Source organism: Cololabis saira, chromosome 11 (genome assembly GCF_033807715.1).
Source record: "Cololabis saira isolate AMF1-May2022 chromosome 11, fColSai1.1, whole genome shotgun sequence".
Classification (NCBI taxonomy): domain Eukaryota; kingdom Metazoa; phylum Chordata; class Actinopteri; order Beloniformes; family Belonidae; genus Cololabis; species Cololabis saira.
Genome location: NC_084597.1, coordinates 40,176,426 through 40,425,189, shown reverse-complemented (window position 1 = coordinate 40,425,189; position 248,764 = coordinate 40,176,426). Strand labels below are relative to the sequence as shown.

At 39.7% G+C, this 248,764-nt stretch overlaps 2 protein-coding genes across 2 annotated transcripts; one reads left to right on the top strand and one right to left on the bottom strand.

The window, feature by feature from the left end:
* Window positions 1-1,174: 1,174 nt before the first annotated feature.
* Window positions 1,175-2,541, top strand: LOC133454766 (growth arrest and DNA damage-inducible protein GADD45 gamma-like). Its single transcript, XM_061733489.1, has 3 exons — window positions 1,175-1,317; window positions 1,427-1,634; window positions 1,756-2,541. Exons 1-3 carry the CDS (start codon window positions 1,217-1,219, stop codon window positions 1,867-1,869), a joined length of 423 nt encoding a protein of 140 aa, XP_061589473.1. The 5' UTR covers window positions 1,175-1,216; the 3' UTR covers window positions 1,870-2,541.
* A 90,354-nt stretch (window positions 2,542-92,895) lies between these two features.
* LOC133455453 (ephrin-A5b-like) lies at window positions 92,896-206,886 on the bottom strand. Its single transcript, XM_061734509.1, has 5 exons — window positions 206,066-206,886; window positions 110,325-110,617; window positions 100,296-100,361; window positions 100,086-100,166; window positions 92,896-97,884 (listed from the first exon to the last, which is right to left on the bottom strand). Exons 1-5 carry the CDS (start codon window positions 206,188-206,190, stop codon window positions 97,760-97,762), a joined length of 690 nt encoding a protein of 229 aa, XP_061590493.1. The 5' UTR covers window positions 206,191-206,886; the 3' UTR covers window positions 92,896-97,759.
* Between the last annotated feature and the right edge of the window lie 41,878 nt (window positions 206,887-248,764).

Genomic DNA, 248,764 nt, shown 5'->3' with positions numbered 1-248,764 from the left:
AGTACAGGAAGATTTAGTTTTTTTCATAAATTATGAAAACAGACTGGAATATATTCTATTTCCTCTTGAAATTTCACAATGGACCAACTAATATTGATTTATTAACAAAGATTCTGGGGAGGTTGATTAGTAGACACGTGATACCATCTCAGACCGGATGAGTTATTAAGATGATATGTAAGTTGTCAAGAAGTGAACAGACTGGAAGCGATTCCAACTTTTTAAAAACAACATCTTGCTGAAACTGAGCAGTTGGTTCGTCACCTCAGCACCTCTGCTGCCGTGTCTCCTCATTCTCTGAGCCCCAGGACACATCTGACTATCATTGCAGGATCCATCATCAGTTAATGCCTTTCATATTTATCACAGTATTGAAAGCAGTGAAACATTTTTATCTCTGTTTCCTCACGAGACCCACATTAACATGAACTAAAGCTAATGTCGATTTGTTGATTACAGCTGAAAATGAGATGACAATGTGTTTTTTTATGATTCCTTTTTAGTTATTTGGTTTTACTGGTGTTGACTTGTAAAAAAAAAAAAAGAAAAGAAAAAAACCCACTGATTTCTATGAGCCTTGTGTACAGACTTAAAATCATCAGTAAGTTGCTTTAATTGCATTATCTATTACTATGACTATGCACATCAAATCTGTGTTTTTGTTGATTAAAGTTATACAGTCATAACATGGCAATGCACGTTGCCATGCTATGACTATGGATGGATTCAGGAGGTGTAAAGTTTTTGCTGAAATAATGCACAACACTCAACACGAATGTTCCTGCATATTCTTCATATTAGTCTGGGGAAATGACTGTAAAAAGCAGTCTTAAATGTTGACAACGTACATTAAGCTTGCATACACATTCTAGCTGTTGGTAGGTTTTGCAAAAGTTCAAAGCGTTTATGTTAAGACTCTGTCTCCAGGAGTCTGGTCCCATAAGCTGAAAGAATCAATTAAAGGTCAGAGTTTCTACATTTGATCCTTTCAATCCAAGCTGCCCTCAACTTTCTAAGACTTTTCCATGGGCACGTGCCCCTGAGGGTGGGGTGGGGGTTGTTGGCTGTTGTAGCCATTGTGCCCCCGACAGCCAATCAGGGAGCGAGCGTGTGCCGGGGTCTACAGTATAAATTCTGCAGGACTCCATGGAGAAGCACAAACACTTCCTTGGAGTTTCTGGGAGCTTGAGCTGAATAGTCTGGTACAATAACCAACATGCAGTCACCTGGAAAGTCTCTGAAGGAAGCTCTGCTCTGTGCTCAGCGTGAAGACAGGCTCACTGTCGGAGTGTACGAGAGTGCTAAAATTATGACTGAGTAAGTAAAGTCCACATTTGTTGAATAGAAGTTTGACATTTTCCAAGAGCATTTGTTTCAGCTCAAAGTCAACAGCAGCTAACAGGAGGCAATGTTTCTTTGTCAACAGAGATATAGACAGCGTGTCTTTCTGCGTCCTGGCCATGGACGAGGGGTTTGAGTGGGACATCGCTCTTCAGATCCACTTCACCCTCATCCAGTCCTTCTGTTTCGATAATAACATCAGCATAGTCAGAGTGAGTGACATGCAGCGCCTGGCTGACATTGTTGGAGACAAGGCGGCGCAGCTGGAAGATGCGCACTGCGTCCTCATCACGGTATGTAGAGCTCAGACAAAGAGACTCTTCATTTTTCAAGCATTTTAGTGTAATATTTGTAATGCATTTTGTAAAAAGAAAACGTGTGACTAAAATGTGTTCCTTTTTGCTTTTGAAACAGAACCCATCCGATGAGTCTTGGGAGGATCCTGCTCTGGAGAAGCTGCACCTGTTCTGTGAGGAGAGCCACCGTCTCAATGACTGGGTTCCTGAGATCAGCCTCCCCGAGCGTTGATCTTAGACTCCACTTGAGACCTCACTTTGCTCATCTGGAAATACTCATCCTGGTGAAAAACAGGATGATCCTGTTTCTTCTCATCCCTGGATACTCCTGAGGAGGATTCCCGTCCAGGCAGCACGGCGCCGGCCCGAGGGGCCCCCGTGAACCGTCGCCTCTTGTCCCGTCCATGCCAAGATGACTCTCATTCTTTATGTGAACGAGGTCGGGCATGCCACAAGAGCGACACATCGACCCTCATTCTTTGTGCGGATGAGGTCTGGAGAGGAAGGAGAAGCGAATTCTGCATCCTGTGGTCCCACAGAGCGAATGTCGCAAGTTGAAGCACGCGCAGCAGGAGAAGAAGCGGTGCTGAGAAAGAGGCCTTCTTAAAAAGGGACTTTTTAAAAGGTGTCCTCTTTGCTGAGCAACATGACAGCAGTTGCAGTCAGTGAAAATGTTCCCCACTTTCCAGAATTGTCCTAATTGTCTAAAGGTTTCACTTTAGAAATTTAAAAATGACACAATATTGAAAAATTGAAACAAAAAAAAACTTGAAAAAAGAAAAATGCATTCTGTCTAAAGGTTTCACTTTAGAAATCTAAAAATGACACAATATTGAAAAATTGAAACAAAAAAAAACTTGAAAAAAGAAAAATGCATTCTGTCTAAAGGTTTCACTTTAGAAATATAACAAAAACAAAATGAAAAATATACTTGGGTTTCTTTTATCTTAAGATTTGAAAAGATACCCTGTAGTTACAATTATGACAATTTGTTTGAATATCTAATAGACAACATTATCCACTGAAAGTAAAATTTCTAGAAATGAAAAATTGTGTTTAGTTGATCTGATCGTGTTGGAATAACAATGTAGAAATGTATATATCTTAGGAAAAGGGAAAGCATTTTTTTATGATCTTCAAATTTTTTTTAGCTTGAAAACATAAATGAATAATAAATATAAACTTCTGAAGAAAATGTTCAATATTCTCTTTTTTGTGAAGTAGTAATGCTAAATAAAACATTTGCTTACAGTTTTTTGCCTGCTGACTGATCATTTCCATATTCAATTATTAGAACCAAAAATCCATGTGATTTTCTAAAACCTTTATTTACTTACTTTTGCTTTTTGGCGAGAAAAGGAAAGTCACATATCTGGAAGGAGGGGTTGTTGACCTCCTACAGGAAAATCAATAGTTACCCTTCATGTCTCTTCTGATTTTGAGATGTTCTTTTTTAGAGACACTACATCCATGTGTGATTGTAGAGGGAAAAAGGCATTGCATATACAGTGAGTGCACATATGCATGACATGTCATATAAAAAGCAGTGTCTACAACTTGGAAAAGGCTAAAATGTGCTGCGGCACATACTGTAGGGAATAGTATCCTCCTGACCAGATTTATTACACTTTGGTTACACATGATCACATGCTTTCTCACAAATTAAATTTAACTTACATACATGTTTCATGTTAAAATATCTGTTTCAATTTTATTTCAAGGAAGATCTGCTTACGTTTAGAAAGCATTGTCTAGCTCTCACCGTCTTCTATCCCTACTATGGGCAAAAACCAGCCAATATAACTTTGACTTCCCGTCAAAGTTTCATGTCTGACAAGTGTGCATCACTTCATGGCACACACCAACAATGATGAAACAAGTTCACAGAGCTACAGTGGGCATCATAGCAAAAGTATGTGAGATTCAAGAAAGTAATGACTGAAGAAAAAATGTGTATTTTTTCACAGGGATACTTTATTATCTTGGGCTTAAATGTAGTAGCTCAGTTTCAAATTTAATGTGAATATCAAGGAATCTGAAAACGTCTTATTGAGACACATAAACACTAACCTACACAAGTTAGTGAGTAACAACTGTCTTCCCTTTAAAAACTTGTTATTTTGTGACTTTTTATTAATTAAATTACACTGTTAAGGGACTTGTTGAACTATTGCCAATGCAGAAGTGGAAATAGCATCCAGTTCTAATGACCATGTTGAGCTGACACTAAAGCAAGTTTGTCCATCGATCTCTCTTGGTGGATTTCCTTTACACTTTTTTTGCAAAACAAAAGCCAAACCCTGAATATGTAACAAAGTTACGGCTGTAGAGTCAGATGTTTCCACTGAACAGTGTTTTTCTTTTTATAAGTGTAACTCCTAGCTCTCTCTTGTGTCTCCATAACTCTCGGTATCTCATACTTCTCTTCAAAGCAAAGAAAAAGAAGATCCTGACTTCAAAGACAATGGAGCATCTTTAGTTTTGGACAAATTATTGCAACTGCTTTTATCACTGTTGTGAAAACAGTCAACAGAAGATGAAGGATGATCATTTAAATGTTTATTCAAAGGCTGCCTTTATGTACTCCAGTAATGCATCATGATCAGGTGTAATAGCCCAAATACATCGTATTAATAGGATTAAAAACAGCTGGAAACTAGATTTGGATGACTTTAAATGGACCGACTACATCCCATCCAGTGCTGCTGGAGACGTCCAAATTAGCAAAAAGTGTTTCCATTACACTTTTGCAATAAACTGGATCATCGACACATTTGGGGAAAAAGCGACAACCACAATAGACCAAGCATTAGGTCAGGTTACCCATCACTGATTGTGCCTTAAACGTCTGGTGGCAACTTTGGGGATATTGCAGCAGGGATCCAAAACCAACTTTGATTCACATATGGTGGACGTGTTCCTGTCTGCTTCCTGAGCAACATGGCTGCGCCTCTTATGAAGAAAAATGGGCTTCAAAACTGCTTTTCAGAAACCAATGGGTCACATGACTTAATGCTTCGTCCATCGTTTTTACAGTCTGCGGATAAACCACCTCATGAAAGCGTAGTAAGATTTTTCTTAGAATACATGCTATTTCCATGAGGTTTTTCTTTGCGATATTTAGGTTTTGTGTAATGGAAATGCGACACTCACACTTCAACTTGACAGCATAATCGTAATCAAATTTAGAGCCTGTTTTAAAAAAAAGGATTTGCTTTTCAAACATCACAACCACATCATTGGGTGAATTCTTATGTGAGTTTTCAGGACGGCTACAACAATTTATGATGCTATCACTAGCTACAATCACTTTAGCTACTGAATAATTGATTAATTAACCATGTGAGCTGTGGGAGCTAAGAAAGTATAGTCACTTAAATTTCACTGACAAAATGGCTTTTTATGAAGAAAAAAAAAACTTCAGCTCTTCAAAACCCTATGGTTGACACAGAGAGCTTGTATGGTTATTTTTTGTCTAAGGTGAGACTGTATTTCACACATTTACTTTCATGGCCAAGAAAATTGAAGAAATATAAGAGAAAGATAACACAAAAAATGAATAGAAATTCATGACAGGTAGGCTGTGAGACTGTTGGACAGAGTATATGTTACTATTCTCTTTGAGACACATTTCTAGCATATGCATATTTAAATTTAGTCAAATATATGGCAATAAGTGCAGTCCTGTGTACCTTTTAGCATCTCCTGGTTAAAACTAGTGTGCTATGACAGAAAACATTAAAATACTCTTTCAATAAGATGGATAAAATGTATATAAATACATCAAAAACATCCAAGGGAAATCTACTGAATAGTGATTCTGACTACTCACCTTGTCATCCAAGGTATCACAGAGCCATGTGGACCCAGTGATACAGGTTGGTCTGTGGACCTGGATTTGTCTTGTCAGCAAGACATCTACATTGGCAAGATGTATGCTTTTGATTCCTTCGGCTTAGCCGACATCCTATCAACTTGGGCGGTAGACTCTGACAGCTGGGAGTTGATTCTGTTATGTTGTAATGTACAGGGTATGTGGAAAGTAGAGGACACAACAAAAGCCTTTTGATTTCTGATGCCTAACTTTATTTGAGTAACATCCTTAAAGCGACACTACGTAACTTTTCCACCTTAATATCATATTTCCAGAGTCATTGTGATGGTACATCAACTTCCAACAGGTTTAATGAACCTCTGTCATGGTCTGAGGGGTCTGTATCGCCTTCACTGGCACTATGTAACTTTGAGGAGCATGGTAGGAACCCTGCCACACTAAAAAACTACACATTTTTACGGCTTTGACTGCTTTACGGCATACGTCACTTCCCCCTCCTTCCCGATTCGTAGTTGTGATATTCTGTGTCTTGTGTTCATGTCATAACCTCACCTGCCCACTAGAGGCAGCACTCCCTCTCTCTCTTCCATATAGGTGTTGACCTTTGTCTGAACCCGGCCCCGGTGAGCAGCCATTTTGGGACTGCTGTTTGAAATGTTTGCTCTCCCTGAATTGAGATAAAGAATTAACCTGCCTTGGTCTTTGTGATTCTTCCTTGGATGTTTCATTGGCGACGAGGATAAACTTTGGAGGGGGAGAGAAGCAAGTATGGCCACTATAGGCACCATCGGGCCATTTGACAGCCAATCTCAAACATGGAAAGAGTATTGTGAAGTCTTGGAGTTTTTCTTCACAGCTAATGAGATCACTGATGCTGGTAAGAGGAAAGCCGTTTTACTCAGTTGTTGTGGCCCAGCAACATACAGTCTATTGAAGAGTTTGGTGAGCCCGGCTACACCTGGAGAAAAAAACTTTGCATTTTTGGTCACTACCTTAAAGGAACATTTCAACCCTAAGCCCAGTGAGATTGTGCAAAGGTTCAAGTTTAATACCCGGACACACCGTCCAGGGGAGTCCATTGCAGAATATGTGGCTGATCTCAGGAAGCTTGCACGGGACTGTAATTATGGAGACACTTTACTACAGATGTTGAGAGATCGGCTGGTCTGTGGTGTGAATGATGACAGTATTCAGAGGAAACTGATGTCGCACCGGGAGCTGGACTTCAAAAAGGCCTGGGAGATCGCCCAGTCCATGGAGACGGCTGATAAGGACGTGCGGGACATCCAGGCCCTGTGGAGGGAGGAAGCTGGAGCAGCAGGCCCAGCCAAGCCTGGGGAAGCGGTCTACCAGGTTTCGGAGCAGCGAGCCCACGTCTCACCAGCTCCGGGGCCCCAATGCTTCAGGTGCAAGGGGCGGCACTCACCCTCCGACTGTCGTTTTGCCGCCGAGACATGCCATGGCTGTGGAAAAAAAGGGCGTCTAATTCGGGCCTGTAGATCCAAAGGAAAGCCCACCCCGGGTCAGTCAGGTCCCCAGGGCAAGGCAGTGGGGGGGAGGTCCCGTAGAGCACATCTATTACGAGATGGGGGTAGTAGTAGTTCTGAATCAGAGCAGGATATGCACTCCATGCATGCTTTATGTATGGTAGGACAGAACAATCAGAAGGTGCCCCCTATCCTACAGTCAGTGTTTATCAATGGCACAGAAGTCCATTTTGAGGTTGATACGGGCTGTAGTGTTACCATTGTCAGTCAAAAGCAGTATGTTAAGCTGAGAAATCTAGCTATTATACCCAAGTTAGACACCTGCCCAATTAAGCTGAAGACTTACACCGGCGAGCGGCTTCAGGTTAAAGGCATGGCCCGGGTCACTGTAATTCACCAGAACGTTTCTCGAGAGCTACCAGTTATCGTGGTGGCTGGCTCTGGTCCCAATCTCCTAGGGCGGAGTTGGCTCCAAGCATTAGCCATGGAGGTCGAAAATGGGCGGGGCTTGGAGCGCAGCTCCGCAGAAGCTGGTAACCCGTTGCTGCTATGTGGCTGCAGCAGCTCCACACAACAGACGTGGGGAAAAGATCGCTAATGGTTTAACTTTTCACCGCTTTCCTGCTCGGAGGCAGAACCACGGAGGCCGGCCAATTAAATTACATTAACAAATTAAAAGAGTAAAAGAGTCGTCGGCTCGCTTGGATCGCGGCTGTAACGACCAAACATAACGTTCCTCAGTAAACAAACAAACACGCACACAGACGGGCGTCGGATCAAAACACGGGTTTATTAAACCACAAACAAACACTCATACAGACCGGGTCGGATCAAAACACGGGTTTTATTCCCACTTCTCCAGCTAAACGCAGTTGCTGGCCAGCTCTCTGCGGTGCGATTCATTTTGTTGAGGAAAAAATATTAACTATTTGATTTATAGCTGCAGAGGAAAAAAATAATCTCACGGGGAAAAAAAAATATTGCTCACGCCTCGGAGCCTCTTCAAAGCAGTCAAAAAAAGAAAAGTAAAGTAAGAGTAATACAAAACATGTACTGTGTGTTGTACTATTATACTAATTTATTGAAACACATGGCGAGTCAAACATTTACCAAAGCAGCTGCCAAACACTCCTAAACAAGGTAGCCGGAGACGGTGGTTCTGCAGAACTGCGGCAGTAAATCCCTTATAAAGAGTGGAGCTCCGACGAGGAACTCCATTCTTTAGCAGGGATTTCATATGGATCCAGACCGTTAATAATCATTATTTTCTCCATATACCGCTCCCTGGCTTCCTTTTTTAAGGTATCCCGGTAAATTCCAGTTCCTTTCCAGCAGTTTAACACCTTTTTTTTTGCGTTCCGTCTGTTCACTTGGTGAAACAGAAAAGCGTCCCGTTTTCTCTCAAAACAAATGCAGCGACGGGACAGGAGTTTTCCGGCAGTACGCGCTGGTGCTCATGGGAAACGTAGTGTTCTTTCTGGTAAAGCTCTACCGCTTTTGTCCAAAAGATGCCGCCAAACTCAGAAAAGCTGAAAGTTACGTTGTGCTGCTTTAATAGTAGGATACATCTCCTTAGAGTTTAGGAGTTAGGACTCCTGAGTCCACAAGCAGAACCGGGTTGATTAGATTGACTCTGCAGAGATTTGCACAGCTCTGCCGTCCAGTCTATATTATAATCCACTCTTATTATTTCCACTTTAAAAAGCAGAAACAGACCATGTGTGCCGTATCAGACAACAAATTACAATGCCTTTATGGTGGCATGCTACATAAACTCCATACAGCATTGTATGTGCACTATGAATGCATGCATGCATCATATACACGAAACAGCCTATTCTATCACGAACTGAGTGATCTTGCCAATTTTGTGGCTTACACCTATGACAGATAACTTCTGCAGAATATAAGTAACACTGAGTTGGCTATATGTTCCCTGAAGTAAAACAGCCAAACTAAACTTACCATTAAGGGTAATGACAGCCTAATAAATGTACGTTCTTTGGAGGAAACAGAAGAGTCAACCTAATTGAGATTGCAGCTTAATGGAGGTGATCTTTTGCTCCTGGCACATGCCGGTTTATCTTCTCTTTCTCTAATTTGTGATTCAGGAGCCTTAGGGAGCCTTTGTGTGTTTGTATTGAAACTTTTAAGTCCCTCTGATCTGCATGTTGCCTGTCACTGTCAACTTTTGTGGTATCAACAGCCGTTGCAGCCCCCACACTACAGTCCACCCCCGCCCACTCAAAGAAAAAGGACAAAAAACACACACCAACAAACTTCTGTCCTGTCTCTGATTACAAATTAGTTCCAGTCTTATAAAATTACAAGTAGACCAAACTAAACCAGAAGATGAGTGATTGAGGAAAATCAATGTTTCATACTCATGTGACTTTTTTAAACTCAATTGCTTTTATTCCAAAGAGGAACAACGTGGACCAAGGAAGGCCAGCTGAAATGCAATCACCCCTTTAAATCTCCCTAGCAACCGGTCCTGCTCTCACTCCATCTGCTGTCCAATTTAATGACAAGAATAAAGGTTCTGAGTGGAGGACGACTGGAAGGAGGAGGAGGAGGCCCTGTGCCTGGCACAAGCCAGCTGCCATTCATCCATTCAGAGCCAAATCCTGACTAACAAAAACATCCCCCAGCAGTCAGCAGAAACACATATGAAGTCACAACACAGCATAATGAAGCTGCGACAACCTATGCTAGCATCATAGCTAGCATCATAGCATTAAAGTGCAGTAGGAAGGAGGCTGTAAACGCTGCTGTAAAGAAAAGTTAAACAAACCTGGGAGCATGCTTTTACTTTTGTTCTTGCTCATAACTTTCTTGGGGCGATAAGAGTTATATCAGGGTTGAGGATGTCGTTAGCACAGCTTATGATAGTGACCACTGACGCTGACACGAAACACCCGTCCTGCCATTAGAACCATAAAGCCCAGAATGACTCCTGATGCTTGTGAAAAGGTGAATAATTTTCTACTCTCTCTGAACCCTTAACAACCTCAGCTGCCCTCTGTCTCAACTCTGAGCATTAAGAGCTCCGTCGCTGCTGCCACATGCTGCTTCTCAAGTGTCTGTCCTGCGTAAAAGCCGCTCACTCCTCCTCCAAAAGCCTTTTCAGTGGTGGAGAACAGCAGCAGATGGCAATGATGGGCTGCACACTAAATGTGCGTGTCTGTGTGTAAGTGTCTGCGTTAGTGTTTCAGTGTGCAGGGCAGTACATATTTGAAACTACAAAGCATTCAAACAAATGTGCATAAGATGTGAATCGTGTTATTTAATTATAAATAAAAAACATAAAAATACCTTGCCCAGTTTTCTGACATTGAAAAATGCTGACTTGCTCCGTCTGATAACTATGCTAATCCGCTATTTAACTATGCTAATGTCTTCCTTTGTCATTGCCATACGCCTGCGCTCGCATTCGTGCTGCAGGCCAGGCAGGCCGAGGGTCAAACAACCCACTTGTGTACGTCTCTCATTCAATGTCTCTAACTCACTCAGGTCCGTGCATGTGTACACGTGCCTACCCTTTCGCTCAGTCATCAGCTGTTGATGCAAATTTCTGTCTCTGATCTTCTCATTGGTCAGACCTGCTCCTGCTCATAATGAATCTGATCACTAATTGCATTAACAAGCCTGAAGGCACCCCTAGGCTTCTGTGGAGGGCTGGACTTGGCATGAAAGTAGCATTTTTGTTAAGTCATAAGTATTTTTTATATTAGTATTTTAAAAGTCCAATTTAGCCCTATTAATTCCTTACGAACACATCTGTTTTTTTTTTTCAAAAATGTATTTTATTTCCAATTTTCATTTTTTTGTTCGTTCAACCACTGCTGACCTGTATACCTGTATATGCTAATATGTTAGCTCCACATTTGTTAACCAGATGGCACTGCCCTGGCCTGTGAGTATCAGAATGATTTAGATTTTTAATCACTTTAAGTAATAAAATCCTAAAATAATAAAACAATTCATTTTGCACACTCCAGTCAGAGTAATGATTAATGTGAACCTTTACATTTGCATTGTGATCAGTTGGTGACATGATGTTATTAGTAACATGGTTGAAACAGAGTAAAACTATGAATAGTCTAATTGCAAATCCTAGGTGCCTTTAGGTGGAATAGCGGCGAGGAAGAACCCGACCTTCAGACGGTGTCCTCCCTGTGGCTTTGACTGGTCTCTAAATGACCTTTCATTGCAGTATGATTGTATGTATGTATGGATGTATTTGATCCAACCTGAAAACTTAAATGCTCTGACTTTCTCTTACACACAGCCATAAACAAAATGTATCAGGTTTGCCATCTTTGCAACAAGAACAAAACAAACTAGTGAGCTTCACCTTATTTCTACGTGTTCTCAAACTCTTTATAGTTCACCTGTTTCTTTCAGCTCATGCATTTAAGCTGAATATTGCCACACAACAAGTAGGTAGGACTCCTTTCCTCAACCTTATGAAACTCTAAGTGAAATTTCTGCAAACTGAAATTCCAAATGCTTACACCCAATTATATATACTATCTTAAAAAATAAACATAATACAAACAGATGTATGAAAGCATGTTTTTGGACATGTTCCCCATTATTGCATATCATTAATATGGTTTTTCAGAGCAAAAGACAATCTTTTTGTGTTAGATTTATCTTAAAATAAGCAGAGGGACTTTAAATAGATACTGTGTTGTTGTACTCATGTAGCCTGATAGACCAAACCCACAACTAGGGAGGTGTAGGGTCTGAAAATAATCCATAAGGCCTCCCCATCCAAGAGGCAGCACAAACGGTTGCTTATCAAACTGACTTTGCATGCAATTAGTTAGTATTATGACCAATCAGAGCAACTAACAAGGTGACATATACAGAACAATGGACACGAGTCAATGCGGGAGCGAGTTCTGTAGAAAGGTTTGAAGGAGTGAGAGACAGCAATGTTATAAAAATGGAATCCAAAGATTGTTGAGTTTTTGCTAGCAGAATAACTGATGTGCAGATTTACATAATCATGATCCGATTACTTCCTAAATAGCTTATCTTATTGTTAGAGCAACTTTACCAGATGCCATTTGTAAATGAGATGGGTCACATCCACCACAATCCCTATGAGACACTCACAGAAGACATTGGTAGTCAACATGTCTCTCCATTTCATCTGCAGAAGCCAGGATGAAGGGCTGCTAAATATCCAATAGCATTGGACACTTTGAATCTCACTCTGGTTGCAAATGGCAAATTCCAGGGCTTTGCAAGGTGGATTTATTTACAATTTGTCTGACAGGCATGGAAAAAGTTGAATTTGGCTTCTGCACAAGTCACTCTCCCTTTGACTCGTTTCTGTTGCTCTGAATACCTTGTTCACCTTGTTTGTTGCTCTGACCGGTCATAGCACTAAACAACTGCATGCAAAGATAGTCTGATAAGCAACCCTTGGTGCCCTTCCTTGCATCTTTGTCTGACCCTACATCTTTGCAGATGTGGGTCTGATCTATAAGGGATTCATTGGAGTTTGTTTTACTTTTGAAACCAGCTCTCAGTGGTTGGTAGAAGAACTACAATTTTCTAGTTTCTGCTTTTGTTTCAGCCAGGAAGTTGAAATGTTAGTGCTTGTTTGCAAGTTGTTTAAGCAAGGGAGATGCTGAAAACTGAAAAACTGCCAGCTATTTCACTGGTCTATTTTTACATGCAGTCCTAGGGCCTTGAAGATGTCTGATACAATGCTACAGTGTATGTATAAGAGCCACTTCTAAATCTTTACCTGAGGTCTCAAAGGAAAAATCTACAAAAAGTATGCAGTACCTACCTACTGACCACAACTCATGTAATAGGTTATCGTGGACCAGATTGCACATCTGAGATATTTTCAAAATATTCTTCTGTGTCGTGTGTGAGTGCAGTAGTGGAAGATCAGATAACTAAATGGGCTTGTTCTGCTCCCCCATCCACTGCACACCCTCACGAAACAAAACTCACACAAAAGCTACAGACAGCACTTCTACACCCTCATGAATGGGTACAAAGAACAGAAAAACGACAGGAGGGGGTCTGCACAAAAGTGAAATGAGACCCTCGCCCTCACTCATCTTTTGTACCAAATAATGGTGAGGTCCAGGAGCAGCTGCTGTTGGCTGCAAGAGAAATTTGAGACGGACCCTTTCACCAAGTCTGGAGCCAAGAGTGTGTGGGCTGCAGGGGCGGGGAGGGGCAGGAGGTGGCTGTATACAAAACGAAAGGCACACTTTGCCAGATCAGCATTGAGTTGACTCCCCATTTATTCTGCAGATATGCAGCAGCAGAGGAGGGGGAGGGGTGTGGTGATCCTGAAGTGGACGAGGAAGCCTTTAAAGTTGATGCGGGTCACATCAGTCACAACACAAAGGAGTCCCAAAGGTCTGCCATATGGATGAAGGCACATCATCTGTTCAGGAATCACTAAAAGAAATCTAGCATGAGCCAGTCAAAGTTCAATTCTGCCTCTGCTCTGCTAAGCAACAACTGAACTGTTGTTTCTGACCGGCTGCTGATGTGTGGCCATGAACGCACCTCAGTTTGCCACGGGAGGGCACTTTGTAGTTTCAGCACTTGATGATGATCAGTGCGGGGAACTGATAAACTTTGGCGTCAGAGAAAAAATAGAATATCTGATGTTAAAACATTTTTATTTCCTTTCATTGAAATCATTAAAAAACACAATTTTTTTCCTCAGAAATGTACTGAAATTGGTCAGTTTCAGAATAAAGATTGAGGATAAGAAAATAATAGAAATCAAACTCCACATCAATAATAATAATAATAATAATAATAATAATAATAATAATAATAATAATAATAATTAAAAAATAAAAATAAAAATAATAATAATAAAGCACATTTTAAAATAGAAAGGCAGATCTCATGCTGCATATTTGGAAGTGGATAAACATTAATCAATGATTCTGATCTTTTTTTCAACTTGAAAAAGCTGTTTTTTTAGTTTTTTTTTCAGAAGCAGCAATTAAACATCATCTATTTCATCAAAAACTGAAATGCCATAATTTCAACTTCAAGCTACTGTCTACAGAAGTCCTGTTAGTATACAAATAATTGTAAAATAATCAAGCCATCTCTGCTATAGCGCCCCCAAGTGGGGTGATAGAGGAACAGACAGGAACGAGTTTGGGGAAAGAAAACTGATCAAAGAAAGTTGTGAAAGTTGTTTATTCAAAATGGAATAACAAAATGTTTAGGACTTAAAACGTGTTTTTATCTGAAATGCTCTTCCTTAATTAATGAACAGAATCGTAGGAGACTCTTGAAATGAAAGCCAGCTTTTATTACAAAGCCAATTACAGTTGTATCTTATTATATACAAAGTCCAATTGTGGCTGTTTTTTTCTTTAGCGTGAGAGGAAGGTCTTCAGTAATGTAAGAATTCGCAAAATCTGTATTGTAATTCACTAAATGTGCTTCCAACGCTGTAGCCTACTGTTCATGTGCCACCTTGTAACGTCATTGTGGTATTACAGCTCAACCATGTGGGTCCTGATGAACACATTAATACCGCCATCTAGTGGTAAAGAGCTGCAACTACATCACATCCTGAATCTGGCGGTTCATATTACGCCGCCTGGCTTGGATTAAACCCATCTCAGACAAAAATGAGCGGGGTGACCATGAGAATTAAATTAAATTTACAGTACAGAGATGTTTTTCAGTTAATACATGGGGGAAGAACTTAAAATAACACAAAACAAAAACAGAAACTGTGCAAGGTCTTTTTAATTATTCAATTTCCTTTAGTTGGTTTGAAATACAATAGTAGATGCTAAGTGGGTTTATGTATTAAAGACTTACATCATGTTTCTGGAAGGCATACAGTTATCAAACCTTTCTCACGACTCTCATCAATCTTTTTTTTCTTCTTTTAAATGATAATTGATGCTAGTAAAACTAACCTAAAACACTCCAAGAATCTCAACGTTAATTTATCAGCACGATGGCCAATACGTGAGTGCTTACAGTATTTGTGCAAATGATAATGCCATTGAAACTTGACATTTTGGCTTTTTTTTTATATATATCTTAACAGGAATACCAAAACTCAGGTTAAAGAGGTCCAAAACTCATTTACAGCTGCCTCTGACTGAATTATTTAAACCATTCTGAATTCAAATTTAAACAATGTTAATCTAAGTAATACACTGTAACTCTTTTAGATGCCTGGTACATTATGCTGGTATCTATTTAGTAATTTATATAATATGATGTTGGGCTGTAATTTCAGTTTATCCTTGCCTACATTAAATAATTTAAAAGGTTCATAACAAGTCATGTTATGTTCATTAATGAAGACTGGTGGGAAATAATAATAAGAATTAAAGCTGCAAGCAGCGATGAACGGGCCCTCACACCCTTGTGCACGTTCAGGCTGCAGTGGAAGCTTGTATGACTTGCATGTAGATTCTTCAGGCCTGGACATTTAGCGGATGACACCAGCCACGACTCTCTATGTCAAACCATTCAAAAGTTATGCCAGAAAGTAGGATCTATCAAATATCGACCAATAAGAAGAAGGGGCGGGGCTAATTCATGGCAAGGAAGGTCAAGTACTCACAACCAAGTCCGATGACACCACCCACGAGTCTTTACGTCAAACCATTCAAAAGTTATGGCAGAAAATAGGAACTATCAGATATGGAGCAATCAGAAGAAGGGGCGGGGCACCTAACAAACAGATTGCTTTGGAATAATTGCACTTTTATACAACTTTAATGCTCTCTATTCCCCTGCCTTGTATGGGATGTTTCATAAAACAAAAAGAATGGTAAAACCTAAACATCCAGACACTGAAAATAGCTTTAAACCATTTTAAAAGAGGTACAGTACAGGATTTTGAAAACATACAGCCTTTGGTTTAGGTGCATGACAGTAGTTGGAACTATTATCTCAGTAGTGATTATTTTTATAAATGAGCTACAACATTTCAACTTCTAGGCCAGTGGTTCCCAACCTTTGTTCCATGGAGCCCCCCCTATTTGTGTCTAAGACCAGCCAGGCCCCCCGACTCGTACGTACTAGCACCAAAATAGTCTTTAATTGAAAAAATTTACATGTTGTATGTTTTTTTGATACATTTCTCTTTGGTTTACTCTGTATACATATGACTTAGTTTTTCTCCAATGTCACCAATGTATAAAATACACACAAAAGGACATAAAAATATTTCTGAAAAATGTCTCTTTTAATATGAGACCAACATTTTTTAACATTTTTCCTTTAACAACCTGTCGGAGTAGATTACATGTTGAGTAATGATATAATAATAAGGAATGAAATAATTTCCTGTGTTTGTCACCAGTGTATAAAAAACACTCAAAAAATATTCAAGACATTCATAAATTATTCCTAACAATGACTTATGAATGACTCATTCGCAAATATAATTTTTAGAACTGCATAATTTCAAAGCAGACAATGTTTCACGCCCCCCCCAGAGATCTCTGGCGCCCCCCCAGGGGGGGCCCGGACCCCAGGTTGGGAGACACTGTTCTAGGCTAAATGTTCTGGTTGAATATTAAATTAAATATTAAACACTTTTAATTTCAAGAAATTATCAGCAACAGAAAGATAGAGTCGTTTTTGGAGACTTAATGAAATGTACTCCTCAGATTTCTGTGATTCAACTGAAGAACATGCAAAGTTGGCCAAAGTGACTGACACCAAAGAAAGGATGAAGAAGATATGCCTTCATTGATGCGAAGCATCTTCTGCAGCAGATTATTGTTTTATGTAGTGCGTTATCCTTTCCAGGATAGAGATCAAAGACAATTTGGTTTCACATAGAGTGGATGATAAATTAAGCCGTCTGACTTGAGTTCCACATTTGAATTGATGTCTTATAAACTATTTCAGTACTTCTTTTCATCCCCTTAATCTTGCTTTTCCTGTTTTTTCTCTGATTCTGTCTCTGTTGTTTTCAATATCCCCTTCTAACGTCCATCTCCTCCACCAGCCCTGTCCCTGGGTACAAATAGAACAGAACAGACTGGAAGTTATTTCAGAAAGAAATTAACACTGGAGTCTAATACTCTAATGCTCCCACACAGCAAATTGGATTCATGCGCTTCACTGGTTCTGAGTATCAGTTTGTAGCAGGACACAAAACCTCCCCCTGCAAGCCAGAAACACAGAGGCTTGCATTTCAACACTGCTATAGAGGAGTCTTAAAGACAGGGGCCTGTCTGGTGTTGGACGGTATGTGTTTCTGTTTAGAAAAATGTTAAATACATGACCAAATACATGTGGACACGTGTTGCTCTTTTGTCCAGGTCATTGTCCAAGAGGACTTTCACATTCATGCAAATGTTGAAAATTATAACCTAAATATCAACTTTACACTCCAATACACTTGTGCCTTGTGTAGGGTGCATACTAGGGCTGGGCGATATGGACCAAAAGTCATATCTCGATATTTTCTAGCTAAATGGCGATACTCGATATATATCGATATTTTTTCTGTGCCATAATTGGGGTTTCCCCCAAAGCATTATAGCATAGCATCTCTGTTAGCTTCATTTATTTCTGAGGCAAACCCTTAAAAAAACAGTCAGTATTAATACAAAGCCTCGTGCCAAATGTCACACAGGTTCCTTTATTAACAGAGGTCTGCACAATATCAAAATGTATCAAACTAATTAAATAAAAATAAACTGCCTGCATATATAGAATAAAAATGCTTCTTGAATAAAATAAAACAAATATCCCTTTCCTGCATAACAATTAAATTAAATACAATACACTGTGCAATTAATACAATGTAGACAGTAACAGGCAGACTTTTCCACTGAGGTTGACAGTTGTGCAAATAACAAAACATTTGTGCAAATCTCAAATAAAACATTCAAGTCAATTTGTCCCAAAATAAGCTATATCAAAATCGTAAAAAAAAAATAAAAATTTAATAATCGATATAAATGATATTGTCTCGTACCATATCGCGTTTTTAAATATATCGATATATATTAAAATCTCGATATATCGCCCAGCCTTAGTTGTTCGTTGTTGTTGATCTTCATTATTAAATGAAGAAATACTCTTCAAGTCGTATAACTGGAGCAACATTGCTGACCTCTTCTGGAGTCCCACACCTAAAACCCACCAGAATTTGACTTTACTGTCTCAGCCACTGTGTCTCTGTCACAAATACACAACTCATAGCCTGGCAAGATGCATTTCCACGAGACTGCGTTCGTATGAATCTTGAAAGTGTTTTTCTTCTTGTTTGTAATGGGAGCCATCCACTTTTTGCATCCGCTGTCAACTCCAACTACCTTCTCCTTAGTCCGACACATTTTTTAAATCTTATATATTAATTTAGAATTTTAGTATGAAGCTTTAGTGATTTTGTTGGTTGTCTACAAAATAGAGATTTAGAGAGGCCTGATCGCTCAGGTGACATTTCACTGTGAAAGTCAAAGGCTGGATTCACAAGGTTTAGGCTGTCCATTGATGATTTGCAGGCATGACGGACACGTTATGAACAGTGACTACATCACTGCTCTTCTCCTCAGAGCTCCTTAAACAATTTCCCCGCAGCTCATTTTGAACCTGCCACCCAGCCGTCATCACTTATAACCGTAATTCCCCAAATTCACGCATAATCAAACAAATTAGCCTTTATGCTAATTTCTTATGACTCAATTATGTCACAATCCTGGCTTGAATGACAGTCATAATTACAGCCATTATGGTGACAGAGATATTACTGGCGAATAAAACGGTAATGGATATCAAAGGAGCAAGCGTCATCTGCCGTAGAGAGCTGCTGCTGAGCAGGTTCATCGGGGTAAATAAACGCTGATGTGTTTCCACTGATGAGCTGTTTGCTTTACAGCAGTGCTGAGACTCCACACATGCAGCAGCGTATGCTACAACAAAAGATCTGTGGCAGGTTTTAGATGGATAACTGAATTCCAATGTTGATTTCTTTTCTAAATTCCTTCCAGTTTTATTCAATTTACAGTGTAATTTAATCTAGATGCATATCTACTGGCCTTTTTTATGTAAATTAGAAAAAAAAGCTTCCCGCTTTGAACATTTGCTTTGACTTTTATTTTAAGCCTGCAAAACATCCCCCAAAAGTTGATTGGGAGGTGTGGCAGGGTGGAGGAGCAGCCACTCAGCCGATTGGGCACACCTGTGCCCAATCAACCTCTCCACCCTGCCTGGCTACATAAGAAGTGGCTGCACACCAGCAACAGGTCTGCTGGGAGAAGGTTCTGCTGGTGCACGTGTGGCGGTGTGATTGAATAAAGGAGTTCCTGCACTAAACCCTGTGTCCTCTGTCCTGTCGGTCGGCCCCAGTGGTAACGAGCTTGCTACAGGAGGTAGTTCAGTCCATGTTAGAATGCAAAAGAAAACAATAATGATCCAATTTTGAACAGCTGATTCAGTACCAGCAAGGGGCTTAGTGGCACGGTGGCTTAGTGGTTAGCACTGTTGCCTCACAGCAAGAAGGTCCCCGGTTCGACTCCCAGGCCCGGCAGGGGCCTTTCTGTGTGGAGTTTGCATGTTCTCCCCGTGCTTGCGTGGGTTCTCTCCGGGTACTCCGGCTTCCTCCCACAGTCCAAAAACATGCATATTAGGTTAATTGGTGATTCTAAATTGCCCGTAGGTGTGAGTGTGAGTGTGCATGGTTTGTGTGTTTATGTGGCCCTGTGATGGACTGGTGACCTGTCCAGGGTGTAACCCCTGCCTCTCACCTGAAATGAGCTGGGATAGGCTCCATCAGACCCCCGTGACCCTGCAAAGGAAAAAACGGATATAGATAATGGATGGATGATTTAGTACCAAAGCAATATCTATGAAAAGCTGAGAACTTGATGAGCAAAACTGGGTAGAAGGTCTCTTTGTCAGCAAATGCATGAGAAAAGTATTGACATTTGAAAACTATTTCTATCAAAGAAAAACTGAAATACATATTTATAGTACATATAGTACATATTTCTCCTTTTACAGTGCATAACATCATGGTCTGATTCAATGCATCTGGAGGAATTGAAAACAAGAGTACAGGAGCACACAGAAGTCGGAAACCCAAGCCTCAAGAGTTGTCGTTCATCCGTAGCTGGAATAACCATGAGGGCAAGGGACTACTTTGTGAGACGTTTGGCAGGCAATTTATATGGTGCTACACGGATGAATTCCACTTAAAACTCCCACAAACAAGAAACCTCGATTTACCCGTCTCCTGCAGAGGTGTTGATGTCTCTGGGCTCTGGAGCACCTGCGTCTGAAGCATCTGAAGAGAGTACAGGTACTTGACTCGACTGCACAACGTCTTTAAACTGCTGTGAAAAGGACAGGCAACAATGAGGCATGGTTAAAGGTTTACGGCCCAAACCTATTTTGGAAGGCCTGAAATGTAAAAATTGATGTATATTAAATGAAATTGCCTATTGTGCCTCCAAAGCCACGTTAAACAACTCCAATCATCAAGCAATTGTTTCAGGATGTGCCCCATAACCTACCAAACTGTACCACCTCAACCGTTCTCTTTATTTAAGAGACAAAGTTTATTTCCTCTTTGGCAAAATCCTTCCATAGCCTCCATTGCTCTGTTGTTTAGTTGATGTCCCATTTAAGAACCTAGTAAACTATCCCTCCCACTACAAACAGGTACTGTCCCATGTGGGAAATAAAATGCCTATTACCCATCCCATGCCATACTGGAGTGTACACAGTTCCCAGTTTGCTACAAACGATGTTATTATTATTACTTATATTATTATATATATATATATATATTACTTATTTCAGCTACACGTGACATTGCATAATGCCACCTGCCTGAAAGACGAGGTAATGGGAGCCATCCTGCTGCACATTTGCTATAAAGTTACGCTTCAAAGGTTTGCTCAAAATCACTTCCCAGCTGGATGGAAATGTTGCTAGTATATGACAATAACACTAAAAGAAAAGCAGCTTTTGAAAAACTCGATTTATGTTGTCCAAGGTGAAAGTAAGTTGACAAAAGAAAACAAAGCTCTCATGCACGACTCAAGTTTATATCTCTCAGGCATTAAGGTTCTGTGACTGCAGTTTTCCACCAGCATCCCACTGTAAGGGCTTTATTTTCAGGAGGTGTGGTAACGTGCTATGGGGACTGGGTTTAGGCATCAGGTCAAATTGCTCCTATAGGTTACATGCATGTAGTGATTTACACAAAGCTCTTAACAATATGTTTCTCATTCGCCTACTCACACAAAGACACTCACGTTACAGCACTTCTTTTGTATATTAACTTTATACAGCAGCGTTTTGCTTCTCGAGCTCATCCCGCGTTGAGTACTGTGGAGGCCGTTGCAGGATTCAGTTTCCTGACAGTTGACTACACACCACTATTACAAGGCATAAATGGTGTGCAGGTCAGCAACAGTATTTCCTTCAGAAGACAACGTGCAGAAGAAGACCTGCAGCCTTTGAGGCACCTGAGCTCTTACAGGAAGTACATCTCTGCTGGACCTGATGTCTATCATATCCACAGCTTGGAGGATGTTCATCCACAGGCTGCTTCAACCGCCGAGACAAAGCACTTTCAAGGTGGGACTTCTGTGCCATATTTTGGTCTATTTTGTTATTGTATAACCCCAAGTCGGAAAGGTGGGGCATTTTTATTGTGCCCCTATTCTTGCTTGGGAAATACTAGGAAAACAGACGGTGGACAGTTACGTGCATGTAAGCATCAACTGTCCATTTCCTGTCTAGTTCCAGAAACAGCAACTTCAACGATGAGGCAGGTGACTGATCTGTCATCTGCACGTTTTGTTTAATTTAATTTAACATAGAAGCAGGTGAGGTGCTGTCTTTGGTATACTGTAGATCAGGGGTCGGCAACCCGCGGCTCTAGAGCCGCATGCGGCTCTTTAGCGCCGCCCTAGTGGCTCCTGGAGCTTTTTCAGAAATGTTTGAACTTTTTTTCCTTTTTTTCTTTTTTTCTCTTTTTTTCCTTTTTTTTCTTTTTTCTTCTTCTTCTTTTTTCCTTTTTCTCTTTTTTTCTTCCTTTTTCCTTTCTTTTTTAATCTCGACATTTAGACTTTTTTCTCGACATTTAGACTTTTTTCTCGAAATTGTACTTCAACATTAATCTCGATATTTCGACTTTTCTCGAAATTTTGACTTTTTCTCAACATTTTGACTTTTTTCTCGAGATTGTACTTCAACGTTAATCTTGATATTACGACTTTTTTCTCGAAATTTTTATTTTTTTCTCGACATTTCGACTTTTTCCTCAAAATTTCGACCTTTTTTCTCAACATTTCGACTTTTTCCCCGACATTTTGCCTTCCGCCATTTGCCTTCATTCTAAGGCTTATACAAGACTTTTAATTTTTTGCGGGTCCAGACATATTTGTTTTTTGTGTTTTTTGTCCAATATGGCTCTTTCAACATTTTGGGTTCACGACCCCTGCTGTAGATGAAGAGGAGCGTTTGGGAGAACATACTTCTTTGGTGGGGTCCAGTTCTGACTCTCTGGATGCGAGGTGTGACCTTCCTCTGCCTCACCCCCAGCTTCCTGTCTGTCAGGATGTTCGTGAACCACAGGAAGCTAAAGGAAGTGAGCTCGATTACATCAGGGAGGAGGATTTTAGAAATATCACCAGAATTTAGGTAAACATACAGGCCACAAAGATACTTTTCTGCATTATCTATATTCTGTCAAAAGAATGTATGACATAATCTGATCTAATGGCATGATAATGATAAAAATCAGCATTAATTAAATGCTCAGTCATCAGTACTGTCAGTAATGTCCTATTAAGTGGTATAATGGGCATAATGTAAGAATGCATGGGAGACATTTGACAAGCACTTAGCTAGAAAATCTGATCCACTGTGTTGCGAAGGGCTGATCTAATTGGTTGCCTCAATTTTCTTGGCTCCCCGAGACACATCGTTTCGATCAAAGACAATTCCTGCAGAGGTGAGGAGGAGGATATAGTTCCTCTGGCACACATGTTCATTATATGTCTGCCTACTACAATAGAGCTCATCAAGTCATTTTTTAAAATCTTGTCTTCTAAAAGTCCTGAAATGTTGTTCGAAATGAAGATATGTGCCATCTGGACTCAGGATAGAAAGCAATAAAAAGAAATCAAATTATGAGGTTTTCCTAATGTGTAACAAGAACCAAGAGTTTTGTGGTGAAAGAATATTCAGACTTGGACATTAAATTTCTGTTGGGAATGATTTCCCTTTGGGTTCTTGATAGATTGGTCACACTTTCCCTGGCTTCACTCGTTGCTCGCATCTAGGGTCCAAACTGAGTACTTGTATATATTTATATATATTCAGAATGAGACGATATTTATGTTTTCTCATACAATCTTCCCCACTATTTTTCCTTTTGTATTTTCATTTAATGATGTCGCTCCTGTTACAAACAACATTGGTCAGGGAGAATAACAACAGCAAAACACAGAGTTGCTTAACTTTGTTCACCTTAAGTCCTTACCTCACGAAAGTGCGGCCTTTATGTCAGTGATTGCCATGATATATGGGACCAGAGCAGCTACAGAATAATTGCATATTTTAGGGCCCTCTGATGAATTATCCAATGCCGCTCTGCCATTATAATACTGAAAGTCAGGCCGTCATTTGCAGTGAGGAATGTTGCTCTGCACTGGTATTTTCACAGCTGCAGGGCCTTATAAATTATTATAGCGGACACATGCAAGTTCAATCAACTCTTTCATCAGAGCCCCAAACATGATGGCCGTGTCCCTGCGTGTTGTTAAAGAGGCTCTTTCTTTTCCCCTAACCTTGTCTAGTCTCTGTGCATGACTTTCTTATTTATGCTTATTTTAACAACAGCCCACACCTACATCGATCTCTGAGGCAATTTAGACACAACTGAGTTGCCCATTTATGGGTTTATGATGGCACCGGTTGAACATTAATTCACGTAAAAAGCAAAGATTGACTTTAAAAAAGCCCCATCAAGGAATCTGAGTGACAAACATGCTGTAAATATTGTGCATGAGGCCTCAAGCAACATGCTCAAATGGCTATTCAACAACAGACAGACAGTTGTTGGCCACAAACAACAAAGACAGACCTGAAGAATATGTGTGAAGTTTTTTTGATTATAATAAAAAAAATACAAAATATTGTGTATTGTTTTTCACTGTCTTTTCTCTAAAAGATTTACACCGTTCAAGATATACAGTGGGGCAAAAAAGTTATTTAGTCAGACACCATACAGAATGTATTTTCAAATTAGAGTGGAAAATAAGTAGGCTATTTGGTCAATAACAAAAGTTAATCTCAATACTTTGTTATATACTCTTTGTTGGCAATGACAGAGGTCAAATGTTTTCTGTAAGTCTTCACAAGGTTTTCACACACTCGTTTTTTGGCCCGTTCCTCCATGCAGATCTCCTCTAGAGATCTAAGTTTACATGCAGTCAAAATTCAGGTTATTGCTAATATTCCGGTTACTGAAACATTCGAATAATCTGTTTACATGCGTGAGCAAACATGGTTATCCCTGTATACATGGTAATTCATCATTTGGGATATCTCGATCAAACCAGCAACGCACGGAGAACGTGATGACGCAATTAGCGTAATTTCCGCTTCTTCCTGTATCCAAATTCAAAACAAATGCTGCTTCGCGCAACTTTTCGCTCACCTTCTTGTAAATCGCGCTATCCCCGTACTTTCTACCGTCTACAAATGCCAAAATGTTCATATCCTTCATTACATTTATGAAGTGATTAGTCTCCTCCTCACTCCAAAAGTGTGGCGTGGTCTTGTGTTTTTCCATGTTTAGAAGTATGTCCTGGACTCAAAAGACCAAGATTCCTTGCGAAAAGAGCATGCACAGAAAATAAATTCATGTTCCGTTTGATGGGGATATCCCGTTTGGCGTTTACATGACCGAATATTCGGGTTAGAAAAGAAATAACCCAGGGCTCATATTCTGGTTTTTAAACCCGAATATGAGCACATACGGGTTATTCAAAGGGGTTATTGGTGTTTACATGGCCGTGCAAAACCGGGTTATTGCTAATATTCTGGTTTTAAAAGGGTTATTCACTGCATGTCAGTGATGTTTTGGGGCTGTCACTGGGGAACACGGACTTTCAACTCCCTCCAAAGATTTTCTATGGGGTTGAGATCTGGAGACTGGCTAGGCCACTCCAGGACCTTGAAATGTTTCTTATGAAGCCACTCCTTCGTTGCCCGGGCGATGTGTTTGGGATCATTGTCCTGCTGAAAGACCCAGCCATGTTTCATCTTCAATGTCCTGCTGATGGAAGGAAGATTTCACTCAAAATCTCACCATACATGGCCCTGTTCATTCTTTCCCTTACACAGATCAGTCGTCCTGGTCCCTTTGCAGAAAAACATCCCCAAAGCATGATGTTTCCTCCCCCATGCTTCACAGTAGGTCTGGTGTTCTTTGGATGCAACTCAGCTGTAGGAACAAAAAAAGGCCGCTGAGGCCGCTTGATGATGCGTCATTCAAAAAGGGGAAAATAAAAGTCTGTTGAATTGGTTCTTAAACTGATCCAGGTTTATTGTAACAAAAAGATCAAAAGGCAGCAATCAATTATTATAATGCAAAAATAAAATAACAAACAATGAATATTTGTGTGGCTGAAGCAAAACGGTGACGGTCAACAAAACATATATCAGCCTACTATATGAACGCTTCCGTTTGTCTTCCACCCACCACCACACAATCAAACCAACCAACCAACAAATTAAAGACACACCTATAAGCCCCAACGTGATGACGTAACATAAGTATAATTTCTATAATTTAAACTTATCCATAACTTAAACTTAAAGTACCATTATAATTAAGCAAAGCAAAAATGTTATTTTTACCTGCTACATCAGCTTTCTTTCTCCTCCAAACACGACAAGTTGTGTTTCTACTAAAAAGTTCTATTTACACGGAGACACACGTCAAGCACTGGAAATCTGCAACAAAAAAAAACACAAACAAAACACGAAACCGGCACGGAGCCGACCACAACACGAACAGCAATCGACCCAAATCTTGAGATCTGATCGCAGTCTGAGCTAAGCCACCGCTACCTAACCCCAAAAACTACAGAGCAAGCATGTCATGCAAGTCATGACATTTCTTTAATAAATGAAATAATCATTTAAGAACTGCATTTTGTATTTACTCAGCCAGTGCCGTAAACAACAAAGACCAAAAAACAAAGTGACAAACTGTTTCCCATGAGAAAGTAAACTGCTGGCCTAATAACCAATGTATAATTTTAGGTTATAAACCAACCTTGTCATAGTCCAGGTCACATATTTTCAGAAAATGATCTATGAAACACAACTGTTTGTGCAGACTGAATGCAAAAACTAAATTTAGAGTCTTAGATGCAAGTTAATGGAAGATCAACATCCATCAGGAGCGATTTCAAGATCAAAAAGAGTCACAACGAATTAAAACATCAGTTTAAGCAAAGTCAGGAGCATTGCATCTGAAGTCATGCTCACGATCACTCTTCCAGATTTTTGTGCATGGTCATCATGCTGCCCAGGAGGACAAGGGGCTTTCTTAGTCCTTGTTGTTATGACATGCTGCTTCTGGTGTATATTTTGTCAGGCAAACAAGCAATATGAAGATTTGTGATCGAGTCTCTGCAACAAATCTTTGCAGTCATGTCGGCACTAAAACCATCATGTGAACTGAATGTGTTTGTGACTGTTTACGAGTGTGTGTGAATTGATGCATGAGCATGATGCCCTAATGCTTTTCTGTTCCTCTTAACGACTGCTTATTCTTGTTGTGAGCAGGATATGGATCACCACGGCTCACTGCTTGGCTGCCGCTGTTTGGTGTCTGATAACTCTGTCCAATTAGATCACCAACGCGGCTCACGTTGGCCGCCTCATTTCGCTTCAGAGGGTGACAAATATGACAATTACCCAAAGTACTGGGCACTGCTGTTCATTCCTTATTAGAAAATCAATCAGGAATGGGAGTGCGAGGCCCCTAGGCTTTAGCCCTTCCAGAGCCCCTGAAGAAGAAAAAGTGAAGCCACGTCTGAGTTTTAAAAGGTACTGAAGAAAGATTAATGTGCTTGTTGCTGCTGGGTAAAAGACAGATGAATTCTTTGTATCTTTGACAAGTTTGAAAAGTGCTAAAGTTCAAAATCAGTATACTTCCAGGCGAATTTTGGCACAATAAAACTTTTTTTTTAGCCAGCTGGTTGTTAAAATAACAGGAAAAGCATCAGAATAAATCAGGTAACCTTATAAGATGGATTTGGGAACATTGGAAACATTGCAGATGGATGGTGGGGTGGCAAACCTGTAATCAGTAATCAGTTCATCATGTGTTCATCATGTGTTCATCATGTGTGCACTGATTACTAAATTTGAATTTGTATTTTTTTTTTTTTTATCAGTTAACATTATTATACATTTGTATGTTTATCCTGCGTCACTTAACCACACTGGAATATATTTAAAGATAATTTGCTTGACAATGTATTTTTGTCGTGATTCAGGGCTTTCTGAAGGTTTTGAGTTTATTCTTTGTGTTTCACTCGGTTCTTGAGTTTGGGTCTAATGTGTGTGACCTGTTTCCTGTTTGATTTTGAAAGTATATATTGTCTTGTCTTTCCTGTCCTCCCTGCTGGTCTGTTTGTTTGTCACGTCTGTCTGTTTGCTCGTCTGCATCCATTTCAATCAGCTTTTGGGATTTTTGTTGTTTTCTGTTGGAGGATTTTTTGTATTCATTTTTTTGGATACCTATCTGAGCAGCACTCCTTGTTTTAATAAAAATACTTTATTCTACTCCTAGGAATCTCTTGCAGTAGGGTCTTCTCAAGCCCAGTTTCACAGTTCATGGAGAAGACCCGCCTCAAGTTTAGTTAGATTAACCTTTTGTAGAATATAAACATAGATCAATACAGATCTGAACATTTCTTAACTGTGTGTGTATATATATATATATATATATATATATATATATATATATATATATATATATATATATATATATATATATATATATATATATATATATCAAAAGTTATGGCAGACAAAAGTGTATGTGTATATGTGTGTATATATATATATATGTGTATATATATATGTATATATGTATATAAATATATATAAGATTTCCACCAGCAAATGTAGAAATCACTGCAAACTGCAAGCTTTTCATTTTCATGATGCATTCATATCAGTCTCCACACCTGAAAGACGACCTGCTGCAACATTACCAAATGTTATGGTAGCATTCAGGGATGTTGTTGTTGTGTTTTTTGATATATTTCATGCTCGTATTACTCCATATAAGTAGTGAAAGTGAGTTTTGTTATGCTGTTGATGTCAGAGAGAAGACAGCAGAGCAAGTAATGCTTCACATGGAAGTAGATTTCATCTAACTGCATTAGTAATCATCAAGAACTTTCATATCTCCCCATTGCAAACCCATCCACCTCCAAATATTCTGTAATTTTGTTTTAGTGTTTTGTTCTCCTCATCACTGTTGCAGCAGTAATGACTGCTGAGTGATTACTGCCACTGTTGTCATGATCATCAACATTTTCAGCTGATTTGATTTTAAACCCATTATATGTCACATTTAAGAGACGTGATTAAGAGGCACTGTTCAGTAAAACGCCTTTGTTCTGGATGCAGGTTTGTTTTCATACACTTGCCACCTCTGTTCAGACATTTTCCAGGCAATATGTATTACAGCATAGATATCCAGGTCATAGCGATCCTAAAAGCTTGAACAGACTGGACTTTTATAGGTTCTCTAAGATGTTTCACCGCTCATCTAAAAGTCTTCTTTGACTGCAACTGACTGCTGTGATGTTTTTTTTTTAGAGCTGTTGTGAGTCATTCAAGCCACATGTGAATCACTGGTCCACTCATCCTTCAAGTAGGCCATCAGGGTCGTGTTGACTGTACATTGGTTGCCAGGTTACTGTTTTGGTGACAATCTGTTGTTGCCTTCCTGGATAAGAATTTGATGAAGGTACCGTATTTTCTGGACTATAAGCCGCTACTTTTTTCATAGGTTTTGAACCATGCAGCTTATACAAAGGTGCAGCTATTCTGTGGATTTTTCTTCCACCGCTCGGGGTGCTCTAACCAGAATTAGAATCAAAACTAAGACAAAATAAATGCAAAGAAGAATACGCTACTTCTTCTTTAGCAGATAGAAGTAGGTAGAAGCAGATTTCAAACAGATAAATAGATAAATAAATACCGGTTCTTTTGTCTTGGTTCTGTCCCGTTTTAATCAGCAAAGTTACTCCCGTGTTAAAAGACACTGTTAGGAAAGGATCTATTTAGGTACAAACATGTGCATCATTTACAGTTCAAAATCGTTCTGTACATGTAGTAAATTTCTAATCTAACAACATAAATATCTGCGGCTTGCATATCTTTTTTTTTTAAATAGAGCAGATGCGGCTTGTATACAGGTGCGGCTTATAGTCCAGAAAATACGGTAAATGCAACTTCTACTTGTTAATCAAAGACTAATCCTAATCTGTTTATACTCTAAAAATGGCCATTGCTGATTTATTTGTCCAGATTCTCAGCAACAACTACACTCACGGGGAAGGACAGTGGTCATAGTAATTTTCTCCCCATCAGCTCCACAGTACTCTCAAACTTACATTTTGGCCGTCTGACATGATACATGTGCCCCTCACTAAATCCACTGCAATCTGGAGCAAAGGTGTGTGGTTTCAAATGTCACTGACAAAGCAAGCTCATAGGCAGACTCCACTCTTTGTTAAGTGTTCAGCTCACATAAAAATATGTCCTTGCAACAAATGGCTCCCTTTTTTCTGTTCTTAAGGCCAAAATTCAGCTTTTTTTAGTCATGGAAAATCTGTATAATTACGAGTAAAGGTTTTTGGAGCTGGACCAAAAGGATATGGTAAAAACCTGTCTGCTGTTAGATGCCAACAATATTCCTACTCAAAGTTCAAAAGGACACACTACACTTTTTCTGACATTCAAAGGTTTAGAAATTGTGTTTGACTGTCATTTACCCCTTTTTCAGGCCAGCTCTGTTATCTATCCTAACATCGGGTCATTCCTGTCTACTCTTGGACATGAGTCAATTCAAAAAGAAATATCCTCCAATTGTGTCTGGAGCATGTGATTGGCAGTAACTGAATAGTTTAGGAACATAACCCGTAACAGCACAGTGAGTCGAAGGGGAGGCCAAACATGGTGCTCCCTGGAGAACGTAAAAAGTCGAGGTTTTAGGCTGCATGATCTAACAGATCCAGAGACTTTTTGAGTTGTGATCGAAGTGAAATGACTCTATTGTGGTATTTAAATCAATATGATCATGGATCAAAATTGTATAATCTGGGACCTTTATTAGTCAGTGTCGTCACTCGTCACTTGGTATCTCCCCTGCTCTTCTCTCTTCTTTAGAGTTATGATTTTAAGTTTTGCACAACATTTGTCTGGGCTTAAATCCATAACATATTTTGATACCTGACAATGAGGTTGTTAAAGAAATTGAGTATTTGAAAAAAAAAAAAACAACAACACACAAAACAGAGAGGTTTTGAAAGCCCGGAAATTAGTTTTAAATATTTCAATGACATGTCAAAAGGTCTAAAATCAATATACCCAATCACTGGAAATAATTTTTTGTTTTAAAGGAGCATGAGGCTCCTTTTAAGAAATGAGACTCTCTAGCGCCACCCTTCACCACGACGGCCGTTGGGGGTACTGCAGCCAACAGTGAAGCCGGCACGGGAGAACGGGGAGAACGCACATGCAGCGTCATGTGACGTCACATCCGCAGCCCAGCGCGGGAAATTCGGAGTCCGAATTGCAGCACATTTTGCAGCACACAGCCTGTTCAAGGCAACGGAGAGATACACTAGAGGGCTCATTCTTTTTGGTTTGGAACGCTTCATCTGACATTATTACTAGAAAACTTAAAACGTATACAGATTTTTTTCATAAATTCTGCCTCAATCCTGCCTCATGCTCCTTTAAGATTTATTTCACTTTTAGAGCTCTCAGTTTGCTAAGTTTCATACACACATTGCCACAGTTTTGAGCTTCACTGCAGTTATTCTGCACATTCTCAGTTTCAAATTCAGCACTTTTCTCCCGTAGACGCTCTTATAGTAATAGTTTACATTCTAAGTTTGAAACAGTGACATTCTGGTATGAACCTGGTGTGCACATGTTTGCAAAAAAAAGTCTACTGAAACCTTGAAACTTGGGTGTTGAAAGATTAAATCTGCTTTTTAAAACTTTGGCAGAGTATTTATTTTTTAGAAAGCACTTTAAAGGAACTACTCTTGTGCTCAGGCTTGCCAGCTGGCTGGTTACAAGCCAAAGTTTAATACACAAGACTTTTCCATCATCACATGGACTCTGGAGTAATTGTGTTGCCTTTGATCATTAGTGATGGCTTATTGCATTGTTTTTAATTAGGATAATATCGGGTCTTTAATCAGCAAAGTTAGCTTGGTGGCCTCAGAGTAGACAATGCCTGGGTGGGACCAAAGAACTGGACTGAACAGGAAATTTTGGGGGTTTTCGGATCGGGTGTCTATATGCACAATTTTAACTCTCCTATTAGCAAATATACTGGATACCTTCCCCTGCCTCATCATCATTTGACTTGCCTCGACGCGGGGCCCCACGGCTGCTTGAGACCCGGTCGGATCGGTGATTTTTGTAACAAATTTATCAAACGAGCCTTTCAGAGAGGCATTAAACTCTTCCATTTTCTTTAGCTTTTTTCTTTTTTCATCCCCTGATGGAAATTTCCTGAATCTGTCTCGTTCTCTCGACATTGTGTGACAGTTTGTTCCACACTCCACCGTCTGGATCAGACTAGCTTGTGTCTGCGCTTGGTCTGACGCAGTTGTATTGAACAACAGACACGCGCATCATTGCACATATATTTATTGATATGCACAGACTAGTCCACATTTAGGTCTGTAATGGAACGTGACTGTTGACATTTATAAGGGAAAAAAAGAAAAAAAAAAGAAAAAAAAAATTTGAAAAAAAATAAAATTAAAAAAAAATAAAAAATAAAACGGCCCATAGCGCGAGGCCCCTTGGGGCGCGAGGCCCTGATAGTAGGCTATATTTTCTTGGAATACCCACTTAAAGAAATATTTGGGGAATAGCCATACCATGTATGTGGTAACATGGAAAAAATTATTGGCCAGACCTGTATACGTTTGAATTCAGGTGTTTTCAGTGAGACCCATTGCCACAGGAATATAAAATATAGAACCTAGACAACATCAGTACCTAACCTCAAATGCTCCCCAAAAAATTCATGGTCACAAATTCCCACAGAAATTCCAAAATCTTGTGGAAAGCCTTCCAAGAAGAGCGGATGCTGATACAGTGGCAAAAGCGTTCAAACAGAGCATTTAATGGGTTTTTCCACAACATCCTGTAAAGCCAGTGATGCCACTTCTCCAGTATAAGCTTGACCATAGAGGCTTGCAATCATCAAAGCTGCACTTTTGTTCTGGAGAGTCAGTCAGAAAAATAAGCAAATGAATCATATTTTTAGTCTCTGACAGATAGGTGCACATAGATAGGTGTACTCCTGCTTCTGAAAAATCAAGTTCCATCACAACCTGCTGGTTTGGATGTGGTTGCAGTTATTGCAAGTCATTTAGTCCCATTTAGTCCCGGAGGGTGGACTGAATTCCCAGAGTCCACTTAGAGACCATCGAGTTATTTATTTAATGATTTATTTAACATCCAAGTCAAGGTTCAACTGTATTGAGACTAAACTGTGCATGTAAATGTACTGTGTGATGACAGCATTAATACAAAACAGTACGTTTGGATTTCAGTGCAACATACATGGCCCCTCAGAAGAGCATTCCCAATCCTTGTACTTTTCAACAAGCCCATTCAAAACTCATTCTGGACACATTAAAGAGGCATGACCGTGGATGAGGAGGGTGCAGATATTTGAATGATCGTCCTGTTGTGCTGAATTGTCTCCAGGAGAGAATGTGTCAATGGTTGCCATAAAATGTGACAACAAATATCCCTTGCTATTGCACACCTTGAGATGTTTTTGGAGGGACAATGGGACAATAGGAACTGAAACATTTCATCAGATGGTATCCTTAGTATTAAAATGTCTTGTAAGTATTGTGGGAAGAAATATGGCAACAATTTAATAAACGCTTGCAAGTCTGAAACACAAAAATGTGTGTACAATGTACAAACAAATGTTTCTTTTCTTCACCATTCTTAGCTGATTTGAAACAGAATACACAACATCCCAAAATAAAAGCACAGACATAAAGTCCAGATACATGAAAGAAGAAAGCAAAGGAAAATCACTGACTGTGATGTGGGTTTCTATCAGTTATGTTTCTGTACAGTATGTTGTGTGTAGAAAATATGTCCCTCACAGTCTGCTAGCAGAGAGGTAACTGTGTCACATTAGGAAAAGGATCAAAAGCAGGAAAACAGCCAGGAGATCCCTAAACACACAATCTAATTAGTTCTGTCTTCTCAACAATCTTGTGGTAAATCCATTTCAATTCATGTCACCAATATGTGCACTTTACTACAACTTCGAAGATGTTAAACAGCCCAACCTTCATTACAATTCAGAGGAAGGATATCGTTTTGGAAATTTCTGGTTATCAAGAACAGTAAGTAGCAGCTTTTTGGATGAAAAAAGGAGATTTGTCACAGATTGCACGGAGCACAAAGGGAGACTCTCTAGTGCAGAGTTTACAGCAACATTATAAAGAAGGTTATCTACCCCTCCCCGCACCCAAAACGTAACAGTGCATATGGTTATCTGGAGGCCCGATGCTCTGATACGTCACAGGCGTTGGGGCCTTAGCGCTATCTATGTTTTGGGAGAAAAGCAACAGTTTCTGATGAGGGGGGGCACAGAGAGACACAAGGTCACACAGGCCGTATATTACTAGAGATAAGTTTGTCTCCTGCTCTATCTCCTGTTATGATTTAGCATGACCAACTAAAGTGATTATGTATTTGATACACTAAGAATAATTACATATGTGACTAACAAAAAATGATATACCTGATTAACTAAAAGTGATTACACATATGATTAGCTGAATGTGATTATACAGCATTCCATGAGCAAGTGATGTAAATAATAATGTCATACATGGCAAGATAAGGTCTTTGCTCAAACTTCTCTCACAACATCCAACATCCATCCATCCTCTGTGGACCTGAAATGTATAATTAGGGCCTGAGCACTGACAGTGCGAAGGTCCTATTGTATCTGTAGGAATTTTTTCTTTCTTTCTTTTTCTTCCGACAAAATGAGTGCCTTTTTGCCCCCTAAACGTGCCCCAAAAGTCACCAAAATTTGCACGCAAGCCATGCCTGGCGAAGAATTTGATATTTAATGGTTTGCATTAATGGGCGTGGCAAAATGGCTCAACAGCACCCCCTAGAAAACTTTGTGCCTCAAGCCCCACAATACGGTTTGACGTACATGCACGAAGATCGGTACACACCTGTATCATGTCGCAACTTAAAGAAAAGTCTCTTGGCCGAAACCGAACACGAAGTCGGCCATTTTGAATTAATCGTGTAATTTTGGCGCAATTTATGCCATTTCTTTGGCAGTTAATGTGGCCCGAACCGTAACGTGCACTCAGGTGTGTTATACATCAAAATGTGCATCTCGATCCTGCGATGACGCGCATTACTTTTATCAGTCAAGTAAAAAAATACCATTGACGATAGACACCAAAAAGCGCGCCCCCCCTTCATCTGATTGGTCCATATTTGATAGTTCCTACTTTCTTCCATAACTTTTGAATGGTTTGACAAAGACTTGTGGGTGGTGTCATCGGACTCGGTTTTGAGTCCTTGAACAAAATTGGTGCAAATTGGCCCCGCCCCTTCTTCTGATTGGTCGATATCTGATTGTCCCTATTTTCTGCCATAACTTTTGAATAGTTTGACATAGTAATGACATGGACATAGTTTTATATAGCACCCTTCTGCCTTCAAAGCACTCAGAGCGCTTTACAGAGATCCTTATTCATTCATACACATTCTTTCTGGTGGTGGTAAACTGCGTTTGTAGCCACAGCTGCCCTGGGGCAGACTGACGGAAGCGTGGCTGCCATATTGCGCCAAACGGCCCATCCGACCACCACCAAACATTCATACACATTCAAACACATTCACACGGGGCAAGGTGGGTAAGGTGTCTTGCCCAAGGACACTACGACAGCAAACTGGGACAGAGTGGGATTCAACCCGCCGACCTTCCGATCATTGGACGACCAGCTCTACCACCTGAGCTACTGCCGCCCCGAGTCGTGGCTGGTGTCATCCGCTAAATGTCCAGGCCTGAAGAATCTACATGTAAGTCATACAAGCTTCCACTGCAGCCTGAACGTGCACAAGGGGGCGAGGGCCCGTTCATCGCTGCTTGCAGCTTTAATTTAACTTGCAATACCCACCTTGTTTCATGTGTGATAATCCATGAGTTGCTGTTCAGATAATGTAGTCTGAATTAAAGTTTTTATTGGTGCTTGGCGAAAGAATTACAGAAAAAAGTAAACAAAGACAAACGATACACAATATGCCTAATTGGGTGAAATTTTATTTTGACAGGGTTGAGTCTGATTCCCACTTTATTATCTGTTTATATAAACTTTTAATTACCTAAGCCAAACTGCAACAGTTTTTCTTCTGCTTAAGCAAAGTTTAAGATTAACAAGCTCTCTGCCTGGCCACATCGATTAAATGAGCTATTCGTCGCACATCTTTTGTAATTACAGACAGTTATCCATCAATAATGCAGGGTCAACTTGTATGTACCTTACATTCTTATTTGGTGAGTTATAGTTTATTAAATGTTTAATATTTGTATTCTTTTTCAAAGCCTTTAATCATTTTTATTTTGTCTACTCTTAACTGAAAGCATGCTGTCTCATCAGCCAACATACTTGACTGGTATTCACCTGGACACATTATTTTTCTCTCAGGAATTCTCCCCTCCTGACAACCAGGGGACGTTCCACTGCACTCAAGAGATGATGGATACTTGATCCTAAGCAGGAACCTCTAAGATCTTCTTCCCAGCCAAAACGGTCGCTCTGTTTAATGAACAAATAGGGGTTCGGCCCGGACCGCTGGATCATGGGCAAACATGTTTTGAGTTAGTTCTCAGCAGGGAGAGGAGACACACATAGTGCTGGGGAAATACAATGAGAGCAGGAATAACGTTTACGGGGAAGAGAACATCAGAGCAGGTTTGCTTGAGTCCTCGTTAACATCAAAACAAAAGGAAAGGGGTTTGTATTTAATGTGGAATCACACTGAGAGGACCAGATTGAGTTCAAATGGACAATAACCGTGCACCATTGGTCACCACTGGCAGACAGACTGACGACATTAAGGTTATACGGTGCTGCTTCACCACAAATATCCAGGTTTAACAAAGATTGAGTTGCTTAAGCATTCCTTTATTACTTTTGTATGTTATGCTGTTATGAGTCCATGACCATAAAGCTGAATATGAAGAGCTTATAGAGGAGAAAATGTCAGCAGTGTTGCTAATTTACCATAAGCTTTAGTGTCATCAAGCATCAGGCTCTGATGTAGATGTTTCTCCTTAATGAGTCTATTCACTAATATTACTAAAAAGTGTTTTTTTCATGTTTTGCTATGTTCACAAAGTGAGCTGAGCTGAGGAATCAAAATGGACACTTTCACAAAAGCAGGATGGCGCTGGAGCTGCCCTTCTCTTCCTGTTGCTGCTCTGTTTGAACTGAAAGTAGTAACTGTTTATTAAATTGAAATAAATTTAAAAAAGCTAAAGTAGATTAGATTGTAATATACATACATATATATATATATATATATATATATATATATATATATACATACATACATACAGGTACATATTTATATGTGTGTGCATGTGAGGACTGTTGCCCATAAAGTTGGATTAAGACATTATTTAACGCTTCTCATTAATGATTGTAAATCATAAGAGAAGAGTGTTTGTCTTCCAGAATTTTGCTTTGCTATTTTCACTCTTGATAAATTATGTTAATATCATTACAGCTGTTATTTATCAATGTTTTATTTAAAACATGACATGATGTGTGATAATAGATGCTTTTCTCCAAAATTGAGAATTGTAAAACGTACACTCTCCATGAGGAAAACATTAATTATTGATGAATCAATCCTTTTTTTTAAGTCAGATACTTAAACATTCTAAATGGATCTGGAGTTCAAAATGTGGTTCAGACACTTGTTATGAGGAAATTCTTGGCCAGGGTAAAATTGACCCAGATCATACTGTGAAGGAATGAAATATGAACAGTACGTGAGGAAGAAAAATGCTTGACCATTTCAGAACCTAACTGAAGTCTTTTTTATTGCAAATCTGCGCAGCTGCATAGATACTGACACCAAATACATTATAAGTACGTGGTGTCAGAAAACATCTGTACATCAGTGGCAGTAACCTTTGAAGACTCAGATCCATTCTTATTTCTGCTATTCGTAAGGATTGAGTTTTTTTGGCTTTTTTAGGTCTTTATTCTATTGGAGATCTCATTACCTGTGACTGAGTTTTCTGACACTGGGTAGCACATTGGACCCCAGGACGTCTGGATAGTCTTCAGAGTTCATTGTATCTGCACAAATTCAAGACACCCTGTGCCAGAAGCAGCAGAGCAGCTCCAGAACATACTGTAACCAAGCTTCCTCCATGCTTCACAACAGCAATAGTCTTCTGTTTTTGAGTGCTTCATTTTTTCTTCTGTGAACACAGAACTGATGTGACTCAACAAAAAGCTTCAGTTTTGTCTCATCTGTCCAAAAGACATTCTCCTAAACGTTTTGTGACTTCTCAATATGCATTTTACAAATTTCCGTCTATTTCTTTTTTTATGTTTTGCTTTCAATAACATTTCATAATATTTCATTTTGGCTCAAACACACTGATATAACTTGATCTTGGATCTCTTTGGAAGTTGTTCTGGGTTCTTTGGCTACATTTGAGATCACTTTTCCTCTTGTGGCCAGGTTGGCGACAGTCCCGTGGATCTAAACTTCTGAATTAAATTTACAACCATAGTTACAGGAAGGTCACACTGCTTGGAGATGGTCTTCTAGCCTTTATCTTTAACATCCTTATCTATAATTAGGGCCCGAGCACTTACAGTGCGAAGGCCCTATTGTATTATTGTATCTGTAGGAATTTATTATTTTTTCTCCTCGTTTTTCTTCTGACGAAAGGAGCGCCTTTTTGCCCCCCTAAACGCAAGCCAGGCCTGGCGAAAAACTTAATGGTTTGCATTAATGGGCGTGGCCCTGTAGCGGAGCAGGCGGGGGGGCAGGGGGGGCGGCCGCCCCGGGCCCACTGCTCCGGGGGGGCCCACTCCGAAGAGGGAAAAAAAAAAAAAAAAACTCCGAAGAGGAAAAAAAAAAGTGTTCTGAATAAAATAAGGAACGTTGGACTGTATAAAACTTGTGTTCATAAGGATAAAGTTGTTTAAAAAATAAAAATGAAAGAAATAGTCTCTTCTCCCCGTGTGTGTCTCCCTGTCATGCACGGGTTCGCACCATGGATCTATTATAGGTTCGCACGCGCATCTGTTTAAGGCGGATTTATGGTTCCGCGTTACACCAACGCAGAGCCTACGGCGTAGGGTGCGCGTCGCCGCGTAACCTACGCATAGATCCATGAACCTACGCCGTAGCAATGCGTCGAGCCAATTGTCGCATCAGAGCCTTAAACTCATGCTGAGTTTCAGCAGCTGAAGTTGATTAAAAACTCTCTCCAGGCTGCATGGATGGGGCCAGACTACCAAACCTCACCTTGCTCTCATTTGAGAGGGACTTCGCCATTGATGAGAGCAAGTTTATTGTGACCAAAAAGACGATTCATTAGAAATCCAGTGCTGCGGTTGCGGTTGCCAGATCTGACAGGTTCCAGCCCAAATGCAACGTAAAACCCACCGAAATAATGAAAAACCAGCCCGAATCTTACTCTTAAAACCATAAATTATTAAATGCGTAATACATTTCATCTTCACATTACTAAATAACCTAAAAAAAAGTTCAGGCTCCAAACAAAAACTACAATAAAATGGAGTAGATTAAAGCAAATACATTATCAGTGAGTTTATTGTGTAAGTTTCTACTTTTCTCTGCCATAATGGAAACTTTTTTTTGTTAATAATTTCTCCTAAATATTTAGTAAAACCCAGGAAAAGCAACCCAAATATATATATTTTAGCCCAATTGGGCTGAAACCTGCCCAACCTGGCAACCTCACCTTGCTCTCAATCCAGAGGGATTTCGCCATTGATAAGAGCAAACTGATTGAAAGGTGAAGAACCGGCTGATGGTTCGGAAATAGTTCGGATTTGAAAAAGTTTTAAAATAAAAGTTTTTGCATTTTGGGTCGTTCAATACCACCACCCCAGATGTAAATATGTTTTGTTGTGGTTTTCTGCCCACCGCTGGATGAAACCATCATTGGTAAACTGTCATAATATTAATTATTTCTGATAACATTGTCATAATGCTGAATATATGGCCTTTCATATATTGTTTGTTACTGTTTGACCGCCGTGTCTGATTGTGTTAAATACATGTCGTCATTGTGTAGGCTGAACACGTGTGTCTGAATTGTGCTACTTGGCGAATCAGACATCTATGGCTAAGATGAAAACTTAGCCTTAAAAATAAAAATATCCCCACGATAAGTCATAATTATGAGATAAAAAAGTCGAAATGATGAGATAGAAAGTCGAAATGATGACTTTTTATGTCATAATTATGACTTACCATGGGGATATTTTTATTTTTAAGGCTAAGATTTCATCTTATTTTTTTCTTTTACTGGTGGAAATGAGCTTCCATAGACATCACTGGATGTCATTAGATTTTTATCTCCAGTTTGATACTTATATCTTAAAGTCTGCATTAGGGTTATAGTTAGGTTTGACATAATGACTGGTAAATCCATGGTGCTAGAACCTCATTTGAATCGTTCTGACCGTGTCGCTGCTGCTGTTGGAATTGTGGTTGGTTGGGCCTGATCTGTGGCATTTGATTATGTTTTAACGGGGATGTTTAGGCCACAAGGGCCCATCTAGAATGCTTCGCCCCCCCTAGGCTGGGACCCCTGCTCCGCCCCTGGCGTGGCCTAATGGCTCAACACCCTAGAAAACTTCGTGCCTCAAGTCCCACAATACGGTTTGACGTTTTGCCTGGTAATTGAAAATGTGGAAATTGACATTAGGTTTCTTGGTGTTTTAATCGATCATAAGCTCTGCTGGAAACTGGCTGGAAAAAAATATGTGTACACTAAATTATCCAGAAGTATTGGAATAATGGCAAAGCTAAGTTTTAGATCAGAAATCACTTCAAATATTGTACTATGCACTTATTGATCCATATCTGTCCTATGGGGGAATACATATAAAAGCACTTTACGAAAGATTTGCACTTTACAAAAAAAGAGTCATAAAGATGGTTCATCATGATGGGTACCATGCTCATACAAATCCTATGTATTTTGTAAAATTCTGTGACCTAGTTAAATTTAAAACGGGTCAGATTATGTTTAAAGTCTGGAATAAATTGTTAGCAAGCAACATCCAAATAATGTTCTTGGTTAGAGAGGGAACATACAATTTAAGAGGGAATCGTAATTTTACACAGCTTACTATCCATTCAACTCTGAAAAGTTTGTGCATATCTGTTTGCGGAGTAAAATTGTGGAACAAACTAGATGAGGACATGAAAATGTGCATTAACTCAAACAATTTAAAAATAAGTATAAAGAAACATTCTTGGCCAGCTACAAAGAACTGGACAGCTAATCGTATTATTATTTTAGAAAGGATTTTATTTAGTTAGCATTTTTGTAATGTGGGTTTCATTTATATCCATTCATATTAAAGTTAAATGTTCTGAATTTTTTAGATTGCATTGATTTATGGATTATGAATATTCTTATGGAATTGCATTTTTTTTTCTTTTTTTTCCCGGTAAGTATTTATTTATTTATAAACTTTTTGTTTATTGATTTTTAAGACACAAATTGACAACGATAAAGTGCATGTAAATAACAGTAATATAAGATCCAGAAAAGCAAACAAACAACAACAAAAAAAACCAAACAGACAAGTCGGCTTGGCCATATTTCACATATTACAGTGACGATAACCTCACTTTTCAGGTCAAAATAGAAATAAATAAATAAACGACAAAAGGTAATTCAGAATAAAGTGGAATCTTATTCAGGTGTAACTGGGAAGGGACTTTCTCTGCATAGGCAAAGAAAGGTCACAACATTTCACTACATTATATATATATATATATATATACACATATATTTAAATACATATATACAGGTGCATATGTATATGTGTTTGTGCATGTGAGGAATGTTGCCAATAAAGTTGGATTAAAAGTAGTTCAAAATGTGGTTCAGACACTTGTTATGAAGAAATTCTTGGCCATATGTGCTATTTTAAAAAATATTATTATATATACCGTTTGTTTTTATGCTTGTGCATGTAACAATAAAAATAAAATCAAACGTATTGTTAGCTTTCTCAGTTTCAAGGTATTTCAGTAACAACTGTGGATTTTTCTTTTTTTTAATGGAATAGTACAAACAAATGTGTCCAAGTGTATAGTTGCATAAATGTCTACATATGGTAACTTTATGCTGGTGCAGGACAAAAAGAGTTAAGTCCATAGCCAGTATAATAAAACAGCCGGAGAATGTTAGGAATTAAATGTCTGCACAAGAATTTTGTGACTAAGGCATTCTTACTTCCAACGTGTTGACTGATGTGTCTTGTTTAGAAGTCCACACATTGGATATATGTATGTGTTTTGGAATGGATGTGCTCAGAAGAAAAATCTTGTTTGGTTGAAGGGGGTCATGCGTGAGCAGAAGCCCCTGGGGTGCGCTCATTCATTCGCCCCCTCTCCTCATGTCACGACCCCGCTATGACCCTCATCACTTCTCACTTCCCGCTCCGCATTTTCCCACCAACATAATGACCCACTACTGATGGCCTCCAAGTCCGTTCTGATACAACTGCTGCCACCTTATTTAATCAAAACTCAGTGAAGGCCATAGGTCAAAGTCTTTCCATCGATGTGTTCCTACTTGAACTTTTCAAAATAAACGACACTGTTGTTACAGAGATACAATGAAAAGACTAAAAGGAAAGCTTGTTCTCACATAAAAATGAAGTGTTAAAGCTCAGACAGTGTTTAAACTGCAGGTGATGTGTTTATAAGTCGGTCCAGGGGTTCCTTTTGGACTGACAGCCTTGTCAAATAAACATCAGACTAAGTGTTAGCGCTTATTCCCTCATTTCCCCATAAAACTTAAACATGTCATGGTCATATTTTATGCTACTAGTATGCACATCTGAAGAGAGTTGGCTGTACAGGTTCAACTTATTTTAATTACTGTAAAACATATTTCCTGGAAGAAAAAGGTTGAAAAAGTTCAGAATTTAGACAACTCAGAAATTTCATGGTGAATTTTAACCATAAAGAGAGAGAAGCTCAAAGGATGAACATTATTGCTGAGGTGCGCTTTAATCCATAACAAGTTAATGTTCCACCTAAATATTTATTTTTCCTCCGAAAAGATTTACAGAACTTTAATATTATTTTAAGAGTGATGTAAGTTGGGAGAAATAAAAGTAAAAACCTTAAAAAGCCAGGAGAATCTGTACAGACTCATAACTCTGACATGTTGTACATTTTTTCTTTTTATATTTTATATCTCACTATTTGTTCTTTTGTATTGCACCAAATCACCACAACAAATTCCTTGTGTGTGTTAAAAAACTACTTGGCAAGAAACTTCTTTCTGATTCTGAGACATGATTTGTGTGCATAAGTTCAGGCCAGGGAGCGGATTTAATTGACACATTTCCTCTTATCATACAGGAAACATTATTGTAAAATTTTTCAAAGTTACTAAAAAGTTTATTCCAGATTCTAAAATTCCCAGCTGATTTGTGAATCTCAAGCTAAAGTGCAATGCTCCAACACTAAATAATTAAATCTTTGGTGAAGATTATGCTGCCCCTTCCCAAAGACATTTGAAATCATGTAAACTTGTACAATCTTTGTACACCAGAATTTGAAAATTTCTTGCAAATATTATTGGCCAGATAAGACTGACCTGATTTTTAATTAAACACACTATAATATCTGTAAATTGAATTAAATGTTAGCTTTTAACTTTGTGTTTAGCACAGGCCAATGATTGAGAGTAAAATGAGAATGTACATAAACAATATGATTTGTTGTTCAAAAGCCTGACTCACCTTTTCCACTTGATGCAGGCTGTAAATAGCAGCTTAAAGAAAATACTTGACATATACGTTTTTACATTCAAACGTAACACATTCTGTGTGACAGCAAAGAGGAAGAAAACAGTCTCACAGAAGAACTCTGCAACTGTCATCCAAGGTGAAACCATGGGGACATTCAGCGGCCTCACACCAATCAAACTCAAGATTCTGACCATCTTGTTGATTCTACAACTCAGGTTTTTCTACTGGTTGAAAAAGTTATGGCCTAATTGAGGATAAGACATGCGCGTGGATATGCTGTGGAAGTATTTGCTCAGAAACATGAGGTTTATGTCTATTAGGGATGGGCGGTATGGACTAAAAAAGGTATCACGATAATTTCTGGCATTAATCCCAATAACGATAAAAATGACGATAAAAAAATACCAATTCAACTCCACCTTTGTAACTATAAATCTATCACCACATTCAGTCTTTGGAGCCAAAACACTGCTCTAAAAGATACTAAATACTACTAAACGTCATCAATGGGAATCTTTCTTTCTTTCTTTCTTTCTTTCTTTCTTTCTTTCTTTCCTTCCTTCCTTCCTTCCTTCCTTCCTTCCTTCCTTCCTTCCTTCCTTCCTTCCTTCCTTCCTTCCTTCCTTCCTTCCTTCCTTCCTTCCTTCCTTCCTTCCTTCCTTCCTTCCTTCCTTCCTTCCTTCTTTCCTCCTGCTCTCTCCTTCCTTCCTTCCTTCCTTCCTTCTTTCCTCCTGCTCTCTCCTTCCTTCTTCCCTTCCTCTTTTCTCCCTTCCTCTTTTCTCCCTCCCTCCCTTCCTTCCTTCCTTCCTTCCTTCCTTCCTTCCTTCCTTCCTTCCTTCCTTCCTTCCTTCCTTCCTTCCTTCCTTCCTTCCTTCCTTCCTTCCTTCCTTCCTTCCTTCCTTAAATCAGTTTTACACAACGGGAATTTATCGTTTTTACCGCGAGATGATAAATTCTTACCGTGGGGAATTTTTTTGACGGTTTATCGTGAACGGTAAAATATCACCCATTCCTAATGTCTATGGATTCAAGAAGCATACATTTTAAACATTGATGTGACATGGTTGGTTTTATGTTAGTAAATTTAAGTGTACCAAATGTAACACAGTGAAAATGTTAAACCCTATACTCTATATCCTATACATGTAAATCTCCATGCTAGGACTGGTGTTGGAAAGATTGAATCACTCCCGTGACTGTTGATCATATATTACTATTTGTGTCCAAACACTACCCTGCAATAAAAACAGCTAGCCAGGTTTCCATGGCTGCACTCACTGAGGTAATTCAGACTTGGAGTGGATAAACCGTGTGATTAATGATTCCCTTTCCACTGACAGTGATAAAGATCACTAAAACTGTTGCTCAACAGCTGTAGGATTTTCTGTTCATGGATCCCAGAACAACGGGAGAGACCGAAGTTATTGAGTCTATTTGTGGTTCATAGAAGACAGAGGTTAAATTCTTCTGAGAAAAAAAAAATACTTGGACAAAGTATCATCTTCCTGACTTGACCAAAAAGATTAGACTTTGTTCTGAATTTCAAAGGTTTTTTTGAGGGGGAAAAAACCCTGGTCATCTCCTTTTGTTGGAAGTTTTGTTTTTAAAATGATAATTTAGAGCACATGCGAGTAAAATGAACCCTCGAAACAACATCTGGATTAAAGAAACCACTAGCTCATTTTTGGAGGGAAAAAAAAAAAATTAAAGCAGTCATGTGTTAAGTCTCTTCATGCACATAAGGTAGGCTGCAGACATCGTAACATTATTGTCATGCTTATTTTTGTCCAGGAATGTACTGCAGAAACACAGGCGCAGGCAGCTTTGGGCTGCTTCACGGGGGCAGAGGTGTCAAAAGTATTCACATTCATTACTCAGGTAGAAGTATAGATACTAGAGTTTAAAAATACTCCTGTAGAAGTTGAAGTATCAACTCAAGTTTTTTACTCAAGTAAAAGTATAAAAGTACTGATTTCAAAACGTATGTAAGGGGGAAAAAAGCCATTAAGGACAAAAGCAATTTAAAATGAATGCATCTTAGTATAATGCAAATATATTAAAGAACCATATATGTGTACTATTGAGCATTAACATGTGTTTCAGAGAGCAGGAGATATGATGACTAGTTGCCTATAAGTATTGTAATGGTGCAAAAAGTCAAACTTCAGAGGCATGTTATCATTTATCCTAACCTTTATTGGAATGTACATCCAAGTTTAGTTGCAGGAATCTGAGGGAACGGATGTAAGAACAAAACTGGACAAGAACATCTGAAACAACCACAACCAAATTCACTCTATCTGGATGGAGCAATTTAACTGGATAGTTTTTTTTTAAAGGTCAATGAAATAGAGTAACGAGGCTGTTTTTAAAATGTAAGGAGTAAAAAGTACAGATAATTGCGTGAAAATGTAAGGAGTAAAAGTAAAAAGTTGTCTGAAAAATAATTACTCCAGTGAAGTATAGATAACCAAAATGTCTACTTAAGTAAGGTAACAAAGTATTTGTACTTTGTTACTTGACACCTCTGCACGGGGGTGAATGCTTTTTGGGGCTGGAAGTTTTCATTTCACATACAAGTAATTGTTCTTGCAGTTATGTTTTGTTTGGACTTTGTTGCAAATGTGAGATTTTGTATATCCAGCATTTATCTGGCCAAGAACGGTTATAAGATATGTTGTAACAGCCCGTCATAACTGACTCTGCTGCGACTATAGTGTTCCATCAAACTTTCAAAATATCAAGTTTAATTTCAGGCAAGGATAGCTGCATGCTTCAATTCCTTAAGTGGGTGACATTACTGTTGTAAAACTAATGTATATTGGCTTGACAGGTTCATCAGATCAAATTTAATCTAGGGATCAAATTTATTGTTGTTTGCAAAATCAATACAGTTTCTGACAGATTACGGCTTTTTCACTTTTCAATTCAGCGTGACAGAGGTCAATGCAGTGGTCTGCAAACATACACTATATTCTAATGTACATGCTGTTATCAAGCAGCAGCATCTGATCGTGTGATTACTGGTGATGTTGTTGGCATCACTTGCTTCTTTTGCCACTTCTTTCAGACCTGGATCTATATATAGAGTTGAAGACTGTAGTAATGGGATGATAAATGGAGGCAGTGGAGCCTAATTTCACAGGGCAGGAAATCACTGGAGAAAAGCTAAACTGTAGAGGCTGTAATTATCCTCAGGGGGAGATTGGTGACAAACTATGCTGCAGGAAATGGATGTTTCATGATTCATGGTAAAGGAACATGTTGTACACTTGCTCCTTTCACAGCGATACTGTATTCATGTGCTATGTGTGCATTTATGTGCTTTCTCAGGGGATATTTTCCTTTTATAAGTGATATGCTATTTAAATGACCTCATCTCATTCCTTTTCTCAGGAGGCGGTGAGCCTCGCCGTGTTGGCCGCTCACCACCGTTTCCACTATTCCAGCTGCAGCTACACTGCATGACATTCATGGATTTATACCATAATGTAATATGTTAATAACAGTGCAGAATGATATACTGCGGCACAGTAAATGCTGTTCCACATGAGAGATTCTTTTGCTCCAAGTCTGTTGGCCTGCACAGTAAAATATCTTCAGGATGCCTTTACGTCAACGTCAAGGGGAATCAGGAAATGATATATGGGGTGGAGGTGGCAGGGTCAGTCGATGACAGGTCTGCAGTGTCAGACACAGGTTTTGTGGCTATACCTGCAAGTACAAGAACATAAACCGTGTATGTTCCTACTGCAGAGTCTACCGAGGTGGTGTGTTTGGTGGAAATCAAATTATATATATATATAAACACACACACATATATATATATATATATATATATATATATATATATATATATATACCATATTTTCTGGACTATAAGCTGCACCTGCATATAAGCCGCAGCCACTCTATTCAAAAAAAAAAAAAAGTTATGCAAGCTGCAGATATTTATGTTGTTAGGTTAGATATTTACTACATGTACAGAAGGATTTTGAACTGTAAATGATGTACATGTTTGTACCTAAATAGATCCTTTCCTAACAGTGTCTTTTAACACGGCAGCAACTTTGCTGATTAAAACGGGACAGAACCAAGAGAAAATAACGGTATTTATTTATCTATTTATCTGTTTGAAATCTGCTTCTACCTACTTCTATCTGCTAAAGAACAAGTAGCGTATTCTTCTTTGCATTTATTTTGTCTAATCTAGTTTTGATTCTAATTCCGGTTAGAGCGCCCCGAGTGGTGGAAGAAAAATCCACAGAATAGCTGCACCTTTGTATAAGCTGCATGGTTGAAAACCTATGAAACCTATGTGTGTGTGTGGTGTATATTTGTGTGTTTTCCAAAAAGTGATGCTCTGTGCCACCGATGACAATAACACACTACAAATCTATTAATCTCCTCCACTTTAGAAGAAATTGATTAAAAGTTTGAATCTTGGTATTATGGATTCGGTTGATGAAGCTGCTGACTTGACTGGTGTTGTTTTTTTTTTATTCTAAATTCACATTCATCCATGCATCCATTTTTCATATGTGTTCCAATTTCATTCCGGGTCACGGGGGTCTGTTGGAGCCGGTCCCAACTGTCACCAGGCAAAGGGTGGGCTACGCCCAGGACAAGCTGCCACACTATTGCAGGGCTACACAGAGACAAATAACCACACACTCTCACCCCTACAGTCAACAGGAAAACACATGTCAGCTTAGTATTTGGAGTGTGTCAGGAAGCCGGTGCATCTTGAGAAAACCTAAGCAGACAGGAGGACAAAAAGCGTTTGACACATTTTCACAGTCTCCCATCTCTTTTGGAGCATCCTTTCATGAGAGAGATTTTATACAAATCTAAAATATCCTGTGAGAATTAATGATACATGATACTGACTATTGTCCTATTACGACGGAGTATTAGGGCCAAACTAAGACAAAAAAAATTGGAAATTACGAGAATAAAGTCATAATATAATGAGAATAAAGTCGTAAAATTACGAGAATAAAGTCATAATGTTGCGAGAATAAATTCGTAATAGAATAAAGTCATATTATGAGAATAAAGTTGTTATATTATAAGATTAAAGTCGTAATATTACGAGAATAAAGTCGTAATATTACGAGAATGAAGTCTTAATATTACGAGAAGTCGTAACATTGCGAGAATAAAGTCGTAACATTACGAGAATAAAATCGTAACATTACGAGAATAAAATCGTAACATTACGAGAATAAAATCGTAATATTATGAGAATATAATTTATGAGAACTCTTCTCCCTGTGTAAAAATGAGGAATATTGAGCATCTTGTGAAGTTATATTTATATATTTATAATATATTTAATATTACAACTTTATTCTCGTAATATTACGACTTTATTCTCAAAATATTACGACTTTATTCTCAAAATATTACGACTTTATTCTCGTAATTTTACGACTTTATTCGTAATCGTAATTTCCTTTTTGTTTGTCTTAGTTTGGCCCTAATACTCCGTCGTATCCTATTATCCTTACTCAGTTTTTCTTTCTATTTGCACTTCACATTTACACATTTTTTGTTTTGGTGTGATAGCTTTGTTCAGCCACTTGAATTAGATGATCTAGATATGCAGTTTTTTTTTAATATACAGTCATTTTACAGTAAATAAAGTTAGTAAAAAAATGGGGGGCAACTATGAAAATCTGCAATGTCTCAGAGTAACTTGAAACTGAGATGATTCAGTACCCCTGTGATGGAATTTGCTACTCCTCTGTGTCATCTTGGATCGCTGTTGTTGCCCCACAGCCCCTCTACGTCAGCCAGCAGGGGGAGTCATTGACAACATCATTATATCATGTTTCATCCCTCACTTTTATCAAAAGTGTCGGTCTTGTCTTTGCTGGTGTTTTTCACTCCTCTGTGTAATAGGAATGCTTATAATCCAGTGCTGTTTGCCCTTCTGATGCTCTGGAGTAAATATGAAAACAAAGCTTCACGCAGGAAAGCCTTTATTAGTCTGTCAATCCAAACTAGCAGTTCAAACCGTCTCATCACCTCATGTGCCCCCTTCAGCTCTTCCTCTCCCTAAAACCCCATCATCACCCTCCTCCCCTGCAGTATTTTCTCCCTCTGTCAGAGTTGGTCATGAGTGTCAGATTTAATCTGGTGCAGGGGTCGAGCGAGCCCCAGGGTGCAGGGAGAAACCCATCATTTTCAGGTTGTTTGTGTGTCTTTGTGTGTGTGTGTGTGTGCGTGTGTGCGTGTGTGCATGTGTGCGTGTGTGTGTGTGTGTGTGTGTGTGTGTGTGTGATGGATTTAACAGATACAGGAAAGGATTGGGCCACTGAGAAGGAAGCAGCCTGACAAATTCAATAAAACACTTCTGAAGAACAGCCCCCGCGCATCCCCCCTCACTTTGCCTCGCAGAATAAATATGAGTTTGTCTAAATCTGCAGCACGGCGCATAACCGTCATGTATAATTGTCTCATTTTTTCTGGACCAGCCCTGTGTTCCGTTGTTTCACGGAGTGAATCCAATTACAGGTGTCACCATCACTCACCGTGGTGGATGGAGCAGATGATGCGGGGATCTGGACGATTGATTGGCTGTTTGGAGGGTGATCACATTGATTATCCATAAAATGTGCAAAGCAGCAGTTTCTATCACTCACTCCCAAATGAGACTCCCGAACTGTCGAGGGAAGTGAGATTTTGTCTTAACTGTATTGATAGTGAGGCATAATTTAAATTCAATATACTTGTTTTTCCTTGTGGGGTTTGTGCGGAAAAGCATATTTATATGGTGGCAGGGTCTTGTTTTGTTATGTTTTATTTCTTCTTAACTTTAAATTGTAATTTTGCATGATTAATTTTTTTTTAAGTCTGCTGGGCTGCATTTGCACTTTCAATGCTCAATAATTTCAGGAGGAAAAAAAAGGATCTATACTGATGTATATTTTGGCAATTTATTCCAACAAACATGCCCTGTATATCTGGATGAAGAGTGAACAATCACATCTAGCCTGCAACTGAAATAAGAGCTGCTGTTTTTGGTCTAATTGCATGAATTTGGAGCGTGTGAAATGGAACAGCTTTAATTTCCATTGAAGATAATGCCTATTCATTTTGCTCTTCTCTATTCCAGTTTTTTGCTTGAAAACTCCAAAGTGCATCATCACTGAGGACGCAGCATTATCTAGTGGTAGTTTGTGAAATGGTTGTAAAAAGTAATAAAATGGTTGGCGCCCTGAATGCCCATGAATATAACATGAAACAACAGCAGATATGATTACAGTCTCACTGCCTTTTGTGAAACGGTCATGATTGTTCTTATAATCATTTGAACAGACTCAACACTTCAGGTTTGAAAGTTGGGCGGGTTTGATGGGAAAGCTGCATAAATGTCAAGTAGGTGATCTCCGTTTGTCCTTCGTCTGCTTCAGCACTTTTTATATTTACTCAACGCTTTAAGGCCTGACAAATGAAAACGCACACAAAAATAATTTTTTCATGTTTTTTCACATTGAAATCAAGAAACACTTTCAGTTTTCGATTTAACCATTTTTAAATGATTATTGGGGGCATTATGGGGCAGAGCACATGAAAACAGTCATAAAACCAGAATTTCTTTACGTTTTCTTGGCAAACTTGCGGAAAGAGCAAATTACATTTGAATGTCAAATTCATTATTCAAGGAAAGAAAGATTTGTTGATAATCTGAATAATTTCAATATTACGTCATAGTCTCGAAAAAGTGTTTGTTTCATGTATCCTATTTTAAGACAGGCGTCAGAACTCAGATGTTCTGAATGGCCCTAATTGAAGGAAAACATATTGGTGGTCATTATAAAGAAATGGGGAATCTATTTTTTTTGTATGACTCCTGAAAGACACAAGTTTCACATTAGAGCAAATATAACTAAAACTCAAAGAACAACCATTCTTCCTGTTTTAGAGAAAAACTATCTGAATTATCTTGGAGTTCAGGGATCACATCTCTGTAACTTAGAACGGTTTATTCATTCTCGGTTATTTAGATCGTTTTCCTCTTGATATACCGGACATTTTCCACCCATTGGTTTAAGCAGAAAAGGAGCAAGACAAGAAGTTTATGAGACTGCACATCTTTAAAACTCAAAGTGTACAGAGGAAGCTCGAAGGTGAAGATTGTGGACAAAACATTGGCCACAGAAAAATCCAAAAGATATGGCTTCATTTTGTGAGCTAAGCGGGAAGACAACAGTGTGAGCCTGTTTTCTTGGCCTTTGCAGGTCAGCGTTAAGTGCTGGGGTTAGAGGTGCAAAGAACTTGTGCCCTGCCCTCCCTGAGATTCAGGAGGTGAGGGCAGGACTTTTCAATCAATGGGCAGAAGCTTTGGGAGACTCATAAAGACCACAAACACATCAGATCCTGCAGAGTTTAAAGTAAAATAGACTCTAATGATCCCTCTGTAGACGTTCTGAGGAGCTGACTTTATGGTTGTGCTTCCAAAGTATTACGCTCATTTGACAAAACCGTCCATTACTCTTCATAATGATCAGAATGGATTGTTTCACTTCATTTTGATGTCAAAATGTTTAATAGTGCAGATGTATGAATCCATTCATCCACACCTGATTCATCCTTTTCAGACCTGTGGGAACAAGGTTCTGCAGCCAGTTTTCAAGCAAAAGGCAGGGAACACCCTTGACAGATCCAGTTACATACATTTTTTTAGTAAAAGTACACACATTGTGTACTGTCATGGCCAGAGTCCATTACAACTTCTAAACTTAATCCTTTAACTCCCAGCTCTGGACCAATAGAGGTTTGTCTCAACATGCAGTTTAACACACACCAAAAGGCTAGAAGCCAAAATATCTTCCGTGAAGACACAGAACCCTTCCTCGAGCTGTCTCTTGTGTTCATGTGAAGGGATATCGTTTTGTTACTTGGGCCATCAAACAAAGTAGAAGCACCAGTGACAGCTCAGGCTGAGTCAGACAAAAGGTTTGATTCACTCTGGCAATAACCTTAAACTGAACTTTCTCTGACTCATTCAGATACCCGTGATACTTCATTTGTATAAAAGACGGACAAAAAAGTGGAAAAAGTGGAACTAAATGCAAGAAAAAACATCTGTCTGTAATTTTTCAATTAAAAGCAATTTAAGATTTTAATTTTTTTTCGCTGACCATAATTGGGTTTAAACAATAGACAAGTCTGAAATGTAATGTCAGGAAGACACCCCAAAGCAAAAAGCTTGTGGGAGACGCATGTTTACGATCGTTTTATATCACCCTTCATTTCAATCCTACTTTTTTTTTGTTTGGGAACTGATGACACTAGCTGTTTTGCTAAATTCAAAATTTCAGCAGCTCAACAGCTCATGATTCTCTTCTTTATGTGCCATACATTTTTAATAGTAGATAGATCTGGTCTGCCAGCCGGCCAGTAAAATACACGTTCTATATACGTAAATCACGCAGGATGAGGTCTGGCATCGTCCTGCTGAAACACCCACAAACCTCTGGGACTTATTGTACCACAGAACATGCACATGTCTTTCTGTCCATCTGAGATGAGATCATGCCCACATAACTCAGAAATATCTCTGCGCTCAGATGAAATATGGTTTCCTCCTTGCATGATACAGTTTCAGGCTGCTCATCTGGATGCAGCACCGGAGCATGTTGAGTGGCGGTGTATCCCTGAGGTGCTCCCAGGCCCACGCGGCTGTATCGATCAAGGTTGCAGGGCTGCATGCAGTTCCTCCTCAGGGCTCGGAATAAAGGCCATCACTAACTGACATTTCCCTAGATGCCCTGAATCTTTTTTACTCTTTTATAGGCTATGAAAGTTGAAAGAAAACAGGTCCTTGCCATTTTGCATTGAGGATTATCTTAAGCTGTGATTTTCACACAAAGCTTAGAACGATGTTGCAAGTCCTTGCTCCGTCTTTTTACATCTAGTCTTGAAACCTTCACCAGTCATTATCTGAGGTGTCAAGTAACGAAGTACAAATACTTTGTTACCTTACTTAAGTAGAAATTTTGGTTATCTATACTTCACTGGAGTAATTCTTTTTCAGACGACTTTTTACTTTTACTCCTTACATTTTCACACAATTATCTGTACTTTTTACTCCTTACATTTTAAAAACAGCCTTGTTACTTTATTTCATTTCGGCCTTTAAATAAAAACTATCCAGTTAAATTGCTCCATCCGGATAGAGTGAATTTGGTTGTGGTTGTTTCAGATGTTCTTGTCCAGTTTTGTTCTTACATCCGTTCCCTCAGATTCCTGCAACTAAACTTGGATGTACATTCCAATAAAGGTTAGGATAAATGATAACATGCCTCTGAAGTTTGACTTTTTGCACCATTACAATACTTATAGGCAACTAGTCATCATATCTCCTGCTCTCTGAAACACATGTTAATGCTCAATAGTACACATATATGGTTCTTTAATATATTTACATTATACTAAGATACATTCATTTTCAATGGCTTTTGTCCTTAATGGCTTTTTCCCCCTTACATTACTTTTACTTTTATACTTTAAGTAGTTTTGAAACCAGTACTTTTATACTTTTACTTGAGTAAAAAACTTGAGTTGATACTTCAACTTCTACAGGAGTATTTTTAAACTCTAGTATCTATACTTCTACCTGAGTAATGAATGTGAATACTGAAGACACCTCTGGTCATGATCTGATTTTCCAACTGCAGGATCTTCCAAAACGGATTTACTAGACCAGTCATTGACAACTATTTAAAGACTTACATGTGGAATGAACAGCTATCCATTATGATCTTCTTGTACTGTAATATATAGTGAAACTGGGGTGCTATGATTCCTGGATTTTATGAGGAAATTGACAGGTTGAAGTATTTTTGGGGAGACAGCCTTCTTGATCAGGACAATTCTCCCCACCACATCACAAAAACTGCTCAGGATCGGTTTAACCGGTTGATGTGCATTTTTTATGTCTCCTTACTATTTGGGATCAGTAGGACCTAATTTTTGTTGAAATTAATTTTTTGCTTTCTATGTGCTGTTGAACTATGTCAAATCCAATCCCCTCACATGAGGACAATGGGTTTATTTTCTCTCTATTTCCCTTTCTTGGTCCTGCCCTGCATCCTTTCACGTCCTGGTCAGGTTCTAATAATAACAATAAGATACATTTTATTTGCAACATACTCAGCATTTTGAATGAAATAAAGTGCTACAGAGTAAAAACATGGGTATTAAGTTATATCTCTATATCATTTATATTTATATATCATTTTCAATTGTTTTCTTTCCTATTACAAGGAAATAAAAACTTGCTCCACTGGCAGATTATTCTACTTATTTCTAGTGAAAATGTGCTTTAAACAAATGGAAATCTAAAAACAAGTATTTTAAGTGTAATGAGACTTATTTTGACTAGAAATTGGACATTTGGGCAAGAAATAAAGACAAATGTTCTTGGAAAGAATTTACGTGTTTGCAGTGAAGATAGACCTGATGTCCTCAAACGAGTACTTCATGTTTACAGACGTTGTAGCTTGCTAATATTACTCAAATATATCAAAAAAGCATGTCATGTGAAGCTGCAGACGTTATTGTGCATAAATATACTAGTTTCAATCCTAAAATTAGGTTAGGAATTTTACCATGTCCATATTTCTGTCGGGAGCTGCCATAGAAGACTTTCATTGTGATCCCAGCCATCTTGTTTTTTCCCAAATTAGTGTAATTTCATTATGAGACCACTAGATGGTGCAGGCGGGGGTCCCGGATGAGGACAATGGGTCAATGTTTGTACAAATGAAGTATCATGGCCCAGAACAGCAGAAATGTAATGTCCTCATATGAGAACGCAGGGTCTCAGGAGGTTAAGAAACATAACAATGAGCCTGAGGCAGAGATCTGTCCATAAAACTCCATATAGTCCATTCTTAAGAATCTAGAGCAACGGGGCTGATCCAAAAAATACCAGTTCCCATCCCACTATCTGATGTCAGAGACTACACCATGTCCTGGTGTGTCATAGCAGTCTGGATGATTGTGGTTTTAAAATTATTTTGTTCTGTGAATATTTAAGCCAACTGCTTCTTATTGGACTTAATATCACCATTAACTTTTTAATTACTTGGTTTTTAAGGATCACTTCATGTTCTAAAAATAATTTGCCTCGTGTTACACCGCATAAAAACTCATTTCGAGGGAAGAAAGGAAAACCCTTGTGGATGTGAACTTAATTAAAATAATAGTTTTTACACTGTCTGGATAATCCCAGAGCTTCAGTTTCTTTCTTCTTTATTTTCACTTGAAGGTTTCATTTTCTCCTCCACCTGTGAATTTTTCCCAATGTGCGTAAACTACCTTGAACTGTTGATAATCAATGTTCACCCATAAAAGCCTGGTTGAGCTGCTCCCAGGGCGAAGCGTGGTGTCTTATTTATGAAATTCAATATGCGTGCAGAGAGACTGGACCACTGTCCTTGGGGGTATCAGTAATCGTCTGGAATAACTTCCAATTAATGAGCCAGATGGTATTTTCACAGCAACACCTGGGATGTCCAGGCGCTCAGCAGGCAGGAATTAATTCCACTTAGAATAATATTTCAAAAAGTGTTATCCCCTACGTCCCAGTCGCTTCTTTCCCCCCCCCACCGCTGGCTGCTTAAAGCTATACTAAATACCCTTTGCACCTCTCTAATGGAACCACTCTGATAGACTGGCCCGGGGCGCCTCTCTTGTTTCTGAACATTTTTACTTCTCGGTGATACAGCTGAAAGACAAAACTGTCTGGCACGACTTCCAGGGAAGCACAAGCACAAAAAAAAATTAAAATGGCAAATTCCATGTGCTGGTCTCTTTATAACTTAATATGCCTCTTAGACCCCTGCAGTGCAAAGTAAGGGCCTGAACCCGATGTGCACAGGCGAAATCGCATTAGGAAGGCAAACATTGCAACATGACGGGATTATCCAGGAATGTGAGGGAAGGCGCAGCAGCTGCTGAAACTACACTCAATTTACGACATTTTACCCTATATTGAAGTGACTAATTATAACCAAGACCAGTTATTTCGTTAACCACACGGATGAATACCTATATCACATGTAATGAATGACTCTCTGTGGGGTCATTTGTTAGAAGTGACATGTTTCAGATAGAATGTATGTGTCACTCATTCCCGTTTTTCTAATTTAATCATTTTTTTTAAAGGTTTTGTGGATAGAAGGTTTCAGTATTTCATGTTTGACAGAGTTAGGATGCACTATTCCCACAGTTTTTTACATTACTTTGTAAAATGTCACACAATTAACCCTGGACGATAATTCTGAATAATTCCAGTGACATCTGGACTTTTCATCTGGAAGTCTATCATTCACGTGTTCAATAGTACATAATTTGTATTCCTTGGAGTACAAACATAACAGTATTCCATCCTGTAAGGGTTAACTTTGCCTGCAAAAAATGCTAAAATGATAACAGGAGATTGAAACTGGCTGGGGATAAATTTTGGTAAAACGTTGGTGCTACTTGTAAGTTTTACAGGGTTGGATTGATTTCTGCTTCTATGCTGAACCATTAACCTCTGCCTTGTAGAGTAGATATAATTGGAAAAAAAAAAGTGGATTTTCCAAACTTCTGTTCGTGTCTATTTGGACATTTCAGTGTGTATGTATGTAAGTTAGTTGAACGACATCTTTTCTTTGCAACATTTGTACAGTTTTGTTTATCCACAGATCATCACATTATACCAGCAGAGCTGGCTGAGTAACATTCTTCATTTATATAAGCACGGAAGCACCAGGGTTTAAAGAGAAAAACAAAGATAAAAGTGAATTAACTTTTTTTTCTGATCGTCATTTTATATTCTAAAGTTATTGTAATGTGTAAAAATGAACTCTTTTTTTTTCGAGAACGTCATGGGATTTTACTGATGACATTTTAAAAGATTGTTGCATAATAGAGTTATCTTTCTAGTATAAGTATTACATTTAAAGTGGAAATTCTGCTTGATATCTGCACAAAACATTTGCCCCAACTGCAAATCCGGGAAGCTCCATTACAAAAGAAAAAAATGATAATAATAAAGACAAAAAAATATATATATATTGTGAATGTGTGAATGTGTGTGAATGTGTATGAATGTTGGTGGTGGTCGGAGGGGCCGTTAGGCGCAATATGGCAGCCACGCTTCTGTCAGTCTGCCCCAGGGCAGCTGTGGCTACAAATGTAGTTTACCACCACTGGTGAGAATGTGTATGGATGAATAATGATTTCTGTAAAGCGCTCTGGGTGCCTAGAAGGGCGCTATATAAATCCAAGTCATTATTATTATCATTATTTAAAAAGAGATTTCAAATAATGAAACTTGGCATGTTTTGTCTGTGCATCTTTGCAGTCACGTTGGGTTTATTATCAGGAGCACAATAGGCATGCCACAATGAGCTGTCTTTGATGATCAAAAATGAGATCGGCGCTTATTATGACGAGCTTGTTGATGAGCAGCAAGCCGTTTTTATGTCCTGCTGCTAATGATCAGATTTGGCTGAGGCTCATCTCCGTAGGGACGTCCTGCGGTTTGCTGCCGTCTTGTTTCCAGGGGCAGAGCTGCAGCCCTGGGGTTCAGCCCTCCATATGGAAGACATACGCTCACAGTTATTTGCCCATGTTGAAGGGCTGCCTCGCTGCCTGCTCTTCAGTGATGTAATTAGTAGCTTCCCTTGTCAAGAACAAGGTTACTGTTTATCTTTGCCGCAGCTTGTCCATTAAATCATTATTAGCTCACTTAATGTTGCAGGAGGAGCTTGCTGTCTAGGAAGTTGGTTCGCTGAGTTATGACCAAATATTCATTGTGTCTGACTATGACTTCCCTGGTATTTATGGTTCTGGTTAAGCTTAGTCTGATCCATAAAGAGCAGTGTCTGCACTGAGGTTAGCGCGGGCTCGGGACCCCGGGGTGAGTCACTAGAGGAGACAGAAAGTCCCTGCATGGAAGCCAGAACAGACATTAAATAAATCATTATAATGTAAAGATGCTCATCTCTGCTCGTAACGCAGGATAATACTTTTCAGGATCTAATAAGAGAAAAAAAAACAAAGAGTCACTTATCCCGGAGCTATTTTATTGTTCACTTTCTTTTCATTAGTTTTGTGCAGTATTCTTTATACTGCATCTGAGACTGAGAGTCCTTTGAGCACGATGAGCACGATGAGCACCTTTTCAGACCATTCTCTGATATCTGACCTCCTGTTTCCACGTCTCTCCTCACTTAATTACAGTGTTCCTTAGCAATCAGTGTGCTATTCACCAAGCATACTATGCATTTTTCGAAGTCATTGTCTTCAAAAATATGGTCATCTGTAGTCTCCGTCTTTCTTCTTTGGATAATTATTGCACATTTATACTTGCTCCTACTCCACCCAAAATGATCAAATCTGCTCGTTCTTACTTGAATATTACTGCAATAATTAATAACGTCCTGGGGCCGGATTCACAAAACATTCTTAAGAAAAAAAATCTTCTTAAGTGTCATTTTTTTCTTAAGTTCAGTCTTAAGAAGAAAAAAGAGAAGAAGTCATATTCTCCAAAAAAGTTCTTAAGTATTTTCTCAACTTTCTTGGTTGGTATTCTTGAAATAAAAGTTCTCAAATTTGTTCTTGACTTTTTTCTTAAAGGGATTGTGACATGAAAAACACATTTTTCTTGATTTTTTGTGTTTTGTTGGGTGTCTTGACATCAATTACACCCAAAAAACAACGAACTTTTAAAATTCAGTGTATTGTGTGCTTTCTGGGATTTTCCGCATAACTATGCAAAAACGGCTCATCTGGTTTGGTGGCGGATCGTTACGTAACGACCCGCTAAATCACCGCCCCCTCCACCCAGCTCCCTGCCTCCTCTCCTCTCCAGTGCACCATAAAGGCGGATTTATGGTCCGCGTTACACCGACGCAGAGCCTACGGCGAAGGGTTACGCAGCGACGCGCAACGTACGCTGAACCCTACGGCGTAGGCTCTGCGTCGATTTAACGCGGAACCATAAATCAGGCTTAACACGGAGCTGTTTAGAGCCTCTTCTGTTCTCATCAGCGGAGGAAAACTGCTAAAAAGACCCGCGGCCACTGACTGGACTTAAGATAAGGGGACACTTTATTTACATGCCTTTATTTTTATGATGGTTTGCTGTGGTTCTCCCTGCTGCTTTTCCGTGCATGCTTCGCCTGTCGCTTCCGGCTTAACTCTCCGACGCCGCTGTGAGCGTATGGCTGGAGGAGGAGGAGGTTTGGAGGAGGAGCGGAGCAATGATTGACAGGAAAGGGGGAAAAGGAAGCATTTTTCACGGCGCAAAAAAACACTGTAATAAAAAGCCAGGAATGGAGTACTAGAGTGAAGTTTTTCTTGTTACACTCTTTTAGACACATTTGAGGGATGTTGGCCAAGACTTTTAATAGTGTTAAAAGCATGTTAAAAATTATGTCACAATACCTTTAACTTTAAGACAACCTTGACCTGTCTTAAAATTTGTTCTCTGAAAATGTAAGCCTGAATGAAATGAATAATATATATAATTTTGTATACCAAGTACGTAGAGGTGCACTAAATAAAAACCCAAACATACTGTATGTAGCTTAATAAAATAAAACGAAATTCAATAGACTGATATGTTAATTTTAATACATTTATTAAAATTGTGACGGCTCTGATGTAGGCGTACTGAATCCTTCATTTAGTATGCAGTATACAGTACATACTGATGCAGTATGTAGCATGTAGTACTTAGTATGCCATTTCGGATACAGCCATATTTTAAGAAGTTCTTAAGTAGGAAAAATAAGAAATTCTAAGAAATGGCAGTTCTTAAGACGGTGCTTAAGAAAATATTGAGGAATTGCACTTAAGAACTTTCTTATGAACTTCTTAATTTTAGATCTTAAGACATTTCTTAAGATCGTTCTTAAGAACATATTGGTGAATCCGGCCCCTGGTTATTAAACCCTAAATGATACAGCGACCAGCTTCTAATTCTTTTCCACCTCTAAGATGAGCCATCATCTATGAGACACAAGAATCTTGGATAACGATGACTGGTGATCACTAAAACATTTAGTGAAATCAAATCGAAGACATTTAACAGTTAAACCCTAGCAATGTGTAACAGTGAAAGTAAGAGCCTTTGCAGATACACAGTGCGAAGGAGATCTTGGCATATTAGAATTTAACAGCCTTCAGCATTGCCTAAAGAAAACAACTTATTAGTGAAGTAGGTTGTAAAAGAACAAAGGTTTTATATTCCTATGGAGATTAAAGATAGTACAGCGGGGCAATGGATAAAGGTCAAGTGGTATGATGTGTCCAGATTTACTATGTTCCACTGTGATGGGGAAATAGAAAATCAAGAAGAGGAGTGGACTAAGGCCCCATTTACACGGAGCAAAAACGGAGGCGTTTTCATGCGTTTTGGCCGTTCGTTTACACGAAAACGGAGCTCAAAGCCCCCAAAAACGATCATTTCTGAAAACTCCGGCCAAAGTGGAGATTTTCAAAAACTCAGTTTTCATGTTTGCTTGTAAACGGAGGAAAACTGAGGAAAACGGAGATTTAGGCTCAGAACGTCACATTATGCAACAGAAACTTCACCAGCATCATGTGTGCGACCTGTGTTTACAATTTGTTTGGCCACCGTCAATATTTTCTTTTATTTTACCTGTTTTAAATTCTAAAGTCACACTTAAAAGTAATTCCACTTCTCTGTCACTCCAAACGAAAGACTCTCGTTCCGTCTTGGAAGTAAGTGGCAGTCAAGGCTGATTTATGGTTCCACGTTACACCAACGCAGAGCCTACGGCGTAGGCTACGCGGCGACGCACACCGTACGTAGGCTACGCTGTCGATTTAATGCAGAACCATATTATTCAGGCTCCACCCGTGTTGATTTGTTGATGTTTTTTTCCAGGATTCCGATTGGCTTGCATGACTTTACGCTTCTCGTTACACTGCCCCCTGCAGGTTTGGCTGCTCATAGCACCTTAACAGCGTTTTCATGCCGGCTCGTGTAAACGAGGATATTTTTGAAAACTAGAGGGGAAAATATCAGTTTTTGTAAATACCCGGCTATGTGTAAACGTGGCCCAAGTGACACACCCATCACCCTTCACGCTTTCTGTAGACCCCAAAACAACTCAGGCACCAGCCAAGAGTGTAAAGGAGGTAAGAGGCAAAGAGGAACCACAGAGATCTGAAAGGGCCCAGTCCTTTCCCTATTGTCGTGCAACTCATGATTATTGTCACAAACCGTAGGAGCTTTAATCTGATGCTCCTTTCAATGGCAGATGTGTTTCCCTTCATGTAAGAGTTCACCAACTGCTCCCCATCACTTGCACCACAACAGGAAAAGGAACGGACTCATTTAGATGTCTTCAAGGTCACTTTTAGATTCTTCTGTCACCTATCAGATTAATGAAATTTAAAGTAATTTTGTGGAACAAATAAGAAAATATAATGGGGTTATAACACCAAGAATGGGAGAGACCTGGTGGAACTACTGAAATATTGTAGTACATTTATTGGGGATAAAGAGAATAAGCAACTTATAAGGACAATATTTCTGTATATGTTGAGAGTTTGGAGTAATAGCAGTCAGAGATGATGGGTGAGGACGCTTCAGAAATCATTTGAATTCATTTTCTATCTTTAATTAATGTGCAGCTTCAGGCAAACTGAAAAACAAAAACATCCAAAGAATGTGATTACTCAGTCTGAGCCACTGACAAATAAAATAAAAAACCCAATACAATGATTTGAAGAGATTTATTTGGTTGAAAAAAAAAACCCACAATTCTCTAACTATGGTACTAGCTTCTATTACATCAAAGAAGGAAGATTAAACTGGAAATGTAGCTCTTTAAAAACAGAGTTCTTCTGACTGAATAAATGGAACAGCCCTGAGTGGTTTCTAATTTGAATTCCAGCACATTACTAGCAAAGGTGTTACTGTTTCACATGATGTTTTAAAATTGACTACAAATTCTAAGCACAATGAATCCTTCAATAGTATGGCACTTGCAAATTTCTTTATTTTGTCTGATTAATCTTTAATTTCTTCCATCAGGGATTTGTCTGCCATGGAGCAGCAACATTGTGTAATTAGTGAATGAGGAGGGTTTCTATTATATTATCTAAGAAAATCAGCAGTGTAATAATAACTTGGTCCTCCTCGTTGTGTGAAAACAGCTCTGTCCTATCTGATCATGCACAAAGGACATCTAGGATGTCCTGCGGTGACAGGAACTGGGATCTTAGCAGGTCAGCCTTTGGGTCATGTCAGAGATGTCAAAGGGACAGTCAAAGAAATGACAGGAGGCCTTGCAGTGTAACAAGTGTTGGGCCAGATTGGGGAGATGGGAGATTCCAGTAAACATGACCGTCTTTTGTTAAAAACACAAGCTCTTAGTTGTGTAGACTGTTAGTTGTGTTGTGTAAGACTGATAGAGCTAACATCTTCTCTAATTCTGCTGTGTTTCCACTATTCAGTTCACGCTAGGGCTGTTCGATTAATCGATTTTAAATCGTAATCGCGATTATGTAATTAGAACGATGTTAAAACGTGAAAATCGTAAAATCGATTTTTCACTTTTTTTTTTTTTTTTTTTTTTTTTTTACCTTGTCTGCACACATATTAATGATTGATACCATATTAATGGTTCATGGAAATACCTCTCAATACCTGCGACAAGTGCCCCATCAGAGAGGCTCTTTAGTGTAGGAGGGGGCGTTGTAACATGCCACCGGGCATCCCTCAAGCCAGATGCGTTAGACCGGCTCGTGTTCCTTGCAAAAAACTTGCAAATGTGAATAGCAAATGTAATGACTGACATTACACACCTCTACCTCCTTCATGGGTTGCATTATTATGTAGCATGCAAAGACCCAGTTTAGTTTAATTAGAAAATTTCTTGTTTTATTTAATTGGAAATATAACTTACTGTATGTTTGCAAGTGCTGATTTGTAGATTTTTTTTTTCAGAGATAAAACTTTATATTTTATTATATTTTTTTAAACTTTTTTTCAACTTATTTTACAGAGTTTTGCACTTTATTCATTCATTTTTGGTTTAATAAGACAAAGTTTGCACTTAAAGCCCAATGGGGCAAATGTTTAATAAAAAAACAGCATATTTGAAATCATTTCTTTGCCTTTTGTCAATTCACAAAATAATCGTAATCGTAATCGAAAATCGTATTTTGAGAGAAAAAAATCGAGATTTTATTTTTGGGCAAAATCGAACAGCCCTAGTTCACGCAGATAAATGACATCTGTAATACATCCAAGTATTTTCCGTCACCATCACTAACACCTACAGTACAAGAAGTGGGGAGGTCCTTAGAAAGGGATTTATGAGGCCACTAAAAACCTCAAAGGTCACAGCAGGATGCTGATGCTCTGCAGAGAAGGGGTGAAAGCTTTTCTTGCGAGGCGACGTAACGAGCCTCGCTTACCACAACTGAAACCTCGATTTCCACCCATTAAAAGCGAAAAGCCTGGCTTCGCCCAAGCCGTCGTTAAGAGGCAGCTGTGTCTGCAAGGGTCAGCGCTGACATGGATCTGGACTCTTGATAGCGTGTCTCTAGCTAATTGTGAGAAGGCTCATTATGTCTGATAAAGACGACCATAAATCACAAGGAGAAGCTTGACCTGTGGCTGGCCCCAGAGGTTGGTGAGGAAAACTCTCAGGGGCTGACTCAGAACAGCTAAGATCTCATTATGTCTTTGTATTGACAAAGAGCCAGCACCGTTCGTTGATACGGCTGGGGGAGACCAGCTTTCATTGATGCTGGCTCTGTTTTTTGTGGCTGGATAAAAGCAACCTAAGTCTGACACCAAGTCTGGCGGTAAGTCTCTGATGCTGGTGAGTGGATGTCCAGTGACGTGTCTTATAACAGGCTTGTCATCCTGGGCAACAACCGGAGGTGAAGATGTAGTATCTGCTCTGAATTAAACCTTTACATCTTGGTATGTATCTTTGAGTTTCTTAAGCACAGATGACAAAGAAAAGGTCTGAGCAACAGGAGATATATGGCTTGAGCGTGCAATTATTAATCCCATATGCTTATGAAAGAAATTTAGAGAGGTCGGGAAAGCACAAGGTACATTAACCCCTTCATTTTCAAAGTTATAGAAATAATTGAAAAAAACTGTGGAACTGACTAACATTTTTTCAATTCTGATAACACACAAAATGCAAATACATGGTGAAGATTTCAAATTTTATAAAATGATCCTCTCAGTTCTTGGAGTATTGTCCTTTCTATTTGATAATACAGAACATAGGACAGCTTTTTATCATAAATATTTTACAAACATGGAGTCTGTCAGAATAAATGAATATGTCCAGGTTAATTATTTTGATTTTGTGTCACATAATGTATGTAGAGATGTAGGAAGTTTGCAATGTTGAGTAGTCACCTTCTAATACCACTGGGGACAAGTAACCAAAGTACGCTCAAGGAATTTTATGATTTTAGGGTGGTTCTTCTCCGTAATTTGTCTACAACCCTATCCTTAATTAATTGATTACTGGAGGCTAAACTTTAAGACAAGAACCTTAGATTGTTAACTTTAAAGGGGACATATTATGAAAAACACGTTTTTTCTTGTTTTAACATATATAAAGTGGTCTCCCCTCACCCTGCCAGCAGAGGGGAGACACAATCCCATGAATTTCTGCAAGCTCTCTGACCCCCGCCCGACAGAATCCCCCAGTGTCACGTGATTTTTTTGAGCCATTCTGAATCTGCGCCTATGGTGACGTCACCCTAGGCGCTCATTTCCATAGGTTCGGCCTCCGCTGCTGAAACCACGCCCACAACCAGCTCTCTCCGCCGGCTGGAGCTCCGCCATTGTTCAGCAGCGGTGGCTGTTTCCACAGCGAGGGACAGTTAAAATGAGATTTTGCATCGACATTTACCCTCATAAAAGGATCAGTTCCCACAGCACGGACCCGGCAACTGCACACGAGTCAGCGGTAAGTTCCTTTTTTTTAATGTTATTTATATTTGTATGATCTTTGCATGGGCTAAGTATTTAGCTGAGCTCCGGAGCCCCGGCGCCGCATACGGAGCTGCCGGAGCTGCTCACGGACCGGCCCGGCTTCAGTGTTCCCTAACGGAGCCAGTCACTCGTAAAGCAAATTAGTAATACATTTTTTCTGTCTGGTTTCAGATCTTCCAAGCACCTGAAGCTGTTCATCGACACCTTCAGAAAACGCACAGTCCTTCCTTGAGCCAGCAATAGTGCATAAATGTTATTTATATACAACTCATATTTTATTTTTTTAACAATAAAGTTGCCATTTTTGAAAATTCAGTGTTGTGATTTCTTTACAGTTAACATGATTTGATTTGATTTGATTTGTTTATTTGCACAACATAAAAACGGTACAAAAGTTGAAATGAACATAAAATTAACATGATTCATTTGTCTTGTAACATAAGAAGTGAATGATGAGGAATTGGAGTAAATAACCGTGGTGTACCTGTTTAGAATTAAATTCAATCTTCCTGTTTGAAGACGAGGTGACTAAAGGCTGATTTATGGTTCCGCGTTTCACCAACGCAGAGCCTACGGCGTAGGGTACGTGTCGATTTAACGCAGAACCGGGGACACGCTTTGCTACGCAGCCGCTGCTCTTCTCCCCGGAGCGACGCTTTGTCTCCTCCCCTGCTGCACGTCATTCAAGCAGCCAATCAGCGCAGAGCCTCATTATCATAGCCCCCCCCCCGCCCTGAAAATGAAGCACAGAAAAAGGCTTTAGAAGCGGAAAAAATAAAAACATGGCCCAGAGACTGAATTTCTGATTTATGTAGAAAAAACAAGCTTTAGATTGTTTTTAAGACATTCAAGGCCTGTTTAAAATATACATTAAATGCCATAATATGTCCCCTTTAAGGCGGACACAGTACCCCAGTAAAAACATATTTCTGATACATCATTGTCTCCAGCAGGTTCTGTGAGAGGCCTGACTTTGCTACTACTCTATGCTACTACACTAGAGTAGTGTTTGACAACTGTAAGGACCAGGTCATGCAAAATGTGTCAGGTAAGGAACAGCGTCAATTCAGAGCTGGGTGTGACATTTCCTGGGTCTCCAGCACCTGTGAATACTGTTCAGATAGCTCACGTGCTCACCATTGAGAGGCAACACTGTTCTGCTAAAGGAAGCTGTGACTTAAAAAAACATTGTCAGCGTCAATTATGCAGAGACTACAATGAACTGTACTGACAGGACGGGTGCTTCTCACCCAGTGCAATAGATCCAAGAGGACTCAGTTGAGTAGTCGAATACATAAAGTGCTGTGGACACCGCAGCCTAAGAAGTTGCACTGTCCTTTTCTGAAGGAGGCTAATGAGCTCTTCTGCCTCTTAATTACTTATTTAGCGCAGCACTGGTAATTGACTACATAATTAGGAATGTGCATTTCTTTATTTTAGTTATACATTGTTATACTACTCTAACTTTAGGATTCAAAGTCTGCTGCCAAAATTGCCATTATATAAGTAGAGTAATTGTTCATGTGGGACACAATGCAGATACAATGACAAAATACAGTTACCGTTATATTTGGGGTCAAGTGTTTTCATTCATATCCCCACTGACTTCTTCATGAAGACTTTAGACTGGTTGATATTGAAGATTTCCCAGCATTTCATTGCTTGTGTGAGTCATATACTGTCTTGAGGTCAATTCAAGCAGTGCACATACTCATTTGTTGGAACATACAGCCACTTTCCATTATTCATGATGCAAAGCTCTCCTCCCACTGATCCCTTTCATTTTTTACAGAAATCTAGGAGGTGTGATCATTGCCTATGCTAATCATCTCAGGAAGGCAGGGCATCCAAGCAGAGCATCAAAAAGCTGAGCTTTGACCAAATGTATTCAAATGAAGACATTTAGCGTGGGTGTGTTATCAGGTCATAGCAGACTTTATCCACTTTCTATGTCACTGCGTTCAACAAGAAGTTTGTATTTACGTCTGGTGTATTTGTGGAAGTGTTGGAACGGAGTATGTGAAAACCTTATGCCGTTATGAAAAACTGTTGAGGAGAAGCTGATGTTGGGTGTTACAGATTTCCTACTTATTTATGACCCCTCGCTGCCTCCCTATAGGGACAGCAAATCTTAATTAGCGATTTAATTAGCGACTTGTATGAACCTGGAAGGGGTTGCGAGTACAAATGTTTGTATAGTGGACATAAGGCTCTACAGTCCCAAATGAGTGTTTTGTCACTCAAGAGGAGGTGCCAGGCTCTTTTGGTGTTACATCCAAGTCCCCCTTGAGTCCTGCTCAGATCTTGAACCATGTGCCTTTTCATCTTGGTCATGTGATGCCTGACAGGAGTTTCTATGTTGTGCAGAGGGAGGTTATTGGCAGGTTGGATGCAATGTTCTCCTTCTGAGGATCCTTCATTATTAGGACTGTTTGTCCTTGGGTTAGCAACTCTAGGTGAGTCCCTGCTTTTACCAGATGATTCTTCTGTGTTGCTAGGCCTTCATGTGGGGCAGTTTGGGTCTTTCACCCTGTATCAGATCCCAACTGAACCTTCAAACCTGTACCTTCAAACTCTCCATAGTTGAGACTTTTGCTTGGATATCTGACATCATGATGGGCCCTGGATCTCATTCTCATATCTATGAACTACAGAGCACTTTCTGATTTTTCTGTCTGAAATTTTTCAGATATTTTCATATTCTTGAGGACTCATAATATCCTGCAAGAATAGTGTAGAATAAACCCTGGGTGGGTTTATTTTGAGCTTGTTGCACTCCCTGCCACAAAAAGATAAATTTGGATGGTTCAGTGGAGAACATTGTGTTTATTAACTCCTTTCAAGTGCCTTTATAGACCTTTAAAGGAGCATGAGGCAGGATTGAGGCAGGATTTATGAAAAAAATTTGTAAACGTTTTAAGTTTTCTAGTAATAAGGTCAGGTGAAGCGTTCCAAACCAAAAATAATGAGCCCTCTAGTGTATCTCTCCGTTGCCTTGAACAGGCTGTGTGCTGCAAAATGTCCTGCAATTCTGGGCCCGAATTTCCCGCGCTGTCCTGCGGATGTGACGTCACATGACGCTGCATGCGCGTTCTCCCCGTTCTCCCGTGCCGGCTTCGCTGTTGGCTGCAGTACCCCCGGCGGCCGTCGTGGCGAAGGGTGGCGCTAATGAGTCTCATTTCTTTTTTTCTTTTTTTTTTACCTTGTCTGCACACATATTAATGATTGATACCATGAAGGTAGAAACCAAAGGTATATATATGTGCATTATTACTATATTTAATATATATACATATACATACGCATACATATGCATACACATACATAAATATACACATACAAACCCAGTGTTTTTTTTTTTTTGTTTTTTTTTTGGGGGGGGTGGGGGTGACGACATCCACTGCCAATCCAGGAAGCAGGAACACACGGAGACACACGTCAAGCACTGGAAATCTGCAACAAAAAAACCACAAACAAAGCACGAAACCGGCACGGAGCCAACCAAAACATGAAGGGCAATCGACCCAAATCTTGAGACCTGATCGCAGTCTGAGCTAAGCTACCGCTACCGCTACCTAACCCCAAAAACTACAGAGCAAGCATGCAGGTGAACAAGCCAGTGTGTATGTCTATGTGTGTGTATGCGTGTATGTATATGATCATGCGTGTGTGTGTGTGTGTGTGTGTGTGTGTGTGTGTGTGTGTATGTATGTGTGTGTATATGTGTGAGTCTCATTTCTTAAAGAGCCTTTATTTGTTGAAAAATTCAATTTCCAAAGGTATAGTGAGTTTGCACTGTTTTAAGAAATAATTTTTCCATTACAGCTTTCTGTTGCTCTGATAGCTTGTTAGCTTTTGCCCACATAGCCTTGATCTTGGCTGCCAGACTTCTTTCTCCATGGGGGAAGCTACTCCTTCTGACTTGTGGTCTTTCTCTTCTTTGCAGTACACATGTGCTCATTGGCCTCTATGATGGTCCCAGTAGGGCGATTACCCTTGGTTAAATGTGACCAAACTGCCAGAGGGTTGACACCACTTGGTGTGCCTCCAGTCTTTCCAACACACTTCGACTGCCTCCATCAGTGGAGCAACCTTTTATGTTGCTGCATACTTACACATTCTTTGCTATTACTTCTTTCAGCACATAACTATGTTTCTCCCTGACACATGGACATCCAAAACAAATATTCACTTTTGCTCTCCTGTGAGTTTGAATCACTGCCCAGATGTGTAAAACCGTCAGGCTGGAGCATTTCACCACAATGGTAGAGATTCAATTCAATTTTCATTGCTATAAAAAACTCAGAAAATATGTTTTGGTCACTCAGTGCACTTTCATTTCAAAAGGACATGTCCACATTCTCTCAGAGTACAGTGACTACACATGTAAGCATTTCAAAAGCATTCCAGTACTGTAAGAATCAAGGCCTCGATCTGAACACCCCATGCCCTGTCTGAGATAGCCACCAGACTGAGCAAAAATTGTTCCTAATGTTATTTAATGATGTGTACTGTAATTTGAACATTTTCTGTCCCTAAATCACATTTTCCAAGTTCACATGACATTCTTACCCTAAGGGAAAAACTAAGTGTATTAGACAGTGAGAGAGACTTCAGTCTGTTGCCGACCAGACTCATGATGTTGTACAGTAATAGTCGCGACTGACTAAAATTATAACACTTATCGCTAGCTAAAACTATGTACACTCTAAGTTGCAGTCATTATTATCCATTTTTGGCTTTAATTACCATGGTCAGATAACATGTGAATGAATGTTTGCTCTCACGTCCCTTTTTTTGTTATGTTATAGCCTACTTGTCAGTGGAAACGCTTGAAATTCGTATTATTTTAAATTCTATGCAAAATACACATCAATCAATTGCATTAAATTATTACCGTTTCTGGTCTCATTTGTCCAATGAGCTACCAGGCAGATTTTTTTCTTTAGTTATTGATATTGACAAGATGAAATCCAACATCAAGTTTTGTCTTTGTGTTATTTATCTTGACAAAGAACCAAATAATATCACTAAATACTATTGTAAAGTTACAACAGAATAGTCTAGTGGGAAAAACTAAAACAAAATAAATAAAGGAAAGTATTTCCAAACTGAAGTTTATATTTCATTTAGTTTTACTTCTTATTTTTGTGATTTGCAGTCTGAGCTTGTCAGTCCTGGGAATGACCGTTAATGGCAATATGTGACAAATCGGCCTCTGATGCTCGTTCATCACACCATGTGAGCCGACGTCTGGAAGCAACTATGCACAACCACAAAATATGCTCCCAGATCCCAGGCTGGTTCATGGTACTCTAGGCTGGGAAATAAAACCAAGTGTCACCTCACTGTAAAGCTATGCAAAATTGCCATGCAATAAAAACATTCATTATAATTAACAAAGAACAGGCATGAAAAAAAAGGAATAAATGCTGAACAGAAGACAGGAAGCAAAGTCAAACTGTAGCTCATCTGATGCAGGTCAAGCATCAGTCTGTGTTTGTGTGTTAAATGAAGAAGATATAACATCTGCAAAAGCCCAGTCCTCCACGTTATGTATGGTCATTCTCTTTCATCATGATGGACATATTCTTTCCTGGACATCAGTTTCAGTTCTCTACTACAGAGTGAAAAAAAACAATAAAATAAAATAATACAAATATATTTTAATTGCTCTAAGTTAATGATTCTCCCTGCAGGTGAACTGGGCAAATCACAAACCTTTGTTTATGAAACATTAAAGCTTGATGCAAACTTTTTTCAAAGACTTACGAAATTCCTCGGACCAGTTATGTGGTTATTGTGTAAATGAGTGTCACTGAATTTTGAGATGGGGCTGCTATGACTGTTTAAATGCTTGTTTGTGCAGGTGTTGCTGCACAGTAGACCGGTGCACCACTTCTACTTCAGGGGCTGCTAAATCCTCCTGCAGGTTTTTCACAGTCACACAGGGGCTTTGGAATCACCTTTACTTAGCGCTTGCCTCAAAAAGTTTTCTTTCTCTTTCAGGCCTCAAACTGACTTCCAGGTTTTGTGTTTAGTGTCATTTATTAGTTGCAATGCTGAGTGAAAAATTAACTGCCTGAAAACAGTCCACTAATTTCTCAAGGCCCTTCTTCTGCTTTGTGGGCATTAATTTATTTTAATTTTTAGAGTGCAACTGCTTCTGAGAGCCTGCAACTGCAAACTGTTCAGAGAAAGAGTGAGAAGTCATTAAAAAAGCGTTGAAATTAGCATCAACTGGCCTCTCCAAGAAGTGATTGTAAACACATCAGACCCGAAAGTATCTAATTAAGAGCTAAATTACCCCAAGCCTCTTTAGACACCAAAACTTTGGCAACATCCCCAGATTAAAAGAATGTAATAATTAACAGACATTAGACAATTTTTATCAGTGATGATAGTAATGATAATGTAAGAAGAAGTAGTTGTGATGTAAGTGAAAAGTGATGTAAGAAAGCTCTAAACATTAGAAAGGGCTGATAATTATATGTGAAAACAATAAACTACAACCTTTAGACCTTTAGCAGTGATTGCAATTCTTATGATGTACATGAACAGTTTACACATATAATCAAACCGTTTTGGCTATTTTGTTGCAGTAGATTAAACATTTGTTAGAGCAACATATTAGTATCCTACAGTGGTGCAATTCAAATTGTTCTTTCTAAACTCCTTCAAATCAATAAAGACTGCTTTTGTTTATGGTTAGGATGCACACCTTTCACTATAACGACCCTGCAAAGAACTGGAGGCTTGTTCCACTGCTGGTATCACTGCTTGATTTTGGTGTCCATTCTTCATTAATTTATCCTAATTAGTTTCTTCTCTATTTGCTAAACACAGATGTGTCTGTGGCGATCACAGTGTTCTGGTTAGTGAGGATAATCCTGTCCCCAGCCCCCTGATGCAACCACTTTTTGGGTGTAGCCCAGCAATGTTTTCGGAAAAGGGCCCTATGTTGTTACAGTTTAAGAAAATGCTTGTGGACTATGGATGTCAAACAAACACTGGAAAAACATAGGAAATCTTTATCCCATACACAATACTACTATTGTTCATCGATCAGACTGTCATTTTATATCAAAGACTGGCTTTTAATGCCTTTAGTTCCCGCGAAAATTTTCTAAAAGATCTATCAACTTGATGTTATGTTACCCATTGCACTTTGTTTCCTCAAATACACTATCTTATTGCATATCTAATAACTTCTTCATATTCTTCTTCCAATAAAAAATGATTTTAACCACTGCAATGAGAATAATTTAAATCCAGAACTGATATTTTATCCCTATTATTTATTTTACAAGGCCACAAAAGGGAAGCTTCTCAGTTGCCTTTCCTCAGCAGAAGTTCTCACTTAACTTCTGTGGTCCTGTAGCTTATCACCACCATAAATCAGCAGAGCAGTTATGCTCGGTGGTGATATGTGTCTGTACGGGAAGGCCTCCGCAACAAAACCTGTCACAGAGCAAACCCAGCTGCAACAATAGGAAGCAGTAAAATGGACGGTAAAATATTAAAACAGGAAGACGTTTTGGATTCCAGCACATCTGTGGGCTGTTCCAGTATTTACAAGAGCACAATAAAGGCCTTAGAAACACCAACATGTTCTGGGTGAATGTCTCTCTCAGAATATTACGAGGCAGCAGACGTGCAGGCTCGCTGAAAGGTAACACCCACACGCAGCTGAACCACATGGCTGTTCACAGTTAGGCATCTAAAGGAGAAGCTTCTGACACCTTAGAAATCAGTACAGTTTTTGCAAGACATGTCCAATATACATTACACGACAATTAGCAGACGCTTTTATCCAAAGCAACTTACAACAGAGCGAGCGACGGTAACATATATTACAGAGTAAGTGAGATAAAGAAAGTATTTACCGTAAATAAGTGCATGAAAGGTGCTCAGGAAGTACGACGGAGTATTAGGGCCAAACTAAGACAAAAAAAATTGGAAATTACAAGAATAAAGTCATAATATAATGAGAATAAAGTCGTAAAAATTACGAGAATAAAGTCGTAATGTTGCAAGAATAAAGTCGTAATAGAATAAAGTCGTAATATTACGAGATTAAAGTCGTAATATTACGAGAATAAAGTCGTAATATTACGAGAATAAAGTCGTAAAATTATGAGAATAAAGTCGTAACATTGCGAGAATAAAGTCGTAATAGAATAAAGTCGTAATATTATGAGAATAAAGTCGTAATATTATGAGAATAAAGTCGTAAAATTCAGAGAATAAAGTTCTAACCTTACGAGAATAAAGTGGTAATTTATGAGAATAAAGTCGTAATATTATGAAAATAAAGTGGTAATTTATGAGAACTCTAACAGGAAGAGCAGTCTTCTCCCTGTGTTAAAATGAGGAATATTGAGCATCTTGTGAAGTTATATTTATACATTTATAATATATTACAACTTTATTCTCGTAATATTACGACTTTATTCTCAAAATATTACGATTTTATTCTTGTAATATTTTGACTTTATTCTCGTAAAAGAGAACAGTTTTTACACCTTCTTGAACATGGAGAGTCCCGACTCTGCTCTTGTGGTCACAGGTAACTTCTTCCACCACCGAGGAACGATGTGGGAGAGCAGTCTCGACTGAGATCTCCTCATGTGAGAAGAGGGCAAGCCAGTCTGTGTTCTTGTGAAGAGCGCAGTGCACATGAACGGGTGAAAGCAGTGCAATGTACTTGTAAAATAAATCTAATGGAAACACATGTTGTTTAGAGTTTGTATAGTTGTACGTTTAAAATTAAATACATGCATCTGGCTGTTATGTTAGTAGCTAAGACTAAGAACTAAGAGAGGGGTTCTAACATAAACCGAGTCCAGCAAAGCCAGGCTCTTTATGGGAGAGCCATGTATAGAAACAGAAAAACTGTGATCAGAGATAATCAGGGCAATGATAATGATTATTAACTGACTTACTGAAGCTAGGCTTTCCCGTTCATGTCAGATACACACTCGCATAAAAAAAGGGCACAGTGCACATCATTTGACAATCTTTCTGCACTAAATTCATCGATCCCCTAACATTTCATCAATAATAAGAACAAATTGTGTTGAAAAAAGTCCAGAAAAAAAACCCAACCAAAAAACAAATGCTTCTATAATTCAAAGAAGAGAGGAAAAGCAGAAACGTAGTAAGTTTATATGCCTCTTCCATGTAAAACACTATTATGAAGGGTATATTGTTGCTGATAGGAGGTCAATCTGTCAGCAAATGTTTTTCTGTGTATTTTACTGAGAACTGCTTTTCTTGCACTTGCAACATCAATTAAAGCTGCAAGCAGCGATGAACGGGCCCTCGCACTCACCGCCACCGTCCCCCATAAGCATATCAGACATGACACCACCCACGACTCTCTATGTCAAACCATTCAAAAGTTATAGCAGAAAATGGGGACAACCAATCAGAAGAAGGGGCGGGGCTAATTTTGACCAATTATGGTAAAGGACTCAATACCGAGTCCGATGACACCACCCATGACTCTTTATGTCAAACCATTCAAAAGTTATGGCAGAGAAAAGTTTTCTAGGGGGCGCTGTTGAGCCATTTTGCCACGCCCATTAATGCAAACCATGAAATATCAAATTTATCGCCAAGCCTGGCTTGCGTGCAAAATTTGGTGACTTTTGGGGAACTATCAAATATGGACCAATCAGATGAAGCGGGGGCGCGCGTTTTGGCGTCTATCGTCGCCAAGGTAACACTTTTGAAAGCGAAAAGTAATGCGTGTAGTCGCAGGATGGAGATGCACATTTTGATGTATAACACATCTGGGTGCACGTTACGGTTCGGGCCGTATTAACTGTCGAAGGAATGGCATAAATTGCTCCAAAATTACGCAATTAATTCAGAATGTTCAATATGGCCGACTTCCTATTCGGTTTCGGCCATGACGCCAAGACTTTTCTTTAAGTTGCGACATGATACAGGTGTGTACCGATTTTCGTTCATGTACGTCAAACCGTATTGTGGGGCTTGAGGCACAAAGTTTTCTAGGGGGCGCTGTTGAGCCATTTTGCCACGCCCATTAATGTAAACCATTAAATATCTAATTTTTCGCCAGGCCTGACTTGCATGCAAAATTTGGTGACTTTTTGGGCACGTTTAGGGGGGCAAAAAGGCCCTCCTTTCGTCAGAAGAAAGAAAAAGAAAGAAAGAAAGAAAGAAAGAAAGAAAGAAAGAAAGAAAGAAAGAAAGAAAGAAAGAAAGAAAGAAAGAAAGAAAGAAAGAAAGAAAGAAAGAAAGAAAGAAAGAAAGAAAGAAAGAAAGAAAGAAAGAAAAATTCCTACAGATACAATAGGGCCTTCGCACTGTAAGTGCTCGGGCCCTAATTAAAAAGAGGCATCACAAAACAAACAAATAAATACATAAAATAATGAACCACATATACAGCCCTATAGGCTATGGTATGTGGCTGTAGTATTTGAAACATATGCATCACGCAAGGCAGACATGCCAGCTGTATGTGGAGGCTGTAATTGTTTAACCTTGGAGATTGAATTCATTTACATGTGTGCACTGCATGTACCCAATGCCACATTATTCATTGCAAGCTGGTCTACGACATCAACTTTTGGAAATGGGATTTGCTTTTAGAGCAGGAGATGTAAATCTTCATCAATACCTCAAAAGGAAGTTACGGTGGGAAACAGAGAGACAGTCATGGGCTGTGGACGACTGAATGAAAGTAAAATTCAGTGGTGACTCATAAAAGTGTATTGGGCAAGGAGAGGATGCCAGAAGTTTTCTTTGATGCAGACCCAATGAAATATAAAAATGTCAGCATGAAGAAAATAAGTACTTTTCCACAGACATTGATGATACAGGATTGCATGTCAACCCAAGGACCTGGGGAGATGGCAGTCATTATCTCTACTGTATATGCACAGGCGTGCGTTGAAGATTTGGACATTTTTCTCATTCCGTCAACTGAAAGTAGGTTTGGCGATGATGAAGTCATGTTTTGGGAACACGGATGTTTTCAGGGAACAAAGAGCAGACATGGCCGGCAAACAGGCCGGATGTGAAATAATTACGGTGCATCAAAATAAAGACAAATTGTTTTTGTTTGTCTCTTTTTCAACAAAAGTCAGAATGTTTACTTGTTAAAATAGCTTTATAGCACATAAGTGATTTGCTGTTTTTCTACAAAACAACTGATTGAACATCCTCCAAGTACGACGGAGTATTAGGGCCAAACAAAAAAACAAAAAAAGGAAATTACGAGAATAAAGTCATAATGTAATGAGAATAAAGTCGTAAAATTACGAGAATAAAGTCATAATATTACGAGAATAAAGTCGTAAAATTACGAGAATAAAGTCGTAAAATTACGAGAATAAAGTAATAAAATTACGAGAATAAAGTCGTAAAATTACGAGAATAAAGTCATAATATTACGAGAATAAAGTTGTAATATATTATAAATATATAAATATAACTTCACAAGATGCTCAATATTCCTCATTTTAACACAGGGAGAAGATGCTCTTCCTGTTAGAGTTCTCATAAATGATATTCTCATAATATTACGACTTTATTCTCGCAACATTACGACTTTATTCTCTTAATGTTACGACTTTATTCTCGTAATTTTACGACTTTATTCTTGTAATATTACGACTTTATTCTCGTAATATTACGACTTTATTCTATTACGACTTTATTCTCGCAACATTACGACTTTATTCTCGGAATTTTACGACTTTATTCTCATTATATTATGACTTTATTCTCATAATTTCCAATTTTTTTTGTCTTAGTTTGGCCCTAATACTCCGTCGTATCCAAGAGTTGTAATGTCATCATTTTTCCAAAAGGTTGTGGTGGAAGAAGGCCATGTTGCTGAATCCAATAAGGAGCTTTGTTTCTTGTTCCCCCAGGCAACTGGGTGTGTTTGTGTCCTCAAGGACTTCTTTGAGCTCTTTTATAAACTCAAACATCGATCTAGCATTAAATTACTGTTCTTGTACAAACTAGCTCCATGCTGAACAAACTCGTGCTCTGAAAACTGAGACCTGAGTGTGTTTCATGGTGAATTGGCAGCCGAGCACTGCTGGGAGGAAACATGCCATTCAACCAAGGAAACTCTGTTAGCTGGAAGAGAGGCCTTTTGACCCTCAAGACCACTCCCTACCTCCATATTGACTTTTTCTAATGATTACTCCAGCCCAGCAGGACCACTTGAGCTGTTTACTATGTTAGAAGTGTTTTTCTTTTTTATTATAGGGAAAATAAATGAAATACAACTCCAAACAAGCATTAGTCCTAATGAGGCTTGAAACAGTTAGGAGAGAAAACAAACACAGCAGCTGATAATGGCTTGTAGTTGATGTCATTTCTAGTTAAACAGCAACTGCTGGACGGGAGCTGAACTTTGAGGAACATGGTTATACTGCCTGTCGGTACATAAGCGTTTGCAATTTTCTATTAAATTTCCATTACGTGTGACTCCTTAGCAGAGGTGTCAAGTAACGAAGTACAAATACTTTGTTACCTTACTTAAGTAGAAATTTTGGTTATCTATACTTCACTGGAGTCATTATTTTTCAGACGACTTTTTACTTTTACTCCTTACATCTTCACGCAATTATCTGTACTTTTTACTCCTTACATTTTAAAAACAGCCTCGTTACTCTATTTCCTTTCGGCCTTTAATAAAAAACTATCCAGTTAAATTGCTCCATCCGGATAGAGTGAATTTGGTTGTGGTTGTTTCAGATGTTCTTGTCCAGTTTTGTTCTTACATCCGTTCCCTCAGATTCCTGCAACTAAACTTGGATGTACATTCCAATAAAGGTTAGGATAAATGATAACATGCCTCTGAAGTTTGACTTTTTGCACCATTATAATACTTATAGGAAACTAGTCATCATATCTCCTGCTCTCTGAAACACATGTTAATGCTCAATAGTACACATATATGCTTCTTTAATATATTTGCATTATACTAAAATATATTCATTTTCAATGGCTTTTGTCCTTAATGGCTTTTTTCCCCCTTACATTACTTTTACTTTTATACTTTAAGTAGTTTTGAAACCGGGGCGGTTTGCGGCCGAGTGCGACGCGGCAGGGATGAGAATCAGCACCTCCAAGACCGAGGCCATGGTTCTCGACCGGAAAAGGGTGGCATGCCTTCTCCGGGTGGGTGGAGAAGTCCTGCCTCAGGTGGAGGAGTTCAAGTATCTCGGGATCTTGTTCACGAGTGAGGGAACGATGGAGCGTGAGATTGACAGGCGGATCGGTGCAGCGTCCGCAGTTATGCGGTCGATGTACTGGACCGTCGTGGTAAAGAGGGAGCTGAGTCGAAAGGCGAAGCTCTCGATTTACCGGTCAATCTACGCCCCTACCCTCACCTATGGTCATGAACTTTGGATAGTGACCGAAAGGACAAGATCGCGGATACAAGCGGCCGAGATGAGTTTCCTCCGCAGGCTGGCTGGACGCTCCCTTAGAGATAGGGTGAGGAGTTCGGTCACCCGGGAGGAGCTCGGAGTCGAGCCGCTACTCCTCCACATTGAGAGGAGTCAGCTGAGGTGGCTTGGGCATCTGTACCGGATGCCTCCTGGACGCCTCCCTAGGGAGGAGTTCCAGGCATGTCCCTCCTCCCTAGGGAGGTGTTCCAGGCATGTCCCACCGGGAGGAGACCCCGGGGAAGACCCAGGACACGCTGGAGAGACTATGTCTCTGGGCTGGCCTGGGAACGCCTCGGACTCCCCCCGGAAGAGCTGGAGGAAGTGTCTGGGGTGAGGGAAGTCTGGGCATCCCTGCTGAGGCTGCTGCCCCCACGACCCGGGAATGGATAAAGCGGGAGAAGATGAGTGAGTGAGATGAGTAGTTTTGAAACCAGTACTTTTATACTTTTACTTGAGTAAAAAACTTGAGTTGATACTTCAACTTCTACAGGAGTATTTTTAAACTCTAGTAACTATACTTCTAACTGAGTAATGAATGTGAATACTTTTGACACCTCTGCTCCTTAGTTATCAGCCCATTGATTACCAGAGATAAGACTGATGCAATTTAACTATTAACAATTCATTGAAAAAACAATTCTTACCAAGTAACAGTGTCCTCCAGTAAAAGACTATCTGATATTATACTCTACGTGGATAGTTTAATATTTCATTCTAATTTGCGTTTAAAAAAACAACAAAAAAAGTGCAAACTGACACTTCGATGAATACTAAATGTATCACTTCCAAGGCAATTCAATACCTTTGTTTAATTTGGTCCTGTTCTGAAGTACAGTATTTGTGACATTTCTATACCTCCCATCATTTGCAACTGAAGATTTAAACATTGTACAACAGGTACACTGCACCTAGAAAAGCTCTATACATCAAACTTCACTAACATTGGCTGTATTTCGGTATGCATGCTTGCAAGTTTGATGAGAGGAATCTTACCACAACTCAATTCAGTTCAAATCATTTTTTTCTTTTTACACAGCATCTGTTAGAATATAAATTGTCTCCAGGTGCTTTTCAGAGACCCAGAGCATGGCCACTGAGCAAATATTAAAAGAAACAATGGTGAGTAAAAAACTCCCCTAGCAGGAGAAAAATAATTTGCTTATATAATCCCTCAGAAGGCTGAACCTGACCCGATGCTGCTGAACCACAGGATTCATCTGACTAGATACGATCTACAATGTCTGTTCCCACAGGAAATGAAGTTTTATGGCTAAATAAATGCTCTAAACATCAAATGGATGTATGGGCAATATCAATGGGGCAATCTTGGCTATGGCTGGGTTATATGAACAATCAATGCCACGATTATTAGGGATGTTTTCTAATGAAAGAATACATGTGTTTGTAATTTTTAAATAAGTGAAGGAAAGCATGCATAGTTTGATTATTTATGGCAATTTCTTTAATATGCTGCACAAGTCACATTCCTTGAAATTAAGGTGTTTTATGGAACACAAAAATATGATATTTAATGGTTTGCATTAATGGGCGTGGTCTAACGGCTCAACAGCGCCCCCTAGAAAACTTTGTGCCTCAAGCCCCACAATACGGTTTGACGTACATGCACGAAAATCGGTACACACCTGTATCATGTCGCAACTTAAAGAAAAGTCTCTTGGCGCCATGGCCGAAATCGAACAGGAAGTTGGCCATTTTGAATTAATGGCGTAATTTTGGCGCAATATATGCCATTTCTTCGGCCGCTTCTTCGCCCGAGCCGTAATGTGCACCCAGGTGTGTTATACATCAAAATGTATAACACATGTTATACATCAAAAGCGTTACCGTGGCGACGATAGATGCCAAAAAGCGGGCTCCCCTTCATCTGGCTGGTTTGTTGCTAACTTTTGAATGGTTTGACATAAAGAGTCATGGGTGGTGTCATCAGACTTAGTTTTGACTTTTATTGGTGAAAATTGCACGCGCGAGGGCCTGTTCATCGCTGCTTGCAGCTTTAATTGAGTTTGTTTTGTTATTTTGACATTTTCCACCACCACTGATCGATGCTTTCTTTAATCTGTTCAGGTTGACATTCCTTGTTGACAATTAACACACCTGTTTGCTTTTACCCGTCATCGCATTCAAACCCAGATCCACTACTCTCCAATTCTAAGTGTTTATCAGTAAATGTCAGTATAGTAACTGAAGATTGGGCCAAAATTCCTTCACAGCGCTGTAAAAGACTCATTGCCAGTTATCGCAAACGCTTGATTGCAGTTGTAACTGCTAAGGGTGGCCCAACCAGTTATTAGGTTTAGGGGGCAAACACTTTTTCACACATGGCCATGTAGGTTTGGATTTTTTTTTTCCCCTTAATAATAAAAATATTAATTTAAAAACTGCATTTTGTATGTATGTATTTGTGTGTGTATGTGTGTCCGTGTGTCTTGGAGTGTGCGTGTTCAATGTGTATATATAAAATAAGCCCACCCTCAGCCAGGTGGCCTGGGAGGTCTGAGACCATGAGGGATCCCTGTTTACAACATTTTTGCTGTTCCCTGGGTTCCCTGGGTTCTGCTGTAACCAAGCTCTCCCAGATGAGGTCAAAGCTCCAAGTGACCAAACCCACCACTGGCACCACCATAAAGAGTCACATATGGCACCAGAGTTGTTATATTTATCAAAAACTAAGACTAAAACTGAAACTGACAGTGGAAAAAATGGTCCTGTTAACTGGAATAAACATAAAAACTAAAGATGTTTATGAAAGGAAAACTAAATAAAAACTCAAACTATTGCAGAATTAACTGAAATGAAATACAGGTAAAATCAACTTTTTTTCATTTTTCTTTTCATGCTTAGTTTCTTTTATGTTTGGCACTTCATTTTTTTTTATTAATTATTCTTTTTTTAAATTTCAATTACTCAAAGGCAAGAATTAAGGATTTTTGTACTATATGGATTATTTCATCCTATTTTTTTTGTTTTTTGCAAGTCAATAGAAAATGTTTTTGTAAGTCAGTACATCAAAAACTAAGACTAAACTTAAAGTAAAACTAAAGTGAAACTAACCAATCTTCAAAACTACAATTAAAACATAAACTAGCTTAAACGAAACTACAATAATCAAACAAACTGAAAAGCAAAATGAAAATAAAAACGATAAAAATGTGAAACATTCAGACCAGTTTTCCCTAGTCTCAGATAGGACCACCCCAGGGTCAGTCACTTCTCAGCCATGCATCGGCTTCTCTATCCATGATAGTTCTTCCTCCTCCTTACTGGATTTCTGCTGCCTTCTGCCTTAGTTCATTATTAGAGACCATCTTGTGGATGCATTTCTGGATCATTGTTATGTCATCCTGCGTGGTGGCTTTGATGCTCACTAATCCTTGGCCTCCTTCCCTTTCATGTAGAGTCTCATGGAGTTGGACTTGAGGTGAAGCCTCCGTGTGCCTTCAGGAGTTTTCTTGTTTTGAAATCAGAAGCTTCCATCTTTTCCTGTGGCAAGGATATTTTATCAGTTTGGATCCCTGATTAGTGGCAAGGTGTACGTGTTGGTAGCCTGGATTTGTTTTCCATCTGGCTGTTCAGGACCTGCCTTACTCTTTTCAAGTACTTGGCTGTGGCAGACTTTGTCACAGCCTATTCATAGTTACCATTTGCTTGCAGGATCCCATGTTGATGAATGCCTCCCCCATCCATTTTCTATACCTGCATTATCCTATTCAGGGTCACGGTGTTCTTCTGGAGCCTATCCCTCATTACAGGTGAAAGCCAGGGGTATACCCTGGACAGGTTGCCAGTCCAAGGCCACATATATAGACAAACAACCATACACTCTTATACCCCTTCAGACTATTTGGAATCATCAATCAACCAGACATATATATTTTTGGACTTTGGGAGAAAACTGGAGTACACAGAGAAAACCCACACAAGCACATGAACTTGTAAACTCCACACAGAGACTCAGTAACCAGTAACCTTTTTGCTGTGAGGCAACAGTGCTACTACTAAGCCTCCTGCCCTGCAAAAATACTGCTGTGTCTTATGGTGGGGTGGATCAGTGAGGGCATGTCTTACTCATTCTTGGCATACAGCTTAATGTCTTCCATTAAGAGGAGGTGGATGATGATGGCTCCACTTCAGAACCGATATCCATGGCCTCTCTTTGTGATCATTTGGCTGAGAGGGTTCGGGCATATGCAGAACAGCAGTGGGACAAAGCAATCTCTTTGGTCTTTCTTTCCACACTCCTTCCACATCCTCTCTCACTTGCGATGCTTGCATAGTAGCATTCCAACAGTCTGATAGTCTTCTCTGGTCCACGTATTCCTTGTTTCTGTACACCTTTTTTAATCAGTGTTCCCTGGTCCCCCAACGACAGATGCTGACCTTGTTTATCTGGGCGATGTCTGAGCCGCCATAGTTACTATGTCTCTCACTGATGGGTTGAAGCTGAGGTATGTGACTGGAGCCCCGCCCTGACCCCGATACAAACATTATCGGCCACAGCTGTATTTCTAAATATTTGTTGCTTCATCCTCGATGGTGCTTTTGAGGTCCACTAATCTCCGGCGGAGCCCATGCCTCCTGTACCAAAAGCAGTGACAATGCCACCACCATCCAGCCATATGTGAAGTATATGGTTTTAAAGATGTCCTACTTCAAAAATAAAAACTTTATACATGAAATATCTATCAACTAAGTCACAAGACACCTTCAACCAGTCAGATTTACCCTAGAACCAGTCGGTAATAGAAGTAGGTACTGGACCAAACATTTGTGTTTCAGCCACAAACACATAGTTTACCACCTTTAAAGGTATTGTGACATCATTTTTAACATGCTTTTAACACTATTAAAAGAATTGGCCAACATCCCTCAAATGTGTCTAAAAGAGTGTAACAAGAAAAGCTTCACTCTAGTACTCCATTCCTGGCTTTTTATGACAGTGTTTTTTTGCGCCGTGAAAAACGCTTCCTTTTCCCCCTTTCCTGTCAATCATTGCTCCGCTCCTCCTCCAAACCTCCTCCTCCTCCAGCCATACGCTCACAGCGGCGTCGGAGAGTTAAGCCGGGAGCGACAGGCGAAGCATGCACGGAAAAGCAGCAGGGAGAACCAGAGCAAACAATCATAAAAATAAAGGCATGCAAGCAGCTGTGTCCCCTTATCTTAAGTCCAGTCAGTGGCCGCGGGTCTTCTTAGCAGTTGTCCTCCGGTGATGGAAACAAAAGAGGCTCTAAACAGCTCTGTGTTAAGCCTGATTTATGGTTCTGCATTAAATCGACGCAGAGCCTACGCCGTAGGGTTCAGCGTACGGTGCGCGTCGCTGCTTAACCCTACGCCGTAGGCTCTGCGTCGGTGTAACGCGGAACCATAAATCAGCCTTTATGGCGCGCTGGAGAGGAGAGGAGGCAGGGAGCTGGGTGGAGGGGGCGGTGATTTAGCGGGCCTTGACGTCACGGCCCGCCACCAAACCGGATGAGCCGTTTTTGCATAGTTATGCGGAAAATCCCAGAAAGCACACAATACACTGAATGTTAAAAGTTCGTTGTTTTTTGGGTGTAATTGATGTCAAGACACCCAACAAAACACAAAAAATCAAGAAAAATTTGTTTTTCATGTCACAATACCTTTAAAGCTGGTTACTTCGTTATCATGATCCTTTGAGTCTCTTGGGAATACTGCTGCTACATGGGGTAAAAATGTCTGTTCACCCTTGTGGCTTTTGTTATCTGCTTCCATTTGATATTGGAATATATCAAGACACATGTTTTTTCTTTGTTTTTTTTGTGGTTTCCAGTGGTTTCCACTTTGCGGTTGGCAACCTTCAGGTCAATTTTTTTTTTTTTTTTTTTGAATGAACGAACGAATTAATGAATGAATGTCACATAACACTGAGAAAAACACGGTGCTCACTAGAAAGTACAATCTGTGTCATCTGAGTTCTGAATATTTAAGGTAAGAAATACTTTATTCATGTATTAATACTGCAACTGTTCCAGTTACAGTACCTTGTACCACTTTGCACTCATTATAAGTAGCCAGGGGTCATCTTGGAATCAACTTGTTGTTTTTATGTGTGTGTGTGTGTGTGTGTGTGTGTGTGTGTGTGTGTGTGTGTGTGTGTGTGTGTGTGTGTGTGTGTGTGTGTGTGTGTGTGTGTGTGTGTGTGTGTGTGTGTGTGTGTTTCAGAGCTGCCCTGTCTATGAACCGGCTCCTGGGATCTCATGCAGTTACACCGTTGTGAGGTGTGAGGGACTTTTCGTGTGTTTGTGTGTGAGTGTGTTGCTGAGTGCCAGGTGGCCTCCTGAGGCCTGGAGCTGGGAGAACACCTGCCGGTGCACTGCCTGCAGCCTCTGATGTCCCATGTGTTTCAGCTTGTTGTTGTGTAACAGTTACTGTAACATGCAGCTGTGGGCTGCATGAAGCCAACAGGCTTATAGGAACACACACTGTATTTTACATAAAACCTGCTTCAGTAAGTACGATTTCTACCTCTTAAAGTATTAAACCAAATTCTCAATTAAGCCCAATACAAGGCATTTCACTAATTTCCCATAGCTTTTTAAATATTTGCATGAACTGTGGTTGGCAGGAAGCCTCCTGTTGTGTGGAGTGTTGCTAGTGACAACAATACATCAGTCCCAGGTTAAAAAGCAAGCACTATGATGAGCCCTACTGTTGAGGAATAACAGAAAGTTGCAAAGGAAAGGATGATGTTGGTCTATGAGAGCCTCAGGTCCAGGGAACAGTTCAGAGAACTCAGACTATTTTCTACTATTTTTAATTCGGTATCTCAATTCTGTGCCTTGCGTCCATTTGTTGCTCAGGTGTTCATAGCAGTGGACAGCGGCCAGTGTTCAACAAGGCTCCGCTCATGGCACTGCACATTAACGGTGGTAAAAACCTGTCATAGGATGGCCTAAGTCATTGAAACAAAAGAGTGCAGTGATGCTACCACATTTGGTGATATTAAAGTAGCATTAAAATGTCATTGCCTGTTGACTCAACTCTGCAGTCTTTACTGATGTGTATGTTGCACAGGCTTTTCTCCTGGACCCATACAGGGGAGTTAACCCGGCCACTGGCGGCTAGAGTCTTCTTCTCTAGTCCGCACAATGGTAATTCTCGTCTGACGCATCCACGTCGCGGGGCTGGGTACCGCTTGTGCAGGAGCTAAGTTCAGACGGGGACCCGGTGTCGCGGGGTATAACGCGTCCCCCTGGTCAGGGTTACGACTGAAGACCAAAACGGTGAATCTAGGCGGACGACAGCTGCAACCAAGTACAACGGTTGGATCGGCGGAAGTGGCACTGGGAGCTGGTGCCCCCATCAAATGGCGATCAGCTGATGCATTGCACGACTGACCGGCACCACCTGCGATGGCACTGGAATTTGGGTTGTATTGGCTCGCCTTTCCCCCAGACAATCCAGCGCCGTGGAGAGAGAGAACCATGCTACATGGGCAACAGCTGGAACTCTGAACTACCTGCCCAGGCGCTTGCCAGAGCACCAGAGCACCAACCATTTAAATGGTCAAGGAAGTGCACTGGCAAGCATCCATAGTCGATAAACGACTGACGGAGGCCACCGCGCGCAATGTTGCACAGTATGCCTAGACATCTTCATAACATTTATGCAGAGAAATACTGTATTGTGTTGTGAGACATGTCTTTCTGAGCTCTAGATTGATTGAAGCTACTAAAACCCCCAGCTGTCTAGGACAAAAATGACCAGACATCATGCTGGCTTCAACCACACAGCAGCGAACTTCCAACTACAGTTAAAAGTCAAATATGACCTAATACTGTACTTGGTGAGATCAATAACTGTCAGAGTGACATTATTTCGGGGAAGTAATGTTGAAAACGATAGGAAACAATCAATCAGAATGTCCCAAACTGTCCCAAACCGCGCCAGTACAAATCGCTATTTTTCAAAATATTGATATCTTTCTTTTTAAGCTGCCCCACAGTCATGTATGTGCCCAAATAATGAATTTAGCCAGTTTGAGCAACTTTGACTTCAATCATCCTGCCCGACGCTCCGTGTTTTCTCTGGCTCAGCCTTCTCGTTTTCAGAGTTCCCATTCAGCTTGGAGCCATCTACACTGAGAGCACAGAGCCATGAATATGCTCTATTCCACTCATTCTTTATTTTTAGGTTTGAGTAGACTTACAGATGGCCTACATAAAACTGAATAGGGCTTCATTATAACAGCGGGGCAGAGAATTGGCCAGCGTGTCATTGTGTGGTCTCTATTATGGGAATACAAGGAAGTTCAGTAATACAGCCTGTCCCTCGCTGTCGGCGCTCACGGCCAACATGATTTTCCATGATGATTTCTGAAATGACTTTTTTTCCTCTGGGTTTGCGGCTGTGGTGCCACGAGGTGGAAGGTCGCTGAATCTGAAGAAGGGGTTCTCGCATTTGCCTGCTGATATTAACATGTCACTCTCGCGAAACGATTCATTTACTGTGGCCCTCTTGCCCGTTCCATCTGCTGAAGCCCTCAGCTAGACTGAAGAAGACAGTAATAAAAGTTTGAAGAGGAAGCATTGAGAATTGAAGTGAAGATATTACCGGCGCTCTCCCTCTGAGATCACATTAACACATGCCTCATGAGAGGTTCTCCAGACCAAGACAGCAGGAAAATTAATCAGGAGAAGGAAGGGTTCTGAATTATAGGTGTCAAACCTGTTACCCATTTGCCCATTAAGTATGCAGTATATCCAATAAGTTCACCTCAGTTCTTCATTTCATTTCCCTCTCATGACCAGTCAATACATCCAATAAGCCCTGATTTATTTTATTCTAGAGTACATCTTGAAAATCCATGTTTATCAGCAATCTCTTTTCTCCCCGTGAAGGCTGCCCTTGAATTCCATGATCAATTCAGATTAAGACTAGTGCCAGTTAATCACCGTGATTTCATTAAACCTGTGCAGGATCAAGAGAAGGATGTAAGAATTGTGAAATCTACAACAGGGTAACAAGGAAAACAAGGTATAAACTGCTCCCAATGACATATAGTTTCATATGTCATTTGGTTTCATTTTGATCGGAAGAAAACTGAATTTGATACATTTTGGAAATTTAATATTTACAACCCTTTTTTTTATTGAAAAACACATAGTTTAAAACATTTGGTTCATCAATGTAACAAAACCATATTACAAATCAGAACCGTTCATGTGAACTGACGAGCTTACACATTCTTATCGAAGTGAATTTAATTCTACCTCTAAAATTTTTGTTTTTCCTGTGCACACAACAGTAACTCTAAGATCTAACTCCTCCTGCATGGAAACTTCCATAAGCAAAAACAAAAAAAAAAAACAGAAACGCATGGTATGCTTTTGCATTTCTGCATTATCTTTAATTTCACACTTTATTTTGGTAACATTTAGGGTAAGAAAACATTGAAGCTCATTGTAGAACATTATACAAATCTTCTTTTTCTGGCTTAACAGTAACCATACCTGCCTTTATTTGAACCACCTCAGGCGAATTCAAATAAAGACATACATTTATTTATATATATGCATTGTGATCAACAGTCAGTTCAGCCAATGGCTTGCCATGATCACTTGTACCTGGCAGTTTTTACTCACCAAGAGTCGGCTAAACGTAGTGATAATTTCTGGTTTTCCACAAAAACAACATGTGAAGCAGGATTTTCTGCTGTAAATGTCCGCCAGCATCTCCGACATAGGTTGAAGGAGCTGGTGGCCACAGTTAACTAACTAACTCAGTTTTCAGTCCAGTTATTCACCTGATTGGAAAGAAACGTGTTAAAGATGTTTGGCAGGTATTTCCCACGACATTCAACCTACTCTATGGCCACGAATGGTCGCCATTAGGGCTGGGCGATATATATCGAGATTTTAATATATATCGATATATTTTCAAACGCGATATGGTACGAGACAATATAGTTTATATCAATTTTTAAAAAAATTTTGTTTTTTTTTTTACATTTTTTTTTATGATTTTGATATAGCTTATTTTGTGACGAATTGACTTAAATGTTTTATTTGAGATTTGCACAAATGTTTTGTTATTTGCACAACTGTCAACCTCAGTGGAAAAGTCTGCCTGTTACTGTCTACATTGTATTAATTGCACAGTGTATTTTAATTTAATTTTTATGCAGGAAAGGGATATTTGTTTTATTTTATTCAAGAAGCATTTTTATTCTATATATGCAGGCAGTTTATTTTTATTTCATTTGTTTTATACATCTTGATATTGTGCAGACCTCTGTTAATAAAGGAACCTGTGTGACATTTGGCACGAGGCTTTGTATTAAAACTGTTTTTTTAAGGGTTAACCTCAGAAAAAAATGAAGCTAACAGAGATGCTATGCTATAATGCTTTGGGGGAAACCCCAATTAAGGCACAGAAAAAATATTGAGATATATATCGAGTATCGCCATTCAGCTAGAAAATATCGAGATATGACTTTTGGTCCATATCACCCAGCCCTAGTGGCCATAGACTGTATATAACGGATGGGTGACGGCTGGGTTGAGCACAGATGGTTTTCCGCTGTGAAAAAGCGAGGAAACATCTTCATCAGTGGAATTGAACCAAGTAAGACTGCCAGTATTATTCTGGCCCGCACATGCATTCGCCAGGGTGTTAATGACGTTTTCGCTGTTTAGGAGCGCTGCAACAAGATTTCGTTATGACTCTCTCATATGTATTTCTTGCAACAGCTAAAGGATATAATTCGGAGCCCAGCAAATACATCTGGTCTGTCTACAGCTTATCTTGTAAAGTGGGAGTTTCTGATACATTTATTTACCTCAGAAATACAGAAACTCAGATAACAGGAGTCGGGTTATCAGTGAGAAGTTCACTTTGAGACGTTCTCACAGCCCACAAAATGTCCCCATGGAAACAGGGAAGCTACATGAGACAAAACAATGGAAACTGCTCAGGGTTAAAGTGACTTCAGTGACATCAGCTCCAAATTTGTCTCTGGGATTTTTAATGAAATAACAAAGGACCACACTGTAGTGCTGTAGAGATGCCAAGCTGGTTTGATGGAGTTTCATTACAATGGGATCCAAGCTCAAAATCAAAGTTTAATAGGCAATCTGACGTGCAGGTGCATCAGGTAAAAGTATTTCATGGAAGAATCATCTGAAGGAAAATGTTTGCTTTCTATCACAGTGCACACTAAAAAAAAACACCGAACAACAGGAAAATCAAACCGTTTGTGACTGTATCTTTGCACTGTTTAAAGTAATTTTTAAATATTCTCTTAATTTGATCATTCTGCTTCCTTTGATCCCTACATTTTGCATATTATCTGTCTCCAAAACTGTAAAAGTTTCTAATCAAATCCCTTTTCACAGTGAATATATGCTTATAAAGCTTTGACAAAATCGTAGCTTTCTGCTCTTTTCTTCCCCTTTCTTTTTTTGTTGAAACTATACTTTTTCAACTTGGAATTGTGTAATTTTACCCTATGAACTTGGATGTCTTCACGGGACCAGGATCCAATAAGGGAATCCAAGGAAAATAAGGTTTAAACTGCTCCCAATTTACTGGGACCAGACAGTGTGTCACTGAGGCAGGTCATTGTTGCTTAGGAAGGGTCTTGACAGAGTGAAATGACCCAAATGAGTCTAAATAACAGCCATGACGTTATAAAAGACTGTCAAATTCTCTAAATGTTAGGAAGAGAAGCTTTAATTATTATAATTATAATTTTTTGGCCTAAGTCTCACATGAAAATACGTAATAGGTGTGGTCTGAAAGGTCTCAAGACATTAGCCCGTCACAAGAATAAACTGGAATCTGTGAGATCGTGGCTTTTTGTTTCGCCATTTGTTCAGCAGAATTCAAGCAACATCATAGGAAGGTCTAAATATTTATTTATTATTTATGGCATGAAAAGAAGAGAGTGAGAGAGAAAAGAAAAATCGTCCCTTTAACCATTCCTATAAGCATTTTTTATGCTTTTTTTTCATCGTTTATGACAATTTCGTGTAATGCAAAATGAATGTTATAAATACTTTAAGTCATTTCATCCTTTTGAGGCTTTTTTTGTACGACAGGGCTATTGGTCATTTTGAAGTGAGATCATTTCTAGTACAACAAACAAGGGACCATCCTTTATAAAAGGCATATGTCACAATATTTGTGACATATGAGGTAGTGATAAGCAGAGGTGGGTAGTAACGAGTTACATTTACTCCGTTACATTTACTTGAGTAAGTTTTGGGAAATGTTGTACTTTTAGGAGTAGTTTTGAATCACTATACTTTTTACTTTTACTTGAGTAGATTTGTGAATAAGAAACTGTTCCTCTTACTCCGCTACATTAGGCTACATTGAGCTGTTACTTTTCTTTTATCCCTTTTATCCACGTACGCGTCAATCTCATGACATCACTGAGTGATTCTTTGGGAAAAATGTTTGTTTTTGCATGTTTTGTCACATTTACACAGACTCAAACACACACAGAGTTTCTATGAGTTCATGGGCTTATTCTAGTTCTGCATAGTTAAAAAAGAAAAATACAAAGGCTTGAAATTTTGTGCTACTTGTGCTTCATTTATTTTTTTATTCAGTAATTTTATTATTTATTAAAGTACTTGAATTTACTTTAAGATTATTTTAATTTAAGCTTTTTTTATTTTTTATTAATTTTAATTAATTTTATTATTTTATTGATTTAATTTGCCTGAAGATGATTATTTTGTACTTTTGTCTGTTTTAATGGTTGTGTTAAAAAAATAAATCAGACGTTACTCAACAGTTACTCAGTACTTGAGTAGTTTTTTCACCAAGTACTTTTGTACTTTTACTCAAGTAATTATTTGGATGACTACTTTTTACTTCTACTTGAGTCATATTATTCTGAAGTAACAGTACTTTTAATTGAGTACAATTTTTGGCTCCTCTACCCACCTCTGGTGATAAGATATTCCTGTACCACTTTAAAAGTGGTACAGGAATATCCTTTAAATAATACTGAATAGGATTTGTGTAAATAACCATTCCCCGTCCCAATAGTTGTTTCAGCAGTGGAGGATCAGGGTGCCGAGGCCCACACTGAGGCTGCTGCCCAAAACTCACTGCATCTGTTGGGTTTTGATTTCAACATTTCATTTTCACAAATGTTTTACTGAAGTAAGCAGTGATTAATGTTCTGAATCAGACACAGACCTGAAAAAATAAGATGTCTTCTATGACTCTTAAAGGTGTGTTGCCCTGTTTTAGAAATAGCCGAAGTGATGTCCTACTAATGTCATCAGAATGATGTTGGACTCAGTTGGATGACAACATGAGTGTGCAGAGAACCAAAGATGTGGGCATTTTCCAGTGAGGGACGATTTAATGAGGGACTGATATCCAAGGAGTGTTTTTTCATACTTAACCTCACAGAATAATATCTGCCTTTACTGGACTGTACATTCCCAAATCCTTCAGATTTATGGAAGTGCAATGCAAATGACTGCAGTGGGCCTTTAAATGCAACAGCTTGTGTGAGACTTTAGCAGGATCTAATACAGACGCACGAATATTTAACAACTGCAGGTAAAACAGTTATGCTTTGCCATAAACCAGTGCGTTCATGACCCTTTCCAGAAAATGTCTCATCATATTTGCTGTCTGAGTGACACCTTCAAGTATTTGCAACAGGTTGGCGAAATGTGGCAAAGCCGGCGCAGAGACAGAATGAAGGGAGCAGCTGAGACAAAGCAAGAAAGTGAGAAATGGGAACAGACAGCAGAGGAGGCAGACCGGAGCGAGGAGCATGGGAGCGTGTGAGACGGAGTTTTCTTGGCAGAGCTCCCCGAAGTGCTGTACATTCCCGCAAGATTAATTGAAGCTGTTTCTGTTTTTGTTATTTCAGTGTGTGAATAACCTCCCGATTACAGAGAAACAGCTGTTCACCCACTTCCCCTGGACTCAGACTGTGCGATTACGCACCGAGTGACAACCAAGACAAACATCCCGTGCGCTGACAAGGCCTTCACGCTTTCTTGATGTTCTTTCCACTTCGCAAACTGTCAAGTGAGTTATTAACAAAACAAATCAGGACAAGGTAATTACAACGACAAAGAAATATTTATTAAATCTTTTTTTTTCTTCTTTTAGTTAGTCATAGCTGCTCCAACACGTGTATTTACAAAGACATGGCCTTTTTTGTAGAAAATCTAGTGAGGGACTGAACAGGAAAAAGACATTAGAGTAGTTTGGATGAGTACAGGAGGGGATGGGACTTAAATAGGCACAAGGTACAGTCACTACTTTTTGTTAACAGAAATGTGCAGTTTTGTGGCACACCCATGCCTAGTTGGGGGGGAAAAGCATATTTGTGGACAGGATAACAGTTTCCCACTAATACAGTATATGCATTGAAAAAAATGATGCCAAAAACCAAGGACAGATGATGCGGTGTTGCCTGCAAGCTACATAGTACCAAAATCTGGTGACAAAGAAGTCCTTAAGAGTGCATCACCAGCTCCCCTTGATCCACAGTTTGTTCAAATGTACATGAAAAATCCAGACTGGATGCAGAAAACAAACCTCCCCCTGCACCATAGACACACTGATGAGCGTTTACACCAATTAAAGTCTATTGCATCAATCGGCCAATGCAACAATGTCAACTGTGGCTTGCAAACATATGAAGGTGAAGATGAGCACCACTAAAAAAAAGGACATCCTGAGCCTCAAAGACACTTTGGATGCATGAACACATTGAAAAAGAATGTTCTTAGCTCTTTCGCTGTTCTTTGTTCAGACTCTCTGATTCATGATTGTAACACAACTGTACTGCATGTTTGATATGTGCATTAGTTGCACAGACAGATTAACACGTGGAGGGTGTAGTTTGTTTTTCCCTGTTTCGTATAAAAGACATAGAAAAATGAAAGTTATTTTGTATCAAACCCTTGTTTTCTTGCTAAGAACATTAACAGGTCAACTAAATTGCCCTTAAAAGAAGTGTAAAGAAAAAAAAAAGAGAGCATCTAACATGGTATGTTACAACAGACTAATTGCTGGATACACAGTATCCACAAAACAAACTGATTGGTTTTTCTGAAAGTGGCACGGCTGGAGGCAATCATTTCAGAGATGCGGGGTGTCAGGAGGAAAATCATTTTAATAAATCTGTCAGTTCAAAAAAAAAAATCCCTAAACTTCAATCCCTCAAAATACTTCATTTGTGCTGCTGCTTAAACAAATCATCATGTCAGATTATGAATTAGTGGGCCAGGACTTTATAATCTCTTCCATAAAGTATAATGCCATCAACTCCCTCCCTCTCTTAGCTTGGTTTAAATTAAGTCACTATTTACATTTCACACTGATACACTCAACCCAACCTGCCAAAAGTGAAGGATCAAGGTAATCCCAGATTATTTAATCCAAATGTAATTATTCAAACTGATGAATCTGAGCGTAATCAGAAATAATCCTTAACAGTGCGTCTGCAGGGAAGGAGGTAATAACTCTATCAAATTAAAAGAAATCAATTCAGGCTGAATGCAGCAAATTTAGGGATATTTGTAAACTGCGGGCAAAAATGAAAATTTATGGCAGACTCCACAATTGTGGCATCGGCTTTTCCCAGTCTAAGGCTATGTTTTCTAAGCCACTCCAAATCGCATTAATAGCATATCTAAATTGTATCTAGACAGATTGTTTTGACAGTCTGAACTGCCAGACATCACAGTAAATGGGATTATTTTTCTTACCAAATTTGATTTAAACCACATACCTTTAGCAGATGCATTTCAATCTGAATACTTAGTTGCTCAAATATTATTTGGAATAGCCTTCTTTTGTTATCTACAATGTTACACAGACAACAACTACATGTATCAGAGTAATGGCAACTACAGGTAACCTGCCTGGACTATTTACCCTGCTGTACCGACATCCTGTAAGAGACATTTGCCCAAGAGCAGTAAACTGATCCTGATCCATCCTCCATCTCTGGGGTATTACTAGAACTTGTTGAAAATTTACACCGCAGGTCCACATAACTGTTTGCAAAAGTAGCAAAAATCACTTCCCCAGCCTTTTATTTGGTTTGTCTTTACTTTGTGGATAGCAACTATATGGATTAAGGAAAGTCAGCGAGGACATACAGATCACATCTGATCAAGTGAAATATAGAACGTAAGCCGTCAGACAGAAATGTTCAAATGAGATTTGGGCTGGCAGTGTGCACAAAGCCAAAAACCTCACAATCTGAATATGAAAGGCAGTAAAAATTTAATGACAAGTTGAAAATCTGTGTTTTCTGGCATGGTCCATTCTGAATACTAATCGTTTAAGGCAGGGAATTATCAGAACATTTCCCTCCTGCTCTAACAGAGAATATTAGGGCCACAGTTAAGGGTCAAGGTCAGAGGAAAATTCATTTATAATGACATATATTTATTTATTTTTGTGTGTATGTTTACTATATTTTATTCTTGTAATATGACTAATGAGATTATAACCATTTCATTACATTCCTACTGTACGTTATTACACAAGTATCACTTTATGATACTCAAGACTTTTAAAGAGGAACTTTTTCTATTCTCTGGTTATTTGTATTTATTTGTTTTATATTGACCTTAACTCTTGTAAAATGGCTCTTTCTCATAACTGTAATTCAATAAAATCTTCATTCTGTTCTTTAAAATTAGTTGAAGAAGTAAATTATTTTATGTCTAAGTTATAATTCTGAGATCTAATTGGAGTTAAGCTCTATGACTGCTGTCGTCTTTGAATTCCTGACATTTATACATTGGTTTCTATTTTCATGTTTTAAATGTGGTCCTAATACTCGTCAGCACTGTATTAATGAGCATGTCTGACAGGTGTGTATCGTATGGAGCCAAATCAAGGCCAAAAGTTTTGCTAATTTGAAAATAAAATTTGAACCTTGAAATTCTTTTTTTACAGTTTAAATTTTTTTTTTTTCGGTATCAGATCTTTTTTTCAGTTTCAGAACTTTTTTTTTCAGTTTCACATCTTTTTTTTTTATCAGTTTCGCTTCTTTTTTTTCAGTTTCAAATCTTTTTTCAGTTTCAGATCTTTTTTTTCAGTTTCAGACCCGATGTGGCGTAGGGGGCGTGGCATCAACTGAGAGGGGCGTGGCATCATGAGTGACAGCATAACAGAGAAGGCGGGGGACGTTCCTCAGTCATGTTGCCTTCAGGAAACGTAGGTTGCAGAAGTTATCAGTAAAAGTATGATTCAACACTGTTTATACATTATATTCACGTGATTGGCAGTGGAAAAACGGATACTAGTGACACATTTCTGTTTAAAAAGCTGTTTTAGACCGTACTTGGCAGTTCTGAAACTGAAAAAAAAAATCTGATACAGAAAAAAAAAATTTTAACTGTAAAAAAGAATTTTCAGGTTCAAATTTTATTTTCAAATTAGCAAAACTTTTGGCCTTGATTTGGCTCCATAGTATCACCGCAACATTGAAACACGCTCACCGTCTCACTGACACATCTCTGAGCTACTTTTGCGAGAGAATCAAAAAAGAAATTTCCTTGCAAATAAAAAAAAAAGGAAGTTTCCGCCTCGTGTTCAGCATGGACATGTCCCTGAACTATGTAATAATGTTGCTTCTATTTACAATAGTTGTTCAAATAGTGATTCACAAAAACAATAGTGGTAACAGTTAAACCACATTTGTGACATTTGTTGATGACAAACACAAAACACAGATACACTATGTCTACACCCTGGTGCACACCAGACTTTTTTTTTCTTCTTCTTCTTCTTCTTCCTGGACTTTGTTAAAAAACAATTAAAAACCCACCTCTGCAATCATTTCAAAACAGACGTACAAAGTGTGTTTTAATATTATCAGTTGAACTGTATGTAACATGAGCTAACGTAACAGGTAAGTGTATTTGTTTTTATTGCCTTTCTACTGTACTTACAGACTAAACCAGAACAGAAAAAAAGCACAAGAAACTTCACAATAAATAGGAAAATACATTTTGCCTGGCAAAATACCATAACAACCTCTATGCATTCATCTAACCATTCAAATATTTTACTGTACAACCGTGTTGACTGCTACAACTGAATTACGTGAACGATTTAAAATTCAAAAAAACAAACAAACACATTAGTCGATCATTGAATCATCTCTATCCAAACACTAAAGCAAAGCAAAAGCAGAGCAGAGCAAAGCAGAGCAAAATGATTTGAAGAAGCACTCACAAGTGCACAAGTGAGTGCTTCTTCAAATCATTTTGCTCTCAACAACGGTCCTTCACTGTCTGCAAAAATGCATCTTTTTTAACCTGAGAGGAAGGCTAAGTCATCAAATCCGACCCCCGTGCTCTTAGCAGCTTAGTCTCCTAGTAACATCCGCCTTTCTTGGTTTCCTCTCTGCTCGTCATCACGTCAAGTGTTGGTCCGGGATCTTCCACATTGGAGGCAAATCCAGTCATGTTTCAATTCGTGGCATTCCCAAACAAACAAATCGTGAAGTGTGTAAACTTTTTCAGGGATCCGGCTGTGCTTATCTGCCATTCAAGCTAAGGAGTGTGCTGATTGTGTATATTGTGTATCGTGTGTGAATCATTTTGAAATCATGTTTGTGTGCTTGTCTAAGACACAAATACTCGGTGTGATACTTGCATACTGTGAATGGACGCAAGGCAAACAGGTAAGAGAAACGTCCACTTTGGGGTGACTCAACTATCAGCGCTTGCTGAAAATTCAAGAATCACACTAGTTGGCATTTTGCAAAGTCAATAATCAACAAAGGCTTCGCTATTGAAGTCCGTTCCTCTCTGCTTTCACCAAGAGAGATTGTCAGTGTTTTTTTTTTTGTCATTTTTTTCTTCTTTTTCTAAAAAGTGCTCCTTGGAGGTGTTACAGGGTAGAGAGGCCTGTGGTCCAATCAGGACAGTCCATTCCCGGGACAGCTTCTGAGACTGGAGGCTATAACGACAAGATGGCCGCCAGGAGCATGAGGGCGGAGCTTAGCAGCAGGACTGAAAGCTGCTGCTCACCAGCAGAGTTCACGTTCCGTCTCGCTGGTTCTGGTGACTCGTGACTGACACCATCTACGGGGGGAGGGCAGAGAAATGGAAATGAAAGCAAGGGTGAATTACAGGTGAATTACTAGATACGATTGACAAAGAAAAGGAAGATTTTACTCATTTATAAGCATTTAAACAGAAGTTGAATCACTTTTCCAGTAGCTGGATCCTGATTCATAGAGCATAAAACCAGAACCGTGTATAGCACTGTACAGGATCAAAGCTGTATCACCCCACTAGGGATGGGCGGTATGGACTAAAAAATGTATCACGATAATTTCTGGCATTTATCCCGATAACGATAAAAATGACGATTAAAAAAATACCAATTCAACTCCACCTTTGTAACTATAAATCTATCTCGCTCTCAGATCCGCCATGTTTGTTACACAAAAACGTCATCTTTCCTTCCTTCCTTCCTTCCTTCCTTCCTTCCTTCCTTCCTTCCTTCCTTCCTTCCTTCCTTCCTTCCTTCCTTCCTTCCTTCCTTCCTTCCTTCCTTCCTTCCTTCCTTCCTTCCTCCTTTCCTTGCTATCTCCCTTCCTTCCTTCCTTCCTTCCTTCCTTCCTTCCTTCCTTCCTTCCTTCCTTCCTTCCTTCCTTCCTTCCTTCCTTCCTTCCTTCCTTCCTTCCGTCCTTGTTTTCTCTCTTCCTTCCTTCCTTCCTTCCTTCCTTCCTTCCTTCCTTCCTTCCTTCCTTCCTTCCTTCCTTCCTTCCTTCCTTCCTTCCTTCCTTCCTTCCTTGTTTTCTACCTTCCTTCCTTGTTTTCTATCTACCTTCCTTCCTTCCTTCCTTCCTTCCTTCCTTCCTTCCTTCCTTCCTTCCTTCCTTGTTTTCTCCCTTCCTTCCTTCCTTCCTTCCTCCCTCCCTCCCTCCCTCCCTCCCTCCCTCCCTCCCTTCCTTCCTTCCTTCCTTCCTTCCTTCCTTCCTTCCTTCCTTCCTTCCTTCCTTCCTTCCTTCCTTCCTTCCTTCCTTCCTTCCCGTACGTTGTGCGTGGATTTAACACAGAACCATAAATCATCTTTACACAAAAACCTCATCAACGGGAATTTATCGTTTCTACCGTGAGATGACAAATTCTTATCGTGGGGAATTTTTTTGACGGTTTATCGTGAACGGTAAAATATCACCCATTCCTACACCCCATAATACTTCACTTATTCCTCCAGAGCTGACAAAATATCACATGTAAAAGTAATGAATGCAACAAACTGTCGATCCCTAACACACAAGAGAACCTGTTACTTATGACTCAAACGGAGTAGGTTTTCCAGCTATCTACAGCACTTAAGGGTGCTGTACTTATAAACACCAGAAGCTGTTCAGCTTTGGCTCTCTGTGCGGCATCTCCATGAATGCATGCGTCATGGCTCCAGAATGCAACAATTTGTAAAATACTTGACACAGGGATAATTAATGAAAATCAGCAAATGACTGTGCATGTTTTGAAATGAAACTGCAGAATGCTGGAAGCCCATACTTTGATCTGAAGGTGTCCTCCTGCAGGTTTGGCACAAATTTGGCCAGAACTACCACAGATAATACGTACATCTGACCATTAGGAACAGACAAGTGTGTTGATATTGGACTGCATGAGTGTAAAAAGTCTTGAGGAGATGACAATGATAAATTGCACCACGAATGCTTGTGGATCTATCAAAATACTGGCCTCGAAAATAAGACAGCCTTTGTAAAAACTTGGAAGTGCAATGAAATTCCAGCATGGTAAAATTCCAACATACGCATTCGCACAAGTTTCTGTCAAAGAAAAACATGTAAAAGACAAAAAAAAAGACCTTTGCATAAATATCAGCTGACCTGAATCCACAGAGAGCATTTCTGGGGTATGCTAAGGAGAAATATAACGAAATACAAGCCTTTCCAAAGCTGCTGAAAACAAAGAAAACTGTTTGCATTGCTGCATTGACTTTCAACTGTGGTCCCTGTATTTTGAGTTAAAGTTAAAATCAGAGAAATCCAGTTTAAATATAGTAGACAGTATGGAAATGAAATGTGGCATGGCCTTGTTGTATGTTGGGAATAACTAAAGTCAAAAAGAACTAACGGTATTATCAAAAGTCTGCAAACAGAACGTTTTGTCGATCTCATTTTGAATTTCCTGCAAGCAGATGTGGCGGCACTATGATTAAAATAAGATTAATCTGCATTGACCTCACACTATTCTTTTTCTAAGACAAACATAATGGACAGTTTATTCCCACCAACCTCCGGGTTCGAGGGAGTTGTGATTGTTGTCGTCAAAATCGACTCCTTCCTGCACGTTCCCGCCGTTTTTCACACAATTGTCTTAAGAAAACAAAGAGGAGATTGGAAGATTAGGCGAATCAAACGTCACGGCCCTGCAGCCCCATCACAAGCTGGCACACAGCAGAATGAATGCTGGGGAAACAGCAGACGCAACAATCGGCGACTCACTTTGGGGTCTGACGAAGACTTTGAGACGAAGGCAGCTCCTCCTTCCTTTGGTATCGGTGACAGAGGCTGTGGACACATGACACAGGGTTAAGCAGGAGCCCCATAGGCGTCTTTCCTTCAGTTTTATTCACCAGTGATGGAAAATGTCAGTTTAAATGACATTAGCTAATGCACATTAACATTTGACTTTGACAAAAGATGTGCCGTAATTAGATAATATGATAAAAGGAAGGTGTTTCAAGCATTGAGGAAACAATACTGCAGCCCGTAAGGCTAACATCTTACTGAATCAATTGGAATTCAATAAGAAGTTATTAAGTATCATACACAGTAAAGATGCAACAGTGGATAGAAATAACTGACATTAAATGGATGTATCAGTTTGAAGAATCAAATGTCTGTACATTGTCCAGTTTTTAGTAAAAGAGTTTTAAAAAATCATTAATTTATTACTAGAAATTATAGCCTTTGTGTTTCACATTTTTTGACCCATAAAAAGAACAAAAAAACTAGATAGGCAAACATTTTTAAATCAAGATTAATAAGGGATCAGACATGGGAAGAATTAGACTGAATTGGTAGGTTTTCATACCAATTATACCTCTTGATTAGTGGGACTCAAATGAGGACTAATTATGTATTCAGCCATTATCAATGTCATGCTACACTTCACTGCACCGCTGGGTTTTTTTTTTCTTTCTTTTCCCTCCTTAATTAATTTACTAACCTGAAACCGTGCCACTTCACCTTGAAGAGCTAGAATCTGAACTTGGTTTCTCATTTCCATAGTCACCAGCACTTCCAGCATGTTTTACAGTGGTCGTCACAGCGTGGTACTTTCCTGGCTTTGCTAACTGAATTTTGCATTAAAATGCCCAGAGCTGGGGCCTCATTTATAAAGCTTGCATGCTTTTTACCTGCCAAAAATTGATTGAAGGCCAAATATGGCGCTTTTGCATTAGTCTCACTTCAGCTCGGTTCTACCCGTTTTTTTTTTTTTTATTAATTTTCATGGCGTGCTGAGGCCTTCCATCTGAGATTAATGGCTTGCCCTTTTGTCAAGAGTATTTTTAAGTTTTGTCTGGCTTTATCTTGATCTCAAAATAGATTTTGAGTTTTTCTTTCTTAGTCTTTGCCTCCTATGTCTAAAAACCATGATCGATGTCGTGTCTGGAGGCTGTCAAGTGTCTCAAATAGTTTCTGTTCTGACTAAACAAAAAGACATAAGCTATAAAGTGTTTGGATATTTATAACAGGTCTTAATCATCTGTACGTGTATGTATGTATGTTGTGGTTTCCCACGTATGTGCATCTGTGCACAGACGTGTCTGCAGTTTGTCCACACAGTCTCTGCCACCAAATGGCCCAGACGCTCCGTGTGATGGATTCAAGCCCAGCAGTAAATTCCAGTTGAAAGTAAACTGTGTCAGTGTTTCCACTGTCGCAGATCACTCCAGCTCTCATTTCAAAAGGCACTTTATCAGTTGCCGTGCGGCTGCTAGCGGAGATAAAAATCATCTTTAAACGCTACCATAAGAGGAATATTGGAAGTGAAGCAGCAGAGGGAGGAAATAAACGAAAGAAACGTTGTCAATCACGCTGCTTCTGTGTGTCAGCGGGTATCGGGTAACTTACCTCACACCCCAGAACTTGACTGCACTAATCTGGCCGAACTCTGACTGTTTCTTTCTTCCTCTATCTCTCTCATGCTCCTTTGGTCTATGTTAGGGCTGGGCGATTTTGGACAAAAATAAAATCCAGATTTTTTTCTCTGAAAAGGCGATTTTCGATTTTGATTTTTTTGGTAAAACTACAAAAGAAAATGGAATAAATTGTTTCAAATATTTTATCTTTATTTTTAAAGAAAAATAGCAAACAAATTTCCCTATTGGGAATGAAGTTCAATTGAAAGATACTGTAAATCCTCCTTGAGTTTAGTAAAGTGACAACATTTACAATTTTCTTGACCAAACAAAGATTAGACGAGCTCTGTCTGTAATGCAGCCAGCTGCAAAAAAGGAAAATCCATTTTCCGATTTTCCTTTTTTAACATCGATTGTGATTAATAAATCCGATTTAGATTTAAAATCGATTAATCGCACAGCCCTAGTCTATGTATCCTGTTTTTTTCTCTTTCACTTTATTACACCTCCCTTTAAAACTGAGACTTCTGCACTTCTGCATATTGGATACATTTGAATAAATAATTTGAGCCACAGCTATAGCTTTTTTGCTCATGAAATAATCTGTAGATAACAATTTCATTCAATTATAAACTTTTTAGTTATAATTGAAAAGTTCAAAAAGTTCACATGGCGTCCGACTGTTGCTGGCTGAACAGTTAAAACCTCAACAACCTTTCATTTGATTTGCAATGATATGTAATATAGCAAAGCAAAAAAGACTCATCATATATAAGAAGCTGGAGGCTGCATTGATTTAACATATGACAGCTAATGCTCTGTTGATGAATCACACCCAAAGAGTAACTCTATATCCATCTTTCTAGAGTTACATGAACCACGGCAACGGCAGTAATGTGATACACACACTTCACACAACGTTGCTTATTAATTCAGTGCTGAATCAGATGCCATATGTAACACGTTATTGGCTCAAATGGAAACACAGCCAGTGCTGCAGTTATCAATGGCCCTTATCCCTACTTATCTCTATGCACATTATCCTCCAGCGTGATCTTTGCAGTGTTTTCAGCAACTCATTCTTTAGGTTGAAGGTGAGTGCTTCATTAATAATTAATGATTACTTAATTCATTTTTCCTTTGGGGATTAATGACGTTTTTTGGAAATTGAATGGAATTTATTAAATCTTGTAGCTGCTGAATTGAAGCGTATTTTTCACTAATATTTCTCATTGCTGAGCTCTATCTCTCTGACATTGTGTCACTTTGTCTTCCTCTCATCTCACTTTCTCAGCCTTCCCCCCCTTCTCCCCCATGCCACCTTTCCATCGCAGATTCCAACACACACACGCAATTACCCAACTGCCTCTCCTTCTCTCTCTCATGTCTGCCACTGAGGTCAGAGTCTGGGCTTTTTCTATCCTCAAGCAACAACGCAGTCGTGCTTCCCCGGCACTGTAACTCCAGCTCTGACTGCAACCCTAGACCACGGAGTTTCTCAGGTCACCCGGATGCTGCCTCACCATGGCGATGGGACAGCAGTACATTTTCCAATCAGACACTTTCAGGCGTGTACAGTCATGTGCTGTGGTACTCGTGATCGCACTTTAGCAGAGATCACAGTAGGAATGGGTGATATTTTACCGTTCACGATAAACCGTCAAAAAAATTCCCCACGGTAAGAATTTGTCATTTCACGGTAAAAATGATAAATTGAGGAAATGAGCCTGAAAGAAAGAAAGAAAGAAAGAAAGAAAGAAAGAAAGAAATGAGCCTGAAAGAAAGAAAGAAAGAAAGAAAGAAAAAAATGAGCCTGAAAGAAAGAAAGAAAGAAAGAAATGAGCCTGAAAGAAAGAAAGAAGAAAGAAAGAAAGAAAGAAGGAAAGAAAGAAATTAGCCTAAAAGAAAGAAAGAAGAAAGAAAGAAAGAAAGAAATAAATGAGCCTGAAAGAAAGAAAGAAGAAAGAAAGAAAGAAGGAAAGAAAGAAAGAAAGAAGAAAGAAATGAGCCTGAAAGAAAGAAAGAAAGAAAGAAAGAAAGAAATGAGCCTGAAAGAAAGAAAGAAGAAAGAAAGAAAGAAGGAAAGAAAGAAAGAAAGAAGAAAGAAATGAGCCTGAAAGAAAGAAAGAAAGAAAGAAAGAAAGAAAGAAAGAAATGAGCCTGAAAGAAAGAAAGAAAGAAAGAAAGAAAGAAAGAAAGAAAGAAATGAGCCTGAAAGAAAGAAAGAAAGAAAGAAAGAAAGAAAGAAAGAAAGAAAGAAAGAAAGAAGAAAGAAATGAGCCTGAAAGAAAGAAAGAAGAAAGAAAGAAAGAAGGAAAGAAAGAAAGAAAGAAGAAAGAAATGAGCCTGAAAGAAAGAAAGAAAGAAAGAAAGAAAGAAAGAAAGAAAGAAAGAAAGAAAGAAAGAAAGAAAGAAAGAAAGAAAGAAAGAAAGAAAGAAAGAAAGAAAGAAAGAAAGAAAGAAGAAAGAAATGAGCCTGAAAGAAAGAAAGAAGAAAGAAAGAAAGAAGGAAAGAAAGAAAGAAAGAAGAAAGAAATGAGCCTGAAAGAAAGAAAGAAAGAAAGAAAGAAAGAAAGAAAGAAATGAGCCTGAAAGAAAGAAAGAAAGAAAGAAAGAAAGAAAGAAAGAAAGAAATGAGCCTGAAAGAAAGAAAGAAAGAAAGAAAGAAAGAAAGAAAGAAAGAAAGAAAGAAAGAAGAAAGAAATGAGCCTGAAAGAAAGAAAGAAAGAAAGAAAGAAAGAAAGAAAGAAAGAAAGAAAGAAAGAAAGAAAGAAAGAAAGAAATGAGCCTGAAAGAAAGAAAGAAGAAAGAAAGAAAGAAGGAAAGAAAGAAAGAAAGAAGAAAGAAATGAGCCTGAAAGAAAGAAAGAAAGAAAGAAAGAAAGAAAGAAAGAAAGAAAGAAAGAAAGAAAGAAAGAAAGAAAGAAAGAAAGAAAGAAAGAAAGAAAGAAAGAAAGAAAGAAAGAAAGAAAGAAGAAAGAAATGAGCCTGAAAGAAAGAAAGAAGAAAGAAAGAAAGAAGGAAAGAAAGAAAGAAAGAAGAAAGAAATGAGCCTGAAAGAAAGAAAGAAAGAAAGAAAGAAAGAAAGAAAGAAATGAGCCTGAAAGAAAGAAAGAAAGAAAGAAAGAAAGAAAGAAAGAAAGAAAGAAATGAGCCTGAAAGAAAGAAAGAAAGAAAGAAAGAAAGAAAGAAAGAAAGAAAGAAAGAAAGAAAGAAAGAAAGAAAGAAAGAAGAAAGAAATGAGCCTGAAAGAAAGAAAGAAAGAAAGAAAGAAAGAAAGAAAGAAAGAAAGAAAGAAAGAAAGAAAGAAAGAAGAAAGAAATGAGCCTGAAAGAAAGAAAGAAAGAAAGAAAGAAAGAAAGAAAGAAAGAAAGAAAGAAAGAAAGAAAGAAAGAAAGAAAGAAAGAAAGAAAGAAAGAAAGAAAGAAAGAAATGAGCCTGAAAGAAAGAAAGAAAGAAAGAAATGAGCCTGAAAGAAAGAAAGAAGGAAAGAAAGAAATGAGCCTGAAAGAAAGAAAGAAAGAAAGAAATGAGCCTGAAAGAAAGAAAGAAGAAAGAAAGAAAGAAAGAAAGAAAGAAAGAAAGAAATGAGCCTGAAAGAAAGAAAGAAGAAAGAAAGAAAGAAAGAAGAAAGAAATGAGCCTGAAAGAAAGAAAGAAAGAAAGAAAAAGAAAGAAAGAAAGAAAGAAAGAAAGAAAGAAAGAAAGAAAGAAAGAAAGAAAGAAAGAAAGAAATGAGCCTGAAAGAAAGAAAGAAAGAAAGAAAGAAAAAAAGAAAGAAAGAAAGAAAGAAGGAAAGAAAGAAATGAGCCTGAAAGAAAGAAAGAAAGAAAGAAAGAAAGAAAGAAAGAAAGAAAGAAAGAAAGGAGCCTGAAAGAAAGAAAGAAAGAAAGAAAGAAAGAAAGAAAGAAAGAAAGAAAGAAAGAAAGAAAGAAAGAAAGAAAGAAAGAAAGAAAGAAAGAAAGATTCCCGTTGATGACACTTTTTGTATTGGTATTTTTTTTATCGTTATTGGGATAAATGCCAGAAATTATCGTGATAAATTGTTTCGTCCATACCGCCCATCCCTAGATCACAGATTGAAAAACAGGTTGGGATGTGAGGCCAGTCTTTGAGGTGAATGAGACAGATCCTGATATAAACACGATGGCATCGGAGATTTTTCTTGCGATGATTGAGTCATCTTGGGGAACAAAGCCTTTTGTCTTGGCCTTATCTGTGAGTTCATAAGGAGAACTGTGGGAGCACTGTGCTACACGGGTTCATGTCATTATCGATGCAGATCTGTGCTGACTGTACAGACCGGGACCTGGCCGTTTGAAGCACAGGGGGTTTACACGGAGACAGTCATCTCTTTCACACTGGGAGAGCCAGACTTTCAACTGTCTCCTCTGAAAATTGGATTTCTATCCCCTGAGATTAGGATCAGGCTTCCCCTGTTCCACTGTGGCTCTGTTAGAAAAACACGAGGCCGAGAGGAATCCACAGTACAGACCCCGTCATCATCTCGGTGACCTTTGACCTTTTAGAGACCAGTTGCAATACTGATGCCAGAACAGGGCAGCGTTCCCCAAGGTGTCAGTCTGTCTGCCAGACAGACGAGCAGACCCACATCCAGCTGCAGGTGTCAGGGCCCTCCCCTCCACTCCACGCCTGGGGCAAAGGACAGTCGTCACACCAGAGGACAAAAGAGTGTCTGTCTTCACCAAGACAAGCTGACATGAGACCCCTGCAAGAAGTCATTTGCATCTCTGCTTTGGACTGTCGAGCCATATCATATGTAGAGTCGGTGATCAGTATTCTACGACGGAGTATTAGGGCCAAACTAAGACAAAAAAAAAAATTGGAAATTACGAGAATAAAGTTGTAAAATTACAAGAATAAAGTCATAATATTACGAGAATAAAGTCGTAAAATTACGAGAATAAACAGAGGATCTTTGGAATAAAGTCGTAAAATTACGAGAATAAAGTCGTAAAATTACTAGAATAAAGTCGTAGCCTAATGTTGCGAGAATAAAGTCGTAATATTATGAGAATAAAGTCGTAATATTACGAGAATAAAGTCATAGCCTAATGTTGCGAGAATAAAGTCGTAATATTATGAGAATAAAGTCGTAATATTACAAGAATAAAGTCGTAAAATTAAGAGAATAAAGTCGTAAAATTACAAGATTAAAGTCATATTGTTGCGAGAATAAAGTCGTAATATAATTAAGCTATGACTTTATTCTCGTAATTTTACGACTTTATTCTCATAATTTTTACGACCTTATTCTCGTAATTTCCCATTTCTTTTGTCTTAGTTTGGCCCTAATACTCCGTCGTAGTATTCACTCTGAACTGTTGTTCAGTTTTGTTAAAAACCGACAGCATGGAATTTGAGATTAATAAAACACACACTTAAAAAAAATACGAGGATCAGTTTAAATTTCTAAGCTCTGAGAAAGTCAAAGTTCTAAGTTACGGGATTCCCAAGATTTATTTTTTTTAATTGTTAGGATTATGTGTACATTGTTCCATTTAAAGTGTAAATTACATGTTATTCTTATTTATTAGGAGGTAGTGCCGCCAAGCTTTACACGTATCCAAAAAATGTGATTAAGCTAAACATAACTTTAGAAGCCTGATGAAACACAAAAGCCTCACTTATCACCACTTCTGTAGAAAATTATCGATGAGTTACGTGTCATGTTTGTGGGAAAAAAGTCAATCATGAGGAAGAAATTACATAGAATGATAACTTTCACTCCAGCCAGTTCTCTGGGCCGTTTTAGTTTCTTTAACTGCCGGCTAGTCGTTCCCTATTCTCCCACAACCTCCACTCTTTTAGCCAAAGAAGCAGATGATTTCCATGATTTCTTTTTCTTAAGTTTCAGAAAACAAAACTTTACCGGGGCTATCAGCTCTGACTACAGATCTGAATGAAATGTTATCTCTAAAAAAAATTGCATTTCTGGAGATTTTTCTGCCTTTTATCATTGTATCAAGCGCTCAGATTTCTCCCCATAAAAGCCACAATAAGAACGTTGTGCACAAGTTGTGAATCTGAATTAGCTCAAATTGGCCGCATGGAAGTGGCTCTTTGCCTTTGATTCTCGTCACTCAGTCAGGAACCAAATTAAGCAGAGTTGGTAAATATTTTTTTTTTGTTTTATTTTATTGTGGCAGAACTATCAGTAAACCACAGTTTCCTTTAGAGCTGGGTATCGATTCAAATGTCAAGAATCGATTCGACTCCGATTCTTAAGATTCAGAATCGATTATCACCATTTGATTCGATCCGATCCGATTCAATATTGATTTGGGTTAGTGTTGCCTGGATTAAATGACTGTAAAATAACTATTGAAATAATAATTTCACAATAATTATTGTGACATAACTAAGAAATAAATAACTCAAATAGGCATTTCAATATCCATTTAAAGTGCAAAAAAAGAAAGAAGTTGCAACAGCTCAAGCAGAAAACAAATTATTTTAGCTTGTCTGATTTATTCTGTCACCAGACACAGCTGGACATGAAGCAGCCGGCATTTTTCAGGTATTTCATGACAAACCGTGTCCGATAACAAAGAAACCAAACAAGCTATAGTAAATATAGATAATATGAACTTCATTGAACTAATATAACATTTAGAAATGTAAGCTGAAATGTCCAGCATTTTCTCTAAAGAAAAGTTCATTTAGTTCAGGAGTTTTCAAAACTACTGGGATTAAAGTTCACCAGGCAAAAATGTAATGATGAAAAAAAAAATATATATATATATATATTTTTTATATATATTTTTTTAATATATTTTTTAATATATTTTTTATTTTTATATTTAAAAAAAATATATATATATTTATTTTTTATTTAAAAAAAAAATCGATCTTTAGACATACAAATCGATTTTTAGGGATTAATATGAGAATCGATTTAGAATCAGAAAATCGATTTTTTCAACACAGGCCTAGTTTCCTTAGTTGAAGATAAACTCACAGCAGGACAGTTTTAATGACCTAATGATCCTGCATGCTTTCTAATCGTCAAAGATCTTTACTGTAGTTTAAACATGCTATGTTAGTCACATTCATAATTTGTATATTATATGTTTTTACTTTAAAATGTCTTTATTTCAAATGGCACTGAACAGCCAACAGACACCAAAGCTTTAAAGCTGATCAAATAAGACATAACCTCTCTTAACACACCTTGTCTGAGTCTGGAGGAAAGACTGAACTACCACAGGAAGGGATGAATGGGAAAAGGAAAAATGTCTGCTTTTTTTATGGGTCTGCTATCTTTCTTTTTGTCTTTGTTGTGGTGCCAGACTACTGCTGACTCTCCTACTCTGTTATTACTGGTTCTCGTTAATACCCTTGAAGTTCCTGCCTGACCTCAGGTGTCAGCTGAATACCTCAAATCTACTGTGTCTTATTTAGTCCATCTCTTCTGCCCCTGCAGGGCACCGACTTCACTTATGAAAACATGATTTCCCAGCTGCTTGTTTTGCCAACTCTTCTCACGAGGAGGAAAAAGCCGAGCTCAGCCAGTCGACGACTAAGATGCACTTCATGAGAGACCTCACCAGTGGAAATGCTTCGCTCCCTCTGGCTTGTGTTTTAGTTTGGCCCACATTCCAAGGTCTTGCAAAATAAAATCTTGCTGAAGAAATATCCCAACACGATATCAAGCCTCTGATGTAAGATGCCATATAGTGAGCATGCACAACTGGAAACGCGGGCTGTTTTCAGTAATGACTGTAAAACGGGATTTTTCGGTGTCATAGTGCAGAAGCCAGTTTTTTTTTCTTTTTTTAAAATAAGTTCCAGTTCTTACACTTTTGTTGAAAAATTGCAGTTACAAACATTATTCTTTGTTTATTTATTTATATATATATTTTTTCTTTTCTTTTTCACTTATTTTATTTTGCATGTACCATAATCATGTACTGGCAGCACTTTAATATTTACCTATTTATTATTATTTATCATGTACCACAGCAGGTACAAAATAGCACTACAGCACTTTAGTTCTCAAACCATTAATTTCCCCAGCACTGTTTTTATCGTCATTGACCTCTATTGTGAATGCATAAGCTATGTTATGTGTGCTTTATTGCTTTTTTTTTTTTTTGTGATTGTTATTATTGTTGTTTGTATGATTTTTGCTGATTACATCTGGCAGGGGGACCACCGATGTAAACCAGCCTATGGCTGCAATCTGGGTGCATCTACATTTTTTTTTTCTTTAAAAAATGCTGATTGATGTACATTGTCCCTTACCAAATAAATAAATTGAAATTGAAATTAATGTAAAAAATGATACAATCCAGCAATACACACAAAACAACCAATAGTTTCAGAGCCACGTGGTGTTTGATGGAGTGTGGAGTGAAAACTCACAGATATAATAATACTCTCTGCCGGGGCGAAACTCAAAGCCTAAGGAAAAGGGAGTGAAGAGCTGGAACTTCTCCGAGAACTTGAGTGGTCCGTTTGGTGACAGAGGCCTGTTGCACTCCCAGCGCTTGAAGCCCTTGGCGGTGTGATCGCAGGAGCTGTAGCCATCGTAGTTCACCATGTAGAGGATGTAGCGCTCAGCCCGTTCATCAGAGACTGGGCCGATGTAGTGCGGACAGTAAACGTCAAGGTAGTCGTTGATGCAGACGTCGATGTGGTAATCTCCCCGATAAAATCTGGAGGGATGACAAGAGGGACCAAAACATGAATACAGCGCATCGAGGATGTTTTGCATCAAGATAGTTGTTTCAAATAAAAGAAAATAAACACAATCTCAGGGGAATATGCAATTTTAAAAAACAGCATGTACGAACAAACATCAAAACCCATTGTGTATCAGTGAAAGGAGTTAATCTGTGGAACAACTGCAAAGATGAAATGAAATCATGTAATTCACCAAGTAAATTTAAACAAATCTTTAAAATCAATACTCTTAATGGATACACAACGGAAATGGACACATGAACTGACAGCCAGTGACCAAAGTGCCTCGCTCAGCTGAACCACTTTTTCTTTTCTTTTATGCTTTTCTTTTAGAAGTTCTGTGAAATGAAGAAATTGTAAAAACAGAACATTAGAAGGGGTAGGACTAGAAAAGTTTTTGAAACTTCATCCTACACCCTTTCAAACAGGAAATATTTATTTACATATAGATTTGTCTCTTTAATTTGCTTTGTTTTGCTTATTTTTTTTTTTTTTTTTTTCGGTATATGTATTTATTTATTTATTTGTTTGCACTTACAAACATACAAGCATCGAAAAAAGAACAGAAAAAAAACAAAGATAAAATGTGCAGGAAAGATCATGAAGCCTGACGGGCTTATAATATTCTAATAATTTTTTTTTTGTTTTAGCCTGTTTGAATAAATAATGAAACAAATAACGAAATGAAGATACAGAAAGATTTTACGTTTTGAGAGAGTGGTAAAATAACTGGATTTTTTTTTCTTTTTTTGCAATTGAATTCTTTAAATATTATTGAAGTAATTTACCTCTAGTATGATCTTTCTTTTTTTCTTTTTATGTCAGCTTAACTAACAGCTCTGTAAAGTGTTTTGTTTTTGAGTTGTGAGTGTCACAGTGGTAGAAATGCATCTGAAAATGCACAGAAGGATTCAATCCATATACTACGGAAGAGTATTAGGGCCACTTAAAAAAAAAAAAAAAAATTCTGAGAAAAAAGTCAGAATTCTGACTTTAATCTCAGAATTCTGAGAAAAAAGTCAGAATTCTGGGCCACTTAAAAAAAAATAAAAATAATTCTGAGAAAAAAGTCAGAATTCTGACTTTATTCTCAGAATTCTGACTTTAATCTCAGAATTCTGAGAAAAAAGTCAGAATTCTGACTTTAATCTCAGAATTCTGAGAAAAAAGTCAGAATTCTGAGAAAAAAGTCAGAATTCTGAGATTAAAGTCAGAATTCTGAGAAAAAAGTCAGAATTCTGACTTTTTTCTCAGAATTCTGAGATTAAAGTCAGAATTCTGACTTTTTTCTCAGAAGAAAAAAAAAAAAAAAAAAAAAAAAGTCAGAATTCTGAGAAAAAAGTCAGAATTCTGACTTTAATCTCAGAATTCTGACTTTAATCTCAGAATTCTGAGAAAAAAGTCAGAATTCTGACTTTAATCTCAGAATTCTGAGAAAAAAGTCAGAATTCTGACTTTAATCTCAGAACCGAACCGATTTCAGTCAGTGTGACACAGTTACTGCAGAAGACAAGACTGCAGAAGGCAAGACTGAAAATGTCTGACGTTGATGATTTCCTCCGAGACAGAGGGGTCTCCGAAGACAATATATCATTGCTGGCAGAGCAAAAGGTAGGTAAAACAGATATTTACTTGTTCGTGTGTGATTTTTGTACATTTAAAAGTGTGAAGCAACTTCTCTGATTAAGCTAGCTTGCATGCTATCATGAGTTTTACATTCATGACTGTAATGATAATAACCCAACGAGCGGACCTCCGACCCGTTTGTCGGCTGATTGCAATATATATATATATTACAACCACATTGTTATGTCCTCACTGTTTGTCTTCATAGAGTTATACAGAGTCCGTTACTGTAGTGGTCTGTAGTTAAAGTGTCTGAGAGAAACCCCGGAGAAAACAGTAGGTGTTACGTTATTGCGTATTTAAATGTATTTTATCACACACACTGCCTTATTAAATAAAGCCAACAAATGAATGAACTTGCAAGATCTTATGAACGAGCGCGAGAGTTCTGATTATTCATAACGTAAAGTGAACTGCTGGTGGTCTTTGTTTGCTGATGGGTCAAATCCCAGTTCAGTGTAATATCAAAAGAGACTCGATAGATTTGCAACACGGTTATTTTGAATTAAGGTGCTCTAGACTTTATTCATTTCAGATCCGTGCATCATTTACCTGGAAAATTACAAAGTAATACGTTTAGAATTTTACCTATTGTGGTGAAAGTATAACCAAGACAAAAGATCAGCCTAGTTCTCTTCTTTGTATGATATTTCTGGAATTTTATATAATAATTACTATTATGCAGACCAGAGGGCATTCTTTTAGGACTACTGCATACACAAGTTTATAGGTGAAAATACAAGGATAACAGATTAGGTCACACAAAGTTTTAAGTAATTTAAACATCAAGTTATACAACCATATGCCTTTTTTTCTTTTTAGAAATATTTCAAAAGGAAAACAAAAGTGCGCGTGTGTGTTTAAAAAAAAAAAAATCCAACTTATTAATATTGAGATCATGCAGAATAAGATGTTTTCCTGATCCACGAGCAAGCCAACCAGTACCTGAAATAGGGATTTTCTGGGAATAACACGTTTATATTTGTGTATATACATACACCGCTCTTTTTTTTTTAGTAAACACTTTATTTCAGACCCTTTACTTTAATTTGAGATTATATCACAAATTTGTCCTTAACTGAAAATCAATGTCTTTGTTTTGTCTTTGTGCAGATCGACAGCAGTGTTATACTCTTGATGGATGATGCAGCCCTGGCGAACTATATCCCTTCCTATGGAGATAGAATTGCCCTCTTGAACTTCTGCATAGTTGTCCTTTCAAATTAATTAAATTTAGTGACACTGGTTTTGCCGTTCAACATGCCTCCCGTGCCAGAGTTGGATGACTTAATCAAATTTTACTTTAGGCTTTCATTTAGTAACAAAGAAATACTTGCCATTTTAGCGCAAAACAGTCAGATAGTAATAAGCATCCGGACTTTAAAGAGAATCTGTAAAAGACTTGGACTGTTTCGAAGGAAAAATCAGTCAGATTTGGATGAAGTTCTGGCTTTTGTCCAGAATGAGATCATGACACATGGACAGATGCAGGGTTATCGTTGGCTACATCTTCGTGCGGTTCAACGTGGATTTGTTGTGTCACAAGAAACTGTAAGACGCATCATTAAGCTGGTTGACCCGCAAGGTGTGGAATTAAGACGAGCAAGACGCTTGAGGAGACGTCAGTACAACTGCAGAGGACCAAATGCACTCTGGCACATGGACGGCTATGATAAATTAAAACCTTATGGCATTGCAATTCATGGCTGTATAGATGGCTATAGCCGATATGTGTTATGGATGGAGGCTTATACCACAAACAGTGACCCCAAAGTCATTGCTGGGTATTTTATCAGAACAGTCTCTAACATAGGTGGATGCCCTGAGAAGATTCGAGCAGACAGAGGCACAGAAAATGTCTATGTAAGAGACATGCAGATATTTTTACGGAGGAACCACCCAGACAGCTTTGCAGGCGAGAGAAGTTTCCTTTATGGAAGAAGCACAGCCAATCAGCGGATTGAGGGGTGGTGGAGTACTCTTCGCAAACAGAGTGCACAGTTCTGGATGAACATGTTCCAAACATTCCAGGATGATGGTCACTTTACAGGAGACTTTTTGGACAAAAGTCTCATCCAGTTCTGTTTTCTAAATCTTGTTCAGGTAAAAATCTTTCGAATCACTCTGAAAAGAATCAATCATAAATGTATTAAAAATACTGCTAGTTTTTCCTTGAGCACAAGTGTTCTAAAATGTACAATTCACATTAGTAGAAGCTCCATTTTACATCATGTCAGGAAATTGTTTTTCTTTTTGAAAAAGTTTAAATTTTGTACCTTCATAACTAGTAAAGGAAATTCAAAATAAAATGAAAACAATACTTCAAAAATAGGATCCAATTTTGGTAGTTTACTGACATTTTCTTCAGTTCTGATTTTAAGAACCAATGATTTTCATTGCACTGTTCTAAAAATAAAAGCACATCTCTTTTTTAACCAGTGCCAAGCAAAATTCTGGACCAGAGGCAGAGCTGAATTGGTCTTATTTTTCCTATTTCCAAAACACATAAACTGACCCCTAATATTACTAGGTATTCTGCAAGCAAAAAGCCCCAATTTATTTATCCATTGATGTTATACATCTAAATGTTCAACTTGCTTTCTGAAACAAACAAAAACAAACAAAAAATTAAAGGCAATGCCAATTTTTTGGTTAGCTATCTCAATTAATCATATTTAACAAATCTTAGTTTTATGATATCAAAAAATATTAAATGTACTAATTTTTTAAAAGTCTACGCTATCCCCTTTTTATATCACACTGACTTTAGTATTAGAGTGTGCAGGGTGTGCATGATTTAGGAAGATTTTAATGAACTTACAGGTCTTTCATGTCTTCAGCTTTATCTAAGGTGGTGCACACATGTCAAGGTGGCTGCCTTGACAATAAAGTGCCGTGGGAAACACTGTTAGTAATCAATATTTACAATGCTTCTTTCTGTGTAGGACGAACTTGATGAAGTTGTCAACACATGGAACGCACACAGGATCAGACCAAGGAGTGGTGGTGCTGTGTCGGGCCGGCCAGTTGTGATGTACTCATTCCCAGAGCTCCATGATGCTGAGGATCGACAAAAACCTATTTCTATAGAGGAAGTCACTTTGTGTGCAGAAGAGTGTACTCCCAAGGGACAGTTTCCATGTGATGAAACTATTTTTGAACTGTGCTGTTTACTGATGGAAGAGAATGGATGGGAGGCTCCAGGTGATCCTTTTGCTGCAGCAGATCTGTACATCAGGTTAAGAGAGGAAATACTTAAAATTATTTAATGTCATCTGATCAAAAATAAACTATATTGGAAGCAAGTGCTTGACGTTCATGTTTGTTTTTCTGTAATCTTTTCACTAATTTGAAGTAGCCTGATGAACATAAAATCAAGATGACCAGAATACACATTTGGTAGAAGAATCAACATTTTACTGAAAATTGAAGTTTATAATATTTTAACATTTTCCAACAGTTCAAATGATTTAAAATGACAATATGGCCTACAAATAACTCAATAAAAGCTTGTGGATTGTGATAAAGCTGCCTTCAGAGTAAAATGAAAGAAATCAAAATCAAACAACTGGCCAAGATAATGGCAAATGAACATGGCTGTCATTCAGTTAAACAGAAACAAGTGGTGTCACAAAAAATAATTAGACACATCATAAAACTTTCACAAGATGTGGATTTAAAAGGATAGTTTGGAGTTTTGGAGATTAGGTTGTATGAAATATATGGCAGTAGTATAGTGGACGCAAAGGTGTCACAAAGTTTAACAAATCTCCTGCGCCCGAGTTATTGCATCTTGCTGAAAAAATAGTACAGAAGATAAGAGGGGGACATGAAACCAAGCAAAACTTGTTTTGACCTCATCATGTAGGGAGCATGAATTGTTGCTTTTTGTGTTCCCTCATGATGGGGTCATAATACCAACAGGTTTTGCTCTACAAAGAAGCATGCAAGTGTTGCATTACACTATGTTAACATTTAAACAACAGTCCTCACATATGTCAGAACCTTGGTTTCATGTTCCCCTCTTATCTTCTGTACTATTTTTTTCAGTAAGTAACATGCAATAACTCAGAGCAGGAGGTTTTGTTAAATGATGTGACACCTTTGCATCCACTATACTACTGCCATATATTTTATATAACTTAATGTCCAAAATTCCAAACTATCCCTTTAACATGAGTAAGATATTTTTTTCTACTTTTTTTTGTTGTGTCTAGATGCTGGTTAACAAGATATATTTGATTGTGGCATTATGACATGTAAGAATGCATCACAGTAGTTTCATTAGTTACCAAAAACAAGTCAGAACACTAAACACATTTAATACTTTCCATCAGTAACTGGGGAATTATATTTTAACTTTACCCATAAAAATCTGCAACAGGGTACGATGTAAAATTCTCCAAGGATTGAAGAATGCAAAAATAATTTGTGTAGATAAGATGAGAAAATAAGAAAACAAAGGTAGATTGAAAACCAATAACAAGTGTTGATCAAAAGCAAACAACCAAATTCTAATTTTGTCACTTATCAGTTTTACGCTGACCTTTTTTGTGGTATTTCTTCAGGAAGAATTGAGCCAACTGTTCAAGGCTCTAATTTATCTGCCAATAGATTCAAGTTACTGCATGGATGCGGGATTTACTACACTTTTAGTTAATGCAATGGTAATTTGGAACAACTTTCCATGTGGATGCTGCACAATTTTGCAAATTAAAATCATATTCACAAAGGTTGATTTTGTGCAGCTAGATAACTGGAATCAATAGAATGTATTCCTCAACATCCTCTACAATTCTTCAAAATGACTTAATATGCAACATAATATTTGTGGAAGATTGTTACGGTATGAGTTGTGGTAGTCTAAACAATGTCCATTACCCAGACATTACTTTCAAGAACAGCGTTGAATTCTAAACGGAAATCTGGGAAGTTTTCATAGCTTTCAGCAATATGCAGAGTCTTTCCACATGTGTGTCCTATTGGTCTTCTTGTGAACTCCGACATTTGTTCAAACTCCACATAGATGCTGTCTGTCACAATGAGATCAGATCCTGTGCAGAACCTCAAAAACTTCTGAAGTTTGATTTCATCCAGCTCCCTGATGAATCTTTTCAGGTGATTCGCCACTTCCTTTTGTTTTGGAGTTATATCTTCACTAAACTTAAGCAGTTGGCAGACCTTCTTTGTAGTTGGTTGCAAATCAGACAGCAACTTTGTCAGATGATCTGGAGTGATGGAGAGATGATTCATGGTAATTTCCCTCCAGGAGTTAATAACAAACATTGGTTTTTGGACAAGCTCTTTGTGTGCGATTTCATCCAGGATCGTTGTAAGACTCTCAGCTGTGATTCTCTTTCTGCAGCCGTATCCATCAAGAATTTCCAGAAGATCATCATGATCCACTTTTGAGAAATCCATCATTGCTTGCTTCAAAACCTCACATTCCTGGCTGCTCACAAACTGCAGGAAATGTGCTTTAGGATCACTGTAGATGCAACTGAAAAGCACCTGCTCAAGGAAGGGCAGAGCAAGTTTGTTTGGCAAATACTGACAGTCGAGGTAACCTTTCAAAAGCACTCTGCCAATTGCCTTCCACTTTTCTGCAGAAAAATCATGGCGAATGAAAGGCACTTTGACTGTTGCACCAAGTGTGCATCTCTCATAGAATTCCTGCCAGAAACAGCTGAGAACATCTCTTAGTACTCCAGATCCACTGCCTGCTTCTTCCATGTTGTCTGGAAGTATGCGTTTCACATTCAGTGCTTTGTACAAAATCTCTGCATCAGAGAAGGCAGTTATCATGTCTTGGAAAGTGTCCCCATGATGAATAGTTATTGTTATCACATCATCTGGGTGAGCTGGACTGACAGGAATAACAAAATCCTCAAAGAACAGCGTGTCGTCTGTGTCTTCTTCCACGCCGTAAACCGGGCCAAAGGTTATAGTTCCAGAATCAATAGATGTTTCTGGAGAAGGCTGGAGCTGATCTGTGCCATTTGTGACATCTCCTGTTTGTCGTTCTGCGACACTGACTTCACTGCCACTGGTTGCAGAAACAAGGATCACATCAGTGGCATTTTCATTCATTTCTTTGTGCTTGGTTGCAATGTAAAATCGCAACATTGTCATCTTTGCAGCTTCATACATGGTGCCTATAGTCAGGCATGTCTCACCTGTAAGGCAGTTCTGTTTAAAATCCCACACCTCAAACTCAAAATCAGATACTGATCCTTTGGGAGAGGTTCCATCAGGAAAAAAAAGGTTCTTCCCCTCTTCAAGTATATCTTCTCTTTCAGCATCAATTGACAGTTTGATTTTTCTGGTGCCACCACCCTGCTTTGCCCTGACTTGTTTGGTCAATTTTCCATCATTGTGAATCCATCCTATCTCCACATTTCTTACCGACTTTAGCTTTTTTGAATGTGTACTTGTTGAATGTGTACTTGTGTCTCTGTTTGATGTATCTTCTGTGGAACTGTCCTTTTTGAGCTTCAATTTCTCACGAAGTTTATCTAAAAGCCCTTGCTTTCGTTTTGACAGAGGTTTTTTACTCTTGCAGAAGTTCAAGAGGGCAATTCTATCTCCATAGGAAGGGATATAGTTCGCCAGGGCTGCATCATCCATCAAGAGTATAACACTGCTGTCGATCTGCACAAAGACAAAACAAAGACATTGATTTTCAGTTAAGGACAAATTTGTGATATAATCTCAAATTAAAGTAAAGGGTCTGAAATAAAGTGTTTACTAAAAAAAAGAGCGGTGTATGTATATACACAAATATATACGTGTTATTCCCAGAAAATCCCTATTTCAGGTACTGGTTGGCTTGCTCGTGGATCAGGAAAACATCTTATTCTGCGTGATCTCAATATTAATAAGTTGGATTTTTTTTTTTTAAACACACATGCACTTTCGTTTTCCTTTTGAAATATTTCTAAAAAGAAAAAAAGGCATATGTTTGTATAACTTGATATTTAAATTACTTAAAACTTTGTGTGACCTAATCTGTTATCCTTGTATTTTCACCTATAAACTTGTGTATGCAGTAGTCCTAAAAGAATGCCCTCTGGTCTGCATAATAGTAATTATTATATAAAATTCCAGAAATATCATACAAAGAAGAGAACTAGGCTGATCTTTTGTCTTGGTTATACTTTCACCACAATAGGTAAAATTCTAAACGTATTACTTTGTAATTTTCCAGGTAAATGATGCACGGATCTGAAATGAATAAAGTCTAGAGCACCTTAATTCAAAATAACCGTGTTGCAAATCTATCGAGTCTCTTTTGATATTACACTGAACTGGGATTTGACCCATCAGCAAACAAAGACCACCAGCAGTTCACTTTACGTTATGAATAATCAGAACTCTCGCGCTCGTTCATAAGATCTTGCAAGTTCATTCATTTGTTGGCTTTATTTAATAAGGCAGTGTGTGTGATAAAATACATTTAAATACGCAATAACGTAACACCTACTGTTTTCTCCGGGGTTTCTCTCAGACACTTTAACTACAGACCACTACAGTAACAGACTCTGTATAACTCTATGAAGACAAACAGTGAGGACATAACAATGTGGTTGTAATATATATATATATTGCAATCAGCCGACAAACGGGTCGGAGGTCCGCTCGTTGGGTTATTATCATTACAGTCATGAATGTAAAACTCATGATAGCATGCAAGCTAGCTTAATCAGAGAAGTTGCTTCACACTTTTAAATGTACAAAAATCACACACGAACAAGTAAATATCTGTTTTACCTACCTTTTGCTCTGCCAGCAATGATATATTGTCTTCGGAGACCCCTCTGTCTCGGAGGAAATCATCAACGTCAGACATTTTCAGTCTTGCCTTCTGCAGTCTTGTCTTCTGCAGTAACTGTGTCACACTGACTGAAATCGGTTCGGTTCTGAGATTAAAGTCAGAATTCTGACTTTTTTCTCAGAATTCTGAGATTAAAGTCAGAATTCTGACTTTTTTCTCAGAATTCTGAGATTAAAGTCAGAATTCTGAGATTAAAGTCAGAATTCTGACTTTTTTCTCAGAATTCTGACTTTTTTTTTTTTTTTTTTTTTTTCTTCTGAGAAAAAAGTCAGAATTCTGACTTTAATCTCAGAATTCTGAGAAAAAAGTCAGAATTCTGACTTTTTTCTCAGAATTCTGACTTTAATCTCAGAATTCTGACTTTTTTCTCAGAATTCTGACTTTTTTCTCAGAATTCTGAGATTAAAGTCAGAATTCTGACTTTTTTCTCAGAATTCTGAGATTAAAGTCAGAATTCTGAGAATAAAGTCAGAATTCTGACTTTTTTCTCGGAATTATTTTTATTTTTTTTTAAGTGGCCCAGAATTCTGACTTTTTTCTCAGAATTCTGAGATTAAAGTCAGAATTCTGACTTTTTTCTCAGAATTTTTTTTTTTTTTTTTAAGTGGCCCTAATACTCTTCCGTAATATACACAGCGCAGGTTTCAAAATTAAATTAAAAGGAGTTTAAGGAAAAATAAATATTGGGTTTCCACAACTTAATTCTATTATAGAGGATTTTTTTTGGTATTTTAATAAAAAAGAATATATGATGTGGTCACTGATCTATTGATTAATTTCTTTATTGAAGTCACTCTGAGCATAAATGCCACATTTGTGGACCCCTGTCTCTTGTTGTTTCCACCATTCGCTTTTCACATCCCCCAAAAGCCCTGCTTTGCGAAAGGGCACACAAGGAGCAGCTGCTTAAGGAGGAAGACGCTTGGTGATTTGTAAGGGGAGTCTCTCGTCGTCGTGTTCGCGATGAAAATGTTTGCTGAAGAGTTATGAATCTCCGAAACCTGAGGACGTAAGATAGTAATTTGAGAATCTCAGCCGCAGCTGAGCAAAAAAGTTACCACGAATGCTTGAAAAATGAGGCTGGACTGAGAAACATGGACCCATTTGTGCTCCCTTTGCATTAACAGGGTCTCATCGTGTCCGACTCAATCATCCAGAGTATCTTGTGAGACTCTAGTCCCCCCTGCAACCCACCCGTCCCGGCAGATACCTCTCATGATGCATGCTGCTCAGTCCTAAGCCATAAATCAATGTTGGTGTTCAGCTGCGATGACTTATGCCGGTGGTGAAATTAAAGTCCCTCAGCGTTACAGGGCTAATCCCCTGGTTAGCATGTGCCTTTAGCAGCTTTAAGAGGATCCCTCTGTAGAAAGAGATTTTCATTAACCAAATATGACAACTTGATGTAAGAGCGCTTTGTGGAATCTGCGAGTCTTGGGAAAATGGGGCCTCTTCTTCTCACCTCGCTTTGATACAGACACCGAGACTTTCATTTCGGTGTTTACTGTAAACTGAGTGGACAAGAGACAGGGGGAAAAGGTGCGACTACAAGATATGCCAGGTACTCATTCCTGAGGAGAGATTGGAAACTCCTATTGCCATAGGTGTTGTATAAGGTTGCATTTCAGAAGCTTTTTGCAGAGACAGATTGATGCTTGGACAGCGGCTGGTTGTGTCTCTGCAGCTGCTAATGGCCCCATGGTACAGTATCACTGACACAGTGTGGATGTCTTCAATACTCCACCTCTGTCCTCTGACACAGTGAGGCCTCTCGGAGAAGAATGAAGCAGAGACCGTGCTGGAGCATGCAGAAAACTGATGATCCGATAACGCTGAACTCACTCGAGCACCGCGGGAGGGGTTCAACCCTGGTTTTGCACTGAGGCCTCACCGGCCACAGATGAGCTAACATGCCTACTGCTGCCACTCGACAAAAGATCAGGACCAACAATCAGCTTATCTACAGCCAGGTGAGATGGGGAAACAAGAGAAACACAGCTGCTACTGCTGCTGCTGACGTGCACGTGCTCAGAAGGCATGCTCTTCCCAGCCTGTTGGGGGTATCAGGTTGTCATTACACAAATTGTAAATGTGCTGCAGGATTAGCGGCCATCCTGGTGGGTTTGCAAAGAGCCACAAATGTGTGGATGTGTGTGCATGCATGCATGTACGAAAGCAGGGTGTGTGAGTGTATCTCAATTCAAATCTTTTTCTCTCTCTAATTATAGTCTGGTAAAATGTGAAACCATAACCCTGGTGTTCTCTCTTTTCCCCCCTCCAGCACCAGCTGAGCGCCCTGGCTCCAAGAAGGCACAACATAGCCTCCTTTTGCCTTAGGTTCATGGTAGCTTGTTGATATTATGACTAGCACGGATCAGCCGGCTCCACGGTGTCATATCCTCAGTTAGAGGTATTGTGGGTGAGCCCGTCTCTGTGCCTTCACAAAATAGTTAGCTTCAGTTTTTTTAAGTGTTGATACTAGGGATGGGCGGTATGGACTAAAAAATGTATCACGATAATTTCTGGCATTTATCCCGATGACGATAAAAAAAATACCAATTCAACTCCACCTTTGTAACTATAAATCTATCACCACATTCAGTCTTTGGAGCCCCCAAAACACTGCTCTAAAAGAATAATAAATGCTACTAAACTACACCAATTAAATTGAATTAATAAAAAACAATTAAATGAGTTACACCTGTACTGCAAAACTGGAATGACTCAGATCCGCCATAAAAACCTCATGTTACACAAAAACCTCATCAACGGGAATTTATCTATTCTTTCTTTCTTTCTTTCTTTCTTTCTTTCTTTCTTTCTTTCTTTCTTTCTTTCTTTCTTTCTTTCTTTCTTTCTTTCTTTCTTTCTTTCTTTCTTTCTTTCTTTCTTTCTTTCTTTCTTTCTTTCTTTCTTTCTTTCTTTCTTTCTTTCTTTCTTTCTTTCTGGCTCATTTCTTTCTTTCTGGCTCATTTCCTTCCTTCCTTCCTTCCTTCCTTCCTTCCTTCCTTCCTTCCTTCCTTCCTCCCTCCCTCCCTCCCTCCCTCCCTCCCTCCCTCCCTTCCTTCCTTCCTTCCTTCCTTCCTTCCTTCCTTCTTTTCTTCCTCCCTTCCTTCCTTCCTTCCTTCCTTCCTTCCTTCCTTCCTTCCTTCCTTCCTTCCTTCCTTCCTTCTTTTCTTCCTTCCTTCCTTCCTTCCTTCCTTCCTTCCTTCCTTCCTTCCTTCCTTCCTTCCTTCCTTCCTTCCTTCCTTCCTTCTTTTCTTCCTCCCTTCCTTCCTTCCTTCCTTCCTTCCTTCCTTTCTTCCTCCCTTCCTTCCTTCCTTCCTTCCTTCCTTCCTTCCTTCCTTCCTTCCTTCCTTCCTTCCTTCCTTCCTTCCTTCCTTCCTTCTTTTCTTCCTCCCTTCCTTCCTTCCTTCCTTCCTTCCTTCCTTCCTTCCTTCCTTCCTTCCTTCCTTCCTTCCTTCCTTCCTTCCTTCCTTCCTTCACGTACGTTGTGCGTGGATTTAACACAGAACCATAAATCAGATTTACACAAAAACGTCATCAACGGGAATTTAGCGTTTTTACTGCGAGATGATAAATTCTTATCGTGGGGAATTTTTTTGACGGTTTATCGTGAACGGTAAAATATCACCCATTCCTAGTTGATACCCGTCAATCAAAAGTGCCCCAGGAGAACCCCCTTAAGATCGTCCAGGATTAAGAAGATCCTTGTCTTTGTTAGAGAAAGGTGGAAATAGTGTGTAAAAGTCACGATGACCTTGCTCAGACAATGAGTTTTTGTCCCAAGATACATCCATATTGTGTCTGGAGCGGTAGCTCTGTTAAGTAGCACAAACAATCATCTCAAAACTAGTCTCTGATGACTGATTAGACTCCCCTTCTGCACTTAAACTAGAAATTAAAGCCCGCTGTCATCACTTGGTCAATGTTTCAGTGCAGGAAAATCAATACAATAACTCCAAAGCTGTTCACTCAGCATGTTCAGTACAGTTCATGTTCTCATTTGTAAACATGCTGTGAGAAACTGGAAATATTTTCTAAGAAGGCTAAATGCTTATAGACTTTTTTAGGTAGTGGCTCTTTATCTGCAGCCAATTTTTTCTTACGGACTTAATTTTACTCGAGTGGAGACAAATTTAATTATCAACATCTCAGAATCGGCACATAAAACCACTATTGCATGCACCACAGGATACCCTTGTGATTAAATAAAAAAAGAAACGATATAAGACATCAGAAAATAGAAAAATAGACTTCGACGTAAGGAATAAAAATGAAGCTTTACTTTTAAAGTGTTGATGAGTTGCATTTCCACGTGGGATCATATTGGATTGGCTGACATGATCCCGTCTACCTCTATAACCATAACAGATCAATGTAAATTACTACAGGCACTACAGAGTACGAGGTCATCTGGATTTATCTGTTTGCAGCTAATGAAGCAAAATATGTCACCAGGGCAACCCAATGAATAGAGGAGGCTATGGAGCCAAATCAAGGCCAAACGTTTTGCTAACTTGAAAATAAAATTTGAACCTGAAAATTCTTTTTTTACAGTTTCAATTTATTTTTTTTCAGTATCAGATCTTTTTTTCAGTTTCAGAACTTTTTATTTCAGTTTCAAATCTTTTTTCAGTTTCAGATCTTTTTTTTTTCATTTTCAGATCTTTTTTTTCAGTTTCAAATCTTTTTTCAGTTTCAGATCTTTTTTTTTTTCATTTTCACATCTTTTTTTTTCAGTTTCAAATCTTTTTTTTTCAGTTTCAATTTTTTTTTTTTCAGTTTCTGACTTTTGGCCCCGATGTGGCGTAGGGGGCGTGGCATCAACGGAGAGGTGCGTGGCATCATGAGTGACAGCATAACGGAGAAGGCGGGGGACGTTCCTCAGTGATGTTGCCTTCAGGAAACGTAGGTTGCCGAAGTTATCAGTAGAAGTATGATTCAACACTGTATATACACCATATTCACGTGATTGGCGGTGGAAAAAACTGATACTAATGACACATTTCTGTTTAAAAAGCTGTTTTAGACCATAGAAACTGAAAAAAAGATTTGAAACTGAAATAAAAAGTTCTGAAACTGAAAAAAAGATCTGATACTGAAAAAAAAAAAAAATTGAAACTGTAAAAAAGAATTTTCAGGTTCAAATTTTATTTTCAAATTAGCAAAACTTTTGGCCTTGATTTGGCTCCATAGGAGGCGGGGTGTAATATTGAAAATAAAAAAAGAAACAATTCAAACATTCCTCAGCACCTTTACATGCACATGTTTGTGGGGGGAAGAGAGTGCATTTGCATGTAACAGATGTTAATTAGTGTGACTTTCAGCTATTTATCTAATTCAACATGCGTGGTGGAGCATCAGGTGGGGATTTACTTGGACACCCTGATGCCCTGGATTACCAATGTGCCCAGAAGCATGATGCTTGCCTGCCTCTCTGCAGATATCTCTTTTCTTTTTTTGGAATGTTTATCTTTTCTATCCCTCGATGGCCAAAGTGTTAGTCACGAGATATGGGATCGTGAGGTCAAGATCCCCCCAAATTGCGACAGACGGGCTTGCATGGATGGAAGGTGTTTACAGCACGAGACAGTGGAATGAAAAGTGAGAGTTGCAAAAAAAAACGCACACAGACGATCCAGATGTTTGCCAGATGGAGGCTATAAGGAGATTTTTGAGTGGCACAAGTGAAATATTGAAAAGAAACAGAGCCATAAACGCTCAGCCTGACTCAAGATGTAAAGAAACAGATGACATTTCTGCATTCTCTGGCCTATCCTTTCGTCGTTTAACTAAGCAAAGATTTTTCTCCCGCTGATCTTTAATCTGATCTGTTCTCTCTGAGACAATGATAGCATCCGTCATCGCTCTGCTGCGGGCCGTGTTGCAGGAATGAAGCGTCGATTCACTTGCCACCGCCGCCACCGTCTTCCAAGCGTGTCCACAATTTTCAGCTTCGGGGTTTCTTCATTTTCATTACGGCCAAGATTTATTCATCTGTTTTTCTAAATGGCTTTTTTGTTACAGGCGATTTAATGAATCATTAAGCCCTTCGCGGAGCTGATCAAGGCACTTTTAACATTTGTGTTTCCCTTTTTCCTGTTCTTTTGAGCAGCAGGAGGTGAGGAAAGCCGATGGAGGGTTTAGGGTTTTTGACAGCAGGGGGCAGAGAGAATGATCACAAAAAGAAGAAAGAGAAATTGAAATAATAATCACGGTTCAACAGTTCAGTATCACTTATGAATGTATCATAACGAGCCATGGGCAAAGTAAAAGCAGTCAAATCCTAAAGCCAGTTGTCTTGGGGATTAATGATCCCTGATTGGATGAAATGCTCACAGCCAGTAAGAAGAGCTAATCAATGAATCAGTAACCGGAGCTCTTAACAAAGCACACATTTAAGGATAATCCCTCTTTTCAGTCAGCTTCCCTACTTGTTTGCTTTCTTTAGCCCCATCTGTTGTGTTTGTGTTATTCTGTGGTTGGGTCCAGGTAAGGAATGGCCGAGAGAAACTGGCACAGAGGGAGGTCAGGGAGGGAAGGGGGAGCAGATCGAGTGGAAATACAAACATTACTTTAAAAAATATATTAGGACGTTCACATTTTACTTCATATTTCATCAGCCGTTTCATTTAACTTTCTACTAGTTTCTTCTGCCAATACACAAGTCCATCTCAAGTCTCTCCGTGACTGAAGGATCTTTGTTTGCAGACTTTTACAAGCCAAAATTACAAAACCCATTCCGACAAATACTGAAGAAAAATTCTTGGGAAATTGTAAAACCTTAAGTATTTTATTTCCCAACACAAGGGTTTGAATAATATTTTACATCCCCCTCCTCGATTCCAGGAATTACATTGTGGGGAAGCTGAACTCTTGTGTATTTGCTTTCTATATTATGACAGAGAATTAAAGTGGAAAAAAAGAGTCTTTAGTCCTACCTTCATTTGGTCACACATTTAAAGCATTTTTGAACAGTAAAAAAACGAAAACAACCACAAGTACCCGCTTTTATACATATTTTTAAAAAATCATTGTATTTATCACGCACTTAACGGGGGAATAATATTTTTTATATCTTTTTCTCTCGTATTTTATCTATGCTATGGTTTTACAGCATCTAAGTCCAGCAGTATTTGTGATTGCCCAATGTATGTTGCTTTATATTGATTGTTTGGTTTGTTTCTGTATTGTCCTGTTGCATATGTTATCTGTACACGCACTGATGCTGATGCTTTTCCACAAATGAAGTTCCTAACGGATAAATAAAGTTATTTATTATTATTTATTATTATTAGTCAACTGCAAAAAAGGAGTGAAAATAATTTTGTAGTTTGGTTTTTATTTTATATTTAGACTCTTTTTTTAATTTAAAATGATCAAAGGCTGCAAATGGCCAAATATATAAGCTCAGTTTCTCAAAAGCAACAGTTTTGAATGGGGAGAAGGAACAGAAGCACAATGTAAACACACTGCAAGTTCTGAAAGACAAAGAAGAGAAGAAGAAAGCAGGGGTGAAGACAAAGGGTGAAAGAAAACTGAAGTCAGAAGAGGAAATGGGAAGAATTGAATAAAAAAAATGATTAACATATGATAAACAGTGGTAAAAATGTAAAAGGAGATGGCAGAGTAATGCGTTAAAGGAAGATGTGAAGAGTGATGAACCAATCTTGAAAGATGGATAGGAGAGTAAAAAAAAAGTAAAAAGAAGATAAATGCAAGCAGAAAAATGCAGACAAAACAAGAGAGAAGTAGGTAAGAGGGTGGTGGAGAGGGAGATAAAGCCCCCCTGTTGTTTCCCTCATGCACACAGGGGAGGGAGAAAGGGGGGGCTGCAGGGCTGCTCCACAAAGAGAGATTCTTTAAGGACACAGTCACACATGAAACCCATGCACACACACACACACACACACACACACACACACACACTGTAAACCCTAATGACAGCCAATCAGAGCACGTTATTCCCAGTAACAGCCTCTAGAGGGACCTCTTTAAGGGGCCAAAAGGGCTCATTAGATGAGATGCTTGCAGTGATATGATGATGTCACCAGATGGACTATGTCCATCTCGCCGCCCCGGAGGTTGGGAGGTCTCCATTCATCCCTCTCTCCCTCCACTTGTCCCATCATTCATAGCCCTCCACCGCTGGGAAGTTAAAGCCATTACTACTTAGCTGGCTAATTATATACACACACATCTGTCCATGCACCAACACAAACACGCAGAATGCATTTAAACGCATAATGTGTCTGCCAGAGGGGGCTAGAATGGCAGAGCGATGACAGAAACGAGAGGAGAAAAGTGGAACCTGTAACCTATAGACAGTTTGTGTCTGCTTTGGTGATTTTTTTCTTTTTCTTTGCTGGGAACAAAAACCAAGAGCGGTGGATAATTGGTCTCAGATTAAAAGCATATTGCTGCTTGTTAGGAGGCACCTTGGATGGTTAGAAACACAAAGGGGCTGGGCGGAGCACGAGGAAGTAAAACAGGCAGAATGAGCGCTCCTTATGGATCCTGGTGGTCCGGACTGTGCCAATCGCCAACTTGTCCTTTCCATACAACCGCAAAGGCTGACGGACAGACAGAGACAGTCTTATGTAAAGCTTCATGTATATTCTGATCTCTGCTTGTCTGCATATAAGGTCCTTTTGTCTGTGTACCACACACACACCATGGAAACAAGAAAGTATCGGGAGGTCTGCCTAAGAAGCTCTTAAATGTTAAATGCTGTTAAATACTGATGGAAAAAGGGGGTATCCTACTGCAGTTTCGGTATAGAACAATAGAACAATCAAGCATCAACCGAGGACTACATTTCCCACACTGCAAAAACTCAAAATCTTTACAAGAATATTTGTCTTATTTCTAGTTAAAATGTCTAATTTTAGTAAAAAAAATCGCATTACACTTAAAACAAGACTCATCACTGTAAAAAAAGAACAATTTTCACCTGTTTCAAGTAGATTTTCACTTATAATAAGTAGAAAAATCTGCCAGTGGAACAAGATTGTTTTGCTTGTAATGAGAAGATAAATCTTGTCCCACTGGCAGATTTTTCTACTTATTTCAAGTGAAAATTTACTTGAAACAGGGGAAAATTATCAAATAACAGGTTATTTTTCTGGTAATGACTCTTGTTTTAAGTGTAATGATTTTTTTTTTATTTTTTATTTTTTTTACTAAAAATGAGATATTTTAACTAGAAATAAGACAAATATTCTTGTTAAGATTTTGAGTTTTTGCAGTGCATAATGCAGTGTTAAAACCCTGCTTGTGTGTCAAATATCCTAATTTCAAACACTCCCAGTTTGCAGTACGTCTAACAGAGTACAAAGAACCCTGATGACATCCATGCAACAATGTCAGGGGTATTTCTGCATATAATCTCACTCCCAAGACCCTAAGGAGATTTTCAGATGTGCATGGTATTCTCCAAGCAGATGACCAAACGGCTGTGGGAAGCATTGTCATGACAACGTAGTTTTTGCTTTAAAAATGATTTACTTAATGCCTAACCATGATCGTTCCCGAACCCTAACCCAGTGCTTTCAATGCATAAACCAAACCAAGTACCAAGTACTAGTATCTTTTATATTTACAGGTATTTCATTACACGTTCTCCTGAGGATCTATGCACAATGATTGTTTCAGTGTTTACAAATGACATTGATGATGTATCAGTTATTGACACAAAAAGACTTCTGGCAGGATGCAACTGGAGAACAAACCCCTTTGGATTGAAGAAGATGCTAAAAGGCGGATGAACCGGAAATAGTACGTGACGGGTTGAAATGAGGCTGTCTTGTTGCAGACTTTCCAAACCTGCTCTGGCATAAGAGAAGTTGTTGCACGCCTGTGTTGCCTGGTTGTGCGGTATGTATACGTAAAAAGCGATGCTACATTACTGTAGAATTTTAATGCCCATGTCCACTCCAGCTTTTCAGTTTCATATTGGGGAAAAAAGAGCTCCATCCGCACTAAACAATAGTTTACACTGTCACAAAGGCTTATTTGTTTTTGCCACCATCCAGTGAAGGTCATGTGATAGAGTCTTGGCCAATCAGGGAAGGACATGCAGTAGTTTGGCTTTAGTTTCGTCAGTACTGTTGCTTCATCTTAAAACATGAAACTTTTGTTAAATGTGAAACTTTTCTTTGTTACAGCCAGGATCCACACTACAGTGGTTTTACCTTCCAACTGTGAAATCTCTGATCAACTGAAGACCCCGGTTCAGTTTTTAGCTTTTAGAAATGATAACAACGTCACACCTTTGATTCCCGATTTCTTCCTCTCGGTTGGTGTGTACTAGGGCTGTGCAATTAATCGATTTTAAATCTAAATCGGATTTATTATTCAAGACAATGTTAAAAAAGGAAAATCAGAAAATCGATTTTCCTTTTTTGCAGCTGGCTGCATTACAGACAGAGCTCGTCTAGTCATCTTTGTTTGGTCAAGAAAATTGTAAATGTTGTCACTTTTATGCAACATACACATAAAAGTGCAAGTTAAAAAGTGCAAACATTGTGTGGCAAAATATGTAGCTCTTCTTTCTCATCCTCTGCTTCCATAGCGACCTTCAGAAATAAATCACAGAGACTGAAGAGACTTTACATGGTGACAGCAGTGAAAATAAAAATTAAATTAATCAGAATTATTGGTCACAAATTGTTGGTCACATTAATAAACAGATTTCTTTAAATAAAATTTCCCCCAAACAAACGACAAAAACGATATCTGAACTTCTTTCCCTGAATTTAAGGTTTGTTACCCTTATATCATGGACATAACAGTATCTTTCAATTGCACTTCATTCCCAATAGGGAAATGTGTTTGCTATTTTTCTTTAAAAATAAAGATAAAATATTTGAAACAATTTATTCCATTGTCTTTTGTAGTTTTACCAAAAAAAATCGAAATCGAAATTGAAAATCGGGTTTTCAGAGAAAAAAATCGGGATTTTATTTTTGTCCAAAATCGCCCAGCCCCAGTGTGTACTATACCATTACTGCATTAACTTATTTGTTAAGCCTACATTGCACCATTACGGGAAGATATGAAACAGACAAGCCCTAACGTCGGTGGAAAGAACAGAGCATACAGCACACACAACACTAGACTTAACTATTCACGATAGAGGCTGTGCTCATAATAAAAGAATATTATCATCTTATCACTGTATGTAGTTTTTACCAAATAAATTCTAAAATAAATAAAGACCATAAGAGCAAGAATAACTTCATTTCAGGGACTGTGCGTTTTAAGATGAATATTTCCATCACCAAACAAAGTGACAGAGACAAGTGATTCTCCTCCTGTCCTCCGTGAATGGGGCAGGTTAATTACTAACAGTGCTATTCTGGTGTCAGGGGGTCAAAGCAGCAACAGCAGCATGGGGTTAGTGTCAGTCAATACACACGCAGGGCAGGACTCCATCGTTCAGCCGCTGTTAAACCCCACGGGGCCGACGGAACCAGTCATAAACCCTCTCGGCAATAAAGGCGGGTGTTCAGGTTGCCATGACGCCGGTTAACAATAGCAAACAAAAACCTCAGAGTTTGCACTTTCTGACCCACACGCATACCTGAGTGTGACTTCATAAACGCGTATGTGCAGCGGAGGGACCTGTTGAAATAAATAAACTCTCCAGCACCTGCTGAGGAGTTCCCGCCGATGCTGCAGACCGTTGCTGCAGATACACCGAGGATAAGCAGACATGATCCCGACGATAATCATGCAGAATAGTGAATGAACGCGGCCGATCGTCCCAGGATCCGCTAACCAGCTCAACTGTTATCGATCTGACACTTTAGACTCTGAGCTGAGGTCAGAGGTCAGTGACAGCCAATTATTCAGCCTGAGAGCCAGTGTTTGGCCAGCGTCTGAGTCCAGGTGATGGTCTGACCTCACTGTCGTCCATCTTAGGAGCTGCTGAGGGATGGGAGGTGAAGTTTAAAAGGCCTCTTAAAACCTCATCTGCCCATGAATGCTTAAGTTTTATTTGTTTATGTGCCCCCTTTGTCAGCGTTGCATATGAACTTCACTCTTCCATTGGATTGTGTGACAGATTCAGCATCTTTTATCACATCGTACACGTTTATTTCAAATAAATGTATTTCATTCATTTATTTTAATTAATTTATTCATTTCATAAATCATCATAATGCTCTAATATCAGTGATTTTAAGCAGATTAATTGAAAAAGATTGTCAAATATAACAGCCAGAAAAGATTTTTCTTTTCTATAAACTGGTAAGATAAGTTTGTACTGCAACTGCAGCAAAACCCAAATTAATTATGCCAAAAAAGATTTCTTAAGCACTTTACTGCTGAAAAAAACCCCAAAACGCTTCAGTTTATTACAAAAAGCAGTCATGCAAAGTGATGTTTGGCATCAGTTCTTACCATATGTTAAGTTCCACTCATCTGATTTTTTATTTTCCTCTTGTTATTTTTGGAGACTAATTCTAATGTAATTAGCTTTCACTGAAGTATGTTTTTGTTTTGCTTGTTATCTTTTCCACTGATCCATATTCACTTCTGGAGGTTTCGGTTGCTTTCACTGTAAATGAATAATAAAGTGCATATTGTTAAGTCACTGAATTGTGAGGAACAAAACATAAATGACCAGCGGATGTGCACACTGTTAATGCCTCTGATGGAGGACATGTTTTCATCTGTGTGAGTCGTCCTGCACTGGGCTGGGAATGAATTTCATGCCTGTATGAACTGTATGAACAAATGGTGTAAAATTGGAGCTGAAATCACATGTAGGGCATTTAAAATCAGAAAAAACATAAGCGGTTACATTTAAGCCGTGGTTTTAGGCAATCTGCTGCTTCACTTAAATAAAAGGGGAAACATTTGTTGTAATTTTTACTAGTATTTGTAGTATAGTAAAAGGATAAAGAAGAGTGATTTAAATGCTGAAATGTATTGTCTTCATGTTTGTTTTTCTAGAATTTTTGCACTTTAATTGAAAAAAATAAAAATAAATTAACTTAAAAATCTTTAAGATGTTGCTATTGTAATCTGGTTTATCTTGTTCAGACAAAACCTGGTTGTTTTTAACTTCTTGAACTTCTTGAAACGTTGTATCATGCAGATAATATTTTTTTTTCTCCTTTTTTTGACTGTTTTTCTTTCTTTTTTAAATTCAGTTTAAAGATCTTACCATTGTTGGTGAAAGCACTTAACACATTTCTGGAAAATAGTTGAATTTTTGTCATTTATTGGTTTGTTTTTCATTTAAGAAGTGCTGCAGTTTACTGCAGAGTCATGAAACACTGTAAATAATATCAACATCACCACAACCACCAATAATAATAATAATAATAACAATAATTAATATCATTATTAAATTATATGTATAGCAGGTTTCCAGTCTTGTACCACTCAAAGCGATTTTCTACTACAAGCCATATTCTCACAAGTCTCTAGAGATCTACGCAGATTTATTTCTATTTATTCTAGGTGTTTTTTCTATCAGACACACAATCACACACACCAATGAATGCTTTGGAGGCAATGCTTTTAGCATCTTGCCCAAGGACTGAGGCAAATAATTGAACCACCAATTATTCAGGTTAGCAGATGAGTGCTTTCCCACAGCCGACAGAAATAATACAATAAAATAAAATAGGATTAAAATTCTGAGCACTGATTATCAGGAATACATACACACCTTAATCAGATCAGGAAAAAATATATAAGATTGGCGTGTCTCTCTTTATTTACCTGTGTGTTATTTATTTATGTGTTAAAAATACTTGTAAGTGCAATAACCACTAAATACCTCACGTATTTTGAAAATATTTGTAAATATTATCCTTTTTTTTTTGGTGTTTACTATTTTTTTTTCTCTCTTGTACATACTCCTTTTCTACTTTTTATATTGCTCTTTTTTATTATTTAACTATTTATTGGTTATTTCTATTTTCAATTTTTTTGTATAAAGCGTGTGTGTGTTTTGACTGCTGCACGACTGAATTTCTCCTCTGGGAGATCAATAAAGTCTTCTATTCTATTATATTCTATTCTACTATTTCTTCAGGACAAAAAAGATTAAAAATAAACTTTGGCCACAACAAAGCACTATAGGACTGAAACACACACACACACACACACACACACACACACACACACACACACACACACACACACACACACACACACGTCTCCTGAAACCCAGATGGGAACGAGCCTAAGCAGCAGTGAAGTCTGCAGGAAGGCCCCACCTGAAGCATGTTTGACTAACATGGCCCCGGTCCTCGCTCTGCAGAACCTAAACTGTGCCCTCTGACCTCCCTCCCCAGGGTCAATCCTAGACCCCTGTGCAGCCCTATCACTTTACTGCACCCCAGGGAGCCGCTGCCCCGCCCGCCCCCGGGCCCAACACACTCTGAACCCGCAACCAGGGGCGCGGGATTGAGGGTGGGGGGGCAGACGACAGTGCAGAAAGGAACCCACAACGTCTGGACTCAATCACCAGCCATGACAAGCCTGCAGTGCTTTTACACACACACACACACACACACACACACACAGACACACGCACAGTACCATGATTGCATGCAAACAGACGCACACACACACACACACACCAGCACTTATCCACCAGTGAGGTCTCACACACATCAAAGTGCGGTCGGGTTGACTTGTTTGAGTAATAGGCGTTCTGTGGGGAGATGGTGAAATGCTAAAAACTCGGGCTTGGAAAATTTGTTGTGCTCTGGGTTCTGTGAAAAGAAGGGGAAAGCCAAAAGGAGAGAGGATTGTATTTGAGGTTTGATGTGAAAGAGAGGAGAAAAAAGATAGAAGTGTCAGAGTGAAAGATAGAGTAGTGAAAGAAGGAGCCAAAATGATGTGAGAAAGAGCTTGAGGGACGTGAAGAGGGAGGTGGGCGAGAGCACATCCTTGATTTAAAGCTCCCACAGGTCCCGTGGAGGAGCTAGGAGGTCTGTGTGTGAGCGTGCGTCTTTCTGACTTTATTTGTTTGGCCCAATTTCACATACAATGTCTCCACGGGTTGCACGGACCCGCAACATTGACAGTTCCCATCCTTGAACAACCTTTTGAGTTAGAAAAGCTCAAGAGAGAAAAGCTTGTCACTGTCCAAAATACAGAGACGCAGTTTCTCAAAGGAAAATCATTTTTATGTACCTCCATGACAGAACACCCGTCTGAGGACGCTCCCTTTCTGCGCGACTGTAATTTTTTTAATTACAGTGATCAGTGACATGCTTTTCATGGCAGAACCTACTTATTCTGAAGAAAACATAAGTAAATCTGGAAGTTCTTTACTTCACGGTTTCTGAAATTGCCCGCACATTACCTGGAAATGCGTGTTGATTGCATAAAGTCTTTGATATCTCAATCTTAATGACAAGGGTGCGTCAAAGAAAGTTAAACACCGCTTGGTGCTGATGAAAAAGGCAAATGGAAAATTGATAGATGCCGGTATCATGTACCTCATCTGTGTTTGACATGATTTTGGCAAAAAAATCAAAATAGAAATAACAATTTTACTTTTTAAAATTGTTATTATTACATCTTTGTTGTATTGAGATGAAAATGGATAAAAGGAAATGACAACATGGCTGTGGATGGACTGAAAATGTAAAACCACCAATGCAAAACAGTGAAGAACAAACTAAAGTTGAGTTTAAAATTTAAAATTGGTTTAAAATTGTTAAAGAAGTTGATAATTTTTTTTTTAAAAGAGGTTAACTCATCATTTAGAGAAAGCATTGAGTCCAGTGATCTCAAATTGATGCAGGCCTGTGTTGAAAAGGTTGATTCTCCGAATTTAAATCGATTCTCATATTAATTCCTAAAAATCGATTCATATGTCTAAAGATCGATTTAAAAAAAAAGAAAAAAAAATATATATACATTTTTTTTTTCATCATTACATTACAACTTTTGGTATTTTTTTGTTTATGCCCAAAAAAGTAATATTTTGTTGGACACGAGAATAACTGGTGCCATGTTTTTGCCTTTAAATATGTTTAAAGGTATGAAAACATTAAAGTTTTCAGTTATAATTGCATAAATTGTCTATATTTCTTTGCTTTATATACTGTCTTGGGGTTACATTTGCATAAATGTTAAAAACCAAATTCTCATAAATGGGGAAAAAATAAAAGGGTTTCTTTCATCCTCTGTTTCCTCCCTGGATCTGTTTGATAATTCTGACCCACATGATGTTTCTGAAAGCAGTTCTATCAGCATTCTGGGAGCTGATTGGTCCTTACAGCATCATTAGCTGCAATACTTGCTGTTGAATCTCAATATAATACTAGTATTAATATGTTGCATTACTAGACAGTCATATAATTCATGCAACAGCTGAAAAAAACAGTTTTATTAACAGTAACCCAAATCAATATCGGATCGGATCGAATCGAATCGGATCGGATCTTGATAATCGATTCTGAATCTTAAGAATCGGAATCAGATCGATTCTTGATATTTGAATCGATCCCCAGCCCTAAATTGATGAACTTCTAAATGTCTCTAAAAATTGAACTTTTTAATTGGATGTTCAGCTGGAATGAGAGGAGCGAATGATTATGTTAATGTTAAAAAAAGGAAACAATCAAAAAGTTAAACCTGCACCGGTTGGCAGACAGAGAGCTGCTAAGGAGGCTCGGCTCCCTCCCCTTTACATCCTGCGGCAGGACCAGAAAAACCAGCACATGTAACATCATGTAAGGGCTAAACATAGAAGCACTCTGTGAGTGCCCTGCATGCCAGCGCCGAGCCGTACCACCTGGTCCACTCAATCTGCCCCCGTCGGGCCCCTCCGCCCCCATCCCCTGGAAACAGAATGTCTGTCAGAGTCTTGTCCATCAGCCTCCAGACCAGTGGCTATCTCCGATGGACGCATTCCGCCTTAAGAGGGCTCGGGCTCGGATTCACACACGCCGCCTTTAGAAGTCCCGGGCTCAGTTTTGCGTGCTCCACCTTAAGAGGCTGTATTTCATATTCACACCCGCTGCCGCATTCCGGTGTCAGCACCCGTGGAGGCCGTGTTCCTCATTCACATACTCAGCACAGTCAGAAGCAGCGGCTCTCTGAGGTAATGGCCCATCTTCTGGAGCTCCAATGGACACATTTCAATGCATATAAAATGGTTTCCAACTGCTACAAAGCACAAATGGAGTTGAGAGGTGCTTCAACTTTGCAAGCACCTGTGAATATATACCTGCTGATGCTAATGCACACAGAGGCGGTAGGATGTGGAAGTTTAGTAAACCGAATTTACGTCTGAGAAGAAGCATCAAGACTTTTAACAACTGGTGCTCGTGCCATACAGTCTAGTCTTCAAGATGTCATTCTGGAAACATTTAATGCAACAAAGTTGCATTAAATGTTTCCAAAAAACACATTGATAAGTCTTAAATGGCAGCACGGTGGCTTAGTGGTTAGCACTGTTGCCTCACAGCAAGAAGGTTCCCGGTTCCATTCCCAGGCCCAGCAGGACCTTTCTGTTTGCATGTTCTCCCCGTGCTTGCGTGGGTTTCTTCCGGGTACTCCGGCTTCCTCCCACAGTCCAAAAACATGCATGCTAGGTTAATTGATCATTCTAAATTGCCCGTAGGTGTGAGTGTAAGTGTGTCTGGTTGTTTGTGGGGACTGCGTGTGGAAACTAGCATTTCTGCTAAACTCGGTGTATTTACACTGCTTAATGTAGTGTTAATTAATATGCATTGTCCCGTCTAAATAAACTTTGAAACTTTGAAACTTAAATAACCCATATTTAAGTATCGTTTGTCGAAGTGTAATTCCATACATACTTTAATGGAGGGAAGGTGTGCTGCAAATTATCCAGGCTAACCTGCTAGTTTGTTCCCGGAAAATGAGAAATCAAATCAAATATATGCGCCACAATTAAATTTACATCCACCTCTGTTATATTACACTGGAGTAGGGTATCATGAAACGCTGATATGTGAAACCAGAGCTATTGTTACATTGAACCACATTGAAAACGACAAAGTTTACAATGTCCAAAATAGTCTTGTGTCTTGTGACATTTGGAAAAAGAAGAGAGGAAAAAAACCCTCTCTCCCGAGAAAAAAAAGTTAGTAAAAACACAAGTATGCAAACCCATCCACCCACGTGTACCTTGCAAACACAGCCAGCATTAACTGAGCAACTGAGCAAGCAACTGAGATCTGCAGAAATCTGTCCCCGGAAAAATTGGGCCAGTCTGACACGGGGGCCTGGCCAAAAGAAAATATCAGCAGCTGCTATCTGACAGCTGATCAGCATTAAAATCAAACCAAGCCCACATGTCTTTGAACTGTTAATAATCTCACATCCACATTACAGTCGAGGAACACAGCTACATCCTTCTCAAATGTGTCGCAACACCTGACGCGCATCCCTTCTGCTTTCTCAGCTTGGTTGTTGACCCCCCGATCAGCTATTGTGTTTTCCTGACTCTGAGGAGCACTACCTCGGTTGAATTCTAGCCTGTTGTGAAACTACCAGATAAGAACCACATGTAAGCAGTTGAACGTCAGTTTCAGGAAGGATTTACTGCATCTGTGTGATGATGGAGAGGGCCACAAAGCAGAGACAGAGCCTCTGTTGATAGATGGCCTCACCGCCGGGCCAACTTACATCTCTAAGAACACAGGCGGACGAGTCGTTCACCTCCGCACCTCGCTAAAGGGAAGGAGGCATTGGATAGATGTGTATCTCTTTTCCTGACAATTTAAGTGTTGGAAATATCCTTTTTTTTTCCGTTTTCCATTCCTAGCCCACCACTGTGTGTGTTTCCCAGTGTGCAGGACGTGCCTGGATTAAATTACGTATTTGGCAGTAACCAAATCCTCCTCCTCAGCCTGCCATTATTACTGTATTTTAGGAAGCAGACTGCAGTGATTAGCCCTAGCCTCTGAACTGTGGGCCACCTCATTTAACACACCACTTGATGTAATTGTTATTGGAGTGGAGATACTAAGCCTGCGGGTCAGACCAAACCGTGACTCGTTCACTCTGACAGTCGCTAGTGGTCACACCATCACTACCTGTACAGTACTTCTTTGTGAATCTCGAATTTGGCTGATCCCTTACTGGTGTGACCCCGAAATTCAACTGAAGAGATGACGTGATGAGTCAAAAATATGAAGAGATGCTGGCAATGAAGAGTTTAAATGTGCACAGGTCAAACTGCACGTGCAGTGTTGGGGAGGTTTTATGATGTCTGCTAAAAGAAAAAGTTATGTCAACACCATTTGGATTGAATTAAACTCCCTAAGACTTTCATCCAAGGCATGCTTTTGATAAGCTTTTATGATGTGCATTTTTATTATACCAACCCTTGTACTTGTAATGGCCGTTCTGGACAGTCATTTTCAGGTTTACTGCAGAAATTATAAATGTAGAATTGCAAATACAGACTCGAGTATAAGCTGCGATACATCGAGTATATTCGATATATCGCCCAGCCCTAACTCCTCCTTCAGTACATGTATATGTTTATCAAAATCATCTTCAAACATTCTACAAGAATCCCTGATGCTAGCTAAGGCAAACAACATTATTTTCACGTTGATTCATGTTAAAAGTAGTCTTTAGTGTAGAATCAGATATGTGGCCAGAGAAAGGGCGGGTTGTGCATTTTCAGATACCACAATATCCAGTTCAGTACTTTATTTGAGAAAACACAAAGATATCAAAACTCATTAACTTTACCGTTGTGCAATATATATAAATACACTAACAGATGGAAAATACCATATTTATCTGGATAGCAAGCTAACTACTCCGCTCTATGTATTGAGAGTAGCAACAATAGCCGTAAACTCTCATTGTATGTGCTTTAGATCAGTTGCTGTATACTGACATTTGCTAAATGGAGAGAGGCTACATGACAGTAGGTGAATAGTTATAGCGCAGCTTCTAAATCCATGGAAAATCTAATCAGAAGGAAGCAGATAGAATATCGCTGATTGGTTAAGATTGTACAGAGCAAATGATCCTTCTCTAAACCACAAATAGGGAAACATTAAAATCATGTCAGCGATGCTTCACCTTCATTTCAAATCTTAATCAGTTTTCATTGTGACTTTGCATATTACACTTGGTCTTGAGACCTTAAAAACCATCATCTCTGTCCTTTCTGAGGTTGGACAAAGGTGGTTTCTCGGACAAAAGAGACAAAGAGATGCAAGAGGGTGCATAAAAGAGAAATGAGAAAATTGAAAATGAAATATATTAAAAGAAGAAAGAGCTCAAATGAGGCCAGATGCACCTTCAATGGGAGTCTTGGTATGGAAGATTGGATAAATATACTCGCCCCTCCACTGAATGATAGGCATCCTCATCCCTCATCTACCCCCTAGGGACACAGAGAGCAGAGCAGGGCATCTTAACCCTTCTTCTCTACTCATTTTACACTACCTTCCTTGTCTTCATCTCTCCAACCGCTCATCTTTCACTCCTGCTCAGAGATGCCGTCTTGACCCTGCATCTCTAATCTTTTTAATACAATCCCTGATTCCTCTCCCTGTATGCCCTCTCAGCGCTATTAGCGGCTTGCCCTCTCCCGTCCTACATGCCGTGTGACCACCATTAGCGCCTTCTGGAAAGAGCACCGTCATCATGTGTGCCATCATTTTCATCCATAGCCATTAGGATCATTGTAAAAAGATACGACCACTTATATATGTCTTCATATAATGGACTGTAGGTGCACGGTTGGGCTGTATAGCTGCAGCACCAACAGACACTGTCATTATTTTTTACGACTGTCGGTTCTGTGGCCCTTAATGTACCTCCTTCCTGTCCTTCAGCATTTCAAGCATATAGAAGATTAGTGGTGGGAGAGATCGTCCGGTTATCAAAACAGCTGCAGGTTTGATTTCCTACCCAATAACCTCTGAGAGGAGTTTCTGAGTTCAATCAATGCTGATGCCATGTGACCAGGGAGGGGGAGCAACTCAATAAAATGGGGTCCTATTAAAATGGAGATAGGTCATGTTTTACTTTTCAATTGTGAGTCAAAGACCTGATCGAAGACCTGATTCAAATGTAGAGCAAATGCATATGATTGGTCTGTTTAAGCAGGTTTGTGTTTCTTGTGTTGCTAAGTTTGCATGAAAGTGGACTTATGTGATCTACTCAGGGCTGGACTGGGACAAAAAATCGGCCCGGGCATTTTGAGCCTAGACCGGCCCACCAGGTATTGATGGAAACAAAATGAAGCCTATGAATGAAAACAAACGTTCTTGTGACACCGCTTGTACACTGTCTTGTTGGTGTGTATGTTCTTGTCTAATAAACCTAAACCTACACCATCCCCCCCCGTCCCGTTATAGATGTACTTAGTACTGTTTCTGAGTAGACCAGCAAACTTGTATGGCAAGCCGTTTTAACATTTAATAGCTAGACTGGATATGTGTTGCAGATATCTGTAATTCAATTGTTCCTAGTCAAAAAGAACATTTCAGATATCTACAATGATATATTAACCCATTTTAAACAGGGGGAACGCATTGTGACAGCGTGAAATACTGCTGTCAGAATGCGTCCCCCCTCTGTTTATCATGAAGGGATGCTCACACATCTTTCAAATTCATACTGCTGACTTCTTTCACCACCACAGATAAGTCCTGTGATTTTCAGGCTGGGGGGGGGCCCTCGCGCGTGAGCGTAGCGAGCGCGCGCGAAATTTTTGGGGTTTTTCGGGTCGGATCGGGTGTCTATATGCGCAATTTTAACTCTCACATTAGCAAAATACTGGATAACTTCCCCTGCCTCATCATCATTTGGCTTGCCTCGATGCGGGGCCCCACGGCTGCTTGAGACCCGGTTGGATCGGTGATTTTTGTAACAAATTTATCAAACAAGCCTTTCAGAGAGGCATTAAACTCTTCCATTTTCTTTAGTTTTTTTTTTTTTTTCATCCCCTGATGTAAATTTCCTGATTCTGTCTCGTTCTCTCGACATTGTGTGACAGTTTGTTCCAACTCCACCCGTCTGGATCAGAGCACCTTGTGTCTGCGCTTGGTTTGACGCAGTTGTATTGAACAACAGACATGCGCATCATTGCCATACCTGCCAACACTCCCGATTTAAGCGGGAGTCTCCCGATTTTCAACCATTTCTCCCGCCCTGCTCCCGATTTGTAATTTCTCCCGCTTATCTCCTGATTTTAAAGTGAAATGAGTCAATGGTGTTTCACGTGTCGGGGTTCCTGCATGGATGTATTATATTAACGGGTTCCTGACAAACCTGGCAACCCAACCCAAAAGCACTGCCTACATCCAAGCTCCGCCCCATGGAGCTGCTGCGATACGTCAACGTCTCCGCCATATTGGATGTTGCAAGACTGCGCTGTAAACTAATACAAGTGAATGGACTTATTTTCATAAAGCGCCTTTCTACAAAGAAATTTACGTTTTACGTCTCATTTATTGATTCACACACGCACTAATATATTTGGGGAACATTTAGGCACCAAAAATAATGTTTAATTTTTTTCAGATGGCAAAAATAAGAACTTTATCGATCCCACAGTAATTCATGTTATATCAGCTATAGAGAACAAGGTAGTGCCGAAAAACAATATATATCTCCACTCACAAAAACAAGAAAAATTGAGAAACATATTCTCTCATCAGCAAAGCATTACATAAACATATTTAAAAAATTTCAAGTTACAAAATAACATATTTGAACCATTTTTCAGATTTTTTCAGTTATTTTATTGTTTGGAAAATGGTTAAAATATGTTATTTTGTTATTTGAAAATTTGTTTTGTTTGAGAAAATGCTTTGAAAAAAATCTGAGGGAAGAGTTGGTGGAGAATCAAGTCATAGCAAGCAAGGATCTCCCACAGGAAGAGAGAGTTGAAGGTTCTGGGTTCTTCTAGGGAAAGAGGAGAGCTTTACAAATCTGGCATCACTGATGAAGGCAAAGCTCTGCATCTCTAACAGCAATGAAGCTCAGAGAGGTCATTCAGCATGGTGAAAAAGATCCTCACAGAAAACACAATGAGTATGGATAATTCTACTCTTTGCGCACTTCTTTCTTGCAAGATAAACCATACCAGCCCTGGCCACAAGTATGTACCCTCCAAGAAAGTGATTGAAGCTGCAAAGTCTGACACCTAAAATTACAACAGGTCCTTGGGTGACAAAGGGAACCTGGAAAATTCTACAAATATTGTATTTTATTGTTATTAATACTAAACTTATTTGGCTCCAAGAAGGCTGTAGAATCATTTTGGGAGGTACATTTTAGCACATTTCATTGTAGCTATGGATTTAAAGCTCATTAAAAGTCGCCTTGTTTATATCAGGGCGGGGATGTTGTGAGTGGAGCATTCCAAACGCTATCCCAGAAAATCTCCCTATTTCTCACAGCCCAATGTTGGCAGGTATGATCATTGCACATATATTTATTGATATGCACAGACTAGTACACATTTAGGTCTGTAATGGAACGTGACTGTTGATATTTATAAGGGAAAAAACGAAAAAAAAATTGAAAAAAAAAAGAATTTGAAAAAAAAAAAAAAAAATGGCCCAGGGCGCGAGGCCCCTTGGGGCGCGAGGCCCCTTGGGGCGCGAGGCCCCTTGGGGCGCGAGGCCCCTTGGGGCGCGAGGCCCCTTGCCTTGGGGCGCGAGGCCCCTTGCCTTGGGGCGCGAGGCCCCTTGCCTTGGGGCGCGAGGCCCCTTGGGGCGCAAGACTTCAGCCCATAACCAATCTAACTCATCATAACCAATCGGCCAGTGGTACCAGTTGTTGTCAGGTAAAAAACAAAATCAAATGGGCCGATGGGCCTGCCCGGGCCAAAAAAAATAAAAAAAATCGGCCAGCCCAAAATCGGGCCGGCCGATGGTGATTTTGGGCCGGCCCGGGCCAAAAAAAAAAAAAAAAAAAAAAAAAAAAAAAAAAAATTTTTTTTTTTTTTTTTTTTTGGGCCGACCCGGTCCGGCCCAAAATCACCATCGGCCCACCGGGCAAATGCCCGGTATGCCCGATGGCCAGTCCACCCCTGGATCTACTTAATAGGTAGGGGTGTAACGATACACTTATCTCACGATATGGTACGATACACGATATTGAGGTCACGATAACGATACGATATTATAGCAGTATTTTTTTAACAACCTTGAATGAGGAACATATGACTGGAAAAAAATGTCTTTTATTTGAAAGACACAAAATACAAAACAATGCTGTGCGTTTGCCCTATTGTTACAGTTTGTAATGCTTTATAACTGTTTAAGTTTTAAAGAGAAAGCCAGGCCAACCATTTTCCACAAACTGAACTAAAAGTAAATGTCAGGTTTGCATTATGCATCTTCAGTTTCATACAAGTACAAATATTTTGCCACAAACTGAATAGTTTCTCTCATGTATGACTTGACTTTTTTCTTTTCCAGAAATTTAACAACTAAAATTAAATAAATAAATAAATAAAAGTAAATAAATACATACAATTTTACATCATAAAAAAGATTGATTCATGCTCAACTTATAAGTGTAAGAGGAGATTTATTTTTGTTAAGAAGGTTATTTTGGTAATTCAGGGTTCATTATTTTATAAATACTTTGTATATTCTTTATATTCTGATGTAAATCACGGACTATAATGACACTATTCAGTTTATCTGTAGTGATTAGTCTGTTTTAGATTGGGCGGAGTGATACAGCACTAGGTGCTGTGTTGATGTTCTAAAATCCTACGCTGTTGAGGGACATTAAAGTACACTCCAACTCAGCAGAAGTTGTCCCCATGTTTATCCTACTCACGACCCCAAAAAGGTTTAATTTAATAAGGTAAGTCTTAACTCTACACCAGCCTTACATGAGTAAAAGTTCAGAGCTCAAAACGGGGCCGGAAAACGGAACTAGTTTCTTCTGAGCGGAGTAAGATTTTGGTCCGCGGGTCGAGGTGCGGTCGCGGCTGCGGTCGCGGCCGCGGTCGGATGCGCGTAACTAGTCAACATAATAGATTAATATTAATAACCCAATATTGCGATACAGTTTGTCACCTCCACAACACGTATTGTGATGTTTTTGTATCGCGAAATTTCGTGGCACGATATATTGTTACACCCCTAATGTTTACTGATGAATTTGCTTGAGTCCTTTCAAAGTGAACTTCAGATGTTTGCCCCCCTGCTTGACCCAGTTTGTTTTACTTTGTGTGGTTTGAACACACTAATTGCATTCAGGTGTGGACCAAAACAACTGGAGCGACACGCCCAAAAGCAGATGTATTCGCCCAAGAATACCAAACTAAAACAGAACCATAATCCTGGAATCACATGGATCTGAGCCACTACATTGTGGGTCAGTTAAAGTTTCCGCAGGATTAACATTTATTTAAACCATGGATTAAAGCAAAACTTCTTGTTTTCACTCCAGTCCACCTAAATGTTTCTCTCCAGCTGTAGAATAAAGAGTCGCCAGGATCATAGGACAACTGGTCCATGTAGGTTTGTCATATCGTGTCGATACAGTTTTTGCGGGCTTGCTTGCAAAAAGAGAGGGAGATAGTTTGTGGGAATCTTGCATTGCCGGTATTTGCTGTTGCTCTTTCACACAAAAGATTGGTAAATATCCAAGCCATTGAAAATGTCTTCAGTTACACTAGTGTTGTAAGAGTTGAATCTTTTAAGGAGATGACATGGAGAAGTGGCAGCTGGAGCAGTTTAGTTGAAAATTCCAACATAAAAATAATTTTGCAATCGTGGTGTCGATCTGGCTCTTGATTCCCTTCATTTTTTTGACTCACTCACTCAAGCAGCTTTGGAGAGCTGAAGCAGTGACACTTAAAATTCTCAAAGTCAGAGATAGGGCAAAGGAGGAAGATCCGTTAAGGGAGTCATGGGATAGCACGGGGGAGTCTGGAATAATACTTAAGCATGTGGAATTCACTAGAAGGCAGAGAGGTCACAGCTATCTAACGTTTCCAGGTGGATGTATGAATGCAGACCCATCTCAGAGCCAATATTCTGATGTTCAGCAATCAAGAGTCACAGCGTTAGCTGCGACCACGCATCCCTGAGCATGAACCAGTCAGGGGGCCAGAGTTTAAAATGACTAGAACAAGCATCATTCAGCATGCAAATACACACAGGATGCACACTGCACTCAGCACTGGCTGCGTTAGAACACACACAGAACACTTCACGTGCTCAACACTTCTCAGATAGTGTTTACCCTCTGAACAACAGCCAATTACACGTACAGCGAGGCTTTCAGCAGCTACACCAGAGTCGCTGTAATCACAGAGACGCAAATATTTAGTCACATCTTGTGTTATTCTATACAACTCTGTTTGGGTTTAATTAAATGAAATCAAAGCAAAGAACATTATTCACTGCAGGAATAAATACAGCGTTAAAACCATTTCTCAACACAGACTTAACTGTTAAACATCCTGAACTCTGTCAGTGCTATCGTTTCTCAAACGTGCTTTTTTCCCTTGTTTTCCAAGTATTTGTTAAGCACGTTGATGAAAACATAGCATTAACCCCCCGCCCCGTTTCTCCTTTGCTGTGTGGAATACTTGTCATTTTTGTCAAATATGCGGTGAATACTTCTAAACAAGTTCACATTTCGTTCCTTGTATTCAGTACTCGAGTTGTAAAAGGAAATCAGGGGGGATGGTGGATTTGATCATATGGGGACAGGTAATTTGTGCTGATTACAAATAATATAATATATTACAAATAATAGCAGTGACCAAAACACCTGCAGAAATACTGCAGGAATGACATAGCAGCAGTTAAATGCAGCCTTCTGTAAGCTTTAAATATCCACTGGGCTTACATCAAATACATCAAAACACAAGAATAAAAAACACTTTTCTGAACTTATCAATATGACTCTGTCCTTCACAGGATAAGTACAATGGATCACTGCAAAAACTCAATATTAACAAGAATATTTGTCTTATTTCTAGTTAAAATGTCTCATTTTAGTCAAAAAATTTACATTACACACACAAAAAACAACACTTTTCACCTGTTTCAAGTAGATTTTCACTTAAAATAAGTAGAAAAATCTGCCAGTGGAACAAGATTTTTTTGCATGTAATGAGAAGTTAAATCTTGTCCCACTGGCAGATTTTCTACTTATTTCAAGTGAAAATTTACTTGAAACAGGTGAAAATTGTCAAATAAGTTATTTTTCTGGTGATGACTCTAAATGTTGAAATAGCAGTAAAACCACATTCATTGATGAAATGACATAAGGGATGGAAAGGGGGGGTAGCAGTTTTACAGGGGGGATGATTTGGACCATTTTTATTTCTGGGGGAATGCCATCCCCCCTCATCCCCCCTCATCCCCCCTCATCTCGAGTACTGCTTGTATTTCACTGTCGCCTTGTTGCAGCACCTGAGCGTTGAGTATAGTTTTCCTGCAAATGGTTCATATCTGATCATCTTTTCGACAAGTTTGGTTTTTTCCTCGACGACTTCAGATGAATTGAAGGATCTGCCTTCGCAGCTCATTGCTCATTAAACAAGACCTTTGTTTGACTAATTGTCAAAAGATTTCTTGGTTGACCGACAATCCCTACGGCCAATTACTTGAGTAATGGACCAACCTGCAGCTGCAGCAGCCCCTCGTATTTTGCTAACCTTCAGTAACTCAGTCTCATAGAAGCAATCCAGTCTCCCCTCTATAATGTTCATATTAAGTGTTGTAAATGCCGGTTAACGTCATCCACTTGGGACGCTCTGGAGTGGGGATGTCAACTCGCACATTCAACCTGTCCGACGGCTGAGCCAGGTCATCCTAGTTGAGAAGAGGTCTTAGTTTAACACCTACAGGTTACAGGGTGCACCTCCCCTCCGTCATTAGGCGCTAGCCGAGCCTAAACCAGGAGGTAATTTGAGACCTGCCCTGCAGGCGGCTAATCCACACCGACAAAGCCTTTTTACTCCTCTGACAGCCTGAGCCATCATCATTCAGGTAATGCAAACTGCTCCGACCAGAGCTGTGTTCACACAGGTGGCTTTACTGAGTGCTCTGTGTGTTTGAGTAGGTGTGAGTTTGTGTGTGACCCGAGGTCGAAGGAAACACATTTGACAAACGGTGTGTCCGCGCGCCTTCGTGGTTTTACGTACATGTGTGACATGTATGGACCGTGCGGTTGAAGCTGCAGAAGTTAGCACACAAACTGGTTATGTCAACTTTTCTTGACAGGTAGAAGCTCAAATCCACATAATCCCTCAAGCAATTGATCTCAGGTCGGGAGTGACGGCACTCACACATGCACAAAAGCCAGAAAACAAATATCTCATTACTGACACTCGACAGATTATTTGTGTAAAAACTCAAGTTTCAAAAGGTTCATTAACTATGAATGTTTATGAATTTTTCATTAAGTTCATTACTGTTATATAAGGCCCCGTTTACACATAGCCGGGTATTTACAAAAACGGATATTTCCCCCTCTACGTTTTGAAAAATTCCATCGTTTACACAAGATCGTTTTCAAAATCTCTTTGTTTACACGAATCCGCATAAATAGGCTGTTAACGTCATGCCAGCCAATCAGAATCCTGGAAAAAACATCAACAAATGACACGTGTAACTTCCAGTTAAGGCTGATTTATGGTTCTGCGTTACACCAACGCAGAGCTACGGCGTAGGGTACGCGGCGACGCACACCGTACGCCGTAGGCTCTGCGTCGATTTAACGCAGAACCATAATTCAGGCTTAACTTCCAAGACGGAACAAGAGTCTTTTGTTTGGAGTGACAGAGAAGTGGAGTTACTTTTAAGTGTGACTTTAGAATATAAAACAGGTAAAATACAAGAAAATATTGACGGTGGCCAAACTAATTGTAAACACAGGTCGCACACATGACGCTGGTGACGTTTTTGTTGCATATGTGACGTTCTGAAGCCCAAATCTCCGTTTTCCTCTGTTTAGACGCAAATGTGAAAACAGAGTTTTTGAAAATCTCCATTTTGGCTGGAGTTTTCAGAAATGATCGTTTTTGGTGACTTTGAGCTCCTTTTTCGTGTAAACGAAAGGCCAAAACGCATGAAAACGCCTCCGTTTTTGCTCCGTGTAAACAGGGCCTAAGTCAAATTAAGTAAGGGTTCAGAACACCGCTCATTGTACCAGCCAACGTGTATCAGACACATAACAAAGAAAAAAAAAATCACTAATAAAAATGTTAAAGCGGTTAATGCTCTTGTCTAAATGTGCATGCAACAAGTTAAATAATGTATGACGAAGTGTTCAGATGAGGTGCATTGGAACACAAAATGTTTTACAATTACTTATTGTAACATCTTGCATTACTCATAACATAATTCCTATATTAAATTATAATTATTGGACTTCATTATTGTAAATTACTCATCACCCATGGTTACTCCCCTCATTATTGGTCCCTATTAGCATGTCATTATTTAACATTCTACACAGAGGTTTCTGGAGTGTTTTATGCTGTACATCGTTAGTGTTTTTGATATGAAAAAAAGAAGGGGATTACATTTAAACAACTTGCAAGTAAAAAAGAAAAAAAAAATCCTGAACTTTAATAAAAATCAAACCATTTAAGGATGAAAATGCAACAAGAGGACTGGTGTGAGAAGACTTGGTGAACAAACTAAGAAAACAGCAGGAATTTCCTTCAACGAGCTGGAGGGAGCAAAATTCTTTCATTCTCAGCTTGTACACGAGAGGGAAACGCACTGGCATGCATGCACAAATAGTGCTTGCAGCATTCCTTTGTGCCTCCTGGCTCTCGTCCCACCACACTTGTCACCGGACAGCGCAGGGCCCTGCAGTGTGTGCCGGTCGGCCTGAAGAGCCTTTCACGGCCCTCTTAGCATGCAGATGGTGTCAGGTGACAAGACCTGGAGCTGCAGGACTCAGACGGAGGCCGCTGCTGCTGCAGCCTCGGGACTCAAGAGCTTGTTTCCAAAATGAGACACCAGCTTCAGGGAAAACGGCTTCACACTCAGTGACAACATTCTGGTTTCTGTTGTTCGTTACTACGACGGAGTATTAGGGCCAAACTAAAACAAAAACATTTTTTGGAAATTACGAGAATAAAGTCGTAAAATTACGAGAATAAAGTCATAAAATTACAAGAATAAAGTTGTAAAATTACGAGAATAAAGTTGTAAAATTACAAGAATAAAGTTGTAAAATTACGAGAATAAAGTTGTAAAATTACGAGAATAAAGTCGTAATATTACAAGAATAAAGTGGGAATTCATGAGAATAAAGTGGTAATTTATGAGAATAAAGTCGTAATATTACGAGAATAAAGTATTAATTTATGAGAACTCTAACAGGAAGAGCATCTTCTCCCTGTGTTAAAATGAGGAATATTGACCATCTTGTGAAGTTATATTTATATATTTATAATATATTTAATATTACGACTTTATTCTCGTAATATTACAACTTTATTCTCAAAATATTACAACTTTATTCTCAAAATATTACAACTTTATTCTCGTAATATTACGACTTTATTCTCGTAATGTTACGACTTTATTCTCACAACATTATGACTTTATTCTGGTAATTTTACGACTTTATTCTCATATTATTATGACTTTATTTTCGTAATTTCCTTTTTTTTTTGTCTTAGTTTGGCCCTAATACTCCGTCTTACGTTACTGTATGATGAACTAGAAATGATTTGACAAGGATCATTTAAATTGTTCTTCTTCTTTCCACATGCAAATTTGTATAAAAATTCCTGCGCCATATCTGTGTGTCAGCACAGTGATACATATGTTTAAAATAAAAATGATCTTACAAACACTAAAGTTTCAGAGCCAAATCTCGTAAAAGCCTATCAAAGGAAAACAAAAATCTGTCCTAAATTCAAAACATAAATAAACAACTCTGCCTGATTTATCCGCAGTACAGACAGACACGCCGTGACATCTGGGCGGACGGAGCTGCAGGCCGACAGACGGACGCGCAGCAGTCAGTGGCAACGGTGGTGGTGATGATGTGTTTGTTTGAGGAGTCCAGGGTCATAATTGGAAGGAACAGCAACTGCTCTTTTCAGCTCAGCAGCAGATGTGAAGCAGGTTTCAGACGGACAGCACACGAGGAGAATGTAAATGGACTTTCTGACCTTTTTCACCTATCAGACCAGGATCTCTATCTCTAGTCTCTTTCCACATGGGACTCACTTAAAGAAGCATCCTTTCAATCGTGCTGTTAGATTTCAGGCCACCTGCTCAGTCGTTAATTTTGTTTTCCAAGGCCACTGACATCTTGCTGTCAATTTTATTCACAGCACAGAAGTTATTAGTTGGGATAGAGTCGTTAATTAAGAAAGTATGAAGTATTTTTTTTTCACTCTAACCATTGCCTCTCCAAGCAGCTTCATTCTCATGAGATCAACAAGGTCGTGAAGGGTTTGAATTTCTGCCAGATTTTATTTTTGTGGGGCAGAAAGTCAAAAATTCAGACCAATTAACATCACGTACTGGTAACCGCATGCATGTTTTAGGAGCAATGGCAATCAACAAGGGGACGTCCTCTTCACAAACCAATTTTAGCTTTATTTAATTGGAATGTTGACAAACTTTTTTTATCCGCTCACAATTTGTTTTTTATTTTTATTGTATTTACTCTGAGAAACAAGAACCACCAAATATGTCATGCTACCTAAAGTGTACTTTCCCTTTATTAGCTTAGTGTACGTCTGTCCTGGTCCTCAGGACCAACTGTCCGGCATGTTTTAGATGCGTTTGTTCCAACATATATGATTGTGGCAGGGTGGAGGAGCTGCAGCCACTCAGGCTGATGGGACACAGGTGTGTCCCGTCAGCCTCTCCACCCTGCCAGCCTTGATAAGGCAGGGCTGGACAGCAGCAAGGGGGCTGCAGAGAAGGTGCTTGGGCACGTGTGAGAGTGGTTGGTGACAATAACGGTCGGGCCCCGTAGCACTCGCCGTGCTACAATGATTCACATTAATTCATCAGCTTGTCATCAAGGTCTGTACAAACAGGTTTTATGACCCATAAATTAGAGCCATGTGTGTTGAAGCAATGTCAGATGTCTTCTTACTGACGTCTACTTAGCTCTTAAGGTAGGAATAATATTGAGAGCATCATCTTTTTTCATGGCCTAGCTACATTACGCAGCAATACATATTTATAAAAGCATGGTTTAGACCTGTTCCTCAAGGGCCGGTGTCCTGCATGTTTTAAATGTTTCCCTGCTTCAACAGACCCTGATACAAGTGACATTAACAGACTTGTGCAGACCGTGATGACATGCTGATGGTGACCAAAAATTGAGGCCATGTGTGTTGATGTAAGGAAACATCTAAAACGTGCAGGACCTGGGCTGTCCACCCCTGGATTACACTAAGGCAGCAGCTTTGTTCTGAGTGGACCTGCATAAAAAAACAACCATTAAACTTACCTAACAAAAAATTGCACTGATGACTAGGGGTTGGTTAAAAATATCGATATATCGATATTTTATCGATATACATGTGTAGGAATGATTATCGATACATAAATCCAGGTATTGATTTAAAAACATTTTTTTTTTTTTTGCTCAAGTCTCCTCCTTAACCTGAGGAGTGAGCAGGCCGCTTCTTTCCACCAGTCAGGGTGAGGCTTCTCTGGCCGGACATAGCGATGGAAGGATCACGTTATTCCATTATTGTAACTAGAATATCGATATCGTATCGGAAATCGTATCGTCTTGGGACGTAGTGTATCGGAATCGTATCGTATCGGGAGGTCAGTGATGATACCCAGCTTTACTGATGACACAGCGGAAAATAACAATATTACAACCATCAAAAAATCCCCAAGAGTTCAAATCTGATTCTGTGGGCTCTGCCTAGCATGTTTCCTGTTTAATGAGCAGGAATATCCGAGTGAAAACTGACCATTTTAAACTTGACTGGAGTGGCGGAGGTGCAGTAGATCAGGTGGTCAGAATCCAAAGTTAATATCATTATGCACAGAAGCGCAGGCATGTATACTCACTCTAGCATAGCATTTTTGGTGAATATTTTACCGAGTTAGGGAAGCCTTATGATAGCATTTTGTCAAATCTGTAACATATTCAAAAGATAACGTCAGGGGAAACTTAAGCACCTAATGAAAGAGAACGCGGCTTTTCTAGGTTCAGTAACAGCTCTGTACTCAGAGGCCTCTTTTTCCATTAACTTCAGCCGCCATTTAAAGAGGCAACTCATTTAAGTCCAGCTGTCTACATTATTCTAATTAAGTTGTAAATTTCATAGTTTAATAGCTACAATAATCAAGTTGAAATTTGCCATCTGAACAGTCCCACCCAGTCGCCTGAGCTGCCTGTGTTAGTCTCAGCCCCACATGCCAGTCGTATTGGGTGTGTTTGTATGGGTGTGGGTGTGTCCTAAATTGGTAAATTTTGTAATGCAAATGGAGTTTACTTTAAATATTGAATATCTTAAATACCTTTAAAAATATTCCCACAATAATCCCGTGCATATACATATGGAGCGGAACGGACTGAACAGACGGGAGATTCTCACTAATCGTCTGAAAATAGCAGCAACAACGTCCACTCATAACCCTCTAGGTTCCTGTAAACACTGCAAACAAATAATAATAACAAAAAACTACTGTAAAATTGTATAGATAGACGGACAGACCGTTGCTGTCGTGACGAGTGATGTTTTTCTTCCTCCAATTTCCAGTGACAAACAGAAAAAGCGGAAATTTTAGTTGTTTTTTTCATTTAATCAAAAAGATCTTTTGAAAAAATACTATCTATCCTGTCAATAGTTCTTAAGACAATCTGCAATCATTCAGAACTTTGCAAGATAAATGAATAAATACATTAAAGGAGCATGAGGCTCCTTTTAAGAAATGAGACTCTCTAGCGCCACCCTTCACCATGACGGCCGTTGGGGGTACTGCAGCCAACAGTGAAGCCGGCACGGGAGAACGGGGAGAACGTGCATGCAGCGTCATGTGACGTCACATCCGCAGGACAGCGCGGGAAATTCGGCCTCCGAATTGCAGTACATTTTGCAGCACACAGCCTGTTCAAGGCAAAGGAGAGATACACTAGAGGAATCATTCTTTTGGGTTTGGAACGCTTCATCTGACATTATTACTAGAAAACTTAAAACGTATACGAATTTTTTTCATAAATCCTGCCTCAATCCTGCCTCAAGCTCCTTTAAATACATATAAATAACTTTCCATCGTATCTTGAGTCACAACACATATCTCAGAAATCAAACTTCCTTTTTTGAAAACACAGTTGCAGTTCTAGCACTGCCATTTCTGTGCTGGTTTCCTCCGTGTTCAAGCACTCTTAAACGGAGAACGGGTTTGAGAGACTCTAGGGGGAAACAGACACTCTGGAGAAGAGTTGCAAAGCAGCTGAGCTCACTTTGCTTCAAGTCAGTCAGGAGAGCATTACTGGAGATAACCGGCATGCGATCACGCATAATTGACTTTCCGATGGTAAATGCACACAAACACCTGTCAGCTTCTATCAACTGAAACTTTTGTACAATCTTTACAATCCACACAATTAGATTACACAAAACATGTATATGCAACAGGACATGTGCACTCTACTCTGCATGGTTCATTATGTCTTGTAGTAATTTTGTGTTGTATACTTGTCCTGTTTATGTTTTACCACATGTTTCAGTATAAACTGTTGTCATAAAGCCCCTTTGGCAGCGCCATTAAAACAAATTGTTCCCCACATTATGTTCCCTTGTGATAAATTGATTATTTCTACTCCTAAAATGCCATGTTTTCTCCATTTGTAAGCATTTATGTGTGATCAAATAGGACAGAAGATCCTAATGTGGATGATTGAAACAGGAAAAGTGTTACATCTTAATTAGAGCAAATCCATTTTTGACGGGTCTTTCATTCTGAAACTCTTCCTGGCATTGGTTTCCTTTATTTGTCTTCATGAGAAGGAATTTCCCCTGTTTGGAATAAATATTCACCTCTGTGTTTCCTCTCTCTGCGCCAATGATCTGACACCGGAGATGAGAGCTCACACTCCTAACAACACACACGCACACACAAACACACACACACACACACACACACACACACACACACACACACACGGATGCACCTTTAGGTTGTTCTGCTTCTCATTAACGCTGCGGTGTAGTTCTTAGCTGTAAACACTAAAAGCACTGAAAAGAGGATATTTTCATATTCAGGACTCATATTTGCATGCGTACCCACTAGGAATGGGTGATATTTTACCGTTCACGATAAACCGTCAAAAACATTCTCCACGGTAAGAATTTGTCATCTCACGGTAAAAATGATAAATTCCCGTTGATGACGGAAGGAAGGAAGAAATGAGCCAGAAAGAAAGAAAGAAAGAAAGAAAGAAAGAAAGAAATGGGCCAGAAAGAAAGAAAGAAAGAAATGAGCCAGAAAGAAAGAAAGAAAGAAATAGAAAGAAAGAAAGAAAGAAAGAAATGAGCCTGAAAGAAAAAGAAATAGAAATAAGAAAGAAAGAAAGAAAGAAAGAAAGAAAGAAAGAAATGAGCCAGAAAGAAAGAAAGAAAGAAATAGAAAGAAAGAAAGAAAGAAAGAAAGAAAGAAAGAAAGAAAGAAAGAAAGAAAGAAAGAAAGAAAGAAATGAGCCTGAAAGAAAGAAAAAGAAAGAAAGAAATGAGCCAGAAAGAAAAAGAAATAGAAATAAGAAAGAAAGAAAGAAAGAAATAGAAAGAAAGAAATGAGCCAGAAACAAAGAAAGAAAGAAAGAAAGAAAGAAAGAAAGAAAGAAAGAAAGAAAGAAAGAAAGAAAGAAATGAGCCAGAAAGAAAAAGAAATAGAAATAAGAAAGAAAGAAAGAAAGAAAGAAAGAAAGAAAGAAAGAAAGAAAGAAAGAAAGAAAGAAAGAAAGAAAGAAAGAAAGAAAGAAAGAAAGAAAGAAAGAAAGAAAGAAAGAAAGAAAGAAAGAAAGATACATTCCCGTTGATACGTTTTTGTGTAACAAACATGGCGGAACGGGGATCTTTTATTAATTCAATTTAATTGGTGTAGTTTAGTAGCATTTATTATCTTTTAGAGCAGTGATTTGGCTCCAAAGACTGAATGTGGTGATAGATTTATAGTTAAAAAGGTGGAGTTGAAATGGTATTTTTTTATCGTCATTTTTATCGTTATCTGGATAAATGCCAGAAATTATCGTGATACATTTTTTAGTCCGTACCGCCCATCCCTAGTACCCACACAGTTGAAATCTTGCAGGCTGCAAATGAGGCTTCATTCAATGGAATCAGTCAGCGTGAGCATGGCACAATATTTGACACAATTATTTGCTCCTGACACTCATATCGCAGAGGGCTGCACTCGATCACTCACTAACCCACACTCACTATCACTCGTGGGCTCTGGCAGCTCTGCCTGGGAGCCTCTCGTCATTACTGAAACACTCACTGGCACACCGTAAATGGATGAGAGCGTCCGGGGGGGGCCAATGGTCAGCAGCACAGGCCAGCAGATAACGTGTTGCAGATTTGATGCCAACAATTGCCAATGTGCGCATCTGGGGCCGAGTTAAGTGGACGGTGTTGACAGTGAACACTGTAGAGGAGGATGATATTACAGGCGGTGAGATTTTAAATGTTCCCAAGTGGACATATCGATGCTGAGTCCTAGTGTTTGCCTGGAAAATGCTACAAAGAAGATGGCACAAATGTAGAAAAAAGATCAAACTAATGTAACGAGATGTGTTGAAAAATAATCAAAAAAACTGTTAGTCAGTCATTGGAAACTGTAATAAAAAAAACACAAAGAAACAATAACTACATCCTCTTCCTTTTGATTAATTATAGTCTACAAAATGCCACATGAAAAAATGTAATTATTAATGATTATTCATAATGTTGAATTATTTTTTGTCCTTAAATGGTCTTCCCACCAGATGTATTCAGCAGTAATAATGGCTTGTGGGTGCACGTGCTCTTTCCTGCAAATGTCAACACTTTCTGCGTTTGACTCTAAACTTTCATCACGTTTGCATAATTGGCTGTTGAACCATGATTGACACTGGTTGTGAAGAAGCACTTCTTCGTCTACAGCTCTCAATTCTGCACAGATTTAAAGGTTGCAGTGAGTGGGATTTGAGGCTGTCGGGACTAAGATATAATAATCAAGGTTTACATTAGCAGAGGGTCACATGTTAATAAGAACAGCTGCATTTTTGTAAAGAGTCATTTACAATAAAACATGGATCGGCCCTGCACCTCTTCCATGTCACAATTTTCAATAACAGACTTCCTTTTGAAACCAAAATGATCTTTTTGGCACCTATGTTGTGGAATTATAACTTCTCTATGTCAATGGGAAGCAGGAAGGGTGAGGCCCTTGACTGAAGCTCTGATCCTCCAAGGCTCAGGAAAAGGTGTCAGTTTATAAAGGGGAACTGTCACCACCCAGAGACCCCATCCCTCCCCTCCCTTCATGCTTTTCTCTTTCTCTCCATCCCTGGCCTCACAGCATTCCAAAATGCCTTAGATAAAAAGGTAAGTACAGAGACAGTGAAGGAGAAGAAAGCTGAAGGGGCATCCGTGGTTTAGGGCAGTGGTGGTGCATTGGGTAAAGCCCACCACTGAAGTTCTGATAAGCGTATCTCTTTCCCTCATGTGTGCCAGACAAAACCCATTTGTTTCTCATCTGTTCCCCTAATTTCAGTTTGACAGCTCGAGGTGAGCTGTGTAGGACCAGCAACAGGGTGATGGAGGAGAAGATATGGTGTGGGGACAGGAGAACAGCAGGCCTCCCCTCCCGTTAGCTTTGTTTGACATCCATATACGTATGGCTGCTAGGGATGGGCGGTATGGACTAAAAAATGTATCACCATAATTTCTGGCATTTATCCCGAAAACGATTAAAAAAAAATACCAATTCAACTCCATCTTTTCAACTATAAATCTATCTCACTCTCAGATCTGCCATGTTTGTTACACAAAAACGTCATCTTCTTTCTTTCTTTCTTTCCTTCCTCCCTTCTTTTTTCCCTTCCTTCCTTATTTCCTCCTGCTCTCTCCTTCCTTCCTTCCTTCCTTCCTTCCTTCCTCCCTTCCTTCCTTCCTTCCTTCCTTCCTTCCTTCCTTCCTTCCTTCCTTCCTTCCTTCCTTCCTTCCTTCCTTCCTTCCTTCCTTCCTTCTTTTTTCCCCTTCCTTCCTTCTCTCCTCACTCCCTCCCTCCCTCCCTCCCTCCCTCCCTTCCTTCTTTTTTCCCTTCCTTCCTTCTTTCCTCCTGCTCTCTCCTTCCTTCTTCCCTTCCTTCCTTCCTTCCTTCCTTCCTTCCTTCCTTCCTTCCTTCCTTCCTTCTCTCCTCCCTCCCTTCCTTCCTTCCTTCTTTTTTCCCCTTCCTTCCTTCTCTCATCCCTCCCTCCCTCCCTTCCTTCCTTCCTTCCTTCCTTCCTTCCTTCCTTCCTTCCTTCCTTCCTTCCTTCCTTCCTTCCTTCCTTCCTTCCTTCCTTCCTTCCTTCCTTCCTTCCTTCCTTCCTTCCTTCCTTCCTTCCTTCCTTCTTTCCTCCCTCCCTCCCTCCCTCCCAAAAAGAACAAAATATGATTAATTAAAAGAAAAGTCCATATCTAAAATGGAAGAAATAAACTGGTGTAAAAATTGTGCATATCATCCTAAAGGGGTCCCCTCTCTTGACACAACCATTTTAAAAAGTTCACGCAGGAGAAGAAATTAGTTCCTAGTCCCATCATCATTGCAGCAGAGCTAAAGAAGCCTGGAACCAAATATCATTTCTTGTTTGATCTGTATATTGTGTAGACAATGTGCACTGTCTATTGTGCAAAGCAACTTTTGCAACATTAGTTCAACAGCAGATGCAACCACAGAGCCAGCCTTCTTTATCAGTTTGATCGGTTTCTTTAAGTTATTGGCTTTTATGTTGCTGCAGTAACAGATGACTGCAGATAAAACTGCACTCCATCACGTGGAGAAGATAAGTTTGAAGAAACATCTTCCTGCAAACACTGAAGAACAATGTAAGCTAACATGTTGTATTGTCAGTCCATATTGTTCACATTCAAGTTTGGGTGATTGTTCCGACATCATCTCACAATGTGGCCAACCAGTTTTTTGTCCACCAAGTCAACACTCTCACACACAGCCCTCTAGTCTCAAAAACTGTGGTGTGTTTGCCATTTAGTCCATAATTTGGGTAGTTGTGGATCATTAACTGTAAAATATTGCTACCCTTAAAAATGCCGTTAACACGTTAGCGCGTGAGAGCAATACACTGCTCACAATTTTCCTACCAAATCGTAGCCGTCAATTGGAGCCTTGCTTTCAATTGGAGCCACACTTTCCTGGTGTATTTATTTCTTCTTTGAGTCAAATTTTAATTAACAAACTTTTGTGCAAAGTTCAACAATTTTTTCGTGGAGCTTTGTTGCTAACTGAAATACACAAGCACAAAAATGTTCTGGAGGCTTTGTGGGAGTGAAAACTGTTATCCGTGACTACGAGCTCTTTCAGTCGACTGAAACTGGAAGAGCTGTAGCTGCAGAGCTGCTGGCGAACATGTGGAGAGAAATATATCATTTCAATTGTCATTCTGCTGGTAAAATCAGAAATGGCCGCTGCACTAGTTGATGCTGGGTTAGTACAACTGCCAATTACTTTGCTAAGCTTCACAACATGATGGTTACTGATGATTAAGTGACAATTTGTAGCCATTGGCTATACAAACTGCTAATGAAAAGGGTATGCCCCCACATTATGAATAAATGTATTGCTTCATAATATAAATCAATAATTTACCTAGACTCAGTTTCAGGGGGAGCCCTGGGTGGTCAGGTGATGAACTGCAATTTTTGTATGTAACTTGGACAAACGCTGATTCATCACCACTGGTACAGTATAATAGCAATACTAGGGGTGGGCAAAACTATTGATACGGCAATATATCGCGATACATAGTCTACCGATACGATATCGATATTCAATGTATGTATCGCGATATATTGCCGTATCAATATTTTTGCCCACCCCTAGGTGCACTTTATTTGGTGATTTCAGTTTGGGTTAGACACTGCATTTTATTTTTGTAATTTTAAGTCAGGGGCAAGTAGCTGTAGCCTACTGTATTTTTGTGATTTCAATTTCAGTGTGGGTGAGACACTGCATTTTATTTTGAGTATTTTGTATCTAAGAATAATGCACACACTGCACTTTTCATTGTGTTTCAGTGTGTTTTTTCATGCAAATATGTTGCATAATTAAAATGGAAAGTTTGAATTACATTGTTTTGACTCAGTCTGTCCAATGCATTATCACTATCATCTGATGTACATATATACAACTTGGATTTTAGGATGTGTAAAGCATTTTTAAATTTTTCGGTGAACTATGAAGAATATCGGGATATATCGGGATATATCGCATAATCGCGATATCGCAATTTGTATCGTATCGTGGCTCAAGTATCGTGATGCGTATCGTGAGGTCCTTCCCAATACCCACCCCTAAGCAATACGTTTTCAGATATTAAGATGCTTAATTATAAATAACATTCAAATGGAATGTTCAACCTGTTTTTCCTGAAAATGTTCACTTTTTCTCATATATCTCTTGGGAAAGTAGAGTATGCAAATAAAAGTTCCTCATCAAATTGCAACTCTCACATTGACCACAGGGTGCAGCTGCAACTGTGACCAGTGTTGCAAATAACAGGCTACTATTCTAATAACTTACAGAAGTGAATGCAGAGATGGAGGTGTAATAAGGCAGAAAGGAAGTGTGTGGTCCTGCAGAGATTAACTGGCAGAGCATGGTACCGCCACGGCCACCGGGGTGGCAGTGGGGCTGTTGGTGCATTCCCTGTCCAGGCACCAATGCTAAAAATGTATGCAGGCATGGTACAGTGAAGCACTTTGGATAAAAGCGCTAAATGGCACTGAAGAACAAAAGAGAAGAAAAGACAGGCGGAGAACACATTTGCTGTTGGTAAATTGACTCTCTCTCTCCCTCTCTCTCTCTGTTATTCCCCTCATCCTGTTTTGTGTGAATGTAGGTCTCTTATCCCTCATAATCCCTTCCCCAAACACCAATGAGTAAGTCCTGACACACAGCTACATTGCTAGGCTCAGTCCTGCCTGTCAGGGATTTATTACCTAAATAAACCCACACACACACACACACACACACACACACACACACACACACACACACACACACACACACACACACACACACACACACACACACACACACACACACACACACACACAGAGGAGCACATGTGCACATAAAGGAATACATTGAAGCAATACATGTACAGGGTCATCTGTTACCTGAGCTAGGTAATTCGTATTTATATATTTAATTATTCCAGTGCTGAGATACCTGAGAATCTGTGCTAATGGAAAGATTATAGTTTTTTGAGATCCACTCCTCTGAGGAATGCAAAATTGTTTTCATGCAAATCAGTTTGTTAAAACAACCATTGTTTCAGAAATGGTAATGGTACTTTAGATAAGTGCATTTCATCAGCTCCCATTCTATTAACTATATCATTAAACTTATTCTATTCACCTTTATATATAAAACACCAATGCTATGGGGGTTTCTCATTTATATTTAATTATCATTTTAACTAAAACCCTGTATTATTTTTGTTTAGTTCTATGTAGTAAAACAGAGCACATTTACAATAAAAGAGATTTGAGAACAGCATTAGATGTGTTCCTTTTTTTCAACTTGCAATTAAAACAACTTTGTAGCTGAAATATATATAAAAAAAGAAAACTTTGGTATTTTGTTAATTTTGCTGTTTGAGTAGACAGAGCCCGAAGTTCAAGATGTTGCACATGTCTCAACTCGTCCCTTTTTACTTAATCACAGTGAATATGATCTTTATGCACCAATCCAGACATTGAACCAATTACTAAGACAAACTCATTTGCAAATGTACAATATTCATTTTTTAACCGTAAATGTTCTCAACGTGACTTTCCAGGGGAAACTTCTCAGTCAAGCAAAACTTCTGGATGTCCAAAGAAAACTCCTGAACTCACAGTCATGTTTGTTTTGTTTTTTTATTCGGATTCAAATCACTTGCAATGAAACATTTTTTGAAAGAGCATCTGTAGTTTTGACTCCTGACTCCTCCAACGTCAGACAGAGTTAATCAGGCTTCATGAATAGTTGGATAATCTCTTATTAGACTTTAATGCATATAATGTCCTCATTTTGATTGGTCATTAGCTTTGCATTTAGACCCCATTACAGCCACTTACTCACCTTGTGAAAAGTAAAACTTTAAAGTGCCGAAGTTACTGTAAGAGATGTTGATCTTTCAGCAAAAGCTCATAACTGACAACCAGGTTAAAAACTTTAATATTTATTTAATATAGTTTATAGTTAGTTATATAGTTATAATTTCTTGAAAATGATATAAAATAATCTAATGGGATTTGTTGAGGATTTGGATCTGATTAGGGTGGAAACTGATACCAAGATGAAATCCCAGCCTCACTTTATAGTAAAAGGTCCCAAATCTGACCGTACATTCAACAGCAATTGTTACACAGATTAAGATGCTTTTTGTCAAATAACCACATTTACTATTAAAAAAAAACATAACAAGATCAAATGCATCCACAATTCTTACAAATAAAGCATCAGTTGGCAGAAAACAGATACTTGCTGTTTCTTCGCTTCAGAGTTTAGTGGGTTACATCTCCACTGCCTGACAGAAAGTAATAAGCATTGGTCTCAGTGGAGATTTTAGTGGTACATCAGCCCAATGCTTTAGCAGAGGCCAACATTAATTCTGGGGCAAGACCAAGTCTAAAACAAAGTTAAAATCTCATCTAAGACAATATAAAGTTTTATGTTCCTCCTAATGTGATACACGGAGCCAGAGAGACGAATGGCGCCCAGGGGGTTTAGGTTTCCCTCGCAGCCCTGTTCCATCTCTCGGCTCACCCTCTCTTCTCTCTAATGACCATGCTGCTTGCTGGCACATGGCCCATGTCGATCTATAACCACCCATCTGGCCTGTGTGTGCTGCTTGTGTAGGTTAGTGATGAGCTCATGATGAATCTGAATGTCCATGCATACATGTGTGTGTGTTTAAAGCCTTTCCAGCACACCTGCTCCACAGACAACCAGCCTGTTAGCTCCACTCAACACTGTACGCTGCTGTTAGCCAGTGTCTCGTTGCTAATGTGTAGTCCTAGGCGCGGGTGTCACTGACTTTCCAATTTTGCAAAGTGACACAGAGATTTAGCCTGCATCAAAAAAAATACTGATTTTACATGTCTAATGACAGCTGTCCATTTTATTTTTCTGTTATTGCCATTGCCTGAGTGCCACATTAGTGGATTATCTGGCTCAGGAGTAGGGCTGGGCGATATGGACCAAAAGTCATATATCGACATTTTCTAGCTAAATGGCGATACTCGATATAACTCGATATTTTTTCTGTGCCAAAGCATTATAGCATAGCATCTCTGTTAGCTTCATTTTTTCTGAGGCAAACCCTTAAAAAAACAGTCAGTTTTAATACAAAGCCTCGTGCCAAATGTCACACAGGAACATTTATTAACAGAGGTCTGCACAATATCAAAATGTATAAAACAAATGAAATAAAAATAAACTGCCTGCATATATAGAATAAAAATGCTTCTTGAATAAAATAAAACAAATATCCCTTTCCTGCATAACAATTAAGGAGGTTGAGGTTGAGGTTGACAGTTGTGCAAATAACAAAACATTTGTGCAAATCTCAAATAAAACATTCAAGTCAATTTGTCACAAAATAAGCTATATCAAAATCATAAAATATATATATATATATATATATATTTTTTTTTTTAAATCAATATAAACGATATTGTCTCGTACCATATTGCGTTTGAAAATATATCGATATATATTAAAATCTCGATATATCGCCCAGCCCTACTCAGGAGTATGTTGTAACTTGAGATTCAAACTGTCACCCGTATGTCCAAGACTGCTTAGTATTCAGTTTTCAGAAATACAGGTTGCTCTTCAGACTTTACAGTCTGGCTGTACCTGCTGTCATGGTTATGTTGTATAAAACTTTTCAATTCTTGTGCAATTACCAATTACATTCGTTTCTGTAATGCCAGCCATTGTATAAAAAGGGACATAAGAGTACTTTTTCTGCCCTTGAAAACATTTATCTTGGCGACAAAGTGACTATCAACTCAAAACCTCAGGCGTAACACAACCCTGTCCGTTTCTTTGGAGTTAGGTCTGACAACATGTCATTACGTTAAAATGTTCAGATTTATGGAGTGCTGTGACATCACAGATGCAGATCAGAATATAATTATCCAGACTCTCCATCTTCATCTCCACCCAAATTCAGGAGCATAATGCAGTTGCTTCACCTCATATGTATGTGGCTTAAAGCTGTAATGGAGGCAGACTGTGGAAGAAGGGGTTTGTTGCTCAGTCCACGCCCTAAAACTGTCTGTTAAGACTTCCTGTAAAACGGCTGAAACATCTCAGTGAACCTTTAACCAAAGCATGTCGCATTTTTATTTATGCAAAAAATACATTTTCCTTTTCTGGCTTGAAGAATAAAACGTTTGAGTTTGAAATGACCTACGATCTTCCTCTCGCCGTGTTGCAACCCTGTGTGCATGCGGCAAGAATGTGCAACGCAGCCTGTGGCGTGTTTCTGAACGCTCAGCTGAGGAAGACGACACCGATGCTTCATTTGGTTTTCAATCACCGTTGTAACTTAACTTTTATTTATTTGCCTCCACTGTAACACTGCTGTGCGCATGTGCAGATCACCACAAACAAACAACTTTATTGAACTCACTTTACGTGACACAGCCCACACTCCGCACCCCCATCTCACCCATAGCGTTCTTCACATTAGCAGCTTTGTCGAGCAAAATTATGTGCACCTGTTGCTTGCTGATCAAATATATATAGAATAAAATATATATCCGATCCCTGATCCGGATGCAACGTCCAATTTCGATCAAGTCTGAAACAACGTTATCAGGCCCGATTTCCGATCACGTTATCGGATCGGGACATCCCTAATAGTCGGAGGGCAACAGACATGAAGTACACAGGGTAGCATTGAAATAGCTATGATGGCATATTCCATGTAATATATTGAGGCATTACTAAGATAATATATCACCCAAAGCTCCACGTATTCATTGTGATCTTCAATCAAAGCTCCAGGGCTCATAAAATGGTATCCAGACTAGCCCTAACAAGAGCATTGAACCTTCCGTTCTCACAGCTTTCCAAGAAGGTAATGCACAAGCCACTTCAGCAGGAAGACAATGGGCCTATAACTCTTCCCCCGTGAAAGGATGGTTATTATGACAGCAGGCCCATTAGCTAAATGGAGGACGGGCATGTGCAGCATGTTGCCCTGGCTATATAAATCTGCTTCCTTCACCCTGACCTCTAGCAGTCACTCCTTGGAGGAGTAAACTTAGGATAATTCCGGACACCCCATGATAGCGATCTGGGGGTCAGGTCACTGTAAATCTCTTGCAGATCAAGACCAACCGACACCCGGGAACGTCCCTTTTGCCCACTGCAACACAGTCCTCAGCAAGCACAAAGTATCTCAAGGACTCTGTTGTGACCAAAAACTGCTTAGCTGGGCAGATGGTGTGCAGGAATCAGCCGGGGTCAAGTGTTTATGCTTTAAGTTTTTCCATTCAGGAAATGTATGTCTCTCTCAGTAGGCCCTCAGCAAAGAGAGAGAAAAGAATTAACTGTGGCTAATAACCATGTTAGCTAATGAGTCACATGTGCAGAGAGGTTGCAGAATGACTTCCTCTCCATGCTTTAAAACAGATGAGGCTGTGACCGCACAGTCGCACACCAAAAAGGCGGACATAAATTAATGCCTCCTCTGGTGTAGAAGTGTTGGGTGAAAATAATGACTTTAAATCAAACGCTGCAGTGCGCACCCAGCTCTGGGAAACTAGACCTCAAAAATTCTCAAATAATGGCATCAAGATTCGTACCAGCTGGAAGCGCACGGACAACACTTCCCACATCAAAGTGATGATGTGATGTTTTCCTTTTTTTTTCTCGAAGAAAGGAGGTGTAAATTTACTAGGGTTCAGAGGGGAAAAGGCACCGCTAACAGCATGTTCACTGATGTAGTGTAATTCAATTTGGCTGCAGTCTTCTGTTAAACATTATTAACATAGCAAATGACTTCCGTACACTGTGAGACATAGATCCTTCATTTGTTCAGTAAAGGATCTGACTCAATTAAATTTTCTTTAAAAATAAAAAATATATGACGTTCCCATTTAAAATACATTCATTCATTAAAGCATATCCCTGAATTATGGAATCAAAATTAAAACAGACCAAAGAAAAAAACAAACGTCAATCCATTACTTCCGTACCGTAACACAGTGGTCCCCAACCTTTTCGGAACCGCGGACCGGTTTAATGTCTGACAATATTTTCACGGCCCAATCTAAAGGTGTAGTTGATAAAAACTAAATAAAATGACAAGATTGGCATTAAAAACTGTGATATTTTCTCTATAGTAATAATAATAATGAATAATAATAAAACATAATTTTCGAAAAAATAAAATAAAATAATGGAAATTGTAAATTACCTTTAATATGAGTATTTCTATGAATGTGTTTTTATGTTTTTATGTCTCATTAACGTTATTTAAAGCCAGGCTTTTATTTTATTTATTAAGGAGACCGATATTTAGTGCTTTTATTTTGAAGGCGTCTCGCCAAGAAAATGTAAACATCCGGAGCTTCGGACTTTGATGGTAAAAGTTTAACGAAAACAAAAAGCACCTTCTGATAAGGACTTGTTTTCTTTGCAAATGTTATGCCTTATTTATTTACATATTGAGTTTTGCTGTCAGCGGTAGGCCTGATTTATGGTTCCGCGTTAAATCTTCGGCGTAGCCTACGGCGTCGCCGCGCACACCCTACGCCGTAGGCCCTGCGTAGGTGTAACCATAAATCAGCCTGTGTAGCTGTTATTACCGAGCGAGCAGCAGCTGCGTCGGTCTGTATTTAAGTTAAATGAAACTTATATGAATGTAGAAAGACTAACTCTATTTTATTGTATTCCTCTATAGCTCTTACGGTGTGTTTGCAGTGTATTTATTGTACATACAAGGAATAAAAACATTGTGAACCATCAGTTTGAGAGTCAACCATCATCAGGGGATGCTACAGAAATAATTTTTTCTCTCTGTGCGGCCCGGGAACCAGATGACCCACGGCCCGGTACCGGGGCCCGGGGGTTGGGGACCACTGTGTGCTGGAGCTTATTTCAGTTCTATTTAGGTGAAAGGCTGCGTCCGTCCATCGCAGGACTACATATAAACAAACAACCACACACTCACACCCACTTCTGTGGGCAATTTAGAATCACCAATCAATCTGACATATGAGTTTGGACTATGGAAGGAAGATGAAGTGGAAGGAGAAATGAAAAAAAAAAGAACGCAAATCATAATAAAAAATCAATATCAATGCATAATGAATATACTTAGGTAATTCCAGGTATTTAAAATCAATATGTTTAGGATTACACACACAATCAATGCAGTCGATATCGTTTCGTACAGCTATTACTCATGTACCTCATCCTTTTCATGGACTCCAATGTTGGCTGGGAGCTGATTTCAGAGCAGAAAATGAACGCAAATTTCAATCAAACTCAGCATCCTCCTCACACCGTGTCGACACGGCAGTGGCGGGAGGAGCGTGTTTGCAGAGCAGTGTTGCATGTTTGCCCAAACGCCAATGAGCTTGGTTTTGACAAGAGTTCCGACACACACATTGATTCAATGAGATAAGAACTCCAATCAAAGATATGAACGAGTGCAAACTCTCAGCACAAAAGTGCAATACCAATAGAGCAGCGATAGATTTTTTTTTAAGTGCCAATATGTCGGCCCTGGGACCATCCAACCCCCCTCATCGATGTTCAGCGTTTTCGTCAATATCGGCTGTCTGGACACGTAACCACACACCAACAGGAGTCCGCTCTTTTCAAAGAGTGTCGCCGACCAATGTGTTTAACTGCTTTGGAGAATTTCCTCTGATCTGCTTTGTTTGGGTGTGTGTGTGTGTGTGTGTGTGTGTTTGTATTGACAATCTCAAGAGCAGAAAGGGAGGATGGGATGTAGGTGGAGGAAGAGACGCTGTGATAAGGTCAGGCCCCCTTACATCTCTGTGTGCTGATAAAGCAGGACACACTCAGACAGTCATTCCAGAACATCAAAGACTGATAACACACCTCAGCGTTATCTCCCTGTGGCTTTGTCTCTCAGGGTTTGTTTCTTTCCCAGCAAAGCGAGTGTTGGGCTTCAACAGGGCAAATTCATCTTCACATGTTTACAAGAGATCAAGTGCACGCTTTATTTTATGAAAGGCTTTCCTCAAAAACAAGATCCTTATCAAGTGCCAAAGGTAAGTTGTACTGATTACTGACATCAGCGACAAGGAGAAAAAAAAGAAATAGATCACAGAAATTCCCCATGAGCATGGAAATTGTGTTCTCTCTCTATGGAAATAATCATTTATAGTCACCCGTAAAATGATATTTTGCTTAAAAATGAACTCTTCCAGTAATAAACTGTGAGAAATTGGATAACTCAAAAATCCTAAGTCAAAATGTTTGTCTCCATGGCAGCAAACCCACCAGCTGAAACACTGACAAGGTAAACTGAAAGTCCTTGGGCATTCTGACAAAAGCTAAATCCAGACAATGGTGTTATCCCTCATCAAGTACAAAAGCCCATTCAATGAGCTCTTTCATCCGCGCAAACAGGGCAGGGGGGAACACCAAACATATAAGTCAAAATTAATCTGCTAACAGTTTGAACTCGCAGACTTTTGTCTCAAGAGTGCAAGATGAACAATTGATGAGAAAAAAGAAGAAAAAAACAATTACATTTTGATATTGGTATGCAGCAGCTCTACTCTGGGTGTTGAGAATGGATTTTTACACTTTCATATCAACACTTCTCAACTTTTCTCATTCTTTTTGTTTGAACCATTTTAAGATTAAAATAGATTAATTAACTGATGCAGTTTTATTTGCAATAGTCTTAACTCATCAAATGTATTGATCTTTTAATGTGTTCTCAAAAAAAGAAAGAAATATGAGATATATTTAAATATAAATATCACGTTGTAGCTCAACCGATCGCTCTAATGGGAGTGAAGAGTGAGCTTCGGGTAGGGATGGGCGGTGTGGACCAAAAAAATGTATCACGATAATTTCTGGCATTTATCGATACCGATAAAAATGACGATAAAAAAAAAACAATTCAACTCCATCTTTGTAACTATAAATCTATCACCACATTCAGTCTTTGGAGCCAAAACACTGCTCTAAAGGATACTAAACGTCATCAATGGGAATCTATCTATCTATCTATCTATCTATCTATCTATCTATCTATCTATCTATCTATCTATCTATCTATCTATCTATCTATCTATCTATCTATCTATCTATCTATCTATCTATCTATCTATCTATCTATCTATCTATCTATCTATCTATCTATCTATCTATCTATCTATCTATCTATCTATCTATCTATCTATCTATCTATCTATCTATCTTTCTTTCTTTCTTTCTTTCTTTCTTTCTTTCTTTCTTTCTTTCTTTCTTTCTTTCTTTCTTTCTTTCTTTCTTTCTTTCTTTCTTTCTTTCTTTCTTTCTTTCTTTCTTTCTTTCTTTCTTTCTTTCTTTCTTTCTTTCTTTCTTTCTTTCTTTCTTTCTTTCTTTCTTTCTTTCTTTCTTTCTTTCTTTCTTTCTTTCTTTCTTTCTTTCTTTCTTTCTTTCTTTCTTCCTTCCTTCCTTCCTTCCTTCCTTCCTTCCTTCCTTCCTTCCTTCCTTCCTTCCTTCCTTCCTTCCTTCCTTCCTTCCTTCCTTCCTTCCTTCCTTCCTTCCTTCCTTCCTTTTTCCCTTCCTTCCTTCTTTCCTCCTGCTCTCTCCTTCCTTCTTCCCTTCCTCTTTTCTCCGTTCCTTCTCCCCTTTCCTTCCTTCCTTCCTTCCTTCCTTCCTTCCTTCCTTCCTTCCTTCCTTCCTTCCTTCCTTCCTCCCTCCCTCCCTCCCTCCCTCCCTCCCTCCCTCCCTCCCTCCCTTCCTTCCTTCCTTCCTTCCTTCCTTCCTCCCTTTTTCCCTTCCTTCCTTCTTTCCTCCTGCTCTCTCCTTCCTTCTTCCCTTCCTCTTTTCTCGCTGCCCTTCCTTCCTTCCTTCCTTCCTTCCTTCCTTCCTTCCTTCCTTCCTTCCTTCCTTCCTTCCTTCCTTCCTTCCTTCCTTCCTTCCTTCCTTCCTTCCTTCAGCTTTACACAAAAACATCATCAACAGGAATTTATCGTTTTTACCGTGAGATGACAAATTCTTATCATGGGGAATCTTTTTGACGCTATATCGTGAACGGTAAAATATCGGCCATTCCTAGCTTCGGGTAGGTTTCTACAACCACGACCTGAGAAAATAAACAGAACAAGTCTTGAACTCAATGATAAGGGCACCAGCTCAGATGTGTTAGTGTCCCAGCTGGACTGGACTCCACGTGAGGCCGGCTGGCACACTGGGCAGCAGTGCCATCCCATCCCGGGGCTGCAAAGCCTCGCAGTCGTAAATCAAGATACATCTGAGACGCTGACCCCGCTCCTGAAGCAAAAACAAGACCATGACCAGACGGACGGGGAACGCTGATGTGCGTCCCTGATGATGTATAAACTAAACCAGATCTGCATATCGCTGTGTTCCCACTCGCCTCACAATAGAGCCACACACCACAGACGAACAAGAGGAGATCACAGGACGGTTCACATAGTTGTGTACACACCAATTAGGCACACTACCACCACCACAATGGGCTTTTTCATAGCCTGCATGCACAAATCATACACTCTCACACAGGATGGGTAATAGGACTGGGATCTCTGCCATGTTTGCCATGATACCCTCTTTGATCCGGGGTGAGAAGTTCTCTGCCCTTGATAGTAAAAGGAAAAAAAAAACTTGAAAGAACGGAGATAGTTTTGAGAAGGTGGCAGCGCTTGTTAAGAGTCTGACGGCCTCAGTGTGAATGGAGGATGCTGTGTTTTGTTCTGGCCCTGTATGAACAGCAGTTTTGTTTGCCAGATGACATTTAGACAATGGCTGCAAGACGGGTGGGGTGGGGGTGTCGTCGGAGCGGAGGCCACCATATGAGTGACGTCTGAAGCTTTTGTGGACGCCTGAATAACGAGGGGTCAAGACCAGCTGACCTCTGCTCTCATCAAGGCGCAAAAATTACATGAAGAAAGAGGAACCTATAAAGCCTCAATGTTAGTGTTCCACTTAAATCCTTGTGATTTGACATCAACCCCATGTTCCCATCAATCAGATTTCCTGCTGTCACTGCTGCTCTTACCCTCCTCAAGTCTCCCTACTGATGTGTATCAATTGATTTAAGGCAGCTTAGTCTCGCTGTAGACCTGGCTTTGAGTCACTGCGAGTGAAACGCCTTAAATGCGAGGAAAAAAAATGATTTAATTTGAAAAACTTACCTGCTTTAGAGGAGAAAAAAAGTTTATACATAAACAGTATGTTTCTACAATTCCATATAAGTGATATATTTTATTTTACAATACAAAAGAGGCATTTTTGTAAGTCACGTTAGGGCTGGGTGATATCGAGATTTTAATATATATCGATATATTTTCAAACGCGATATGGTACGAGACAATATCGTTTATATCGATTATTACATTTTTTATTTTTTTTTTATGATTTTGATATAGCTTATTTTGTGACAAATTGACTTGAATGTTTTATTTGAGATTTGCACAAATGTTTTGTTATTTGCACAACTGTCAACCTCAGTGGAAAAGTCTGCCTGTTACTGTCTACATTGTATTAATTGCACAGTGTATTTTAATTTAATTGTTATGCAGGAAAGGGATATTTGATTTATTTTATTCAAGAAGCATTTTTATTCTATATATGCAGGCAGTTTATTTTTATTTCATTTGTTTTATACATTTTGATATTGTGCAGACCTCTGTTAATAAAGGTCTGTGTGACATTTGGCACGAGGTTTTGTATTAAAACTGACTGTTTTTTTAAGGGTTTGCCTCAGAAAAAAATTAAGCTAACAGAGAATCTATCTACACTATAATGCTTTAGGGGAAACCCCAATTATGGCACAGAAAAAATATGGATATATATCGAGTATCGCCATTCAGCTAGAAAATATCGAGATATGACTTTCGGTCCATATCGCCCAGCCCTAAGTCACATTCTTTATTTATCCTATAATCATATTTAAGGACTTGTTTAATATTTTGGGGATATACTTTTATTTACTTAGGTAGTCATTGTATCAGGGGAAAAGTATTGCAGGACATGATCCAGTACCAGAACAATGTCTGTTGTTTGTAATGTAATGAGATACCAGATAATAAACAGAGGATTAAAGAGTTTGCTACTAACTTTTTACCCTCTGATGCCATTGTTTACGCTGTGCCTGATCTCAGTCGGCACTCATGCAGCAACAGAAAAGATTCCTTCTATCGGATGCATTCTGCTTTTTTTAATTGTAGTCCATAGATGCACATTTTTAGAGCAATCACATTTGAGAAGGCTTCATTTGTGTTTGCATAACAGGTTATGCAGAGAGCGAAAGATGGAGCACATCAGCTTAAATGTATTTTGTAATGACCTTTCGTCTGATGGTCTTTATTTCTAAAACCTGCTAAATCAAGACAGACATTGTTGAGCTAACATGTGGTGCTCAACCAAGCTAACATCCTGCAGGTGGTTATTTTAGGTGTGAATGAAAACGTTATCAAGTTGCAGCACTGTATTAGTTTGTTTCTCTAAAAGTGATTTCAAATTTTTCCATCCTTTGGTTTTTTTGTTTACTTTCTAGCTCACTGATTTTGATCAAGCACTGCAGCCCCGATTCTCCAAAACACAGCACAACTCTGACTCGTGCAGCTGATTCCAGCAGCATTCTTTCCTCGTCAAGTTCCACAGTGATTGTTGTGGTGTGGACAGTAACTGATAAGCTGGAAGAAACCAAACATTCCTCTTTTCCGGCAAACCTATTTGGATGAGCGTTAGCTCAGCTTCTGTGTACAGACAAACAGGGTGTAAAAAAGAAAAAAAAAATGGCAGCTATGTCTGACTTAAAGGATCCATATCTTGTTCTGAAATCTCACCAAGGAGAAAAAGGCACACTTTTTCCAATGGGCTTTTAACACAGTTCAAGCTGCGGAAAAAAAGAAAAGAAAAGAAACACACAGGATCCAGAATCAACATAAGTGCCGGAAAAAGTGTCAGATCACTTCCAGAAACCAGATGTCACAGAATAATGAAGCTTGACTTGTAAGGGAACACTTATAAGGGAAGGAAGAATTGTTGACAAAGACACTTTTATCAGTGATAAAAAAATCCTTTTTCTCTTGCTACAAGGAACAAAATAAAACTTACTCACAATCACGCAAGACTACTATGTCAAGCAAACCCCTAACAATCCAAACATCATCCACTCAAACTAAGAATCCAAACTTTTGTGTGCACAGGAGTCTGTCTCCAGCAGAGAGTGCTGAGTGATTTCCTGATGACTGTCTAGCTTCTTATCTCTGAGCCGGAGGCTCATTACTGTGATAAACATGCACTCAGGGTCTTTACACACATGGGCGCAAACATGCAGGTGACTGTAAATGGATTTGTTTTGTTACGTCTCGGTTATTCACTCCAGGTGGTGACTCAGGTATGGCCACCGATATTAACTTCAGAGTCACACTCATCCAGCACGCACCACCCGAGAGTCTGAGCAAAGCAAAGTGTCGGGGAAGAGCAGATTAAGTCGCGACAAGATGAAGATTAAAATGCAAGTGGATTCAATTTGCTCTGCCCTCTCCAGGTGGATCCACACTTGCAAACACCCCCCCCCCCCCCCTCCTTTTTTCTCACTTGATTCTCCTCATCCGCCTCAGCATGCCTTTTTAGGCCCCGTTTACACATAGCCGGGTATTTACAAAAACGGATATTTCCCCCTCTACGTTTTAAAAATACCATAATTTACACGAGATCGTTTTAAAAATCTCTTAGTTTACACGAATCCGCATAAATAAGCTGTTAACGTCATGCCAGCCAATCAGAATCCTGGAAAAAACATCAACAAATGACACGTGTAACTTCCAGTTAAGGCTGATTTATGGTTCCGCGTTACACCAACGCAGAAACTACGGCGTAGGGTACGCGGCGACGCACACCGTACGGCGCGCATCGCCGCGTACCCTACGCCGTAGGCTCTGCGTCGATTTAACGCGGGACCATAAATTAGGCTTTACTTCCAAGACGGAACGAGAGTCTTTCGTTTGGAGTGACAGAGAAGTGAAAACAGAGTTTTTTGAAAATCTCCACTTTGGCCGGAGTTTTCAGAAATGATCGTTTTTGAGCTCCGTTTTCGTGTAAATGAACGGCCAAAACGCATGAAAACGCCTCAGTTTTTTGCTCCGTGTAAACGGGGCCTTAGATCCCTGCCCAAACATCTCAAATTAAGTTAAAAACACTTTTCTATTAGAAACCAGTACACCTGGTTGGGGCAGCAGTAGCTCAGGTGGTAGAGCGGGTCGTCCAATGATCGGAAGGTTGGCGGTTCAAATCCCGCTCCATCCCAGTTGCTGTCGTAGTGTCCTTTGGCAAGACACCTTACCCACCTTGCCCCGTTTGAATGTGTATGAATGTTTGGTGGTAGTCGGAGGAGCCGTTTGGCGCAATAATGGAGCCACGCTTCCGTCAGTCTGCAGGGCAATTGTGGCTACAAATGTAGGTACCACCACTGGTGAGAATGTGGGGGGAAAAAAAACCAGTACACCTGGTCAGAAGTTATTTCTCTCACTCTTTTTTTTTTTTTTTTTTTCCAGATTCAGCATTGAAAATGCAGCAGTTTTACACTGCGTTCCTCAAGGCAACATATTCACTGTAGTCCGTATGAGGACACACCACAACGTTTCATTTTCTCAGCATTCCTTTGTTCTTACACACCATTTTCCCAAATGGGAAACCCAGTTAAACCCACTCTGTGATGAGTACAGCCCGGCCATCACTGCGCCTTAGCGTTATCCCCCTGATTTAAACACCTCATCAAGACAGCCTTACACCTCCTCCTGATATAGCTACTTTCCATAGAGAGTAAATAAAATACACAGTTGTCCCTGTCTGCCCCTGCTTCTGCCCTAAAAGATTTCTGCTCCATCAAACTGTTCCAGGGCTGCGGTTAAAGCGATTCACATGTTTGGCCTGACATGAGAAAACTGTCAAATGAGCCGAGCGATGGAGAAATAAAGGCCAGCGAGGAGCGCTGACTGGTTTTACTGGTTGCCTTCCAGCCTGACTCCGCAAGCTCTGACCAGCTACATGGGGTAAAGAGAAACAGATTTTTATGGGAGCTTTTACTAAGTGTAAAATATTGGGTGTTGATAAGGAGCTGCGCATGCTGAAAACCTGAGAGAGGAACAGAAAAGAAAAGAAGCTTGGTTTTATTTTTGGGGTTAGCTTTCCCATCAGTTTCATCTCAGAGCCTCTAAAAGGTCCATTAAGGCGAGTCGAGCAGAACAGAGACGGAGGGCAACCTGACATCCATCACCTCTGTAGCTTCGGAGTGCAACACACATCCAAGAGAAAGCTAATGAAAGAAAGTTGGTGAGGTTGTGTGTTGCTGGAGTGCACACTAACAAAGCGTCCTCTTTTGTCTACAATCCTATCAATGTCACAAAGGTTACGCTCCTTCAAGATAACCCGCGGAGATCGCTGAGGGATCCAGACAATTTTTTTCCCTCCTCTCTTTTTGTGATTTGGTGTCAGCAGAATTTCCTTGGTGTGCAGACGACGGCTTTCATGTCGGGGGCTTTCTCATGGTCTTACGTCCTATCAAGCCATGCATTCAAACACCGTGCAAAGAGGTTCCAAAGGAAGGTACACAATGTCTGTCCGTTGTCTGGGCGCAGAAGCAAGAGTCCACGATTATCTGAGCACATCAACGTTCCCTCCTCCACTTTGTGATGTTGGCTGACACCACAGAACGGTTGCTTTCTTTTCTTTTTCAATATCATTAACTTTGGGGCGTAACAGGGTATAAAAGGTGAAGAGAGCAAAAGCAGGATATCATTCACAACAATCATGACTTGCATAAACCTTTTCTTTGCAGGCCACGAGAAACCTCAGCTTGAATAGACCGGAGGGAAAAAAATAAAACAATAAAACTGTGATCGTGTTTCTATTTTAGCCTAAAGAGCTGGAGATTCTCTGATTGAAAACATGGCTACATACTTTAGCAGTGAGGAATGTAGCAGGAAAAGCATGAGTAGGCACAGATGTGGCAGCGCTGGCACCAGATTGCTGTCTGGCAAAAGCTCAGATCCTCTGGGGATGAAATCTGCTCCTCAGCGACCGCTTAGGTGGACTGCGGTTTGGTTGCTACGTTTCTCTTTTTCATAAACTGGTCATTTACACTATCAAATATCCAGAAAGGAGCACTGGCCCTGCAAGGCTGTTGACAAGGGGTCCAAGGTCCTCCGTGTAACCACTTAAACACACTTGGGTTATTTCAGGAGCTTGTCATCCACCCCTGGATCTTAGTGTGTCATGGTATAAAGACATGCCAATTGATAGACATTACTGTAATAATAATAATACGGGCCAAGATTTCTGAAAATTGGTGTACTGCTTAAAATGTTTGTTTCTAAAGGCTGGAAATGCAAAATAGAAAATATTTGGACTTTACAAAAATCAAATTTTGCACTTCTAAAAAAGTGTACAACAGAATAGAAATTATGTCTTAAAAGCTTTTGGTTTTTTCTTTCTATTTTTTTTTCTTGGACTGTTTTTCCAAATATAATTCAAGAATTAGAGATTATGAGATCAAACCTATTAATATTTGAATTATTTGTCTTACATAGTTAAAAAAATAAATAAATAAAAATAGTTAAAACTTTAAACACTTTACTTTACATTGCCACATTACACTGTATATTTTATTTATACCACAGTCACTCTAATGTACATTTTTTCTGACATTCTTATATTTATATATTTTTGGTACATTTTTTGCACATTTCTTGTACATATTAGACACGCCCCGCTTATCTGTTTATTTTATTTTATTTTATTATCCTATTTTATACTTCAACGTCTTGCTGCTCAGTTGCCTTGAAATTGCCCCTCCGGGATAAATAAAGTTTTTCTGAATCTGAAAAAACATATTCTAAATAACAAGTAAAAAAATTAAAAAATTAAAATATCCGGTTTCAGTGGATTTTATGTAATTATGTGTTAAGTTTTAGGCTGGTTCTATATATTCTCACTGCTACATAGGGCACCACCAGAGCAGGCCATTATGGCTTTTTAATGGAGTGCTATTGTGGGTCCGACCGGAGCCAACTCCATGCATCCAGGCCAAGACTTTGAATGTAAATGTGAATGTGATTTACCATGGGAACTTTGCAGCATTCCTCTTGTTTTGTATGACTGTGAAAAGAACCGGACTGGAGCCAACTGAAAGGAACACAGAGGTCTAACAGCCAAGAATCGGTTGCAATGAAGCTAAATTGAGAATGCTGTATAAATCTCTGCTTTTCAGAGCCTAACATGCAATCACTCACATGCATGTGAATACACACACACATGGCAGCTCTGCGGTGCCTGTTTAACTCTGATATGTTATAGGTTCATCCTAGGCATCATTAAGTGCTAGGCTGCGTCTAAAAAGCTCCACTATACTTCTAATGAAGGACACTTGACAACAGAGAAAAAAAAACTAATTTACACACAATTACAGTGGAGAAAAACTGAAAAGTGCCCCGTGGCTGAACGTTAGCCTGCCAGTCTGTCAATTTGTGTGCAAACATGTGTGAAAGACAGTGAAGAGACAGCAGAGAGGGTACAAGAGACAAATCCATACAGTCACCACAGCCCTAGCAGGCCCCTTAAGAAGAAATGTCAGAAGAACGGTGGACTGAGGAATATGGAAGAGTGTTGGGAGCAGCAAGTGAAGGCATAGAGACCAACACCTTGAGTGGTGGTGGAAGAGGCAAAGGGCAGCTCATCTTATGGCTGGAGGAGTCAACCCGAAAGGTGGAATCCATTGTGAGGAGTTTGTGAACTGTGATATGGAAAGATCTAGACCTCTACTGCAAAGCTGATCCTTGTCTGCTCAAGTCTGATAGTGTCCCTGATAGAATATTTAAATTCCCCCTAGCAGTTATGTGACAGTGCTTAAGGGTTACCTTGAGATGAATATATTAAGGTAGTCCTTGATTTTAAGAATAACACTGTATTGTGTTTAGGGGTGGGTATTGCCAAGGACCTCACGATACAATACACATCACGATACCTGAGTCACGATACGATACGATATTGCGATATCCAAATTTTGCGATATATTGCGATATTGCGATATATAAAGTTTGCTGAAAACTGTAAAAAGCTTTATGGATCTTAAAATCCGAGTTGCACGTTCATCAGATTATAGTGACAATTCATGGGACAAACTGAGTCAAAACAATGTTTTATTATAACTATACAAGCTAAAGTTACAACATATTTGTATATGTTTTTCATATTATTTACATCATATGAAATTAACATTAAACTTAGTATGAGGTTGCTTTAATTATATGGCAAATGATAATAAACACAAGAAAGATGGGTACTAAAACCAAGGACAGGCACAGTGATCAGTCAGTATAGATATAAATCCATAAATAAATAAACCTCTGTCCATTATTTTTCATTTTTTAAGGACAGGCAATTGTGTTATATAAAAAATAAATTATAAAATGAAATAAAACGTGAAATAAAACCTGAGCTCAGTGCAGGGCCCTCCCGGGGTTGGTAGAGAGTGGCAATGCCCAGGATTGTCACTTAGGTAGGAGCATTGGGTGATAGAATGGGAAAAAATCGATATTCAAATTTTGAATATCGATATTGAATCAGCTGGAAAAGTATCGCGATATATTGCCATATCGATATTTTTGCCCACCCCTAATTGTGTTTAGACATAATGCTTGTTTAGTCTTGTTGACCACTCAAAGCGCTTTTAAATACAAGGTGCATTGACACACACGCCGTTGATACGGCACTGTCTTTACCTTCAGAGATGTATACATATTTATTTTCTTCTGCGTCTAGGCAGTGTTTGTTTCCATCATCACACACTAATACATTTATCAGAAGCAGTGTGCATCAGTGTGGACTACGGGGCCAAAAATCCCAACCCAGACTTCCAGACCACCAGACAACTGCTCTACCTAATGAACCACACACTCCCTGTGTTTGTAAGACTGGACAAATATATACTGTGTGACCTAAAAAATAATATGCAAGGTTTACATTATTACAGCTTTGTCTTATAATATGGCAACTTCATTTTCACAAACTCAGAACTTTATTCTCCTGCAGCTATACTTCTGTTAAATTAAAACATAATCCTCAGAATTTATTATTTATTTTTTCCTCAATATTGCCCCAAACTCTATTATGACAAGCTAGTTTATCTTTTCACGGTACGAAAAAAGGGCCGATCTCTTATCAAAGTTATAGGTGTACAAATAAGTTATTTCATAAAAGAAAGCATAAATCTGCAAATGGACTTATTTTGCCAAGACATCATGGAAAGCCATGGCTGCTTTACTTTTTGAACTCCGAGAGGGAATGCTGAAATAACCCTGGGCACTTTTGGGCTTGTTTACCATCGTCATCAAGATATGTGTGTGTTTAGTTCATTGGATCAACAGAAGAATGTGCTAGCAATTTCCAGGCTGAAGTACTGACCAAACACTGACATGAGCAGCTATGCTGCTTGTTTATTTCCTTTCATGGCTTTTCCCTTCACTCTCAGTCAGCACATGCAAACGTAAGGCCAAGGCCAAACACCCGCGGGGAGTGACCCATGTCTGACGACGCTCCTGCCTAACACGTCATGTGGCTTCTTTCTGCCTCCTACCTCATCCTTACCACAAACACAAATACGCATGCCACAATCCAAAGACACAAACTAGAACAAATAAACATGCCAAAGGTGTGTAAAAATGTGAATAAATGTTGCGATGTGGAATAAAAATTGTCCAGATGCTAAAGCCAAGCATGCTGGAGGAATGCTGGCGATGCACCAACGCCTGCACACACACACACACACACTCACGTCTGCAGCGGAGCGAGGTGTCAGAGCCCGTTAGAAGCTTTTGGCTGGACGCAGCTCCAGAACAAGCTGGACAAAAGCATTGCCTGTCTCCCCTCATTAAGTGATTTAAGATCCTGTGTTCCCCTTACTCCTTTCATCGCTGTCCAAAGTGAACACGCTTAAAAAGCCCAACAAGAATGCCAGGGCCTGCTGACATGAATGGGGTGAAGAGGGGCGAGAAAGCCAAGTTCATGGCGAAGGACCAGGGTCTAAAGCTGAGCTACGCTAGCCATGCCTATTAGCCTTTGGGCAGATGGAGGAGGGAACATCTAGGTTGAATAAACTTAGGTAAAATCCTTTGGTGGGAAACAGCAGACACTTAATCCATTAACAGTTTTTCCTCCAAAGAAGAAGCTAAGTTTTTCCCATGAAGGTTTCATTTTGCAGAAATGTGCCGTTTCCACATTCCTGGCTAACAAAGCAGCTCTATCCTGGAGAGGCAGGAGACGACGGAAAGATGGAGGAGGTGGATGGAACCGAGTGGAAGGCGAGTCCAAAATCAACCTCATGAGAGCGACGCCTCAGCTGAGTTTTGTCATCATTATAACTAATTAAAGCTGACTATCGTATATCACTCCATGATTTGTTATGAAAACTCCATTATTGCCTGCGATCAAAGTTGGATCCAGATTTGTCTGGATGTGGGAAAGGTTTTAACAGCCATCACAGACACATCTCCACCTTTGTGGCCAATTTAGATACATTATTGTGCCCTAAATGTCTGTTTTTGTTGAAAACATATATCAGACAAGACCAACTCTGTCCAAATAAAACAAGCAAACAAAAGGCAGCAGTGAAGGATTTAGTAACTTACACAAAACTTCAATGAACTCTGAGGGGAGTGGGGAAATCTTACTTTCATCCAAGTTCAGCAAAAATCATATTTTTAAGTTGAAAATCTAAACATGGCAGCTGGAGAGTTAGGATTCAAGAAACCATGTGGAATTCAATCATTTCTCAAACAGAAGAGAGAGTCCATTTCATCTCACGTGGTAATGCTTTTAAAGGACGTATGTACTATGAATGGGCGATATTTTACCGTTCACAATATATATCGTCCAAAAAATTCCTCACGGTAAGAATTTGTCATCTCGCGGTAAAACCGATAAATTACCGTTGATGATGTTTTTGTGTAAAGCTGATTTAGGGAAGGAAGGAAGGAAGGAAGGAAGGAAGGAAGGAAGGAAGGAAGGAAGGAAGGAAGGAAGGAAGGAAGGAAGGAAGGAAGGAAGGAAGGAAGGAAGGAAGGAAGGAAAGGAGGAAGGAAGGAAGGAAGGAAGGAAGGAAAGGGAAGAAGGAAGGAAGGAAGGAAGGAAGGAAGGAAGGAAGGAAGGAAGGAAGGAAGGAAGGAAGGAAAGGAGGAAGGAAGGAAGGAAGGAAGGAAGGAAAGGAGGAAGGAAGGAAGGAAGGAAGGAAAGGGGAGAAGGAAGGGAGAAAAGAGGAAGGGAAGAAGGAAGGAGAGAGCAGGAGGAAAGAAGGAAGGAAGGGAAAAAAGAAGGAAGGAAGGAAGGAAGGAAGGAAGGAAGGAAGCAAGGAAGGAAGGAAGGAAGGAAGGAAGGAAGGAAGGAAAGGGGAGAAGGAAGGGAGAAAAGAGGAAGGGAAGAAGGAAGGAGAGAGCAGGAGGAAAAAAGAAGGAAGGAAATAAGGAAGGAAGGAAGGAAATGAGCCTGAAAGAAAGAAAGAAAGAAAGAAAGAAAGAAAGAAAGAAAGAAAGAAAGAAAGAAAGAAAGAAAGAAAGAAAGAAAGAAAGAAAGAAAGAAAGAAAGAAAGAAAGAGAAAGATAAATTCCCATTATTGACGTTTAGTAGTATTTAGTATCTTTTACAGCAGTGTTTTGGCTCCAAAGACTGAATGTGGTGATAGATCTATAGTTACAAAGGTGGAGTTGAATTGGTATTTTTTTTATCGTTATCGGGATAAATGCCAGAAATGATCGTGATACATTTTTTAGTCCATACCGCCCATCCCTAGTATGTACCACCAAGCCATCAGTTCTTTCCCTCACCGATGGCGGGAGGTTTTATCCTCTAATCCAAATAAAGGTAAAATTAAAGGTTTAAACAGATACATGGTGAAACCACCACCCCTCCAGCTCAGTGCCTCGTCTTAATACGCACATCGGTGTCTTTTCCAAAATATTTTTACATCAGACTAAGTCTAATACGAGTAGCTCACAGTTTTAGCGCAGCGTTTGTCTGATCTGCAGCAGTTGCATAAACAATGCTGAATCAGTTTGACCAGATAATTACTTGTTCAGAGGAATCAACACAGGGAACTTTAATAAATAAATAAAAGATACATAAATAATGGCACTCTCGACAGTTTTCTTCGCTCAGTGTTTGAGCTAAATAGCTGAGAGAAAACAATTTAAAAGCTTCTGAAATGCACTCAAAGCTTCTGCTCGCTCTCTAATTATATATCAATATTTTCAGCTGCTCCTATCAACAAACATATTGATTAACACAAATGTATCATGCTTTTTAGCATGTTTAAGATGTTAAAGCCTCTATAGGTTTTGTGTGGTGCTGCTGCTTCACCTACACCAGTGATTGCAGAAGTGATGTCCCCAGGTCCCGTAAAAGATCTTAAACAACACTAAGAAATTAATAGGTTGAAGCATGGTGAAAAGTGAAATGATCATGGTGTGTAACTAAAATGTGTGATTATTAATATTATATGCAAACCCTACCGCCAAGCAGGAACAAAACATGCAACTTTGCTAAAATTGTATCAAAATTAAGGAACAGGGCGGCTAGTGGATTGATCTCATAAAGATAAATAAACGTATGTTTCCATTTTATCCTCTTAACTTAAAGAAATAATGTTGAAAACAAAATACAATACTCTACTCAGAGACGGAAGAGGACAAGAGGAATTATTTTTGGGAAACGTGGTGTATCTCAGTTTACTATTTTTCCAGACAATAAATTTCTTATGTCAAATTAAAAAGGAAATAAAAATCAACTCATAAGGCTGAAACTCTGTTAATGTCATCAATACTCTGGAGCACAGATACGCTCACACACACACACACACACACACACACACACACACACACACACACACACACACACACACACACACACACACACACACACAGAAGAAGATCCTCGGCACGTCTGTCAAAGGACGGAGCCTAATTGGTGGGTAAGTTTGGTAATGTGGACCACATACCGAAAAACTCTGAAAATCCACGACTTGGACATGGAGAAAAGATAGTTTGAGCAGCCAAGGCCCAATTAGTGTGAGATCCAAACATTTGTTTGTAAGAAATCTGTTTTTTTCTTCTTTTTTCCTGCAGCTTTCTCTCTCAGGAATGAGGGACCCTGGTCAGATTCAGCGGCAGCTCTTCAACAGAGTGGGTGTGGCTACACCACACAAACCTCCAGGCCTTTTGACATTACACTGCGCAACCATGAGGTCAGAGGAAGCCTCTTTCTTCTTTGTCACAAAGGAGTGATTTTTCACTCGCCCCGTGAGAACAGCAGCAAATAATGAACTCTCGGGCCCCTGGTATCACGTTCGGTTTCACACGCGTCAACTCCATTCTGGAGCGGAACAAAAGGGCAGAAGGAGAAACATTTGTGGGAGGGAACAGTGTGCCCAGGTCATGCCAGGCACGGTGAATGTCATGCATTTTAATGCCAATGACACTCACATGATTAGGAGGATAGTGTTTATTCAGATATATATGCAAAGTTCTACTCAGAGCAGAGGCCAATTGACGTTTCTGAACCTCCAACATTTGAATTGCACAAGTCAGAACATTTATCAAAAAGTCAATGTAACTTGAATCCACTTTAGATGGGGAAGCATCTGAGTTGGAGCATATGTAGCAAATGTACATTTTATATTAGATATTATGAAAAACAATATGCTTGTCACTAGTTTTCACCCAAATATAACAAGGTTAAAACATAAGAGGATCTACTTTTGACCTCTGATCATTCAGTTTGCTCCAAAAATCCAGCTGAAAACACTGGCTTCGTTCAAATATATTTCATATTAAAATTTTTTTTTTAAAAATCTAAAATCTCATTTCAACCATGTTTGTAATAAAAGTTTTTGACAAGATTTAAAAATGAAACCTGAAAACTTTATTGTCAAAATGATTTGCAGATTTAAATAGTTACAGCCAATGTTGCATGATTTTACTTTCACACTGACGGCTCTTTAACCACAGGAACTCGCATTTTTGGCAACATGCGAGCATAATCTTAGGAAAATAAGTACTTATGCTGTTTGAGAACTTATACATGTATTTGGGTGTCAGAAGTGACCACCGATTTAAACTTATAGACGTTTACACAATTTTGTCACTTAGTTGGGGCAGCAGGAATCTAAAGTATGTGTCTTTCACTGAGCGGTTTGTTTTTCCTGGGTATTATGACATCACAGACTCCGCTCCCAGAAGAATTATAGTTACGGCATCTTTTACATATATGTATTACATACACCTATATGTGTACACAGTGCGTTATGACTGAAGCATGTCACACAAGGTATTTAAGTCCTCAGTATGTGTTAAAAAAAATAAATAATTATGTTTCTTAATGTAAGACTGCTGCACACGGGTTCTATTTGAAAATCATTTGCATGATACCAACAAATTCACCTAAATTCCTGTTAATCAGTTAAACTGAACCTGAAGTAGCTTCACACATTTGTCTTATTCCACTTTTGTTTTTATTATTTTGTAACACTGAGTTATTTTATATGCATATGTTAAAAAAAAGATTACAATTGCAGATTTAAGTCAATTTTTGTAAAAATTAGACACTGTACAGACCTCAAACCCACAAAAGAAAGTGCATATTACTCAACTATTGATAGAAACTAGAAGATTTGACCGTCAGGAGAGATGCTGCAGAAAAAAAAACTCCTGCTCAAGACATTATTTCTACTAAAATATGTAATTTTAGTTAAAATAATATGCACAGCCACCGTCTTCTGAGTAATCAGCTCGGTTAAACTACAAGGAGAAGCCCAGACGGATTAGGCTGTAGTTACTCTGACATGAAAAGCTGAACTTAATTCAAAAGCTCTCATGCCTGATTAATCACAAATTATGATCAAACAGCTGACTTACACGATAAACATATGACACCCTGCTCACAAGTTTGCATCTGTGCCTGTTCGCCTCTGTGTGCAGACATGCGTGACTTATAGATGTGTGTTAAAGCATGTGTGAGTGCAATCAAACCCGCTCCCCAAAGTCTGCAGACTCATTTTCCGCAGCAGATTAGACATGTCTGCACCCAGAGAGCACGCCACCAAATTAACTCACAAATGTAGTGACTTTCGTCTGGGCAGCGGATAAAACTTTTCTGCACAGTTTCACGAAAATAACAGTTAATGCAAAAGAAAATCAGGTCCAGGCTGCAAAAAAATATACACATACACCAGATCCAATTTTTGGACAAAACTTTACACGCTGGCGGAGCACGAGAGTTTTTTTTAAGAATTTGATAAGCTCAACCTAATGTCCACTGGGGTTGGGCTGCACACATGGAGGAAGTGACTTCCTTGGACGAAGGCCTTGGATCAGCTGACCAGCCAGGGGTAAAGGTGGATTTGTTAAGGCGGTGGAACAAAGCTCTGAAGTCTGAGAGGGTTTAATCAGTCTTCTCATATCTGATAGCTGAGCTGCTACAGCAGCTGGAAGACTGGAGAACAGAGTTAACAGATCTGGATGGATGTGATGTTCAGTGCTATTTGTCATGAGTAACATTTTAGCTGCAGGCACTAGTTGGGAAATTATGTATTTTTGGGAATGTTATAAAATATTGCAAATTTTCTGTTAGAGTGTCATATATGTATATATATATATATATATATATATATATATATATATATATATATATATATATATATATATATATATATATATATATATTTAGTTCAGTTTCTATGAACCAGAATCAGAGACATAATTACTTTTGGTGTTATTCAAATTGCAATGTATTTGTTTAGGGTTAGCTGTGGTATTATATATATATATATATATATATATATATATATATATATATATATATATATATATATATATATATATATATATATATATATATATATATATATATATATATATATATATATATATATATATATGATAATTTACACATTTTGATTTTATGCAACCAACAAAAGTTTTACTGTTAAAAAAGAAATGGAATTATGCTTTTTATTTTTGAGAATTTGCTGAGAGACATTTAGGGTATTTACATCTACTGCAACATCTTGCCCAATTATTTAAAATTGTTACAATAAAAGGAAGTCCACACAAGCGTTTGGGATTTACATATTTTGCATAAAGAGAATAACATTTTTTTATGCCAAACACATTTCTGGATTTTGAAAATAAATTGTTCTATTTCTCTGCAAATTTTAGGGGGTGTCTGACCTCTCACTGGGTACCTGTGTATATGTTTGGATCATGGCAAATAAAATTAAAAATAAAATAAAAACAGCAAATTATTGCTGACACACCATTACAAGGTATCTACATCGTAAAAAACACATTTTGACCAAATATTGCCAATTAAAAAAACTAAATTGAGACCACATGGAAATGAAAAGTATAAAATATATGCTTTTGCTGTCTCAACATTTTCTGTTATAGGTGAATATAATCCTAACTAATTAAAATGTATAACAATACATAATTGTCAACAGGCTGAACAAATAAGGATGCACTAAAAGGAAAAAGCCCACTCAGCTCCCTGTCACTCTCCAACATTCACGCTGTCGTGGGTGTTGCAACTGTGCCTCTGCATTTCCTCGTCACAGTACAGAGTAACCATGTAGATAGTTCCTAGCATTTCAGTTGACATTCCCCAGAAAGCAGCAGGCTGTTGCAGTGAATTCATCATGCTGCATTAGAAGCTTCGCCTCCTTCAGGCAACCATAATTCTGGGTTATTTCTGCCCTGTCTTTTCTGGCACAGTTTTGGCGATCTGTGCTCAACGGGCCAATGAATGTAGGGCTGCCACAGATGCTGCATGGCTCATTGGCTGTCCAAGGGTTATGAGTTAATCCTGATTGGTGACTTTCTATGGGAACACTCCCCCTGCTTTTTTATGGGGGCAATGGGGGTGCTTACATCAAATGAGCATATTTACCCATTTCACTGAGGTCTGGAAGGGCTGCAACCTGATTTTATTTTTACTTTTTTCCACAGACAAAAATGTGATATCACCTAATATAAAACAGCTGGGGTTTCAGCCTCCAAAAGTTGGTTTCAGTTCCAATATTGACTTGAAAGCAACTTTATAAATCCATTTTAACAACTGCCACACAAACGTTATAATAGTAGAATTTTAAATATCTTTGCCTATGGTTCAAAATATAAATATTAAAATATATAATATTCAAAAATATATAAAAAATAGGATTTGTCTCAAGAGGTGGTTTAAAAAGCAGTGCTGCACCACATCTCCCACTACACTGCTGGGTTGCTGGGCAAAATTTAGCACAGGCCTGCCTCCGTTCAGGAGTGGCTTGTTGGATGGTAAATGTGTGTGACGTGTTGGCAGGCGTGTTCTTCTAACCCCCCTGTGTATCGCGTGTCTAGACCCTAACAGCACTACTTCGGGAAAGACCACGTGACCCAGAGGAGTAGTCACAAAACTTCAACATCCGTACATGATGGACCAGTTTCTCTTTCTACGATCAATTCTTCGCCTTTAATGCAGCCAACAATGAGACATGCTCAAAGTGAAACTGAGGGAATGTGACAGAGGAAGCCAACGCCAACGACACATGGCACCGTTGCAGCGAGGCTCAACCTTGCAAATGCGAGTAGAGTTCGCCTTTACAGAAATGTTGAAATAAGTCCTTTTAACCTTCATTTTTGAATTATCCAAGACTGGAAATGTTTCATCTACATCATTTCACTATAAAAGAAATACGTAAATAACCCCACTGAAGTATTTTTTTCTACTCAAAGAGAGTAATTAGAATTTTGTTCATACTTATACATACATAAACATACCTAAACACACACACTTATACACACACTGAAATATATATATATATATATATATATATATATATTTCAGAGATGAATTTATTTTACAATGCAGTAATTTAACATTAATATACAGTACAAATTGTACTCCACAGGAAGCAAACTACAAACAATTTTAAAAAACAAGAACATTTTATTTTAAAAGCATATGTATCTTTTTTTAAATTACTTTGTATAAAGTATATTTTAAAAGCGGTCTCCAATTAAGCTGTAAGAGAAATTAATATTTTTAGTTTTAAAGTAATTTTTTGATAGTTTGGCATTTTTTTCGATTTATGGGATCTATATGAAGACTATTGAAAAAGTATTTCAGCCATTATGAACACCATAAATATTTGGTTGTGGAAAATGTTTGCTATTTCAACAATAATTTTATGTGCATACAAAACAAATTTTGAAACATCATAGTTCTGGAATATTTAATTATAAAATTAAAAATTATAAAAATATATATTACATATTTTTATCATTTCAAATTCTTTCTTTGTTTTCTTGCAAACATGATTGTTTACTGGACCAACAGACATAAAAAGAAAATCATATTATACTAGAAAAATATTTATGGCACACCATTTTACTGCTATTTTCTCCTAATGTCTAGTTAGGAAAACAAAAGGTGATTACTAAACTTTTGGTGACCAAGCTTTTGCAACTTACAAAAGTCCACTAAAACTTAATAGTCACCTCCATCCTGAGACAGAAATATGAGCGCTGAGCCATAAAGGCTTCCGATGGAAACCCAAGCAGCCAGCACACTCAGGAAACAAATAAAACATCTTTATGAGCCAGATTTTATGATCTTAATAGGCACACTCCCGGTCCAGTGGCCCCTAAGTGCTCCGCTTGGACAGATCTGCGCTTCGGAGCCGACTTCAGTCACCAGCTACTGTCTGCGGATATTCCTACAAAACTCTGCAAACAGTGGTTTTCATTACACGAGCTGGTGGATAATTAAAAAACAGAAACAATCAACGAAAAAAAAAATATCTCTCTGCATATGAAACTGCAATAAATAGCCATTAGCCATGACCAGCTTTGCGCATTACAACTGATACATAATAAACTCAGTATGCTGGAGTCATTTGGTGTTAAATAGGAGATAAAGTGAAGAAGAAAAAAACACCAGCTTGTCTTTGATTTGAAGGTGACCATTAAATTGCAATAATCTCCATATTTTCCACTTCAAATTATTCCAAAACCTCACTGTTTTCACATTTATTTATTTATTGATGAGGATACATTATTTCACTGTGCAGGAGCGGATATAACTCCAACAACTTTTGTTGTTTCGTTGTTTGTTCTCTTTTCCATTTCTTAAGAAAATTGCTGAATAAAAAGAGGTTTTACTGAAAATTAAGGAAAATATATCTTAAGAACATTTTATTTACATGTTAATCTTTTTTCCACAATGTCCTGAATTGATAGCTTTGGTAGCGTTCAAAAGCAAAAAAAAAATGTGTTTTTTATTAGTTCTTTTGGTGCATTATCCATCCTAAATAAAGCACAAACTCACGCTATTTTCCTGATCTTTATTCAAACCTAATTTTAGGCTTATTGCACCTTTTTTTTTCATCTTCAAAACGTACTTTTTAAGCAAAACTGCTTCTATTTTTTTTGTTTAATGACTAAGCGAAAGGGGGATTTGATGTGAAGCTGGAGCCGAGACCTGCACCTCCCTTCATTTCAGTCTCTTCCCCTGAGCTCATTGGTCTCTTTGAAGCCGGGGAGGTAAGGTTATCTGTGACCTTGTCCCTTTTGTTAAACAGACAAAGCAAGCTTGTTGAGCCATTAGTCTCCCTTTGTAGGTGCTCATCTAGGTGTGATATCCACCCGGCTCAGACCGATACCACTACCAAAAGAATGCAGCACGAGAGCCGAGGAAAGCCTTCTGAGACCACAAATATCCCAAACTTTAGTTCATTTGCTCCTCTCCAGTCAAAGTAAATGACCACCAAAATGTTCATCAAGTTAACTTGAGGATGAAACGCCAAAAAAAATGAGCAGGTCAGAGCAGCCTGCAGGGGAAGGGGGCGATGATCTCAGGTCTGATTCATGAGAACGTAGTACTCTGCTCAAGCGGAGAGCCCTCATTGGCAGGAAAGAGGAAGACTAGCGATTGGTTAAGACGGTGACAAGTCAGCGCAGGGACCTGTTACGCCAGATGCCCTCCTCTCGTCCCCTTCAATGTTTGCAGCCCCACGCACGCGATCCCTCGCTCTGCTTGGCTGCACCCTCTCATCGCATTACTTCTGCTATTCTAACTCCTCCATCAATTATGCACTAGAATAACTCAGGGCCCTGATGGAGCCAAGACATAAAAGGGGGGATCATCAGCGAGAGTGCTCGCAGCGTCTGCTCGCGTGCTCCCACCGTGCTGCTGCCACAACGACAACGGCGACATGAACGCCAAAGGTACCGGCTCATGCAAAGGCATCGCCGTCGCACGCACCGACGGATCTGTGCGGAAAATAAACAGCTTACATGAGCACCGACGTGTTAGTGGGTCAATCAAATAGGGACGCAAGCCCAATTGAAGAAGGAAAATTCTGCACAGTCATGAAGCTTTACGTTAGGGAGATGACGGAGATGATGTTTATCTATAGATGAGCTTAATGTAAAATGTGCTTTGATTACAAAACTGTTCTCAATGCTACCACCATTTTTGATTTTTCACGTATACAACTGAAAAATCGTTGAGGAGTCAAATCTGAAATGTAGGTCATGTTGAATTCACTTGAAAACTAAAGCAAGTACTTGTTTTAAAGTTAAAGATTTACCTTGAATTCATTGAATTGCTTAATTGAAGTGTCTTGGACAGAATTTAATGCCAGAGTCATTTTTTGGAAGTTCTTCTCCTCAATTGCTCAGAAATTCAGCCCAAATCAGCCGTGACAGCTTTTTATGGCAAACTCAAACTGCATATGAACTTTTTTTCATTCTGTGTTCTGTTTAATCTCTGTTTGTGTCGAAAATACAAATTATTTTATTTGGAAAATAATTTAAAAATTGTTATATTTAAAAAAAAATGATTAAAAGTATGAATCTGGCAATCAAGATATAACACTTATTCAGAGTTAACTTCAAAACCATTCGAGTAATAAATTCTTAAATGAAGAAAAGCTAATCGACTCATCAACAATGAAAATAGAAATAACATCACTGGTGGATTTTAGTTTCACTTTTAGAGGCTTCTGGCTTTAAGGTCTGTAACAGACACAAAGGACGACATACAATGGGGGATTTTCTTTCTTTCCTTTTTCTGTAGCGGCGGTTGGGTGTTGGATCAGGAAAGATCAGAAACCGCTCATGTGACATCCCAAGATTCGTAACCTACTTTTACTCCCTGAAACAAGATGGAGTCGAGTTTGGAAAATGGCTGCCTGGGCTTCCCGCTCCTCCTCACACTGCAGAAAAAAAGGCGAAGGCGTGGAGATGTCGGCCCGGGCCCGTCTATGGAAAACGTGTGGATCTTGGCAGCCTGAGATTTCAATTAATGACCCTGCAACTCCAGCTGTATGATGATAAAACACCAAAAGTGATTTAACCACAGTAACACCAGCTAAGGAGGGGATTTGTTGGGGGGGAGAAGGAGAAAAAAGATGTCGATCTTTAAAGCTATGGCGGTCCTGACCTGGATTTCTCTTGGTTGCGTGTGAAGGTTTGTCAAGGCTCTAACTGAGATCACAAACAGCTTTTTTTAATATTTCATGCATCCCGAAGCACTAAATGTGCAGAAATCCAACTCTTTCAGTTTCAACAGGCCAGAGAGAGACACGAAAGGTCCCGCAAAGTCACGCCAAGTTCACACAACAAATGGTTGACACATGCAGATATGCACATAAATAACATTTACTTCTTTAATACATTTTCACCATAGGAAGTTTAAAAGTGACAAAAACAAGCTAAAATGCCTCATTTGTTGCGGTGTGACAACCACAGCTCCAAACCACCCTTAGATAAGCCTCATTCTCAAAGCATTACACGCAACATTTGAAACCAAAAGACAAAAACAATCACACAGCAGCAGTGCCGCCCACAAATATATATTTAACTTAATCAGAGGTGTTTTGGTTTGTCCCTCCAGCTAAAAGAAACAAAGGAATTATCGTACATGCAAGCCTGAGAGCTTCGTCACTCTGGATCACACATGATTCACAGACCTGACTGGAAAAGCACTGCAGTCGCAGATCAGCTTTCACTGATTTCTTCCAAGTTACACAAAAAGCTAAAAAGTCAGCGACCATTTAAAATCAGGAAATATCCCACCGAGGAGCTCTGCATATTTTTTTTTTTGTTTCAGGGCCTCCTTCCAAAGCTGAACTGACCGAGATATAGTTCCAGAAACATTTACTTGGAGATTTGGCCCCCGCTGTCAAAATGATCGTGTTTGCTTTTTATTTAAAAACTAAACACATTTAAAGCCAGTTTACATTTCAGCTGTAATTACGTGCGATGTGACCACACCGATTTGCCATTTTTCTCATTATCTCCAGTTACCTTAAAGCAGAGGAGACAGCAGATTCTTCTCTGTCGGGGTACCCAAGCCGCATAATACGACTAATGACATCACAGCTAACGAGCCAGAGCAGGAAACGTTTTTCTTTTTAATTGACCATTTTTTATTCCCAAATTAGGATTCAAACCCACAGCAAGCGGGTGATTCTCTTTCAAACAATAACCTGAGGAAAACTGCTGTACCCTTTTCTGCCTTTCTCCAGTTTTCAATCAGTTCTCATGAATCAGCTAACCCATCACCGTCAAGATTAGGATAAAATGCACCTTTACAAAGACAAGTTGCACCAAAAACCTCTAATGCAAACCCCAAGTATTAAAAAATCGCAAAGTAATAACCCTGAACAAGGTCAGTGCTGGAGAATGTGCGGTAATATGTCAGCTGGTCATTTTCACATTTTTTGGGAATGTCCAAACATATCTTCCTATTGGATAGACATAGTGAAAGAGATCAGATTTATAATCAGCTCAGAACTTATCTTCAATTTTAGTGCTATATATTTAGGAAATGTACCGACTGGACTGAATAAACAGGACAGATACCTCTTACAAATACTGTTAGTAGCTAGTAAAGAAGCAATAACCAGGAAATGGCTGAGTAAAGAATCTCCTACAATCCTTGAATGGATTGAAATAGTTAATGACATCTACAATATGGAACGATTTACTTTTTCTTTGAGACATGCTACCAAGAAAGGTCTAAATACTGGGAAAAATGGAAGTCTTATTTGAACCTAAAAGGATTTTCTGTATGTGTTTGGTAGAAGAAATATGCCATTGTTTTTGTATTCCCCCCTCTGCACAAAAAGAATGGACTTTTGAGTTATGTAAGAATGGGAGACATCTTCCATCTTCCTACGAAACGCTTAGGATCTACAAGAAACAGAGTAAAGGACCTAAAATCCTCTAGCACCCCAACCTGCTCACATGGACACTAAGGACCCAGTATATTTTGATAAAAATGTAACCCGGACCCATTCAATCTTGTTTCTACAACATGCATTTCTATACACCTGTGATGACCCTGTCTGTCTTATGTTTTGTTTTTGATGAAAAACTAAATAAAAATAAAATATAAAAAAAAAAAAAACCTCTAATGCAATGACCAGGTCTAGACAAAATCTCAACTCCAAGAGATGCTGGAATGGATGAGCCTCCACCTCACTATGTGTGATTGCTAGTGGTGCCCTGCAAACAGCATCAGCCATGCCCGGCCTGTTAGTCGCTTTGTGGCTCTTCAGTACCTTTTTGGAGGCACTTTTCAGAAGCATTGCTGCAGTCATTAGGAGCTAAGACTGATTAATGTGAATGGTCAGGCAGGGCCTGGCTTTCTGAGCAAAGAACAGAGAGGGGTGAAGGGTCCCACAGGAAGGGTTTTGTGTCTCCACACAAAGGGAAGGCTGACCTCTTAAGCCCCTTAGAGCCTCTTTGCTAATACCCTCACCGGTGCCTACAAAGACACAGGGGATGCCATTTCACCACTTGCATTTAACAGCGTACACAAAAAAAAAAAAAGCCCCCACTAAGATTAAAACGGCAGAAAAGCGAACCTCTGTGCAGCGGAGTGAGACTGTGTGAGATTAGGCCTAACACTTTGACTGTTGCTCATCTCAAGCAGAAAAAAGCCAAAACTCACACAGTATCACATCTGGACACAATGGATCTCATCAAGTCATTGTTGTCTTTTTCTTCTCTCTTTTTTAAGTGGAAACAAACAGTTTCCCACGATTTGTGCCTTTTCTTTTAACCTCGTAGTGACAGGGAGTTATGTTCAAATGTAGTATTTTGCTGATTTAGAGTTTATCAATTCCAGTATATACACTACTAAATATAATTACTATTGCTGTATAGGGATGGGCGGTATGGACTAAAAAATGTATCACAATCATTTCTGGCATTTATCCCGATAACGATAAAAATGACGATAAAAAAAATACCAATTCAACTCCACCTTTGTAACTATAAATGTATCACCACATTTAGTCTTTGGAGCCCCCAAAACTCTGCTCTAAAATAATACTAAATGCTACTAAACTACACCAATTACATTAAATTAATAAAAAACAATTAAATTAGTACACATGTACTGCAAAACTGTAATGACTCAAATGAAACAAGTTTGAAATGTAAGAACAGATTCAACATTTATTCAAACTGTATGGCTTAAACAGTGGGATAACAGTGCAAACAGCAAAAGTACCATCGTCCTTCAAGTTTTCTTAGCTTATAAAATCACAAAGTAGAAAAAAATACAACCTGATAAATAAAGAAACAGTATTGCCATCCTTTGCACTCACTGTTTTTTTGCAGACTCTGCATATAATAGATGATGTTTGCTCCTCGTCACTCTTTTTAAACTCTTTTTAAACCAGTTCCAGAGCTGGAGCCTCGTTAAACAACGAGCTCCTCGTTCTCAGATCTGCCTTCCGCCATGTTTGTTACACAAAAACGTCCTCAACGGGAATTTATTGTTTTTACCGCGTGATGACAAATTCTTACCGTGGGGGAATTTTTTTGACGGTCTATCGTGAACGGTAAAATATCACCCATTCCTATTGCTGTAGTAATTGTATTTTATTTAATTTTTTTTACTTAATAGAACCATAATTTGAAAGTATTTCAACTTCAAAAATGTAGAAAAACATTCATTCACTTTCTGAGGTGCATCCACACTATTGACAGTTATAGTGTCAATTAACTACAACGCCACAAACTGCAATTAGTGAGAACCGTACTTGGTTCTCCTCCTAAAAAGTCATTAAAAGAGGTTTGTTTGAGTTCTTCTGTGTGAATATCTTTCACTTCTTCAAAGAGAACTTTCCAACTTAAATAAATTGAAATTTATACTTGTTGACTATTTCTATCCTTTGTCAAGATTGTGTTTAACTAAGTTATGTGAGACCCTTCGCAGCCGTATTGCTGGTTCCTTCAGAACTCTTAACACTGAAAACAAGTAATTGTATTTCTATTCCTACGTTAAACCTTAAAATTCTAGTGAGTTTTGTCAGGGGCGTACTCAACCAAGCCAAGCCGTGTCATGCAGTGTCCAGGCACAATTGACCCTCCCCACAAATTACCCCGCTTGCTCATACTCACATTACACCAGCCTCTATAGCACAATCACCCCTTACACATCATGCCATTGTTACATTAAATGCTTGTTTATTAATTGAAGGGTGGATGGTATCAGAGAATCAGTGTTATGGAGAAGGTCCTGCATACGCTCCACATGCGTGTACAACTGTACCATCCACAAGCACACCTTTTTATTCCCAGCTAGAAACTAGGCATCATGTTGTGCTTGAGCAGGGAATGGAGCGCTCGCACTAACCAAACCAACTAGACTGGAGGGGTCAGTTATGCTAGGGCACGGTACACATCGCCTAGGGCTGGGCGATATATCGAGATTTTAATATATACTGATATATTTTCAAACGCAATATGGTACGAGACTATATCGTTTATATCGATTATTAAATTTTTTTTTTTTTTTTTTTTTACGATTTTGATATAGCTTATTTTGTGACAAATTGACTTGAATGTTTTATTTGAGATTTGCACAAATGTTTTGTTATTTGCACAACTGTCAACCTCAGTGGAAAAGTCTGCCTGTTACTGTCTACATTGTATTAATTGCAGAGTGTATTTTAATTTAATTGTTATGCAGGAAAGGGATATTTGTTTTATTTTATTCAAGAAGCATTTTTATTCTATATATGCAGGCAGTTTATTTTTATTTCATTTGTTTTATACATTTTGATATTGTGCAGACCTCTGTTAATAAAGGAACCTGTGTGACATTTGGCACGAGGCTTTGTATTAAAACCGACTGTTTTTTTAAGGATTTGCCTCAGAAAAAAATGAAGCTAACAGAGATGCTATGCTATAATGCTTTGGGGGAAACCCCAATTATGGCACAGAAAAAATATCAATATATTTCGAGTATCGTCATTCAGCTAGAAAATATCGAGATATGACTTTTGGTCCATATCGCCCAGCCCTAACATCGCCACAAATATAATAATATGAATCCTTATTTTATTTTGCTGGGATAACGTTCGTTTTAAACAGGGCATGCTCACACTAGCCAATCTGTACCATGCCCTGGGCCACAACAGTGGTCCATTAATGTCAGCGCTGCTGTCTGTGCTTAAGCACGGAACAGCATGGTTCCTGGTACAGTTGGAAGATGTGTGCTTGGGGTTAAATATACCAATACAAAAACATAGACATGATGTGCAGATGCTAAAGTTCCTGGAGGGAAGGTCAACTGTACCTAGGCACCAGTTTGTACGTGTGAATGCACCCATAAATGCTTAGTTTTCTGCAGTGTTTTTTATATCGTCACCATCATTTTCATTAGAGGCGTCAATTGAATGGCTGCTTAAAGACTTAATCTGTACATTATTTGCAGGCGATTTAATCTCTGTTTTATTAAGCAATGAGGCCTTTCATGTCATTTAAGGTGACTTCATCTACATTGTAGATAAGCTAAATATCAGAAATGGGTATATAACAGAATCCTTCAGCTCAGACCACTTGTCTCTCATTCACAAGATTAGGAATCCGATCCCTGCTCTCAGTGTCTCCAGATAAGCAAAATTATGTTTTTCATTAAGTCTGATAATCTCATTTCATCTCATTTGTGCACTCTCTTTTCTGAAATGAATCAAGCACCCTTGCTTCTTACAATATATCATAACATAGTTCCAGAAAGCTCTTCATGTGCTTTGGCATATGTTGCATGTTCGAAGACGTTATGTGTGGACTAAGTGTAAGAGTGTAAAAAACAGTTTGTCCCTTGTCTTTTTTCTTAAACTTGTAAGCATTTATAACAGTTGTGTCCTCTATTGTTATTATTGTAGCTAATCTATGGAGCCAACTGATCTCTTTTGTAATCTTTTTGGAGAAATCATGTTGCACGAGAAGCCTTTTTTTGCTTTTATTGGAAAGCATTGGTTTTTCTAGTAAAAGCAAAAATTTATTTAAAGAAATAAGCTAACAGAAGATTGTAAAATGCATCAGCTTGCTTTTTACTGTGGCCACAGAGCATCAGCTGGACCACAACAAAGAATGAAATATTGCTGTAAAGCAATAAGCCTGCCACGCTCATTGGTAGCCTCTCGTCACTAGATTCTGTCAATCATGCCCCAGCAGCCGGAGGCCCTCGCCTTATTAGTGTGAGCACGGAGGGAGGGCTGGGACACCTCCTCTCTGCAGGAAGGGTCAAAGAGAATATGTGGAATGATGGGGGGGTCGACCAGCTCCCCTTTTGCAAAGAGCAAAAGGAGGGTATGAAATTCACAGCTTAAATGGCCAGACAGTTCAGTCTCCCTAAGACTATTATGTAAGGTAAAACGGATTGAAGTACACATAGTGGGCTGGGGTAAAGTGAATGTAGCAGATTCTTCATCTGTGATGTGTCACTTTTTTTATTTCATGTGCCTGAAGTGCTGGGAGGAGGCTTAATACTCATGCACTTTGTAATAAAAAGGAAGGTAAAGCTCAGATAAGATGCCTCCCTTGCTCTGTTTATTGATGGCTTCTGAAGCCCCGGGTGCAGGAAATCACATTCACTCTGCTCTCTTTGATGCTTCTTGAGATTGACACTTCCTCAGGGTGGAAACACTAGTTCTGACCCCACTCTGGGACTCCACGGCCAGGACATTGCACCCCCTGCTGTAGCCTCTGGCCTTGTATATGAGAGCTCCCTTCACCCTCTTAAACCATGTTGTCCCTCCTGTTACGATCCCCCTGTCCCACCTCAGATAACATATGCACCCTCTCCTCTACCACCTTCTTCCGTCTCCTCCTTCTCTCAGTCTGTCTCTGCTAAGCTGAAAGGCATCCATGGGCTGTTGACTATGAGCCGAACAATGGCAGCCTTTCAGGCCCGGTCTGTGCTGGCGTTGGGAGAGGGCCGCGGTCCTGAGATCCAGTCAATATTTGGACGTGGTTGCCTTTTCGTGTCCGTTTTTAATCCAAGCGGAACCGAGCGGCAGGGAGCCGGGAAAAGGCTGAGAGGGGAAAGCGAGGGTAAACACTGGGAACAATGCAAATGGGGCAACTTACAATGCCACTGGGAAACTATCACAACATCAGCTCACAACCGAGTGAAAAATTGAGTATTGTGTCTTTAAGTGGAGATTAAAAAGAACAGTGCAAGATAAGCAAGTAGTGGAGATCATTCTTCTTTTGAGAAGAAATCTTTCCAAGGACTTTCCTAATATATTACCTACGAAGAAAATACAACCAAATGTGACCAGAAACTGACTGGATCATCAGTGCAATATTGTAGGTGTAAACTAGGAATGGGCGATATTTTACCGTTCACGATATACCGTCAAAAAAATTCCCCACGGTAAGAATTTGTCATCTCGCGGTAAAAACGATAAATTCCCGTTGATGACGTTTTTGTGTAAAACTGATTTATGATTCTGTGTTAAATCCACGCACAACGTACGTGAAGGAAGGAAGGAAGGAAGGAAGGAAGGAAGGAAGGAAGGAAGGAAGGAAGGAAGGAAGGAAGGAAGGAAGGAAGGAAGGAAGGAAGGAAGGAAGGAAGGAAGGGAGAAAGGAAGGAAGGAAGAGAGGAAGGGAGAAAAGAGGAAGGGAAGAAGGAAGGAGAGAGCAGGAGGAAAGAAGGAAGGAAGGGAAAAAAGAAGGAAAGAAGGAAGGAAGGAAGGAAGGAAGGAAGGAAGGAAGGAAGGAAGGAAGGAAGGAAGGAAGGAAGGAAGGAAGGAAGGAAGGAAGGAAGGAAGGAAGGAAGGAAGGAAGGAAGGAAGGAAGGAAGGAAGAAAAGAAGGAAGGAAGGGAGGAAGGGAGAAAAGAGGAAGGGAAGAAGGAAGGAGAGAGCAGGAGCAAAGAAGGGAGGAAGGAAGGAAGGAAGGAAGGAAGGAAGGAAGGAAGGAAGGAAGGAAGGAAGGAAGGAAGGAAGGAAGGAAGGAAGGAAGGGAGAAAGGAAGGAAGGAAGAGAGGAAGGGAGAAAAGCGGAAGGGAAGAAGGAAGGAGAGAGCAGGAGGAAAGAAGGAAGGAAGGGAAAAAAGAAGGAAAGAAGGAAGGAAGGAAGGAAGGAAGGAAGGAAGGAAGGAAGGAAGGAAGGAAGGAAGGAAGGAAGGAAGGAAGAAAAGAAGGAAGGAAGGGAGGAAGGGAGAAAAGAGGAAGGGAAGAAGGAAGGAGAGAGCAGGAGCAAAGAAGGAAGGAAGGAAGGAAGGAAGGAAGGAAGGAAGGAAGGAAGGAAGGAAGGAAGGAAGGAAGGAAGGAAGGAAGGAAGGAAGGAAGGAAGGAAGGAAGGAAGGAAGGAAGGAAGGAAAGGGGAGAAGGAAGGGAGAAAACAAGGGAAGGAGGAAGGAAGGGAGAAAAGAGGGAGGGAAGAAGGAAGGAGAGAGCAGGAGGAAAGAAGGAAGGAAGGGAAAAAAGAAAGAAAGAAAGAAAGAAAGAAAGAAAGAAAGAAAGAAAGAAAGAAAGATAATTTCCCGTTAAATTACGTTTTTGTGGAACAAACATGGCGGATCTGAGAGTGAGATAGATTTATAGTTACAAAGATGGAGTTGAATTGGTATTTTTTTATCATCATTTTTATCATTATCGGGATAAATGCCAGAAATTATGGTGATACATTTTTTTAGTCCATACCGCCCATCCCTAGTGTATACCAAACATAAAAAGTTGCCATTGAGAAGATTCTTTAATTGTCTTAAGGAGAAATATGCTGCATCTGTTGTGGAAAGCTTTGGATGAGCATTATCAAGGATTAACAGAAGCCCCTGGGGTGACAGTGGTCTCCCTGAATACAGGAATCCCTTTCTCCCCAGCTGTCAGGTCGTTAGTCCCACCCAATGAGGTTCTTTGATGACGGGGGTATCAGTTTCCATGGCTTCGGAGACACAAACAGCCTGCGAGATTAGGGACGGAACTCGGCCCTGATTCTCTCCTGATCCCACCTATCAACAACAAATAAACACCTAAGGCAAAGGCAGCGCCTGCATGCGGACCATATGGACACGGGTGGGTTTTAATGAAGCAGCTAAATAGCTGGTAAGCAGGGAATTCACTAATAGCTTCTCGTCAGGGCAGCAGTAAATACCCAACTCTTTCACTTTATTCCATCATTTGGTTAGCGACGCAGCCTGTGAAGCTGACAAGAAACACATGTGGCTCGCTTTTCTGACATGAGTCTTTCCAACATAAAATGCAACGGTTTGAGTTTTTCTGTTGTGGAGTTCTTTGGGTGTTTCAATCTATGAATCACCCTCACACAGCCTATTAAATATAGGCTTCAACATTTGTGGTGTGTTCGTAAAGCAGGGTCACATGACTTGAAGTTAACAATCTTGAATATGAACAAGACAAATAAAATTATTGTGGGTTTTAGGACTAACAATAAGTTGAAAAGTAAGAACTACATATACCAGCGCCTTTATGTAACACTTGAACAAAAATGATGATATCGATTTTTATTTTATTATCTTTTTATATATTTTCATCCCGATTTTGTTCCCATTTTCTTCACCCTACCTAAGTCAATACTGGGAATTGCTTTCCCTCTGCCAACCCCTGGAAGACACTGCACTGAGCTCAAGTTTCCTCCTTACTTGAGGAGTGAGCAGGCCGCTTCTTATCACCAGTAAGGGTGGGGCTTCTCCGGCCTGACGTAGCGCATGGAAGGATCACGTTATTCCGGCCAGATCCTCCCCACCCCATCAAACTGGTCAATACACTGCCCCTTCTGGCTGGCCAGAGGGGGCGGTGTATAGCCCAGGACTGATGCATTTTTTTGTGAGGGTAGCTCCCATTAGCTACCCAAGGGAACACGGGGAGAACATGCAAACTCCACACAGAAAGGCCCTTTCACCAACCCCACCCAGGGTGTGGGTGCTGGGGTCATGGGGGAACTTAACACACCATCAGCACCAACAGCGTGCGCGCCAAGAATTGAACCCAGGACCTTCTAGCTGTGAGGCGGCTGCACTACCAGCTGCGCTCCCAAGCCCCCCCATGTCCCCTTGATATCAGTTTTAAAATGCATGTAAACATCTTTGTCTGACTGAAGTCCAACTAGACCAAACTTTTATAGTTAGATTAACACAGATAATGCAGTCCAAGTTGAGATAATCTCCACAAGTAGTGTTCAAGTCGACTGACACTGGCCTATGTCCTCTGTGTACGCGCCACAGTTCTCGCCACATGGTTTGACTCAGAAACACCAGAAAAGAGCCAAAACAGAGAATACAAGGGGAAAGAAATAAAAACTGAACTGTAAAGAAGGAATTAAAGATATAGAGCTGTAAGTCTGCCCAATTTTTCACAATTTGCTGCCACTAGCCAAACCAAAGACTTATCAATTGTTTTGGTAAATGGAGTAACAGGTCAGTGCGACAAAAACAGTCCCCACATTCAGCTTGTCAGCTGGCTATCGTGATGGTGCGTGACTTTGGTTAGTAAATCGATTCTGTTCACTTGCATATCCATTGGGGGAAAAAAAGAGCCCAATCAAACAGCCTATTTGAGCTACAGCTGTAGCCCAACTGAACTGTATGTACAAATTAGCTTCTCTAAAAACAGACAGAGCAGGCTGTGCTTAAGCGTATGTCCTTTAATGCCTTATTTTGGTTATACAGAGTGCAGTTTTATCAGTGGTCATCATCTAGGGCAGCAGTATCAGGGCCAGTGACTTAAAGAAATTATCAAACTGAAACAACACACACAACAAAGTCTTCAGTCGGACACGTCTTCAAGTTCGCTGCAAACCCACCACAGTGAACGATTTTCCCGACATACAACCATGACCTTAAACAATGAATCTCTATGATGAATATCTGTTCTAACATTTACTGCAACAGTATACATTTTCAATAAAACATATAATTACATTAAATCTAAATGAAAAATAAAATTAGCCATATAAACCAAATATGCAGATATTTATGTGATAATTGGAAGTTCAAATGTCCTTTTTTAATATTTTGCAGCCTGGCAAAAAAAAAAAAAAAAAAAGTTTTCTCAAAATATGTCGATGCAACATAATTTTTGAAATCCCATATGCAAAAACCGTATCTATCACAACAAGGTGGAACCATGTCCCTGCAGAAAGTAAACTTGACTTAGTGAGAATACGTCATTATGGTCAGTGAACAGTAGAGTAATGATCTCATATAACAATGCGCAGATACAAACGATGTTTCCTCCAAATTTAAAAATGTTAATAGATTTCGTCTATTATTATTATCATTGTAATTATTACACATTCCCAGACAAACCAGCAGAACTGGGTACACAGTGCTCACACAATACTAGATAAATGGAGAGAGTGTGAGTCGACAGCAAAAGGGCAAAGATTTACTGCAGTCTCAACAAATTACAGGTGACTGTTTAATACCAGAATAACAGCAGTCTACATTTCTAGAGCTGTCTCAAAGTAGTTTCTTCCTATTAATGCTTCCTGATTCTTGTATCTCCTTCAGTTTGATTAAGTTACTCCTTCAGCAAAGCTATTCACTGTCATTCTGGGAGCTTTTCACACCAGACGAGGCTGGACCGTACTCGAGGGCTGTAAATCCCACATCCCCTGCTCCAAGTGGTCCTTATCTGATCCTAATCAGTATCCTGCATCAGCGCAGGAAGATGTTCTGCCGAGATCAAAGCTCATGTTTATCTAAATTACAGACGGGCTCCTTTCAGCTCCCTTGAAACAACAGAAGAAACATGAAAATGTCAACACATTTCCATTTTTCACGACTCACTTCCCATTTCAATTCCAGAGCTCCTGTAGGGGATTTCATGAATGGCTGAGTATGGACTGGTGCTCCGGATGGCGTTTTTCCTCACTTTGGTTTAAACGTGCAGGGCAGGAGTGGGGAGAACAGGAGAGACCTCATCTGGAAGTTGGGCTTGTACCACAGCAGGTTCTCAGAGCCCGATACTGAGTATGCTTACACTAAACAGCAGGAATCTGGGGCCCGTGGACTTGTATGAAATACTGTTAGGTTCTGCTGCAGGTCAGGGGGCCCCTAGGCTTTAAGCACGGGCCTCGTTTACATTATACAGCTATAGGTCAGGTTTAGATTAAAGTCATGAATGAGAAAAGGAGACAGTCATTTAGAGTTAGTCATTTATTTAGCTTTCATTCTACAGAGACAAAGCCCAGGCGGGGTGCCGTGCTGGGGGCCGTCACCTGGCCCCCATGGCTGGCGGTACTGCCCCGTTTTTGACCCTGACAACGGTCCCCTTTTGCGCTGCTTAACCCGAGACTTGCCTGGTTACTGTCGAGTGTGCGACCTCAGCATGTGCGAATCTCTCAGAAGACCAAGCACCACGCTGCGCCCTGGCCGCTGCTGAAATACCCCTGTGTGCCCCCTTATTGTCATCCCCAGCATGGGCCTGTGGGGGCTGGGGCGAGGGGGGAAATTTGAACAGGGGAGCATGGCAACCAACAAACCAGACTTGGAAGCTGGGAACTGCTAGAATGCCAAGAACTGCGGGGTTGTTGAGGGGAGGAGAGGGTCAGAGGCTGCTATCAGACACTGATATCTGTTACTGGAGCAGGATCGCAAGCAATTCCCTTTGATGTCCCCAACTACAACATTTGCATTTGTATCATCAACATCCTGTCAGTTCAACTCCTCTGTATCAAACTCTCGGAGCGTGCTGTGCCTTAGGGTTACCATCGAGCCACACACCCGTTTGTGTGTGTGTGTTTAGACCATGAAACCTAACAAACCAGTTCATTGGCCCCGGAGCAAATGCTCTTACGAATAATTCTGACTGACGCTGAAACAAGACTATCCCTAGCCAACTGGAACAAGGTGAAACACACTCCTTGTATCACTAGGTGCTCAAGTGCCAAGCATGGGGTTCTTTCTAAGGTTGTTACCCCAGCAAACACATTTTAGTATCTAAACCAATAAACGTTTGGGCTCATGCCATGAACACTGTTAGAAAAAAAAAAAAGGTCAAACCAAGTTTTCACCTGCAAGTCTTTTTGGTCAGTAATCCAGCAAATTACACTTTATCCACACTTTTGAAAGCAAATTGCTGAGATATGAGATCAATATTTCATCATATAACCGCCAGTATATTATCTATAAACTTTCGCAGGAAAAAAAAAAAAGCAACTCCTCCGCCAACTCTCATGGGTGACAACAGGCTGGACCCCGCATTGTTTTACAGATTCAGCCTCTGCTCCCGCTTTAAACTTTTTTATACCACTTATAACACGTTTTCTGTTATTTATTTGTATTTTGTGTGTGTGTCTGAATTTAAGGAAAACACTTGAGCGGTGAATGGGTGATGGCGCGTATCTGTGCATAACATGTGACAGAGAGCAATTTTTTCTCCCTCACCTGAGATTCATAGGATAGATGTGCGTAAAAAAAAAAACTGGTTCAGATTTGGAGGACGATTGAGCTGTAGCGCAACAATTCATCGCTGAGGGCAGCAAAGGATCAGTTGTAAAGATGCAGCGAAACGAGTCAGTTTGTAAACAGTGCAGTTTTTTGTGAGAAATGTGAGACAATGATAGTGGAAATTCTGCACAAATGTTCACCTGCAGGATTTGCAAGTTTTGTGAAATATAAGCAATGCAGCGTTGTGGATTAGAAAGGTGGATTATATCACTTAAATGATATAGCGGTGCAAATGCCTCGGCAGTCAAACAGGTGTTGTGCCAAAAAGTGATTGCCTGCCAGAATCTGATTTCTTCTGATTTCTGGCCGCGGGAGCGCGCACAGCAGCCCGTTGAACGATAGCGCTAAAACGTCAGATTTTCAGATTATGAAGCTCAAGAATGAGACCAAGTCATATTTAGGCAGAAACAACTTTTCATTAACTGTATTTGGCCTTCAATCAATTTTTGGCAGGTGAAAATGCCTATTTTGTGTTGTAATGGTCCATTTAAAAGAGTTAAAAGCAATCCTGTGAGCTCTAGTGTTTATATTATGAAGCTCAAGAATGAGATCAAATCATATTTAGGTAGAAACAACCTTTCATTAACTGTATTTGGCCTTCAATCAATTTTTGACAGGTAAAAAGACCCATTTTCAGGGGAAAATATTCTGGCAGGCAATCACTTTTTGGCACCACACCGGGACTGCGCGCCTGAACAGCGGTCAGAGCTGGAGCCGCATCAGCCGCGGCTCCGAGCCCGCGGAGGAGCGGTGGCCGTGCGGGTGCGGGGACGGGGACTCCTACCTGGGGTTGGTCCTGTTCCAGAACACAGCGTAGCGGTCAGACACCACCTTGGAGCCCGAGTCCTGGCCGTACACGCACATCCCAATTATGAGGATGAGGAAGATGAGCATTTCCACCTGCGGCATGTCTGCTCAGGAACTCAAGTCCATTCAGGTTTAAAGACTGATGAAGGTGGTGGAATGTTGTGAGAAGAGATGACAGTCTACTTAAATCTTTTGTTTTTATCTCTTCTCGGCTTTTTCCCTTGTGCATTAACAAAATTGAAGCTTTAATGTCCGTGCCTTCTTATAAAAAGAAATTCTGGTTTGAATTTTAAATGTTAAATCATTTTATGAAACTGCAGAAAGCCCAAAGTATTTCTGCAACAATCTTCCTCCAGTTCAACTTCGCGCAGCGCTGCAAACACTTCTGCAACTGGCATCGGATATTCCAACGAGGAAGAAACTCAAACAAATGTCTCTCAAACGAAAGAATAAATGTCCAGTTTCGTTATGTTCTGTTGTTGCAGTGATCGTGGATGAGAAAATAACAAGTGGCAGAGAAACAGTGGTCCGGCCGGCTCGTGATCTCAACTCGTGCTCGCCGCGGATCTCCAGGAAGACTCGAACCAGCAGCAGCTCCAGTTCCAAATCCGGCTGATGTCGCAGCTGCTCGCGGTCCCCGCTCCGCGCCGAGCTGGCCAGACGATCGGTGTCACAAAAATCCTCAAACGCCGCGAGCGAACGAGCTCCAAATCTGATCCGCGAGCGCAGGAGATGCGCTGTTTTGGGTCTGAAAGGGAAGCGAGGCGAGTCAGCGTTGCTGTGGCTCCTGCTGCCATGCTCTCCCGGACCAGCCCCCCTTCCAGCCCCTACACCCCCTACACCCCCACCCCTGCTCACACGCTCTCTCTCCGTCTCTCTCCCCTTTCCTCACCCCCTTCGGGCACACTGGAAAAAGTGGTCGTCTTGACAGTTGAGACGTTTACGCACACTAATGCTGCGTTCCATTTACCTCGGAAGTCGGAACTAGGAACTGGGAATGACGTCACAGCCGAGTTATCAGCGTTCCAGTTACAAAGTAGGTAAACAAGTTTGTAGTTCGCATATACCACATGAAAAATGTAAATTACACTATAGCAACATATATACGCCGAACAATACTTGTATATGACTGATTTAGTGTGACCAAAACTAGAATGAAGTGCTACGAATTTTTACAGAGCTTTCTTCTACTGTTTACAACCGGGGCAGCCATCTTGGAACGTGAACTCGGGGGTGGTGAAAACTCTCCCACTTTCCCAGTGGGAAATCCCACTTCGAGGGGCGTTCCAGTTGAAAATTCCGACTAGGAACTGGGAAATCCCCACTTCCGAGGACAAATGGAACGCGGCATATACCCTGTCGGATCCCCTGTGAATGTCACGCAAAATAGGAAAATCCGACGTGGGGTTATCAGCTTGCTTGGAAAAAACTATGGAAACTTAAGCAGATCATCTGTCCGCACTTCGGGAAAACTAAATCTCGCAAAATCGGATTCACATTGCGCAAAACGTCGCCTTTGCTGCGCCTTATTGGTTTGTTGCGCGTATTTCTTGCAGCGGGCGCTTTTCACGGTTGCTCACCGACTCGCTGGCTTGGATTTTGAATGACGGGAGTTTCGCTTACAAAATCAACATCCTCCTGAAGGATAGCGGTGCTTTCGAGATCAGTTCCTAAACATGCTGCTCTACAAGTCTGTCACCGGTTTCGCTATAGTTATTTTGATCAAGTTGTCACTTGTATGACTATACATAAAAAAAAGAAAGGTTTCTTCCTCAGGCGACGTACTCTCAGCTGTTGCCAATGTAAGTATCATCACACTTGTAAATTCCTGCCAAATTATCATGCAAATCGACTGCACTGACGCTGCCGGTCTTGCCTCGATGAAACCAGTCGCACATTCGCTTGTTTGTGGGGAAACCACTTTTCCACTCTGCTCCAAGTAATCCAATCACAGAAGTGTATTTACTTATGTATTCATTCTTAAAACTGCTTAAATTGTTCAGGCATGACGAACTACTCAAAGGTTTGATGTGTGGTGTGGATGTGTGTTGTGTGTGTGAGTGCAGAGGCTCGACTCAGTTCAGACTCAGTGCGCCTCGCAGTGGTGGTCCTTAGAAAACCTTCCACAGCCAAGAGACAAAATCAGCGTCTTCTTGAGGAAAAATGTAGAGAAGATGTAGTGTGGACTTTTTTTTCAAAAGCTGATACAGTGTACCGAAGTCTTAATGACATGTCTGGGGCATGATTTTGTGAAAATACCGCAGGAATATATTTCAAATACCAGAGGTGGAAAAAGTACAAAAATATTGTACTTAAGTAAAAGTAAAAATTTTCTGCTTGAAAATTACTTAAGTAAAAGTAAAAAGTACCCATTAAGAACATTACTTAAGTAAAAGTATAAAAGTACCTCAAATTAAATATAATAAAGTACCAAAAGTACATGGTGTAAAATGTACTTAAGTACAAAAGTAAAAAATAAAAAGTGAAAAGTACAAAATTCAAAGTACAAAATTCTTTTCAAAAGGATTGCAAAGAAATGAAGTCCCAACATTGTCATGCTGTCGAAAGTGGCTTTATTCCAAGAATTTGCTTACAACTCTAAATAATGGTGATATTATTCTGACCCCTTTAGCGTTTGTTTCCATTACCCCATTTTAATTTCTCCCTTTGCTCATCACTGCTGCTGTACCCCATTGGCCCGCTGACAGGTCCACCCCCAGCCTGTAGTATGCAGTGACAACATTAAGCAACCCCAGCTGAAGGAGGATGAAGGAGACTCTTGAACTGATTGAACTTTTAAATGCCAAAACCACCTTTAGAAGGGGTGGAATGAAAGAATGGTGCCCATGGACACGCGTCGGCTGCCGCTCAGTCCTCATCGGTCCTCGACGCGACGGCGGTTCCTCCGGCCTTCCGGCCCGCCTCTGCGGCGCAACTCCCCCGGGAGATGCATCTCCTTCTTGGTATGGAGGCCGAGTCGCCCCGTCTGCCCCAGGTGTCTCGTCACGGAGCCGCCGCTGGGCAATCACGGGCAATTCACGCGCCCCCCTTCCTTCCCGTCCGCCTTATGGTTCCGCGTTAAATCGACGCACACCTTACGGCGTAGGGTGTGCGTCGCCGCGTACCCTACGCCGTAGCTCTGCGCCGGTGTATCGCGAAACCATAAATCAGCCCCCGCTGTGCTGTTCTCACAGCAATAGCCTACATTTTCATTCAATGTAAGACTTTAATTTGTAGCGAGTAACGACGTGTCCAGTTTTAAATATAGCGGATTAAAAGTACAATTTTTTCCTTGAAAATGTAACGAAGTAAAAGTAAAAGTACAGAAAAATGAAAGTATCAATAAAAGTACAAATTCTCAAAAATCTTACTTAAGTACAATACTTCGTTACTTTACACCACTGTCAACACATGTCTGTGTTTGGAGTGGTTCCTGTTCCACAGAGTGTGACTCCTGTGGGATTAGTGTGACTGCTTTGCATCATGCACTCCAGAGGTATTGCAAATGTAGACTGATGTCAACTATTGGTTGAAGATGAAGATAGAGAGGGGACTATTCTGATTTTGGTCTGTAATGTCAGACAGGCCTGCACATCTGAAGGGTTTTTTGAATGACTTATTCTCAGCCTCAAATGTAGTCAGAGTGGTGTATTCCTCTGAGTTGTTGGTCACAATCAAGCACAGAATTACATGTTTATCCTTCCATATGTTCCTTTTAACACGCACAGTAAACAAGGCATAATATTATCAATTTGTATGTTGAAGAAAATGTGTTGTTTTTTTTGCGGTAAAAACTGTATACAGTAGCGGTATAAACCTCACCGGTTTGAAAACCTTCCAGTGAGTCAGAGACATCCAGGGCTAAGCCCAGTGGTTAAACTAATCCTTATCATAACAACAGTGCCACTGAAAAAGCTCACCCAAGGGCCGCCAAGCTCAACAAGAGGACTGTAAACTGCACAGAGACACTAAACAGTCTTCTGTTCACAAACAGCATGCTACCTGAAATGGCCTGCTGAAGTTCACTCTGCTTTATTCAACCTTCCTCCTCTGCCTGTTCATCCTTCAATGCTACAGTGTGTAAAGTTGTGGCAACACTGCTGCTTTCTTAACATTCATTAAAAATTGACAGTGCTGAAAGTAAGAGAGAAGTGAACTCTTTAATAGCTGGTCAAACCTCCTTTGGCATCAGTAACTTCAAGTACCGTAAGTGCTTTTAATGGCTCTGGATCAAACCTGCTCAACAGTCAGAAGCAATCTCTGATCATTCCTCTTTACAAATCTGCAATAACTCAGACACATTTGTACGATGGCTGTGTGAATAGCTCTCCTGAGGTAATTCCACAGCATTTTTATTAGATTAAGCTCTGCATTCTGACTGGGCCACTCCAGACACATTTCCCTTCAGTGAAGGTAAAAGTATTCACGTCAACATTTAGGGTCACCATCTTGCGCGTCACCCAACTTTTACCAAGTTTTAGCTGATGAATGACTTCATCCACCGGGATATTTTAGTAAACTTTAAAATTTACTTTTCCCTTTCCAAGGTGCATTTTGGGAAACATCAGCTCCTCTAATTAATTGAACTCTAGGTTTGAAAACTACTGACTCCAATTAGCTTTCATTGAAGTAATTAGTCTCAATGTGCAGTATGCTTCTTCTCGCTCTGCAAAGGTTTACTGGTGTGTTTCTCATTAAAGACATGAGAACTTATAATTATATGTGCGTTATCAATTTAAGCACATTGTGTTTGTCTATTATAGTGTCTTTGGTGAAGATCATATCACAATTTATAAGACATTAATACAAGAAACTTGTTTATTTCCACTTCACACTACTCCCTCAATAGGTCTGTCACCCAACATCAAAACTACACAGATGGTAAATGTTGTTATTTTACAAGACATCAAAATCAGAATTGCTTCATGTGTCAGTGGAAACAGTTTCAGTTTAACAAATTGCTCTGATGTAGTGGTGCAAACATAACATAAAATTAAAGCTGCAAGCAGCGATGAACGAGTCGCACCCTTGTGCACGTTCAGGTGTGCTGCAGTGGCAGTGACACGATTAATTGAAAATGGCCGACTTCCTGTTCAGTTTCGGCCATGGCGCCAAGAGACTTTAATTTAAGCTGCGACATGATACAGGTGTGTACCGATTTTTGTGCATGTACGTCAAACTGTATTGTGGGGCTTGAGGTACAAAGTTTTCTAGCGGGCGCTGTTGAGCCATTTTGCCACGACCATTAATGCAAACCATTAAATATCAAATTTTTCTCCAGGCCTGGCTTGCGTGAAAAATTTGGTGATTTTTGGGGCACGTTTAGGGGGTAAAAAGGCCCTCCTTTTGTCAGAAGAAAGAATTCCTACAGATACAATAGGGCCTTCGCATTGTAAGTGCTCGGGCCCTAATAATGGAAAAAGTTGAAATGAAAATAAAAAAAAAAATTAAGAAGGCATGAAGGATTGAAATATAGTCAAATAAAATAAATGTATTAGGTACAAGTTTACAAAAAATATATGCAATATGTGCATGTACATAACAAGTAGCAGGTGCATAACCGCTCTGAGTCCATCATGTAACTATTGTTCATGAGTCTGATGGCTGAGGGGAAGAAGCTGTTCTTGTGGCGGGAGGTTCTGGTCCAGATGGAGCGTATCCTCCTGCCTGAGGGGAGGGGGTTGAACAGACTGTTTCCAGGGTGAGAAGGGTCAGCCGCAATCCGACCTGCCTATAGAGTCCTGCTGAACTACTTACATATTTAACATTGTTCTGAAGTTATTCATGGTAAAACTTTAAAAATGTTAAATGAATAAAATATGTAATGCTCTCGTGTATATCGTGTCTCTATCAAGATTTAAAAACAATGTACAAATGCTGTGTTTTTTTAATACATTTTTGACATGAAATGATTGTTTAAGATAAACATTGAGGGGTTGAGAGGTTTCAGTGGAACCCTGATGCATCCATCTGAGGGTTAAATGGGGCCGACTGGCTTTCTTCCCTCCTAGTTTTGTTCAACAACACCGTTTTTAAGTTGAACAGGATTCTAAGAGTGGACATGTGATACATTTTTCTCTATGTTACAGTATCCGGGTAGAGCCAGTTATCAGTGTTGAAATATTAAATAAAGTTAGAAAGAGGATCTTTCTGAAAACACAGTTTCCATCTGGAAGACTGGTTGTAACAGTTTTTTAATCCTATTTTTTGTGTTTGTTTTTTTTTTCTTGTGGGAGGAGGTGTCTTTGTTATAACTAAAGCCAAACCTTTTTAAATTTGATTTGTGAAACAATATTTTCTTAAAAGAAAGGGGAAAAGAATAATCAACCCAATCCACTGAGCCTGATCTCCCTTTCTGGCTGTATGGACGCCTTTTTCTGTTCTCTCCAGAACCACCACCCGGTACTCCAACTCATAAAAGCATGCACGCCCTAGGGATGGGCGGTACGGACTAAAAAATGTATCACGATAATTTCTGGCATTTATCCCGATAACGAAAAAAATGACGATAAAAAAATACCTATTCAATTCCACCTTTGTAACTATAAATCTATCACCACATTCAGTCTTTGGAGCCCCCAAATCACTGCTCTAAAAGATACTAAATGCTACTAAACTACACCAATTACATTGAATTGATAAAAACCAATTAAATGAGTTTCACCTGTACTGCAAAACTGGAATGACTCAGATCCTCCATGTTTGTTACACAAACATGTATCAACGGGAATTTATCTTTCTTTCTTTCTTTTTCTTTCTTTCTTTCTTTCTTTCTTTCTTTCTTTCTTTCTTTCTTTCTTTCTTTTCTTTCTTTCTTTCTTTCTTCTTTCTTTCTTTCTTTCTTTCTTTCTTTCTTTCTTTCTTTCTTTCTTTCCTTTCTTTCTTTCTTTCTTTCTTTCTTTCTTTCTTTCTGGCTCATTTCTTTCTTTCTTTCTTTCTTTCTCATTTCTTTCTTTCTTTCTTTCTTTCTTTCTTTCTTTCTTTCTTTCTTTCTTTCTTTCTTTCTTTCTTTCTTTCTTTCTTTCTGGCTCATTTCTTTCTTTCTTTCTTTCTGGCTCATTTCTTTCTTTCTTTCTTTCTTTCTGGCTCATTTCTTTCTTTCTTTCTGGCTCATTTCTTCCTTCCTTCCTTCCTTCCTCCTGCTCTCTCCTTCCTTCTTCCCTTCCTCTTTTCTCCCTTCCTCTCTTCCTTCCTTCCTTCCTTCCTTCCTTCCTTCCTTCCTTCCTTCCTTCCTTCCTTCCTTCCTTCCTTCCTTCCTTCCTTCCTTCCTTCCATAAATCAGCTTTACACAAAATCATCATCAACGGGAATTTATTGTTTTTACCTCGAGATTACAAATTCTTACTGTGGGGAATTTTTTTGACGGTTTATCGTGAACAGTAAAATATCACCCATTCCTAGCACGCCCCCCTCCCCTCCCCCTTTTTTTTTTAAAACAAGGTGACATATTTTGCTGAGGTCGTAAGATGTCTGTGACATTATTTGCCCAAAATTCCAGAAAGATACAAGTTGACAGCTTCCCTTTCAACATGTCTGTCCCCATCTGGTCACAGCAGCCAGTTTTCAAGTCAATTCAGTTCAAAAATACCTTTATTAATCCCTGAAGGGAAATAAAATTTCACAGCAGTCATGATTTAAATCTCTCTTCAAAGAGTCATTGTAGAGGTTTTATTGCTGTAGGCAGGAAGGATCTCCTGAAGTGGGTCTGTGTTGCAGCGAGATGCTTGATGGTTGTTGATGATCTTCTTCATTTTATGACGTATCCTCCTTTGCACAGTCAGCTGAAGAAGCTCCAGAACAGTCACCAGAACTGTGCTGAACAGAGCCAGCCTTCTTTATGGACTTGTTCAGGTAACAGTAGAGCCGCAGAGGGGGTGTCACAGATGGTTAAGGGTTTCATGATGCGGATAACTTTGTCTAAATGTAGCCGGCGCAGTCTGCACACCCCGACTACACTGCGTTGTGTTCTGGTGCATAAGAGTCTGGACACAGAGGGTGCTGTCCGACCGGAGTTTCATTCCTGCATCATGTGAAATTAAAGCAATGCAGAGTTTGAGACTTCTTGCTCTCCAAAAGGCAACCTAGCATAAAAGTTACAGGAGAGATGAATGAACTCATGCACCGAAGCTCAACCCTCCACACCCACGCTCACACGATGCAGGATGCCAGGACAGCTGCACGGTAAGCAAGCCTACGCTCTCAGTCAAATACAGCTACACAACTCTGTTATGTGAATTAAAACATTTTTAACATGTCACCAAACATCAGTACTTAAACTTGTTAAAATGAAATGATTAATAACCTTTGAAACTTAACTCTCACAGTCAGGATAAGAGCAGAATGACGAGAGACGGACAGACTCAACAATCACTTCCACTAACCTTCAAAACAAAAGAGCTGACTTTATGAATACAATTCAAAATAAATAAATGTGTCAAGTTAACATTTACTAAATAATGATGGGGACAAAATAACGATATTAATGAAAATAATCCAAAATACAATGTGAGGGATTTTGGTGAAATTGATAAAAAAAAAAAAAAAAAAAAAAAAAAAAAAAAGATTTATATAACCAATCCTTTTTTCTCTGTATATTACATAAACAAAATCTACAGGTCAGGCACTCCCTGACTTTTCCTTAAAATGTTATTTACTGTATACTCCTCCACCACCACAGGTCTTTCAGGGGATGTTTTTCTTCTATTGCTATTTCTTGGAAGTGATTAGTGCAAAAGATAATCAAAACTCTTGGGCGGGGTGGGGGGATTGTAGCAGTATTGATTGTTTGCACTCACCCCTTAAAGGGAAAGTTCGGTGTTTTTACAACCTGGACCTTATTTCTGGCATTTTTTATGGTCGTATACTCACCCAGGCAAGTTTGGTGTCATTTGGAGTCCTTTTGCGAGCCGCTTCTCCATATAACGGTAGTGAATGGGGCACAGCGGGACACAGACGAATGCAGCGTCTAAATAACACATTATTGCCGGCGAAACTCGTTCATTTATTTTATGAATCACTAGATCTGCTTCCAGGACCTGTTGTCTACATCCGGGGCTGTGTGTGTAACAAATAAATCAGTTTGTAAACAAGACCTCTGAACTCATGACGTCATCTCTGTGCGCGCATCCCAGACACAGCTCTGTACAGCTGGAGTTCACTACTGTTAGTTTACTGTTAGTTATTTGAAAACATGTCTGAATATTTGTCAAATTCTGAGGTTGTGGACGACGAGCTGACTGAACGGAGGACAGAGTGCGCGCACAGAGATGACGTCATGAGTTCAGAGGTCTTGTTTACAAACTGATTTATTTGTTACACACACAACCCCGATGTAGACAACAGGTCCTGGAAGCAGATCTAGTGATTCATAAAAGAAATGAAGAGTTTCGTGGCAATCATGTGTTATTTAGACGCTGCATCGTCTGTGTCCCGCTGTGCCCCGTTCACTACCGTTATATGGATAAGCGGCTCGCACAAAACTCCTAACATCTTCCGAAGGACTCCAAATGACACCAAACTTGCCTGGGTGAGTATACGACCATAAAAAAATGCCAGAAATAAGGTCCAGGTTGTAAAAAAACGAACTTTCCCTTTAAGGGGTGAGTGCAAACAGTCAATACTGCTACAACCCCCCCACCCTCCCCAGAGTTTTGATTATCTTTGCACTAATCACTTCCAAGAAATATCAATAGAAGAAAAGACATCCCCGAAAGACCTCTCTTTAGACTTCAGTGGCCCAAAGTGACTAATATGAAAATGTTGTGCTATGCTGGCGTTTCTGATTGTTTAGTTACTTCAGACACCCAAATAAATGGTCCAAACCACAGAGAGAGAAAACATTTTTTTCAAAATATTGGTGCAAAGCACCTGCTTTACACTGTGCAGCCCCGGTTCCACAACTGCTGAGAAAGCTGAGCAGAGGTGGGTAGATTAGCCAAAAATTGTACTCAAGTAAAAGTACTGTTACTTCAGAATAATGTGACTCAAGTAGAAGTAAAAAGTAGTCATCCAAATAATTACTTGAGTAAAAGTAAAAAAGTACTTGGTGAAAAAACTACTCAAGTACTGAGTAACTGTTGAGTAACGTCTGATTTATTTTTTTAACACAACCATTCAAACAGACAAAAGTACAAAATAATCATCTTCAGGCAAATTAAATCAATGAAATAAATTAAAATTAATAAAAAAAATAAAAAATAGCTTAAATTAAAATAATCTTTAAGTAAATTCAAGTACTTTAATAAATAATAAAATAAATAAAATAATAACAGAATAAAAAAATAAATTAAGCACAAGTAGCACAAAATTTCAAGCCTTTGTACTTTACTTTTTTAACCAGGCAGAACTAGAACAAGCCCATGAACTCATAGAAACTCTGTGTGTGTTTGAGTCTGTGTAAATGTGACAAAACATGCAAAAACAAACATTTTTCCCAAAAAATCACTCAGTGATGTCATGAGATTGACAGGTACGCGGATAAAAGGGGATAAAAGAAAAGTAACGAGCTCAATGTAGCCTAATGTAGCGGAGTAAGAGTAACAGTTTCTCCTTCACAAATCTACTCAAGTAAAAGTAAAAAGTATAGTGATTCAAAACTACTCCTAAAAGTACAACATTTCCCAAAACTTACTCAAGTAAATGTAACAGAGTAAATGTAACTCGTTACTACCCACCTCTGAAGCTGAGACTACATCAATGGCATGCTTTTGTGAGGTCATTGTGCGCGTTTGTGTGCTTATAAATTCATCAACGTTTCTCCGGACAAGTGCAAATCAGCAGCTTGAGTGATTAGTATGCACGCTCAGCAGCTTGATCGTATACCTTTTCGGGCGTGTGGGTGTGCGAGTATGTGTACAACAAGGCGATGATCCACCGCACCCAGGCAGACTAGGCCTAATCCATGAGCTATAATCACCTCATCTCCCAGCTAAAGTGCCTGTCCTACTTCATTTATGCCTGATATAACGTCTGTGTTTTCCAAGACAATGGAGTCATTATAAATTAGGGCCAGCCGGAGCTGCCAGTTCAACACACAGCCGCACCATATTTCTCATGGCATCATGAGTCAACTGTCTCACTCACTCATGCGTACATACACACACACACACACCACACACACACACACACACACACACACACACACACACACACACACACACACACATAGAAGAAGAGTGTAATGTCTATAGGATTTATATATCCCTCAGTTGTACCACAGGAAACTGAATCACCCATGCTCCATGGAGAGCATAGTAGGAGCTGCTGTTTATTCTCTTTCTTTCTTTCTTTCTCTCTCTTTTTATGTTTATGAATGCAATCTGCAATAAAGTGGCACCATCAAAGTGCCCGTGATTGTTTATGTGTCAACATAGGCATCACAGCCTCCCCATTCCTCTTCCATTAGCAGCTGGTAAACAGTGTGTAATACCGTTCTCTGCTCTGTAAAGAAAATCCATTTCAATATTCTTATCTTGCAAATAAAGAAGTAAAGAAATTGCTTCGTTCTATTACAAATCACATTTGTGCTATTAGTGCAAATGAACTGTTCATGTTTTGTTGATTAATTTGGCCTTTGTGAAGACTTCACTAAAGATTTTTAAAATGCTACATAGATAAACTTCCACTTTATGTTCAAATGATTCATTAAAAACTCAAGTACAAACTACTCCAAAGTTTACTTTTAAAGTATATGAATTGAATTCATCTTAAAGTGGCCATATGGTTTTCAAATTGTTCCACGCTGCACACTGATACTGAGGGAGAAATAAATGAATGCGCACTCTCAAAGTGCATTAATTAAAACGAATCTCCGTTAGCCAGTTATATCTGAAGGCAGACGTGATTATGCTTAAAAAGACCTGAAGCAAATGATGAGGACTTGTACGTGCTGCACTTGTAGCAGCCTCCTGCTGAAGTGAAGCTCTGCCCATCTTGTGTCTTTCTTTGCATCATTTTGAGATTTACTGAGGCTCAGTTTACTACTGAACCTTTTTCCATTAAAATGCTGATTTTTCAAAACATTTCTATGCCGGTTTGGATGCTGTGCTGCTCAAGGGATTTATGATAGTAATACTGGCCCTTTTCAACATGTGTTGCATGCGTAACCATGGCAACAGGAAGTTGCTTACATGTAGGAGAAGCTGAGAGCCCACATATTGGCTAAGATAAGTACCAGTGCCTGAAATCCAGGAGGAAGTTTCAGCCATTTCTTCCCTCAGTTGTCGTGGTAAGGGTCGCTGCCAAATAAACTGGATGAGCATGGAGTGCCGATAAAGAGAAATTGGGACTGTCAGTGATTAACTACATTCTGTTTTAGCATAGATATAACTGCAGGAACATATTCCAGACTTTGGTGGTTCTCTACAGAGCTCTCAGACTATATGTGTACACAGTACTCGAGTTGTAAAAAAAAATCAGGGGGGATGGTGGATTTTATCATATGGGGACAGATAATTTGTGCTGATTACAAATAATATAATATATTACAAATAATAGCAGTGACCAAAACACCTGCAGAAATACTGCAGGAATGACATAGCAGCAGTTAAATGCAGCCTTCTGTAAGCTTTAAATATCCACTGGGCTTACATCAAATACATCAAAACACAACAATAAAAAACACTTTTCTGAACTTATCAATATGATTCTGTCCTTCACAGGATAAGTAAAATGGATACCTGCAAAAACCCAGAATAAGAATATTTGTCCTATTTCTAGTTTAAAAAAAAATATTATTACACTTAAAACAAGACTCATCACTGGAAAAAACAACAATTTTCACCGGTTTCAAGTAGATTTTCACGTGAAATAAGTAGAAAAATCTGCCAGTGGAACAAGATTTTTTGGCTTGTAATGAGAAAATAAATCTTTTCTACTTATTTCAAGTGAAAATTTACTTGAAACAGGTGAAAATTGTCAAATAAGTTATTTTTCTGGTGATGACTCTAAATGTTGAAATAGCAGTAAAACCACATTCATTGATGAAATGACATAAGGGATGGAAAGGGGGGATGGCAGTTTTACAGGGGGGGTGATTTGGACCGTTTTTATTTCAGGGGGAGATGCCATCCCCCCTCATCCCCCCTCAACTCCAGTACTGTGTGTACACCCCAAGACCACAGACAAAGGTAAGACTTAAGGTTGAGAGACTGCAGACTTCTGAACAGGATTTGGTCTTAATCCTGACGGAGTACCTCTGCACCCTGGATACTGAACTGCTGGCTGTTAGTTTCAGTTCATGTTGTCCATTAGTCCACTTTTATTACCAGCCAATCCTTTATCTTTATGTGATTTCATCACTCACATCTATTAATGGTGATGTTTGGAGGTATAAACACGCATTCACATTTTCAACGCTAGTTTGTTGACTAATACTATTGTTTCCCTGTTATTTAGTCTCAATATATACTGTAACAATATCATTTCCTTTTGGGGATAAATAAAATATTATTTAATCCAATTCAAGTCGATTCAGTTCAATTCAACCTTGTCGCTCACATCTGGACACGGCAGAGATGAGATCACCATTTTTGTCAAGATGCCAAAACAGCTAAATAACAACTGAAGCGTGACATTTAATTATGTCCGCCATGGTTTATTAAACAAATGTTGACTTTCCTTTTTTTATCTTCCAATAAAAACTGAAATTTTTAACAGACATAACCACAGGGGCGTCAATTGGGTAAGCCAAGGTATGGCAGCCGCCACACCTTTGCTTCAAGGGAAAATGTAAATGTTTGTTTTTTTAATACATTTATGGAATGACTCTGTGTCTATTTGTATTGATTATTCTATTACTTAATACATATAGAATAACTAATGCAAATCAGAACATAATGATCGATTTCACTAGTTATTATACACTGCAAAAACTCAAAATCTTAACAAGAATATTTATCTTATTTCTGTCACAGTTTCACAGTGTAGGATAGGTTTTTTTTCTGTTTAACTCACTCCCCTGTTTTTCCAGATCCTGCCACCCTAATCAGCCAGAGATCCACTCATTCCCTTCACCTGTGCTTCCCCAGCCCAGCTCCACACCTGGTTTCCCTCATCAGCAGTTCCCCTCATATACCGGCCCATTTCCACCTTCTAGTTGGCCAGATTGTCGTGTGTTTTTGCCTCGCTTTCCAGCCTGCATATCCTGTTTTGTTTCTGCCTGCCTGCCTGTCTTTGAGCCTGCCTGATTCTTGGGGTATGGATTTTTGCCTGTCCGTTTTTGGTTTTGTTTGCCTGATCTGCCTGACTACCCGGTTTGACCCCTGCCTGCCTTTTGACAAAGATTAAAGCCTCTTGGACTCTGATCCTGCCTGGTGTTGTGCATTTGGGTTCTCTGTCCTGTCTGAGCCGTGACAGTACAATCTGGCCAAGACTGAACCCAGCCAACATGGACCTACCACGTAAGGAAGAGGATTTGTGGGATTTTTTTTATGGGGACCAAGTGGCGTTCTACCACCGTACGGTGAAGGGGACGGGGACATGCCCCCAGTTCCGGCCTGTTGCTGTTCCCGAGGTGGTCCCAGACCCACCCCAGTCCCTTCCCCCTTTCTGGGGAACACGCCTGGCTCTGGGTGGGCCCAGGAGCCTGCAGGCTCAGGGGAGGCAACGACGAAGGCGTCAGCCCCAGCCCCAGCTTGCTCCAGCTCCTGCTCCGGCTCCTGTTCCAGCTCCAGCTCCAGCTGCTGCTCCGGCTCCAGCTCCTGCTCCGGCTCCAGTTCCAGTTCCAGCTCCAGCTCCAGCTCCTGCTCCGGCTCCTGTTCCGGCCCCCCGCATCCTGTCTGCTCCTGTTCCGGCCCCCCGCATCCTGTCTGCTCCTGTTCCGGCCCCCCGCATCCTGTCTGCCCCTGTTCCGGCCCCCCGCATCCTGTCTGCCCCTGTTCCGGCCCCCCGCCTCCTGTCTGCTCCGGTTCCGGCTCCCCGCCTCCTGTCAGCCCCGACTCCGGCTCCCCGCCTCCTGTCAGCCCCGACTCCGGCTCCCCGCCTCCTGTCAGCCCCGACTCCGGCTCCCCGCCTCCTGTCAGCCCCGACTCCGGCTCCCCGCCTCCTGTCAGCCCTGACTCTTGTTCCTGAGGCGGTCCCGCAGCCCTCGGTTCCTGAGGTGGTCCCGCCGGTCTCTGTTCTGGAGGTGGTCTCTGTTCCCCTTCCTGAGGCGATCCTGGATGGATCTGCCGCAGTTCCAGACAGACCCCTTGACCAGCCTGCCGCAGTCCCAGACCGACCCCCTGACCAGCCTGCCGCAGTCCCAGACCGACCCCCTGACCAGCCTGCCGCAGTCCCAGACCGACCCCCTGACCAGCCTGCCGCAGTCCCAGACCGACCCCCTGACCAGCCTGCCGCAGTCCCGGACCGACCCTCTGACCAGCCTGCCAAGCCCCCAGACCGACCCTCTGACCAGCCTGCCAAGCCCCCAGACCGACCCTCTGACCAGCCTGCCAAGCCCCCAGACCGACCCCCTGACCAGCCTGCCAAGCCCCCAGACCGACCCCCTGACCCGCCTGCCAAGCCCCCAGACCGACCCCCTGACCCGCCTGCCAAGCCCCCAGACCGACCCCCTGACCAGCCTGCCAAGCCCCCAGACCGACCCCCTGACCAGTCTGCCAAGCCCCCAGACCGACCCCCGGATCCGCCTGTTACGCCCCAAGGGCGACCCCCCCGAACTGCCTCGCCGGTCTGCCCGGCACCGAGGACGGCCCCCGGAGCTTTGGCCATGTGTTGGCCGGGGCCCTCCTCCGGGACCCCTCCTCCTGCCCGGGGTGGGGGGTTTTGGGACATCTGGAATCTGTCCCTTGAGGGGGGGGTTCTGTCACAGTTTCACAGTGTAGGATAGGTTTTTTTTTTCTGTTTAACTCACTCCCCTGTTTTTCCAGATCCTGCCACCCTAATCAGCCAGAGATCCACTCATTCCCTTCACCTGTGCTTCCCCAGCCCAGCTCCACACCTGGTTTCCCTCATCAGCAGTTCCCCTCATATACCGGCCCATTTCCACCTTCTAGTTGGCCAGATTGTCGTGTGTTTTTGCCTCGCTTTCCAGCCTGCATATCCTGTTTTGTTTCTGCCTGCCTGCCTGTCTTTGAGCCTGCCTGATTCTTGGGGTATGGATTTTTGCCTGTCCGTTTTTGGTTTTGTTTGCCTGATCTGCCTGACTACCCGGTTTGACCCCTGCCTGCCTTTTGACAAAGATTAAAGCCTCTTGGACTCTGATCCTGCCTGGTGTTGTGCATTTGGGTTCTCTGTCCTGTCTGAGCCGTGACAATTTCTAGTTAAAATGTCTAATTTTTAGTCAAAAAAAATCTTAAGACAAGACTCAAAAACAACCATTTTCACCTGTTTCAAGTAGATTTTCACTTAAAATAAGTAGAAAAATCTGCCAGTGGAACAAGATTTTTTTGCATGTAATGAGAAGATAAATCTTGTCCCACTGGCAGATTTTTCTACTTATTTCAAGTGAAAATTTACTTGAAACAGGTGAACATGGTCAAATAACAAGTTATTTTTCTGGTGATGACTCTTGTTTTAAGTGTAATGAGATTTTTTGACTAAAAATTTGACATTTTAACTAGAAATAAGACAAATATTCAATTTTTTTTAGTTTTTGCAGTGAGCGAGACTGCATTTGAAAAAGTTCCATTTTTCTTGACCACACAGATAAGCTACATAGCAGACTTCTGTGATGAGTATTTGCTGGACGTGTTGATTGATACTCTAGTTAAGTTCTGTGACTCGTAACCTCGCCATACCTTAGCTTCCACTGAATTGATGCCACAGCATAACCAGTGTGTTTATGTTCCTTGAACCTACCTGTTCTGTTTACATTGTCATCATCAAGGAAGCATAAGAGCACACCCAACACTCAGCTATTATCATCCTTTATGTGTATCATGTACCTGCACTTATTTCATTTTAAATGCCAACTTTCAACTCTGAATTAACTCTCAGCTATATGTGAGCTTTATCTTTTTTTTCTCTTTTCTTTGAATAGTCACGCATGACTGCCAAAACAACATTTAGCAGCCAAGTTTACAATTACTTGTGGAACCTTGCAATTTGGGTATAATGTGCTAAAACGGCTCTATTATCGCCAAGGAGCCTTCCTCAAATGAAAGCACAGACTTTAATGCGATATCCATTATTTCATGCTGATTACGCCGAAGCAGGAAACCTCAGCCTCTGATTATTGATCTACTGTCTGCTCACTTAGAGTAGTAGTTTTTGTTCTATACACTTCTTTGGGAAATCTCAGTTACATTTTAATCTTAAAGGTTATGGAGGCCTGATTAACTTTCTACAGGGCAACATTTGGTGCATAGCAGACATTATAATCTTACATAAAAATGCTTTTTTTTAATTTAATTGGAAAATAAATCCAATTTACAGTGTTTGTTTCCCCTGAAATCTGTGTGCAGCCTGGCTGTGGTTATGATCACTTAACAATTATACAAGCTCTGCTTTCCTGGCCTTCAAAATGGTTTTTAGGAGAGAGAGGAAAGTGCTTAGCTCAGGCTGTGTTATTGAAATAAATTGTGCATTAGTTACCAATGACTCATGCACTTCTCTTTCTGTCTATTCCATCACATCCTTTTACTTTCAACTCTTTTATTTTCCTTTCCTTCTTTTTCCAGCTGCTTGTCAATGCTGTTCCCATCCTATCACAGAAAAGTAAATGTTTATCTCTCCCCTAAAGGAGAGGTTTATACCAAACTTTCCTCATCTTCATTGCTCTGTCCAAAACTTCAGTGCAAACCTTCCCAGCTGGTGTTGTGTGCAGGATATATATACACTCAGGTTAGAAGAAGAGCAACCCTATTAAACGATCTGGCAGTGTTGAAAAATATACAAATTAAGGCAAAAAAGGAGTTTAAGGGGTGGGGTGGCATGGTGTGAGGAAGATGCATGATGACAGGTTGACTTAGACCCAGAAAGACGTGGGAGGTCTGAGTTATTCCTGTTGAATCTGCACTTGTGGGTCTGTGTGTGGCACCTGGTTGAACTCCTTTGTATACATGACCTCAGCAAACACTAATAGACAAACTCACACTCGTGCACAAAATCTGTGATTGTATAAATGTGGGCACATACACATCTCACGTTTTAATGGAGGGAAAGAAAAAAACACCTTCTCTCCCTCCATGTTTTCATAGTGACGGTGCCCTGGGTGTAGGTAAGTAGTGCCTGTGACCCGTGCTGCCGGCCCTGCTTAAAGTCGCTGAGACTGAGGGCTGCTGACACTGGAATGTTTGCTATGTTAGTGGGGGGAGATTCTTACCAGATTTGAGCATTTATACCACAGAGGTTGTTGGAAGGGTCTTGCCTAATCATTGTCACCTTTAAATAGTCAATATATATCTTTGTGTGCAGGCTGTTTGTTTCACCACCACCCGTTCCCCACTCCTTTTCCCAAGTGCATTACCAACTTGATAAAGTCATCTTGTGATCAACAAAAGCTCATTTAAATCAATCCAGTGTCCAGAAAAAGACGTTTTCAGGAATCCACAATCACATTCAATGGGCCATATTCATGAGACATGAGCAGAATGAATTATTGCCTAAACTGTGAGCAGTTTGTTTTGGTATTCATAAGTATGAATAAAGTCTACTTCTGGTTCATGTAAAGGAGGAGTGCACATAAACATTGCTTGTCATTCTCAGACTTTAAAACATGAGCACATTGTATGGTCTGTTATTTTCAGAATATGCAGATACCTTTTAAAATGTGTGTATCAAACATGAGAATAAGCCAGAAATATACCTAATTTATCTTAATTGATTGCCATTTCTAAGCTTCAGATTGATTACTGAAAGTGTGGGTAGGTTGATTAAATCGACTCGATATTCTAATGCCCCTTTTGCACTAGTACTACCTCAGCTCGGTTCTACCCGTTTTGCCCTTTTGCACTAGGGCTGAGACGGGTAGAGCCGCTCCAAGCCGATACTTTTTTCTGTAACCATTTCAGCGAGGTTCTCTGTCCTCCGTTCAGTGAGCTCTTCAGCCGTATACTCTGGCTCAAAACGGTAAGGACGTCCATTATATTCAAAGTCGTCGTCCACAACCTCAGAATTTGACAAATATTCAGACATGTTTCAAATAACTAACAGTAAACTAACAGTAGCGAACTCCAGCTGTACACAGAGCTGTGTCTGGGACGCGCGCACAGAGATGACGTCATGAGTTCAGAGGTCTTGTTTACAAACTGATTTATTTGTTACACACACAGCCCCGGATGTAGACAACAGGTCATGGAAGATGCCCAGAAGCAGATCTCGTGATTCATAAAAGAAATGAACGAGTTTCGCGGAAATAATTTATTATTTAGACGCTGCATCGTCTGTGTCCCGCTGTGCCCCCATTCGCTACCATTATATGGAGAAGCGGCTCGCACAAAACTCCTAATATCTTCCGAAGGACTCCAAATGATAGCAAACTTTTCTTGGTGAGTATACAACCATAAAAAATGCCAGAAATAAGGTCCAGGTTGTAAAAAACGGAACTTTCCCTTTAAGCACGTACATGTCCAGGTCCCTCTGAAGTTTGCTAGAGAGAATTTGGATGATGCAGAAGAGGATTGGGAGAATGTAATATGGTCAGATGAAACCAAAATAGAACTTTTTGGTGGAAACACAACTTGTTGTGTTTGGAGGAGAAAGAAAGCTGAGTTGCATCCAAAGAACACCAAACCTACTGTGAAGCATGGGGGTGGAAACATCATGCTTTGGGGATTTTTTTCTGCAAAGGGACCAGGACGACTGATCTGTGTCAGGGAAAGAAAGGATGGGCCCATGTATCTTCGGCAGTGTTGTGCAAGTTCATACTTCTCATGAACTAGTTCAAAGTTCAGTTCACATAGTCTAAAAATGAACAGTTTACGTTCATAGTTCACCATTTTCACTTTGAACTAGTTCAAATTCAGTTAATTTCAATATTTTTAGGTGAGAAGTACGAATGAAACGCCACCCTATCCTAAAACTGTTAAACTGACCAAATACTTATTTTCAACTATAATTTTCAAATACATTCTTTAAAAATCAGACCATGTGATTTTTCTGGATTTATTTTTTCACTTGGTCTCTCATTGTTGAGATATACCTGCGATGAAAATTACAGGCCTCTCTTACCTTTTTAAGTGGGAGAACTTGCACAACTGGTGTCTGACTACAGTAAATACTTTTCTGCCCCACTGTATATAACCGTTTCTTGTTTGGTGCCATCTGTCATATAAATATAGTCATGTGACATGTGGAAGAGTATGTGCAACATTTTATTTTTTCATTAGGATATTTACCAGATTATCTATCCCTCATTGTGTCTGACTTCTTCTTAGACTCTGCTCTGGGTTGGTTTTTGTAGCTTCCTTCAAAAATGGAACAAATGTTTTCTGTCATCAGAATGACACTACTGGGAGGTTTTGTTATACACTCACCCATATTTATGGCTTTGATACTCCACTGATAAAGATGCATGACTTTTCATAAATTACTGCTTTGGTTGAATTAAGCATCTTTGCTGTCATGTTCTGGTGGTCTGAAAGTCAAATCAAATACTTGCTTGTTCACCCAAACACGTCTTTGATCAACAAATGTGCATCAATGACTTCAGAGCTAGTCTCTTTGATCACAGAGCTCCCAGAAGACCCTAGAATTTGCCATTCACGTCAAATCATCATTTTTACTACAATTAATGGTTAATCATGCTGATTAAATAAAGCTCCCATCTGGTTCACCAAAACGCTCAATAGACTGAAGAAGGAGCACCCACATGCTCTTCTAATCACCACTGGCCAACCAACTTGACTTTCTACTAAGGATAAAAGGTTCTTAGTTAATTAAAGCCAATATGGTTCAGTGTATAACGACACATGTTAGTTCATTAAAGTGTGGTAACAGTTTGACCAATGATGCCCTTTTAGTGAGTCCATGCCCCAAAGATGAATAAGTAAAACATTTCACTAAATGGCCGTCAAGTGAGCCCTGTAAGTGCGGGGTGTACACCAAAAGCCTTTTTAGAGTCAAAGTAACCTTTTAGTAATCTCCAGTATCCTTTTAAGTTGAGCTTTGACAAAAATAATACCTTAACCTTCCAGAGGAAAGCAAGGTGCCTCATTTTTTCTTTTTTACTCTTGTCCTTCAGTTATTTTGATCATGACACGGTTCATGTGGGAACTGAACAATTCACAGCTTTTAGTTTGAGACTGTTTCATACATTTATGTGGAATTGTTTCACAAAGTAGCTAATCTTTCATTCTTTTTCGATATTGTCTAATATTGAATTGTTCTTAATATTGTATTTAAAGCAGCACAACGTAACTTTCAGCTTTTGTTGAGTTTGGCGGCTTCTTTGGACAAAAGCGGTAGTGCTTTACCAGAAAGAACAATACGTTTCCCATGAGCACCAGCGCGTACTGCCGGAAAACTCCTGTCCCGTCGCTGCATTTGTTTTGATGAGAGAAGACGGGACGGACTTTCAAAAATACTTTTCTGTTTCACCAAGTGAACAGACGTAACGCAAAAAAAAGATGTTAAACTGCTGGAAAGGAACTGGAATTTACCGGGATACCTTAAACAAGGAAGCCAGGGAGCGGTATATGGAATATGGTATATTATCAAAGAGTGGAGCTTCTCGTCCGAGTTCCACTCTTTAGTAAGGATTTATTGCCTCAGTTCTGCAGAACCCACGTCTCCGGCTACCTTGTTTACGAGTGTTTGGCAGCTGCTTTGGTAAATGTTTGACTCGCCATGTGTTTCAATAAATTTGTATAATAGTACAACATACAGTACATGTTTTGTATCCCTCTTACTTCTCTTTTCTTTTTTTTTGACTGCTATAGACGAATCCGGCGACCGGTTTGTGTGCGCCGCCATCTTGCGGCGGCGCCATTGCTGCGGTGGCAGGTGTCAATCTGCCACCGCAGCGCTGTTATTGTAACCTGACGCTCTACAGCATCATTATAGCTGGATTGATGATGTTAGACAGTGGCCTTCCATAAATAATGAAGGTATCTTAAATTAATGCTGATGTTAATTTATAAATAATGATTTGTTTGAGCGATAAGCAGGAAAGAATAGAGGAATAGGGAGATAAGGGAGTGTATGATTAAACACTGTAATATAGCTCTCTCCACCTCCTCTCCTTACGAGGCATGTCTGCACAATTAAATATTACCTGTGTATGTTTTGTTTAATTTTAGGTATCCAATAATATTTTATTGATCGCCTGGCGTCCGATGACGAAAAAAAAACGCAATTACAGGTCTCTAATTGAAGGGCAGAACTATCTCAGCTCCGGATGATACAGAATACATACATACATAACCCCAATCTGCAGATAAAACTAGTTTGTTGAGGAAAAAATATTAACTCTATTTGTAGCTGCAGAAGAAAAAAATAATCTCACGAGGAAAACAAAAATATTGCTCATGTCTCGGAGCCTCTTCAGCATAAAAAAAAAGAAAAGAGAAGTAAGAGTAATAAAAAAGATGTACTGTATGTTGTACTATTATACTAATTTATTGAAACACATGGCGAGTCAAACATCTACCAAAGCAGCTGTCAAACACTAAACAAGGTAGTAAGACGTGGGTTGTGCAGAACTGCGGCAGTAAATCCTCATCGGAGCTCCACTAGTAGTGATTTCATATGGATCAAACCGTTAATAATCATTATTTTCTCCATATACCGCTCCCTGGCTTCCTTGTTTAAGGTATCCAGGTAAATTCCAGTTCCTTTCCAGCAGTTTAACATCTTTTTTTTGCGTTCCGTCTGTTCACTTGGTGAAACAGAAAAGTGGTTTTGACAGTCCGTCCCGTCTTCATTCACTATCAAAACAAATGCACGTGACGGGACAGGAGTTTTCCGATGATACAAATACATTAAGAGAGCCTGGCAGGGAGCGGAGTAATAGATCCATACGTATATATGTCTATGGGCTGGAGCGGAGGAGCGGAGCCGCCACCGCAGTAATGGCGGCCCGCTCGACTTCCGGGTTTCGCCGGATTCGTCTATATTATGCTGAAGAGGCTCCGAGGCGTGAGCAATATTTTTGTTTTCCTCGTGAGATTATTTTTTTCCTCTGCAGCTACAAATAGAGTTAATATTTTTTCCTCAACAAACTAGTTTTACCTGAAGATTGGGGTTAATCGCACCGCAGAGAGCTGGCCAGCAACTGTGTTTAGCTGGAGAAGTGAGAATAAAACCCGTATGAATGATCCGACCCCGGTCTGTGTGTTTGTTTATTTGTGGTTTAATAAACCCGTGGAAGGTTATGTTTGGTCGTTACAGCCGCGATCCAACCGAGCCGATGACTCTTTTACTTTGTTATATCAGATACTTGGCCGGCCTCCGTGGTTCTGCCTCTGAGAAGGAAAGCAGTGAAAAGTTAAACCATTAGGATCTTTTCCCCACGTCTGTTGTGTGGAGCTGCTGCAGCCACAACGCAGCAACGGGTTACCAGCTTCTCCTGAACTCTGCACTCCACGCCCCGCCCATTTTCGTCTCGACTGCGAATCGGGAAGGAGGGGGAAGTCACGTATGCCGTAAAGCAGTCAAAGCCGTAAAAATTTGTAGTTTTTTAGTGTGGAAGGGTTCCTACCATGCTCCTCAAAGTTACATAGTGCCAGTGAAGGCGATACAGACCTCTCAGACCATGAATGAGGTTCATTAAACCTGTTGGAAGTTGATGTACCATCACAATGACTCTGGAAATATGATATTAAGGTGGAAAAGTTACATAGTGCTGCTTTAAGAGAAAAGCAAATAAACCACCCTGTAAAGTAAAATAACTCATGAAGGAGCAACAACCAAAATCAAACAAACAGAAAAAATTGGTACAACAATTTCTATCTAGTACTTAAACATCGCCCTAGGCTGATAGATCAAATCCACATTTAGAAAGATGTAGGGTCCAAAAACGATCCATGGAGCCTTTGATCCAAGGGGCAGCAACAACATTTGCTAATCCAACTGCCTTTCCACGCAGTTGACTAGTGCCGTGACCGATTATAGCAATAAACAATGCAAGTGATGGAAACAAGTGCGTTTTGGTGTTTTCAAAACAGTAAACATGTAGCTTGCAAATGAATGTTTTGAGCCCCGTCTTTTGTTTAATTTTCAAAGAAAAAAGTCTTTAACTGCTGATGCCAAAGTTGATTCAAACAACCACTAATCCTCAGGTGTAGTCATCTACCCTGTTTACATCAAGAGTTCAAAGTTGACGTTCTGTCTTCACTGATTTAAGCCCACCCAGAGATTCTCTCTGCAAAGATAGATTAATTTAATTGCTTTCCTTTGAGTTGTAGGCATAGTTAATTAGCTCCAACAGCTAAATGTAACTGCAAAGCACATTTAAATTAGCTAGCAATATATATTTCTAGACTAACATCGCCCTGCTGTTTATACTTACTGTTATGATGATATGAAAGGCTAAGAGGCTGAAAATAAAGCTGGTAAAGCACAAATTCCCTGCCATCATAACTGTTGATTGGTTTCACATTCATCCATCCATCTTCTTCCGCTTATACAGGGGTCGGGATGCGGGGGGAGTAGCCTTGATTGATTTAATGCATGCAAAATCATTAAGTTATATTGGTGGATATAGCTTTGTGACCCTGCAAAGGATAAAGGGCCGCCGCAAAGGGTGTGCGAACGTGCGACCGCACGGGGCCTCACGCCCCAAGGGGCCTCGCGCTATGGGCTGTTTTTTTTCCTTTTCTCCCTTATAAATATCAACAGTCACGTTCCATTACAGACCTTAATGTGTACTAGTCTGTGCATATCAATAAATATATGTGCAATGATGCTGTTGTTCAATACAACTGCGTCAGACCAAGCGCAGACACAAGGTGCTCTGATCCAGCTGGGTGGAGTTGGAACAAACTGTCACACAATGTCGAGAGAACGAGACAGAATCAGGAAATTTCCATCAGGGGATGAAAAAAGAAAAAAAACTAAAGAAAATGGAAGAGTTTAATGCCTCTCTGAAAGGCTCGTTTGATAAATTTGTTACAAAAATCACCGATCCGACTGGGTCTCAAGCAGCCATGGGGCCCCGCGTCGAGGCAAGAGATGATGATGAGGCAGGGGAATGTATCCAGTATTTTGCTAATTGGAGAGTTAAAATTGCGCATATAGACACCTGATCCGACCCGAAAAACCCGCAAATTTTGGGTTTTTGGGTTTTTGGAAAAACCCAAAAATTTTGCGCGCGCGCGCCACGCGCACGCGCGCGGGCTCCCCCCGGCCATTTCGCACAGGGCCTCGCAAATCTCCCAGACGGCTCTGAAAACGGGTATAGAAAATGGATGGATGGATGGATGGATGGATGGATGGATGGATGGATGGATGGATGGATGGATGGATGGATGAATATAGACTCTTAGGTAACATGGAATTTGGAATCGAAAAAAAAGAGACAAAAAAATGCATCAATGCAGCCCAACAGAGCACGCCACTGAATAAGTCGGTTGAATATAGTTTCATGAGTAAAAGCAGTTGCAATTTGCAATGTATTCTGTTTTCTGAATTTCTTTCTTTTTAAAAGGTGAGAAAATGAAACAGGGGTGTGCTGCAGGAAGCTGAGGTCTGTCCAGCCCATGTAGCTGCTTTTCATAGTTAATTTAATCCGAAGTGTCACTTTTTTTTTTTTGGTTGCTGCTCAGTTAGATTTAGCCATTAAAAACACCTAAAAAGACATTCTTATTACACCTACTGCATACAAAACTCCATAAAAACTCAGTATTTACACATCTAAATGTTGTTTGGCCAGTTTCATGGGTTACTGCTTCAAAGACCTTAACACAATTTATACCGGAAATTTACCTAAAAGAATCATGTGCTGTGGAGTCGAGGTCCAGCCCTGGCCTGCTCATCGATTGCTTCTTATTGCCCTTTAAATCAGTTCTCACACTCCCATTCTCACAACTAAATATTGTCAGCTTGAAATAAGTTTATTCCTAAAACCGCAGGAGTCTAGATTGGATTTGGGGAAAGTAATAAAGCCATAATTGAAAATTGCCAGAGAGATTTACATATACTGAATTGTATTTTTGTGCAAGTGACCAGGTTTTTGACCCACCTTTGAAAATAAAATAATATTTTCCATAGTATAATATTGGAGGAAAAAAATAAAATCAATTACAATGAAATATAATAAATGACGCTTTGAAGCTGCTCTTTTAGTTGATGTCTTTCACAAAGATATATAATAAAAAGTATGCTTACAGCTTTTACGTCAATTCCTAGAAAGAGTCTGGAAATTGGTTTAGCAAGCTTTTATTCATGAGTCTTTTATCTGAATTTTTTAAAGCTGAAGTGGAAACTTGATCATGAACAGGGCGCTGGGAAACAGCGAATCAATTTGGTAAAACAAAAAAAAACCCAGCTCTATTTGTGGCAAAATGTGTCTAAAGATAATGAGTGAAAGCCCTCATCAGCTCAGTGGGGTGAGTGAAGCAGAGGAGGCTGCATGCAGAGACGGGTCAAGATGTCGACCTGATATTGTCTTGGAGGGGTGGGGGGTGGGGTGGGGGCTGGGCAGGACAGAATTGATTGTCTGGTTCTGCTTGCGACAGACATCTGACCCTCCACTGGGAAAGCTGGTGCGAAAATGAAACAGACACTCTTCAATAAAGCCGGTGGCCTTTAATACAGCTTTGAAAATAAATGATTTGCTGTCGACTTCAGGGTTGAGACCCTCAGTTAAAATCATATCATAACTATAGGAGCTATTCCAGTATAATGTAGAAAAGAAATGTAATAACTTAAATAAACTATCAAGTTACTCTGTTGAAGTGAGAAATGTTTTCATATAAATCACATTAGACTTAGACAGTCAGTGAGAAACAAGCTGATTGTGAGACTAACTGCAACTAATGATAGCTTTCATAATCTGTTTATATTACTCACTGATTATTATCTGTACTAATCATCCAGTTCATACAATGACAAATATGTTGAGATCAGAATGCATTTAGGTCTAAAGTTCACTATTTCATTAAAGGAGCATGAGGCTCCTTTTAAGAAATGAGACTCTCTAGCGCCACCCTTCACCACGACGGCCGTCGGGGGTACTGCAGCCAACAGCGAAGCCGGCACGGGAGAACGGGGAGAACGCACATGCAGCGTCATGTGACGTCACATCCGCAGCCCAGCGCGGGAAATTCGGCCCGGAATTGTAGCACATTTTGCAGCACACGGCCTGTTCAAGGCAACAGAGAGATACACTAGAGGGCTCATTCTTTTTGGTTTGGAACGCTTCACCTGACATTATTACTAGAAAACTTCAAACGTATACGAATTCTTTTCATAAATCCTGCCTCAATCCTGCCTCATGCTCCTTTAAACTGCAGAAGAGTGTTTGGCTTAACAGTCCCAAGCAGTGTTCATTGTCCAGTTGTGAGAAACAATAAAAATGTTTACACTTGAGAAGCAGCACCGAGCAGCACGGTGGCTTAGTGGTTAGCACTGTTGCCTCACAGCAAGAAGGTCCCCGGTTCGACTCCCAGGCCCAGTAGGGTCTTTCTGTGTGGAGTTTGCATGTTCTCCCCGTGCTTGCGTGGGTTCTCTCCGGGTACTCCGGCTTCCTCCCACAGTCCAAAAACATGCATATTAGGTTAATTGATGATTCTAAATTGCCCGTAGGTGTGAGCGTGAGTGTGATTGTGAGCATGGTTTGTGTGTTTATATGTGGCCCTGTGATGGACTGGTGACCTGTCCAGGGTGTAACCCCTGCCTCTCACCTAAAATGAGCTGGGATAGGCTCCAGCAGACCCCCGTGACCCCGCAAGGGATAAAGCGGGTAAGATAATGAATGAATGAATGAATGAACACTTGAGAAGATGAAACCTGTTTTCCTGTCATTTTTCCTCAATAATAACTGAAAAATGTTTAATTCATCAAAAGCCTAGCCAACTGATATCGCATTCAGTAATAAATGGGGTTATTGAAAATGTGTCGGAATTCTGTTTCAAATGAAAAGTACAAAGTGATCAGTCATTTTGTGTTTCAGGTGTTTGGCATATTTGTTTGGTGCATATCCAGCAATACACATTAAACAGGAATATTGGACACCAGAGATACTTCATTCATTTTCTAAAGTGCTGCTAAACAATGTCATATATGGCATTATATAGACACACTGCATGTTGTTTTAAGCTAAAGTAAGTGTTTGGATTGATAAATGGATATAATCATGTGTCTGACATGCAAATGTTTCATAATGGCTCAGATGTTAATGATGTAACTGCACTAATTCTGGATTACAAATACCATTGTATGAGAAAAATAATGCTTGCAGCAAGCGCCTCTCTCTCTCTGGGTTTTATTAAATTCCATCATTAAACCTGACAAAGACCCTTAAATGGATTTTAGCACAGGGAACCAAGCATGAGCTGTCACACCCCTACTTCCTTGTTTGTATACCTCTGGATTGCAAGGGTTGGCCTTGCTCCAAGAATTTCAGCACATCATCCCCACAAGTCACCAAATCATTGTGAAATTGTCAAACAGCCAACAGGAAGCAGCTGCCAGGTGCAGCACCAGTGGCATTTCAGCGATTAATGGGGACATGTGGTAACACCAACATGGGGGTGATACAGACAAGGTCACTGCAAAGATTAGCTGAAAGCAGTCATCATCATTTACTGACATTTCTGTGTTTGGTGTAAATTGATTTCATACAGGCAGTGATTCGTCACACTAAACCAGTGTCCTGGAGAAAAAACAAAAACGGATAGTCATTAATAGTATGATTTATACTGACTAAAATTTGATTGGGCTTTTTAAAAGAAACAAAAAATCTTAACTTTCACCTCAAGCCAACTTATAGACCACTTTTTACCATTGCAGGTTTTCCCATTTTTGGAAAAAACTTTGTATGTAACTGCATATTTAAGCATCCCCCCACTGAGCTAAATCCAAAATGTCACTGCACGATATTGGGAACACAAGCCTAACTCACACTGTGGATCTTATGTTATTACACCAGCTACTTCACATCTCTGTGCTCTTCCTAATTAGCAGACAGCCTGCGGAGAAGTGTGGAGCTGAGGTGACTCTGCATTGGCTATGGCTGCTAATGATGGATCACAAGCGTCTGTGCCAGCCCAGCAGAGCATTTCAGCCTGGATTCAATGGAGAGAGAGCTGCAAAATGTCTGCACACTTGATGCTAATTCAATCATGTAGTCATAACCTCTAAGATGGAACAATGTACAATTCAAAGGCTTTTAATCCTTGATATTTTATTGAATGTGGTTAAAACAAGCTAAACATACATATCAATGATCTGATGAATGATATTGAACTTTACCTGCTGTCTTTATTAATGAGGTAGAAGTTGGTGTAGTTGGAGAGTTTAAATGTCCTCTGCTTTGTGGATTTCAACTAAAACATTTAAATAAAATGTTGCTCAGCACAAAAGTTGCGTAAAGGTTTTGAGAAAATTGTAGGATGCTAATTTAAATAACGATGGTGTTAGTTGTTTCAGTTGCAGTCTAAAAACAGATTAAATTAAAGCTGCAAACAGCGATGAACGGGCCCCTCGCACTCATGGCCACCGTCCCCCATGAGCATATCAGAAATGACACCACCCACGACTTCCTATGTCAAACCATTCAAAAGTTATAGCAGAAAATAGGGACAACCAATCAGAAGAAGGGGTGGGACTAATTCAGGCCAATGAAGGTCAAGGACTCAATACAGAGTCTGATGACACCACCCACGAGTCTTTATGTCAAACCATTCAAAAGTTATAACAGAAAATAGGGACAACCAATCAGAAGAAGGGGCAGGGCTAATTCAGGCCAATGAAGCTCAAGGACTGAATACAGAGTCCGATGACACCACCCACGACTCTCTATGCGCATTTGTCGAAACAAGTAACAAAGATAAATTAAAGCTGCAAGCAGCAATGAACGGGCCCCCGGGGGTGCAATTTTCACCAATGAAGGTCAAAGACTCAAAACCGAGTCCGTTGAGGCCACCCACGACTCTTTATGTCAAACCATCCAAAAGTTACGGCAGAACATAGGAACTATCAAATATCGACCAATCAGAAGAAGGGGCGGGGGTAATTTGCACCAATTAAGGTGAAGGATTCAAAACCGAGTCCGATGACACCTCCCGTGACTCTTTATGTCAAACCATTCAAAGGTTATGGCAGCAAATAGGAACTATCAAATATTAACCAATTAGATGAAGGGGCGGGGCTAATTTGAAGCAATCATGTTCAAGGACTCAAAACTGAGTCCGATGACACCACCCACAACTCTTGATGTCAAACCCTTCAAAAGTTATTGCAGAAAATAAGAACTATCACATATCGACCAATCAGAAGAAGGGGCGGGGCTAATTCATGTCAATGAAGGTCAAGTACTCAATACCGAGTCCGATGACACCACCCACAACTCTTTATGTCAAACCATTGAAAGGTTATGGCAGAAAATAGGAACTATCAAATATTGACCAATCAGAAGAAGGGGCTATAATTGGTGCCTAATTTGCACCAATTATAGTCAAGGACTCAAAACCAAGTCCGATGACACCACCCACGAGTCTTTATGTCAAACCCTTCAAAAGTTATGGCAGAAAATAGGATCCATCAAATATCGACCAATAAGCTACTAGTATCACTTCCTGTTTAACGTTGAAGTTTGACGCAGCGCCACGGCCACGCCATTTCACTAAAACTCGCGATTTTGATAACTTTTCATTGTTAACGTCTTTTGTGTCTTCTGAGCGAGTTTTATGTCGAACGGACGATCCTGCTAGGAGGAGTTTGTTAAAGTATGACATGTGAAAATGGCATAAATTGCGCCAAAATTACACAATTAATTCAAAATGGCCGACTTCCTGTTCGGTATCGGCCATGGCGCCAAGAGACTTTTCTTTAAATTGCAACATGATACAGGTGTGTACCGATTTTCGTGCATGTACGTCAAACCATATTGTGGGGCTTGAGGCACGAAGTTTTCTAGGGGGCGCTGTTGAGCCATTAGGCCACGCCCATTAATGCAACCGTTAAATATAAAATTTTTCACCAGGCCTGGCTTGCATGCAAAATTTGGTGACTTTTTGGGCACGTTTAGGGGGGCAAAAAGGCCCTCATTTCATTGGAAGAAAAAAATAAAAACGAGGAAAAAAATTCCTACAGATACAATAAGGCCTTCGCACTGTCAGTGCTCGGGCCCTAAATATAGGATTTATGATGTAGACTATTGTTCATTACTTCTATGGACATCATTTCTAAATGCAGACAAGGAGTGGAGGGTGTCTGGTTTGGTGACCTTCGAAGTGGGCTTCTGACCTCTACCTGCAGCTTTCACAACAGCCGTTCACAGCTAGACGTGAATAGGTTTGGGTGAGAAACAGCACCTACAAATCCGAGACCATGGTCCCCAGCCAGAAAAGGGTTGAGTGCCCTCTCTGGTGGGGGATTAGATCCTGCCCACAATTTTTACTCACAGGTCCCAGAGTGTCCAAGTCCAGTCTGGATACGAAATGCTCATCATGACTTTTAAGTCCAAACTTAAGACGTTCCTTTCTGAAACAGCCTGCGGTTAATTTTATGTTGATGGTAGATGATAGATAGATAGATACTTTATTAATCCCGAAGTAAATTTAGGGCATCCAGTAGCTGAAAAACACTTTACCATAGAGAATAGTGCAATGGTAAAAAAGAGTACAAATAAATTACAAAAATGAGTCTGTGGGTGGGTGATGGGGCAGGCTGAGGTGTAGGCTAAGGCGGACTTATACTTTGTTTTTTCTTTATCAAAATATACTACTTTCACTGCATTAATTAATTATGCTATACAGTACTTATATTCTTTATTTTAAGTTCTTTTTTTTCTAAAGAACTTTGATTTGCACTTTTGTTTGAAAGGTGCTATATAAAAAAAATGTAATTGAACTGAGCTTGCGTTCTTCAGTCAACAGATTTAGTATCGTAGTTGGGTAGAAAAGGAACATCCATCAAAGGCTAAGGCCATTTTTGATACTGCAAAGTGCAGTACGTACAACATGCTGGTCCGGTGGTTGTTGTTAGTTGTTAGTAGCCTATGCCATCAATGCCATCGAATTTTCTTTCATTTAAATAATTGGTCTATGGATTTACCTCTGACATTATGAATGTTTAATGTGTGTGTTCAATAAAGACATGGACAATTATAATTGTCTATTTGTTTTCAGCTTAAAACCATTGTGTTTTCTATTTGAAATCATATGAAGAATGAATTACATTTTATGGCAAATTGATTCAAAGAACCAGTTAACTGCAAATTGATTCACATATTTCTCTTGCCATTATAATATTAAGATTCAGAGGATCTGGGGACATTTCTGCATGAAGGTGAAGAACAGAAACCACTGCTAGATATGCATGACCTTTAAGCTTTCATGACACTGCATGAGAAATGTATAATGCCACTGTGATAATTATATCCTCTTCCTGTTCCTTCATACAAGATCCTCTAAGTTTTCCAATATTTTTCATGCTGTTTACTTTGCAAAAACATATATCTGATAACAGAAGGGATTCATGGGACCAGCTTCCTAAAAGTTATTTTCCACTTGCTGTCCTGGGAACATAGCTTTAATAGTGAATGAACATACACATTCATATCAAAGGCACTAGATGCAACTAAGATAATGAGGCCAAACACAGACTATCAGCCCCCAGCTTTCACTCCCACTATGCAACACACGCACAATAAAAAGTGGATACTCCCCGATTCACTTCCCAGATTACCCAGATTTATGTCCCATTTGTATATAAACACAACACAAAAATCTGCAGGAAGGAAATAACATATATGAAGGAGGATCACAGAAACCCAATAAAAGCAACATCTTTAAAATAGAAAGCAATCAACTGTGAAAAGATGTGATGCATGATAGTGTCATTCTAAAAACAACTATAGATGGAAGAAGGGGACAACTATATGTTATGCTTCCCCTCTGTTCCACAAATAAGAGTCGGCTCCTGGTAACAACCATCATTTAGTGCCGGAAATGTCAAACGTCCCAGATTTATCTTAAGATAATTTCACAGTCTTTTGTAAATTTAATGTCCAATATTGATGTCTTGTTAATGTTTGAATAAGAGTGGCATTTTAGGGTTTCGCATAACAGGATGGTACGATTTCTGTTAAAGTTCCTTGAAAATTAGTAGATATTAATTGTCAAGAACTTTGGAAAGTGAAGTGGTTGTAAAAAAAAAAAAAAAAAAAAAATCCATGGCACATCTGTACAAAACAAAGTGCAAGGGAAAGTTTTTACCCCTTTTAACCCTAATAAATGCCTTTGGTAAGGAAGAGGAACACCTGGGATCGCTTCTAAACTTAAGGATCAGACGTTTTTAGCTTCTGTTTTCAAGCTTTTATTTTTCTGGTGGATATTGCAGACACACAGACATTACACATAATACTCTGTCGTCAAGTTGTTATTTCTGGCAGTTTCCATAATCATTTCACTGTCAATCTTGGCTATAACTCCCAAAACCAGTTACATTTTTTGATTCCTGTAATTCAGCAATTATTGATACTTTTGGAAATGTTCCTTTCGTTTCTTGGCATTCATGTCCAGCTCAGTCATTTTAGGGAGAGACAAGACATAACATGAAGTGTGGCACTTGAAGAGGGAGAGAGTGGAGATGTTCAGAATGAAGTGTGTTGTGTGTAAGCAGCTACGGTACACTTTTACTGCCTTGTGCCTGTGTGCTCTGCTCACTATAGTTCTCAGAGCAGTGAGGAGAGACTTTTTTTCAGTACAACAGCAGTCTATTCTGACTAATCTTCAGAAGATATAGGACAGCAGGGGAAATGCAGCCAATCAAAAGGAAAAGATCCTAAAAGTTATTGTACTTTGTTGCTGCAGCTTTAGTTTTTTGAGTCACTATTCTTTGAGAGATCCAGTTGACAAATCAGCTTGTCTGTGCTTTTTCTCATACGATTCATCTGTGAGTGACATGTTGATTTGCAGTTCAAATGACACCCTTTATAGAAGTCAGACCACCCTGGTGTCACAGGGTGACTTGGTCCTGTTGACTGTCTTTATTTCCAATAAGTAAGGCTGCTAGTCTCCTTTAAGCTAGATTTACCCTCTAAATGTGAGGTATGTTTAGTTAATCTCCCCTGCAATTGTAAAAGCCTTTGCTGCCAAACAGAGTGTTGCCAAAGATTATTGAATGAATCTGAGAGACAACTTGGTGAGGAAGCAGTGTTCACATTTTTGGAGGACTAGGAAAACAGTCTAAGTGTATGATTACAGCCTTGACATGAAAAATTCTTAGTCTGCAATCTGAAAATAATATGTACTGTAATTGCTATCCTCAGAGAAACCAAAAGTTTGAAATTTGAACTCACATTATAGCAGAAATATACTAAGTGACAAAAATCCGTCCCTGTATCTGCTTAGTGTCAGAGAATGGGTACAGCAGAGGTGATTCATGGCAAGGGGGAAAGGGGGCTGGCTGTGAAAGCTCAACGTAATCACCCTTTAGTGGCATTGAGATATCTGGTTATCGTAACGATGAAATGAAAAGACAAAACAATTTTTTTTTTCAAAGTAAATTCAACAATGAGTGGAATTTAGAGAATTTAGAGAGAATAAGTGAGGACAAAATTGTTGCTGGTTTCATCTACGATTTCAATAAAGCTCTGGGGCCTCATTTATGAAGCTTGCTTGCACACAAAAAGGGCCTGAAAGATGCGCAAGCCACCTTCTACGCAAAGGCTGGGATCTAAAAAGAAAAAACTAACCGAAAAATCTGCGTATCCCTACGGCAACCCCGACCCTCCCGTAGGAACTTACTTAAGACACGGGGAACTGGTGACGCAGGCTGTGAGGTGGTGAAATGAAGCCAGATTCATGTCATACTCTTAATAATGTCATCACATATCACAACATACATCAGACTTATAATAAAATAGCGCTGATCCTGTCCCTCTGTGTTTGAACCTCAGCGTCAGTCAGGACGCTGCTGCTGCTGCAGCCGCGGTGACACGCCGGGAACCTCCTCTTCACCCACCGCTTTAGGACAGAACAAATGAGGGGCTCCGTAGAGCGGGAGCGGGGCTGCCGGGCTGTTCTCGCATCGCTTTCGCACAGGGTGTCTTGATGATTTGCAATTACAGGCTGAGCCTACCGTTAGTTTAAACTGTAAAAAGTGGGGGGGACAAAAACATGATTTTGAAAAGACGGGGGGACATGTCCCCCCTGTTGCGCCGGGGCACTCACGGTGTTTAGCGCAGCAACGGCGTGCTGCCACTCACTCGCTTTATTTTATACTATTTATATACTTTTTCTACTTTTACTGTGACCACCAAATAATGTGGTTTTCCTGTCCTCCACCTCATCCTCAACATCTCGATCTCAGATCTCAGTCAAATTCAGGCTCGACACGTTCATTCATCCTGACGCACAAACAGGCTGCAGGAAGCCGCTGCGCATGCTCAGCAGGCTCATTCATATGCAAATACTACTTTGCATTACCCTTTTAAGGTAAAAAGTGGGCGTGTAGAGGGCGGGATATGAGGCGGATTCAGCTGCGCAACCTTCCAGCTGGACTGTGATTCATAAAGCGAACATTGCGTGCAGGTGTGCGTGCACATGGTTTTATAGATCCAGATTTTTTTTTGCGCCCACCATTTTCGGCTTTTGGGTGTACGTGCACTTTTAGTATGAATCCTACGCACTCCATTTTAAATGAGGCCCCTTGCCTGTGTTCCTTTGCCGTGTGTCTCCCTTGGATTACTGTCTGCCACTACAGCCAAATAAAAACTAGGTATATAAATATAAATATATATATTAATAATAATAGTAATCCAGAGTGAACATTCAATTTCAGCTTGATAATTGCAAATTTATCTGAAGCTAGCCTTCGACCAAATTCTTATGTTTGCCTTGGCATAAATATTTCATGTTTTGTCTTGTAAACCTAATGACATGTTCTGGCATTGAGGTTTCCAAGCAACAAAGCATTTTATTTTGCCTCAGTCTTCCTGGAACCATGTGTCATATGATAGCAGTGGGGTCATCATTGTTTCATTTCTCATATGAAAACGATCCACTTCCTGTACTCGTGTTTTCAAAGGTCTCTTGAAGTCCACATATTTTGCTTTAAAATCTCAAAATGACTTGTATTTGTTAATGCTGTCATCACAGAAACATAAATTACCTCAGAACAATTTAACTGCATTTCCTCTGAACACAAAAAACAATATACAACGATGCTAAACATGAACAAAACACTCGAGCATCTCAAGCTATTTTTTAAATGGTTGAAAATCCTGAAATGATGACAGACACGTCAAAAACACACTGGGCATTAGCATAGCGTTAGCGGCAAAAAGCACATAACTAATATCCAGATGGAAGTAGGGAAAACTAAACAGAACGCACAAAGGAGGCAAGTTATATGAAACAGAAGGTGAAGTAACACATAGCACGAAAAAATAAAAATAAAAATTTAATCAAAAGAGCACAGTAGCAAGATAATGAATGAAGGCCAATATTAACCACAAAATGGGAGCTTCATGAAGGTAAAGAACATAGATAACTCCAAGGCTTAACTCACAAAACCAGCAGACCTCAAACATAACATCAGAACCATTACCCATCCTACTGCATTACCACTATGAATAAAAACGTTTCTTAACTGGAATTTACCATGACAAGGTTCCTAAAGCAGCTACAACAAAGAACATGATAGTATTTACATACGAGTACTACAGAAAATATACATGACCCCTCAACAAACCAAAACACTTCTTAAATGTTCCCCAATAATTAACTCGAAAATAAATAAATACTCTCAAGCTATTCCCGTCTTGGATGCTGCTCAGAAAAAGTAACGGTTGATCGAACCCAAGCAGAAACCTTTTGTTCAAGCACACACCCTAGTAGAAATAAGGTCAGGTAAGTACATGTCTTCCTGCTCAAAAAACTCACCTGGAGAATCCAACTTTGCCTTCTCACATACAAACACAAGGGTAAGAGCTGAGCTGAGGATTCTGCTGCAAAACATACATTAAAAAACATACAAACAAACAAAATTAACCCATTAATATCATATATCATATTTGATACATACACTTTTTTCAAAAAATAGTTTTTTCACTGAAATAAGTTATAAATAAAATAAATAACAATGATTATAAAATAAATAAATAATAATAATCAATGAATAAACAAAATCAGTGGTGAAGAAGGAGCTGACTCAAAAGGCGAAGCTCTCGATTTACCGGTCAGTCTACGCACCTACCCTCACCTATGGTCATGAACTTTGGGTAGTGAGCGAGATGATTTTCCTTCGCAGGGCGGCTGGACGCTCCCTTAGAGATAGGGTGAGGAGTTCAGTCACCCGGGAGGAGCTCGGAGTCGAGCCGCTGCTCCTTCACATTGAGAGGAGTCAGCTGAGGTGGCTTGGGCATCTGTACCGGATCCTCCTGGACGCCTCCCTAGGGAGGTGTTCCAGGCATGTCCCTCCTCCCTAGGGAGGTGTTCCAGGCATGTCCCTCCTCCCTAGGGAGGTGTTCCAGGCATGTCCCTCCTCCCTAGGGAGGTGTTCCAGGCATGTCCCTCCTCCCTAGGGAGGTGTTCCAGGCATGTTCCTCCTCCCTAGGGAGGTGTTCCAGGCATGTTCCTCCTCCCTAGGGAGGTGTTCCAGGCATGTCCCTCCCAGAGGAGACCCCGGGGAAGACCCAGGACAAGCTGGAGAGACTATGTCTCTCGGCTGGCCTGGGAATGCCTCGGACTCCCCTGGAAGTGTCTGGAGGAAGAGCTGGAGGAAGAGCTGGAGGAAGAGTTGGAGGAAGAGCTGGAGGAAGAGCTGGAGGGAGAGCTGCAGGAAGAGCTGGAGGAAGAGCTGGAGGAAGAGTTGGAGGAAGAGCTGCAGGAAGAGCTGGAGGAAGAGCTGCAGGAAGAGCTGCAGGAAGAGCTGCAGGAAGAGCTGCAGGAAGAGCTGGAGGAAGAGCTGGAGTAAGAGCCGGAGGAAGAGCTGCAGGAAGAGCTGCAGGAAGAGCCGGAGGAAGAGCTGAAGGAAGAGCTGGAGGAAAAGCTGCAGGAAGAGCTGGAGGAAGAGCTGGAGGAAGAGCTGCAGGAAGAGCTGGAGGAAGAGCTGGAGGAAGAGCTGCAGGAAGAGCTGGAGGAAGAGCTGCAGGAAGAGCTGGATGAAGTGTCAGGCTGGTCAGGGGGTCGGTCTGGGACTGCGGCAGGCTGGTCAGGGGGTCGGTCTGGGAATGCGGCAGATCCATCCAGGATCGCCTCAGGAAGGGGAACAGAGACCACCTCCAGAACAGAGACCGGCGGGGTCGCCTCAGGAACCGAGGGCTGCGGGACCCCCTCAGGAACAAGAGTCCGGGCTGATAGGAGGCGGGGAGCCGGAGTCGGGGCTGACAGGAGGCGGGGAGCCGGAGTCGGGGCAGACAGGATGCGGGGAGCCGGAACCGGGGCAGACAGGATGCCGGTAGCCGGAACCGGGGCAGACAGGATGCGGGGAGCCGGAACCGGGGCAGACAGGATGCGGGGAGCCGGAACAGGGGCAGACAGGATGCGGGGAGCCGGAACAGGAGCAGACAGGATGCGGGGAGCCGGAACAGGAGCAGACAGGATGCGGGGAGCCGGAACAGGAGCAGACAGGATGCGGGGAGCCGGAACAGGAGCCGGAGCAGGAGCTGGAGCAAGCCGGGGCTGGGGCTGACGCCTTCGTCGTTGCCTCCCCTGAGCCTGCAGGCTCCTGGGCCCACCCAGAGCCAGGCGTGTTCCCCAGAAAGGGGGAAGGGACTGGGGTGGGTCTGGGACCACCTCGGGAACAGCAACAGGCCGGAACTGGGGGCATGTCCCCGTCCCCTTCACCGTACGGTGGTAGAACGCCACTTGGTCCCCATAAAAAAAAATCCCACAAATCCTCTTCCTTAAGTGGTAGGTCCATGTTGGCTGGGTTCAGTCTTTGGCCAGATTGTACTGTCACGGCTCAGACAGGACAGAGAACCCAAATGCACAACACCAGGCAGGCGTGTGCTTTTGCCTCGCTTTCCAGCCTTCCTGATTTCTGTCCTGTTCCTGCCTGCCTGCAACCCTGCATGATTCTTGGTTTATGGATTTTTGCCTGCCCGTTTTGGTTTTGTTTGCCTGATCTGCCTGACTACCCGGTTTGACCCCTGCCTGCCTTTTGACAAAGATTAAAGCCTCTTGGACTCTGATCCTGCCTGGTGTTGTGCATTTGGGTTCTCTGTCCTGTCTGAGCCGTGACAGGAAGAGCTGCAGGAAGAGCTGGAGGAAGAGCTGGAGTAAGAGCCAGAGCAAGAGGTGCAGGAAGAGCTGGAAGAAGAACTGGAGTAAGAGCCGGAGCAAGAGGTGCATGAAGAGCTGGAAGAAGAGCTGGAGGAAGAGCTGGAGGAAAAGCTGCAGGAAGAGCTGGAGGAAGAGCTGGAGGAAGAGCTGGAGGAAAAGCTGCAGGAAGAGCTGGAGGAAGAGCTGCAGGAAGAGCTGCAGGAAGAGCTGGAGGAAGAGCTGGAGGAAGAGCTGGAGGAAGAGCTGCAGGAAGAGCTGGAGGAAGAGCTGCAGGAAGAGCTGCAGGAAGAGCTGGAGGAAGAGCTGGAGTAAGAGCAAGAGGTGCAGGAAGAGCTGGAGTAAGAGCTGGAGGAAGAGCTGGAGGAAGAGTTGGAGGAAGAGCTGGAGGAAGAGCTGGAGGAAAAGCTGCAGGAAGAGCTGGAGGAAGAGCTGCAGGAAGAGCTGCAGGAAGAGCTGGAGGAAGAGCTGCAGGAAGAGCTGCAGGAAGAGCTGGAGGAAGAGCTGGAGGAAAAGCTGCAGGAAGAGCTGCAGGAAGAGCTGCAGGAAGAGCTGGAGGAAGAGCTGCAGGAAGAGCTGGAGGAAGAGCTGGAGGAAGAGCTGCAGGAAGTGTCTGGGGTGAAGGAAATCTGGGCATCCCTGTTGAGACTGCTGCCCCCGCGACCCGGGAACGGATAAGCGGCGGACGATGGATGAATGGATGGATAAACAAAATCACCCAAAGTCCTTACAGAGACACAAAAATATGTTTGTCAGAAAAATTATGCTGCTTTTATTTTGAATACATAAAACACATAACAAAGGATTTCCTGTGTATTGTGTGTATATTATGTCAAGTGTTAATTCAGCAGTTTGAATTGGTAACAAGGATATTGTTTCTAACTTTTCTGAAATATTTCTTAGCAACTGCTAATGAAGGAACACACATGCGGCTTCCTGGAATATCTTCAACAGAGCAAAGGCAGAATATATAATTAAAGTCAATAACACATTTGTTTTGACAATAAAAACTTTTCATTAGGGAAAAAAGCCAAAAGCAGAGTATTCCCAAGTCATCTTTTTTCAAACATTATGATTAGTCATAAGTAGTGTGTCTGTCACTTCACAGTTATAGCCATTAGCCTTGGATTGCTGCTGTCTCTTTATCCACTCTCCAGTTTGTCTTAATTTTGCCACTTCGCTCAGTGAATAAAATTACCATCCACAGTTTGGCTCCTCTGCCTCCTGACAAGCTGTGATTGAACCCAACTGGTTTTAATATTGCCAGGCTGTGTGTGATGGCATATGATGACAGGATTTTATTGTTCTAAAACATTATGGCTTCTTCCTCTTGCATTCATTGCTGTAGATATAGTCATCAATTCTTCCATTTGTTGTTTTTTTATGATAATGTTGTCATTACATTGTTTCATGACTCCTTTGAGTGTTTCCACATCTGTATGTTATTACAGCTCATAATAATACTGATTCTAAAATGGAAGTCCTCATCCACAGGCAGGTCAAAGCGCAGTGCCAGCAGCAACACAGCAACATGGTGGGCTTCGGGGTCCTGCTGAACAACACGTAAAATGAGATCCATGGTAACATTACAAATCTGTCTATGTCACTCTTGCCCCACAAGGAGCAAAGGAGTCCCCAGAAATCTATCGCCTCATAAACGTTTGAGATGATGCAAAGATATTGCACTTTATCTGAAACACTGAAACATTTACAGTGTACTAAATCAATACTGCAGGTATTTGTAAAGAGATATTTGGGTGTCTGATGTCACTACCGATTCAAAAACTCTTCTCATTCAGATTCGTAGGACGTTGACTCATCACCCACCCAACTCAGTGTCTATCACTCCATCCTCTGAATCTTTATCTCTATCAATCTTCAAGGTCAAATAAAGCTGCACTCATCATACCTCAGAAATAGAAACTGTTGTGGAAAAACCTGCCAAACCTCTTTAACACGTTCATTCCAATGAGGTAAATAACTGGACTAAAACTGAGTGTGTACGTTACCAGGAATAAGATTTGAGAGATTATTCAGATTATGGTAAATTTAATTAAACAGTTGCATGCAAAAGCTTCAGAACGTACATCAGGCGCCTCGATGCAGAATGACAATGAAACAGAGGAGCATACCGATATTAAAGTGGAGGGGATGATACATTCTAGTAGACAAAACATTGGTATTCTTAATGATAATCTTTGTTTGAGTAGAGTACTAGTCTGCACCTGCAGTCGGCCAAGCCTATATTCTGCTGCTCTAAGCAGTTTGGGTTTAATCAAGTATGGGAAGCACTTTTTTCCACATCACAGAAACTTAAACTCATTTCCTCTTGTTTTTTACTTTTTTCTTTCCGGGAAACTCAAAATTCTAAGTATATTGTCATATGCACAGTAGGAAACATGTTTCCCCTAATGACATTCTGTCTTTGTTGTCCAAAATGAAACAGTATGGAGTCAGCATATGAAAAATACAATGGAAATATAAACAATAAGAAATATAAACTAAGGAGAATTTAAAATATGCAGAAAAAATATAGTTGCAAATGAACTAAACTATGCACATATTTTGTGAATTAGTGTGCAAATATGTAATTAAGTATGTGCAATTTTCACCAAGTGGTTGTTCACATATGCTAGTCCATGTGTTGAGTTATAGCTGATTGTCAGCGTTTTAAGCAGTAGAGCAATCTACAACGACTCTTCAGCTGTTTTACTGATTGAAATGTAAATATCAGATATCCAAGAGATGGACAGATTTAAAACACAGCAGACAAGCCCATCGTTGTTCCTGAGAATCAGGAAAGTGATGCTCATTTCATGAAAGTAAAAGTTTAGCATGCAAGGAAATAGAAAAACAGCTATTTCACAAAGTTGGTATGCTGATAACAACTATGCTGCACTGACAACCAACTGAGACTGAGGAGGAAAAAAACAAAGAATTGATTTTACTTTGCTAAATCATGTATATAATGAAATGCTCAAGTGTTCATTATGTTGCAGACGGAGAGTTTCCAACTATACTAGATTAGTACATTAGTAGTAGTACTGTGTCTCTGAGCCTGCATTTTCTACATGTGTGCCATGAATTTCTGTACATACACTGCATTTCTTTATGTTAGTGACAGAGTTTTTACCGTTTTTACTTATGATGTGGCATAAAATTGGCATATTGGCATATATTGTCCATCAATGTAACTCATTTGAAGATTTGATAAGAGCCACAGGACCCACCCCCCCCCCAATCAGTTTTCAGTCCACTGAATAGCGTTGCTCTTTACTGCATCCCAGACATCCAATTCTTTCTTCTTTGCCTTTTTGTAGGTGATGTCTCTGGAAGACAAATACAGCCGGCTGCCAACACTTGAAGTTCAGTCTCTTGAGGTGTTATAGATGTAAAAGAATCAG

What these genes read in the sequence shown, in the direction of transcription:
- LOC133454766 (XM_061733489.1), top strand. Translation starts at nt 1,217, where the DNA reads ATGCAGTCACCTGGAAAGTCTCTGAAGGAAGCTCTGCTCTGTGCTCAG. An exon ending in AGTGCTAAAATTATGACTGA is followed by an intron (nt 1,318 to 1,426) that starts GTAAGTAAAGTC and finishes CTTTGTCAACAG; the next exon opens with AGATATAGACAGCGTGTCTT. An exon ending in CGCACTGCGTCCTCATCACG is followed by an intron (nt 1,635 to 1,755) that starts GTATGTAGAGCT and finishes CTTTTGAAACAG; the next exon opens with AACCCATCCGATGAGTCTTG.
- LOC133455453 (XM_061734509.1), bottom strand. Translation starts at nt 206,190, where the DNA reads ATGCCGCAGGTGGAAATGCTCATCTTCCTCATCCTCATAATTGGGATG. An exon ending in TGGAACAGGACCAACCCCAG is followed by an intron (nt 110,618 to 206,065) that starts GTAGGAGTCCCC and finishes TCATCCCTCCAG; the next exon opens with ATTTTATCGGGGAGATTACC. An exon ending in CAGAGAGTATTATTATATCT is followed by an intron (nt 100,362 to 110,324) that starts GTGAGTTTTCAC and finishes ATGTGTCCACAG; the next exon opens with CCTCTGTCACCGATACCAAA.